Source organism: Hermetia illucens, chromosome 5, assembly GCF_905115235.1.
Source record: "Hermetia illucens chromosome 5, iHerIll2.2.curated.20191125, whole genome shotgun sequence".
Classification (NCBI taxonomy): Eukaryota; Metazoa; Arthropoda; class Insecta; order Diptera; family Stratiomyidae; genus Hermetia; species Hermetia illucens.
This window is the reverse complement of record NC_051853.1, coordinates 116,158,827-116,399,378: the sequence shown is the minus strand read 5'-3', so window position 1 is coordinate 116,399,378 and position 240,552 is coordinate 116,158,827. Positions and strand designations below refer to the sequence as shown.

Sequence of the window (240,552 nt, the reverse complement as noted above, 5' to 3'; positions counted from 1 at the left end):
CCCATATATATATATATGTACATCCGTATGCGGTAATAGGCATTGTATGTTCGGATTTTTTGAGGGGATAGAGAAATGCATTTACGCACAAACTGCCGGACTCCTATCTCAGGCAAATTACCGGCTAAAACACCCCCTGGACCGTCCAGGACTCTAACTTGGAACCGTTTGGCACATCTATTGAGTATAGGAGCAGAACCTTGTGGACTCAGGGAGCCTCACTTACCCTGGCTTCTCTCATACCCATTCCTCTCTTTTTCGTCTTAAAAATGTCTTGAGTGTAAGGTGCCACTCGGCTCCGCGTGTCTTCGCTCTTCACCATAGCCTCAATTATGGTATCCGGGGACCCATCACACCCTCCCATCGAAAGATGATGGCAATGACGTTTCCACCTTCTGCAGAAGTAAAAGGTGTGGCATGCATTATCCATCACGTCCTTGCAATAAATACAGTCGGACGACCGTGATTTTCCGATTGTGTGCAGGTAACATTGAAACTACCCCTGGTCGCTGGCACCTGGATTAGATAATAGTCAAGTCACCGTGCTTTCGATTGAACTACGGCCGTGCGTCTTTTCTGACCTCTGACGTTGGACACCAGCCGGCGAGTCGCAAACCTTCTAACCCCTGTTTTGTCTGCGGCGTTGCGAATCTACTCGAAGGAGGTCATCTCTATGTCTATCATACCGAGGAATTTAACCGTCGGCTTCGACGAAACCATGGCTGCAACAACCTGAATAGAGAGGACTGTAGGTACCCTCTCCTTGGTTAACGGTTTCAGGTTTCTCCAAAGCTAGGGAGAATCTATATTCAGTCAGCCATCTGCTTCCTCGGAGCACCATTCCCAGTGTGCGCTGAGCTCACCAGTGCTGCAAATATCGTCTGCGTATCTGACCAGATGCGATCCATCATCATCATCTCGAGCCGTAGAGAGCTATCGTCTAAGGCATTCCAAAGGACCGGACCAAGGGTAGATTCCTGAGCCACCCCGATTTTACTTTCATTCTGCCTTGTGCTTCTCAGATCTCTTAGAGTAGGGCAGAGGCCTTTAAATAGTCCCTCAACATCAGTAATAGGGAGCCTGAATATGGAAACGATTTTCCAGTGCCTCAAGCATGTCGCATTACCTCGCAGATTTGAAGGCGTTTCTTACGTCGAGGGTCATACGGAACACCACTCACCAACAGTGGAGACTGTGCCTCAGCCAGTTTTACCGCTTGGACCACTACCTCAATGGCATCAATTGTGTATCGCTTCGCTCGAAAACCATATTATTTTGGTAAGCAGTGTATCGCAGCACATATTGCGCCAGTCGTTCGTGACTTGATAAGCTTCTCAAGCAGCTGTTTACAACATGCTGACGATACGCTGACGGCGCCTCTGAGTTGCCTTTGCCCTTGCTTACCAGCACAAGTCTCGCAATCTTCCAGTGGGAGGGGAAAATACCCGCTGACAAACATGCGTTGAATGTGCAGAGTCCGGCTTCTATTTACATACGAGTTTCATTACTTCGCTGAGAATACCGTCCGGACCTGGTGCTTTTTTGTCGGACGTTTATGACTTCAAAGGAAATATTTTCCATCGTTGCACCGCTCACACTAAGGACTCCGTAGTAAAAGTTACGTCAGGGATCATGTCCTTGTAATAAGGTCGTCGGAATGTCGGAGAACTACCGGTATTTAGGGAAATGAGTCCTGTCCTGATGGCCACCTCCAAAATCCTTCGAAGGCTCTGGCGTTAATGTCTTCTCAAACTAGAATTCTTCTTTCCGTGTTTCTAATCTCGTCCTCCAAGGCGGCGAACTTATTCCAAAAAGCTTGTATAGATTCGTTCGGTGTGAGGTACACGCTGAAAAAGGTCGCGGGTGACATCGGCGCGCATCTATAATGTTATCACGACCGTGACATCTCGTGCAAACGGCTTTCAGGTTAATGTTACAGCTGCCTACGTTCCGAAAATAACTTTGGCAGGGCTGCAAGTAGTTGAGATGTACTCCTGACTATCGCCTGATCCCGGCTCTCAACACAAACTCCGATAAGAACCTACGCGTGATCGTCCTGTTCGCACAAACATTCACGGCGCTAAAATGGGAGACCCCACTATAAATCCCTTTGCAAGAGCGCCAAGTTACGACGGTCACCTACTGAAAAATTAGAAAGGCCCACTGTCCCAAAGGTAAAGGCGCCGGCAAGTAAAAAAGGAGTGATCCCGTAGGGGCTAAGAGTCCTGGCGATCGAAATAGAGAGACGCCATCGAATTCGAGTCCGGAAAAAGTCCACAGGAAAAGATGGCAGACTCCGAGCTGTCCGGGGAAAACGGTGACAAACTCTCCAATCAGGCGGAAATGCAAGTCATCCTACCGGAGAAAATGGACTTGATCCGAAAGGCAAGAGTAGAGGAAGAAAAATTACTCAAGAAGCAGCGTCGAAAACAGGAAAAAAATCAGCAATAACATCCTAAGTTTAGCGACAGCAGTTGCTGCACTGTAGCGAAGTCAACTACGACATCAGCGTTAAAGAAAAAGAGTAGGTACAAACCACGGTCAGCGGCCATTCTCATTACGTTGAACGAAGGGAAATCTTTCGCGGAAGTTCTCCGAGAAGTCCGCAGCAACGCCAAACCAGAAGACGCTGGGCTAGGTGTTAAATCTATCCAGCGGACTCGTACCGGCGATATACATACTATACTTGTAGAGCTTGGCTCGAAGACCGAAAAGTACTGAGACAGTCCAGAGCATTCTAGGCCCAAAGTCAGTGGTTTACAGCTTAGAACCAATGTGCACCTTTGAAATAAAGGATCTGGATTGTCGTACTACTACGGAAGAGGTGGTGCGGGAAAATAAAGATCGGGTGGATTATTTGCAGAATAAGGCGAAGGGCGGTTCAACCCGCTACTTTAAGTGCAAAGCACACGGACATATAGCAGGGGCTTGCAAAGGACAGGACCGAAGCCTTAGTGTTACAAATGTGGCGAACCCGCACACAAAGCGAAGACTTGTGTGACGGCAAATTGCTGTGTCCTTTGCAAGAACCGCGGTCTGCAAAAATAAGATGTGGCTCATATTCCCCGTTCTGGGCGTTGTTAGGTCAACATGATTCATATCGTGCAAGCAAACATGCATAGGAGTGAAATTGCTGCTATCTGGGTGAGAGGCACACGGTTAACTTGCGAGTGCGGGCCCATAGTCGAGGGGACGGCTTCGTTTGGGTTCATTGTATGAAAGTGATGTGAGGAGTTACCTACACTCAATCGGGTAATTATAGTCGTCCGACTCTATTTATTGCAAGGACGTGGTGGATGATGTCCGCCACACATTTTTCTTCTGCAAAAGGTGGGAGCATTATCGCCATCACCTTTAGATGGAAGGGTGTCTTGGGCCCCCGGGAAACAATATTTTTTTTTTTTTGGGTAGGGTAGGTGAATGCATTTACGCACACAGTGTTGGACTCCCGATTCGGTGCGGTACGGCGGACTACCAACTAAACACCTCCCCATCGTCAGAGAGCTAGCCTGGAACCGTTTGCCACATTACTTCGGGCTAGTCCCCGAACTCTCCCGCCTTGCGGAGCCTTCAAATCAGGGAATTCCTTTCACCAACGGGAGGGGAGAGGATGAAGGTTCAAGGAACCCCCCGAAATCCGGCTCCTCCACCGGTCGAGTTCTATCTTCTTAGCAACGAGAAGGGCCCGAACGTAATGGGCAACACGGTTCCACCTGTCAGCAGTCCTCAGCACTTCTTCGACAATGTTGTCTGGAGAGAGATCCCCTGTGTTTAAATAGAGCTGCTGACGAACCCCATTCCACCTTCCACAAGAAAAAAAGGTGTGTTGGGCGTCGTCCACAACTCCATTGCAAAACACACAATCCGGAGAACGTGCCTTTCCAATTTTGTGCAGGTAACACTGAAAACTTCCATGCCCACTTAAAAATTGGGTAAGGAAATAGTCAGTCTCACCATGCTTCCGATTCAGCCACGCACCTAAGTTGCCGATGAGTCGCGCAGTCCATCTGCCTCCAGCTTCATTTTGCCAGAGAGCTGCCACTCGTCCAGAGTGTGTTGCCGTTCTTCGCGAGCACCCACCTCCCTTGGCTCATCTCCCTTGCACTTGTATATGGCCTGACGCTCCCTAGCAAGAAGGGTAACGGGGATAACTCCCGCGATCATCATCACGGCCGGTTCAGAGACAGTGCGGTACGCAGACGTCTTTGTACTTGCGCGAGGCGTTTACGATATACCCCCTCTTTAAGAGCGCCAGCCTATACCTCTGCGCCGTAGAGCAGGACAGACTGCGTTGAACTCATCAGGAGACGTCGCCTACTAGACGTAGGACCCCCAATGTTTGCCATTAGCCTACTTAACGCCGAAACTCCAGCCGCAGCCTTGTTCGCTGCTGCTTGGATTTGCTCAGAAAAGCTCATCTTTGAGTCAAGAGCCAACCCGAGGTACTTTACCGCTGATTTTGACTCGATGATCGACTCGCCGAACGATATGGGACGCAGGGTCGGAATTATCTTTTCAGTCAGCATGACTACATCGGTTTTTTCCAGTGCAAGGTTGAAACCATGAGTAGTTATCCATCCGTTTACCCGTCGCATCAATATGCCGATTCTGCTTTGTGCCTGTTCGACAGAGCGTCCAGCAACAAGCGCTGCGACATCGTCTGCGTAGCCGATCAGGCGCGACTCTTCTGGCATGTCGAGTTTAAGCAGACTATCATAGGCTACCTATCCATCCAGAGGTCCGGCCCTAGAATGGATCCCTGTGCTACCGCCGACGTGACCTCCATCCACCTTTGACCCTCTAGTGTTTCATAGACCAGGGAGCGGTTCCTCAGATAGTCCTTCAAAATCCGTAAGAGATAGTTCGGCACGTTGAAAGTATTGTCTAGTGTGCCTAGAATGTCTTTCCATCTTATAGAGAAAAGTGGACAGTTCTCTGCGCTCTCCGTGCCGACGTCACCATCCCATACGGGGTGTGAAGGGAAGAGTGCCCTCACAATGCGGTCCATCTGCTCGGCCTTAAGTGAACAGGGTTTCCGCAGAGCCCCGATTTTTCGGGTTACAAGTCTGTAACCGAGTTCCCACGGATCCCCATTCACCTCGTCGATCAGATCTTGCCAGCAGCGTGCTTTGCTCTTGTTTATTGCGCTGCGGAGTCTCCTTTTGGCTGATTTGTACTCCATCATTATGGTACATGACTCCCCCCGGTCGCCTAGACGTTGTGTTAAGCGGCGGAGCCTGTGACACTCCTTCCGGAGCTCTGCGATTTCCACTGTCCACCAATACATGGAAGGTTTGCCGCGCCTCGATGTATTCCGGGGCATGGAGGCTCGCAGACCGTCGTTATCAGGTTCATAACTGAATTTACGATAGTGTCAGCCGCGGCGCCACCGTCCCCAGGAGTACCCTTCAGCGGGGCCCCACCTGTTCCCAGAGTTTCGACAAACTTCCCGGTGTTTACTTTCGCGACGTTCCATACACAGAAAGATCGCTGGGGTGGCGCACACCGAGAATTTGTGTCCACCACTTCGAAAGCAATGTATTGGTGGTCACTTGCCGAGAAGTCTTTCAGAACTCGCCACCCGTCCATCAGGGACACCAGTGATTCCCACGCGAAGGTTACGTCTAGAATGCTTCCTTCACAGCCCGGGCGCCGGAACGTTGGGGTGGATCCGGTGTTTAGAACTACCAGTCCTGTTCTCGCCGCCATTTCCAGAATTCGTTTCCCTCTGGAATCTGTGTGAGGCATGCCCCATTCAAGTGCCCTAGCATTGAAGTCACCCCCGACCAAGATCCACCCATCCGTGCTTAAGATAGCGTCCTCCAAAGCATCAAGCCTCCGACGAAAGTCCGGCATCGTCTCATTCGGCATAAGATAGACACTAAAAAACGTTATCCCTGAACACCCAATGCAGACAAAGCCGTCCCCTCGGCCTTGGGCAAGAACCCCTAGGAGGGTGCCGTCTCAAACCCAAATGGCAGCGGTACCTAATATATCTGGGTGCCATGAAACTGGGCCCTTGTTTCGGTACTGCTCACTGATGAGAACTAAATCAGCATTTACTTCCGCAACGAACTGTGCTAGCAACTGGTGAGCGGTTGCACTCCGGTGCATGTTAATTTGCAAAATGCGGATCATGGCGTTCGCACACTAGGCCTCTCCAATTCCGCCCTGAAGATCGGACACCGCCCCGATCCCGCAGTGTGCGCAATGCTCTCATCAGTCGCGCCACGGTCCCTGCATAGGACGCAGCTTTACTTTTCATTGCTGGTGTTCGCTTTATGGCCTGCCTGACCGCATTTACGGCATGTTACCCTTCTGTTAGGTCCCCGACAGTTTGCAGATGTGTGCCCATAATCCAAACATCTGTAACATTTGGTTGGGGCGGCCCGAATTCGTATCCTACACACTACCCAACCAATTCTTATTTTCCCGCTGTTTAGAAGCTTCCTCGCGTATTGCTCGGCAACTTCGACCACAGCGAGTTTTTGGCATCGGGAGTTCGCGGAGGTGATACCAATCCGGACATTGGTTACCTCCGGGCATTCGCGTTTGATGGCCTCTTCTACCTCGTTCTCTTCCGTGAGACAGTCAAGATCTCGGATTTCCAAAGCACACGTGGGCTCCAGGCTGGAAACCAAAGGTTTCTCTCCCAGAAGCCTCTTGACTGCTTCACAGAACGTGACTTTATTCATAGTCTTCGGGCGTAGTTCGACTAAGGATCCACCACCCTTCGTTTTACGTATGGAAGACACTTCCGCTTCGTTGTCTTCGGGTTTGATTTTGTAACGAATTTCGCTGAGGACTTCCGCAAAAGTCTTGCCTTCCGTCGGCTTAATAAGCAAAGCTGGCGGTCTAGTCCTCCTTCGTCTCCCCACCTTTTCTTTTGGTACTCCGTCCTTCGTGTCCGCCTTAGTTTTAGGCAGAGGTTTTTCTGATGGCGCAACGTGTTGTTATCTTTTGATCCTCTTCGCCTTCTTCTTTTCAGCCCTGGAGAGTACCTGAGTGAAGTCTACTTCAGATGTCCCTTCCTCCTTTCGTTTTTTACCAAGTTCGCTCTGCAATGGGCTGTCAGTGATCCGTTTGGTACTCGTGGTGTTCTCGTCGGGAAGCGCGGTTGTTTCTGCTTCCTGCGGATTTTGTCTTACTTTCCATGTTCGCCTATAGTATGAAATCCTGTTCAGGAGCTCTTCCAGTTCCATTAGCCCGTTTTTCCACCCCCTTGCCGACGTTTTTCTGGGGGAATGTCGCAGATCGCATGTGCTTCACAACTGCCGTGCATTTCTTAATAAGTCTTTCCTCTTCAGCTTGCGCCAGAGTAATCGACAGTCCTCCCACTCGGCTTATATTCGGAACCATTTTATTAGTTTCGGCAGTTTCCACTGTGCCTTTTTCCCCAATTATAGCACTGTGCGGTATGGTCTGGGTTCCTATCTGTGTTGCAGGTGCCGCATCACTTTGCGAGTCTTTCTCTCCGTCTGCGCGTCCCGATGTCTCGCCGGGTATTTTAGCCCTTGTTGCGTCCTTCGCTGGGCGCTGGGGCGAACGGCGCATTTTCGTGCTGCGAATAAACGCAGCCAGCTCACTCTCCATTTCCACTATCTCCTCGCTTCGTTTGTTTTTATTCTCCATTTGAGTTGTTTACCAGCGCATCGTGTGCAAGGGAGCGGGCGGCAATAGTCAGGAGCGGGTATACCCTCGGGGACACAGCCCCTACCCCAGTTCCCGGAAGCCTGACCTACGCTTAGATGATCCCGGAATTCACGGACGGATCAGCGCTCACTCGGGGCAACGCGATCTACTAACACCGGTTCAATGCACACTACCCGACCAGGGTCCCGAAGGGGCTGGCTCCTGATACACGCCACAACTACCACCTTGGCAGAGCTACGCTCACATCAAATCGCCAACATTGCAAAGTTCCTGGACGCCACTCGCTCTGCGACTACAACTGTACTGCAGAATAGTTTCGGGCTTATTGCGATCAATGTCAACTCCATTGTGGGAATCCGTAGGGGATGGGAGCTCCTACACTTTACTTTCAGGCAACAAGCCTGACATAGAACTAACCTAATCTAATCCACCTCAATTCGAGGCACATCATAACATTCAAGGATTTTTAATTCATAAGAAATGATAGGGGACATAGTGATGGGAAGTTGGCGCCTGGATTTTTGACAGTCACCACTATCGTTTTTATTGGGCCTGAATTCGAAGCCTTTGGAAGAAGTTCCTGTCTTCTAGAACCTATGCTGACTTAGTTTTTTTTCAAAACTCTGCATTCCTCGGTCAAATCCTTAATACGTAAGTCCAGAAACGAATAACGAATATTTGACCAGTGTTGAAAACTCACTAAAACGCGGAAACCTCAAAACTTTCGCAACTCTCGCTGTCCTATCCAACTATCCCCTCCGTCCATTAAGTTCTCCGGCTCCTCAGCTAATTCCCACCAACTATCTTGTGATTTACTCTGCCGCTACTTTTCCTCACTTTATGTTACCCCTCCTGCCCCACATCACCTACCATTCCCCTTCTTACCCCTCTCCTTGTACCTCATTGACAAACTTGATGCCAATATCGATCTTGGCTACGATGGCCTTCCAAGCCTCTTTTTGCTCAAAACTGGTAAGCCCATCTCCCTTCCCCTATCTCTTATTTACAACAAAAGCCTCGAAGAGAATCATTTTCCCGGCTTGTGGTAAGAGATCGCACACTCGCCACGAATTACCGTCCCATTTCCCTCTTCTCCTCCTGTTCCAAAATCTTGGAGAAGTATGCCAGCGGCTGGGTGTCTGCACCCTTTGGCCGCCACATAGTGAAAGAGCAACACGGCTTTGTTAAGCGTAGGTCCACCGCCTCCAATCTGCTTGCTGTTGGTAAAGACCAACTTTATCGCCCAATGTCTAAATTCACGACAAGAAGTACATACCATTTAGATTGATTTCGCTAAAGCCTTTGACACTAAATCACAAGATATTTCCATCCAAACTTTCATCTCTAATCGTTCCCATACCACTTGTTTTATGGCTTGCCTCTTACCTTTCCAGCCAATCCCACCGCGTCTTTTTTGACGGCTGCACTACCCGCTCCTTCTCCCCCTCCTCAGGCGTCCTAGAGGCATCTATTCTGGTCCCTTTATTATTTTTGTTTTTTTTATCAGCGACCTTCCCCCTCCTTACTTGTCCCTGTTTGCTCTATGCCGACGGCTTTAAGCTGTATTCCGCTATATCGTCGCCTATGGACTGTATTTCCCTCCAATCTAAGCTAGACACTGTGGTTCGTTGGTGCTCGACTAATGGTTTAGCACTAAACGTCACTCGCTTAAATCCTCACCCACTTATTTCTCTTACTCTCTTAATGAACATTCCTTATTATACTTAAATTCCACTCAAGACCTGGGAGTCACTTTCGACAATAAGCTCCGCTTTGACGAAGTCACCAATCGAGCAGCAACATTTTCAGGCTTTTACAGTTCGCTCCTCATCTGATTTTGATTCCATCCAACCCTCCTTACCTCTCTTCAATTCCCTCGTGAGGAATACCCTCGAGCACTGCTGCGTGATTTAGTCACCTTCCCGTAACTGTGATTGTCTTGTCCTTGAAAATGTGCAATGCAAATTCGCCTGTTCCCTCTTCTTTAAGAAAAGTTTCTCTTGTGTGGACTACCTCTCCTGCCTCCGCTGCCTGAACCTCCTCTTCCTACAACAACGTAGATCTTATCTGGGTTTATGCACATTTTTTAAACTTTCCTCGGGTCTGATGGACTGCTCCGCCGCTAACAACATCACCTGGCGTCCTGCGTCTTATAACACACGTAACGCAGATATTTTTAACGTGCCCTTTGCAAAGCTCGAAGTCGATTGGCGCATTTTCTCATGGAACGTGCACTCCCTGTAGAGAGATGGAGCCTTGTTCAACTTTGTTTCAATATAGGGCTGATGTGACAGCATTGCAGGAAATGCATTGACCAGGGATCGGTTTCCTGGAGAAGAGTCGCTACACCATATATTATAGCGGCCATCCAGTAACCCATGTGCTCGGAGTATGTTTCTTAGCCAGTAAAAAAAAAATGAAACCTGTTGTTATCGGCGAATGGCTATGCACTCTGCGCTTCCGAGGCAAATTTGGAAATAAGCCTCATTAACGTTCGCGCCACTACAGAGGAGACTACAGAGTAGGAGAAGTATATCTACGAGCCACTAGAACGAACCCTCGAAGCCTATCCCAAGTATAATATCAATATACTTGAGGATTTTAACAGTCAAGTAGGTACGGAGCCCGTATTCAGGCGTTACGTCGGCTCCCATAGCTTCTATCAAAGTACAAATGATAACGCACTGCGGATTATTCAATTAGCAGTGTCACATGAAATGGTTGTTGGAAGTACCTGATTTGCGCGGAAAGCGGTCCACAAACAAACGTGGGCCTCTCCAGACGGGACCACTTTCAACCAAATTGACCACGTGTTGATCGAACGCCGCCACCGCACAGTCTTGATGAATGTCGGAACATATACGGGGGCCAATATAAACTCGGATCATTATCTCGTTGACATGGTGCTCCGAACTCGAATAACAACACCACCTACAATCCCCTCTGACAATCAGGGGAGAGTTAACACTGAAGCCATCCACGACACAGCCCTCCGCAACACCTGTATTTTCATGAACTTATCAACAACCAAAATATCGGCGAGTTGGAGGTCCCACCAACTGTGGACGAAGGACAAATGCTGCCACCACCAAGCATAGAAGAAACAGTCCGTGCAATTCCTCGGCTTAAAAACCATAAGTCGCCAGGAACCGATGGAATTTTAAGAGCTAAATACTTTATCTTTTTATGATATTAAATTATATTTAGCACTTAATTATATGCAACATGAAATTAAATTAATATTAATTGCCACAATAGACAAGCTCTTAAATTATTATACAACATAAAATTAAATAAATATTAATTGCCGCAATAGCCAATCTCGAGGACAGAAGACTCCCCATTCCTTTTTACGTCCTGCCGTCAAGTCATGGCGAGGTCTAAACTGAGTGGCGAGGTCTAAACTGAGTGGAGAGCGCTTGCATTCGAAATAAATTTCGAATGTCGCGAATCCTGCCGCGCCACATCACTCCGCCCCCAGATGAAACCGAGGGGTTTCAGTTTCTGAATCCGGAACTGTATTCATCAGTTCCTGAAGCGAACGCGCCGTTATTTTAGGGGTGCACACGGGCTTCAGCCTGGACAGGGGGACCGCCTTTTTGTATTCACCGATCTCGAGCTGGAAGAAATGTTCTCCCCGCTCGAAGACGCGGTGCGGGCCTTCATAAGGAGGCTGCAGCGGCTTCCGGACGGCATCCGTCCTGACCAGGACGTGCGTACACGTGTCCAGTTCCTTGGGCGCACAGACAGGTGCGGACGAGTGTTGGGTGCGAGGAGTGACCTTAATGCGTCGGAGATTGTCTCTTAGCAGACGCACCAACCCCGACTCCGTGAGACCCGATTTCTTGTCGAAGACCGGATCACTTGGGAGTCTCGTGTTCTCCCCGTATACCAGCTCCGCGGGGCAGGCAGCAAATTGTACGTAGGACGAGAGGCAAGACTTGGGTCCAGGACGGATCGTCGCATGCCATAATGGCGGCTTTCAGCGTCCGGTGCCAACGTTCTAGCATTTTATTGGATTGCTGGTGGTATGCAGTAGCCCGCTGGCGTTTAAATTCCAGGATTTTGCCTAACTCCGAGAAAAGGGTGGACTCAAATTGCATTCCCTGGCCAGTGATGACCACTGCAAGGACGTCAAAGCGAGGTATCCACTCTCGACAGAGGGCTTCGGCACAAGATTGCACCGTAATGTCTTTCAGAGGTATTGCCTCAGGCCATCGCGTTAACCTGTACCGTAACCTTGCGAGTCTCGCAAAGGTCCTACTATGTCGAGGTGTATGGTGTGGAAACGCTTGGTGCTGAGGGGGAATGAGCCCACTTTTTTCCTTACATGCCTGGAGACTTTACACTTCTGGCATGCGATGCACTCTCTGGCCCAGGAATTGACATCCTTATTCATAGAGGGCCAGAAGTATTTCTCGGTGACTAACCGATTTGTTGTCCTGATGCCTGGATGCGCCAAGTCGTGAACTGCGTGGAACACTTCCTTGCGAAAGGTGGCCGGAATGTATGGCCGAGGTCCCTTCTCCGAATCTTCGCAGCAGAGCGAGAAGTTCGAGACGAAGATGGGCAACTCCCGAAATTTGTATTTGGGGTTGGATTTGAGGCTCTGAAGTGCTGCGTCATCCTCCTGCGCCTTGGCAATAGCCGAGAAATCGAGTGAGGCGGGGATGTTAACCTCAGAGACACGAGACAAACCGTCAGCAACTATGTTGTCCTTGCCGGACACGTGCTGGATGTCTGTCGTAAACTGGCCTATAAAGCTCAGGTGTCGAAGCTGACGAGGGGACGCTTTGTCGGGCTTTTGTTTCAAAGCATACGTGAGAGGCTTATGGTCCGTGAACACTGTGAACGGCCTGTCTTCTAGGGAGAAACGGAAGTATTTGATGCTCAAGTACGCTGCGGGCAGTTCACGATCGTAGGTACTGTAGTTCCGTTGAGCGGGTTTCAACTGCCTAGAGAAGAGGCTCAACGGCTGCCAGACGCGATTCACCTTTTGGTTAAGAGCGGCACCTGCTGCGGTGTCAGAGGTATCAACAAAAACGGCTAGAGGTGCATCTTGCAGAGGAAATGCCAAGAGTCTAGCTTCAGTCAGTTGTTGTCGGAATTTATTGAAGGCGCGGACAGCCTCTTCAGACCACACGATCTCTCGTGTGTCCTTAGTTTTGTGGCCAAACAAGTACGCGTTCAAAACGAACTTATATTGGGCGGCCTTGGGCAGAAAACGATGATAGAAGTTTAGCATGCCCAAGAACCTCCGCAAATCCTTTACAGTTTTCGGACGCGGGAAGCGTGTAACGCTTGCACCTTGTCTGGGTCGGGCTGTACTCCTTCAGGTGAAATGGAGTGGCTGAGGAATCTCACCTGTGTTTGAAGGAACTTACATTTCTCAACGTTTAGGATTAATCTGGCCTCAAGGAGACGTTGAAAAATGCACTCGAGATGGGCTAAGTGCTCAGACTCTGAGGAAGAAGCGACCAAAACATCATCCAAATATACGAAACAGAAGTGGAGGTTTCGCAGGACCGAGTGGAAGAACCTTTGAAACGTTTGCGCCGCATTGCACAATCTGAAAGTCATCCGGGTGAACTCGAAGAGTCCAAAGGGTGTGTCTATTGCCGTCTTTGGAATGTCTTCTGGAGCTGGATTTGATGATAAGGCTTACTGAAGTCCAAGGTCGAAAAGATGCGGCAATTCGCAAGGTGATGCGCAAAGTCGTGGATGAGTGGAATTGGATATCGGTCAGGAACAGTCTGTGCATTTAGCCTTCTGTAATCCCCACATGGGCGCCATTCGCCGTTTGGCTTAGGGACCATATGCAGTGGGGAAGACCAACAGCTGTTTGAGGGCCTGCAGATACCCTGTTGAACGAGTTGTTCAAACTCTTTCCGTGCAATAGCCAGTTTCTGGGATGGTAGAGGACGCACCTTCGAGAAGATCGGGGAACCAGTAGTGTTAATATGGTGCTGCACATTATGCTTCACTGGTTTGGAGAGACTACACTCGGTAGTAATCTGGCTGAACTTTTGGAGAAGTGCCCGAACACGAGAGTCGGTAATGTCTTCTAAAAGAACGGAAAGATTATTGCCTGGGTGAGATACCATTTGTCCCGACGAATTAAGGTTGGTCGTGGAATCTATAAGAGACTTGTTTTGTAAGTCTACCAGCAATCCATAGTGACACAAGAAGTCTACGTCTAGTATGGGGAAGCTGACATCCGCCAGGATGAAACGCCACGAAAATGTCCTACCCAAGCCAAGAGGACCCCCCGCTTCCAAATGCACGAACCACAGTTCCGGATTCCGCCGCCAAAACGAAGGGATGCGCACGCCGAGCATTCGAAATTTATTTCGCCGCGAATCCTGCCGCGCCACAGAATTACAGCCGATTTGGTTAAATATGAAGCGGTTGACCAAGCTTTGTTAAGCTCACCATTGTAATTAAAACTCATCCCAATATAGTTTTTTGCGCGGTGGGATGCCCTTTTCGTAAACCCTTTTCTATAATGAGTCCATAAATGTCGGCTCCTAATAGTACGTCAATTTTTGCACTGATGTGATAGTTAGATTCAGCGAGCTCGTCTGCACTGTAGCGTAACTTAACTTAATTGATGGGCGTTGAAGGCAATCAGACGTCAATCGACCCAAAATCAATGCGTTGGTACTGATGGTTTTATTTGCAAATTTCTCCTATACTGTCAACAAGATTTGTCCATAACACTTCCTCGTTGATGATCCTATACCACTTATGACGACATTGGCGTGCTCCCGCTTTATTCCCAATAGTTTCACTGCTTTCTCAGCCACGAAGAAATTTTGGGATCCGTGGTGTGTTAGCGCCCGAAGCTGTACGAAATGTCCATGCACATTCTTTACGTTTATGATTGCTGTGGCCAGTAGAATGTTATGCGAGCTTACATCATTGATGTGATTACTCTGTATCTCGACTTGATTGGGTGTACTCATGTCTTTCGTATCCTGGTCCATGTTGGGATTTTCGTTTGGATACCGCAAGATACTTTCGATTCTGTAGAAGCTTCCATGATGTGCTCTATTTGGCTCCAGTCATGGCAAAGTTTTCGATTAAACCCCGTGCTTCTCCAGCCACCGAGGTAAGTAGGTACTGCAGTTTCTGGATATCCCGTAGCTGATAATTTTTATGAACAAGCACCTAGAATAGTTAATGAAAGGCCGCCTACTTTAGATAATTCCCTTCGAATTTTGGGATGTTAATTCGCTCTAGACATATGGGTGCTGAGGAGGCCGCAGTTCGTCATCTAATTTCTTGATAGCTTGCCTAAACCTAGTCTGCTTGTGCATTTTCAAAATTGTACACAGATTATGGCATAGATGTTTAACTTTTGCAGTGATTCTCCTGATGGCTCCGCCATCATGTATGACTAGCTACTCTAGTGCCGATGTAACTGTCCTGTCGAAAAGCTTCCCGACCCCACACGCGTGGCTGTTATATGGGTGTCCGGATATATTCGGTTCGGCGGACCAAAAAATGTTCGAAATATATTTTTTCGAAAAAATATCTGACCATAAGTCGGATATTTTAACGCTTAGGTTCGGTTGGATCAGATATCTTTAAGACGGGTGATTGATATGAATTGAACAGATAACTTGAAAAGATTGAAAGCAAGTAAAATTTATTTTCGCTAATCGGACTTAAATACTAAATGATAACATTCTTAATTGTTACGCTGTGCAAAATATTTGAACTTTGCGGCTTTCAATATATATCATAAATGTTGAAATATGCTTGACTATGTAATTCCCAATGCGTTCAAATTTGTCAACCAAATTGGTTGCACTTTTTATTCGGGTTCAAATTCCGTATAATTGTGAATGATACGTTTACCTTGCGAATAGGTAAAGTACACAAAGTAGATATGGGTAAATGGCACCTGATTTGCGAGCGTACTGAGATGGCCCAAAATTGGCGTATTGTCTTCTTGCTTTTCTTTAGCCTAGTTCACAAGCGTAGCAAGCCACTGTTGTTTCGGTCGGCCTTTTGGTCACTTGCCATCCACTTCGATGTTCAGACCGATTTTGGTGAGTTTCTCCGGTAGTGCCAATTACATGACCAGTTTTTCCACGATCGGTGCAAATCCATATCGATCGTGGATATCCTCATTTCGGATGTGATCAAAACATGTTACACCACTAGTCCAACGCAACATTTTTGTCTCCATTACCGTCATTATAGTCAAAACCGTAGAGGCCGGCAAGGCGGTAAATTTTAGATTGGGGACAGGCCGACTAAAAAATGCATTCAATGTCGTTAGAAACAAGATCGGATCGAGCAACCAGCCTCGGAAAAATGCTAGGGCGTCCACCTCAGTCGACGGGGCAGAACGGGCCGGATCCTGTTGAGAAGTGGGCCCGGGTTATTCGCGCATGGACGGCGTCAGGACGTAAGTAAATTAGTCTGAACAAAACAAATACGTGCCTGCACCCTAACTGGAAAGACCGAGGAACTCGCAAGAGCCCTTCGGAAAAGGCGAATTGATATCTGCGCTCTGCAAGAAACCTGATGGTCTGGTGCCAAACGCTGGGATGGCTATAAACTTCTCTATTTTGGTAGTCCACACTCTCAATATGGTGTTGGCATTGCCATCTCAGAGGGTTTCCGTGATGCTATTAAAGGAGTCGAGCGATTTGGACTCCCATGGCCTTGCACATATGATTATATAGTTCATCAAACGATCGTCTCATCTTCTTACAATTTACAGTGGGACCAGTAAAACGCAAATCGACTATATTCTCATAAGACGCCGACATTTTATCACCGTCACTGATTGCAAAGTCGTTCCCTATGAGACCATCGCACCTCAACATCGGCCGTTGATTGCGGTCTTACGAATTAAACCACCGATAAAACAGCGTAAGGAACGCACCGCGCATTAAATGGTGGCAATTTGGTGAGAAGAAAGAAGAAATGATTTCACTCATACGATTGCCGAGCATTACGAATGTGGAAGAATCATGGAACCAAATGAAAGCACCATCCACAAAGTGGCGTCTGCAACGCTCGGAGTCACCAAGCCAGCTAAGCGGTACATCAACCGAAATACTTTGCTTTGGAATGACGATGTTGAAATGAAGGTCCGTGAAAAGAAACGCCTCTATCACAAGTTTCTCGATGATAAAACGCTGACAAATTTATAAGAATGCCAACCAAGAAGCAAAGAAAACGATCACTGTCAGCTGAGCGGTCCATTACAAAAATCTTTACGATAAACTGGACATTGGGGATGGCGGGATCTACATCCGCTTGCCACAAAAGATATCGAACACTTCTGTTGCGTTAATGACAAGAAAGATACTTTGCTTACCAACCGTCGAGCCGCAACGGATAGATGGCGAGAATACTTCGAGCAGATTTCAACTGAAGAATTTGCTCATCCTCCTCTTCCACAATCATTGCCTTCATTTGGAGCAGTTCCACTTGTCAGCGCAACTGGTGCTCAGAGGTGGCGGTGAGGAAGACGGGGCGGCAACCCTGTCGGCCAAACCAAAACCAAGTGGCCGAGGAGAACCTCCATAGTGGTGGCACCGGGAGACTCACTTTGGTTTGCCCGCCGTGATGCAGTAGGTGAATGCTCCAAAGGCTTAAATATTGCGATCAGACCCGAGTCTGCACGGGGACTCATCTGAAGTGGGAAATTGGTCACGAAAGCTTACCAGGGGTATTATACTGGTACCATGGGAACCGGGATAGCTCCTGGACTCTCAAACTTCGGGTGAACTCCCGTTGTATGTGAGTTCAACTCGGTTATTTGCGGTAGGCCCCCTAGTGGGAGTTTCATGGGGGTTGTGGTTATGCTCAAGCGAGAAGAGACCTTCGGGCCTCAGCGTGGTGTTGCGTTTCAACAAGGGTAGATTTAGGTAATTCTTACATCCACCAGTATGAATGCCATACATTTGGTATAGACTGCTACCGTTGTTGCTTTTCTCAGCGGGGCTCTGATTGTGGTCACAAAATCAATCTGTGTCTTAAGAAAACCGTAGGATTAAGTCTCCACGACAGGTTCCTACGTTAAACACCCAAGGGCTTAACTGTTAGCGCAATTGAAGTCGAGGAGGCAATAAAACGAATGAAATGGGGAGAAAACCACAGGACCTGACGACATTGCATCTGAGCTCTGGAAAGCGAAGAGCTGAGAAGGAAAACTGTGGCCCAATGAATTATTTAATCGGGTTATTCAGGAAGATAGAGGACCATCTGACTGGCAAGAAAGTACCACTGTTCCAATATGGGAAAGGAAAGGTAGTCCAGCAGAATGTTCAAATTACCATCCAATCCGGTTACTTTCCCATACCAGGAAGTTTTTTGAACGCATTCTTGTCAACCGTATTCGCGAAATCGTTGAAAAAACCGTGAATCAAGCGCTGCTGCGCGGTTACTCATAGAGAAACACCGTGAGAAACATCGCCCTCTTTACATTGCATTTCTGGATCTAGATAAAGCATTTGATCGGGTGCCACACGAACACATTCGGTGTGCTTTACGACAACACTTACTGCCAGAAGAACTTGCACGATCAGAAAAGTAAAGTTCGAAGTGTAGCGGGTGTATCAAAACCACTTCGTGTCTCTGTTGTTGTTCATCAAGGAAGCGCTCTCTCACCACTTCTCTTTATTTTTGTTATCCACACCGTCAAACGAGACATCCAACGTCTAGCGCCATGTATACTGTTTAATGAAGATGATGTTTTCCTGGCATCTGATAGCAAAAATGATCGCCTGAATAAAACTGAATTTTTGACAATCGATCCTCATGAAACAGGCACAATCACTGTCAAAAGCAGTGACCTGTCCAGAACTGAACGATTTAAATACCAAATGTCAACACTATCAGCCAATGGAAAACTGCGTTATGAAATTCCTTCACGCATTAACGCAACCTGGATGAAATGGCGTTCCAAAACTGGTGTTCTTTGTGATCGACGTATCAACGAACGTCTCAAATCTAAAATTTATCGAAAAGTCGTCCGTCCTGTCGCTCTGTATGATTCTGAGTGTTGGGCAACTATGAAAGACAATGAACGGCGTCTTGCGGTAATGGAGACGAAGATGTTGCATTGGACGAGTGGCGCGAAACGTTTTGATCACATCCGAAGTGAGGATGTCCGCGATCGATGTGGGGTTGCACCGATCGCGGAATAATTGCGAGAGATTCGTCTTCGATGGTATGGTCACCTAATTCGCGTTAACGAGAATTCGCTTCTGAACATCGATGTCGATGGTAAACGACCAAAAGGCAGACCGAAACAAAGGTGGCTTTATACGCTGGATAGGAATTTAAAAGTCTCAAGATTACATCCAGATCAAGCATTTGATAGAACCAAATGGTTTGATCACGACGGCCCGACCTCGCTTGTGAACAGGACAACGGCTGAAGAAGAAGAAGACGTCCGTTGATCACAAAGAACACCAGTTGTGGAAGGCCGCTTCATCTAGGTTGCGCTAATGCGTAAAGCAATTTCATAACGCCCATTGACCAATAGCGCACTACGTACTACGTGTTGTCCCAGAGCATACCAGATTAGTCCATGGCAGGTAAACGGTCAAACACTTTCTCTAAACCCGGAAATACAATGTAAAGATGACGATGTTTCTTACGATGTTAGTAACAGCGCAACTTGTATTTCGTCAGTAGTCCCACAGTTCTTGACAAACCCCGCTCGAATCATAGTTATTTCAACGATTTCCCGAATACGGTTGTGAAGAGTGCGTTGAAAAATCTTCATGGTATGGGACAGCAGAATGTAATTTAAATATTCTGCTGGATTACCTTTCTTTTTTCATATTGGAACTGTGGAACTTTTCTGCCAGTCAGATGGTGTTCTTCCTTCCTGAATAACTCAATTGAGGATTTCGTTGAGCCACAGTGTAGGGTCCCAGCTCTTCGCTTTCCCTGACTTCATTTGGTTTGTTGCCTCCTCGACTTCAGTTGCGCTGACTGGTGGATCTGGTCCAAATGTCGACAATGATTGTGGCTTCTCATTCAGAATCAAACAAGTTGCTCGCACTTCGAAAGAAGGAGTGTATTCAGAGAAAGCTCCAGGATATAACCTGATCACGGGAAGAATATTGAAGGAATTTCCAGGGATTGCGATCGCTTGCATGACTGACATATTTAACGCAATTTTACGTCTCGGCTCAGAAAGTTTGAGAACTTACAGTGATACCTGAATGTGGGAAGGACCAAACATAAGTTGCACCACACCACCTGGTGGGAAACAAGATAATTTCTCAATACCAATTTGGCTTTCGATAGAAGTATGGTATTATGGAACAAGTTCACAGGATCGTCTCTCAGATAAGGAGTTCACTGGAGGATATAAATCATTGCTCAGCCGTCTCTGTAGATATGTTGCAAGCTTTCGGCAAAATGTGGCGCGAAGGTTTGATTTTTGAAATAAGGAAATTTCGTCCAGTACAGTTTCATGGAATTTCGAAATTTTTCCTCTTGGAGCGCAAATTCAGGGTGAAATATATACAACATCCAGGCAGTGTCCTTGGGCTGACACTCTATCTCATCTAATCCGCTCATCTACAAGCTAACTCTAACCTACTCTAAATCCACCTAACAGGAATTGAAAAGTGACTTACAAAATGGAAAATCCATGTGAGCGAAACCAAGTGCTATCATTCCACTTTGACTCTAAACCGACAACACTAAGCTAAGGTCTCAATCAATGGTGTAATGATCGCTCAGCAGAATGACGTAAAGTAAATCGGTTTACATTTGCTGTGGGGTTCAGCGCGCACATCTAATATTGAGTACAAAGAGCCCAATCCAGGATACTACGAATGATAAGTGGTGCACCTTGGTAGATGAAAAATGAAAGCATCCACAGAGACCTTAAAATTACGACAGAAAAATGGGACGATTTCATTGCAAGTGGCGAAGTATTAAGGAAGGTTAGCTTTTCATTCTAACCCCTTAGCCAGGAAACTAATACAAAATGTTCTTTGGTGCATTCTGGGATTATTTTGGCCATTATCTTTGCCGCAACAAGAAGCACGTTGATTCCCTTCCAACAGCTCGAAACGAGTGTCTTTCTTTGGAATCTAATGATCATCGGTTTCGATTGACGAATTGTCCCTGAGAAAAGTCTCGGATTCCCAGTATTTCCGTACGAGTGGGAGTATCAGATCTGCAGAAACTGCAGGTGAAGAGCCGAGATGATTTCTGTGTAGCTTAGAGGAACTGCATGTATACGGTGATTAGGTATTTCATCCACAAGAGGAGATACTTCATCGGGTATGATACGGTTAAGAATCATGGTGAAGTGTCACTTTCACCTCTTCACTTGCTCGTCATCGTGGATAAGGAATCGACCGTTAACATCCTTCACAAGACTATAGAAAGGTTTGCAACCACATGCAATTTCTTTCGTGATTGGAAATGCATTTGTGAAATCATTGCAAGTTGCGGTACCTTCCCAATAACAAATTTACTTTTTGCCAGTTAAGAATTTGTTAAAGTTCTCGGGATTTCGCTCAGCATTGAAGCTTGAGCGCATCATACTCGCAATCATTCGCAGTGGTAAATATAACTTTAAATCGGTCTCTAGGATTCCTCAGCCAGCCAGATCTTATAATGATCCTGAGCATTTTCCATGACATACCAATGTTGGTCGATATTCTCAGGAGGAGTTACTCAGTGCATTTGCAAGATCCCACTCTTGAGCGTGCTCTCCCCATTACTGCTGGCTCTGAGTCGGTACGATAGGCGGGCACAATTCGTAGCGCCCTCGAATCAATCGCAACAACTGTGGATCGCAACGCTCTAAAACCATATTGTGTTGGTGAGCAGTCTCCCGCAGCACGTATTGCGTCAGTCAGTCTTGGTTTGATGAGCTTCTCAAGAAACTTCCCCATTGTTTCCAACATACTTAGCGCTGACGGTTGACGTCACCGTTTCCAACATACTGACGGTACCTCGGGATCGCCTTTGTCGTTGCTTGTCAGTGCAAATCTGGCAACCTTCCAGCGCGAACGAAAAACACTCGCTGTCAAATATGTCTGCACACCTATCACACGAGATTTACTCAGAAACAGCTTTAGCTATCTTCACAAAATTTGGTGAGCATATGTGCAATGAGTTGCATCATTTTGTATGAGACTTAAGGGGACACCCTATATATATGAAAGGGGAAACAGATTTTTTTTTCACAGAATACGGTCGGAATCCTTCACATTAAATGAAAGGGCTCTCCTCTGGGAAGGTGCGTGGCTTTTCAGGGACAAAGCCTCTCGTCTACCAAGACCGTTAGTGAGTGGTGATAGCCACACCCTGTACGAGGTCACCCTACTATTAACAAAACGCTACGGATCGAGACTGGGGAGTCGAAAAACACCTTCCCCAATCCAGGGTGTTATGCGAATCGTGCCCATTGGATAGTTTGCTGTCGGGAGTAACTGACTGTATTCGAACGGAGCCTCATTGATATCTGGTCGCCTCAGTGAGTAAGTTAGACCTTACCGGGCTACGGGGTCTATGGCATGTCGAACCTCTTAACCCCCATACCCTCAATCAAATGAGTACAAAAAAAGAAAAGAAAATGAAAACCAAACAAGCGGTACGAGGGGATTAACCAGTTTTTGTGCGGTATGGGGCCCCGTACCGCACAAAAACTGGTTAATCAGGCGGAGGCACATCTCCGAATTACTGGGAGCCAGGTGATTACACACAAGAAGGGAGAAGTTGGGACGTCAAGCAGTGGATCTAAGGTTAACATTGGTATACTGCGTGGACAACAGCCAACGAACACCACTGCTCAAAGAGCAGGGACCAGCAAAGCGCGTCTGAGATGAATATAACAGACGTCATGAAGGAGACAGGTCTCAGTGGCGCCGATGTTAAATGGTACCTGCGCTATCTGAAGGAAGGCCTGAAACCAGAAGAGGCCCTTAAGAAAGCTCAGGACAGACCTAAGCCATCTCTACCGGAGCCAAGAAAGCGGGGAGCAGCAGAGATCAGCCCGCATGAAGGGAATGCTCCAAAAAAATCCAAACCTGAACCCAAGGCGAAAGAAAACCCAGGCAGGTCAGGAGTGAAGGCAGGACCCAGGAAGCCCGCTATTAGCTATGCTAGTCCGGTCAAGGGCATTCGACTGGCCATACTGCCAAAAATGTTCCCCGAGCAAATACTCACTCGTGAGGAGCAGGAAATCATTGAGGACCTTCTCGTCAGGCAGATGATCAAGGGTTGGATTCCGAAACTGGTGTTCACCGGGATACGCTTCGGACCAGGGCTTATACTGGTGGACTGCGCGACGGAACGCAGAATGGGTTAGAAACTGTCAACATGTGCTGGGGATGAAATACCAGGAGCCCATATGGTAACCGTTTTTCTGCCAAAGGCCGCGACAATAGAAATGGAAGACCTTATGAGCCTCCTAATCGCTCAGAATGAAGACCTCCATACCCGACTATGGAGATTCTTCAGAAGCAAGGTGGAGGGCAAGGGTAAACTCCTTACTATCGGGGTAGATGACCGATCCCTGGAGGCAATTAAACGTCGGAGTTGCCATATCAACTACCGATTTGGCAACATACCCGTGCATGTGCACAGGGAAAAGCCGAGGAAAGATACCTCGGAGGAGATATTGAGTGAAAAACATTCCGAGGTCCCTAAAGAAGTCTCGAAAGCTATAGAGGCGGAAAGGACTGGATCAACCAGGAAAGTAGACCTGCTGCCCAGTGAAGAGCAGAAGCTGGTTGACCTAGACCTAGGACTCCTAGGGCTCAGGGTGGACAGCGATGCGCAAGAAAGCGCCATATCGGAGGAGGGGGGTGACACTTTGACAGTGGAGAAGAGTTGTGGCATCGGGATACTAGTTACATATACCAACAACACGAATAAACACGCGAAAATATTTCAAGATGTAAAACTATACCTAGACCAAACAAAGGGTCAACATTAACATTCCAAAGTGCAGATATTGCGTCAGCATCTTTTTCATTTGTTTCCGGTAAATCACTTAATCAGCAAAATTGCAGTTTCCATAAATGTGGTGTACATGTAGCTTCCCGCGCCCAGTTGTTCTGTATTCGCCACCGACGCGGTAACGCTGCCCGTTTAAGTATCCGTAAAAGTTGAAAGTTGAATTATAAGTTCTAAGTTCGATTCTGTGTGCAATAAAGTTTAATGTGAAAGTGATTCCTTTTGTGTTTATTTTTTTAATACTCCCATCCGCTCAACACCAAAACTGGCGCAGTCGGTAAACTTCATGCAACGCCGCGAAGGAAAAACATGAAGATAAAAAACTAAACTATTAATCGCGAAGGTTAATGGTAATTAAATCAAAGTTAATAAATCGTATTCGGGACGCCGCGAAGGATTACCGAAATCCTTTTTTAACTGAAATTATAAATTTTGGGAGAACGAAAGTAAGGCCTTAAGTTCTTCAAACGAACGAAAGTAAGGCCTTAGTTCTTCAAATGACTGGTGAGGCTGCCAGAAACCCAAAATATTAAAAAAAAAAAAAAAAAAAAAAAAGAGTAATAATAAATCAATAAACAAACAAAAGTGAGTGACTCAAACAATAAACGTTTAAGTGATAGTGAACAGAAGCTGAAAGTGAACAGAAGCTGAAAGTGAACAAAAGCTGAAAGCGAATCGAATTAAAAGCAGCAGAAAAAAAAAGGGGTAAGCTGAATAGAAATAAAATTTTTACTGAAAACTTACTAGACGTGGAGCAACTACGAAGGAAATTACAAAGGAGGCGTGTCCATAACGAAAGACGAATAGAATCAGAAAATATGGACCAACAACTCGCGGTATTACAGCAGCAACTGCAACAGAAAGATGAACAGATAGAGCAGTTAGCAGCAGCGTTTGAGCAGTTACGACAACAACAGAATGCACAAAATCAAGCACAGATTTATAATGGACGAACAAAAGTTCTGAAAGAATTGAAATATATGTCCAATTTTTCGGGGAACGGCGAAATCAAAATAAATGCATTCATCAATACCATGGAGCATTACCTAAATGGAATCTCTGACTTTGAAATTCGTAGAACCGCAATAAGGACCATTTTCTTCGAGAAAATAACCGGCGAAGCAAAAGAATCTATCATCAACATTAGAGAGACAGACAATTGGGACCTCATCAAGGACAAATTAAAACTTCGATTCCGACCAGAAATGGAACCGGCAGAAATATTTCGAAGGATCCACGCAATAAAAGCAAACACCGTAGGCGAACTTATTTTGGAAATTCAGAAATTAAAAATTAAAGGAGACGAATTATTAACCTACTATTCGGGAGAAAATCATATAGATTTAAGCACATTTGAAATTATATTAGCCAACAAAGTGAAAGAAATTACACAGGGTGTACTTCTAGATAAAATTTTACACGAAAGCGATATAGACGAAATTATTAAAATAATGCAAAGTAGAAACTTTGAAGATTTGTGTATTAGAAAAGAATTTAAAAAATTTGACAAAGTTAATAAATATAATTCAAAATCAAATAGGAAACAGAGTGGTTATCAGAAAAATGAACGAAATTATACAACAAACCAACAGACAAATGACACAGACAATACAGAACAATACAGAAGACATTCTGATAATAATCATAGGACGAGACGAAACTCTTACACATTTAATACAAATTCTAACCAATCTGGCCAATCCAATAATCAGAATAATAATTTTCGAAATAATAATTCCACACAATCTAGAAGGAGAAATTTTTCGAGACAAACTAGACAAAATTCAGATTCTAGGAGACAACGAGAAGAACCAATGGAAGTTGACAATGTTCAAAGCCAAACCAATAATAATGAGGTTTCGCACGAACATCAACAAAATTTCGTAACCCGAACTCAATCCACTAACACTGGTCAAAATAATAATATCGATAACGATAACTCCAAATTTTTTATAAACTAGCCTCGGACGATCTTCCAACTATTCTTATTACAATCAATAATACGAAATACACAGCACTAATAGATACCGGGTCGTCATTTAGCATTATAAATGAAAATCTTACTTCCTTTCAGAAAATTCCAATTAAACCTTTAAGTTTCAGCACAATTACAGGTGAAGATTTCATAAAGTATGAAGTACATACATCAGCTCCAGAGGAACTGAAGCTACCAAAAGGAGCCTTGACCCGCTGGAAAGCTCAAAGACTCAATAAAAGAAACTATGAATTCATCATAGGTATAGATCTGCTCACTAATCTAGACGCTCTAATAGATCTAGAAGCGGAAACAATTAGGCTTAACAATCAAGTGATAAAATTTGCAAACAATCCCTATTCCGCTAACCAAATCTGTACCCTCGAAAAAGTTGAAAAAAATTACTTAGACCACTTACACCTCAATCATCTTAATGAAGAAGAATATAATGGAATAACCAAAATAATTAGGAAATTCGAAAATATTTTTTTCAAAGAAGGAGATATTTTAACAAGCACTCCGAAGATAAAACACGAAATAGTAACAACAACCGATAGGCAAATCAATTCGAAACTCTACAGATACCCTCCGAAACACGAGGAAGAAGTTAGAAGACAGATAAAGGAAATGGAGGAACAGGGCATAATCCAGAAAAGTTTCTCTAGATATTCCAGTCCTCTAATAGTTGTTCCTAAAAAGAAGGACAATTCTGGTCAACAGAAATTTCGAATAGTCATTGATTATAGAAAACTCAATGAGGTGACCGTAGACGATAAGTTTCCGTTACCGAACATTGATTCTATCTTAGACAAATTGGGAAGGGCACAATATTTTTCCACCCTCGATTTAGCCAAAGGTTATCATCAAATCCTTATCAAGGAGCAAGACCGAGAGAAAACGGCTTTTGTAACTCCACACGGCTTATACGAGTTTATAAGGATGCCTTTTGGACTGAAAAATGCTCCGGCAACTTTCCAGAGGCTAATGAACGACATCCTCAGGGACTACATTAACAAAACATGCGTAGTCTATTTGGATGATATCCTCATATTCAGCACTTCTCTGCAGGAACACTTAAGAGCAATAACCAATATTTTCAAAGTCTTAGAAAGTCACAAACTAAAAGTGCAGATTGATAAATGCGCTTTTATGAAAAAAGAAACCGCCTTTTTAGGACACGTTATTACAAAAGATGGCTTAAAGCCAAACCCTGACAAAGTTGATGTCATACAAAAAGTAGAATTACCAAGGACAGAGAAACAACTAAAAAGTTTTCTCGGATTAACGGGGTACTATAGGAAATTTATTCGGGACTACGCAAAAGTGGCCCAACCACTTACCAAATTTCTTAAAAAAGGTACCAAAGTCAATCCTAAGGATCCGAATTATATAGAGGCGTTTGAAAAATTAAAAACACTCATTAGTTCCCATCCTATTTTACGCTTTCCAAACTTTAATAAACAATTTCATCTAACCACCGATGCATCAAATTACGCAATAGGTGCCGTCTTGTCGCAACAGGGACACCCTATTTGCTATGCATCAAGGACGCTGAATTCGCATGAGCGAAACTATTCAGCGACCGACAAAGAATTTCTAGCCATAATATGGTCTGTAAATTACTTCAGACCATATCTTTATGGTAACAAATTCAAAATTTTTACCGACCATCAACCTATCAAATATTTACATGCTAAATATAAAGGCAAAGATTTATCACCACGTCATCAACGTTGGCTCTTAAAACTTGGGGAATATCAATTTGAAATTGAATATTTAAAAGGAAAAGAAAACAAGGTTGCTGATTTTCTAAGTAGAATCGAAACTAATGAGAATTCAAGTGAATTACCTGATAAAACCAATTCGTATTCTGATTTTGGAATTTTGTTTAATATCGAAGAAGATAATGACGCTACAATGGGCACAGTTCACTCGGCAGAAGAGGAATTGTTGGACCATATTCCGATCAAGGAAGAAATCGTCAATAAATACAAAACGCAAATCATTTTAACGAATAACAAAGTAAAAGAAATGGAGGTAATACACAAGAAAAGAATAATATATATTGCTGAGTACGACTTCGAAATGTTAGAAGATATTCTCAAACGATATATCAGAAAAGGCATAACTGGCATCTACTCAGAAATTTCAGATCACAAATATAATTTTGTTCAAGAAAAACTAAGGGAAATGTTTTCTAACGGTAAAACAATCAAATTCATTAGATGTTCTTTTCGAGCACAAGATTTACGAACAGAAGTCGAAGCTGTTAAACAAATCTCTCTTTATCATGTAAGGGAAAGCCTGCACTCAGGGATTCAAGAAACTTTTGCAGCAATCAAAAACAAAATTTACTACCCTAAATTGTTGGAATTAATAAACATTGTAATAAACCAATGTGAAGTTTGTCAAGAGGTCAAATACGACCGCAAACCCATTAAACCTAAATTCTATTTAACTGAAACGGCAACAGACATAAACCAAATCGTTCATATTGATATCTATATAATAATGAAACATTCGTTTCTCACCGTCATAGACAAATTCTCTAAATTTGCCGCTGCTTATTATTTACCTGACAGAAATCATGTCACTATCATTGAACAGTTAGAAGATCATTTCGCAAAAATTGGCAAACCTGAAAAAATAGTCGCTGGAAACGAATTCAACAGTGTCCAGATAAAAGATTTCTTACAAGAAGAAAACGTTTCTTTACATTTGACGAAAGCTCACAGCCATACAGGTATTGCAGATGTAGAAAGTTTACATAGAACCTTAGCAGAAAAGTTTAGAACTCTCATATATCAAAAAGTTAAAATTTCGACTAGGCGAATAATACAAAAGGCCGTCATCAACTATAACCAACGATTTCACTCAACAATTAAAGCTACGCCAATAGATGTTCAAAACCGTAAAGTAAATTTTGATAAAATCAGAAAAAATCTACAAATTACCAAAGAGAAAGTGATTGAAAAGCGAAATCAAACTAGGGAAGATTACATTGAAACCAGATCAACAGGTTCAGTAAAGAATTATAAGGCTACAAGGCAGAAACATTTACCCAAATTTCGAAAAGTAAAACTTCATAATGTTCATCCAGTGAACATAAAACGTAAATTAAAGTTTACAGACCAAGCTAAAGAGCTCGAAATCCCTTTCACGGAAGAAGAAAAATCAATTATTGATAAAGCAGTTAATAACGGACCACTTAGTGAGATCCTAATATCAAAATTTAACATCAGCATATCAAGAAGAGATATTAAAACATTAATCGGAGAAGAATGGTTGAATGACCAAATTATAAATTTCTACTTAAATCTTTTGAAAGAACGAAGTGAACAAAACGGAACAGGAGTATTGCCAAAAGTTCACGTAATGAACACATTCTTTATTCCATGTCTCTTACGTTCAGGATATAATGCAGTTCGCAGATGGACCAGAAAAATAGATATTTTTTCCTACGATCTTATAATGATCCCAGTTCATGTGAATGAAGTCCACTGGTGTATGTCAGTTATTGATTTTAGAAATAATAAAATTCAATATTATGATCCAATGAGAAAGGAAAATCCTAATATTTTAGACAAACTAGAGGAATACTTGAGGGAAGAGTCGCTTGACAAACGACAAGTACTATTCGATACTTCGGTATTCATTAAAGAAAACATCTCAAATGCCCCACTCCAAGAAAATGGAAGCGATTGTGGAGTATTTAGTTGCATTTTTGCAGAAAATGTTTCACGAAATTGCCAACCAACATTTACACAAGGCCAAATGCCTTATCTTCGTCAAAGAATGATATTAGAAGTAGTCCAGGGCAAATTAATATTCTAATAATATATCCGCGTTTCCAATCAACTCAATTTAATATAAATACATATCTTACAAAAAAAAAAAAAAAACTTTCTTGAAAATGAGTTATCTCATCTAAATAATAAAGTCAAAACTATGATACCTAATGAAAAACGAAAAAGGAGAGGTTTAATAAACTTAGTAGGTAGTACACAAAAATGGCTTTTTGGTACGATGGACGACCAAGACAGACAGGACTTAGAAAACCATTTGAAGACAATTGACACTAATAACCACAATGTAATTTCAAATCTAAATCAACAGATAACTATAAATAATCATTTTAATGAAACTTTCAAACAACTTAAGACGATTGTTGAAAAAGACAGAAAAATATTTTTGGGAGAAATAAATAGTTTAAATAAAAATGTTGCAAGTAATAGTTTATATTATGATCAGTTTTTTAAAATTCAATTACTAAAAAACAAAATAGATCATATACTAGATAACATAGCCTCCGCAAAATATGGTATTATGCACCCTAACATCCTAACTGATGAAGAAATACAAACCTACAAAGTAGATTTAACCAAAATCGAAAATTTAAAATTGGGAATTATACAATTCGAAAAGAATTTACTGATTTTTGTTATTAAAGTACCTACAGAATATATTACAGTTGATTTGAGAATAATTTTACCTTTGCCAAATAAATTCAAGAAAGAAATAGACTCACCCAGAGAAATCATATTTAAATACAATGAACTAATATACAAATATGAAAAATCAAAATTTTTAAACGAATTGAGTCTGAGTAAACATTGTATTTACAAACAAGATTGTAAATTAACAACCAATGAACTTACTGAAATTATCGAGATCGATGAAGAAACAATTGTAATAAAAAATGCAAATGACATACTTGTTAATCAGACCTGTGACAATCGAAAACTAACATTGAAAGAAAATAATCTCATTCATTTCAATAATTGTTCAATTAAAATTCTAGATCATCAATTTTCAAATAGAAAACAGAAATTCCAACAACGTTTCTATTATCCTGTAAACGAAAGTTCTTATAATTTTTCAAACAAAATAACTTTTGATGAAATAATATTAGATAATTTTAATAATATTGAAAAAATTCAAGAATTAGAGTTCCACAAAACAGTGTCATATGGATTGAACACGATTTTCATCATATTTATCGTAATTTTGACCTTTGGAATAATTGTATACATAAAAACAGAAAAAAATTATAATATTAAAATAGGTCAACGAATTCAGGAGAATTCTAATCTAGAGGAGAGGGAAGTTACATATACCAACAACACGAATAAACACGCGAAAATATTTCAAGATGTAAAACTATACCTAGACCAAACAAAGGGTCAACATTAACATTCCAAAGTGCAGATATTGCGTCAGCATCTTTTTCATTTGTTTCCGGTAAATCACTTAATCAGCAAAATTGCAGTTTCCATAAATGTGGTGTACATGTAGCTTCCCGCGCCCAGTTGTTCTGTATTCGCCACCGACGCGGTAACGCTGCCCGTTTAAGTATCCGTAAAAGTTGAAAGTTGAATTATAAGTTCTAAGTTCGATTCTGTGTGCAATAAAGTTTAATGTGAAAGTGATTCCTTTTGTGTTTATTTTTTTAATACTCCCATCCGCTCAACACCAAAACTTACTTCCCAGGAGAGGAAAACCGGGCTCCACCGGAGCAAGTCGCAAAACTGACGAAGTATTGTGAGAAGAGGGCGTCACCACTTCTTCTCGGCTGCGATGCCATCGCCCACCACGAAGTCTGGGGAAACAGCGACACCAATCGTAGAGGTGAGTACCTTCTTGAATTTATTCTTAGCAATAAGTTTGAAATATGCAACGTAGGGAAAAGTATTGCGAGAAGAGGGCGTCACCACTTCTTCTCGGCTGCGATGCCATCGCCCACCACGAAGTCTGGGGAAACAGCGACACCAATCGTAGAGGTGAGTACCTTCTTGAATTTATTCTTAGCAATAAGTTAGAAATATGCAACGTAAGGAACACTCAACATTTGTGACCAGCACCAGGCAGGAGGTACTAGATATAATTCTAGGAAATACCCTAATGAACGGAATGTTCAGGAATTGGAGGGTGTCGGGTGAACCCTCTATGTCTGATCACAGGATAATCAGATTCGACATTGAGGGTAACTCCGAAATAGAAAGAATAATAAGGAATCCCAGGAGAACGGATTGGGAATCCTACACAACGCCCTTGAGCAACAACATTGCCCACCTTCAAGAGGGCGGTGAGAACAAGAGCGAACTGGAATTAGAAACGGTGGTGCAAAACCTCAACACAATCGCCATTGACGCATATGAGGCCAGCTGTCCGGCTAAGACAGTCAAGTCATCAAGGGATGTACCATGGTGAAACCAGAACCTGGTCAGAATAAGAACAGAGGCACGAAAACTCTTCAATCGGGTAAAACAAACCAGGGACTGGCAGAAGTATAAAAATGCATTGACTGCGTATAGCAACGGGATCAGGGAAGCGAAACGCTTTAGGGAATTCTGTGAAGGAATCGAGCAAATCACAGAAGCAACCAGGCTGTACAAGGCTGTAGCTAAAGACGAGGGAATATCCTCTGTCTGTTTGAAAAAGGAAGATGAGACATTTACCGAGAATGAGGAGGACAGGGTACACCTGCTTCTCAGAACTCATTTCCCGGGGTCCTACCCCACGGTGGCAGGCGTCAATATTCTCCCTGACACCCCAACAACGAATAAAAGGAGAAGGAAAGAAAGCTAGGCTAAGATGGGCAGTGGAAACTTTTAAACCAATGAAATCTCCCGGAGTAGATGGCATTTTCCCAGCACTTATTCAGAGAGGCCCAGGAATTATGTTAGATTCTTTTCTGATGGTGATAAGGGGGAGCGTAGCACTGGGATACATACCAAGGGCATGGAGACGGGCAAAAGTGGTCTTTATTCCGAAAGCGGGTAAAAAGGATCCTTTTTACCCTAAATCTTTCAGACCAATTCGCCTAACATCGTACTGAAAACGGTGGAGAAGGTCACAGACAACTATATTAGAACTAACGTTCTAAAGCGTAATCCCCTACATCACTGTCAACACGCTTACGGGGTAGGACGGTCAACTGAAACTGCTCTGTATCAGCTGACAGAGGTACTACGGGATGCCATAGAAACAAGGGAAATTGCACTGTGCGCATTTTTGGATATCGAAGGAGCATTCGACAACACATCGCACACAGAGATACAAGATACCCTGAGCCGCAAAGAAGTGGGAAACACCCTGCATTTTGGATGGGCAAAATGCTAGAAAGCAGGCGAATAGAAGTACCGACCAAAGCGACCAAAGCATTCAAGCTCCAATACTGATAACACCATGAGGAAGAAGGACAACCAACAGAGCGACGGAGGCCACAGCCTGTTTTTTTTTTAAATTTTGCGCCGAACCCTGAGCTCTAACGTTTGTTATTTTGCAAAAAGAACAATAATAATAATTTAACCAATTCAATAATATACAAAGACTCCACCGTCACCGGTCCCAAACCCGGTTGTGAAAGAAGGAGGGATGGATAGCTTCTTTCTGAATGATTGTACGGCACCGCAGCGTCTCAAGATGTAGGTGAGAAAAGTGCAGGACCTTTGTAGTCTTGCAGATTACTCACTGAGGAAGCTATCACCACATCTGGTAGTTAGGTATAAAATGAGAACCCAAAAATGAGGAGAGGGAGAAATTTAGGGTTCCGTACAGATAACCGGCGGGACATCAAAACCGCTAATCGTGGAACGATTAGACGTCTAGGCGCCATGATGACCAAGAATATTGCTCCGCCTGCTGCAGCTTTTTGCCACAATCTGTGGCGGTTACTTCAGCAGGTTTGCGTAGGCAGCGGATGAAGTGAGAAAATGAACCTCTTCATTAATCACCCCCACTACGAAATAATGACGGGGTGACTGTGCAGCGAGCCGCAGACCAGTACCGCTTGAAGCACTCTCCTTCACCGTCCGGCTGAGGTCTCCGCTGAAGTTCGGGACGAACTCCAAAAAGCCAGTATAGAATTCTCGGAAACCAATCTTTTGCATAGACCAGGAATTCTTCCCGCATCTCCAGCAACTCCTAGAATTCTATCTCGAATCAATGACGAGATTGCATCTCGACCGTGTACTGATATTTCACTGCAGCATCAACAATCCGTGTCAGGATAGCTGAGTAGTTAGAGCACAAGGCTGTCAATCGGAAAGTCGCGGTTAAAATCTCACTGGTGGCAGTGGGATTTGTATCGTGATTTATTATTATTACTAGTCGACTCAGCTGTGAATGAGTACCTGAGTTAAATCAGGGTAATAATTTCCGGCGAGCGCAATGTTGACCACATTGCCTCCTATATGGTGCTATAGTCCCGTAGTGCACCGTTACGGTCTTGAGTGAAGTGCTCTAACACACTTCAAGGCCCTGATCGAATTGGATTGTAGCGTCAACGATTATTATTAACTACAATAACTTGTGCATTGTGGTGCAGTTATGGCTGTCAGACTGCACGGTACAAGATTCGCTTTCGAGTTATTGGTTTGAGGGACCGAAGAGACCACCATGGAAAATTCGTCTGAAACGTCGGGGGTTCTCACTAAGGCAGGACATTGCTAGGCTGATTAAAATCAACATACTAAAGCAGAAACTTTCTGTCATGTGAAGTTGGTTACGACAGTATTGTGAAAGTCACTCCAGACATGTTCAGAATGCCACTTACGAAGTTTGACGAGTCACAGACAGCTCAAACAACCGGAGGGGACCTGGTCTGGATCCGGTGCAGAATTTCTGGTATAAAAAATTTACCAATATACATGGTCGGTTTGCACAAATCATAAGTAGGGTCATCAGTCGGTCGGCGGAATTTCCGCCCTTCCTCACTGTTGGAATTACCCACTCTGGGGTTGCAAATGGCAACTCATTATCGACTCAGTAGTTGCAGAAAAAACCTCTTTAGTTGCTATATCGATTATGCCAAGGCTTTCAACAGCGTCCCGCATATCTGGCTAATCGATGTACTAGGTATGGATCGCATCGATCCCAAATTAATAAAGTTTTTGATGACAGTTATGGAAGGCTGACATTGGTGACCTCCACCTCCAAGCGATGGCTGACACAAGTTTCTAGAAATTCTGCAAGAAACCCATGTTCGAGATGGTGATCTGAAGGCTGTTCTGTTGTACAAATTCTTAGGGCGTATGAAGTTGATACTGAAATCACATCTCTCGTGGAAAAATAAAATAAGCGCATTTAATGTATTCGCCATCCCTTCACTAGCATATGCATTCGGAATATTGCCGTGGACGAAAACCGATCTAGAAAACGTCCACCGGCGAATACGGACTACTATGTCAAATACCGAATGCATCATCCAAACTCTGCCACAGAACGGATGAATCTGCCTCATGACCTCAGAGGTGGGGGCGTCGGTGACGTGGCGACACTACATCACCGTCCAATTGACTCACTGCGCGCTTATTTTTACAGCAAAGATCTGGCAAGTCCTTTGCATGCGGCTGTTTGTAAGGTGGATTGCGGGCTGATTGCATATAACTTGGAGGATCGATCTTTCAATCTTCTGAGTGGGGTGAAGTCAGACCACGAGTGGATCGATGAATGGAAGTTGAAGGCAATGCACGATAAAGATGTAAATTGTCTTTGGCAACCATTTGTTGATTCGTATTCATCGAACACGTGGTTATGTGCTGGGGTGTTCATTGCTGAGACGGAGGGATTTATGTGTGCTATTCAAGACGGCCTGAACTCCAACGGAGCTTATAAGAAGCTCATAATGAAAGAGCGGGTGACCATTGGATCATCTCATTTGGGGCTCCACTGTAATGGCCCCAGTGCAATACACAAACAGGCATAATGCCGTATGTATGGTTGTTCATAAAAAACTCCGCTATGCTATTAACATAGTATGCTGGTCCCAAGTTCAGGTAAAGGAGAAGGGTTTGAGGCAACGTACTCTGTTCTATCCTCAGTAAAACAAAAATAAAATGCTGAGATCAGGGAAAGAGATAAATAGAGTATAGTTGGAGTTATTCCACTATGCTAAATCCTACCTGATCTCTCTTGGTGAAAGGTCCCGCGACAGGCCGACCAAGAAAATGCATAGAATGTCGTTTCAAACACGATGACCGTATTGAGTCACAAGTCTCGGAGAAATGCTAGGGCGTCCACCTCAGTCGACGCGGCAGGACGGGCCCCGGTCCTGTCGAGAAATGGGCAAGGGTTCTTGACGCATGGACGGCGTCAGGACGTAAGCAAGTTAGTCCGCACACAACGAACAAAACAAATACGTGTCTGCACGCTAAATGTTGGTACCCTAACTGGAAAGGCGGAGGAACTCGCAACAGCCCTTCGGAAAAGGTGCATTGACATCTGCGCTCTGCAAGAAACCCGATGGTCTGGTGCCAAAAGCTGCGACATTGAATGCGAACGCGCTACAAACTTCTCTATTTTGGTAATCCACACACTCAATATGGTGTTGGCATTGCCATCTCAGAGGGTTTCCGTGATGCCATTAAAGAAGTCGAACGATTTGATGATCGACTGCTGAAGCTCACCATTATATCAGCTGATTGCACTATTCACTTCTTCACCGCGTACGTACCACAGACAGGTCGACCTGATGCCGAGAAAGATGCCTTCTGGCAACTTCTCGATGCAAAGATTTGTCACGTGCCTACTGACGATTATATTATCCTTGCAGGCGACCTTAATGGTCATGTGGGTGACAAGGCAGACGGTAACAGGTGCCATGAGGGAAAGGGGTTCGGAACGTGTGATGAGGGTGGCGAGTGCATAAACGATTTTGCGGACACCCATGACCTAGTACTTATCAATACATGGTTCATCAAACGATTGTCACATCTTCCTACATTTTATAGTGGAGTCAGTAAAACGCAAATCGATTATATTCTCATAAGACGCCAACATTTTACCACTGTCACTAATTTCAAAGTCGTTCCCTATGAGACCATCGCACCTCAACATCGGCCGTTGATTGCCGTCCTACGAATTAAGCCACCGATAAAACAGTGTAAGGAACGCACCGCGCATTAAATGGTGGCGATTTGGTGAGAAGAGAGAAGAAATGATCTCACTCATACGATTGCCGACCATTACGAATGTGGAAGAATCATGGAACCAAATGAAAGCACGATCCACAAAGTGGCGTCCGCAACCCTCGGGGTCACCAAACCGGATAAGCGGTACATTAACCGAGAAACTTGGCTTTGGAATGATGATGTTGAAATGAAGGTCCATGAAAAGAAACGCCTCTACCACAACACCTGCTAATTGGAAAATCTATAAGAATGCCGGGAAGCAAAGAAAGCGGTCACCGTCACCCGAACGAATCATTACAAAAATCTTTACGATAAACTGGACACTCGGGATGGAGAGAGAAATCTGTATCGACTTGCCAAAAGCCGTAACGAACATACACAGGATATCGAACTTTTCTGTTGCGTTAATGACAAGAATGGTACTTTGCTTACCTACCGTCAAGCCGCAACGGATAGATTTCAACTGAAGAAATTGCTCATCCTCCACTTCCACAGTCATTGCCGGCGTTGGGACCAGTTCCACCAGTCAGCGCAACTGAAGTCGAGGAGGCAATAAAATGAATGAAATCGAGGAAAGCCAGACCCGACGATATCGCATCTGAGCTTTGGAAAGCGAAGAGCTGAGACCCAACACGGTGACTCAGTGAATTCTTTAATCGGGTTATTCAGGAAGGAAGAACACCATCTGACTGGCAAGAAAGTACCACTGTTCCAATATGGAAAAAGAAAGGTAGTCCAGCAGAATGTTCAAATTACCGTCCGATCCGGTTACTTTCCCATACCATGAAAACCGTATTTGCAAAATCGTTGAAATAACCGTGAATCAAGGCGGATTTGTCCAAAACTGTGGAACTACTGACACAATACACGCTGCGCGGTTACTCGTGGAGAAACACCGTGAAAAGCATCGCCCCCTTTACATTGCATTTCTGGATCTAGACAAAGCGTTTGACCGTGTGCCACACGAACTTTACGACAACACTTAGTGCCAGAAGAACTCGTGCGCTGGGTTCAATTGCTGTACCACGATGCGAAAAGTAAAGTTCGAAGTATGGCGGGTGTATCAAAACCGCTTCGTGTCTCTGTGGGTGTTCATCAAGGAAGCGCCCTCTCACCACTCCTCTTTGTCCTTGTTATGGACACCGTCACACGAGATATCCAACGTCCAGCGCCCTACACACTACTTTATGCAGATGATGTTTTCCTAGCATCTGATAGCAAAAATGATCTCGAGCAACTTGTCCAAAAATGGAATGATCGCCTCATGCAACACGGTCTCAAATTGAATCTAAACAAAACTAAAGTTTTGACGACCGATCCCCATGAAACAGGCACAATTACTGTCAACGGCAGTGATCTGCCCAGAACTGAGCGAGTTAAATACCTTGGGTCAACGTTATCATCCAATGGAGAACTGCGTTATGAAATTGCTTCACGCATTAACGCAACCTGGATAAAGTGGCGTTCCACAACTGGTGTTCTTTGTGATCGACGTATCAACGAACGTCTCAAATCTAAAATTTACCGCAATGCAGTCCGTCCTGCCGCTCTCTATAGTTCTGAGTGTTGGCCAACTATAAAAGACAATGAACGGCGTCATACGGTAATGGAGACGAAGATGTTGCGTTGGAGTAGTGGCGTGATACTTTTTGATCACATCCGAAATGGGAATATCCGCGATCGTTATGGGGTTGCACCGATCGTGGAAAAATTGCGAAATAGGCGTCTTCGATGGTATGGTCACGCAATTCGTGCAAACGGGAATTCACTTGTCAAGATTGGTCTGAACATCGAAGTCGAACGACCAAAAGGCAGACCTAAACAACGGTGACTTGATACACTGGATGCGGATTTAAAAGCCTCAAGCCGACCCCGCTTATGAACGGGACAAAGGCTGAAGAAAAAGAAAAACTTGCATACAATCACGGGTTGATCACGGGATCATGTCCGGTTGACGGGTATGAGCCGCAAGCATGTATTGGGACCGGCAAATTCTGACTGATCGTCATACACCGCACAACAATTTGATGTACTATTCGTTGACAAAACGTGTCCCTCTGCGTATATTATTGACGTTGCTATACGCTATAATAACAATATTGAACGGAAATACGTGCAGAAGAAGGTGAACTATGAGCCTATGGCACGGGAAATCAAATCAATCGTCTCGAGCGGGTGGTTCTAGTTCCAATAATATTGTCAGCTACAGGTATTGTACCTAAATCTTTCACGGCTTCCCTTAATGCCCCGGGACTCTCACACAGCCTGGTTCAAACTATGCAGAAATATACCATGCTGTACGTGTTCGATGTTGCGGGGAGTCCTCCACGGATTCTCCCACAAAGCTACCACCGGCCACCACCAATAGCGTGTTTTAAGGGGGTCACCCCGTGTGTCGGATCCGCGGAATCGAATTTTTTTTGGTATCATTTGTATCTAGATATAATGTAGAATATATGGGCAAAGTGGTTTTCTGATATTCGGAGTTGTTCGGAAATTATAGTGTTAAACACGTGATCAGTCACATGCCAGATTTATGTCGATCGCCGCAATAAAGCGCGTATTTATCAGTCTGAATGACGTTCGAATGACTTCGCCAAAAAGACAAGAATTGAAGCCAAGGCTGTACACGTGTTTCTTCAAGAAACCTAAAGTTTATGGACTAGGTATAGCAGATTAATGGTCAGTTAAGGTTTTATGGCTAAAAATCGCATTCTACTATTTAAATGCGTTTTTCTCGAAACTGCATATTGAAAATCGGCTGCCAATATAGTCCAAAATCTATCCAACGAAATTCTTTGAAATTTTCACGACTTATTCAAGACATATTTATACGGTCCGCAAACTAGGATAATTGCGATTTATTCAGTAGTTTTTTTTATTCATAGAAGAACCCGTGAAAAAGCACCAAAATTCACAAAAAAAAGTTTAACACGGTACCAAAAATTTAACTTTTAATATTTTTTTTTAATAATCCTGGTTTGCGGACTGAAGTTAAGTCTGCACGTTACAATGCCGTTTGGTTTTTTTTAAGGGGATCGCAGCGCCCTCTAGCGTGGCAGCAGAAAAACACCTTTTTTTGGAGATGGGTGTATAAATTTCTCTGTATTTCGACAATGAACTATGCGATCGGGCTGGAAAAATTACTATGAACGCTGGACGCTTCGGGTATGAAAGGTGTTGTGTATTGCTTATATAGGCACATTTGAGTGGGCATTTGTCCCATTTGTACCTAACTCGTAACGTTTATGCATTTATAATAGTTAGCCAGACCATTCATTTCAGTATGATACTGACTTTAAAAGTCTTAGAATGCCAGAAATTTGGACGGAAGAAGCAACTTTGATCTATTTCACTGTTGTTCGAAAAACCATCAGTTAAAAAATCTAGCTTCATTATTTCAGCGCTTACGAGCAAAAAACTATATATTCTTACAATCAGAAGTAACACATCTCGGACATCAGATATCAGTCGAAGGAATACAACCTGATCCTTCAAAATTCGAAGTCATTAAACAATTGCAATGTGCCAAAAAACCCAGGCGAAGTAAGACGATTCGTCGCATTGTGTAATTATTACAAATGTTTTGTCGCAAATTTCGTTGAAATAGCACTACCCTTAAATCAATTGTTGTGTAAAAATGTTAAATTCGAATTGACACAGCTGTATAGCACTGCATTCGACATCCTTAAAACAATATTAATGTCCCCGCTCATACTTTAGCATTCTGATTTTAAACAACAGTTTAGAATATCCACAGCTGCATCCACAAATGCATGTGGAGCAATACTATAACAGACAATAGATGGAACTGAATTGCCAATAGCTTTCGCTAGCAAAACATTCACTAAAGGTGTAAAAATTAAATCTACCATAGAAAAAGAACTAACAGCAAGTCATTGGTTAATAATGTATTTCAAACCATATGTCTATAGAAGATATTTTATAGTAAGAACAGATCATAGGCCACTTATTTACTTATTTGGGATGAAAAACCTATCATCCAAACTAACACGGATGAGGTTTGATCTAGAAGAATATCAATTTGACATACAGCACATTAAAGGTAAAGAGAACATTGGCCCAGATACATTATCTAGAATAGAATTAGATATAACAGACCTGACAAACCTGAAAAATGTTACGCTCCCGGTGTTTTGCTCTGGTTTTTCGAGCAGAGGCCAAGCTTTCTTTTGAAGCTGGTAGAACTATCTACCAATATCGTTTATTAGCAGTTTATAGATATTTAGCAACTATGGAGACATGACCTCGAGCTTAAGATTCACACAATAGTGGAAACGGCAGTAGGCAGCAGGGTAATTGGTCTTTCCACTGTCACGGTCGCCATGTGATGATACCAGCCCAATAATAGTTCCGAAGGGTCTTATTTGTGCCCCCTCCGATCCTCGTCTCTTTTTCTTACCTTCTCTCTATACGGGCCTACGGAAAGTCGGAGCAGCTAAAGTGCCGAACTCCAGGCCAACCAATTTTGGGAGCAGCAATTGCCTGTGTCCGGATTGCTGAGTGGATAGAGCACAAGGCTATCGCACGGAAGGTGGCGGTTCGTATCTTATTGGTAGCAGTCAGATTTATATCGTGATTTGACGTCGGATACCAGTCGACTCAGCTGTGAATGAATACCTGAGTTAAATCACCACATTGCTCCTACAGTGTACTGTAGTGTACCGTTACGGTCTTGAATGAAGTGCTCTAATACACTTCGAGCCCTGATCCAATATGGATTGTTGCGCCAACGATTATTATTATTATAATTGCCTAGACTCCACAAGCTTCAAACACGTCTTTTCAGTTTTACTAATTCTCGCGAATTATGTATTTCTAAATTCATGTTTCCTAATTTATACATATGCTTAGTAGACCTGTACTTTTAGGTATGGTATGGGAGAAAATATTGTGCAATTGGAAATAATAAATACGTAATAAGTAATGATTATGTGGGTAAGTTGTACAGGATTTTACACGACTGTATTTTTTTCAGATAATTTCTGAGAACGGTTCGCTGAAGAACTGACCCTTTTCGGACCCCCGCAGTCCTTTCCCTTTCCAAACAATATCGGCTTCGTGAAATACTAATCGAGACCTTTCATTTGATTCCCCACACGACTATATTGGGTGAAAAAAAATTTTCAATCCGCCCCCCCCTTTGAATGTATAGGTATCCTCCTTAAATTCAACGTGGAGCTATGTTCATCTCAACATGCAATTGGGTCCACAGGTCTCGCCTCACTACCAAATTTTGTCTCAATAGGAGTAACCGTTTCTAAGATATAATGTGTGACTGACAGACAGACAGTAAACCGATTTTAATAAAGTTTTGTTTTACACAAAATCTTAAAAATGTTGCTTGTTGCTGGAGTTGTGGGAACTTCTTCGAAATATACCTGTTTTCTCATGTTCATTAAGCTCTTAGAACAATAACGTGCTCATGCCACACATTTCTGATTATTGTTTCACAAAGAAAATACTATAAAATTAACTGATTTTATTATTAAAAATTATTTAAGTTACAATTCTGTCGCACGAAAATCACAGCTTTCTTATAACATTCTATATAACACTTAAGGGGGTCATCCTGTGTGTCGGATCCGCGGAATCAATTTTTTTTTTGCATCAATTGTATCTAGATATAGTGTAGAATATATGGGCAAAGTGATTTTTTGATAATCGGAGTCCTTCGGAAATTATAGTGCTCAATACGAAATAAGTCACATGCCAGATTTATGTCGATTGCCGTAATAAAGCGCGTATTTATCAGTCTGAATGACGTTCGAATGACTTCGCTAAAAGGACAAGAATTGAAGCCAAGGCTGTACACGTGTTTCTTCAAGAAACCTAAGGTTTATGGGCTAGCTATAGCAGATTAATGATCAAATAAGATTTTATGACTAAAAATCAAATTTTACTTTTTAAATGCGTCTTCCTCGGAACCGCATAATGAAAATCGGCTGCCACCATAGCTCAAAATCCATTCAACGAAATTTTTTGAAATTTTCACGACTTATTCAGAACATATTTCTATAGTCCACAAACTAGGATAATTGCGATTCATTCAGTAGTTTTTTTTATTCATTAAAGAAGCCTTAAAAAAACACCAAAATTCATAAAAAAAGTTTAAAACGTCGCCAAAAATTTAGCTTTTGATATTTTTTAATAATCCTGGTTTGCGGACTGTAGTTAAGTGAGCACGTTAAAATTCCGTTTACATTTTTTGTTAAAGTGATCGCAGCGCCCTCTAGCGTGACAGCAGAAAAACACCCTTTTTGGATATGGGGGTATAAATTGCTCTGTATTTCAATAATGAACTATGCCATCAGGCGGGAAAAATTACTGCGCATGCTTAAGATATTAATACTCCTCCTCGGACACCATCTTGTCGTGGTGGGGGAGCCTGTAGTAGTTTACTACTACACTAAGGGTGTCCAAAATATGAATATGGAAACGAAGGATATAAACTCTCCAAGTGGTGAGAAGTCACAGACTTCGAATCCACCCGCGACCATGAGCAATCATGTCGCGGCCGAGGCGCGGATTTTGGAGGCTTCACCACATTCATACTCGCCTATAGATAAATCTGTAGAAGGCATGCTTTCCGACTCAGTGGAAAGCTTGCATTTAGTGCCTACGGCGAAGTTAGCCAGAAAGGGAAGTACGGAAACTCTCAAATTGGTCCGCGGTATTACAGCCCAAATCAACTCGCAAACGGAAGAAGAAGGCCCGGCAAAAGGGAACTTCGGCCACTAAGGAAGGGAGACTATAGGCTGAATCCTGCCTGTCAGAAACTTCTCCTTCATCCTTACCGGGAAGAGCGGAAGAACGGGAAGTTGGTGATGTGGACGCTACTGGTTTAACGCCAGTATGTGGAAATGGATCCAAACGGCCCGGACACCGTGAACCTGGAAAGGCCCCAAGCCGACGGCAGAAGAGAGCACTGCGAAGGAAGATGAAGCACCTTGGGAATGAGGACATGGACGTGGCTGTACCACTAGGCGCGGTAACGTCCAGAGAAATCGGACACAAGGAAGCGGAATTTCCGCCGGAAGGTGGGGATAAACTGGAAACCCCGGTAAGATCCACACTGGACGCAGCAGACTCTTCAGTCAGCGGTAATGCGCGCAAGAAGCGTAAGACCAACACATCTGCTCTGGCCAACGCTTTACTGTGCTCCGCACCAGGGCTTATATCCCCACGCGTATCGCGGGGATTAGGACCGGTGTGCTGGGAGGTGATCAAATCAGCGAGAGAGATCTTAATGAAGCTGGTCCCTCCCACAGGAATACGAACACGAAGGCGGGAAGGAAGAGGACGTATACGCAAGCTGCAGCCTCTGTTCTGACTGCTGTCGTGGGAGTTTCCTCCAAGGATGGCAAAATGTCAGGGGGACAATTTACCATCCTCCGGGAATGCCTGTGGAAAAAAATGCTGGAGCCTGGAACGAAGCCACGATTTAACAATCAAGGTTTTCGTGATGAGCTTCTCCATTTGGAGTGCAATGACGAAGCTGCCTTAAAGTGGCTCCAGCAGGTAATCCCAACTTTGAGTTCCGGCGGTCGGCCCAAGTCCACTATTGTGAAAACTGAGCAACGCAGGACAGAACATGTCGAATGTTGGCTACTGGGCCCTCGAAGGAAGGCAGAGGACATCATCCGCATGGTGGGTGAACAGAACCCGGGCATGAACTTTGGACACTGGAGGGTAAAGTTCATGAATGCCAGGAAGGACAAATCTACAAATGTGGAGGGTTTCAACTTGGTATTCGAACTGGACCAACAGAATCTGAATGTGCTCAGGGGAAGTCTCCATATGGTGCTCCACTTTTTCCTATATAGACTGAAATTCAGTCATATCAGGAAACTGTAGAGCATCATCTCCATTTTGAGAGCGAAGAACAATGATGGTCTTCGACTCACACAACATAGAGCAAGTTGCAGCATCTTCGGTGCGCTCTCCCACAATGGAGCCACGCGCGGAGGATAGTGCATACAGGGGCGGAGCCCCGGTATGGGGGCTCGCACTGGTGAGGGGACCACAGAGTGAATCCTACTTGGTAGTAACTTCCCCTGCACCTTCCATAGAACAGGCGGAAGGAAGGAACTGACTTGATACCAGTTCGAGCGATCGAATCTATGCAACTCGGACACCGCAAACCAATTAAGGTGCTAAGTGGAAAACAGACGAATGCTCTGCGGGATGAGATGAGATCTTTCGTGGATGAGAACATGGGAACTGCGGTACTTCCAAGTACGGATTTTCTCAGAGAAATCAATCACGAGAGGATCGAGTCTCTGGCGGTACGGTGTGGGAGAAACCCCATCACACGCGGACTGCCACATACGCTTCTAACTGTTTTCCATAACACAATAGACTAAGTTTATGTCGCAAAACATAAAGATTGGTCAAATCAACCTGCAGCATGCCAAATCTCCTTCCCACCTGTTGGCGGCGAGAAAGACAAAGCTACAGGATTTCCCCTATATCTTTCTGGTGCAAGAACCGTGGGTTCGATTTAACAGAATCTTCTACGACGAAAGAGACGACGAGAGCTTGCGTCCTGATGTCAAGACGGTTAGAGGCAATTATGCTGAGACAATATTGTTCCCAGGACTTAGCTACTGTCATCATACAATACCAGATAAATGGCGAGAGGAAAAACATCATAGTTGCCTCCGCTTATTTACCCTATGATTCTTTGCATCCTCCACCGACGCAAGAGCTTAGGGATCTGGTGGCGTATGCAGAATCAAGTGGTCTGGAGCTCTTAATAGGTTGCGATACAAATGCTCAACATATTTGTTGGGGCAGTAGAAAATGCAATCCAAGAGGGGAGAAGTTATTTGATTTCATCACTTCAGCTGGTCTTATGACTGCAAACGTAGGGTGCGCTCTACGTTCGTGGGACCGAGAAGAAGCGAAGTAATTGACCTAACAATCTATACTTTGTTGTTAAAGTTGATTACACACTGGCGAGTGCTAGACGAGGTCCCACTGTCAGATCACCGATATCTAGAATTCAATCTGACTATTGCGGGCGAACAGTCTGCAATACAAAGACGGAACCCCAGGAAAACGGATTGGGCAAAGTTCAATGAACTTCTTGGCAATAAAGTACAGTTCCCTAGGCGACTGAAGACTCCTTTGGCGCTGGAAGATGAATTGAAAACTCTGAACTGCACACTTTTAGAGTGCTATGAAGAGGCTTGTCCTATTTCCCGAGGCTAAAGCGGTAAAACGGTTCCTTGGTGGAACCGAGAACTGCAAAAATTCAGAAAATCAACCAGGCGACTTCTAAATCGTGCTTGCAAAAGTAACAAGAACGAAGACTGGTTAAATTTCAGGAACTCACAGCGTGAATATAAGAGGCTCGTTAGGTGTTCGAAAGACTCCTTTAGAGCGAACTGTGAGGAACTGGAAGGCGAAAGAGGGACTTCAAGGCTGTGCAGAGTCCTGAAAAGGGATGAGTCGGCCAAGTTGGATTCTCTTAGAAAACCCGACGGTACTTTCACGAGTTCCAGACTGGATTCAGTACAGACCCTCCTAAAAGTACACCACCCGGGAGAACGCGTGAGAAAAGTGGTAAGGGGAGAGTTGACGGTTCTTGCAACTGAACTGGAACACTGCGAAAGCGGTTGTTACCCATGAAAAGGTGAGAGCTGCCATACTGTCCTTTGAACATTTCAAAGCACCTGGCATGGATGGCATCTATCCGGCAACGCTAGAGGAAGGTATGGAGCATTTGGAGCGACCTCTAAGAAATATTTTTCGAGGATGTCTTGCTCTGGGCTTCGTGCCTTCTTCTTGGCAACAGGTTAAGATAGTCTTCATACCGAAACCTGGGAAAGATGACTATTCTAATCCAAAGAACTTCAGACAGATCAGCTTGACTTCATTCTTGCTGAAAGGTTTGGAGAGACTGGTGGAGCGTCATATTCGTGGAAACGCACTTAGGTCACACCCACTTAGTGAAAACCAACATGCTTACCAACGTGGAAAATCCTGTGAGTTCGTTCTTCATTCCTTGGTTACAAAGATAGAGGATACAATTTTGAATGGTGACATTGAAGGGGCTTTTGACTGTGCGCCTTTCCAAAAACTTTTTGATGCCGCCAGAGCGCACAGTGTTGATGATGCTTTAATTAAGTGGATCCATGCTATGCTAACGCAGAGATTGCTGTGCGCTGAGGTAGGAGTCGATTGCTACCTGACTGCAGAAGCAACGAAGGGCAGCCCCCAAGGAGGTGTGCTTTCGCCACTTCTGTGGAGTGTGCTGATCGACTCACTACTATGCGAACTGCAAAATTTGCCAATACACGCTCAAGTTTGTGCTGATGACGTGGCTGTACTTGCTGTTGATCGGGATCTTGGAAAGGTGTATAGGAATATACAACGTGCCGTTGATTTGATAGACAGCTGGTGCCTCAGAAATGGTCTGTCAGTTAATCCAAATAAAACCACAATGGTTTTATTCACAAAAAGGAGAAAACTGGATGGACTTTGCCTCTCTGAGATGAGGGTCACTATCCTTCAACTCTCCGAAGAAGTAAAATATCTAGGAGTCACTCTAGATAAAAAACTTCTTTGGAACAAATATGTAGAGGTAAAGATGAAACGAGCTCTCACAGCTTATGGGCTGTGCAGACAGACCTTTGCCTCGACATGGGGACTCAGGCCTCATGTGGTAATGTGGATATACGTTGCCATCATTAGGCCGATGTTCGTATATGCATCCATAGTGTGGTGGGTTAAGTTGAGACAAAAAGATTTTCACCGTAAACTAACCGCACTGCAAAGAACTGTGTGTCTGGGTATCACTGGTGCCATGAGCACGACATCCGGCGCAGCTCAGAATGCACTACTCAATTTGCAGCCCCTGGATATATTTATTCAAAGCACTGCAATGAGAGCAGCTCATAGACTAATTCGATTAGATCTATGGGAAACCAACGGATGTGGGGGCACAGAGCATTGGAAGAGTTACTGGGAGGACTGAATCCAGTTCTTACAATGCCTTCCGATTCTCGTGTCCCCATACATCTGTTTGGTAGAAGATATGAAGTTATCCTGAAGCGTAGAGAGGACTGGGAAGACCCAGAAGAATGCGTGGCGGGATATACGGAAGCCTTTTACACCGATGGCTCAAAGCAGAACAGGGTTCTGGAGCCGGAGTCTACCTCTCGAATAAAAACGAGAAGTGGGCTTTTCCTTTGGGGCAATATGCAACGGTTTTTTAAGCCGATGTATGCGATCCTAAGGGCGGCAAGCTGGATGATTGACGAGCAGTGACAGCCAAGCTGCATTGAGGGCATTGAGCAGTCCTTTGATCACCTCGAAAATCGTTCAGGAATGCATCGTTCGTGGCGCAGAGGGAAATGAAATCTCGGACGCTTTAGCGAAAGAGGGGTCAAACTCCTCTATGCCGGGACCGGAGCTGGCAATTGGAGTATCAGTAGCATTGGCTAAGCCTGTTTTCAAAAAGTGGGAACAATCTTCCCATAATGATAGCTGGCAGAGCCTAAATGCTGCTCGACGCACCAAACTTTTCCTGCCAGAACCGGACTTACGTACCGCAAAGTTTATCCTGTCGAAAAGCAGGAGGACTTGCAGGTGTATTGTGGGCATTCTGACAGACCATAATTCACTAGCTGGGCATATGTTCAGAATAGGAATTACCGAAGATGATACGTGTTCCTCCTGTAATGAGGAAGCGAAATCCACGGAGCATTTCCTATGTGAATGCCCCGCCTATAGACGCATCAGGCGCATACATGTGAATGGAGGGTGCAAACTTTTTTTTTGCAAAGAATGTGGCCATGTGGGATATCAAATGAAAGGGCTCAATTAGTACTTTTCGAAACTGATCCCATATTTGATATCGAATAAAATATGGTGGAGTGAGGGCTCAAAATATGAACCCCCAGAAAGTGTAACAGGTCTCGTTCTCAGAACCTATTCAACCAAAAAATCTGAAAAAAATCACAGTGGTGTATCTAAATGAAATCTAACCCTCGAAGTACATCTCGTTCCGATATCTGCACAAATAAAGATAATAATAGTATATTAGCATATTTTAGATATTTAGCCGAAAACGCCCTTAGGTGCACGTTAGAACTACAAAATGGCACTTGCAGAATGGATAGCATAATGCATAACTTTGGAAAGTTTGAAGGAAATCCAACTATTATTCACAAAGTTATAGAGGGTGAAACTTTTACATTTTGTGTGAATTTCATGTATGACGTCGTCATAACATATCGATTCATCAATATCACACAAAGTGACCTCACGTGAATGGGAGGTTGGAGGGAAACATTTCGTTTTAGCTTTTTACTAGGAGCTTGTATTGATATGGAGCTGGTGCGTTTCACCTTTGCTCCCTTTTTCTGTGTTAGATGTTTTCTATCTAACTGTTGTTCTCTGGAGTTATTTATTCTGTTTTAATTCCTGGATTTTATGTCTGCCGTTTTAGTATGTCTAGCGTTGAGTTGCTGTGATTGTCAATTTGTTCGTACAGTTTCAGTGCTTTGTCCCTAATGAAGATGTCTGTTGATTCGATTTTTAGGTCCCTGTGTATGTCCTCATTTCTCACATACCATGGATAGTTGAATATTTGTCTTAGGGCTTTGTTTTGCGCAAAGACAGAGCTTGCGTAGCGAAGTGTGGGCCTGATTAATTGTTTATAAATAAGGATTCTGTTTTTAAAGTTTAGGTGTTTGTTTATAGTCAAAGGATAAATTGTGTTTAGGATTTGGTTGCATTTCATCCTTTTTAAGGTTTTGTGTGAAACAAAACCTTATTAGAATCGATTCGATGTCTGTCTGTCCGTCTGTCTGTCTGTCTGTCTGTCTGTCTGTCCGTCTGTCTGTTTGTCCGTCTGTCTGTCTGTCACAGCCGATTTATTCAGAAACGGCTGAACCGATTGTCACGAAAATTGGTAGGAGTATGTGATCTGCCGTTCCCTTTACATGCAGCAACTGACGCCATTTTGGGTTAAGTTTAAGGGGGGGCTCCCCATACATATGAAAGGAGGGTGCACATTTTTTTTCATAAAATGTGGCCATGTGGGGTATCAAATGAAAGGTCTCAATTAGTACTTTTTGAAACTGGTTCAATATTTGATATTGGGTGAAATATAGGGGAGTGAGGGCTCAAAATATGACACCCAAAAAGTGTAACAGGTCTCGTTCTCAGAACCTATCCAACCGAAAAATCTGAAAAAAATCTCAGTAGTGCATCTCTACGAAATCTAGGCCTCAAAATATATTCGGTTCCGATATCTGCACAAATAAAGTTAATAATATTATATTTCTACATTTTAGAAATTTACCCGGCACCCCCCTTATGTTCATCCCAGAAGTACAAAATTTGGCATACTTATAATGAAGAACATAATGCACAATTTGGTCTAGTTTGAAGAAAATCCAACTATTATTAACAAAGTTATAGGGGGTAAAACTTTACAATTTTTTGTGAATTTCGTGCACTCTACAACCTGCATGACGTCGTCATCACATATCAATTTGTCAATACCACAACGAAGTAGGTTCGTATGAATTGGGTGTATGTAGGTATATAGTATATGCGTGCTAATGAACTTTGCGGGTAGAGCCTAATTCAGATAGATATAAGAAGTAAATCGCAAATATGGGTACGATCAATTTATATACGTGCCTATATGTGTACAGTATTCGAAAATAGGCAGTTTGTTTGTTTAGGGTGAGCGTAACATCTACGGCTGTAATATGTACGTATGTTTCGTAATTTTGTAGCTGTATACACATCAGTTCGGTTTCCGTGCTAAACACGGAACACAGCACGCCCTGAGCTACCTCCACGATACTGTGGCCAGCAGACTTAACGTCAATAACAAACCCACGGTAGCTTGCGCTCTGGATTTAGAAAAGGCCTTTGATTCCGTCTGGATAAACGGGCTAATCTATAAACTAATCAAATACGAATTCCCAATCCCGACTATCAGACTTGCCATCAGTTTCTTCGAGGATAGACATTTTTACGTCAGTGTCGGAAATGAGATTTCCGATCTCTTGCCGGTTACTTCTGGGGTGCCGCAGGGATCCATTTCTGGTTCTACTTTATACAATATTTTCACTGCTGATGTTCCCTCCCCTGAGGTCGGTACAGAGCTTATTCAGTATGCCGACGACACACTCGTCTACTCCTCTAATTTTCGCCCAGACAAGGCAGTTAGCGATATAGAGGATTACTTGGTTGACCTCTGCTACTACTACCAGAGCTGGGGTATTAAAATTAACTCAACCAAGACACAAGTCTGTATCTTCAGGAGGAAATCTACATACTCGGGATCTAAATCTATCCACAGGAAGGCTAAACGCCTGAAACTGGAAATCGGGAATACAATAGTAAGAGGGTCGAAATCGATCAAATATCTAGGAATCAATTTCAACGAATTCCTAAGATTTAACGACCATGTTAAACTCGCCATTGGAAAAGCAAATGGTGCATTGCGCAAGATCTACTTTCTTCTTCGCAAAAAAGTGGGTCTAAGCACCAAAACTAAGCTGATCCTATATAAGACTCTCATCAGGCCCATCATATGCTACGGAGCCCCTTCGTGGATCACTTGCTCTTCGAAAGCCATGGATAAATGCATGTCTTTCGAACGCCGTGTATTAAACATTGCACTGGATTGTCTTACAATTGGAAGACTAAGAAGTGCGGCAGGAACGCCATAGTATACCGGCGAGCAAATATAGACCCCATTAGAGAATATATTCTCAACATTACGGAGCGGTTTTTCAATAAACTTGAAAACCATCCAAACCCAAAAATTAGAAGACTGCATGAGCAGGGCAAAACAATCCCACTAGCGACTTTCCTTAGGCCGTGCCAGATACTGAACCCTGACCTAAAATCAATAATCCTGTCCCTCTTCGATACACCTTGCCTGGTAGGAGTGCAAAGAGGCTAAGCACTATATGAATATTAAGTGCTATTGTATATAGTAGAATCAAGTATTTATGTAAGTAAATGTAAGTAGTAATAAGGTAGATGTAAGTAAGTAAAACAAAACCTTCTTGCGTCATTAGTGCGGACGCAGTTTTGAGAATAGGTTAAGTAATGTTTTAATTAAATACAAAGCCAAGGAACGTTGTAAATTACAGTTTGTTTTTACACAATAAAGTTAATTACAGAGAAGGTCGGGTAGGCCAAACAATGTATAGCCACCCATTGTAATAATTCTAAGCTAGCTAAGCTAATTCTAAGCTACTTTTAAGCAAAATGTATCAGATGTAAGACACTAATTAGAAATAAATAAAATGAAAATGAAAAAATAGCTGTATACAGGTAGAAAAATATGCGTTGAAATTTCTTAGATAAGATGAACACAAAACCTTTATACCCGAAGCACGAGCTTCCGGTATTCCGACTTGTTTCTTTAATGTAATGCTTCCATGTCAGTTTTCTGTCAAAGGTTAGCCCTTTCGCGTGCGTCCTTTTATATGGATAGAATCAGGTGTTTGGTGCCTTTTTCTTGTAATGAAGATCGCTTGTGTTTTCTCGGGGTTAATTTTTATTTTCCACCTCCGGAAATATTTTAGAAGCGAGTTTGTGGCAATTTGTAGTTTGTCCGTAATCAGTTTACTGTCTTCGGACGTTTGGAAAATGCAGGTGTCGTCTGCGAAAAGTGACAGTCTGGTGTTTAGCAGCAAGAATGAAGGGATGTCTGCAATGAATGTGGTGTAAAGGAGCGGTGAGAGGGGTGATCCCTGAGGAACTCCTGCTTCGATAGGACGTATACTGGAGTTATGTTTTTCTATTTGGACCGAGAAACATCTGTTTTGTAGATAAGATTTCATTACATTTGTAATTTGGGACGGAACTTGAAATTTGTTCAGCTTATAAATAAGCTCAGAATGTGGCATTTTATCGAAAGCTTCATTAATGTCGAACATAATCATGCCTGTTGATTGCCTTCGGTTTAAACTTGACCGGATATAGTCTACCACTCTTGCGAGTTGAAGCTCGCAGGAGTGGTTTTCCCTAAATCCGTATTGGACTTCCGGAATAATATTTTTCTCCTCTAGAAAGTCTTTTAATCGCGTCTGGATGATTTTTTCCGCGATTTTGGCATTGGTTGGCAGCAGGCTGATTGGTCTCCAGTTTTGAGGAAACTTGGGATCTTTTCCAGGTTTTGGAATAACAATAATGATTGCTTTCTTCCAATTCTTCGGATAATATTCCATTTTGAACATAGCGTTGAAAATAATAGAGATGGGCTCTACCATATTTTCAGGTATGTTTTGGAGACATTAGTTGGAGATATTGTCCCAACCCGGAGTTTTCCTTTTGTTGAGCGTTTCAATTATGTTGGAGATTTCTGTTTTGTCAGTTTCAAGATGGAATTCCTGACTTGTGAGAGGATCAATCTCTGAAGTTGATTGTGGCTCCTCATTTTCTCCCTCTTCCTCCGAGTCTTCTTCCGAGTCTTCATCTGAGAATAGGTTTTCAGTGAATTGGTCCTGGAGTGAGTTGGCGAATGCCTCCGCCTTTTCTTCTTTAAAATGCTCCAATCCATGCTGCCCATGAATTGTAGAAATTCTCTGCTTTGTGCCTTTCCTGAAATATTTTGTCAAGCGCCAGAAGTTATTGTCCCCGGGCTCCAGTGATTCCAGGAAGTTTCCCCATTTTTGGTTTCTAAACTCATCAATTTTTTCCTTGATGATGTTTGTTAGCCTGTTCGCGTTTCGGATGAGGTTAGGGTCTCCCGTGTTCCTTCCTCTTTTCCGGACACGATTTCTTCTCCTGATCAGTTCGACTAATCTTTTGGGCAAATGGTAGAAGTGGTTTTTTGAGACCGGGGTTTCAGTAATGTTGTTAGCTTTTGCTCTATTTATATGGTCAGTTAGTTTATGGATTTCATTGTCAATTTGTGACTTTATTGTCAATTTTGAGGGTGAGGGATAATTCATCAGGGAATTTTTGAAGGAAATCCGGTTTGTATTTTTAATAGTTTTGGGAGGATCAACTATTAAAAAATTGTTTAGTGTAAACAATACTGGTTTGTGATCTGAGGATAACTCTTCTAGACATTCAGTGGAAATACTAATTTCCAGGTTTTTTGATAATGTCTAGTACAGACGAAGCACGGAAGTTTGAGAAATAGGTTGGTTCTTGTGGAGCGTGAAGCGTAATTTAGTCAGAAATAATAAATTTGTGTATTTCGACACCCGATTTATTATTTCCTCCAGAACCCCAGAATCTGTGGTGAAAGTTGAGATCTCCGGCTAGAAATGTGACTGGAGCTTGCTCCAAAAGTTTCTTTAGGTCAGGGGAAATGGTATTTGAGTTGGGTGGCCTGTAGACCAAAATCACGTTAATATTTAATGAGCCGTTTTTCACCGAAATCATTGTTGCTTCTATCTCATTAAGGGGGGGGGGGAGTGATTAAATGGTGGTGTGTGATATTTTTTTGCTGATCAAGATTGCGGTTCCCCCTCCGCGCCCTGTGAGCCTGTCGTTTCTATAGGTCTCGTAATTGGGAATTCTGAGTCGATCTCCTGGTTTTAGGAAGGTCTCTTGAATTAATATGATATCTACTTTGTAGTTGATTAGGAATTGATTAAATTCCCCGATTTTATCCTTTATCGAATTGGTGTTCCAACTTAGGATTTTAATGTCCCTTTCCATTGTTGGGCCTAGAGTTGGGTGGAGAGGTTTGCTTCTTAAACAGGTTTTCAAACATTTGAGACATCATGTTTTCAAACATGGACTGAAATTGCGTTTGCATTTCAGTCATAATGTTCTCCACTTTAATGGGTGGAGATTTTGCTGAAGGCTGAGTGGGTGGTGGTGTGGGGACCGTTTGGGTTTTCGTAACTTGAGCGAAAGATTTTTTTAAATTCTTCGGGTTGTGTGAACAACCTCCATAGTTATCCGGGTGTTCGCCTCCACAGTTAGAGCATTTCGCTTTTTCCTCCGGCTTTTTGGGACATTGGGAGAAGTGGTGATTCCCTTCGCATTTCACACATTTAGGGTGTGCGAAGCAATTGTTGGACGCGTGTCCGAATTGCTGGCAGTTATGACACTGTGCTTTATTTGTTTTAGGTTTTTGGCTCTCTATTTTGACCAAAAGGTGGCATACTGCTTTCAAATTGTATATTTCGGTTTCGGTTTTTGGAACCTGCACCTTCAATAGATTTGAAAATCCATTTCTGGATTTCAAGAAAAAACACTCTATCGGGTGAAATCCTTGGTCTTCCAAGTCTTCCTTGATATAGTTAGGATCAATTCCGTGGAGGCCTTTAATTATAATATTCAGATTCTTTTCTTCTGGAAGAAGAAAAGTGTAGAATTGGATATTTCTATCCTTGAAGAATTTTGTTAATCTCCGGTGGTCAGCCGGTTCTTCTGGCGTGATTCGGATTCCTAAGTGAAATTTTTATTTTCAGTTTTTTTCAATTCCCTTTCCCAGATCTCAGGTTGCCTCAAAATTATTGGGACTATGCCGTCCTTTTTCTTCTCCGCGTTGAGGACTACTTTAGAAATAACTGGGTGTGTATTTACCTGTACCTTTGTTATTGGTTTGGAGGGCGGTGGCAGCTGCACCACTGGTTTCGGGGGTGGCAACGGCGGAAAGTCGTCAGTCTTGTCGTCTTGTACGTCCGTTTCGTCTTCGTGCATTGAAGACGCCTCTTCGGATTGGCTGTCCGCAAGAGGCTCTTCTTCAGCCGGTGACTCGTTGCCGTCACAGAGAGCTACCACACTCCCCCTTGCCCCTCAAGGGGGGAAATCAGTGCGAGTACACACGATTTCAAATTGTTATGCCTTTGAGCATGAGCGAGATGTAACGAAAATCCAATCAGCTGTGTTTGACATACCGCCCGGACTTGCCAATGGATTGGTGAGATTGGCAAGTTTTTGCTTATGCATAAGTGAATACGTGAAACAACTTTTTGCTATATGGGTGAGCACGCCGTAGTACCAGAATAGCGTCTCGTTGTTTAGCGTCTCTGATGTGTACAGATAAGCTTCTGCAAGCACATTCGCAAGTGGGGTCATTTTTGTAAGGGTACTGCCTATAGTAAATCTACTGTGGTTGCCGTCTTCGCTAGCCGACGGGATCTCCAGTCGAATCCTCTTGTTTTCCGTTTTCACTGGCATCTCCTTTTCTTCCAGCTTCTTGTTCAAGTTGTCAATAAGCGCCGAAAGTTTTTCGTTCAGAGCCCGTGCCGCGCGAAGCTCTGTCATTACTTCTGTCAGAGCGTGCTCCAACTTGGCAACAATCGGCAGTCATCTGCTCGTACTCCATTTTCCTCATTTGTTTTCACTAGCACCTTTGTAAAAAACTTCACTCTTTTTGTTTTGTCCGTTGATCATACTACTCTTGGCGCCGCTACTGCGGGAGAGTGTCTCTTGGCCGCTTTTATTTTAACTGCGTTTGGCTATCCGCCTCCTTTAGGACGCTTCTTCACTGTTCTCAAATTATCGCATCACTCCACTTGATTTTCTCGATTATTGTCGATGTTCACTCTTTCACTGTGAGCACTCGACTTTTAGCTTTTTAATCATTCATATATGAATATCAATTACTCCAGCCAGCCATATGTAAAAATTTTTATGTATGTATGTGTAAATGAAGCATTTGGGGTAGTGCGTTATTCAGATATATATTTGTACATTAAACAAGCGGTATTCAATGTACGTAATTTATGTGTACATATGGATACTTTTATCCACAAAGTAAATGGAAAATGGGTATACGATCAATTTATATGTATGCATATAGAATACAGTATTCGGTAAAAAGCAACGTTTGTTATTTCTTCTAGTTTGAAAGCAGCCGCTTACGATAAGGGGTGTGACGTCCCCGAGGAGCTCGAGTTAGTAGTTCTGTCCCCTAGCTGGCAGCATACCTGCGTCCTAGGTAGTAGCCTCGAGAAAGCTTCTCGGTGAAGAGCGAACCGCGAAGGACCGGTACACATTGGGGTACACTGGGAGTATACGGAGTAGTCGACAACTCTCTGTCGGCGTCGACGGGGTGATGTGAGCGTAGCTCTGCCAAGGTGGTAGTTGCGATGTGTATCAGGAGCCAGCCCCTTCGGGACCCTGGTCGGGAAGTGTGCATTGAAACGGTGTTAGTAGACTGCGTTGCCCCGAGCGAGCGCTGATCCGTCCGTGAATTCCGGGATCAGCTAAGCGTAGGTCAGGCCTCAGGGAACTGGGGTAGGGGCTGTGTCCCCGAGGGTATACCCGTTCTTGACTATTGCGGCCCGCTCCCTTGCACACGATGCGCTGGTTACTTTTTCATGGAGAATATTCAGAAACTTATAAAAAAAACGACGAAGCAGCAGACACGGAGGAAGAGCTGAGTGCGTTTGGGGGGAGCACAAAAATGCGTCGTTCACCGCAGCGATCAGTGAAAGAGGCAACGAGGGCTGACATGCCCGGTGAGACACCGGGGCGCCCAAATAAAGAGGAAGCCTCATCAAGTGGCGCGACTGACCGTGCGGAGATGGCAACTCCATTACCTTGCAGTGCCCTTGTTCTGGATGTAAGCTCAGTGAGAAACGCTAGTCCTGGGCAGATGGATTTGGACACAAATCGAGTGGAAGTGCATTCGACCGTCCTCGCTAGAGCTGAAGAGGAAAGGCTCATCAGGAAGTGCGCAGCAGTGGTGAAACGTATGCGGTCGGCAACGTTCCTTCAGAGGAACGTCAGCAAAAGCGTCAAAAACGGGCTGATGGAACTGGAGGAACTACTGGACCGCATTTCCTTTTATAGACGCATGTGGAGAGCAGCGGAAGACGATTGTAGAGCAGAAACAGTGGCATTCCCCGCTGAAAATGATGCTTGCGTCAAACGGACCGAAGATAGCCCTCTGCAAAGTGAACTGGGGAAAAAGCGGAAAGAGGACGACGTGCCTGAAGGAGACTTTATCGAAGTAGTCTCCAAGGCCCAAAAAAAGAAGGCGAAAAAGGATAAAAAGAAACAACGGACTCCGTCGCCAGAGACACGTCTGTCCAAAAACAAGGAAGCTGCCAACCAAAAGCCAGTAGCGGAAAAAACGAGGAAACGAAGAAGGACTAGACCGTCGGCTCTGCTCATTAAGCCGACGGAAGGCAAGACATTTGCGGAAGTCCTTAGTGAAATCCGCTACAGGATGAAACCCGAAGAGAACGGAGCAGAGGTGTCTTCGATACGGAAAACGAGGAGTGGTGGAGTTCTCGTCGAACTGGGCCCAAAGACGACCAACAAGAGCACGTTCTGCGAAGCGGTCAAAGGGCTATTGGGGGAGAAGGCTCTTATTTCCAGCCTAGAACCCATGTGCCCTCTAGAAATACGGGATCTTGACTGGCTCACAGAAAAGGCCGAAGTAGAGGAGGCGCTAAAGCGTGAATGTCCAGAGGTAACCAATGCCCGGGTAGGTATTACCTCTGTAAACGCTCGAGGCAAAAGCACGCCGTGGTGGAAGTCCCAGACCAATATGCGAGGAAACTCCTTAACAGCGGGAGAATCAAAATCGGATGGGTAGTATACAGGGTACGAATGCGGATAGTCCCCACCAAGTGCTACAGGTGTCTGGATTATACACACACGTCAGCAGCTTGCAAGGGTCCGGACAGGAGGACAGCATGCCGGAGATGCGGTCAAGTGGGTCATCAAGCGAATATTTGCAAGGAAGGCGAGAGTTGTGTTCTCTGCAGGGATCGTGGCGCGTCTGGCGAAAGCGTCGCACATACTGCGGGCTCGGGACGGTGTCCGATCTTCAGGACGAAATTGGAGAGGGCTAGGGTGCGAACGCCATGATCCGCATTTTGCAAATTAACATGCACCGGAGCGTAACCGCTCACCAGTTGCTAGCAGCACAGTTCGCTGCGGAAGTAAATGCTGATCTGGTGCTGATTAGCGAGCAATACCGAAACAAGGACCCGTCCTCATGGTATTTCGACTTATCGGGCACCGCTGCGATCTGGGTTCGGGACGACGTTCGACTTCGTGTTTTTGCCGAAGGCCGGGGGGACGGTTTTGTCTGGATCCGGTGTTTAGGGATAACGTTTTTTAGCGTTTACCTGACGCCGAATGAGTCGATTCCGGACTTTCGGCGCCGGCTTGATGCTCTGGAGCCGGAGCACGGAGGGACGAATCCTGGTTGGCGGTGATTTTAATGCCAGGGCTCTTGAATGGGGCATGTCTCAATCAGACTCCAGAGGAAAACGGATTCTGGAAATGGCGGCGAGAACCGGACTCGTAGTTTGAAACACCGGATCCACGCCAACGTTTCGGCGCCCAGGTTGGGAAGGAAGCATTCCTGGCATCACTTTTGCGTCGGAATCTCTGGCATCATCGGTGGACGGGGGCGAGTCCTAGAAGACTTCTCGGCAAGTGATCATCAGTACATCGCGTTCGAAGTGTTTGACGCTACTTGCCGGCGAACACCAACACGACGTTCCCCCTGCATGTGGAATGTCGCGAGGGTGAACATCGGAAAGTTCGTCGAAGTTCTTGGAGCAGGTAGGGCCGCGCTGGGGGCACTTCGGGGGGTGGTGGTGTCGCAGCTGACACCGTCGTAAATTCAATGATGAATCTGATAACGACGGCGTGTGAGGCTTTCGTGCCCCGGAGAGGCCCCAGGCGCGACAATCCTTCTATGTACTGGTGGACGGCAGAAATTGCCGACCTACGGAAAGAGTGTCATAAGCTCCGTCGTTTTGCACAACGTTTGTACGCCAACGAGGAGGCATGTGCCATAAAGGCACAATATAGATCAGCAAAAAGGAGACTCCGCAGCGCTATAAAAAAAAGCAAAGCTCGCGGCTGGCAAAATCTTGTTAATGAGGTGAATGATGACCCGTGGGGACTTGGCTATAAGCTTGTCACTCGGAAAATCGGGACTCTGCAGAGGCCCTGCATATTGAGCACCGACCAGATGGACCGCATTGTGCGGGCATTGTTCCCCAGACACCCTGTACGGGTTGATGTAAATAGCGCGGAAAGCGTCGTGGATTGCCTTCTTTTCACAATGGGGGAACTCGAAGAAGCGGTTCTCACTATGAAAAACAAAAAGGCGCCAGGTCCTGATGGCATCCCGGCGGAAGTTTACGAACTGGTGTTCCGCCAACGGCCAGAATTGCTGCTCGAAGCGTTCAACGCGAGCTTGATTTTTCCTTGTCGCTGGAAAGTGGCCAGACTCGCGTTGATCAGTAAGGGTAAAGGAGACCCGGAGCTCCCGTCTGCATACCGACCGCTGTGTATGCTTGACACGGCCGGAAAAGTGCTCCAGAAGCTCATCAGGGGTAGACTCGCTGAAGCGATCTGTGCTGCCGGGGACTTATCCGCAAGGCAGTTCGGGTATAGAACAGGGAAATCTACAGTGGATGCTGTTATGGAGGACGTAGATGTGTTTAATCGAGCCGGGGCACACAGCCACCGATCTCGACGGATAGCGCTCCTCATAACGCTTGATGTCACAAATGCCATCAACTCCGTAAGATGGACAGATGTGCTAGGCGCACTAGAGAACCCCTTTCACGTGCCAAGCTATCTCTTTCGGATATTGAGGGATTATCTGAAAGACCGCTCCCTGCTCTATGAGACGCTAAAGGGCCAGAGGAGGATGGAAATCACGTCGGGAGTAGCACAGGAATCCATACTAGGGCCGGACCTCTGGAACGCTTCCTACGATAGTCTGCTGAGACTTGATATGCCCGAAGAGTCGCGCCTGGTCGGTTATGCAGAAGACGTTGCGGCACTTGTTGCCGGACGCACTGTTGAACAGGCGCAAAGCAGACTTGGCATATTGATGCGATGATGACTGCTCACGGTTTCAACCTTGCGCTGGAAAAAACCGAAGTAGTCTTTCTGACCAGAAGGAGAATCCCGACCTTGCGTCCCATATCGATCGGCGAGTTGACTATAGAGTCAAAACCAGCGATTAAATACCTTGGTTTAATGCTCGACTCGAAGATGAGCTTCTTCGAGCAAATCAAAGCAGTCGCGGACAGGGTTGCAGCGGGAGTCGCGGCTTGAGTCGGCTAATGGCGAATGTCGGCAGCCCTATATCAACTAGGAGACGTCTCCTCATGGGAGCAACGCACTCCGTCCTTCTCTATGGTGCGGAGGTGTGGGCTGATTCCCTTGACAAGGAGGTGCATCGTAAACGCCTCGCTCAAGTGCAGAGGCGGGGAGCTTTACGAGTGGCGTCTGCTTTTCGCGCCGTCTTCGAATCGGCTGTGATGGTGATTGCGGGAGTGATCCCTGTTGCCCTCCTTGCCAAGAAGCGCAAAGCTATCTATCGCCGTAAGGGCGAAAACTTAAGAGAAGTGGTTGCCCGTGAAGAACGTCAACGCACCCTTAGCGAGTGGCCACTTTCTTGGCAAAATGAGCCAAGGGGCAAGTGGACTGCGCGGCTCATCGACAAATTAGACCCATGGTTGAACAGAAAGCACGGTGAGATTGATTACTTCCTTACCCAACTTCTAAGTGGGCATGGAGGTTTTCAGTCTTACCTGCACAGGGTGGGGAAGGCGCGATCTCCTGATTGTGTGTTCTGCAATAGAGTGGCGGAGGACGCTGAACACACCTTTTTCTCTTGCGAGAGGTGGGACGGCCTCCGCCAGCAGCTTTATGCAGACACAGGGGAGCTCTCTCCAGACAACATTGTCAGAGAGATGCTGAAGAGCGCTAACAGCTGGAATCGTATTGCGCATTATGTCCGGGCTCTTCTTACTACGAAGAAGATTGAACTCGACCGGCAGAGGGATCGGACGGTAAGGGGTTCCCTGAACTAACAACAGCTCCTTTCCTCCCCTCCCCTCCCGTTGGTGAAAGGAATTCCTTGACTTGAAGGCTCCCAAAGCCGGGAGAGCGGGAGGGCTAGCCTGAAGTAAAGTGTCAAACGGTTCCAGGCTAGTTCTCTGATGACAGGGAGGTGTTTAGTTGGTAGTCCGCCAGCGTGCTGTTGCGGGAGCCCAACACTCTGTGCGTAAACGGATTCACCTACCCTACTAAAACAAAAAAAAAAAAGCAATATGAAGGAATATTTTGGGTTTTTAGCCATGTACGAATGGAAACGTGCATAGAAAATTTCTTACATAAGCTGAACACAAAACCTTCATACCCGAAGCGGTATTCCGACTTGTTCTTAGATCACAGAGGAAAACTCGTCATCGTAACTAATTCGCTTAGATTTACGGCTGGAAAGTCAGCCGATTAAATATACAAAATGATCACTGCACTACCGTAACACTAAAGTGAACGGGATGATAGGTCTAGCTGGGTGCTATACAAACGTTCAGTGGGCCGATTGCATAATAAGGTCATGTCCTATATACATGAAGTATAGATGCTAAATCCTTCTATATACAATAGTTAGCTTACATATCTTCCCTTGCTACAAATTAAAATTGCTAAGTTTCATGAGCGAAAATAGCGCCGTCTAGAATCCTGAACCACAAAATATCCACAACAGCAAGAGGGCAGCTCTCTTAAAACAGCTGCTGCCCATTCTCTTTGTCCCTGTTCTATTTTTTGAGCGGACAATGATCATGTATCATGAGCATCGAGGCAAGTGTGTGGGGCATGCAGTTAACCAAACCGCGAATGAAAGCGGAGCAGAAGCACGCCGTCATATAAACGCGGTAGAGAAACTACCTTGAGTACCCACGATCTGGTTAAACATTGCGCTGTTTGTGAAACTTCAATCCAAGACAGGGTTTCGCAGCTACGGACCAAACCAGTTCTGCTTATTTATCGTGTGGTGGTAATTTTAGCATTTCAGTGGCATTTGCTTTTTCGTTCAGTATCTGATCGTGTTTTGTTGTGGTCCGAACAGTTTAATTTCGCGGCGATCGGAGCAGGTTATTGGGTCGACGTTCATCTCCACTCAGCCGGACTAAGCTCCCAAACGTCTGGAAGGTGAATGGAGTCGTTAACAGGTGTCTATTCAAGTATACGTTGCAGTTGTAATTGCAAAAGGGTGAGGCAACTTTCGTGGCGTTTAATTGGTGTAGTTGATGTGGTAGTGCAGATGCGAAAGAGCTCTTTGGATTGTTTGACGTTGACGATGGAAGAAAGCTTATTCCGGAAGTTCTGTTAGGTATTTCAATGTTTTGTTATTCTTGGTCTTACTTCTTCGTAAACTTCATAGATTCCTGACAATTTTGTTTTTCACATTAAAATTATTAAATAAATATATTAGAAAGCGGTTAATGCCGGGATAGTGTTGAATTGTGGTAGTTTTCTGTACGCTCGTGTGAATTGTGGCATTTTAAATTCGAATTGTTACGTGGAGTACAAGAAGCGAAAGGTGTCCGGTAAGAGCAACAAAGTCTTTCTTTGAGTGTTAAGAAGAAAATGTGAAAGTGTGTTACTTACTAATCAGAATTTTTTTCGGATATTTGTCAATTGAGAAAGGTAAGAATATATTTGGTCAGGATCAAAAGTATAATATAATATCCTTAGGAGATAACATAGATTAAAATAAAGAGCTAAATGCACACCATGTTTTCCCGGATACTTTTTGAGATTGTTCCGTCATTCATTATTTGATTTGTTTTTGTTTTGTTCACTGAACGTGCCTTTAAAAAACTATATTTGAACTTAAGGGCACTTTTCACAAAACATTGAAAACGGGACTTAATGTCAACGAGTGTTAGAAATTCTAGTTTGGGCCATATTGACGAGTGTTGCGATTATTCTGATAACAAAATGATTAAAATCGATTTAGTAGTTCCTGAGCAAAATGAGGAGAAGCACCGGAAAACGTGTTTTCGAGATAAACGCGTTCAAAGCTTCAGAAGATACTTTCGACTATTCGGAATGTAAAACTTGTTAAGTTTACATGCAATGTTTTAAAACTGGAAAAGCACAGGGAGCAAGTCAGCAGGACGAAGTCTTATACATCTCGACGCTCATCCTGCCGAGACAAAGAGGGAAATCGGATTTCCGAGAGAATGGGCATATTGGAGCGATGGGTTGAGTACTTTGATGAGCTACTGAGCAACCAGAACATCGGTGAGTTGGAGGTCCCACCAACTCAAGACGACGGACAAATACTGCCACCACCAAGTATAGGAGAAACAGTCCGTGCAATTCATCGGCTTAAAAATCATAAGTCACCAGGAGTCGATGGAATTACAGCCGAATTAGTTAAATATGGAGGCGACCACTTACACCAAGTGGTTCATCAACTTGTGCTCAAGGCATGGGATAGCCAATCAATGCCTGACGATTGGCAACGAGGCATTATCTGTCTCATACATTAAAAGGGAGATATCACACAGTGTAGCAATTATGTTGCCGAGTTCCATCTATAAAATATTCTCCTCTATCTTGCTTGGCCGGATAGCCCCATACGCCCAGAACATCATTGGCCCATACCAAAGAGGCTTCACTCCAGGCAAATCAGCAACAGATCAGATTTTCTCTCTGCGGCAAGCGATGGAAAAACTGTTGGAATATGGACAAAAGTTGCACCATCTTTTCATCGACTTCAAAGCGGCCTATGACAGCATGGCCAGGGTAAAACTGTACACGGCCATGAGTTAATTCGGTATCCCGCCGAAATTAATAAGACTGACTAGGCTGACCCTGACCAATGTGCGAGGCCAGATAAAAGCAGCAGGACCATTCGACATCAAAAACGGTCTACGACAAGGGGATGCGCTATCATGCGTCCTCTTTAACCTGGCCCTCGAGAAAGTGATACGTGATGCTGAGGCAAATGCAAGAGGTACAAACCTCTTTAAGTCTACTTAACTACTGGCTTATGCTGACGCTATAGACATCATGGGAAGAACGACCCGAGACGTACAAACTGCCTTCATCCAGATCGAGCAGGCGGCCATTGGGGCGAGATCTTGGGCTGCACATTAATGAAGGCAAAACAAAGTATATGGTGGCAACGTCAGCACCGAAAACCAACCAACCAACAACATCAAACGGCACTGGTCAAACGGGAAGAATTAAGATAGGAGACTGCAACTTTGAGACCGTCGATAATTTCTCTTATCTAGGGTCGAAAATCACAACCGATAACAGCTACGATGATGAAATCCGCGCACGGTTGTTGTCAGCCAACAAAGCCTATTTCAGCTAACAAAAACTGAGGAAATCCGGCTCAATAGGTTACGGTGGGCGTGTCACTTAATCCGTATGGATGAGGATGATCCCACCGTGAAAGTCTATAAGGGCAATATCTATGGAAGAAAAAGAAGACGAGGCAGACGCGTCCTAAGATGGAGCGATGGCGTAGATCAGGGCGCCAGACAGCTTTTACGGATATCGAATTGGTGGACCTCGGCGCAAAACCGGGATGTCTGGAGTTCCTTATTAAGGCAGGCCTAGACCGGATACCGGTTGTTGCGCCGTTGATGATGATGATGTTTAAAACTGGACTTGACTCTGTCCGGAACAGACATTTTTCTGATACATACTTCTTTCTTTTTCTTCAGCCTTTGTACCGTTCACAAGCGGGGTCGATTCGCCTGTTACCGACATTTATTTGTCTGATGTTCGATAAAGACAGGCATTTGCCTGAACACAAGCGCAGAAGTAGAAGAAGATATCCTTACTTTCAATGCTTTCTCTTCACAAAACAATTCCTCAGACTTGGAAATATTTTTCCAGTCTACATAGTATGTATTATACATACCTTATTCTTTACACTTGCAACGCCTTTTAATTTTCTTATTGAATATTAAATCCGACTCTGTACAACATAATCAGATCATTAAGGCACTGATATTCACTATCCAGGGGAATATTTACCGCCTTCCAGGCACTTGCCCCTTGCTGCAAACGCCAAAAACTCAAAATATATTCACCTTGATTTTGCGTACATCGTCATCATGTAAAAGTGCGTTTCACGTACCACAGACGTGCAACCAAGTTGCCAAGCGAGATTGCACGCGTGTGGGCTCTTGCTGCAACTGCAACTTGTTGACAAACGTGCAATATCTCTGCAACCAACACCTTAGTTGACAACTTGCGTGCGGGGTCAACACGTTTGCCGGTTGTCGCAACCCAAAGTGAGCTTATGTATGTACTTATCTTGTACTTCTAGGTTATCTGGGTGAATTTCCAAAGTATGGTAATATCTTATCATTAACTTTATTTGTGGAGATATCGGAATGAGATGTGTTTTGAGGCCTAGATTTTGTAGAGATGCATATCACTATGATTTTTTTCAGATTTTTCGGTTGGGCAGGTTCCAAGAGCGAGACCTGTTTCACCTTTTGGGGTACCCATTTTGAGCCCTCATTCCCCTATGTTTGATCTAATGGAAGAAATAAGCGGTTTCGAAAAGTACTAATCAAGCCCTTTCATTTGACACCCCGCTTGACCATATGATTTTGAAATTTATTTTTTTTTGAAAGCGGTCAAAATCTCAATCGATCCCCTTAGTTCTAGTTCAGGCCAAACCGACATGTGCTCTATACAAAACTGTATTTACACGTTTATCACACGAGATTTACTCCGAAACGGCTAGAGCTATCGTCTAGAAATTTGGTGAGAATATGTGGTCTACGAATCGCGTGCTGCGAGTTCCATCATTTTGTGTTGCTTTTAAGGGGGAGGTTAACAATAGCATATTTCTATACTTTAGAAATTTACCCGAAAACCCCGCATTTTAGAAGTACAGTTTGGTATCAGTATAAATGATAATATTAGACATAATTATGAAAAGTTTGAAGGCAATTCAATTATTATTAACGAAGTTATAGTAGATAATTTTTTTTTATTTACGTGAATTTATTCCACTCTAAGGCATGTATAACGTCATCATATAAAGGGAACACATGGACGGCGGAGTTGGAATTTGGAGACATACCAAAGAATATTTGGAATGATCAGCTGGTCATGCGTGGGAAAAAGTGCATAGAAAGTTTCTCACACAAGATGAAGACTAAACCTTTATACTCGAAGCGTCCAGTTGAAAAAACGGTCAATTTCGACGTCAAACACAATCCTGCGTATATAAACACCAACAAGTGGATACACTTTTATTTTGATTTCATTCCTTACCTCGAAAGTAAATCAATATGTTATTTCATTTCTTTGAAATCACAATTTTAAAAGCACTTTACTAATTGCCCTCTGAGTGTGAAAAGTGCTTTAATGTTTGTACTTTGATTGACTATTTCAAAGTTATTTAAGTCAAATAATCGCATAAGCGCGTCAAAAACGTGAAGCGCTTCCTTTTGCTTTTATCACTGCTTCTAAGCATCCGGGTATCGATTTGCACTAAATTGCGGAAAAAATACTGTTTCGCTCCTGCTTAATAGCCTCCTTAAACTTCTCTACATTTTTAAATTTTAATTCCTTTAATTTTCTTGTCAATTCTTTCCAACTTTAATAACTCTCAGATCTGGTGACGGAGATGATGTTTTTATAAATTTCGAACAGATATAGATAAGCCTCATCTCATTAACATAGGAAGAGTACATGGGATCCTCGTCCTGATTCAAACCGGATTTATTTTGCTTAAAGATTCGTAAATATTGGAATCTAAAACGCTCCCATATTATTATTAAGCTTCCTCCATGCTTGATAATGGCCCAAATATTATGTAGATTAGACTCTCTATTAGGTTACACCACATATATTCTTAGCATCAGAGTAGATTCTATCTAATCTCCTTTGATGACAGGTCCCGCGACAGGCGCGAGTAACAAGCCTAAGAAAAGTGCTAGGACGTCCATCTCAATCGATATGGCATGGCGGGCCCCAGTCCTGTCGAGAAATAACAAGGGCTCTTGACGCATGAACGGCATCAGGACGTAAGTAAGTTACTCCGAGCAAAACAAACATCTGTCTGCACGCTAAATATTGATACCCCAACTTGAAAGGCTGAGGAACTCGCAAGACCCCTTCGGAAAAGGCGCAGTGATATCGACACTCTGCAAGAAACTCGATTCCTGTGCACCGATCGTGAAAATTTACGAGAGAGGCATCTTCGATGGTATGGTAACGAGAATTCACTTACCAAGATTGGTTTGAACATTGAAGTCGATGATGAGCGACTAAAGACCGTTCAAAACAACGGTGGCTTGATATGCTGGATGGGGATTTGAAAGCCTCGCGATTGCATCTAGATCAGGCATTTGATGGAACCAAATGTCGACCCATCCTGTGAACGGGACAAAGGCTGAAGAAAAGGAAATGGAATATCCTTGTTAAAATATTCTTTACGGAGCTAAAGCCGTGAAACTTTCTTTTCTTATGTGTGTAATTTTCCCAGCTTTTCTGGCATTGAAAATCATATTTCTCAAGAAAATTTTTGAATCATTTCGGCACAAATATTGTATAATTCTAGTAAGAAACTAACATATATAGCGAAATTGTGCTAATTCGTCTCTGTGTCCGCCTTGGAATTTTTGACTGTTCCTTGTTGAAACAAAACCTTATTAAAATCGGTTCACTCTCTGTCTGTCCGTGTGTTTGTCTGTCAGTCGTTCACATCCGATTAACTCGGAAACGGCTGAACCGATTATCATGAAATTTGGAGAGAATATGTGGCGCAGCGAATGGCGCCATTTTGTGCTAAGTTTGAAGGGAGCGTCCCCATACATGGGACAGGGGGTTGTACATTTTTTTTCATAGAATATAATGATGTGGGGTATCAAGTGAAAGGGCTCGAATAGCACTTTGCGGAACTGGTCTTATTTCTGATACTGACATAGGGGAGATAGGGCACAAAATGTGGGCCCCAAAAAGTGGAACAGGTCTCGTTCTCAGGACCTGTCCAACCGAAAAATCTGAAAAAAATTACAGTGATGCTACTATATGAAATCTAGACCTCAAAATACACCCCATTCCGATATCTACATAATGTTAATAATAGGATATTACCATGTTTTAGGAATTTACCGGAAAGGCCCCATTGAACTCATCCCAAGAGTACAACATCAGCACCAGACGATAATACAGGGTGTGGCAGCATAACTTCCTTTTTTCAAAACTCAATAAAAACTATTGTATGCATCGGAAAATATTTATTTATTTTTTATAATGTAGGTACATGTCTAAAGTTTTTATTTACATTGTTTTGAAGATCAAATCTGTTAGGTGACGTCCCCCATTCTCCATACATTGCGTAAACCGATTTCTGGCGTTTGTCATGACTCTTGTTTGCATAGCAGGTGTCATGTTGGCAATTTCTTCTTGGATGTTGGTCTTCAAATCTTGTAGGGTTTTTAGAAAAAAATCACAAGGGGACAGATCGGGAGAGCGTGCCGGCCATAACAAATCGCCTCTAATTGAGATCAAGCGCTCTGGAAAGCGTTCCCTCAAAACAGCCATCGATGCTCTTGAAGTGTGTGCTGTTGCACCGTCTTGTTGGAACCAAGTGTCCCCCAAATCCAAATTTTCTAGCCGTGGGAAAAAAAATTCTGTAGCATGTTTACATACCGGTCCGAATTTACTGTCACTAACCTCATTTTCCTCAAAAAACCAGGGACCAATAATTCCAGCTGAGGAAATTGCACACCACACTGTGAATTTGGGTGAATGCAAAGGCTTTTGATGCAATTCTCGAGGGTTGGTGTTAGCCCAGTAGCGCATGTTTAGTTTGTTAACCGACCCACACAAATGAAAGTGGGCTTCATCGCCAAAAAAAAAGCAATAGCACCCTCGGGAACGACATCAAGAAGAAGCTCACACGCGTTCATCCGAAAATTGAAGTCACGTTCTGAAAGTTCCTGCACTATCGCCATCTTATAGGGATGAAAATGAAGATCATCACGAAGAATTCTTCTCACAGAACGATCGGATAGTCCAAGGGCAGATGCGTGTTTGCGCGCAGAACGCCGTGGCGATCGCAACATTGACGCTCTCACTACTTCAATGTTCTCAGGTGATCTAACGGGCCGAGGGACTCCAGTTCTTCCTTTTGTCGCACTTGCAGTTTGTCTAAATGTAATGACCCATGTAACAATTGATTTGCGGTCTGGGACGGGAGCCAACGGGGCTAAATTAAAGCGATTCCGAAATGCACGCTGTGTTGCAATAACCGAACATCCGCTTGAAAAATAAACCTCAACGGCAAAGGCACGCTCCTCACTATTCCAAGGCATGATGGCGACTGAACCGTGTCGGGACAAAACTTTACAGTATCCCCTCTTGAACGAGACCACTAGCGCTCCGCTATGACATCAACTAACTGAGCGGCGCGCATTTTAAAAAATGAAGTTATGCTGCCGAACCCTGTATACGACATAATTCTGAAAAGTTTGAAGGCAATCCAACTATTACTAACAAAGTTGTGGAAGGTCAAAGTTTCGCGTTTCAGGTAAATTTATGTCACCATAGCATGTATGACGTCATCATCATATAAAGTGAACTTATATGAACGGCGGGGCCGTTTTAGTTTTCCTTTTTTGGCTTTTTTAGTTTTCCTTTTTTGGCTTTTTTAGTTATTTGCATCTCAGTGCCAATTACTCGAGGTAGACATATATATGTATTGCTAGTAAAGCTTGCGGGTAGTAAGAAATGTGTTTACCTGGTTACCAGCGGTTTTTAATTTGCGTACGTAACATACATGTATATGTATGCTTTTGTGCACGGAGTAAAGTGGAAATGGGCGAAGATGCGTTAGGTCTATTTGGATACGCACATACAGTATATATGCATGCATCATCATGCGGTATAGTGTTTGTTTATTTGGTGGGTGAAAACTACTTATGTCGTTAGTTTGTATGTACGTATGTTTATCATGGCGTTTGGCAAAATATGACGAAGTAGCTTATATGATAAAAACGTGTCACGCCACTAGTCCAACGCAACATCTTCGTCTCCATTACCACAAGATGCCCTTCATTGTCTCCTATAGTCGGCCAACACTCAGAACCATAGAGAGCGACAGGACAGACGATACTGCGGTAAATTTTAGATCGGAGATGTTCGCTGATACGTCGATCACAAAGAACACCAGTTGTGGAACGCCACTTTATCCAAGTTGCGTTAATGCGTGAAGCAATTTCATAACGCAGTTCTCCATTGGCTGATAGCATTGACCTGAGATATTGAAATCGCTCACTTCTGGACAGGTCACTGCCGCTGACAGTGATTGTGCCTGTTTCATGGGGATCGGTTATCACAATTCAGTTTTACTCAGATTCAATTTGAGACCGTGTTCCATGAGGCGATCATTGCATTTTTGGACAAGTTGCTCGAGATAAGACACGAAGCGGTTTTGATACACCGCCACACTTTTCGGATCATGGTAGAGCAATTGAACCCAACGCACGAGTTCTTCTCGCACTAAGTGTTGTCGTAGAGCATACCAGATGAGTTGGCGTGACACAAGGTCAAACGCTTTCTCTAGATCCATGAAATGCAATGTAAAGAGGGCGATGCTTCCCACGATGTTTCTCCATGAGTAATCGCGCAGTGTATATTGCATCAGTAGTTCCACAGTTCTTCACAAATCCGGCTTGATTTACGTTTATTTAAACGATTTCGCGAATACGGTTGTCAAGGGTGCGTTCAAAAATTTTCATGTTATGGGAAAGTTTACCGGATCGGATGGTAATTTGAACATTTTACTGGATTACCTTTCTTATTCCATATTGGAACAGTGGTACTTTCTTGCCAGTCAGATGGTGAATTCACTGAGCCACAGTGTTGTCCTAGCTCTCCGCTTTCCAGAGCTCAGATGCGATGTCGTCAGGTCCTGTGGCTTTCCCCGATTTCATTCGTTTTATAGCTTCCTCGACTTCAGTTGCGCTGACAATTAAGCCCTTGAGTGTTTAACGTAGGTACCTGTCGTGGAGACTTAATCCTACGGTCCTCTTCGGACACAGATTGATTTTGTGATCACAATCAGAGCCCCGCTGAGACAAGCAATAACGGTACCAGTCTATACCTTAGCATTCATACTGGTGGATGCAAGAATTACCTAAATCTCTACCGAACTAAGGAGTACGGCCCCCGTGTTGAAACGCAACACCACGCTGAGGCCCGAAGGTCTCTTCTCGCTTGAGCACAACCACAACCACCATGAAACTCCCACTAGGGGGGCCAACCGCAAACAACCGAGCTGTACTCACATACAACGGGAGTTCACCCGAAGTATGTGAGTCCAGGGGCTATCCCAGTTCCCATGGTACCAGTATAGCCCTGGTAAGGTTTCGTGACCAATTTGCCACTTCAGATGAGTCCCCGTGCAGACTCGGGTCTGATTGCCGTAATTAGGCCTTTGGAGCATTCGCCTACTGCATCACGGCCGGCAAACCAAAGTGAGTACAGCGTCTCCCGGTGCTACTACTATGGAGGTTCTCCTCGGCCACTTGGTTTTGATTTGGACGACAGGGTTGCCGCCCCGTCTTTCTCATCGCCACCTCTGAGCATCAGATGGAACTGGTCCAAATGTCGGCAATGATTGTGGAAATGGAGGATGAGCAAATTCTTCAGTTGAAATCTACTCGAAGTATTCTCGCCACCTATCCATTGTGGCTCGACTGTTGGTAAGCAAAGTACCGTTCTTTTCATTAATGCAACAGAAGTGTTCGATATCCTGTGTACCGTCGTTATGGCTTTTAGCAAGTCGATACAGACCTCTCTCGACATCCCGAGTGTCTAGTTTATCGTAAAGATTTTTGTAATGATTCGCCCGGGTGACAGCGACCGCTTTCTTTGCTCTTATAAATTTGCCAATTAGCAGGCGTTGTGGTAGAGGCATTTCTTTTCGTGGACCTTCATTTCAACATCATCATTCCAAAGCCAAGTTTCTCGGTTGATGTACCACTTACCCGACTTGGTGACCCCGAGAATTGCAGAGGCCGCTTTGTGGATTGTACTTTCATTTGGTTCCATGATTCTTTCCCATTCGTAACGGTCGGCAATCGTATGAGTGAGATCGTTTCTTCTTTCTTCTCACCAAATCGCCACCATTTAATGCGCCGCGGGCCAATGCGTTCCTTACGCTGTTTCATCGCTGGCTTAATTCGCAGGACGGCAATCAACGGCCGATGTTGAGGTGCGATGGTCTCATAGGAAACGGCTTTGCAATCAGTGACTGTGGTCGGCATCTTACGAGAATATAGTCGATTTGGTTTTGCTGTTCCCACTATAAAATGTAGGAAGATGTGACAATCGTTTGATGAATCATGGCACCTGTTACCTTTTCCCCTTTTCACCCACATGACCATTAAGGTCGCCTGCAATGATGATATAGTCATCAGCAGTCTGTAGTGGGTATGCGGTGAAGAAGTGAGTATTGCGATCAGAGGATCCAATGGTGAGCTTCATCAGCCGATCATCAAATCATTCGACTTCTTTAATAGCATCACGGAAACCCTCTGAGATGGCAATGCCAATATCGTATTGAGTGTGTCGGCTACCAAAATAGAGAAGTTTACAGCAATTTTTACCACGTTCGCTTTCAATGTCGCAATGTTGCAGAGCACAGATATAAATGCGCCTTTTTCGAAGGAGTTTTACGATTCTTCAGTCTTCGCAGTTGGGATACCAATATTTAGGGAATAGACACATATTTGTTTTGTTCGGACTTACGTCCTGTTGCCTTCATGCATCAAGAAACCTTGCGCATTGCTCGAAAGGACCGGGGACCGCTCTGCCGCGTCGACTGAGGTTGACGCACTAGGCTTTGTCCGAGGTTTGTTACTCGATCCGATCATGTTGTTTCTAACGACAGTGGATTCATTTACTTGGTCGGCTCATCGCGAGTCCTGTCCCAAAGAATATGTAATTACAAATTTGTCAATTCCCCCAGCCATCACAACTGGGTATAAATTCCTTAAGGATCAAACTGAAAGGCAAAACCGAAAATACAAACGACAATAGTCACAAACCTGCAATCAAGCAAAAATTTCGGGCAAACGAAACAAACTAAATACATCGGTAGATAATAGATAGTGGCAGTTCGTAACTTTTAACATGAGTCGAAAATTATAACAATCGGCAATTGCAAAAGCGCAAAAAAATCTGGACGTCAAAAGTCGTTGTTTCATGTAAATCCTGCTATCAATATCAAAGTTATCGCAGTTCAAAGTTATCAATTTCGCGCGATTTTATTGCATCTGCCAGAGAAGTAAGATGTTGACGTCGTAATTGACGAAAAAGTGCCAAATACGAAGAAGCAACTTCTCTTCATTCTTTTTCAAGGTTTTGTGAACAAAACCTTAATAAAATTGGTTTACTGTCTGTCTGTCTTTCTATCTATCTGACTGACTTTTGTAAGGGGGTGAACATTTTCAAAAGACACTAGCCTGGACTCACCAGTACGTTCGGAATCGCATTATTACTAACAAAGTTATAATAGGTCGAAGTTGTCGTTTCTGTGCAAATTCAAGACTATGAATATCAGTATTACCCGAAAGTGGATATTATCACATAATATTATATATACATATACAGGGTGCCGCAGCATAACTTCCTTTTTTCAAAACTCAATAAAAACTATTGTATGCATCGGAAAATATTTATTTTTTATAATGTAGGTACATGTCTAAATTTTTTATTTACATTTTTTTGAAGATCAAATCTGTTAGGTGACTTCCCCCATTCTCCATACATTGCGTGAACCGATTTCTGGCGTTTGTCATGACTCTTGTTAGCATAGCAGGTGTTATGTTGGCAATTTCTTCTTGGATGTTGGTCTTGAAATCTTGTAGGGTTCTCGGACGGTTCACATAAACATGGGATTTCAAAAAACCCCGTAGAAAAAAATCACAAGGGGACAGATCAGGAGAGCGTGCCCGCCATTCCAAATCGCCTCTATTTGAGATAAGGCGCTCTGGAAAGTGTTCCCTCAAAACAGCCATCGATGTTCTTGAAGTGTGTGCTGTTGCACCGTCTTGTTGGAACCAAGTGTCCCCCAAATTCAAATTTTCTAGCCGTGGGAAAAAAAATTCTGTAGCATGTTTGTTGCCACACCCTGTATTACGTGTTAGGTGCTAGAAAAACACAAAACCTTCCATATGTGAATCATTCAGCTGTTGTAGGTTAACTTCTTCACATTTGCTAATTATATTGAACTCCTAATGTGAAGCGTATGAGATTGACTGTTATCAACACAGTGCTTGCCACATCATTGTTGTAAAATGGCTTTTTAAAAAGTAGAGGGCAATTGAATTTTGAACTATGTACACACTTATTTATCATCCGCTTACAGCCGAAAAATCATAGTGATGCGTCTATACGAAATCTAATTCTCAAATTATATCCTATTGCGATATCAGGTCAGTTAAAGTTAATAATAGCATATTATTATACAGGGTGCGGCAGCATAACTTCCTTTTTTAAAATGCGCGCCACTCAGTTAGTTGATGTCATAGCGGAGCGCTAGTGGTCTCGTTCAAGAGGGGATACTGTAAAGTTTTGTCCCGACATGGTTCAGTCGCCATCATGCGTTGGAAAAGTGAGGAGCGTGCCTTTGCCTTTGAGGTTTACTTTTCAAGCGGATGTTCGGTTATTGCAACACATCGTGCATTTCGGAATCGCCTTAATTTAGCCCCTTTGGCTCCCGTCCCAGACCGCAAATCAATTGTTACATGGGTGTCACTACATTCAGACAAACTGCAAGTGCGACAAAAGAAAGAACATTGAAGCAGTGAGAGCGTCAATGTTGCGATCGCCACGGCGTTCTGCGCGCAAACACGCATCTGCCCTTGGACTATCCGATCGTTCTGTGAGAAGAATTCTTCGTGATGATCTTCATTTTCATCCCTATAAGATGGCGATAGTGCAGGAACTTTCAGAACGTGACTTCAATTCTCGGATGAACGCGTGTGAGCTTCTTCTTGATGTCGTTCCCGAGGGTGCTATTGTCTTTTTTGGCGATGAAGCCCATTTTCATTTGTGTGGGTCGGTTAACAAACAAAACATGCGCTACTGGGCGCTGACACCAACCCTCGAGAATTGCATCAAAAGCTTTTGCATTCACCCAAAGTCACAGTGTGGTGTGCAATTTCCTCAGCTGGAATTATTGGTCCCTGTTTTTTTTGAGGAAAATGAGGTTACAGTGACAGTGAATTCGGACCGGTATGTAAGCATGCTACAGATTTTTTTTTCCCACGGCTAGAAAATTTGGATTTGGGGACACTTGGTTCCAACAAGACGGTGCAACAGCACACACTTCAAGAGCATCGATGGCTGTTTTGATGGAACACTTTCCAGAGCGCCTTATTTCAATTAGAGGCGATTTGGAATGGCTGGCACGCCCTCCCGATCTGTCCCCTTGTGATTTTTTTCTATGGGGTTTTTTGAAATCCCGTGTTTATGTTAACCGTCCAAGAACCCTACAAGATTTCAAGACCAACATCCAAGAAGAAATTGCCAACATAACATCTACTATGCTAACAAGAGTCATGACAAACGCCAGAAATCGGTTCACGCAATGTATGGAGAATGGGGGAAGTCACCTAACAGATTTGATCTTCAAAACAATGTAAATAAAAAATTTAGACATGTACCTACATTATAAAAAATAAATAAATATTTTCCGATGCATGCAATAGTTTTTATTGAGTTTTGAAAAAAGGAAGTTATGCTGCCGCACCCTGTATATTCGAAATTTACCCGAAAACACCCTTTCAGTTTATTCTCAACTTACAAAATTTGGCATTAGCATATGTGATAATATTAGGCATAATTCTGAAAAGTTATAGAAGGTCAATTTTTCGCATTTGATGTGAACTTAAGGGGGTTATCCCGTGTGTCGGATCCGCGGAATCGATTTTTTTTTTTTTGTATCAATTGTATCTAGATATAGTGTAGAATATATGGGTAAAGTGATTTTTTGATATTCGGAGTCGTTCGGAAATTATAGTGTTAAACACGTGATAAGTCACATGTCAGATTTATGTCGATCGTCGTAATAAAGCTCGTATTTATCGATCCAAATGACGTTCGAGTGACTTCGCTAAAAGGACAAGAATTGAAAGAACAGTGAAGAAGTGAAAAAACACCAAAATTTAGCTTTTAATATTTTTTAATAATTCTAGTTTGCGGACTGCAGTTAAGTCTGTACTTAAAATGCCGTTTACTTTTTTTCTTTAGGATTATCGCAGCGCCCTCTATCGTGGCAGCAGAAAAACACCTTTTTTGGAGATGGGTGTATAAATTGCTCTGTATTTAAATAACGAACTATGCGATCAAGCTGAAAAAATTACCGTAGATGCTCAAGATGTTAATAAATTTATGGTGAAAAGTCGCACTTGTATCTTTATCTAGTTCTTCACAAAAAAATTCTAGGAAAAGCGAAAAAAACGGCCTTCACACGGGATGACCCCCTTAATGCACTCTAAGACGTCTATGACGTCAACATCAAGGTGAAAAAACGTACATAGCAAGTCCCCCGCACAAAATCTTTATACCCAAATAGGCCAGCTTCCGGTATTCCGATTTGTTTCCTTGTTGAAAAGTGGTGTTTCTGTTTCACTATTGTCCTGGTCTCTAAGTCTTTATGGGGAGAAGCGTTGCGGAAATACCAGAAAGTATCGGATATACATTTTAGAATTTCAGACTAAGACCGCTGAAGCAAGTTAATATTGGATGGTTTGGCAGAGCCCTACAGTTGAATCCCATAAGCCCATACAGGCTTTAGCACCGATTTGTAGATCAACAATTCACATTTCAGAGAAAGGAGTGATTGAACTGATTTTTCGCCTCTACGCTGAAATGTATCCTCAGGTATTTAACGGTTCAGGTTATGATTTCATTGTTCCAAGAATTTGGGAAATATCCCGTTCTCAAGATTGTATTGAAGATGTAGTATAGTAATTTGAAGGTTTTCGCTGACAGCTGTTTTATCATGAAACAAGTCGGGAAACTGGAAGCTGGACGCTTTAGGCATGAAGCGTTTTGTGTATTTCTTATATAAAAATGTTTGATTGGACATTTGTCCGATTAGAGCCTAGCATATATTATATGAGAATACTCACTTTTGCGTGAATACTTACTTTTGCGTGATATTGACATTCAAAATCTTGGATTTGCACAGAAGTGACAAATTTGACTTATTATAACTTTGTTAGTAATAGTGCGATTTCCACCGAACTTGGCAGGATATGTTATAGCCTACATTGCTGTAAAATTTCGCTAGGATGAACTTAAGGGGGTTTCGCAGCCAATTACTAAACATTATAGTAATATACTATTATTAACTATATTTGAACAGATATCGGATATCGGAAAATTGCCAAATTCATTTTCATCACGCCGTTGAAGTAGGCCGTAATCCAATTAAGGTTGACTAACCGCATCCCGAAGAGGAATAATATTAAGAATTGTGATGAAGTACAGCTCTTTTTCTCAAACCTGCAGCTTATTTCCAGATATTTGACGTTTGTCCCACTAAAGTCGGAAGAGGCGCAGAAACACTACAATAAACATTCCTTCTTCGATATATGGTGCTTATGTGGGGCCTTCTTCAAGCTAGCGCAAAATAATCGTAGCCCACTGGCTGATACTTTGTAAATATTCCAACAATAAATTCAATCATAAGGTTTATAGAGGTATCACGTTATAGAGGTATCACGTTGCTGAGTACCATCTATAAGATATTCTCCACTATCTTGCTAGGCCGGATAGCCCCATACGCCCAGAACATCATTGGCCCATACCAAAGAGGCTTCACTCCAGGCAAATTAACAACAGATCAGATTTTCTCTCTGCGGCAAGCGATGGAAAAACTGTTGGAATATGGACAACAGTTTCACCATCTGTTCATCGACTTTAAAGCCGCCTATGATAGCATAGCCAGGGTAAAACTGTACACGGCCATGGGAGAATTCGGTATCCCGACGAAATTAATAAGACTGACTAGGCTGACCCTGACCAATGTGCGAGGCCAGATAAAAGCAGCAGGATTACTCTCAAGACCATTCGACATCAACAACGGTCTACGACAAGGGGATGCGCTATCATGCGTCCTCTTTAACCTGGCCCTCAAGAAAGTGATCCGTGATGCCGAGGTGAATGCAAGAGGTACGATCCTCTTCAAGTCCACCCAACTACTGGCCTATGCTGACGATATCGACATCATGGGAAGAACCACCCGAGATGTACAAACTGCCTTCATCCAGATCGAGCAGGCGGCCATTGGGGCTGCACATCAATGAAGGCAAGACAAAATATATGGTGGCAACGTCAGCACCGAAGACGAATCAACCAACAACATCAAACCGCACTGGTCAAACACAAACACGAACAAGAATAAGGATAGGAGAATACAACTTTGAGACCGTTGACAATTTCTCCTATCTAGGGTCGAAAATCACAACCGATAACAACTACGATGATGAAATCCGCGCACGGTTGTTGTCAGCCAACAGAGCCTATTTCAGCTTACAAAGACTGTTCCGCTCGAACCGTCTCACCATAGGATCAAAGCTCTTACTGTACAAGACTATGATCTTGCCAGTCCTCATGTATTCCTTGGAAACTTGGGTTCTTAGCAAGAAAAATTGCGAACTCTTGGCCGCGTTCGAGAGAAGAATCCTCCGAAGAATTTTTGGCCCCCTACATGAGGATGGACGATTCCGTAGCCTACACAATGACGAAATCTATGAGCGATACCATGACCGTCCGGTTGTGGATAAAATCCGGCTCAATAGGTTACGGTGGGCGGGTCACTTAATCCGTATCGATGAGGATGATCCCACCCGGAAAGTCTATAAGGACAATATCTATGGTAGAAAAAGAAGACGAGGCAGACCCTGCCTAAGATGGAGCGATGGCGTAGGTCAGGACGCCAGACAGCTTTTAGGGATATCGAATTGGTGGACCCCGGCGCAAATCCGGGATGTCTGGAGTTCCTTATTAAGGCAGGCCTAGACCGAATACCGGTTGTTGCGCCGTTGATGATGATGATGATAGAAAGCTGTTCATAGTTCCCACTTTTCCACCAAATTTGGTGTGAATCCCTGTAACCGTCTATCAGAAAAATAGGTGTGATGGACAAACAGACGAACAGAGAGGCATATAATAAACTGATTTTAATAAGGTTTTGTTTTGCACAAAACCCCTTAAAAATCAGAGTGATGCACCTATACAAAATCTAGGTCCCCAAATACATCCCACTTCATTATCTACTCAAATAGAATTAATTATAGCATATCACTATATTTTAGAAATTTACCTGAAAACCTCACTTAGGTTCATTTCAGGGGCAAGAAATTTGGCATCAGTGTAAATGATAATATAAGACACAATACAAGTTTGAATGTAATCCAACTATTACTAACAAAGTTATAGATGGTCAAAGTTGTGTATTCCACCTGGATTTATCGTCCTTGGACAAGTGTGACGTCATCATTATATAAACTAAACTCACATCATACGCCATCTACTGAATGACGGGCGCACTAATTTAAGTACTAACTCGCTCCGCCCCGCTGTTCAGTAGATGGCGACCTGAAGACCACTTATCAGCTCAAGCCAGTCTAGGTGCAAACCAGACGCTTTCGAAAAATAATTCATATCCTTGTCGAGTTTTGAATTAAATGAAGTAGAGGAAAATGCCACCTGCAGTGGGTTTCGGTCATGGTGTTGCTCAGTGTAGAGGGAGGCGATGGAAACGGACCAGACACAAAATTTTTTTGTGGGTAGTGTTCCATGTAGATGTATGTGAAGTGCTATGTTAGTACCAGAGTTATTCAACTTTTGTACCTCTATATGCACATGTATGCACATACATAGGCAAACTTCCTTTGCTGCTTAACTATAATTGAGAGAATACTTTGCAGTGTATATTACTTCTGTAAACGGCTTCTCAAAAAACGGTACGCAATTGAATCTTAAATTATTAGGTAAGTGTAACTGCCACGCACTAAATAGGGAAATACAAAAGAAAGCAAGTTAGTCCGAACAAAACGAACAAAACAAATACGTGTCTGCACGCTAAATGTTGGTACCCTAAGTGAAAAGACCGAGGGACTCGCAAGAGCCCTTCGGAAAAGGCGCATTGATATCTACGCTCTGCAAGAAAGCTGCGACATTGAACGCAAACGCGGTAAAAATGGATATAAACTTCTCTATTTTGGTAGCCACAAACACTCAATATGGTGTTGGCATAACCATCTCAAAACGTTTCCGTGATACCATTAAAGAAGTCGAACGATTCGACGACCGGCTGATGAAGCTCACCATTATACCAGCTGATCGCACTATTCAATTCTTCATCGCGTAAGCACCACAGATAGGGCGACCTGATGCCGAGAAAGATGCCTTCTGACAACTTTTCGATGAAAAGACTTGTGAAGTGCTTGCTGACGACTATTGCCGGCGGACTCATTGCCGGCGCCCTTAATGATCATGTGGGTGTAAGGCAGACCGTAACAGGTGCCATGGGAGAAAGGGCTTTTGGGCGCGCAATGAGAGTGGCGAGCGTATAATCGATTTTGCGGACACCAATGACCTTGTACTTATGGATACATGGTTCATCAAACGATTGTCACATCTTCCTACATTTTATAGTGGGGTCAGTAAAACGCAAATCGACTATATTCTCATAAGGCGCCAACATTTTACCACTGTAACTGATTGCAAAGTTGGTCCCTATGAGACCATCGCACCTCAACATTGGCCGTTGATTGTCGTCCTACCAATTAAGCCACCGTTAAAACAGCGAAGTAACGCACTGGCCAGCCGCGCATTAAATGGTGGCGATTTGGTGAGAAGAAAGAAGAAACGATCTCACTCATACGATTGCCGACCGTTACGAATGTGGAAGAATCATGGACCCAAATGAAAGTACGATCCACAAAGCGATCTCTGCAAGCCTCGGGGTCACCAAGTCGGGTAAGCGGTACATCAACCGAGAAACTTGGCTTTGGAATGATGATGTTGAAATGAAGGTCCGTGAAAAGAATCTCCTCTACCACAACACCTGCTAATTGGCAAATTTATAAGAGCAAAGAAAGCGGTTGCCGTCATCCGGGCGAACTATTACAAAAATCTTTACGATAAACTGGACAGTCGGGATGTCGAGAGAGATCTGTATCGACTTGCTAAAAGCCGCAACGAACGTACACAGGATATCGAACACTTCTGTTGCATTAATGACAAGAACGGTACTTTGCTCACCAACCGTCGAGCCGCAATGGATATGGCGAGAATACTTCGAGCAGATTTCTACTGAAGAATTTGCCCGTCCTCCACTTCCACAATCATTGCCGACATTTGGATCAGTTCCATCTGGTGCTCAGGGGTGGCGGTGAGGAAGAGGGAGTGGCAACCCTGTCGACCAAACCAAAATTAGGTGGCCGACGAGAACCTCCATAGTGGTGGCACCGAGAGACGCTGTACTCACTTTTCGTTTGCCGGCCGTGATGCAGTAGGCGAATGCTCCAAAGGCCTAATTACGGCGATCAGACCCGAATCTGCAGGGAGACTCATCTGAAGTGGCAAATTGGCCACTAAACCTTACCCGGGGGTATACTGGTACTACGGGAAGCGGGATAGTCCCTGGACTTTCATACTTCGGGTGAACTCCCGTTGTATGTGAGTACAGTTCGGTTGCTCGCGGTTGCCCCACCTAGTGGGAGTTTCATGGTGGTTGTGCTCAAGCGAGAAGAGACCTTCGGGCCTCGGCGTGGTGTTGCGTTTCAACACGGGTGCCGTACTCCTTAGTTCGGTAGAGATTTAGGTAATTCTTGCATCCACCAGTATGAATGCTAAGGTATAGACTGGTACCGTTGTTGTTTGTCTCAGCGGGGCTCTGATTGTGATCACAAAATCAATCCGTGTCTGAAGAGGACCGTAGGATTAAGTCTCCACGACAGGTACCTACGTTGAGCACCCCAGGGCTTAAGTGTCAGCGCAACTGAAGTCGAGGAACCAATAAAACGAATGAAATGGGGGAAAGCCACAGGACCTGACGACATCGCATTTGCGCTCTGGAACGCGATGAGCTGAGAAGAAACACTGTGGCTCAATGAATTCTTTAATAGGGTTATTCAGGAAGGTAGAAGACCATCTGACTGGCAAGAAAGTACGACTGTTCCAATATGGGAAAGGAAAGGTAGTCGAGCAGAATTTTCAAATTACCGTCCGATCTGGTTACTTTCCCATACCATGAAGGTTTTTGAACGCAACTCATGGAGAAACACCGTGAGAAATATCGCCCTCTTTACATAGCCTTTCTGGATCTAGACAAAGCGTTTGACCGTGTGCCACACAAACTCATCTGGTATGCTTTACGACAACATTTAGTGCGAGAAGAACTCGTGCGCTGAGTTCGATTGTTCTACCACGACCCGAAAAGTAAAGTTCGAAGCGTGGCGGGTATATCGAAACCGTTTCGGGTCTCTGTTGGTGTTCATTAAGGAAGCGCCCTTTTGCTTTTGTTCTTGTTATGGAGATCGTCACACGGGTCATTCAACGTCCAGCGCCCTACACACTGCTTTATGCTAATGATGTTTTCCTAGCATCTGATAGCAAAAATGATGTCGAGCAACTTGTCCAAAAATGGAATGATCGCCTCATACAACACGGTCTCAGATTGACTCTAAACAAAACTGAATTTTTGACGACCGATCCCCATGAAACAGGCACAATCACTGTCAGCGGCAGTGATCTGCCCAGAACTGAGCGATTTAAATACCAGATGTCAACGCTATCAGCCAATGGAGAGCTGCGTTATGAAATTACTTCACGCATTAACGCAACCTGGATGAAGTGGCGTTTCACAACTGGTGTTCGTTGTGATCGACGTATCAACGAACGTCTCAAATCTAAAATTTACCGGAATGTCGTCCTTCCTGTCGCCCTCTATGGTTGTTAACCGACTATAAAAAACAATGAACGGCGTCTTGCGGTAATGGAGACGAAGATGTTGCGTTGGACCAGTGGCGTGACACTTTTTGATCACATGTGAAATGAGGATATCCGCGATCGTTATGGGGTTGCACCAATCGTGGAAAAGTTGCGAGGTAGGTGTCGATAGTATGGTCACGTAATTCGTGCTAATGAGAATTCACTTGCCAATATTGGTCTGAACATCAAAGTCGATGGTAAATGACCAAAAGGCCGGCCGAAACACCGGTGGCTTGATACGCTGGATGGGGATTTAAAAGCCTTGACATTACACCCAGATCAGGCACTCGATAGAGCCAAATGGCGAAACCGATCATGATAAGCCGACCCCGCTTGTGAACGGGACAAAGGGTAGAAAAAGAAGAAGAGAAAACTTTTGTATACCTGAAGCATCCAGCTTCCGGTTTCCCAACTTGTTGAATAAATTGTGTGTGGCTGAGTGAAAGAGAAATTCCTAGTGAGGTTCTGCTTCTGTTATATGATGAAGGAATGCCAGCATATGGTACGAAAATTCTAAATGTTAAACAGTTTGCAGATGAATAGGCTTCTAACGCTTTGCTAGATCTTGTGAAAGTGCATATTTGACGTTTACGCTCAACTTTAATATCGATCACAAACCAATAGTGAAGATGAAGCGCGATCACGAATTGTGGTCCACCATCCGCAAAACAAAGCCAAACCTGTTTAAATTGCTAGAAAGACTTCCAAACGAGCTGCATGACCTATTGATTTATGCTCCCAAATTCCATTCACTCTTTGCTGCGTATCTACTCCAAAACCTGAACTCACAGGTAAAGCAACTGTTTTGAGAAGTATCTCACCGGCTGAAGTAATTTCCCCTTTCGAACAAGCTACTGATGAAGTGAATTGTATTACAGTGCTACCAGCTTCTACTGGAATGAGAATAACTAATTAAATTCGAACTGAAGGCCTGTATTTTAATAAAAATTATTTAAATCCAATGAGGAAAACTCTATAGCAGTGCTTATTGAGTGTTAAGTTAATGTACTTTCTAGAATTAATAATAATATATTGTATTTGTATATGTCAAAAGTATATTTTTAACAACATGTAGCTAAAATCTTGAGATGGTCAACACACTTTATTGCTAGATAGGTAATCCCATGGTGAACCATAAGAGGCTTTGTGTTACTTGAAAGTTTGTAAGATTTGTAGGTCATTATGAATTATCTGACTATTACCTTCGCGCCACTTCGTTGTGTATGTATATGAATAACGGAATTCTTGTTTTCACCACAAAATATTTACATATTTTATTTACATACCGATCAGAATAGCTACTATGGTGCAGGTGAGAGTAGTGAAAACATTATTTTTACCGGTCTTATATGATTATACATATATGTATTCGATGGGATGCGTAGATGGCATCTGTACCTTAAAAAACAGCTCGTGACTAGGTTTTGATGTCTATGGAAGCTTTAGGAATTTTGCTGGAAAAAGTGGTTTTCACCACATAAAACTGTTTATTCTCGAGTCTTGACAAACATGTTTATATTTTTGACACCACTTTTAGATGTACCATGAAATCTTCAATAATAATTTAATACCTAAATTTTATTGGAAAATATTACCTCCAGCTAAATGAATATTTGCTGTTTCTAGCTCCGTTTACGTTTATTAATTTTCCTTACCTGATATTTACTTGATGATATTTTATAATGTTTTGTTATCATCAATTAGGTGGACTTTCTGATTGCCGTTCCGGCATCCTTCATATATTTCTTCAATGTGATGGCTGGGTTAATCAATTTCGCGGAGGGCATATATATCACGTACCAGTCTAAAAGATTCTCTTTCAGAGACGGACGTATGGGTGTCGCAAGCAGTGGCGTGCTCCGAAGCTTTCAGTTCAGTATTAAGAAGTAGCATTTTTACTACATTTTTATCACTTTTGGTTTTATGTAATTTTTCCAACTACAAATTCGCTTTTATTAATCATCTTACATCCTGTTTACTATTTTATTAGTTCCAAAATTACCAATTCCAGTACTCATAGTCCAAACATATCATTTGTGAAACAAAGCCTTATTAAAATCGATTCAATGTCTTCATGTCTGTCATACCCGATTTACTCCGAAAGGTCTGAAGGTCCGAAGGTCTGAAAAAATGTGCATAGGAAGATTTGATTTGATTTGATTTATTTTCTCAATAGTGACTTACGACTAGACAATCATTACTTACTGCTAGCTTAATAACGGCAAATTGATCTTAACGCTATCAAACGGGTGACTATTACATAGTTTGGCCAATCCGACCTTCTCTGTAATTTACTTTGCTGTGTATATTGTTATTTATATACATTGATCTTGACAATTTATAATAGAACTTCGCATTTTCAAATTGCGCCCGCACTAAAGGCGCGAGAAGGTATGAAATTTACTTACTTAACCTAGTTAAAAATAACTTAACCTAACTTATTTTACTTAACTTAGCTTAACCTAACATAAATAATTCTTAACTACTATATACAATGAGCACATTACAATTTTCTGTGCTTATCCTCTATCCACCCCTACCAGGCAAGGAGTTTCAAAAAGGGTTAGGATTTTGGGTCTGAGAGATGAACTCACGATTTGGCAGGGCCTTAGGAATGTGGCCAATGGGGAGGTTTTACCCTGTTGGTAGAAATGCCGAATTAATGGGTTTGGGGTGGTCCTCCGTTCTTTCGAAGAACCTTTCCATTATTGTGAGAACGTGTTCTCGAAGTGGTTTTACTTTGGCTCGCCTATACACTTCGGCGTTTTTGCCGATCTTTTTGGTTTTCCAGTTGTAAGGCAAGCCTGTGCAATGTCTAAGGATTCGGTGTTCGAACGACTCGCATTTTGCCATGGCTTGGTTGGAACATGAGATCCAAGTTGGTGCTCCGTAACAGATAACGGGTCTTATAAGGACCTTATACAGGGTCAGTTTGGTTTTGGTGCTGGGACCTACTGTCTTGCGAAGAAGATAGTAGATGCCACTGACTGCACCGCGTGCCTTGCTGATAGCGAGCTGAAGGTGGGGTTTGAACTTGAGGAGTTCATGCATGGTTACTCCCAACTATTTGATCGAAGTAGATCTGCTCACTGTGGTGTTCCCGATACTCATTTTCAAGCGTTTAGCTTTCCTGTGGATGCCTCTAGAACTTAAGTATCTAGATTTTCTCCTAAAAGTGCAGATTTGCGTTTTTCCCTCATTAATCTTGATTCCCCAACTACGGTAGTATCTGCAGAGATTTGCAATGTATTTCTCAACCGCTTTGGCTGCCCTCTTGGGGTGGAGGTTCGAAGCGAAGATAAGCGTGTCATCGGCGAATTGGACCAGTTCAACGCCGTCATCGGGGATCGGAACGTTAGCCGTGAAGATGTTATAGAAAGTTGGCCCAGAAATGGATCCTTGCGGTACACCCGACGTTACCGGCAAGAGATCGGAAAATTCATTCCCCACGCTGACATAAAAGCGCCTATCTTCGAAAAAACTTAACGTAAGTCTAATTATCGGGACAGGGAATTCATTATCTATTAATTTATATATAAGTCTGTTTACCCACACGGAGTCGAAGGCCTTTCCCAAATCTAACGCACATGCTACTGTGGGTTTATTGTTGACGTTAAGTCTTGAGACGACAGTGTCGTGTAGGTAGCTCAGCGCGTGCTGGGTTCCGTGTTTAGAGCGGAATCCGAACTGGTGGTCAGGGATAACTTTGTTGAGATTACAATGCTGCACTAGCCCAATTGTCCATGCTTTCTCAAACAGTTTGCCAAGGTTGGATAATAGGGAATTGGGCATGAAATTGCTTGGCTCGTTGGAGGTTCCTTTTTGCCGGATCGCAATAATTTTTGCAACTTTCCACGTGGATGGAAAGTAGCCGTTATTAATACAGTTGTTGAAAACTGCTAATAAAAACTTCAGTGAGGCTCTGGGGAGGTTCTTTATGACAAAGTTCGGGATTTCATCAGGCCCGGCTGACCTTTTACCGTTGAGGTTTCTGGTTAAGTCGGTGAGTTGAGGTAAACTCAGAAAATGTTACGATTCCGATGTCTTGACTGAGGCGTTGGTTGAGGTGAATTTAGTTAGCTTCTTGGAACTCTCAGAGACGAAGGCCTTGATTGTTGAATCAACAATCGACGATATAGCCGGGTTGTTTTGAGGTGGAGAGGAATTGAGCTGAGTCTCAAAAGATTCCGCGAGAACTTGCGCTTTCCTAGCGTCACTGCAGATGTGCTCCCCGTTCTTGGAAAGAGCGATATTGCGGGACTTATGTTTGCCGGTTAGCCTGTTGATATGCTGAAACATATCTGGGCCGGGCTTAATATCTGCTAGTTTCCTTGTCAGTTCTGTGTTGCGGAAATTCGCCACTCTTTGCAGAATTATTGTACTCAGACAATTAATCCGGGAAAGCAATGCTTTATACTCAGCATTATCTTTATTTCTGTATTTGTGGAAAATCCGTTTGAGTTTCCTATGCCATATTTGCCTGACTTTCATGTGGAGCATGATATCGTGAGGGACTGAGTTATATTGTAACTCGTCGACTTTGATAAGCCTTGTGTTTCTGCGTGTAGCAGTATTAATGGCACCTGTGGCCAGGGCGATGGCTTCGCCAATCTCCATGTCTGATAGATTGCGGTCAATTGCGAGTTTTTTCAAGTTCAGCCTTGGTGCAAGGTCTGACTTGAATTTGTCCCAGTCAGTGTGGGCGAAGGACCTTACAGTGGTCATCATTCGCTTTCGCAGTTGGGAGGACGTGGACAGTTTAAGTTGTACTGCGAAATGGTCAGACATGCCTGGTAGAGTATTGCAAGATATCACTTGAAAGTTCAGGGAACTTTCCTCAGATAGGAGAAAGTAGTCAATGGTTGATTGGCTACTGGGTCTTGTCGGAGAATCTGGAAATAAAAGGGTCTTGGATCCATTTAAGCAGAGTTTCCCCATTTCTGTTGACTGCCGTATCACCCCAGGAGGTGTGCCTCGAGTTGAACTCGCTACCGAAAATGAGGTACTTGTACTTTAACTGGAAATTGCCCAAGATCTTAAAATCTTGTTCCAGTTGCTCAATTAGACAGTTGCATTTGATGTAGACGGAAACTACCAAAATCCGTCTACCATCAGTAGTTCTTACTATTGCCGCCGCAGCGGAAGAGGTAAGCAGGTTTCGTATAACGACTTCCTCAAATTCATAGTCTTTTCTGACTAAAAGGGCAGCGCCAGTGTTGTTGTCGTTCCGGATAATATTATACCCGGTGAATTGCACGTTATGCCTGCTATTGAGGTGAGTTTCTGAAATGCAGTATAAGTCTGCTTTCAGACTGTCAATCAATAGTTGGGCAGTGGCACGTTGGGCGTGTGAGATCAGGGACGCGGAGTTAAAGGTATCTGCAATTTCACTTTCTATTTTCACTTTCTCACTTTTACTTTTACTGCACAACTGGTGATTTGAAAAAATCACCTCGCACTGTATAATAAAAGCTCTGTGTCTTGTTTGTTCGCTTCGATGTCTCGGAGCGAACTGCATAGGAAGTTCCTCACATAAGATAAACCAGTCGGGAAACCGGAATCTGGGCGCTTCAGGTATGAAAGGTTTTGTTTGCTGCTTCTGTGAGTATATTTGAGTGTAGAACTATCCCATTTGTACGTAGCTTGTTAAGAATATGCATTTAGCATGCCAGATTTAGTACTTCGGGTTGTAAATTTACACGGCAAAGACAGCTTTCAGCTACTGTAACTTTGTTATTAGTAATGATCAATGATTTTGATCAAAGTTTGAGATAATATGCTTCATATTATATTTTATACTACTACCAACTTTTATAACTCTGAGATAAACTCAAGGGGGTTTTACTCAATTTTCCCAAACATATGATAATATACTATTATTAACTTAATTTGAACAGATATCGATATGGAGAGTATTTTGAGGCCTGGGCAGCTTCGTGATTTTTTTCAGATTTTTCGGTTGGGTAGTTTTTGAGAATGGGTCCGTTAAAAAAATCATCACTTTCCACCCCTCCCACTCCCGGCCTTTTTAACAAATCTCAAAACTAAGACTAATTAAGACCTTTCATTTGATACCCCACATGACTATATGCGGTGAAAAAAAATTTTACATCTCCCTTTTACATGTAAGCCAAGATTGGGGGCCAGGAAGGTTTTGCTGTGTATTTGGTGGGATTGGAAGGGAATCATCCACTATGAGATGCTCAACTATGGCCAGACCTCAGTCCAGTCACATGGCACCAAGTGATTACCATCTCCTCCAGTCCATGCAAAACTCTCTTGGTGCTACTGAATTGGCCTCAGAAGAGGATTGCGAAAACTGGCTGTCTGAGTTTTTTGCAACTAAGGAGGGGGGGTTTATAAGGGGGGATAATGAAGTTGCCTATTTGACTTAAATCGGATAATTTTAAGTATGTTAAATAAAGCGTCAATTTTCGATTACAAATACGACATTTCTTTTTCCCCAACCCAACATTATTACTTCAACGACGCAACGACCGATATTGAAGACATAATTAGTATAATCATCCTAAACAAGCAAACATTGCTGAGTACATACATACGTTCAGTAGGAGTCAAAAAATGGAAATAGCTTACTGATATAAAATTAAAATTATAAAAACACCAGTTGAACCCGACAGCCCTTATCAGTATACTCGTATACTCGTATTTGCAAAACTGTGGGTTTTATGAGGTGCAGCAGCTTTGAAAGTAGACATTTTTGTAATTCGTACATCATGTTGCTGCAGCTCTACTGTGAAAGTTTTATGGGCCCCGAATTATTTGCCTTTTTCATTGAAGTTTTTATTTCAGGCTCCCCAAAAAAATCCCGGACCCGGGGATCCCCTTCTCCGTCCTTCCATTCCTCTCTTTTCTGGCCAAATTGAATGGTTTCGCAGTCTCTGAATCTAAAACCGATAGATATATATCAACATCCATTTTTAAGGATTAATGTAAAGCAAAACCTTATCCAAATCGATTTACTGGTTGTCTGTCTGCCTGTCTGTTCGTCACATGTATTTGTCTCAGAAATGATTGATCCCAAGTGTGCTAAAGAGGGGGGAACTGTGAACGTGGAGGGTTACGTCGTTGTACGTGGAGTTTAAAGGGGGTGTACATTTTTTTCCACCAAATGTAGCCATGTTGGATATCAAATGAAAGGTTTTGAATAGTATTTTTCAAAGTGCGTGTAGGTTTTGACATTTAGTGCACAATTGGAGGCATTCCCCCTCTTTTCTGTTAACCTCTTTCCTCTTCTTTTTTTCTCATCCATGCACCCCAGTTGTGGAGGCACTTCATCGAGGTTGCGTTGATCGTGGAGCAATTTCATAGCAGAGTTAACCATTTGCTGATAGCACTGAGACATTTAAATCGTTCAGTTCTGTGCAGGCCACTGACAGTGGTTGTGCCTTTCGTCGAAAATTTTGTTTTATTCAGATTTAATCTGAGACCATGTTGCATGAGACAATCATTCCATTTTTGAACAAATTACCCGAGCAGTTTTGTTACGAATCACTAGGAAAACATAATCTGCATAAAAGAAGTTTTTAAGGCGGACGTTGGATGTACCGTGTGGCAGGGTCTTTAGCAAGGGTCGTTGTTGAGAAATTTATGGAAGTGGTGTTTCCTTTTAAGGACCATCATTTGGACATTGTCATTCCAAAGCCAAATATCTCGGTTAATGAACCGCTTACCGGTTACCTTGCTTTGTGGATCATGTTTTTACTAAGTTCTAAGATTTTCCGACAGTTGTAATGGCTGGTAATCGTTTAGGTGAGATCATTTCTTCTTTGTAAGGAAATCACCACCATTTGATGTGGGGAGGGCCAGTGCGTTCCTCATCTGTTTTATCAATGATTTGATTCGCAAGTGGATAGCTGAGTGGTTAGAGCACAAGGCTGTAGTACGGAAGGTCGCGGTTCAAATCTCACTGGTGGCAGTGGAATTTTTTATCGTAATTTGACGTCGGATACCAGTCGACTCAGCTGTGAATGAGTACCTGAGTCAAAATAGGGTGGTAATCTCGGGGGAGCGCAATGCTGATCACATTGCCTCCTACAGGGTACTGTAATCATCTAGTGTACCGTCACGGTCTTGAATGAAGTTCTCTAACACACTTCAAGGCTCTGATCCAATATGGATTGTTGCGCCAACGATTATTATTATTATTATTGATTCGCAAGAGCGCAATCAACGGCCGATGATATCATACGGAGCGGCTAGTGTGACGGAGGTAAAATGTCGGCATCTTATGAGAATAGAGTCGATTTGCGTTTTATTGTTCACACTATAAAATGTAGAAAGATGCAACGAACGTTTAATGAACCATGTTTGGCAGTTGGCAGAACACATTTTTTGGAATCAGGTAGACCTGCAAAAATGAATTGTGCGATCAGCGGATATACTGGTGACCTTCATCATCTGATCATCAGCTCGCTCGACCTTGAAGACACTATATAAACTATAACGGTAATGCTAACACCATATGGATTGTGTGGATTACCAAAGGAGAGAAGTTAGGGGCTATGTTTCTTGTAGAGCGCAAATATCAATGCGCCATTTCCGAAGAAGGCTCTTGCGAGTTCCTCCACCTTTCCTGTAAGGGTTTCAATATTTAGCATGCAGACACGTATTCGTTTTGCTCGGACTATTTACTCACGTCACGTGCGTCAACAATTCGTCTGTTGATGATAAATCCGGTTTGGTTTACAGTTATTTGAACGCTGCCGTAAATTCTGTTTTGAAGAATGCATTCAAAAATCTTCATCGTATGGAGAATCAAACGAATCAGACGGTAATTTGAACGTTCTGTTGGATTGCCTTTCTTTTTCCATATTGGAGTGGTTGTGCTTCTTGTCAATGAGATGGTTTTCTATTCTCCTAAATAACCTGATTGAAAAACTCACTGAATCAAAATGTTGGATACCAGCTCTTCGTTTTCCGGTTCTCAGTTGCGATGTCAAAAGGTTTTGCTGGTTTTCTCTTCAGTTTCAGTGCCGAAAGGTCGCCGTTGAAACTTTTTCAAAATATTCCCGCAATCTGTCCGTCACGGCTGGTCAATCCGTGACCAAAGTACCATTCCACTAACGCAACAGGACTGTACGATATCCTGTGTAATAAAATACTGTGTCGATACTAATTCACTTTTTTTAATAGCTGTTTTCACAGTGAGGGTTGAGTCTTAAGGCGACTTTAGACAGGGCTGGTAACTTATACGGGTCATTGTGGCGAGCACTGGAGTTGAGTGTTTTTCGTACGTGTTACCTGAATCGTGTAATTGGTCTCCTATGGTCTAACATGTCATATAATCAATGGAAAAGCACATGGGATTGCTTTCTATTCATCTGACTAGAATGAGCGAGTACTCTACTGGAATACAGAACGCCAATTTATGCAAGGAAAGTATTAAAACTCAGTACTCGGTTTTACTGACTCGTATGAGTTAAACTCTATTTATACGATTCAGCAGCTCGCGTGTCCAGCACGGAGCAGCTGACGTATCCAGCACAAAGAATTGTCCCATACATATGATCCAGCAGCAGACGTTGCGTGTCCGATGAAAATCGTCTCCCGGCTTGAGTTTGCATGGTAAAAGAAAATTATTACGCATATATGCTGTTTGGTGCATCTCAGTGAGACTTGATTTGAGTATTTCGTTCTTGGATTAATGATTTTATCAATGCAAACTAATTAGTAAGTCGGGAAACCGGAAGCTGGACGCTTCAGGTATGAAAGGTTTTGTGTATTTATTTTATAAAGACATTTGAGTGTCCATTTGTCCTATCAGTACGTAGCACGTAATATATACGTATATTATGTGAGAATATCCACTTTCGGGTGATATTCATACTTAAAGCCTTGAATTTGCAAAGAAGTGACAACTTTGACTTAAACCGCCTATGTTACTGCAAAATTTGGTATTCCTAGGGTGAACTTGTCTTTCAGCCAATTTCTAAAAGATGGTAATATGCTATTAGTAAGTTTATTTGAGCAGACAGCGAAATGGCACATATTTTGATGCCTAGATTTCGTCTAAACGCACCACCCGGATTTTTTCGGATTTTTGGGTTGGGTAGCTTCCGAAAATGAGTCCTGTCTCACTTTAAATGTGTACATTTTGACTCCTTACTCGCGCACTTTACAATTCCCGGCAAAACTAATATCAGTTTCGGAAAGTACTAAGCGCAATCTTTCATTTGATATCCTACACGACTATATCGGAAAAAATCCCTACACTGGTTGTAAATTTAGTATCGACAAAGACCGTATTTTCTATATGGCACTTTTATCGAAATCAGCGATGATAAATTCACAGTTAAAAAAGGAATTTCGCGAAATTACAGATCAGATAGAAGTACGCAATGCACTCTACATAACCACTTTACATTTGCGAAAATTATGCTTGAATTCTTGAGAGATAAATTTTGATATAGATTGGCCTCCGACGGAACAACTCCTAAAAGAAACTCATACATACATGAAAGTGAGGAACACTTTCAATTTCCCTACTGAGACTGTGTGGATCCGCAACGCCTCCTGCTAAATCGTATGAATAGAGCTTTACTAGCATCCTGTAAAGTAGCCTTTATTCAGCAGGTAAGCAACAGTTCTCTTAGATCAGGTACAAATAAATCGGGAAACCAGAGACGATGTTTTGGCTCTTATGGGTTTTGTTTTTTTTCATGTGGAGTTTATAAGTAACTAAACCTTTTGCCCGTACTTCCAAATTCGTATATGTATGTATGTACATATTGAAAATACAATTAATGTATGGTCAAAGGGTAGTATAGGTGCCAGGGCGAAACGTGGATTAGTACCCACGATGGAGCATAAAACCTGGGAAATGCCTGCTGAACCAACACCAACAGTTCTATTACCAAAACCTATCTCCACCTCCACGTGGTGACCGCTGGGAGCTTTTTCGTAACGAAAAGCTGCAGACGGAGAAGGATGAAGGCGAGTCTCCTGCGCCTAAAAACGACAACGGATTAACGATTTGCGCATTTTCTCATGGCACGTGCGTTCCCTGTACAGAGATGAAGCTGATGAGCAGCTAGTCGATACTCTGTCCCAATATAGGGCTGATATAACAGCGTTGCAAGAGATGCGATGGACATTGACCGGTTTCCTGGAGAAGAGCCGCTACACCATACATTATATCGGTCATCTAGTAAACCATGTGCTCGGAGTAGATTTCTTAGTCAGCCAAAAAATACATAAGCGAACGGCTATGCCTTTTTCGCTTGCGAGGCAAATTTAGAGATATAAGCCTCATTAACGTTCACGCTCCTACAGAGGAAACTGCAGAGTCGGAGAAGGACACCTTCTACGAGGCAGTAGAAGGAACCCTCGAAGCCTGTCCCAGATATGATATCAAAATCATACCTGGGGATTTTAACAGCCAAGTAGGGAAGGAGCCCGTATTCAGGCGATATGTTGGCTCCCACAGCTTACACGAAAAAACAAATGATAACGGACTGCGGATTATTCAATTAGCAAGGTCACACGAAATGGTTGTTGGAAGTACCTGGTTTGCGCGGAAAGCGGTCTACAAACATACGTGGGCCTCTCCAGACGGGACCACTTTCAACTAAATTGACCACGTGTTGATCGAACGCCGCCACCTCTCAGTCTTGATGAATGTCAGAATATATAGGGGGGCCAATATAGATTCGCATTACTATCTCGTTGGCATGGTGCTCCGAGCGCGAATAACAATACCACCTAGAATCCCCTCTGACAATCAGGTGAGAGTGAACACTGAAGCAATCCCCAACAAAACCCTCCGCGACACCTATAAGAGGGAAATGGATGCCGCAATAACTACAGTCAACAGAGGACCTGGAGATGATCTTCACAATCAACTGAAGAACGTTATCATGGATACGGCCACAAACATACTTGGCCCCAGCCGCAAAAGGAGTCGGAACGGCTGGTTTGACGATGAATGTAAGCTAGCAACGGAACGGAAGAATGCCGCATACCGAGTAATGTTGCATTCTCAAAGAACGCGGGCACGCGCAGAGACTCATGACGAACTCCGTCGGGCGAAGAAGCGACTTCACAGACGGAAAAAGGAAGCCTGGGAGGACCAACAAGTCTGTGAACTAGAAAAGTACAAGGAGCAACTACACCAGGCGCGAAAGTTTTACCAACAAGTCAGCAGGATGAAGCCTTATACACCTCGATGCTCATCCTGCCGAGACAAAGAGGGAAATCTGATTTCCGACAGAATGGGCACATTAGAGCGATGGGTTGAGTACTTTGATGAGCTACTGAACAACCAGAACATCAGCGAGTTGGAGGTCCCGCTAACTGAAGACGACGGACAAATACTGCCACCACTAAATTTAGGAGAAACAGTCCGTGCAATTCATCGGCTAAAAAATCATAAGTCGCCAGTAGCCGATGGAATTATAGCCGAATTGGTTAAATATGGAAGCGACCAGTTACACCAAGTGGTTCATCAACTTGTGCTCAAGGTATGGGACAGCGAGTCAATGCCTGACGATAGGCATTATCTGTCTCATACATAAAAATGGAGATATCACACAGTGCAGCAATTATAGAGATATCACGTTGCTGAGTACCATCTATAAGATATTCTCCACTATCTTGCTAAGCCGGATAGCCCCATATGCCCAGAACATCATTGGCCCATACCAAAGAGGCTTGACTCCAGGCAAATCAGCAACAGTTCAGATTTTCTCTCTGCGGCAAGCGATGGAAAAACTGTTGGAATATGGACGACAGTTGCACCATCTATTCATCGACTTTAAAACCGCCTATGACAGCATAGCCAGGGTAAAACTGTACACGGCCATGAGAGAATTTAGTATCCCGATGAAATTAATAAGACTGACTAGGCTGACCCTGACCAATGTGCGAGGCCAGATAAAAGCAGCAGGAATCATCTCAAGACCATTCGACATCAACAACGGTCTACGACAAAGGGATGCCCTATCATGCGTCCTCTTTAACCTGGCCCTCGAGAAAGTGATCCGTGATGCTGATGTAAATGCAAGAGGTACGATCCTCTTCAGGTCCACCCAACTACTGGCCTATGCTGACGATATCGACATCATGGGAAGAACCACCCGAGACTGTACTTCATCCAGATCGAGCAGGCGGCCATTGGGGCGAGATCTTGGGCTGCACATGAATGAAGGCAAGACAAAATATATGGTTGCAACGTCAGCACCGAGGACGAATCAACCAACAACATCAAACCGCACTGGTCAAACACGAAGAAGAATAAGGATAGGAGAATACAACTTTGAGACTGTTGACAATTTCTCCTATCTAGGGTCGAAAATCACAACCGATAACAATTACGATGATGAAATCCGCGCACGGTTGTTGTCAGCCAACAGAGCCTATTTCAGCTTATAAAGACTGTTCCGCTCGAAACGTCTCACCATAGGGTCAAAGCTCTTACTGTACAAGATCTTGCCAGTCCTCATGTATTCCTCGGAAACTTGGGTTCTTAGCAAGAAAAATTGCGAACTTTTGGCCGCGTTCGAGAGAAGAATCCTCCGAAGAATTTTTGGCCCCCTACATGAGGATGGACGATTTCGTAGCCTACACAATGACGAAATCTATGAGCGATACCATGACCGTCCGGTTGTGGATAAAATCCGGTAGGGCAGGACGCCAGACAGCTTTTAGGGATATCGAATTGGTGGACCTCGGCGCAAAACCGGGATGTCTGGAGTTCCTTATTAAGGCAGGCCTAGACCGGATATCGGTTCTTGCGCCGTTGATGATGATGATTCTAAACAAATAAACATTGGAAGTGCATATGGTAAAAGTGCAGAAAAAAATGGATGTAACTATTTGTTATAAGGAATTACTTTGCTTATAAAAAGGACAAATGTTGGTATATTGACCGAATTGTTAGTAGGAAAATGTTTCGCGAATTATTAGAAAACGGAGATTTTGGTGCGCCAGCCTGGCAGTGGGTATTCAAAGAAGGTGAATGAATGTGAGGACAGAAATTTAGTCCGAATATCTTTTCGCAATCACTTTAAAATTGATTCAGAAACTGTTCCGAAGGTAAAGGATGCTCATCATGTGGATTTAGACAGCTCATCTGCAAAATGGCGGTTAAGAAAAAATCGTTTGAGTGACCGATACGCTAAATTTGGCCAGGAGATGTTGGGGCTAATATCATTTTATCTGACAAAAGTGGAGTATACTCAATTGGTCCAGAATTTGTAGAGAGACGGGAAGTCGAAAGTGATTATTTCTTTAATGGATCCATTCTCAAAAACTAACCAACCAAAAAATCTGAAATCTTAGAGCTGCCTTTATACAGTGTATAGTATCGATAGTATCGATATCTGTTCAAATTAATTTATTAACCATATTTTCGGGAAATTGACTAAAAACCACCTTTAAGTTTATTCCAGAGTTATAACAGTTCGCAGTAATAAAAACTATAGTATGAAGTATGATGAAAATGGCGTTTTTACTGATAAAGTTAAAGTAGTAGTTCAGTGATTGAAGCTTCCACCCTGCGAATTCTTTCAGTCAAAATCGATTGACATGAAATTAGGTGTGGGGGTAGAGGGTGGCATAAGAAATAAAATTTATATAGCGCCGATATGTGATATCTTAATTTGATACATGACCATATTCAGTGTTGCAAGAGCAGCAAGAATGGCGCCGGTTTCTGACAGGATTCTGACTGCAATATTACGGTCCAGGTTAAGGAGCATCACAAGTGTACAGTGCTCTGCACCAACGGAGACTTCCAATATAGTGGAGGAGGATACTTTCTATGAGCAATTACACGCGGGAAAGCTATCTAAAGATTGTGATCTTGATGGGTGGTCCGAAAGCCAAGGTGGGCTCTGACGCACGGTCTTGGCAACCGTAATCATAATGATGGAAGGTTTCTGGATTTCTGTAGCTTCCATCGCCCTTTAAGATCCAGTCGTCGCTCGACAGTGAGAAAGCTACTTTGCTGATCGGGGCATAGATACACTGAGTAACCCGCTTTGGAATGTCGATGAGCATTGCGCTGTCATCGTATATGCTCTTTTCTCGGGTGCTACGCAGGTTGTCAGCCACACCCCGGAAGGCCCTCATAAGACCTGTCTCACTCCGGAATCGTGGAAGCGGATTGGTGAACGGGGGCGGGCATCACGTGCTCGAGCTCTACTACCGAGCGAAATCCCGAGAAGTTGAGGGTAGTGTGCGCGATGACGAAAGCGAATTTGCTATTGCACTGGTCAGGGAAGCGGGGGATGCCTGCATCGACCCTTTCGGAATTTTGAACACTGTTTCTGTATATAGTTTATGAGTTAACGCTGGAGAGTTTTTTATCAAATTTGGCAATATTTTTTATTTTGTAATAGTTGATTAGCTGATTTTTTTCCGTAAAAATTGGGTTTTTTCACTTCATCTCGAAAAACCCTCCCAGGATTACCTGACGATATCGATTATCTGACGATAGAACTTTGATTTTTTTTATTTCGGATGATCCAGCACCGAGTTATGAGGTGCACCGCAATTCTAATTTTTTTTCGAGATACATCCGAATAATCACTGCCTTTGCTTTATTTTTTAATATTTCTTTATGAAAATTTTCCACAATATTCTTTGAATGTCACGTCAATTGGTTTGAATGAATAAATTTCAACTTTATCGGCAAAAAAAAAATCACAAAATTGTGTCTTTTTTCTACGAATTAACGTTATCTCCTTTTAGAAATTTGATAAGATATTTTAGGGGCGGAGTCCCTTTCAGAGCCTAAAAATAGCCTGATCATTACCCTATTGAGGCCGTTTCAGCGATTAGTAAGCGGAAAATACGCAGTTATAAGCTCGTAGTTGTTGTTGTTTTCGTTTGTCCCTTGAGACCCGGCAGGCTAGCAGTCCAAAACAGGACCTGATACTACCCACAAAGTACCACGACAGGACTGATGGTGGGCACTTAGCCTATGTTGCCGTTTATGACCAAAAACAACCACACAAAAATTTATTAAGTTTAATCCTTTTTAAGGTTTTGTGTAAACACAAAACCTTATTAAAATCGGTTTACCGTCTGTCTGTCTGTCTGTCCGTCACACGCATTTTTCTCGGAGACGGTTATAGCGATTGACACCAAATTTGGTAGAAAGGTGGGAACTGTGAACGCTCACACATACAGTGAGTTACATCCTTTTACGTTGAATTTAAGGGGGGTCCCCATACATGGAAAAGGGGAGTGTAAAATTTTTTTTCATCAAATATAGTCATGTGGGGTATCAAATTAAAGGTCTTGATTAGTACTTTTCGAAGCGTCCAGCTTCCGATTTCCCGACTTGTTTAAATTAGCCGACACACTTGCAAACACAACAGCGTCAAAGCCTTCCCGAGCAGCCTGGAGACGTGTTGGAAGGTACTAATCATTAATGTTTAATCGTTAGTTGATAATACTTAAGTTGAAAAAATTAATTCACGCGATGATGCATGTTAGTATTTTTTAGTCGTTATCGTAGTTGAGGATGATGGCCAGGATACATTATAAGTTTTAGATTTCAAAAAGACAAGATCCGCAAAAAACAGGATGCATTGTAGTATCAAGGGTTATAAACTCAATAATATTTAACAAGTCGGGAAACCTCAAGCTGGATGCCTCAGGTATGAAAGGTTTTATGTATTTCTTATATCAAAATATTGGAATGGACATTTGTTCCATTTGTACCTAGCAGCATGTGTAGCATATATTATATCGGAATACTACTACTATACTACTTTAGCGTGATCAAAGTTTTAGATTTGCACTGAAGCGACAAATTTGAACTACTTTAACTTTGTTAGTAATACTGCTGGGTAGGTTCTGAAAATGGTTACGTGAATGGCTGCTTTCCAGCCCCCGCCCTTCCCCCTTTGGCGTTAAGGTTCAGAACTAATGCCAGCATTGAACAGTACATTTGATACCCCACACCACTATATTTGGTGAAAAAGGATTTTGCGCCCCCCTTTTGCATGTATGGAAGTCCCCTTTAAGCTCCACATAGAATGGTGTAACGTGGACCTTCGCAATTCCCACCTTTCCAGGAAATTTGGTAAAAATGAGACAAGTGCGTTTGACAGACAGACAGTAATCCGATTTTAATAAGGTGTCGATTTGCACAAAACCATAAAAATTAAAGGAAATCGTTAAATTAATTTGATGCAATGAATACTCCGTAGCCTGCATAATGACGAAATCTATGAGCCATACCACGATCGTCTGGTTGTGGACAAAATCCGGCTCAACAGGTTTTGGTGGGCGATGGAGTAGGTCAGGACGCCAGGCAGCTTTTAGAGATATCGAATTGGTGGACCTCGGCGCAAAACCGAGGTGCCTGGAGTTCCTTACTAAGGCAGACCTAGACCGGATATCGGTTGTTGCGCCGTTGATGATGATCAATGAATTTTCGCTAAAACTAATGAGAAAATTATATAAAAACATTTCTTCTCGACTACAAAGCATCCTGAAGCAAAATGGCTACCAAACTCATTATTAAACAAAATTAGAATTTATGTAATGAATAAGAACTGAAGTAAAATCAAAGCAGAGAAATAAATAAACTTCGAAAACACCTACACTTCACAGGTTTTTCTCCTTTCCAGATTAAAATGTTAGCATACGGAAATACCTTTTTTGTAATGATGTATCAATTCTCTTAAAAATACATCTTTTAAGATAATGTTATTAACACAACTGAAAAATGCCTTTAAGAGCTTCACTAAGAGTTTTAGGCAAATATCCAGACTTTAGTGGATAATCTATCTAATTTTTGGTGCTGTTTTACATATACATCTGTGCCTATCTGATTTTGACGAATATCACGGCCATCTCGGCTCGCGTAAATACGAGTACACGATGTTTTAAACTACCAGACAAGCTGTATATGCCACGCACGTTCTCATACAAGTCCAAGCATGCATTTTTGAACTGCCAGAGGCATTGTAATCCCTTCAAAAAATCATCGCCTCTACAATACTAAAATCTTAATAACTCGAAAACTATAATAGCTGGAACGTTGAGATAAACGTTGAAAGCTAGCTAAGAATTCCCTGTAAAATTAAAGTACAATATGCAGAGTTTACAGCTCTCCAAAAGCAGGAATTGTGTTTGACTATCCCAATGTGATTTAATTGAATTACTCAGTCAATGGAGAACTGCATTATGAAATTGCTTCATGTATTAGCGCAACCTGGATGAAGCGTTCCACAGCTGGTGCTCTTTGTGATCGACGTATCACCGAACGTCTCAAATTTAGAATTTACCGCAATATCGTCCGCTCTGTCGCTCTCTATGGTTTTGAGTGTCGGTCAACTATAAAAAGCAATGAAGGTCATCTTGCGGTAATGGAGACGAAGATGTTGCGTTAGACTAGTGACATGACACGATTTGATCACATCCGAATTGAGGACATCCCCGATCAATATGGGGTTGCACCGATCGTGGAAAAATTGCGGGAGGCATCTTCGATGGTATGGTCACGAAATTCGCGCTAACGAGAATTCACTTGCCAAGATTGTTCTGAATATCGAAGTCGATGATAAGCGACCAAAAGGCCGGTCGAAACAACGGTGGCTTAATACGTTAGATAGGGATTTGAAAGCCTCGCGATGGCATCCAGATCAGACGATCCGACTCCTCTTGTAAATGGGACAAAAGCTGAAGAAAAAAAAGAGGAATTGAAAAACTGTATCCGAATAGCTCAGTGGTTAGAGCACTGGGTTGTCATACGGAAGGCCGCGGTTCAAATCTCGCTGGTGGCAGTGGGATTTGTATCGTGACTTGACGTCGGATACCAGTCGACTCAGCTGTGAATGAGTACCTGAGTCAAATCAGGGTAATAATCTCGGGCGAGCGCAATGCTGACCACATTGCCTCCTACAGTGTCACAACAACTACTAAGTCACAACTAAGTCACGCGTCCGTCGCGCTTTCCGAGCTCTTTCCAGTTCCTTCAGCTTCTCTTGTATCGCATTTACTGTTTGGCTTATCGCACTCTAGTTTGCTGCGGACGTCAGCATCTTCTCCACAAAATTATGGGGTCTGATAACTGCGTTTAGGGCATCGTTTAACCTTCTTCTTTCATTTGCGAATCTCGGACAGTGGAACATAACATGCTCCGGGTCCTCGGGTGTAGCGTCGCATACGGAACAGTCTGGAGACTCATCCAATCCGAAGCGAGACAAGTACTTCCTGTATCCACCATATCCCGTAAAGAACTGCGTTAGGTGATAATTTAATTCTCCATGCTTGCGCTCGACCCATCTCTCAATACACGATATCAGTGTATGGGTCCAGCGGCCCTTTTCGGAATTATCCCACCGTTGCTAACATACATCTTCTATATATCTCCTTCCTAGTGGCTTTTAGGAAGCTCGTAGCCACTTCGGGCGGATTTATCGTCCTTTTCCGGTAGAGACAGTGTTCCTCATTTGCCAGAAGATATCGTTCTATATGTACTGCAGACTCTCAGCGCGATTGACCGCTATGCCGAACTTACCCTTCTCTGGTTCACTCCACTGCGCACGCCCAAACAGGAGCCGCGTATAGCAGGATGGATTTCACCACCCCTGTGATAAGCAGTTAGCGACTAGATTTTGGACCTCAAATATTTGACATCATCCTTGCTAGAGATGAACTAGCCTTTACTGCCTTTTCGCGAGCATAGTCAGTCTCACATGGTATATGCATATATTACGTTCTACATACAAATGGGACAAATGTCCACTCACGTGTTTCATACCTGAACTGTCCAGCTTTCCGTTTCCCAACTTGTTGTATTAGTGAATACGCGACTATTTTTGAAACTACTTTTGGCTATATGGGCGGCACGGCAATAATACCAGAATAACAAAAGTTCATGGAGTAATTTATACGAGATAACCAGATGGGTAAAATGTTAAAATGTTTGATCCAATCAGATATCAAATTAGAAGTAATTTGGACCGTTTGCCATTTTGGACGAAATGAAGTGTGTGAATAATATATATTTCTATAAACTACAAACTCTCTCAATCTTAAATTGTTATCAATTTATATTCTGTATACCGGTCATAAATCAAGTAAAAATGCACTTTATGACCGGACTTTATATGTCACTTCCGGCAACTTGGTACTTATATTTTCTTTTAATTTGCATTGGTGTATGGAATAAAAGTGAATGTATAAAATAATAATAATAACCGTTATTAAATACTCGTGCTCTTTTTTTTTCTTACGAAAACATTTTTTCTCACTGTATCGGCGGTAATTTTTCCCACTTTCGCCACCACTTTCAAGTAAACAGGAAACTTTGCATCTACTACGATTTCAGCACAGTTTAAATGTAATGAAACTTTACGGACAGAAACGTTTTTTATACAATACGAAAACCTCATTTCCATTGATTTTTCAATAAAATTCCAATTAATTTGAGATAATAATGATAACCGTTGGCGCTACAATCCATATTGAAGTGTGTTAGAGCACTTCATTCAAGACCGTAACGGTACGCTACAGGATAGCATGTAGGAACCAATTTGAGATAAACCTTTATTTAATATGTAGATGTTTTCAAATAAAATTCCCATTTCGATTAACTCTCATAAATAAGGTTGTGTTGTACCATGATGATGATGGAGTCCACCACGCAAGAAATTCGTCATATTTTACGTTTTCACTACCTGAGAGGTAATGAAGGCGGCCGAAAAAATTTGTGAAGTTTATGGGCCCGATATTCGATTCGCACAGCACAGTGTTGGTTAGATCGATTTCGTTCGGGTGTAGTGGATGTCGAAGATACACCCCGTACTGATAGACCAATCGTCGTAGAAACCGATAAAATCGTCGAAATCATTCAAGTAGACCGGCATGTGAGCCTTCGCTCCATTGACCAGGAACTGTGTATAGATCATAAAACCGTTTGGAACCATTTTCAGGAGATTGGATTCCAAAAAAGGTGGATGTTTGGGTGCCACACGAGTTGACGTAGAAAAATCTCTTGGACCGAATCAACGGCTGTGATGCATTGCTGAAACGGAACGAATTCGACCCATTTTTAAAACGGATGGTGCCTGGTGATGAAAAGTTGATCACATACGACAACCTCAAACGAAAAAGATCGTGGTCGGAACGCGACAAGCCGGCCCAAATCACCGCCAAGCCAAGATTGACGGCCAGGAAGGTTTTGCTGTGTATTTGGTGGGATTGGAATTGAATCATCCACTATGAGCTGCTCAACTATGACCAGATGCTGAATTCGGTCCTCTATTTTTAGCAACTGGACCGTTTGAAGCAGGCGATTGACCAGAAGCGACCAGAATTGGTCAATAGGAATGGTGTTGTGTTCCACCAGAGCAACGCTCGTCCTCACACATCTTTGATGACCCGCCAGAAGCTACGGGAGCTCGGATGGGATGTCCTATCGCACCTACCGTATAGTCCACACCTGGCACCAAGTAATTACCATCTCTTTCAGTCCATGCAAAATGCTCTTGGGGCTACTAAGCTCACCTCAAAAGAGGATTGCGGAAACTCGCTATCTGAGTTTCTTGCAAATAAGGAAGGGGGGCTTTATAAGGGGGGATAATGAAGTTGCCTTCTAAATGGCGACCAGTTTGCGAACAAAACGGTGCATATTTGACTTAAATCGGATAATTCTAAGTATGTTAAACAAAGCGTCAAATTTCGATCACAAATACGACATTTCTTTTTCCCCAACCAAATATCCTCTGTAAATTGGTCTCTAATAATTCTTGTCCAAACATTTCAATACAATCGGTATTATTCGATTCACTCCACCAGTGGCTATTGTCGCAGTTAAAATTCCCTCCCTTCTTGGTAAAAGAATAGAATTAACTATATTTTCTTAGTCTGATTACTTCCCAGTTATCATTCTTTTAATCTATGATAACTGAAGTAAGTTACAGTAGTACCTAAATTGACAGCCGAATTTATTCATCATCATCAATGGCGCAACAACTGGTATCCGATGTAGGCTCTGCGTCTAGATCCACCAATTTAATATCCCTGAAAGCTGTCTGACACCTTGGCTCACCTCTCAATCTGAAAAAAATCTCAGTAATCTAAGCATCAAAATACATCCCATTACCATATATATAATTTATCTGTGAAACCCCATCTGAAGTTCATTCCAAAAGTACGATGGTGAAAGTTGTGTATTCCATTTGAATTCATTGTATTCCAATGGTTTTGAGCCCGCTACTACTAATGGCACACTAATTTGAGTAAGAACTCGCTCTGCTCTGCTCTTCAGTAGACGATGGCGTCAGGATGTATTTGTTGTCTGAGTTGAAACTAGCCTAGGTGCAAAACCCGCGCTTTCGAACAGTAATTCATACCCGTAGCCAGTTTCGGTCGCACTGCTCCTCAGTGTCGAGGCGCGAAATCACCTCCAACCAATCGACCAGCCACAACATTTTTTTACGGGTAGTGTTCCATCTAAATGGAATGACATCTACGTTAGTTTAGGCGTTATTCAACTTTTGTACTTATATACTATATGTACGTATGTATGCTTTGGCGCATGGAGTAAAATGAAAATATTTAGATGTGTGCTATCAATTTAGATACATATATGCATAAATATATTGATATATACATATACACAAGGCTAAGGCGGTTGGCTGGTCTATCGGAGCTTTCGACGAGGAGACATTCCTGGCCGCATTGGAGGGAGCCCATGATCCGGATGGAACAGCGGTGGAAAGGGTCACACAGCTGTCTCAGCATGTAACCGAAGCATGCGACGCTACGATGCCACGACGACGTTTGCACCACGGCAAGAGGCCAAACTACTTGTGGAACACGGAGATCGCTGCCTTGAGGTCCTCTTGCCTCCGAGCGAGGAGACTTTCCCACAGGACAAAGGGAAGGCCGGAGCATCAGGAGTGTGAGGAGGAATACAGGGATCTGCGAAGCAACCTTAAGAAGGCCATTCGGAGAAGCAAGCGGGAATGCTACCAGGAGCTCTGCATGGAGGCTAATACGAATCCGTGGGTTACAGCCTACCAAGTTGTAATGAAGAAGATCCGCGGGCGCAAATCAGGTGACATGCCCACGGCTCTTGTTGCAAATAATTACAACTCTTTTCCCGCAGCAGGAGCAGGACGAAAGGGAACCCCAACTGGCAGCTCAGCAGGACGTCTTCTCGATCCCTGATGTTATCGAAGAGGAACTTTGGGAAATCTGCAGGCGTATTGGGGACAGCAAGCCTCCGGGATTGGACGGAATTCCGAACAGGGCTCTGAAGGTGACGGTCAAGGCCAGACGAAGGTGGTTCGCAAGCACATTCGAATCGTGGATGGCCGAAGGAGTGTTTCCCGCCCAGTGGAAGAGGCAGAAGCTGGTCTTGCTACCGAAGCCCCGAAAACCATCCGGCGTGCCCTCCTCATATCGCCCTATTTGTCTCTTAGACAACATGGGGAAGATGTTGGAGAGGGTGATATACAACAGGCTGCTTCCGTTCATCGAGCTTTCGGGTGGTCTTTCAGAGCGGCAATATGGGTTTCGGCGAGCCCGTTCTACGGTCGATGCAATAGCAAAGGTCGTGGAATTGGCTTGAAATGCAATGGCCATGGGCAAATGCTGTGCTCTGGTGACGCTGGACGTCAAAAATGCTTTTAACTCAGCCAACTGGGGCTGGATTAAGGGCGCTTTGGCCAAACTGGGTGTTCCTAGCTACTTGGCTGGGCTCATCGAGAGTTACTTTTCGGACAGACTTCTCTGGTACGAGACGGACGACGGGCCGAAGGAGTACATTGTGACAGCAGATGTGCCTCAAGGTTTTGTATTGGGATCGCTGCTGTGGAACATAATGTACGACGGAGTGCTTGGCCTTCGCGTGCCAGAGGAGACAACGCTGATTGGTTTTGCGGACGACTTGGCGGTAATTGCAATTGCAAAGCATCCCGAGGACGTTGAGCTTTATGCAAATGAAGCCATTCATACCATCAAGTCATGGTTACGAATGGCCAAGCTGGACCTGGCGGACGAAAAGACGGAGGCGGTCCTCATTACCAACCGTAGGAAGAATAACGCGGTTACCATCCAGGTTGATAATCGTCAGGTCGTCTCAAAATCGGTTGTTAAATATCTGGGGGTGATGATCGATGCCAAGCTGAGTATCAAGGGAAACTTGGATTATGCGCGAGAGAAGGCAGCAAATGCCAGCCCATCCCTTGCAAGGATGATGCCTAAGGTGGGAGGGGCGAAGTATAGTCGCAGGCTACTCATCGCGGGAGTGGTGAGGTCGATCCTGCTACACGCGGCCCCTGTCTGGGCGGGAGCGTTGAACCACGCGGTCAACCGGAGGAAGATATGTTCGGCATACCGGCCAATTGCGCTAAGGGTGTGCAGCGCATTTAGGACGGCGTCGACGGAGGCAGTGTGTGTTATCGCAGGAATGACCCCTATAGATCTTCTAGCGAGCGAGGCACACTGGCTCTACGAAAAACGGAAGGCAAATCCAGCCGAGGTGAATGCGGAATTCCGGAAAGCCATCAGGAGAGAGTTGTGTGGCAATTGGCAACAACGATGGGATAACTGCGACAAGGGCAGGTGGACCCATACATTGATCCCGTGTATCGAGAAATGGGTCAAGCGAAAGTACGGAGAATTGAATTACCACCTGACACAGTCCCTTACGGGACACGGTGGCTATAGGAAGTACTTGCATCGCTTCGAGTTGGACGAGTCTCCCAACTGTCCTGAATGCGGTGCTACACCCGAGGACCTGGAGCACGTTATGTTCCATTGTCCCAGATTTCTGCAGCAGAAAAGGAGGTTGAACAGCATCTTAGGGGTGGACATCGAGCCCTCCAACCTGGTGGAAGAGATGTTGAAGTCGGAGGAAAACTGGATGGCGGTAAATGAGGCAGTAGCCGTGGTGCAGACAAAACTCCTGGAGTTGGATCGAGCTCGGAAGGCGGCGCGACGGAGACGTGACATGGACGAACTGGTATAGCGAACCAGAGCTGCAACCTGGCGCAGCAGCGTCTTTCTAAGATTTTCACCTCCATCCATAAAACAAAAAATATATATATATATATATATATGTACACATCAGTAGGTTTTAATAAACAATGTTTGCTAAGGATGAGCATAATATTTATGGCTCCAAAATGTACATATACCTGGAAGTTTGGAAATATTGTACATATATGAAGGAATGTTTTGAATTTGTCTCTATTCCCACCTGCGAAAAGAAAACATGCATAAGAAAATGAAATAGGCGATGACGGCTTTACGGTTTCTTACCAGGACAGAGGCAAATCGTCAGACTCTACCTCACGTCCGCCCTGGGAGCAGCGTTACCGAAACATGACTACGAATTATATTGAGTGCAAATCCGCCCATACTATTGGCCAAAGCTTGGCCAGAGCTGAAAATATTTTTTTTTGAGAATTGCGGGGTCCTAAGTCCGCATCAACTTGATGCCGGACCGGACCAAATGGGGAGCAACTTACTCCCTCTTTTTTGGTCCACGGACCCCTTGTTTAGGGTTACGCACTCGAACTTTAAAAACGAAATAGGCGATGACGGCTTTACGGTTTCTTACCAGGATAGAGGCAAATCGTCAGATGCTGCCTCACCTCTGTTCCTGGACCAAAAAAAGAGGGAGTAAGTTGCTCCCGATTTGGTCCGGTCCGGCATCAAGGTAATGCGGACTTAGCACAACGCAATTCTCAAAAAAAAAATATCAGCATAGGAAGTTCCTCAGAGTTTCCGGTATTCCGACTTAACACTTATATTTACTTACTACTAATAAGTACTGTTCGAAACCTGTCATTTGATATCCAACTATACTATATTCGGTGCAAAAAAATTGTGCACCTGTCTTTTTCGTGAGAAAGTTCCACAAAGAACAGTGCGACTCACCGCATGTGTGGGGTTCCAGTAGATGCATCTGTTTCTTTAGAAAGTGATGTGTCAGACAGACGGACAGACAGACAGCGAATTAATTTTAATAAAGTATTGTTTCCAAAAAAACCTTAGAAGGAAGCTTTTGTTCAACATTTATTGTTAATAACAAAGCTACTGCAGTTAATAAAACAAAAGAATATGTATATATAACCTTTAACCAGATGAGGTTGTGAAAGGTAGAATCGAAATGAAAGTTGCCTACATATTCGAAAATTGATTCTTCTGGTTTATCTTGACTGAAGGTTTAAGCGCAAAGCTATCGCTTCCATCGTTTAATTAACTTTCCTTAAAATCTCAAAAATCGAGGCGAAAAAAAAACTTACCGCGAAATTTCGGTTGAATGTGGAAAGCATCATATTCTAGCATTATGTATCTTTATTTTTGTGCATGAGAGTTTTTACTTTCTGGTCTGACAATTGTAGCCACCTATCTCCGTCCTTCCTGAGCAGGAAAATATTCATTATTGTCACAAATAATATATTGAAAATTTGGCCGCCTTTAGAATGCGTAGAGTAAGATCCAAAAGTCAAGCAACACACAATTACTTATCGTTAAAAATGCTGGTACGCGGGACGAACATATTCCAACTAAAACAATTACACTTGTGTTGGTTGATCATACTTTTGCTATTCAACAATTACGTTAAAACGGGTAGGTGCTATACCCAGAATTCCGTTAGAAAAATAACTAGTATAACCCTTTTAAGAAATTATTCAAAAAATTTACTTTTGCATACCAAATACCATCAACTCTAGTGGACTTTACATTATATAAAATTCATGCCACGTTGGACTTCAACCATGGCAAAAGTTCATTTGAATTGTTTGAGATTCTCATTTTATATGATGATTGTAGATAAGTCGTGTCTTTATAATTCTAGACAAGAGGTAGCATTTAAATTTCATTCACGAAATTTTTCTTATAGAGTTTACAATTTACCATACTTATACCAGGATTTTCTTCTAGGTCATTCTTCACGTAAAAGATTGGTAATATCGAAGCGGAACAAAAATTATTTTTCAAAATATGAATTAACGTTGGTTTTTGTATTTTTCATTCACTGAGTATATTTATAATGTATGTATATAACATTTAGGTTTTATTGTGGAAATATGGAGGTACAGTACTTTAGTATTTTAATTAAATAGGTATTTTTTATTTGTTTTTAACATTAATTGTGGGCAATTACGCAGTATCATATTTTGCTGAGGTACAAAATACTGGAAAATTAGAGATGACAAAATGTACAAATTAGTAGGGGTAATCAGTTAGTTTCGCGTTTGAAGATTGATATTTATTGACCAGATTATGACAAAAAAACTATACGTTCCTGTGTTAAACCTAAATTTATCATAGAGTACTGTCACCTTGGACTTAGAACAATCGTTTGTCTTTTAGTGGCAAACTTTAATCTGGTTGAATATCTATAACATTTGCCCTAATAGCATAGTATCAATTGCATAATTGGAAGCATCCATTGTGAATTCTTCTTCTTCTTCTTTTCCTTTAGTCTTTTTCCCGTTGAGAATTGGTTGTCGGCTCGTCTTGATTAATTCGACCACTTTTCACGATCGTAGACCAGATTCGAATGGTTCGCAAATTACGATCCAGTATATCAAGGCCACGTTGTGTCAGCTGCGACCAAAGTGTCGTTTCTTATCGACTTCGTTCAGGCGAATCTTAGCCAGTGAGTTTTCATCAACGCGAATTACATATCTATACCATCGTCATTACACATCGCAATTCCTGCAGGATCGGTGAAACCCTATATCGATGGCAGATGACCTTATTTCTGATGTGATCATGGCGTGTTACATTACTTGTCGAACGCAACATTTTCGTCTCCATTACTTCGACGCCCTGTGCATTGTCTTTCATAGTCGGCCCACACTTATAACCATAGAAGGCAACGTGTGGCTATACGCCACTACATGCAAGTTGCACTGATTCGTCAAATAATTTTACAATGTCGCTCACCATTGGCTGTTAATTAAATTATGTTATTATTTTGTTATCTATTCCACGTTTGTACAGGTTGCTCAAGATCAGCTTTGTTATGAGGCGCTAAGAAAACATCTTCTTAGTAAAGCAGTGTATGTTACATGTACCGTGTGACAGTTTCCATTGCAAGAAAAAAGAGGAGTGGTGAGAGGATGCCTTTTTAAGGTTTTGTGTAAACACAAAACCTTATTAAAATCGGTTTACTGTCTGTCTGTCTGTCTGTCTGTCTGTCTGTCCGTCTGTCTGTCTGTCTGTCTGTCTGTCTGTCTGTCCGTCACACGCATTTTTCTCGGAGAAGTTTATAGCGATTGACACCAAATTTGGTGAAAAGGTGGGAACTGTGAACGCTCACGCATACAGTGAATTACATCCTTTTACGTCGAATTTAAGGGCGGGTCCCAGTACATGCAAAAGGGGGGTGTAAAATTTTTTTTCACCAAATATAGTCATGTGGGGTATCAAATTAAAGGTCTCAATTAGTACTTTTCAAAACCGATCTTAGTTTTGACATTCGTTGGAAGGGTGGGGAGCGCGGGGGGTTGAAAGTGATTACTTCTTTAAGGGGGCCATTCTCAGAAACTACCAAACCCAAAAATCTGAAAAAAATCAGGAGGCTGCCACTATATGGTGCCTGGGCTCCGAAATACCTTCCATGCCGATATCTGTTTAAATAAAGTTAATAATAGTATATTACTACAATTTTTTGTAATTGGTTAGAAGCCCCCCTTAAGTTCATCCTAGTACCATGAAATTCTGCAGTGATATAGGCTATAATATAGAACATGATCTTACTAAGTTTGGTGGAAATCGCACTATTACTAACAAAGTTATAACACCTCAAATTTGTTGCTTCTTTGAAAATTGAAGACCATGAATGTCAATATCACCCGAAAGTGGATACTCTCACATAATATATGGATATATTACGTGCTACTTACTAAGAAATACACAAAACCTTTCGTACCTGAAGCGTCCAGCTTCTGGTGTCCCGACTTGTTTTATTTGCACCGACAGAGACACGAAGATATAGCTGGCACAGCATCGATATGCTGCGTGCGTTGGTGTCCGCTTTTAACAAGTCGGTACATATTTCTTTCGACATCTCGAGTGTTCAGTTTATCATAAAGATCTTTGTAATGGATCGCCTAAGAACAATTGCTTTTTTTATTTTTCAGTTCGCATTCTTGCAAATTCACCAGTTGGCCAGTGTTTTATCGGCTGGTAAAGGTGTTTCTTCTCACGGGCATTCATTTGGGCATCGTCATTCCAAACCCAAATATTACGGTTCATGAACCACTTACCAGGCTTGGTGACCACAAGTGTTGCATACGCCGCTTTGTAGATCATGTCTCCAACTTGGTTCCACGATTCTGCGACATTCGTAATGGTCGGTCATTGCGTAAGTGAAATCCTTTCTTCTTTCTTCTCAGGAAATCATCACCACCATCAACGGCGCAACAACCGGTATCCGGTCTAGGCCTGCCTTAATAGGGAACTCCAGACACACCGGTTTTGTGCCGAGGTCCACCAATTCGATATCCCTAAAAGCTGTCTGGCGTCCTGGCCTACGCCATCGCTCCATCTCAGGCAGACTCTGCCTAGTCTTCTTTTTCTACCAGAGCTATTGCCCTTATAGATTTTTCGGGCTGGATCATCCTCATCCATACGGATTAAGTGACCCGCCCACCGCAACCTGTTGAGCCGGATTTTATTCACAACCAGAAGGTCGCGGGATCGCTCATAGATTTCGTCGTTATGTAGGCTACGGAATCATCCATCCTCATGTAGGGAGCCAAAAATTCTTCAGAGGATTCTTTTCTCGAACGCGGTCAAGAGTTCGCAGTTTTTTTGCTAAGAACCCAAGTCTCCGAGGAATACATAAGGACTGGCAAGATCAAAGTCTCGTACAGTAAGAGGTTTGGCCCTGTGGGGACGTTTTGAGCGAAACAATTTGTATAAGCTGAAATAGGCTCTATTGACAGCCAACAATCGTGCGCGGATTTCATAGTCATAGCGGTTATCGGTCGTGATTTTCGACCCTAGATAGAAGAAATTTTCAACGGTCTCAAAGTTCTAGTCTTCTATTTTCATTGTTTTCGTTTGCCAGTGCGATTCGATGTTGTTGGTTCTTTTGGTTTTGGCGCTGACATTGCCACCATGTACTTCGTCTTGCCTTCATTAATGTACAACCCAAGATCTCGCGTGCCCTGCTCGATCTGGATGAAGGTAGACTGTACATCTCGGATTGTTCTTCCCATGACGTTGATATCGTCAGCGTAGGCCAGTAGTTGTCGTGGATTTGAAGAGGATGGTGCCTTTCGCATTTACATCGGCATCGCGAATCACTTTCTCCAGGGCCAGGTTGAAGAGGACGCATGATCGGGCATCCCCTTGTGTTAGATCGTTGTTGAGGTTGAATGGTCTCGAGAGTGATCCTGCTGCTTTTATCTGGCCTCGCACATTGGTCAGGGTCAGTCTAATCAATTTATTCGGGATATCGAATTCTCTCATGGCCACGTACTGTTGGTTGCGGTTCAAATCTCACTGGTGACAGTGGAATTTGTATCGTGATTTGTCGTCGGAAACCAGTCGACTCAGACTGAGTACCTGAGTCAAATCAGGGTAATCATCTCGGGCGAGCGCAATGCTGACCACTTCCTACAGGGTACTGTAATCCTGTAGTGTACCGTTACGGTCTTGATTGAAGTGCTCTAACACACTTCAAGGCCCTGATCCAATATGGATTGTTGCGCCATTGAGATGATACCAAGTTTGGTGGAAATCGCATTATTACTAACAAAGTTATAATAGGTCAAAATTTTCGTTTTTTTTTGCAAATTCAAGACTGTAAATGTCAATATCACCCGAAAGTGGATACTCTCACATAATATATCCATATATTACGTGCTACCTACTAATGGGGCAAAATGCACACTCAAATGTATTTATATAAAAAATACACAAAACCTTTCATACCTGATGCGTCCAGGTTTCCCGACGTGTGTGTATCTGTTATAAGTCAAATTCTTGACATTTATTAACGATATTAAACTCCGAGTGTGAAGCCTATGAGGTTGACTATTATCAATATCGTGCTTTCCATTAAATTATTTAAAACGCTTTCTTCATAGTCTTGAATTTGCACAGAAGCGGCAGTTTTGACCTAGTATAACTTTGTTAGTAATAGTGCGATTTCCACCAAACTTGATAGAATCATGCTCTATATTGTAGCCTACATTACTGCAATTCCGTGGTACTAGGATGAATTGCAGCCAATTACTAAAAATTATAGTAATATACTATTATTTCGAAGCCTAGGTATCATATAGTGACAGCTTATTGATTTTTTTAGATTTTTCGGAGTAACCCTGCCGGGGCTTATAGGGAGCAGAGTCCCGATGCGGAGTTAATAAAATAGTTGAGCTGTCTGAGTTTATCAAGAACAAGCACAACGTGCACCAAGCCATAAAGAATATGGTTAGGGCTATTAGAGTCCACTATAATAGATCGCAAATGGAGGAAAAGAATAATGATACGCTGAACCCCGCTGCGCCAACAGTATCACAATCGTCCCAAGTAACGCCTAACCGTACTATTATCGAATCATGGCGAAATAAAAAAGTACGTGAAAAAGAGGGATCCTATAAATAATCAGCAGGTGCCTAAGAGAAAAAAGGCGAACAGGACATTCTGAGAACAGCACTAACAGCTCAGAAGGAGGAAAGCGTACAGCGAATGTAGGAAACTCGACCAGCGTTGCGAAGCCCAAGACGAACGAAAACGATGATGGACTAAAGTTACCAACAAAAAAGCGAAACGAAAAGCAAAATTTCGAACTCGTCCAGATGCGATTGTTATCTCCAGTAAGGGCAATCTGTCCTACGCGGAGATACTGAAAAAGGTCAAAGCTGATCCCGATCTAAAAGATCTGAGCGGAAATGTAAACAAAATCCGAAGAACCCAGAAAGGGGATCCCATGTTCGAGCTGAAAAGATCCAGCGTAGGTAAAACTGATGACTTTCGCACTCAATTAAAAAATTTGCTTGGGGAGAATGTCGCAGTGCGTGCCCAAAAGCATGAGATCTATATACAATGTAAGGATCTCGATGAAGTGATATCGAAAGAAGAAATTTGTACTGCTCTGAAGGAGCAATTCAAGTTGAAAGAATTTACCGAGGAGTCTGTTGTGGGCTTACGAAAAGCAGCCACAATACGAGTACCAGCGGAGGCAGCGCAGATATTGTTGTCTGCCTGAAGGGTTCGGATTGGATAGGTTGTCTGCCGTTTAAGAGAGCAAACTTCACTAAAGAGTTGCTTTAAATGCTTCATGTTGTTGTTGATCGATCCGATCGATGCAGAAGGTGTGGATTAAGAGGTCATATTGGCAGAGAGTGCAATAGGGACCCAAATGCCTATTGTGCGAAGTAAAAGCGGGACAGGATAAGCGGCATATTGGCGGAAGTGGCAAATGTCCGGAATTTAGGAAGGCGCTTACTGCAATGAAAAAATGGGATCACAGATTCGACTGGTGGAGCGACGATATGGGCTTGCGGTCGACAGGCCATACAATATACTGGAACTAAGGAAGCCAGTGGCTTTGTGTGGGCGAAAATAAATGGTGTACGAGTATATGTATACAGCTACTACACCCCACCAAGTTTGAGACTGTCTGAATTCGAGGAAATGGTTGAAAATCTTATTCTTGACGCAAGGAGACGAAGTTCAAAGGTGACTGCTGGTGATTTCAATGCTTGGGCCCTAGAGTGGGGTAGCAGAGAATCAAATGCAAGTTTGCGCAGTTTATTAGAAGCTTTTGCGCAGATGGACATAGTTTTGGCTAACGAAGAGGCTGTAAACACCTTTCAGAAAGGGGGGTCAGGTTCGGTTTTAGATCTGACCTTTGTCAGCCCTGCGCTGTTGCGTGGTATGTCCTGGTGCGTCAGCGAACGCTACACCCACAAGCGATCACCAGGAAATCTTCTTTGAGACATGTGTCGAGCCACAGGGCAAAGAACTGGCATGCCCGAAACCGAAAAAAATTTCAGGCTGATCTGCAAAATCTTTGGATGAGCAGACCTTCATAAGGGTGTGGTTAGATCAACCTGATAAAGCAGGCGCCTCTACAGACCAAAGCATGTGACGCGTCCATGCCTAGGAAGTGCTCATTCCGCAGTAGCAGACCAAACTACATGTGTAATGATGAACTGATCGGCCTTCGGTCAGCCTGCCACCGAGCCAGAAGAGCGGCTCAGAGAGCGGTAGATAGAGTCCATCAGGGGCAAAAAGAGTGCGCCTATAAGGCAACCCGCAAAACCCTCAAACTCACCATCCAGCGAAGCAAGAGGAAATGCTTTAAAGAGCTCTGCTCAGAAGCAAACGTAAACCCGATCACGTGTCCCACCCTCTTGCTGAAAATCATCCGTGGGTTATTCCTTCAGCAAGAGGAGAGCACCGACATATTCCAACCACTTCCGAATGTGACGGCAATTGCGCCTGTCACCAGAGACGAAAACAAGTTGTTTGCACTGATGAAGGGAACAAGTGGTTCCCGAAATATCGGTATTTGCAAGAATAAATACCCACACCAACGAAAAAGAAACAACAAGTTTCTATTACTTTGATCTTTGAGAGCTTTGCTAAATTGCACTGTACAAGTGATTTCCATCATTAGTGAAAATAAATCGGGGAGTCTATTTAAAATATCTGCGAACCATTTGGAGCTTTTTGATTCCGTTTGACACTTCTTTTTCAGTTATACGCTCAACTTGGAACTATTTGCTCCTTTTTGCGAGTGAGAGTTTTCAACGAGTCACCTTTGAAATCACGTTGGCGCTGTAATTGCTAAAGGTTTCTTAATTTAACCAAATATAGTCGAAAATACTAGAAAGCGGCTTCTTCTAAACCCAATTTCGGCATGATTTTGGAGTTATCTATTCCTTATTGAAATTTTCTCTCTTTGCGGTGAACTTAGTAACACTGATACCTATTTTATTGATTTTCCGTTTATTCACCTGTTAGAGAACCAAGTAATTTTTAGTAAGAAATTTCGTGCTATCTCACTCGCCAATGATCCACTTTTGTTACACAGCACTAACAACTTCGCTAAAAGGACAAAAATTGAAGCCAGGACTATACATGTGTTTCTTGAAGAAACCTAAGGTTTATGGACTATGTATAGCAGATTAATGGTCAGTTAAGGTTTTATGGCTAAAAATCGCATTCTACTTTTTAAATGTGTTTTTCTCGAAACTGCATATTGAAAATCGGCTGCCATCATAGCCCAAAATCTATCCAACAAAATTCTTTGAAATTTTCATGACTTATTCAGAATATATTTCTACGGTCCGCAAACTAGGATAATTCCGATACACTCAGTAAGTTAAGTCTGTACGTTAAAATGCCGTTTACGCTTTTCCTTTAAGATGATCACAGCGTCCTCTATCGTGGCAGCAGAAAAAAACTTTTTTTTTTGGTGAGGGATGTATAAATTGCTCTGTATTTCAATAACGAACTATGCGATCTGGCTGGAAAAATTACTATGCACACTCAAGATATTAATAAATCTATGGTGAAGAATATTTTTATCAAGTTCTTCAAAAAGAACTCTAAAACACCCTTCACACGGGATGACCCCCTTAAGCGTATAGACTGCTTTGGATTTTGAGAATTTTATCATCTATTGGAGCCTATCATGGCTGAGGCAACATCAAATAATTTCCCACAGGCACGCAGCCTGACCTAGGCTATTTTATTACATGTGACAATGAAACTATCTTCTAGTCATTATTTTAGCCTTCAAGAGTAGTGAAAAATTTATTTTGCTTGTTCATTATTCTTTAAAAAATTATGGAACGTGCTGGACGTGAGGCCATGTAAAAATACATCGTCCCATTGCGGGAGTTAATCTCAGGAATGGCAAATCCAAAACAAAAAAAACTAAGGAGTATGTAAAAAGAAGTTTTAAGGTCTGACAATTTACCACCCTTTCTAAAAAATCAGTAAAAATAAAAAACAAGTCGGAATACCGGAAGCTCGCGCTTCGGGTATAAAGGTTTTGTGTTCATCTTATGTAAGAGACGCACATTTCTCTGTCCGTATATAGCTACAAATCCAACATAATCCTTCATATTTTTCCAAACTACGAGACATACGTACATATTAGAGCCATAGATATCACGCTCACCCTAAACAAACAAACTGCCTATTACCTGCTGTACACATATATGCACGTATCTAAATTTATCGTACCCATATTTCCGATTTACGTCTTATATCTATCTGAATTAGGCACTAGCCGCAAAGTTCATTAGCACGCATATATTATATACCTACATATACACATGTCTGGTTGACAAATAACTAAAAAACTAAAACAAAATAATTGTCTGCGACCCAATTCATAAGAATTCATTTCGTTGTGGTATTGACGAATTGATATGTGATGATGACGTCATGCGGGTTGTAGAGTGCACGAAATTCACAAAAAATTGTAAAGTTTCACCCCCAATAACTTTGTTAATAATAGTTGGATTTTCTTCAAACTTGACCAAACTGTGCATTATATTCTTCGTTACACTCATGCCAAATTTTGTATTTCTGGGATGAACATAAGGGGGGGGTGCCGGGTAAATTTCTAAAATGTGGAAATATACTATTATTAACTTTATTTGTGCAGATATCGGAACCGGATATATTTTGAGGCCTAGATTTCGTAGAGATGCACCACTGTGATTTTTTCCAGATTTTTCGGTTGGATAGGTTCTGAGAACGAGACCTGTTACACTTTTTGTGGGTCATATTTTCAACCCTCACTCCCCTATGTTTCATCTAATATCAAATATTGAACCAGATTCAAAAAGTACTAATTGAGACCTTTCATTTGATACCCTACTTGGCTATATTCTGTGAAAAAAAAATTGCACCCTCCATTCACATGTACGGAGAGCCCCCCCTTAAACTTAACGCAAGATGGCGCCACTTGCTGCATGTAAAGGGATCACCAGATTACATACTCTCACCAATTTTCGTGACAATCGGTCTAGCCGTTTCCGAATAAATCGGGTGTGACAGACAGACGGACAGACAGACACCGTCACCATTCTAATAAGGTTTTGTTTCACACAAAACCTTAAAAAGGCGAATGCTTAAAGGGAAAAGTCCAAGAAATCGGTTATTGAGGAAGGTAAAATACCATCTGACTGGCAAGAAAGTACCACAGTTCCGATCTGGAAAAAAAGTAGTCCAGCAGAATATTCAAATTACGGTCCGATTCGGTTACTTTCCCATTCTATGAAGATTTTTGAATATTCTATGAAGATATTTGAATATTCCCGAAATCGTTCCAATAACGATGAATCAAGCGGGATTTGTCAAGAGCTGCGGAACTACTGACTCAATACACGATGCGCGGTTACTCATAGAGTGAGAAGCATCCCCCTCTTTACATTGCATTTCTGCCTCTAGAGAAAGGGTTTGACCAACTCCGCCATGCTATTAACATAGTATGCTGGTCCCAAGCCCAGATAAAAGAGGAGCGTTTGAGGCAACGTAATCTGTACTATCCTCAGTAAAACAAAAATAAAATGCTGAGATCAGGGAAAGACATAAATAGAGTATAGTTGGAGTTATTCCACTATGCTAAATCCTACCTGATCTCTCTTGGTGACAGGTCCCGCGACAGGCCGACCAAGCAAATACATACATTGTCGTTACAAACATGATGATCGGATTGAGTATTATGTCGATCTCGATGGTAAACGACCAAAAGGCAGGCCGAAACAACGGTGGCTTGATACGCTGGATGGGGATTTCAAAGCCTCCAAATTGCACCCAGATCAGGCATTCGATAGAGTTAAATGGCGAAACCGATCCCGCGTGTGAACGGGACAATGGCTGAAGAAAAAGAAGAAGAAAGCGTTTGACCGTGTACCGCACAAACTCATCTTGTATGCTCTACGACAACATCTAGTACCAGAAGAACTCGTGCGCTGGGTTCAGTTGCTCCACGACGATCCGAAAATTAAATTTCAAAGTATTGCGGGTGTATCAAAATCGCTTCGTGTCTCAGTTGGTGTTCATCAAGGAAGCGCTCTCTCACCATTCCTGGTTCTGAGTGCTGGCCGACTATAAAAGACAACGACGTCTTTCGGCAATGGAGACGAAGATGTTGCGTTGGACTAGTGGCGTGTGATGTGTTTTAACATTTACAATTGATAGAGTTTACGTGTGTGGTGCTCTGGTTGCTGGCACCTGCGCAAAGTCAAAGATACGCGCTAAAACTACTGTAATTTTTTTCATATTTTTTTTTTAACTTCTTTCTAAAAATGTAGAACGTGATTTTTAAAGGTATGTAGAATCGCAAAATGCAAAAAGAAAAATTTTATTTTTCAAAAATTGTTTGCGAATAATTTTATAAAAAGACAGGGGTTATGCGTCCATAACTTTTTCATCAACGAATAGAGTACGTGTCTGCGCTGATTGATAGTAAAAACAAAAATTACAAAATTATTTTGAGACATTTTTCCCACGGCTAAATATTGAAGCTTTTCCACCCCCTCGTAGCCGACCGCTTTGTTTCCGAGCGTTGGCGCGCCCGACGTGCGCCTAGCATCGCTCCGCCATAATAGTTTACCCCACTGGGGCTATTGAGATTTTTATAGACTACTATTTGTTTTCAAGCAATGTGTCTTTCACTGAAAACCTTTACTTACACTTATGGTCACGATTAGAGCTTACACTAACTGTTTCAACACTTCTTTTGGGGCAACTGTGCACATTCAAATATGATCAATCATCCCGGAACGACAATTCAATTCACTAACATTAGGTATTTAGTATGAACATTTTGTTTCACTGCAATTCCGGGAAGTGTGGTTCAATATCGATAATAAGCTCCGAAAAGTACTACTTAAGCTCTTTTATTTGATACATGACCAAATTTTACGGATGTATGGGGAGCCTACACCCCCCCGCCCCCACTGCAACTCACCACTCGTCTTCGTTCTTATTATGGACAATATCACATCCAACGTCCAGCGCCCTCTACGCTGCTTTATGCATATGATATTTTTCTCCAATAGCAACAAATGGGGAAACCGGGAGCTGAACGCTTCAGCTATGAAAGGTTTTGTATATTTCTTTTATAAAGACATTTGAGTGAGCATTTATCCGATTAGTTTGTAGCACGTAATATATGCATATATTATGTGTATCGAAGCAACAATTTTGACCTTTTATAGTTTTGTTAGCAATAGTGCGATTTCAACCAAACTTGATAGAATCAAGATACCCTATATTGTTGTAATTTCGTGGTGCTGGAATGAAATCAAGGGAGGTTTTGCAGCCAATTAGTTATAGTAATATACTATTACTAACTGGATTTGGACAGATATCGATATGGAGGGTATTTCGGAGCCTAGGCACCATACAGTGGCAGCCTCTTGATTTTGTTCAGATTTTTCGGTTGGGTAGTTTCTGAGAATGGGTCCATTAAAGAAATGATCACTCCCCTCCTTTCCAACAAATGTCAAAACTAAGACGCAAACCGAGACCTTTCATTTGATACCTCACATAACCATATTTGATGAAAAACACGTCGGAATAGCGGAAGCTGGCGCTTCAGATATAAAGGTTTTGTGTTCATTCGGTATGAGAAAGTTTTTACGCACATTTTTCCATTCGTATATGGCTAAAAATACAAATGATTCCTTCATATTTTTTTCACACTGCGAGAAATACGTAAATATTACAGACTTAGATATTATGCTGACCCTAAGCAAATAAACATTGGCTATTTATTACCTAATACTATATATGCACGTATATAAGTTGATCGTACATAAATTTCCGATTTGCTTCGTGCACAAAAGCATGCATATGTACATATGAAGTAGCATATTGAATACCGCTGGTTTAATGTACTAATATATCTATCTGAATTAGGTACTACCCCAAAGTTTCATTTCCATATACATACCATATCATTACATATATCATCTTATAAATGATTAAAAAACTAAAACGAAATGTTTCCCTTCGACCTTCCATTCACGTGAGCTCACTTTGTTGTGGTTTTGACATATTGATATGTTGTGATGACGTCATACACGTTTTAGAATGCACGAAATTCACACGAAATGTAAAAGTTTCACCTTCTATAACTTTGTTAATAATAGTTGGATTTTCTTCAAACTTCCCAGAGTTATACCTTCTGTTATCCCTTATGCAAGTGCCAAGCGCACGAACTTAAGGGTGTTTACGGCAAAATTTCTAAAATATGCTAATATAATATTATTAACTTGATTTGCGCAGATATCGGAACGGGATGTATTTTGAGGCCTAGTTTCGGTTGGATACAGCACTGTAATTTTTTTCAGATTTTTCGGTTCAACTCACCTGTGAATGAGTACCTGAGTCGAATCAGGATAATAAACTTGGGCGAGCGTAATAGTGACCCCATTGCCTCCTACACAGTACTGTAATCTTGTAGTATACCGTTACGGTCTTGAATGAAGTCCTCTAACGCACTTCAAGCACTGATCCAATATGGATTGTTGCACGAACGATTTTTGTTATTTCCGAGTTATCACAATCTCGGCAGATGCCAGATTTTACCTAATACTAGCACTAAGTGCCACTGCTTGCGGCTCATATCGGTAAACCGGACATGTTCCCGTGATCAGCCCATGCTTATATGCAAGGTTTTGATGGATAACCTTATATACAGCATTATGCCTGGTGATGTATTGCACCGGTGCCATAACAGTACAGCCAGAAATGAGATGGTCCAACGTCTCTAACGCTGAACCACACATTCTGCACTGGTCGTTCTCCACCCGTTCTTTCATGATGAGTTTTTTATAAGCTCGGGTGGCGACCACTCCATCCTGAATGGCACACATGAACCCCTCCGTCTCAGCAAAGAGCTCCCCAGCACACATCCATCTGTTCGACAGATGCAAATCGACAAATGGCTGCCAAAGACAATTCACATGTTTACCGTGCATTGCCTTCGACTTCCATTTATCGATCCGCTCTTGGTCCGACTTCACCCCGCTCAGAGGATTGAAAGATCGATCCTTCAAGTTAAGTGTAGTCAGTCCACAGTCTGCCTTACAGACAGACTCGCCTGCTCTTTGCTGTAAATATAAGCTCGCAGCGAGTCGGCTTTTTTTTTTTGGGAGTAGGGTAGGTGAATGCTTTTACGCACAGAGTGTTGGACTCCCACAACAGCACGCTGGCGGATTACCAACTAAACACCTCCCTGTCATCAGAGAACTAGCCTGGAACCGTTTGACACATTACTTCGGGCTAGCCCTCCCGCTCTCCCGGCTTTGGGAGCCTTCAAGTCAGGGAATTCCTTTCACCAACGGGAGGGGAGGGGAGGAAGGGAGTTGTTAGTTCAGGGAACCCCTTACCGTCCGATCCCTCTGCCGGTCGAGTTCAATCTTCTTCGTAGTCAGAAGAGCCCGAACATAATGCGCAATACGATTCCACCAGCCAGCGCTCTTCAGCATCTCTCTTACAATGTTGTCTGGAGAGAGCTCCCCTGTGTCTGCATAAAGCTGCTGGCCGAGGCCGTCCCACCTCTCGCAAAAGAAAAAGGTGTGTTCAGCGTCATCTGCCACACACAATCAGGAGATCGCGCCTTCCCAACCCTGTGCAGGTAAGACTGAAAATCCCCATGCCCACTTAGAAGTTGGATAAGGAAGTAATCAATCTCACCGTGCTTTCTGTTCAACCAGTCAACCGCGCAGTCCACTTGCCCCTTGACTCATTTGGCCAAGAAAGTTGCCACTCGTTAAGGGTGCGTTGACGTTCTTCACGGGCAACCACTTCTTTTAAGTTTTCGCCCTTACGGCGATAGATAGCTTTGCGCTCCTTGGCAAGGAGGCAATCACCATCACAGCCGGTTCGGAGACGGTGCGATAAGCAGACGCCACTCGCAAAGCTCCCCGCCTCTGCACTTGAGCGAGGCGTTTACGATGCACCTCCTTGTCAAGAGCCCATACCTCCGCACCATAGAGAAGAACGGGCTGCGTTGCTCCCATGAGGAGACGTCTCCTAGTTGATATAGGGCCGCCGACTTTCGCCATTAGCCGTCTCAAGGCCGCGACTACTGCTGCAGCCCTGTCCGCGGCTGCTTTGATTTGCTCGAAGAAGCTCATCTTCGAGTCGAGCATTAAACCAAGGTTTAAACTCTATAGTCAACTCGCCGATCGATATGGGACGCAGGGTCGGGATTCTCCTTCTGGTCAGGATGACTACTTCGGTTTTTTCCAGCGCAAGGTTGAAACCGTGAGCAGTCATCCATCCGCTTACCCGTCCCATCAGTATGCCAAGCCTGCTTTGCGCCTGTTCAACAGTGCGTCCGGCAACAAGTGCCGCAACGTCGTCTGCATAACCGAGCAGGCGCAACTCTTCAGGCATATCGAGTCTCAGCAGACTATCGTAGGAAGCGTTCCAGAGGTCCGGCCCTAGGATGGATCCCTGCGCTACTCCCGCCGTGATTTCCATCCTCCTCTGGCCCTCTAGCGTCTCATAGAACAGGGAGCGGTCTTTCAGATAATCCCTCAATATCCGCAAGAGATAGCTTGGCACGTGAAAGGAGCTCCCTAGTGTGCCTAACATATCTGTCCACATTATGGAATTGAAGGCATTTCTGACATCAAGTGTTATGAGGAGCACTATCCGTCGAGATCGGCGGCTGTGTGCCCCGGCTCGATTAAACGCATCTACGACCTCCTCTCAAGCGAGTCGGCTTGGCGATGGTGTTGTGCCGCCACGTCAACCACGCCCCTACCTCCGATGTCACGAGGCAAGTCCATCCGCTCCACGGCAGACTTTGGGTGATGCATTTGGACATAGTTCTCCGTATCCGCCGCTGGACGTTTTCCAGATCAGTCTTCGTCCACGGCAATATTCCGAATGCATAAGCCAGTGAAGGGATAGCGAATACATTCAACGCGCTTATTTTATTCTTCTCCGAGAGATGCGATGTCAGCACCAGCTTTACACGTCGCAGGAATTCGGACAGCAGAGCTTCCTTCAGATCACCAACTCGAGCATGGGTTCCTTGCAGAATTCGTAGGTTCTTGTAGAAGTCTGTCTCGGTCATAGCTTCGATGTGGAGGTCACCAATGCTATGTCCGGCATGCGGCTCGTGATGACCTTTGCGGATGGCTTGGATTCGACACTTGTCTAATTCAAACTCCATCCGAATATCACGGCTGAACATGTCTATTATTCGCAACAGACTTCTAAGATGGTTGTCAGTACCAGCATACAACTTGATGTCATCTAGGTACATCAAGTGTGTCAGTTCACACTTAGCACGTAGGTCATACTTTATTGCAAAACCATGCCCTCTAGCATCATTCAATAGCCATGAAAGGGGGTTCAGGGCCACACAAAACCAAAGAGGACTCAACGAATCCCCCTGGAAGATGCCCCTCCGTATACGAATGAGCTCTGAGGTATTAGGACCCTCAGATGTGCGCACCGATAAGGTAGTATGCCACCCTTCCATGACTGTCGCCAAAAACTTTATTAGTTTCGGATCAATGCGATGCAGATGTAGGATATCGATCGGTCTTGTGTCTGCGGGGTCCTGCACTGTGTCCTTCGTAGGGATAAGGTAGGTAATCCCCGCACTGAGGAAAGGTGGAAATTCCTCCGGCCGACTCATGACCTCATTTATACTGCGTGCCAACCGACTGTGTACGCTGGTAAATTTCTTATACCAGAAATACTGCACCCGATCCAGACCTGAGCCCCTCCAGTTCTTCGAGATGTTTATGGCTCGTCGAACTTCCTCTTCGGTAACATTATTATTAATGACAATAAAATAGTTTGATTTATTGATTTAGTGTTAAGGAAAAGTTTTATAAAAAGAGAAACGAATAACCAATAAATGTTCATTATCTTGACTAAAACGAGCCATTTTTTCGCTGTAGCAGCAGGCCGAGTGGTCCTTGCAAGAAAGGATGCAATAAGCTAAACGAGGTCTTTCTTGCTAAATTAAAAACAGTGCTTAAGATGGTAGCATCATACCTGTGGCCAGCCACTTAAAGTAAGGCCCCTTTTGCTTCTCTTCCACTTCGAATAATTATGATCTTTTGTTCTTTAGCTCAAACAGAGGCAGTCACTGTACGGACTCCACAAAGCAACGGATCTTTCAAATCCTTAGGTGATCTTATGAGACACCTTCATATTTTACATGGCGTTCCCACCGGATCTTATCTTCTTCTACACAAAATAGTCCTTCAAATGTTTTTCTAACTGCAAGATATACGTACATAATACAGAGATAGATGTTATGTTCACCTTAAATAAACAAACATTGCCTATTATCGAATACTATACTTATGCATGCACGTATATAACTTAACGATAGACATATTTCCGATTTACTTCGTGCACAAAAGAATACATATGATATGCATATGGAGTACATATATTGAATACCACCGGTTTAATGTACAAATATATCCATTTGAATTAACTTCAAAGATTCATTAGTATATATATATATATAAATGATGTCCGGATAGCTGCGTGGTTAGAGCAGAAGGCTATCGTACGGAAGGTCGCGGTTCGAATCTCGAATTGGTGGCAGTGAGATTTGTATCGTGATTTGACGTCGGATACCAGTCGACTCAGCTGTGAATGAGTACCTGAGTCAAATCAGGGTAATAATCTCGGGCGAGCGCAATGCTGACCACATTGCCTCTTACAGTGGTACTGTAGTGTACCGTTAGGGTCTTGAATGAAGTGCTCTAACACACTTCAAGGCCCTGATCCAATACGGATTGTTGCCAACGATTATTATTATATAAATGATTAAAAAACGCATTTTGTTGTGCTATTGACAAATTGATATATTATGAAGACGTCATACACATTTTACAACGCATGAGATTCACATAAAATGTATAATAAAAGTTTCACCTTCTATAACATTGTTAATAATAGTTGAATTTCCTTCAAACTCCCCAAAGTTATCAGTGGTAACATTGCCATATTTTGTGCATCTAGCATGAACTTAAGGGGGATTCCGGCAAAATTTCTAAAATATGCTAATATACTTTTAACTTCATTTGTGCAGATATCGGAACGGGATGAATTTTGGGACCTAGATTTCGTTAGATACACCGCCGCGATTTTTTTCAGATTTTTCGGTTGGATGGGTTCTGAGAATGAGAGTTGTTACACTGTTTTAGGATTATATTTTGAGCCCTCACTCCCCTATGTTTCATCCCATTTCAAATATCGGACCAGTTCCCCTTTCAGTTGATACCCCACATTGCCATACTCTCTGAAAAATCCCCCTCCTCTTTTCGCATGTATGGGGGACCTCCTTCCCCAATTAAACTCAACACTAATGGTGCCACTTGCTATATGTAAAGGGATTCACATACCACACGTTCTCAGAATCTCGTGACAATCAGTCCAGCCGTTTCTGAATAAATTAGGTGGGACAGATAGACATGGAATCGATTCTAATAACGTTTTCTCTCAAATAAAACCTTCAACCTTTCACTGAATATAGTCATGTAGGGTTGCAAATGAGAGCGCTTACTTAGTACTTTTTGGAGTTTACTTCTGATATTGAGTGAAGCAAAGGGGAATAGGGTTCAAAATGTGTGCCCTAAGAACTAAAACAGGTCTCGTTCCGAGAGCCTATCCAGCCGAAAAATCTGAAAAAGTTTACAATGGTGCATCTAAACGAAATCTAGGCCTCAAAATATATCCCATCCCCCTAACTGCCCAAATACAGTTAATAATACATATTTATATTTCAGGAATTTACCCGGATACCAACCGTCCTAGGAGTACAAGATTGGCATTATACGAGTATTAAGGGGTTATAAAAGCTTAATTGTTGGAAGTTTGCATAAAATCCAACCATTATTGAAGGAGAGTCTCTCGCGCATAAAAGCGGAACAAATTGTACCAACTGGTCCTCCAGGTTGAGAGTTAGGTAGGACTGACAATCCTACATTGAAAACAACTTGTTACGAAGCAACGAAAGGAGCGTCGAACTGGGCTGACAACACAACGACGCACCCGGCCATGAAAATGAAACTACGATTTGCGCTTTTTCTCATTAAAAGTGCTCCCTCTGTACAGAGAAGGAGCTGCCAAGCAGGTGGCCGATATCCTCTCCCAATATAGGGTTAATGTAACATCGTTGGAAGAAATGCGTTGGGAAGGGATCGGCTTTCTGGAGAAGAGCCACTCAGTAAATCATTTGCTCGGAGTAGGTTTCTTAGTCAGCCAAAAAAAAAACCTGCTATTATCGGCTTTGAAAACATAAACGAACGGCTACGCACTCTGCGCTTGCTAGGCAAGTTTAGAAATATAAGCTTCATTAACGTTCACACCCTTACAGAGGAGACTGCAGAGTCGGAGAAGGGTACCTTCTACGAGGTAGTAGAACCAACCCTCGAAGCCTGGCCTAGGTATGATATCAAAATCCTACTTGGGGATTTTAACAGCCAAGTAGGGACGCAGCCCCTATTCAGGCGGTACGTTGGCGTACATAAGAATACAAATAAAAATGGACTGCGGATTATAATATAAAAATATCAATATAAATCGGAACGACTGGCTCGACGATGAATATAAGCTAGCAATGGAACGAAAGAATGCTGCATACCGAGTAATGTTGCATTCTCAAAGGACGTGGGCACGCACGGGGACCATCACGAACTCGGCAAGTACAGGGGGCATTCACACCAGGTGCGGAAGTTTGACCAATAAGTCAGTAGGATGAAGCCTTATCCACTGCGATGCTCATCCTACCGAAACAAAGTGGGAAATCTGATTTCCGACAGAATGGGCATATTGGAGCGATAGTATTTTGATGATTTTGATTCTGTCAACTGAAGACAATGGACAAATACTACCACCACCAAGTATGGAAGAAATAGTCCGTGCAATTCATCGCCTTAAAAACCGTAAGTCGCCAGGAGCCGATGGAATTATAGTCGGATAGGTTAAAGATTGAGGCGACCAACTACGCCAAGCAGTTCATCAACTGATGCTCAAGGTGAGGGACAGCGAATCAACACCTAACGGCTGGCAACGAGGCATTATCTGGCCATACATATCTTGCTAGGCCGGATAGCCCCATACGCCCAGAACATCATTGGTGCATATCAAAGAGGCTCCAGGCAAATCAGCAACATATCAGATTTTCCCTCTACGGCAAGCGATGGGAAAACTACTGGAATAAGGATATCTTTTGCACCATCTTTTCATCGACTGCAAGGCCGTCTATGATAGCCAGGGTCAAACTGTACACGGCCATGAGAGGATTCGGCATTCCGACCAAATTAATAAGCCTGACTATTCTGCGCCTGACCAAGCACCAAAAACCAACCAACCATCAGCATCAAACCGCGCTGGTTAAAGGGGAAGAATAAAGCTAGAAAACTACAACTTTGAGGCAGTTGATAATGTCTCCTATCTTGAGTCAAAAATCACAACCGATAACAGCTGCGACGATGAACTCCGCGCACGATTGTTCGCAGCCAATAGAGCCTATTTCAGCTTACAATAACTATCGCTCGAAACGTCTCACCATAGGGTCAAAACTCTTACTGTACGAGACAGTGATCTTGCCAGCTCTCATGTATTCCTTGGAGGTTAGGGTTCTTAGCAAGAAAAATTGCGAATCCTCCGAAGAATTTTTGGCCCTTCATGAGGATGGAAGATTCCGTAGCTTGCATAACGACAAAATCTATGAGCGATACCACGACCGTTTGGTTGTGGATAAAATCCGGAAATTCTATAAGGGCAATATATATGGTAGAAAAAGAAGACGAGCCAGACACTGCCTAAGATAGAACGATGGCATAAGCCAGCACGCCAGACAGTTTTTAGGGATATTGAATTGATGGATCTCGCCGCAAAACCGGAATGTCTGAAGTTCCTTATTAAGGCAGCCCTAGACCGGATATCGGTTGTTGTGCAGCAGATATCAGTAGGTTGGTTCGAAGCAGATATCAGTTAGTGGCTAACAGAAGCAGTTCCAGGGTCGAAAAGGGTCAATTACTTCAACTACCCGTTCTCGGAACCTACACAACCGAACAATCCGAAAAAAAATGGTGGTCCGCGCACATGGTATCTAGGCCTTAAAATACGTTACTATATCTACTGAATTAAAAATTTATAAGATTGGCTATGCGTTTTCGATCGCAGGGCAGAGGCGATCTCATCAGACGCTGCCTCAGCGCCTCTACCCTGTGGAGCAGCGTGACCGAAAACGGCAACAGGTGGCATTGGGCTCGTTTATATCCAATTCAAAACCTGCCAAGGGTATGAATTACAACGACCGAAATCGCCTTGTTAGAACCAAGACAGCGTCTGATGAGATCGCCTCTGCCCTGCGATCGAAACCACATAGCCAATATTATAAATTTTTAAAAGTACTGGGCGCTTGCCCACGAAAGAATAGTCCGCGCACTGAATAGCAGAAGTAAGTTGGTTTTCAAATATGTGCAGCCCGCCATCAAGTAGATGGTGGGCTCAGGACAAGCTCATCCCAAAACAAAATTTTCATTTTTACTGAATTAAAGTTAATAATATTATTTAACCATAATTTTCAAAAATTGACTGAAAACAATCTTAAGGGGGTCATCCCGTGTGAAGGCCGTTTTTTTTGCCTTTTTTGAACAATTATTTTGGAGGACTGGGTAAAGATAGAAACGTGATTTTCTCACCATATGTTTATTGATATCTCTAGTATATGTGATAAGTTTGTCAGCTTGATATCGTAGCTAGTTTTCAGAGTACGTGTCAATTTATGCACCCATCTCCAAAAAAAGGGGTTTTTCTGCTGCCACGCTGGAGGGCGCTGCGTTCATCTCAGGAAAAAAAACTAAACGGCATTTTAATGTGGACAATATTCCACGGTCCGCAAACTAGGGTAATTAGAAAATATTAAAAGGTAAATTGTTACTGTCTGGTTTCAATTCTGGCTCTTTTAGCGAGGTCAGTCGATCGTCGTTCGGACCGCCAAATTCGCGCTTCATTACGGCGGTCGGCATAAACCTGACATTTGTGACCAACTTGATATCCCATTGTCACTAGGATTTTGAGAATGCTATTGAATCCTTCATTGAAAATAATTACAGCCAGAAAAGTGGCTATTTCTACGACCTTGGCCTCAGAATGAAGGTGTTTAGGAGCGAAAGTCCAGATCAATGCATTTAACGACTCGTTCATCTGGGTCTCTGCTCCTAAACATCAGTTCAACAGATCATCTCGTGACAAATCTTCGTAGATTGGTTTGATGACTGTTTGAACTTCTTCAGTCAAAGGTGCCTTCTCGTGATAGAAACTATCCAGTTCTCCTTTAGCTTCCACTTTGCGCCATTTGCACCAACAATGCTCGCCTGCTGGACAATTTTGATGCTGAGGATTTTCGTGTGTAGAACATTTATGGAAGAAAGTTGCCCAAATTTCTTGCTTCATTCCTTCTATCGATTGCGAGCCGACGAATAGCTAGCCCAAAAAGTGTAGTAAGTTTTCCAGCCCCTTTTCCACCAATACCTTTGTGATTCGTCTTTGCATTTCTAAGCCGCGTTCCCATTCTTTTCTCGACATGTCCTACGCATTGCTTTTTTCCTACTACGTATATTTTATTATTTGCAGAAATTTGCAGAAACACCGGAGAAAACTCCAGCAAAATTCAATATACAATATACAAAACTTGTCGCAATTGGAACATATATGTTCATGCTTGCTAAAAGTTTCTTTGATGATGTTGATGCGAAGTCCTTTTTCTTCTCTGATAAGTAACGATTCCCATGGAATACTTATTTATTTAGTGCAAGCATGACGTTGAACGTTAAAGCAATCTCCCTTCGTACGATCCATTTAAAAAAATCACTGAACACACAAACAGCACAATACTTACAACAAAATATATCATAACTGAGTATAGCTTGAAAGCCTTTCAGTGCTCACTCTAGACTGGATTATCCTTTTTATTCCAAACAGCAAATAAGTTTAGACAATTGATTGGTATTCCATCTTTTTATATTTATACCTGTGTTCGAATGTATAAGGCTCAGGTAAAAAACTAGCAGGTAAAAAAAGATTCGATGCTCTTTCTCATCGAGTACTCCAGCCGCGGCTGCAAACTTAACACTGTAATTTCTGAACGACTCGGAATATCGGAAAATCCCTTTGCCCGCATATTCTCCACTATATATAGATACAATTCATGCAAAAAAAATCGATTTCTCCAACCCGACGCACGGGATGACCCCCTTAAGTTAATATCTACAGTCATCAAGTTTTGTAGTAATATAGGCTATAGTATTGATCATGATATTTCCAAGTTTGGAGAAAGTCGTACTATTTCGAGTAAAGTCATAATAGGTCAAAGTAGTCGCTTTTGTCCGAGTTTACTGTAATCTAGGATTGTAGATGTCAATATGAACATTCCAACTTCCCGTTTCTGGAATTCTTCGTCCTTTACAGTTAGGTTTTATCTGATCTTATATTGAGATTTTGAATTCCAAATTCATGTTTTCATGCATATTTTCTAAATCGATTTTCTTTTTTTCTTCATTACAGCCACGGGTAAAATGACATCAGCCGATAAATCAAAAAACATAAATAGCAACAATAATAATATGTGCAACAAACATGGGAGGACAAACTGGAATACAAAGGTAACTCTTCTGTTATATTGACACTGAAAATGTATAAATGTATAAAATTGCGTGTCTTATTGAGGTCAGAATTCACTCTAATTCATACTGACAGAATTATTGTTATATTGTAACACTTCGAACTTTCCTTCTAAGTTGAAAATACAAGTCGGAATACCGGCAGCTCGCACTTCGAATATAAAGGTTTTGTGTTCATCTTATGTGAGAAACTTCAACGTACATTTTTCTATCCGTATACAGCTACAAATCCAACATAATCTTTCATGATGCATTCTTTTCCAAACTACAAAATATACATTGCAGCCGTAGATAATCCTCACCCTAAACAAACATTTCCGAATACTGTACATATATATGCACACTTCTTCTTCTTCTTTTTCTTCAGCCTTTGTCCCGTTCACAAGCGGGGTCGGCTCGTCGTGATCGGCTTCGCCATTTGGCTCTATCGAATGCCTGATCTGGGTGCAATTTCGAGGCTTTCAAATCCCCATCCAGCGTATCAAGCCACCGTTGCTTAGGTCTGCCTTTTGGTCGTTTACCATCGACTTCGATGTTCAGACCAATCTTTGCGAGTGAATTCTCGTTTGCACGAATTGCGTGACCATACCATCGAAGACGCCTCTCTCGCAACTTTTCCACGATCGGTGCAACCCCATAACGATCGCGGATATCCTCATTTCGGATGTGATCTAAACGTGTGACGCCACTAGTCCAACGTAGCATCTTCGTCTCCATTACCGCGAGACGCCGTTCATTGTCTTTTATGGTCGGCCAACACTCAGAACCATAGAGAGCGACTGGACGGACAACATTGCGGTAAATTTTAGATTTGAGACGTTCGTTGATACGTCGATCACAAAGGACACCAGTTGTGGAACGCCACTTCATCCAGGTTGCGTTAATGCGTGAAGCAATTTCATAACGCAGTTCTCCATTGGCTGATAGCGTTGACCCGAGGTATTTAAATCGCTCAGATCTGGGCAGATCACTGCCGCTGACAGTGATTGTGCCTGTTTCATGGGGATCGGTCGTCAAAAATTCAGTTTTGTTTAAATTCAATCTGAGACCGTGTTGCATGAGGCGATCATTCCATTTTTGAACAAGTTGCTCGAGATCATTTTTGCTATCAGATGCTAGGAAAACATCATCTGCATAAAGCAGTGTGTAGGGCGCTGGACGTTGGATATCCCGTGTGACGGTGTCCATAACAAGGACAAAGAGGAGTGGTGAGAGGGCACTTCCTTGATGAACTCCAACAGAGACACGAAGCGGTTTTGATACACCCGCCATACTTCGAACTTTACTTTTCGGATCGTGGTAGAGCAATTGAACCCAGCGCACGAGTTCTTCTGGCACGAAGTGTTGTCGTAAAGCATACCAGATGAGTTCGTGTGGTACACGGTCAAACGCTTTCTCTAGATCCAGAAAGGCAATGTAAAGAGGGCGATGCTTCTCACGGTGTTTCTCCATGAGTAACCGCGTAGCGTGTATTGCGTCAGTAGTTCCGCAGTTCTTGACAAATCCGGCTTGATTCACGGTTATTTCAACGATTTCGCGAATACGGTTGTCAAGAATGCGTTCAAAAATCTTCATGGTATGGGAAAGTAACCGGATCGGACGGTAATTTGAACATTCTGCTGGACTACCTTTCTTTTTCCATATTGGAACAGTGGTACTTTCTTGCCAGTCAGATGGTGTTCTTCCTTCCTGAATAACCCGGTTAAAGAATTCACTCAGCCACGGTGTTGGGTCCCAGCTCTTTGCTTTCCAGAGCTCAGATGCGATGTCGTCAGGTCCTGTTGCTTTCCCCGATTTCATTTGTTTTATTGCCTCTTCGACTTCAGTTGCGCTGACTGGTGGAACTGCTCCAAATGTCGGCAATGATTGTGGAAGTGGAGGATGAGCAAATTCTTCAGTTGAAATCTGCTCGAAGTATTCTCGCCATCTATCCGTCGCGGCTCGACGATCAGTAAGCAAAGTACCGTTCTTGTCATTAACACAACAGAAGTGTTCGATATCCTGTGTGCGTTCATCACGGCTTTTAGCAAGTCGGTACAGATCTCTCTCGCCATCCCGAGTGTCCAGTTTATCGTAAAGATTTTTGAAATGGTTCGCTCGGGTGACAGCGACCGCTTTCTTTGCTTCTCGGTTGGCATTCTTATAAATTTGCCAATTAGCAGGCGTTTTATCGTCGAGAAATTTGTGGTAGAGGCGTTTCTTTTCACGGACCTTCATTTCAACATCATCATTCCAAAGCCAAGTATCTCGGTTGATGTACCGCTTACCCGGCTTGGTGACCCCGAGGGTTGCAGAAGCCGCTTTGTGGATCGTGTCTTTCATTTGGTTCCATGATTCTTCCACATTCGTAATGGTTGGCAATCGCATGAGTGAGACCGCTTCTTCGTTCTTCTCACCAAATCGCCACCATTTAATGCGCGGCGGGCCAGTGCGTTCCTCACGCCGTTTTATCGGTGGCTTAATTCGCAGGACAGCAATCAACGGCCGATGTTGAGGTGCGATGGTTTCATAGGGAACGACTTTGCAATCAGTGACAGTGGTAAAATGTTGACGTCTTATGAGAATATAGTCGATTTGCGTTTTATTGTTCCCACTATAAAATGTGGGAAGATGAGACAATCGTTTGATGAACCATGTATTCATAAGTACAAGGTCATGGGTGTCCGCAAAATCGATTATACGCTCGCCACCTTCATTGCGCGCTCCGAACCCCTTTCCCCCATGGCACCTGTTACCGTCTGCCTTTTCACCGACATGACCGTTAAGGTTGCCGGCAATGATTATGTAATCGTTAGCAGGCACGTGACAAGTCTTTTCATCGAGAAGTTGCCAGAAGGCATCTTTCTCGGCATCAGGTCGGCCTGTCTGTGGTGCATACGCGGTGAAGAAGTGAATAGTGCGATCAGCTGATATAATGGTGAGCTTCATCAGCCGATCATCAAATCGTTCGACTTCTTTAATGGCATCACGGAAACCCTCTGAGATGGCAATGCCAACACCATATTGAGTGTGTGGGTTACCAAAATAGAGAAGTTTGTAGCCACTTTTACCGCGTTCGCGTTCAATGTCGCAGCTTTTGGAACCAGACCATCGGGTTTCTTGCAGAGCGCAGATGTCAATGCACCTTTTCCGAAGGGCTCTTGCGAGTTCCTCGGTCTTTCCAGTTAGGGTACCAACATTTAGCGTGCAGACACGTATTTGTTTTGTTCGTTGTGTGCGGACTAACTTGCTTACGTCCTGACGCCGTCCATGCGTCAAGAACCCTTGCCCATTTCTCGACAGGACCGGGACCCGTCCTGCCGCGTCGACTGAGGTGGACGCCCTAGCATTTCTCCGAGGCCACTGACTTAATCCGATCATCATGTTTGTAACGACATTCTATGCATTTTCTTGGTCGACCTGTCGCGGGGCCTGTCACCAAGAGAGATCAGGTAGGATTTAGCATAGTGGAATAACTCCAACTATACTCTATTTATCTCTTTCCCTGATCTCAGCATTTTATTTTTGTTTTTACTGAGGATAGTACAGAGTACGTTGCCTCAAACCCTCCTCCTTTACCTGGGCTTGGGACCAGCATACTATGTTAATAGCATGGCGGAGTTGTACATATATATGCACACATATATGATAAATTGATCGTACCTAAATTTCCAATTTACTTCGTGCACAAAAGCATACATATGTGCATATATAGTACGTATGTTAAATACGACTGGTTTAATGTACAAATATCTATCTGAATTAGATACCACCCGCGAACTCGATTAGAACACATATACTATATACCTATATACATACATGTCTAGTTGGAGTAATTGATATTCATATACAAATGACTAAAAAACTAAACCAAAATAATTCTTTGCGACTCCATTCATAAGAACTCATTTCGTTGTGGTATTGACGAATTGATATGTGATGATGATGTTATACAGGTTGTGGAATGCACGAAATTCACAAAAATGGCAAAATTTCACCCTCTATAACTTTGTTAATAATAATTGGATTTTCTTCACACTTAACCAAATTGTGCATTATGTTCTCCATTACATGTATGCCAAACTTCTGGGATGAACATAAGGGGGGTTGCCGGGTAAACTTCCAAAATGTGGAAATATACTATTATTAATTTTATTTGTGCAGATATCGGAACCGGATGTATTTTGAGGCCTAGATATCGTAGAGATGCACTACAGTGATTTTTTTCAAATTTTTCGGTTGGATAGCTTCTGAGAACGGGACTTGTTACACTTTTTGATGGTCATTTTTTGAGCTCTCACTCCCCTGTTTGACCCGATATCAAATATGGAACCAGTTTCGAAAAGTGCCAATTGAACTCTTTCATCTGATACCCCACGTGGCCACATTTTATGTAAAAAAAAAAGGTTCCACCCTCCATTCACATGTATGGGGAGCCCCTCCTTAAACGTAACACAAAATGGTGCCACTTGCTGTATGTAAAAGGAACAACAGATAACACACCTTCAACAGTTTTCGTGACAATCGGTCTAGCCGTTTCCAAATAAATTGGCTGTGACAGACGGATAGACAGACATCGACTCGATTCTAATAAGGTTTTGTTTCACACAAAACCTTAAAAACAATAAATTGATGCCCATTGTATCGTCACCAAAAGTATCCTATTTTCTCGCGTGTTAAGTTATCAAGCGCATCCCGGATTCGGGTTATAAGATCTGGCTGACTGCGGAAAAATAAAAGTGAATTGAGGAACGTAAGAAATTGAAGGCTCTTATTGCGGCTGCAAGTGAGAGCGAACTTGATGCGATACCGCATAAAATAACAATGGGCAAAGCGTAGATCGTCTGGACCGAATTCGTCATTTCCCTTGATCCGGTTGGAGTCAAGAAACGCCTAAACCACCAGATGCCTTCTGTAGATCCAGAAATTCAATGTACAGAGGTCAATGCCTCTCAAGGTCCCAGGTAGATAATAACCGGTACTACACTCTCCCTTGTCTACCAAAAAGTGAAATCAATACGAGTACGGACGATATCAAATTACTCTGCAATTACCCATGGGCGAGATATAACGAAAATCGGATCAACTATGTTTGACAAGCCACCCTGACTTGTCAATTGATTCGCGATATTGGCACGCTTTTGTCTATATATGGATGAGTGAATACGTGAAACTACTTTGGCAATATGAATGACCATGTCATCAGTACCAGAATAACAAAAGCTCACTGAATGAATGATATAATATTATCAAATGGGTAGGTATCGTTAAAATGTTTGGCGCAATCAGGTGTCAAATTAGAAGTAACTTAGGCAGTACGGAATTTTAGACGAAATGAAGTCAAATAATAGTATAATAATTCTATAAATTGCAAGCTCTATCTATCTCAAATTGTTATCTGCTTACATATGTATATTCTGCATATCGATTATAAATCTAGCAAAAGCGTAACCGACCTTCAATTAGCCTTCACTTGGCTTCATCTGATTTCCGGCAACTTTACACTTTATTGGGAAGTTGAAGGATGGAGACGTTATATATGAAAGTTGCTTCTATTTTGCTCACCATGGTTATTGATACCAGCAGAGTAGACAAACAATTACAGATTTTTAACTTGGTACTTGTTCCTTCTTTTAATTTGTTTCGGTGTATGAAATAACAAGTCGGGAAACCGGAAGCTCGACGCTTCAGGTACGAAAGGTTTTGTGTATTTCTTAGTACGTAGCACGTAATATATGCATATGTCCACTTTCGGGTGATATTGACATTGATAGTCTTCAATTTTCAAAGAAGCAACAACTTCGACGTATTATAAATTTGTTAGTAATAGTACGATTTCCATCAAACTTGGTATGATCATGCTCTACATTATAGCCTACATCACTGCATAATTCCGTGCGGCTAGGATGAATTTAAGGGGGGTTTCCAGCCAATTTCAAAAAAATATAGTAATATAGTATTATTAACTTTTTTTGAACAGGTATCGGTATGAAAGGTATTTCGGAGCCAAGGCACCATATAGTGGCAGCCTCCTGATTTTTTTCAGATTTTTCGGTTTGGTAGTTTCTGAGAATGGCCTCCTTAAAGAAATGATCACTTTCAACCCCCCGCACTCCCCAAGTTTCCAAGAAATGTCAAACCTAAGACCGGCTTCGAAAAGTACTAATCGAGACCTTTAATTTGATACCCCACATGACTATATTTGATGAAAAAAAATGTTCCACCCCCCTTTTGCATGTATGGGGACCCCCCCTTAAATTCAACGTAAACGGATGTAACTCACTGTATGTGTGAGCATTCACAGTTCCCACCTTTCTACCAAATTTGGTGTCAATCGCTATAACCGTCTCTGAGAAAAATGCGTGTGACGGACAGACAGACAGACGGTAAACCGATTTTAATAAGGTTTTGTGTTTACACAAAACCTTAAAAATGTGTGTATAAAAAAGTAATGACCGTAGAATAGTTAATACTGACGCTCTTATTCTCCTTGCGAAAAAGTTTTTTTCTCATGATATCCCACGATCGCCACCTCTTTCAAGAAAACTTTGCATTGTGACCATTTAAAAATGATGCACATATATTACAATTTCAGCCATACGTTCAAATTTTATTGGAAGAAATGCTTTTTATACACAACCTGATCCCATTTTCATTAAAAGTGTAATTAATTTCAGATAAACATTTATTTAGAAGGAGTTTAGGAGAAACAGTCCGTGCAATTCATCGGCTAAAAAATCATAAGTCGCCTGGGACCGATGGAATTACAGCCGAATCGGTTAAATATGGAGGCGACCAGTTACACCAAGTGGTTCATCAACTTATGCTCAAGGTATGGGACAGCGAATCAATGCCTGACGATTGGAAACGAGGCATTATCTGTCTCATACATAAAAAGGGAAATATCACACAGTGCAGCAATTATAGATATTCTCCACTATCTTGCTAGGCCGGATAGCCCCATACGCTCAGAACATCATTGGCCCATACCAAAGAGGCTTGACTCCAGGCAAATCAGCAACAGATCAGATTTTCTCTCTGCGACAAGCGATGGAAAAACTGTTGGAATATGGACAACATTTGCACCATCTATTCATCGACTTTAAAGCCGCCTATGACAGCATACCCAGGGTAAAACTGTACACGGCCATGAGAGAATTCAGTATCCCCCAAAATTAATAAGACTGACTAGGCTGACCCTGACCAATGTGCGAGGCCAGATAAAAGCAGCAGAATCACTCTCAAGAGCATTCGATATTAAATAACGGTCTACGTCAAAGGGATGCCCTATCATGCGTCCTCTTTAACCTGGCCCTCGAGAAAGTGATCCGTGATGCTGAGGTAAATGCAAGGGATACGATCCTCTTCAAGTCCACTCAACTACTGGCCTATGCTGACGATATCGACATCATGGGAAGAACCACCCGAGACGTACAAACTGACTTCATCCAGGTCGAGCAGGCGACGCGAGATCTTGGACTGCACATCAATGAAGGCAAGACAAAATATATGGTGGCAACGTCAGCACCGAAGACGAATCAACCAACAACATCAAACCGCACTGGTTAAACAGGAAGAATAAGGACTTTGAGACCGTTGGTAATTTCTCCCATCTAGGGTCGAAAATCACAACCGATAACAGCTACGATGATGAAATCCGCGCACGGTTGTTGTCAGCCAACAGATCCTATTTCAGCTTACAAAGACTGTTCCGCTCGAAACGTCTCACCATAGGGTCATAGCTCTTACTGTACAAGACTATGATCTTGCCAGTCCTCATGTATTCCTCGGAAACTTGGGTTCTTAGCAAGAAAAATTGCGAACTCTTGGCCGCGTTCGAGAGAAGAATCCTCCGAAGAATTGGCCCCCTACATGAGGATGGACGATTCCGTAGCCTACACAATGAGGAAATCTATGAGCGATACCATGACCGTCCGGTTGTGGATAAAATCCAGCTCAATAGGTTATGGTGGGCGGGTCACTTAATCCGTATGGATGAGGATGATCCCACCCGGAAAGTGGGTGGGCGCCTAATCAGTATGGATGAAGATGATCAAGCCCGGAAAGTTCATAAGGGCAATATCTATGGTAGAAAAAGAAGACAAGGCAGACCCTGCCTAAGATGGAGCGATGGCGTAGGTCAGGACGCCAGGCAGCTTTTAGGGATATCGAATTGGTGGACCTCGGCGCAAAACCGGGATGTCTTGTGTTCCTTATAAAGGCCTAGACCGGATACCGGTTGTTGCGCCGTTGATGATGATGAAACTTTTATTTATTATCTAAACATTTTCAAATAAAATTTACACTACGATTGTTTCGTTGTACTACCTTTATTTACTTTTTATTTGGACTCAACATATATTTTAAATTTTCAACTTTTGGAATGAAATTCTCGCAGTGCACGCATTACTGCTTCCAAATAGAATTTCTTTCAGGCTACGCAAGAGGTCATTCAAATGCTTTTTCTCATTCAGAGATTTCTCTTTTTTCGATTTCTTTTTATCTCTCTTTTACCAATAATATTTGAAGAAGATTATGTGCTATCCTTGTTTAGGGCCTACGATCTGTACGAGTAAGCTTCCCCAATACATTCGGAAGTCTTGGCATTTTAGTGTAGGTACTGCCAATTAGGCCGGCTATAGACGTGCAGTGTTAACTGACAGTTTTAAATCTACAGTTGAATCGTTACGTCGTCGCCAAAACTGAGAACTGTACAGTACAATTATCAACTGATGAAACTCTCAGGTAAAACTATTCAAACTATTCTATTGAAACTGAACAGTTGGTCAGTTTAAAGCGATTTTTTTTGGCACAAAAACCATGGCAAACCAACGTGAATGGTTAGAAGAATTTATTGAAATTTACCATTGTGGGCCTTGTGTGTGGAAAATAAAAATTGAACCAAAAAGTAACAAAGTATCTGTACTCAAAAAATTAATAATCTATAATACCTTGCGCGTATAAGAAAGAGCATAAAAGAGCATAAATCGGGTTCAAGCGCGGATGGTATATATGAACCAAAACTGTGGTATTACCAACGCCTTGAGCTATTGCTTACTGTTTCTTCGTTTGGAATATGCAATTCATTTTTCTGAAGCTTTTGAAAGAATTTTGTATTAGTAAAAGGGCACCATCTAATATATGTCCGTTGATTCGAAAATCACATAAAATAAACTGATATTGAGCGTCAACTACAACCATTAAAACCATACTGTATTTTTTTTTGTAACTGAAGTATATTGATCCACTTACTTTTGGTGGACTTCTTGGGACATCTTTCCAATCAATTGTTCCAAGCAGTTATGGAAAATTCCAAAATATATTTACAGGATAATTCATTGGAGTCAGTATCATCTGCGGTGGTAGAATCAGACATGAAAAAACATTAATTAATGAAGATTCAAACATATCTGTTGAAACGCGTCATCATGCACTGCAACAAAGTCTACTCCATCATCAAGCATCTTATCAGCTATCTTCCGACATATTTCAATAATTAGTAAAAAAGCGGTTGCATTTAAAATTCGAGATTTGAGTAAAACGCAGCGTATTCTCGTTGAGAAAATTATGAACGAGACGCTTGCAGCAGCTGAATTGAGTACTTTAACAGCATCACATACAGTTCTTCCGTTCTCAACTTCCGAACACATCGCTTAAGATATACTAGCTCATGGTGTTTCTCAATGAATAACAACGCAACGGGCATTGAGTCAGTATTGCTCCAATTCTTAAGAAATCCGGTTTGGTTGACAGTACTTTGAACGCCGTCTCGAATGCAGCTTCCAAGTACGCGTTCTAAAATTTTCATGGTATGGGATAACAACCGAATCAGACGGTAATTGAAACAATCGGGGCGGATTACCTTTATTTTTGATGTTGTCGTACAGTTGTAACGGGTGTTCTACCCTCCTTGAAGACGTTGCTCTATCCTTTCGAATAACGTGATTGAAAAATTCATGCAGACAGAGTACTGCTAAGCGCTCAGCTGCGAAATTGTCAGCTCCTATAAACGCGGACTTGCGAAAGTGGTGAATGCTTCAGTTTAAATCGATCGGTAGGTAACCTTCTTGTCGTTAACACAATAGAAGTGTTCAACTTCCTGTGTGCGTTGGTGTTGCCTTTCGACAGGTCGATACATATCTCTCCCACCATCCCGAGTTTCCATCGTCGTTTTCTTTGCTTCCATGCTGGCATTCTTGTAAATTTGCCAATTGATAGAGGGGTTTCCTCTTCTAGACCTTTATTTGGACATCATCACTCTGAAACCGAGTATCTCGGTTGATGAGTCGCTTGCCAAGTTTTGTGATCCCGAGGGTTGCATAGATCGCTTTGTGGATCGTATGTTTAGTTTGATTCTATGTTTCTTCAACGTTCGTGATGACCGATCGCCGATGTTGAGGAGCGATGGTCTTAGAGGGAACATGTTTGCTTCAGTTACGATGAGAAAATGGTGAAATGAAAATGATCGAGAGAATAGCCGATTTGCGTTCTACTGTTCCCACTATAAAATGTAAGAAGATGAGACCATGTACTGACAAGTAGAAAATCATGAATGTCGGCAAAACAGACAATACGCACGCCACACCCATTGTGTTTCCGAGCCCTTTACCCATATGCACTCGTTGTTGCTATCTTATTTTTCGCCCCTATTCTCGTCAATATCATCCGCAGTGACGATATATTCGTCGGCAGGCATGTTACAGGTTTTTGTGAGTCGTCGTTTTGACAGCTGTCAGTGGTGCGTATGCAGTGAAGAATGGTACTATCAGTTGAGATAAAAGTGAGATCAAACAGTCGAGTTGGGATTTAAAAGCCTCGAGATTGCATCCAGATCAGGCATTTGATAAAATAAAATGGCGAAACCGATCACAACGAGCGGACCCCGCTTGTGAACGGGACAAAAGCTGAAGAAAAAGAAGAAGAATCACCATCAAATCATTGCACTTATCTCATGGTGTCGTGAACACTCTAAGAAGGCTACTAAAGTATTATATATAGGTTTATAGCCTTTTTTAATGCGTTCGCATTCTATGTGGTATCTTTGGCGCCACCCCGCCGTGGTTTTAGCAAAGATATCGATGCACCTCTTGAAAGAGCTCTTGGAAGTCCTTTTATTACCAATGTGCGATACGCGTCTGTGACTTGGATTAATTTGTTTACGTTCTGATGCCGTTTATGCGTCAAGAGCCCTCGCTTATTCCTAGGCCGTACTGGGTACCGTCCTACCATCCTAGTATTCTCGATAGCGGTTTTGTGAATCTACCAACGTTTTCTTGCGTGCCCTGCCGCCAAATGGGATGAAGCAGGATTCAGCATAGTGGAGTAGCTACGGTTTTGACCATATAAAATCCGTCAAAGCTCTGTCTCTAGTGGACGGAATGGCTAGTCACCGTAGCATGAGTTTTGATATTTGCTTACCAAGCGGTTAACAAAACAAACAAGTCGGAAACCGGAAGCTCGGCGCTTTAAGTATGAAATGTTTTGTAGGAGTTTCGCAGTAAATTTTCAAAATACAATATTATAATATTATTAACTTCATTTCAACAGATACCATAATGGAGAGGCCTAGATACCATATGCATGGACCACTATGTTTTTTAGATTTTTCGGTTGGGTAGTTTCTGAGAACGAGTCCTTGAAGTAATTTATCCTTTTCGGACTTGTGCACCCCTTCCGTTTTCCTAGGATTCCGTCTTTGTATTACGTTCGCCTGCATTAGTCAGACTAAATTCTAAGTAACGGTGATCTGAGAATGAGGATGAAGTCTCAGGACTCGGCAGTCTCTCATCAACTTTAACAACTTTGATTTGCATATTGTTAGCTCAATTACTTCACTTCTTCTGGACTCCATGAACGTAGGTGCGCACCCTACATTCGCGATCATCAGAGCAGCTAAAGTGGTAAAATCAAACAGTTTCTCTCCTCTAAAATTGCATTTGCTACTGCCCCAACAAATATGCTGAACGTGTGCATTACAACCTACTAAGTGTTCAAGGCCATTCGATTCTGCATACATTACCAGATCCCCTAGTTCTTACATCGGCGGAGGACACAAAGAATCAAAGGGTAAGCAGAGGCAACTAGGTCTTTGAAACAGAATTGTCTCAGCATGGTTTGCCCCGATCTCGAGGATCTCTCACCGAAGAAGATCCTAGTCCCCTTTAGTGATCGAATACCACAGATTTGTTAAAACGAACCCACGGCTTTTGGACCAGCAATATATAAGGACAGTCCTTCAATTTTGCCAGCTTTGTAGCTAGTAGATAGGCAGAGACTTGGGCATGCTGCAGGTTAATTTGACTAACTTTTATGTTTCTCGACATAAGTGTAGTCTAATTAATCCAATCATTAAAGCTAAAAATCAAGTGCGAATTCTTCTACTCAAGACCGATTGACATGAAAGGGGTGGATAGAGAGTGGCATAAGAAACACAAGTTATATAGTGCCGATGTACGCCTCCCTCCGGAGGTGTTTGATATCTCTCCTCAGTGGGTGTATTTTTTTCGAAATAACCAAAGAAATCGATTAAATGGTGGATTTTAATTAAAAAACGTTTAGTGAAAATTGTTCGTACAAGTAGTGGTTTTCGAGTTGTTCATTTTTAAAAATGTGATTTTTTCATTGAAAAAAGTGCATGTTTTTCAACGGTTTTTTGCAAACAACTCGAAAACCATGCATTCCATGTAGACATGATATTAAGCAGACACAAAGCTGTGTTGAGTTGCCAAATCTCCCATCAGGCGCGTCCCTTCGTGCGGATAAGGGAATGCTCGGCGAATGTGTCATGGGCATGCACATGCACGCATCCGGAGATGTGCGTGTATGGGCATGCTTATGCGCAGGCCGGGTAGGTGGGAAGTAAACGCCCACCCGTGGATAAAAATTGGCTATGGGAAGGACACCTAGAAATTAAACCAAATATGGAAGAGGAGAAAAGTAGTTTTTTTACGGTGCAGGGCTTCGGAAACCCAGTGCCGGGGGTTTTTGGGAGTGAGCAAGCGGGCCCCCGGCCGTCGATATCCAACGACCGCAGTGCCTCAGTAGTGGGAAACTTGGCTACTGTGGCATCTAATGCTACAAGAGGTAATGGTGGAGTGGAAATTAGGTCCACACCGGATCCTTTTAGGAGGAGTTCGAAGCTTGGGAGATCACCACCGAGAACAATGGTTCTTTTTGGTAGTCGAGATTCGTCGCGGGACTCTGAAAGAAATACGAACAGTCCCTTAATCGACATCATTCCTTGTGGCGCAAGGCGCGAAAGCAAACGTGAACATACCGGAATGGCGTTCGTTACACTTGGGGAACGAATAAATGAACTGTGCGAGTTCATCAAGGAGAGGCGGAATATCCACCAAAATATTCGAGCCTTGATAAGAGGCATTAAATTGTCTTATATCAAGGCACTCGAAGAAAAGAATTCCCAAGCGACAGTTGGCACGGTCACAAGGGAAACGCAGGTGACGCCTCCCCGTGATAAAGCAGGCGGGAAGACAGGAAAACGGGCTAGAGACGGTACCAGCGAGCCTCTTGGACCACAGCAAGTCCCGAAGAAGAAAAAAGCCTCTTCACCAAAGAAGGCGGAGTCGGCGAGGGTACCCGCGAAAGTCGGTAATCTCACGATTGCAGCCACAACACCTACAAAAGTGGAAGAAACCAACGCCCGGAGGCCCGAACAATGGATTAAGGTGAGCAACAAGAGAAAAAAGGACAAAAAGAAGCTCCGCCCGGAAATAATAATTATTTCCAAGAAGGGAAATATGTCTTATGCCGACATCCTCCGAAAGGTGAAGTCAGACCCGGAATTGAATTGAAATTGATTTGGGGGATAGTGTGAGCCGTATCAGGCGAACACAGAGAGGGGATCTGATGCTGGAGTTAAGTAAATTCGCCGACAAGTCGGCTGATAACTTCCGCGGGAAGGTGGAAAGTGTACTTCGAGAGGAAGCTGAGGTAAAAGCTCGGAAACAGGAGATAGTGGTTGAATTCAAGGACCTAGATGAAGTCACCTCGCGGGAGGACATCTGTGCTGCGTTAAAGCAGCAGTTCAACCTTGGCGATATAGACCAGAGTGCCATAAAAAGGATGAAGAAGGCATATGGTGGCACACAGACCGCTATTATTAGTTTGCCGGCGGAATCAGCTATTAAGTTAATTACCGCGGGCAAGGTAAGAGTAGGTTGGGTCGTGTGCAGGCTCAGGGAGCAAATATCTCTAAAGAGATGCTTCAGATGCCTCGATTTCGGCCACTTTGCGGCGGCATGCACTAGCCAGCATGATAGGTCGAGGAGTTGCAGGAAGTGTGGGGAAGAGGGCCACCTCATCAAAGATTGCACCGGAGATCCACGGTGTATGTTATGTAGTGGGAAAGAGGGCGTGGACGGCCGGCATATTGCGGGAAGCAGCAGATGTCCGGTATATAGGAGGGAGCTGAACCGCACAGGATAATGAGATTGATACAAATCAATCTCAATCACTGTGAGGCAGCTCAGGACCTGCTCTCGCAAACCATTCGAGAGTCGAATGTCGATGTCGCGGTTATTTGCGAGCCGTACAGAAACTACGGCGGTGCAACTTGGGCGGTGGATGCGTCTGGCAACGCGGCAATCTGGGCGTGCGGAAGACAGGCCATTCAGGAAGTCATGGCCCTCCCGGCAGCCGGTTTTATAAGGACGAAGGTCAACGGTGTCCATATTTACAGCTGCTACGCTCCTCCTAGTGCAACCTTAGCACAATATGAGGAGATGCTAGACAGTCTGGTGTTGGACGCTAGAGACCGCAGCCCTAAAATCATTGCGGGCGATTTCAACGCGTGGGCCCTGGAGTGGGGAAGCCGATCGACGAACACCAGAGGTCAAATTCTGTTGGAGTCATTTGCGGAGCTGGACATCGTGCTGGCCAACGTTGGATGCGTGCCCACCTTTCGAGGAAGAGGGTCGGGCTCGATTGTTGACCTGACATTTGTTAGCACTTCACTGGTGAGGGAGATGGCTTGGCAAAAACTACTGGTGGAACACGAAGATCGCTGCCTTGAGATCCTCTTGTCTCCGAGCGAGGAGACTTTCCCACAGGACAAAAGGAAGGCCGGAGCACCAGGAGCGTGAGGAGGAATACCGGGATCTGCGAAGCAACCTTAAGAAGAAGCTCTGCATGGAGGCTAATACGAATCCGTGGGGTACAGCCTACCAAGTTGTAATGAAGAAGATCCGCGGGCGAAAATCACCTCAGGTGACATGCCCACGGCTCTTGTTGCAAATAATTACAACTCTTTTCCCGCAGCAGGAGCAGGACGAAAGAGAACCCCAACTGGCAGCTCAGCAGGACGTCTTCTCGATCCCTGATGTTACCGAAGAGGAACTTTGGGAAATCTGCAGACGTATTGGGGACAACAAGGCTCCGGGATTGGACGGAATTCCGAACAGGGCTCTGAAGGTGGCGGTCAAGGCCAGACCAAGGTGGTTCGCAAGCACATTCGAATCGTGCATGGCGGAAGGAGTGTTTCCCGCCCAGTTGAAGAGGCAGAAGCTGGTGTTGCTACCGAAGCCCCGAAAACCACCCGGCGTGCCCTCTTCATATCGCCCTATTTGTCTCTTAAACACCATGGGGAAGATGTTGGAGAGGGTGATATACAACAGGCTGCTCCCGTTCATCGAGCTTTCGGGTGGTCTTTCAGAGCGGCAATATGGGTTTCGGCGAGCCCGTTCTACGGTCGATGCAGTAGCAAAGGTCGTGGAATTGGCTCGAAATGCAATGGCCATGGGCAAATGCTGTGCTCTGGTGACACTGGCCATCAAAAATGCTTTTAACTCAGCCAACTGGGGCTGGATTAAGGACGCTTTGGCCAAACTAGGTGTTCCTAGCTACTTGGCTCGGCTCATCGAGAGTTACCTTTCGGACAGACTTCTCTGGTACGAGACGGACGACGGGCCGAAGGAGTACATTGTGACAGCAGGTGTGCCTCAAGGTTCTGTATTGGGACCGCTGCTGTGGAACATAATGTACGACGGAGTGCTTGGCCTTAGCGTGCCGGAGGAGACAACGCTGATTGGTTTTGCGGACGACTTGGCGGTAGTTGCAATTGCAAAGCATCCCGAGGACGTGGAGCTTTATGCAAATGAAGCCATTCATACCATCAAGTCATGGTTACGAATGGTCAAGCTGGACCTGGCGGACGAAAAGACGGAGGCGGTCTTCATTACCAACCGTAGGAAGAACAACACGGTTACCATCCAGGTTGGTAATCGTGAAGTCGTCTCAAAATCGGTTGTCAAATACCTGGGGGTGATGATCGATGCCAAGCTGAGTTTCAAGGGACACTTGGATTATGCGCGAGAGAAGGCAGCAAATGTCAACTCATCCCTTGCAAGGATGATGCCTAACGTGGGAGGGCCGAAGTATAGTCGCAGGCTACTCATCGCGGGAGTGGTGAGGTCGATCCTGCTATACGCGGCCCCTGTCTGGGCGGGAGCATTGAACCACGCTGTCAACCGGAGGAAGATATGTTCGGCATACCGGCCAATTGCGCTAAGGGTATGTAGCGCATTTAGGACGGCGTCGACGGAGGCAGTGTGTGTTATCCCAGAAATGATCCCTATAGATCTTCTAGCGAGCGAAGCACACTGGCTCTACGAAAAACGGAAGGCAAATCCAGCCGAGGTGAATGCGGATTTCCGAAAAGCCATCAGGAGAGAGTTGTGTGGCAAGTGGCAACAACGGTGGGATAACTCCGACAAGGGCAGGTGGACCCATACATTGATCCCGTGTATCGAGAAGTGGGTCAACCGAAAGCACGGAGAATTGAATTACCACCTGACACAGTTCCTTACGGGACACGGTGGCTATAGAAAGTACTTGCATCGCTTCGAGTTGGACGAGTCTCCCAACTGTCCTGAATGCGGCGCTACACCCGAGGACCCGGAGCACGTTATGTTCCATTGTCGCAGATTTCTGCAGCAGAAAAGGAGGTTGAACAGCATCTTAGGGGCGGACATGGAGCCCTCCAACCTGGTGGAAGAGATGTTGAAGTCGGAGGAAAACTGGATGGCGGTAAATGAGGCAGTAGCCGTGGTGCAGACAAAACTCCTGGAGTTGGATCGAGCTCGGAAGGCGGCGCGACGGAGACGTGACATGGACGAGCTGGTATAGCGAACCAGAGCCTCCCCCGCGAAGTAATACTTCACGGAGGTCCCGCGGGGAGGGGCGGAAGAGTGGGGGTGGTTTTAGTGGGTGTGAATCCCACACACTGCTGCAACCTGGCGCAGCAGCGTCTTTGTAAGATTTCCAAAAAAAAAAAAAAAAGCAGACACAAAGCATATTAGATATCAAAAAGAGTAATTCTATTTTTTCAGGTGCAATATGGACTGAGTTATAGCTCGTCAAACATAAATTCGTAATGTCTAAAAAAACAATAATAATTTCAAAGTCAAATAACACAAAACCAGTGACTTTTAGTGGAATTTCATCTAAAGCTCTTTCAAAGTGTTTGAGAGGACCTTTAAAATGAGAAAGAAGTCAGTGCAATAAATAACAACGGAGCTATGATCAAAATAATGTAATTTCCTTAATTTTTTATATAAAAATCAATGGAAACATAACCTGGTTTGGCCTGGTTGGCCTTTGAGAATTACTGTATTTAACCGCTTGCAATAAATTCTGAAAATTGGGTGGATATAGAGTGCGTAGTTTCCGTTTCTTGCGGTTTTCCTAGTAGAGGCGGAGAAGAAGGTTCTGACAAGCAAGCCTGAAGGCCATTCTCCTGTGCAGCTGAAGTTTCCTTCTGCGGAGCCTTCCTGTTCCGTTTTTTTTCGGAGAGTTACGCAATAGCGCCACCGACAGGCCGGCGGTAAAGGGCTACAGGGGGCAATAGCTCGTTTATGTATAATGGCAAACATGACATGAGTGACATGAGTGCGAATTATGTCCAAGTGAAATTCGCCCAAACTAGGCCGAAACGAAATTATTTTTGTTTGAGAGGTCCATGCACCACAAATGTGGAAGACAAGTCCGCCCCGACATCATTCGTATCCGGACTCACTCAGTTTATCGTAAAGATTTTTGTAATGGACCGCTCGGGTGACAGCAATCGGTTTCTCTGCTTCCCGGTTGACATTCTTGCAAATTTGCCTATTGGCTAATGTTTATTCATCGAGAATCGTGTGGTAGAGGCGTTTCCTTTCACGGACGTCAATCATCACGGAAGTCAATCATCTCGGTTGATGAGCCGCTTACCTGGCTTGGTCACCCCATAGGTCGCTTTGTAGGTCACATCTTGTTGGTTCCACGATTCATCGACATTCGTAATGGTTGATAATCGCGTAAGTGAGACAATTTATTTTTTCTTGTCACGAAATCGCCACCATTTAATGTGTGGCTGGTCGCTGCGTTCCTTACACTGTTTTGTTGGTGGCTTGATTCGCAAGACAGTAATGAACGGCCGATGTTAAAATGCGATGGTCTCATAGGGAATGGTTTTGCAGTCATATGAGAATATAGTCAATTTGCGTTTTACTATTCCCAATTTAAAATGTTGGAAGATGAGACGATGTTTGAAGGACCATGTATTGAAAAGTACAAGGGTCCGCAAACTCGATCTTTTTCCCCTATGGTCTCCGAGGCCCGTCCTGCCGCGTCGACTAAGATGCCAGACGTCCTATCATTTCTCCGGGGCTTATGACTCAACACGATTATCTTGTTTCTAACGACATTGGATGCATTTTCCTGGTCGGGGTGTCGCGGACCTGTCACCAAGAGAGGCCAGGTAGGATTTAGCATAGTGAAATAACTCCAACTATACTTTATCATTTATTTACTTTATATTTATTCATCTTTTTCCCCTATCTCATCATATTATTTTTGTTTTACTGAGGATAGTACAAAATAAGTTGCCGTAAACCATCCTCCTTTACCAATGGCGCAATTTTGATGCTACACTTTATTTTATTTCATGTGTTATTTATTTAGTAGCACTTAATATTTTACGTACAGTTTGAACTGCTATAGTTTATAATGATGTTGACAATAGGTAGCGATCATGCAGCATTTTTCTCGAAGAGGGTTATAGCGTTTGACACCAAATTTGGTGCAAAGGTGGGAACTGTGAACGCTCACGCAGACAGTGAGTTACATAATTCATTCCCGAGGCGTCGAGCTTTCGATTTCGAAACAACATTTTTATTAATAAATATGGACAATTTAAAAGATGTTTAGCATAGCAGGAACCTTAGCAGCTAACTTAATCTATGGTTAGAACCGTGGAGTTTAACTTAATAGCATTTGACTGCTGTTTACAAAAACCTCCAATCGTTATTATTGATATATTCTAAAAAAGTAAAGAAGGGAAGATAAAGATAGGAAAGGGATAATGGAGAAAAGATGGTTTATGAACTGCGTGAACCGTTTTGTGTACTGGTACAATGGTGAAGAATCTGCTTTCCCTTGATGCGCAGCGTAAGCGTCTGATAAGGAGAGGTGTCAATCTATATGAAACCGAAAGTGGTTAGAAGTCAGATTATCTATTTACAGCAGAAAATCTTGACTTTTGATGAAGTAAGCTTATTAAATTAGAGTATTGGCAACAGTGATATGAAGGCAGCATTGGCCTTATTGGTGTAAGGGATATTGGATAGGTTTGAATTGATAGTGGCGCCAACGTAGATTGGCCTGGTTCACTGCTGGGATGAGAGATATATGGATTCCTAAGGTTAGATTTCTGATATCCTAAACCATTTTGGATGTTAGTTTCATTTTTCCTTTAAGGATGGTTGTTTCGCATTTTTCCGGGTTGAGGGCTAGTTTCCACATGGCGAAGAGCGATAGAGCTTGGCTCAATATGAATTGAGACGTAATTCGAGCTCGTGCTTATAAACCCGACCGACGTCCATGATTGGAAGCTGATCATTGTGTTGGATATCTCCATGAACTGCCGTGTTTGTTCCGTGAACTGACAGAGATCTGCGATGGCTTGGTTAGGTGGTGTGTGTGGGCCCGGAGCGTTTGGACTGCCCTTGCGTAGTGAAATGGCAAAGAATAAGTATGGCCGGACGAAAGAAAGCTTAGAAATCACCTGAAGTCCAGTGGATGAGATCCAGTTGGCCCGGGAAGGCATTACTTTGAAGAAATTAGGGCACTTAGTTGGGTTTGTCGCAAAACTTGTTAACACTGATGAAGGGAACAAGTGGTTCCCGAAATATCGGTATTTGCAACATTAATAAATATTACTAGGTAATAGAAAAAAACAAGTTTTAATTATTTCAAATAATTTAATCGTTAGAAACATCGCGAAATTGCACTTAGATATGATCTAGACGACGAAGAATAAGTGATGTCGTCTTTTCCGAAGGAAGAGTATACATGAAGAACTTCGCCTTGTTTTCTACTGTAATATAGCCCTCTTTTGATTTTGTTGTTGTTGATGTTTGGGTGGGGTCTGCTGCTTCATATTAAGTTTTGCTGCAGAGGCCTTACGAGGTTACTACTTTGTGCAGAAAGTGATTGACTGTGAGATCTTTCGAGCGGAATAATTCTTAGTGGTTGAAATAGATTCTCTTGTTGCCAACAACTGTAGGCGGATTTCGCCATCATAGCTGTGCGATTTTCGACCATAGGCAGACAAAAGTTCGAAGGGCGTTTCACATATAGAAAACTTCCAAGCATTGATAAATCACACATGTACAAATTACGTAAAAGTATACAAAGCTTAATAAAAACTAACAGCGAGTGAGTAACTTAAAACCATGCAAACAAACCAAACAATCAAAATGTAATCATACACCATTAAATAGAACAATCTGAATTTATCCCATTATAATTTACACTGACGTCTACATTTAGACATAACATTCTCATGTCGTCTTGAACGAGATCTATTATTAAAACAATATGTACGTTATTCGTTCGGGTATAGAACGTTTTTGTAGTCTGGAAATATGTAGAATGTCGAATAACATAAAAGTGCATCGTATATGTAAATCGGAAATTAGTCATGGGAATTTAGAATAAGCCTAAGAACATTGAATTAAGCTTACTAGATATAAAAATAGTACTAGATATAAAAAAGTAGACCATTAATTCGTTACTGAAAACTTATCACTTGCCCAATGCCAGTCTGATAATAATGATCCATTGTCATAGCACAATTTTACAGGAAATAAACAAGGCGGAATTCCGGAAGCTCGCGCTTCGGCTATAAAAGTTTTGTGTTCATCTTATGTGAGAAACTTCTACGCACATTTTCCAATCTATATATAACTACAAATCCTTCATATTTTTCCAAACTACAAGATATACGTACATATTAGAGATTATTCTCAATCTAAGAAACAAACTGCCTATCATTGAGTATTCTACATGCCACCATACAATAGAGCCGTACGTCAGGATCGGACGCACTACAGCAGTGTACATCCAGAGGACCATCCTCGGCCGGAGACCCCATTTCTTTGCAAAGGTTGTCTTGCAGGCATTCAGCCGTGGTAGATGGAATTCAGGTATCCTTGGCTTGGTGGTGAATAGCATCAGTTGCGTTTTGGTTGGGTTTATGCTGAGTCCGCATCTTGCGGCCCACAGGCACACCTTTCGCAACGCTCCTTCCATGATGTCGCTTATAATGGACAGAAACATCCCTGATACTAATATCACCAAGTGGTCGCCATACGCCACAATCTTCACCCCACTGCTGTCCAATGTACGTAAAATTTTGTCCATGACTATTAACCAGAGCACCGGTGAGATGGCGCCACCCTGGGGCGTGCCTGTGTTCACAGCTTTGGTCAAGTGGTTGCCTCCCAGATCCGACTGGATTATACTGGTACTCAGCATGGATATGATCCAATGCGTGAGATACCCCTCCAATCCAATACCCGTCAAGGTTTCCTTGATGGCATTGGTACTGACGTTGTTAAAAGCTCCCTCTATATCCAAGAGGGCGGCAAGGGCAATTACCTTGTGGAGGGCGGTTTCTGTGGATTTTCCGTTGAAGTAGGCATGCTGGGATTTAGAGAAAGGCGTTCTCTCCATAATCGTCCTTAAGTGAATGTCCAGGATGCGTTCCAGGGTCTTCAGCATGAAAGAGGTCAGGCTGATTGGTCGAAAGTCCTTCGCGGACTCATGACCGCGCCTACCCGCTTTCGGTATGAAAACCACTTGTGCGCGCCTCCAGTACTGCGGTACCGTATCCTAAAGTGATGCAGTTCCGGTAAATCTCAACAAGCCACGGTACAACCCTTTCCTGCTGCTTCTGTAGAATGACTCACAGTCCTCCTCGCTGGAGGGAAAGTGCGTTTGAACCAGCAGCTCCAAGGTTTCGCTAGAAGATTCCATCCAGGAGCCTTCCGACTTTTTAAGGAAGGATGGGCTCTTATGTTCCTTGGACAGAATCTTACTGAGCCTCGCGGATTCATGCTTTCGATGTTTTGACAATAATCCAGCCAAGATCGTCTCTTGGCAGTTCTGATGGCCGACTTGTACTTCTTCAGGCAGTCCTTGTATGGCTGCCAGTATTTTTGACTGTAGCAGATGTTGAAGATTTCTCTGGTCAGCCTCTTGAGAATAGAGAGATCTTCATTCCACCACGGTGGCAGGGTCTTTTTGCTGTACTTAGTAGGACACGAGACTTTAAAGGCGGTATCAAATGCCTTCTCCAGAGCCCCGACCTTTGACTCCAGTTCGTTTGTCGTGTCAATCCTACCAATTTGCGCACCGGAGAGTTTGTTCTTAATTACCTGACCAAACTTTCTCCAGTCGATCCTCCTGGGGTCTTTAAATGGTTTGGAGACCTCTGCGGCAAGATCTAGACTGAAGAGTATCCAACTGTGGTCAGAGAAGGATCTCTGGTCAGAGATTCTCCATTCCTCACCCTAAGAATCCCATTGTCGGTTATTTGGGTGATATCTCCGAGCAGGGGAAATGGAAGGTTGGTGTACTGCCCCTGTTACACACCGATAGATTTGAAGTAATAATAAAATCAAAGAATGACTCATCTCTTTCGTTGATTTCGGAGCTGCCCCAAAGCGTATACCTTGCATTCGCGTCGCAGTCTATCAGCAGGTTGGCTTTCTTTGTTGTTATGGTGTTCGTCAGATGTTGTAGTTCTTCTGGCGGAGCTGATCGGTCATGAGCCATGTAAGCCGAGGAAATAGACACATTCTCTGCCCCCGCCTGCTCCAGCTTGACCACAACTAGGTCACTGGAACTCAGGTCCGGGCACAGGAAAGCGCCGGTTTCTGCTACGTTGGCTGTGTCTTCTAGCTTTAAGGCAAACTTTACGAAGTTCTTCGATTTCGGCACTCCACCAGAAGTTGGGCATTCGTTTTTTGAGTACCGTGCGGCGAGGCATGGAAGTGTCTCAAGTTTTTTGTACCTTTTCAAGGACCTGCGCCAACTTTTCTCGTGCTTTTCCCACCGGAATCGCTTCCTGTAGAAGTGTTTCCTCAAACATTTCTTCATCAAGTTTTTTGGTTTGCCAACCCGATCATGCCACTTCTCCAGCGACTCTCGTCTTGCCGCCTTTGGGTATTCTGCATCCTTTTCAAGAGGATTCATTTTGTCTCGTACAGGCAGCGTGTCTCACTTGCCAGAATGTCTATCGGGATCATTCCCGCATTAACACACGCTGCCTCGCCTGATATTGATCTTAAGCCACTGCACACCTTTAGCGCCACTAAGCGGTAAATCATATTCACCCTCTTACGATTACTCTCACACGCTAGTGCTTCCTCACAAACTGGTGCCGCGTAGTGTGGAGCGAACCACTCCGGCCACAAGTAATCTACGACTGTACCTTGGACCTCCAATGTTAGGCATCACAGGCATAGTCCAGATGTCAATCATCACCCCTAGGTATTTGATAACCGGTTTCGAAGTGATGACGTGACCACCAACACGAATATTAACCGTATTCCTATGTCTACGATTGGTAATCAAGACCGCCTCCGTCTTTTGTTAAGGTTAAGCTGAACCATCTCCAGCCACGTTTTTATGGCGCTAATGGTTTCGTTAGCGTACATTTCAACGTCTTCAGGTTCTTTCGTGACGACAACCACAGCTAGATCATCTGCGAAACCGATTATCGTGGCTTCCTTTGGCACGGGAAGGACAAGGACCCCATTCTACATGACGTTCCACAGGAGAGGACCCAACACTGAGCCCTGTGGTACTCCTGCGGTGACGGTGTACTGCTTGGATCCCTCATCCATGTCGTACCAAAGTGTCCTCTCCGAAAGGTAACTTGACGAGTTTAGTCAAATAACTAGGGACACCCGTTTTAGCCAGTGAGCTTTTTATCCACTCCCAGCTTGCGGAATTGAACGCATTTTTGATGTCCAACGTCACCACAGCACAGCATTTTTTAGACGACATCGTGTCTCGAGCCAGCTTCAAAACAACGTCTACGGCGTCGATCGTTGAGTGGGCTTGACGAAATCCAAATTGTCGCTCCGATAGTCCATCCTTATATTCGATGATAGGGAGCAGTCTGTTGTAGATGACCCTTTCGAGCATCTTTCCTGCCGTTTCGATAAGGCAAATCGGTCTGTATGATGATGGGTGTCATGGGTGCTTATTCAGCTTCGGGAGCAAAACTAGTTTTTGCCTCTTCCACCGGTCAGGGAAAACTCCTTCTATCATGCATGTTTCAAACACGCTGATAAACCAGTCGGGTCAGGTCTTAACAGCGAGTTTAGGGGCTCTATTGGGAACAGCATCCAGACTGGGTGCTTTGTTATCACCAATTCTCCGGCAAATTAGCGTAAGTTCCTCTTTAGTTACCACAGGTATGGTATAGACGTCCAATGCTTGCTTGTGTTGTTTGCGCTCCCCTTTATCCGGGGGAAGAACGCCGTCACGATATCGAGCAGAAGATGCGGGCAGGTCAATTGTGGTGTTCGCCCTCTCATCTTCTTCATAACTATCCTGTACGCTGTTCCCCAGGGGCTTTGGTCTGCCTCTGTGCAAAGTTCCTTGAAACATTCTCGCTTGCTGGTTCGTATAGCCTGTTTAAGCCTACCTCGAAGGTTCACATATGCTAGCCGTTTCTCGTCGAAGTCTGGTCTTGCTCTAGATCGTTGGCAGATCCTTCTACCACGAAAACATGCATCCCGTAAAACCGCGATCTCTTCATTCCACCAATAGTTTGAGCGCCTGTCTGTCTGTTTGTCCGTCTGTGTGTCTGTCTGCCTGTCTGTCACACGCACTTTTATCGGAAACGGAATTTGATCAAAATCATAGTATTAATAATAAAGTTACAGTAGCTCAAAGTTGTCTTTACCGTGTAAATTTACAACCCGAAATACTAAATCTGACATGCTAAATGCATATACATAACGGGCTGCGCACAAATGGGGGTAGTTCTACAGTCGGCATGCACAGTTTTGCATTGTGGTGGGAGCTAAATTTTTTGCAAGTTTTTCAGCTTCTAAAACGAAAGTTGTTTTTGCAAAATCTTACAATAAATATTGCTTTCTAATCCGAAAAGCAACGGTAGTCTCTGAATTCACATTTTTCTCACAGGTATATTTTCGTTCTGATAGGCTGATCTACCTCGAGAACGTGCTTTATAGGATAGAACTGATTCATCCACGTGGTAGGTGTCGCCACTTTCATATTTCCAGTGCAGGAAGGGCCAAACTTTCACCAACTTATGATTATCGGCTTGGCGGTTGGTCAGCTTTAGCTGCCGCACCGCCCATTTTATGACTTTCCATCTATAAAGTCACCCAGAAGTGGACTCGAAACCATCAACATTAATCACAAGAATGCGATCGTCTATAAACAAGTTAATATGTACTGAGATTTGAATAAATATTCGGGCTTTAAAATAATCATCAAAACAGAGCAAAAATAAGAAAAAAACCAAAGAATCAGTAAATAATTAAACAAGTCGGAAAACCGGAAGCTGGACCCTTCTTTTATAAAAACATTTAAATGTGCATTTGTCCCATTAGTATTATACGTAGCAGGTAATATATGCATATATTATGTGAGAATATCCGTTTTCAGGTGATATTGATATTCAAAGTCTTGAATTTGCACAGAAGCGACAACTTTGACTTATTATAACTTTTTTAGTAATAGTGCGATTTCCATCAAACTTAGTAGGATCTATGTTGTAGCCTATATTGCTGCAAAATTTCGTGGTGCTTGAATGGACTGAGGAGGAGTTTTCCAGCCAATTACTAAAAATTATCCTAATATACAATTATTAACTTTATTTGAACAAATATCTGTATGGGGAGTATTTCGGAGTCTACCGAAATATATAGTGGCAGTCTCTTGATTTTTTTCAAATTTTTCTCTTGGGTAGTTTCTGAGAATGGGTCCGTTAAAGAAATGATCACTTTTGACCCCCCGCACTTTTTCAACAAATGTTAAAACTAAGATGGGCTTCGAAAAGCACTAATCAAGAACTCAGTTGATACCCCACATGACTATATTTGATGAAACAAAAATGTACACCCCGCTTTTGCATGTATTGGGACCCCCCCCCCCCCCTTAAATTCGAAGTAGAATTATGTAACTCACTGCATGAGCGTTCCCCGTTTCCACTTCCAATTTACAAATACGTGTGACAGACAGTAACCCAGTTTTAATAAGGTTTTGTTTTACAGAAAACCTTAAAAAGAGTATGCACATGTGTGTAGCATGAGACTGTGGCGTGCCCTGAATTCGCCTAATATTTATTTTGCACTTATAAGTATTTTGCATTTATACTTACTGCAATTATCATCCGAATTCTAGAACAAATTCAAAGGAAAAGGCATGTGGCTCAAATAATGTCTACATTTAAAGAGAAATTGTGCTCATGCGTGTTGCATTTAAGTGGGCTCTATTGTATTAACTTTATTTGAGCAGATATGGTATGGAAAGTATTTCGGAGACTTGACAATATGTAATGGCAGCTTTGTGATATTTTTCCAAAATTTGTTCGTTGCATCTGGGGAAACGGCTAGTCTGAGGGGGAACCAAAACTAGGTGAACCGGGATAGCTTTGTAAATTTACATGTTTCAGGAGAATTCGTGGTGCACGTGCTTTCAACTCGGTTATTAGCGGCTAGCCCCCAAGTGGGGGTACCATGGGGGTTGTGGTTATGTCCAAGTGAACAAGAGACCTTCGGGTCTCAAACGTGGAGTTCTATTTCAAATCGAGGGCTGTATTCCTTAGTGCTGTGGAGTTTTCGGTAGGTAGTGCATCCACCAGTATGAATGCTAAGGCCATGCACTCAATATACACTAGTACCATTGCTGCTTGTTATAGCGGGACTTTGATTGTGGTAAAAAAAAACAATCCACGTCCTAAGGCGACCATGTTGTTAAGTCTAAAAGACTGCCACCAGGACCACATGCCTATATTTGGTGAAAAAAAAATTACACCCTCCTTTTGCATGCATGGGGATCCCTCCTTCAACTCAACGTAGAACGACTATAGTAGTAGCTGGGAGGGATTTGTTATTATTGTTAGATGTCGGATATCTGTCTTTAAAATATATATCCAAACAGAAGATCTATTGGCTTTTGGTATCGAACTTTTTGGTTGTTTGAATGAGACGAGTATATTTTTTTTAATGCATTAAGAAATTGTTAGCACTAAGAAAGGGTTCCCGAAATATCGATATATACACTACGGTTGTTCCTAACTAGAAACAATCTGCTGGTTTCATTTAGAAAAATTTATTTCTGGAAATCGTTATTAAAATCGCCGCCACTTTGTATTGTATTGTATTGTATTTGTATCCTGACAAATCCCTTGTTCAGTGGCTAAGCAACACTAACTAAAGAAAACATGTTGCCTTCAAACTTTCATATATCCTATATTATCGTCTATGCTAGAGCAAATTTTGTAATTTTGGGATGAACTTAACGGGGGTTTCCCGGTAAATTTCTAAAACATACTATTATTAACTTTATTTGAGAAGATGTTGAAACAGGATATGTTTTGAGGCCTAGACTTAGATGCATCAATGTTGTTTTTTTCTTCAAATTTTCCAATTGGATATTGTGAGAACGAAACTTTTATTTTTTTAGTATTATTTTACTTTTTGGGGTACACAATTTGAGCCCGATCTCCCCTATGCTTCACCAGATATCAGAAACCACACACATGATCATATTCTGCCAGAAAAAAATTACACCCCCTTTTGCATGTATGGGGAGCACCCTTACAACCTTAACACAAAATGCTGCGTGTGTAGAGGCGCACAGACCAAATTTCGTGGGTGTGAAAGACAGACGGACAAATAGACATTGAATCGATTTTAATAAGGTTTTTTCTCGCAATGCTGACCACATAGCCTTCCACAGTGTACTGAACGATATAAATATCTCGAGGGGCAGGTAACTCCTATTGCCAGAACTCAGCGATTTAAATATCTCGAGTCAATGCTATCAGCCAATGGAGAACTGCATAATAAAACTGCTTCACGCATCAACGCAACCTGGATGAAGTGGCATTCCACAACTGGTGTCCTTTAGATCGACGTATCAGCCCATGTCCCAAATCTAAACTTTACTGCGATGTCGTCCGTCTGCCGCTCTCTATAGTTCTGAGTGTTGGCTGACTATAAAGGACAATGAACAGCGTCTTGGGGTAATGGGGACGAAGATGTTCCATTGCACTGGTGGCGTGGCACGTTTTGATCACGTCTGAAATGAGAATATCCGTGATCAATATGGGTTTGCACCGATTGTGGAAAAGCTACCAGAGAGGTGTTTTCGATGGTGTGGTCACGTAATTCACGCTAACGAGAATTCACTTACCAATATTGTCTGAACATCGAAGTTAATGGTAAGCAACCAAACAGCAGTCCGAAACAACGGTGGCTTGATACGCCGGATGGAGATTTCAAGGCCTCGCGATTACATCCTGATCAGGCATTTGATAAAATAAAATGACGATAACGGTCACGACGAGCCTACCCCGCTTGTGAGTGGGACAAAGGCTGAAAAAAAGGAAAAGATGTGAGGAGCGAAGAGTGCACGATACAAATTCCATTGCCCTCCACTGTTTATAAACCGATTTAAATAAACCATTTGATGGAAACCCCTTATTGATAATAGTCAACCTCATGCGCTTCACACTCCGAGTTTAACATTATTAGCATTTGCTAAGAACGTAACCTACATCAAATATAAACAAGTCGGGAAACCGGAAGCTGGATGCTTCAGGTACGAAAGGTTTTGTGTATTTCTTGGTACGTAGCACGTAATATATGCATATGTCCACTTTCGGGTGATATTGACATTGATAGTCTTCAATTTTCAAAGAAGCAACAACTTCGACGTATTATAAATTTGTTAGTAATAGTGCGATTTCCATCAAACTTGGTATGATCGTGCTCTACATTATGGCCTACATCACTGCAGAATTTCGTGCCGCTAGGATGAATTTAAGGGGGGTTTGCAGCCAATTACAAAAAATTATAGTAATATACTATTATTAACTTTCTTTGAACAGATATCGGTATGAAAGGTATTTCGAAGCCAAGGCACCATATACTGGCAGCCTCCTGAATTTTTTTGGTAGTTTCTGAGAATGGCCCCCTTAAATAGATGATCAATTTCAACCCCCCGCACTCCTCACGTTTCCAAGAAATGTCAAAACTAAGACCGGCTTCGAAAAGTACTAATCGAGACCTTTAATTTGATACCCCACATGACTATATTTGATGAAAAAAAATTTTACACCCCCCTTTTGCATGTATGGGGACCCCCCCTTAAATTCAACGTAAAAGGATGTAACTCACTGTATGTGTGAGCGTTCACAGTTCCCACCTTTCCACCAAATTTGGTGTCAATCGCTATAACCGTCTCCGAGAAAAATGCGTGTGACGAACAGACAGACAGACAGACAGACGGTAAACCGATTTTAATAAGGTTTTGTGTTTACACAAAACCTTAAAAACGGCTGGGGAGAATTAGATTCTTCTTGAATGGAATTTTAATATTTCTATCGAATTTCAATTATTCTCGTTAATTATGACGTCAGCATCTCATTTGTATGGCTTAGGATGCTGTTAATTAGCACGAAATTTATAGGTCTGAACTTCTATAACTTTGACACTAATAGTTGGATTGTCATGGAACTTGGCATGTGTATGCACTGTCCTCTATGTCGGTGCAAAATTTAGTACACCTAGGATGAACTTAAGGGGAATTTTTAAGCCAATTTCTAAAAGTTGATAATATACTATTAATAAATTTATTTGAGCAGATACCGGAATACACATAAGTCACATAAGTCTTTTACAGAAAACCTTAAAAAGGGCTGAAGATAAATAGATTCTTCATAAATGCGACTTTAATATTCCACGCGAATGTCAATTATTCCGGGTAATTATGCCGTCAGCATTTGATTTGCATTGCTTTGGAAGCGGTAAATTCGAAATTGCTAAGTTTGAACTGCTATAACTATGGTGTTAATTGCCAGATTTCCACGAAATTTAGCACGTATATACGAAATATTGTCCTCTATCCTGGTACGAAACTCGGAAGTCCTAGGATGAATCTAAGGGGGGTTTTTGAGTAAATCTCTAAAAAGTAGCAATATACTATTAGCAAGTTTATTTGACCAGATATCGAAATGGGACATATTTTGAGGCCTAGATTTCATCTAGGCGCACCACTCTGATTTTTCTCGGATTTTTAGGTTGGGTAGTTTCCGAAAATGAGTCCTGTCTCACTTCAAGTGCGTACATTTTGACTCCTTACTCACGCAACTTGCAATTTATGCCAAAACTAATGTCAGTTTCGGAAAGTGCAAATTGAGGCCTTTCGTTTGATACCCTACACAACCATATCCGGTGAAAAGAATTTTTGAATCCCCCCTTTGCATGTATGGGGAGCCCCCATTTAAACTCCACCTAAATTTATGCTACTCACTGTATGCGTGGGATTTTATAGCTCCCATCTGTCCACCAAATTTCGTTCGGATCGGTTTAGCCGTTTTGGAGAAAAATGCGTGTGACAGACAGACATTGAATCAATTTTAATAAGGTTTTGTTTTACACAAAACCTTAAAAACAATTAAAACTGATCCAAAAACGAGTTTTTTCGCCTTTGGACGAAAAATGTTTCAAAGAAAAGCAATTCAGGTTGAAACCATGCCCTGAGATAGTTAGGAATATATTGAAGTACTATAATTTGAACGACCGAACTCCAGGAGAGGAGCTACTTTTGAAGGCATCACATATCATCAAATAGAATTTGATTTGCAAAATTACGTGGGAATGGTTAAAAATGGATAAGTATTTTATGGACAGACGAAAATAAAACCGTTTTCTTTGGTATCAAAGGAGGAAGAAAATATGTTCGAGATCTGCGAAATTGTTAATAAAATTCTCACTGAATAACGATAGCGATTAAGCACTGTATAGGGGCCTATCTCCAAAATCATGATATAAGCTCGCTTTTCCTACAATGGTGTTGGTACAACATACTGGATCAAGAGCACTAAGGATGTTTATGCGAATATTTTTCAAGGTGTTTTCCTCTCATATACTGAGTACGAAATGCCTCTTAAGTGGGCCTTCCAGCAGGCCTGTGATCCAAAATATACGGGCTGAAAATCTAAGGAACTGCTTTTGGACAATAAAATTGCCTGAATGGAGTGGCCTGCTGAATCGTCGTCGAATAGAAAATCTATAGAGAGCCGCCTAACGATATCGCTTCTTTGATATCGTTAAAAGTAAAAACCGAAAAATAACAGGAAGCTTTAGACTGTAGTAGAACGTTCCTGGAAGGCTATCCCTGTTGAATGATAATAAATGCTTTTGGACTCAATGAAATATCCTTGCGAAGCATTTATTAAACCCAATGGATACGCAACCAAATATTGATCCTTTCTTTGTGCTTATATTATACCTAAGCATTACTACTTTTTCTTTATTGTTGAACGAAATATTGAACTGCAATTATTTTTACCGCTCTTTTCTAGACCTTATGTCATCATTGCTGGTTATTTTTCTTAATTAAAATTTTTTATATACATTTACTTTCGTTTTACGTTTGCTTTAATCAAACTTTAATGTGCATTTTTTGCTTTTTAACAGTTCAGGAAGTCAACACTGGTATTTTTACCAGTGGCACTGTATGTGTATGCATCTAAGTTGAACAAAAGCATCTCAGTATTTCCTCCTTATTCCGTGCACAAAAGCATACGTACGTAACTTATACATCTTAATTGGATACTTTTTTTTTTATGGATGGAGGCGGAAATCTTAGAAAGACGCTGTTGCGCCAGGTTGCAGCAGTGTGTGGGATTCGCACCCACTAAAACCACTCCCACTCTTCCGCCCCTCCCCGCGGGACCACCGTGAAGTATTACTTCGCGGGGGAGGCTCTGGTTCGCTATACCAGCTCGTCCATGTCACGTCTCCGTCGCGCCGCCTTCCGAGCTCGATCCAACTCCAGGAGTTTTGTCTGCACCACGGCTACTGCCTCATTTACCGCCATCCAGTTTTCCTCCGACTTCAGCATCTCTTCCACCAGGTTGGAGGGCTCGATGTCCGCCCCTAAGATGCTGTTCAACCTCCTTTTCTGCTGCAGAAATCTGGGACAATGGAACATAACGTGCTGCGGGTCCTCGGGTGTAGCACCGCATTCAGGACAGTTGGGAGACTCGTCCAACTCGAAGCGATGCAAGTACTTCCTATAACCACCGTGTCCCGTAAGGAACTGTGTCAGGTGGTAATTCAATTCTCCGTGTTTTCGGTTGACCCATTTCTCGATACACGGGATCAATGTATGGCTCCACCTGCCCTTATCGGAGTTATCCCATCGTTGTTGCCACTTGCCACACAACTCTCTCCTGATGGCTTTTCGGAAATCCGCATTCACCTCGGCTGGATTTGCCTTCCGTTTTTCGTAGAGCCAGTGTGCCTCGCTCGCTAGAAGATCTATAGGGATCATTCCTGCGATGACACACACTGCCTCCGTCGACGCCGTCCTAAATGCGCTGCACACCCTTAGCGCAATTGGCCGGTATGCCGAACTTATCTTCCTCCGATTAACAGCGTGGTTCAACGCTCCCGCCCAGACAGGGGCCGCGTGTAGCAGGATCGACCTCACCACTCCCACGATGAGTAGCCTGCGACTATACTTCGGCCCTCCCACGTTAGGCATCATCCTTGGAAGGGATGAGCTGGCATTTGCTGCCTTCTCTCGCGCATAATCCAAGTGTGCCTTGAAGCTCAGCTTGGCATCGAACTTCACCCCCAGGTATTTGACAACCGATTTTGAGACGACCTCACAATTACCAACCTGGATGGTAACCGTGCTATTCTTCCTGCGGTTGGTAATGAAGACCGCCTCCGTCTTTTCGTCCGCCAGGTCCAGCTTGGCCATTCGTAACCATGACTTGATGGTATGAATGGCTTCATTTGCATAAAGCTCCACGTCCTCGGGGTGCTTTGCAATTGCAACTACCGCCAGGTTGTCCGCAAAACCAATCAGCGTTGTCTCTTCCGGTACGCGAAGGCCAAGCACTTCGTCGTACATTATGTTCCACAGCAGCGGTTCCAATACAGAACCTTGAGGGACACCTGCTGTTACAATGTACTCCTTCGGCCCGTCGTCCGTCTCATACCAGAGAAGTCTGTCCGAAAAGTAACTCTCGATGAGCCGAGCCAAGTAGCTAGGAACACCCAGTTTGTCCTAAGCGCCTTTAATCCAGTCCCAGTTGGCTGAGTTAAAAGCATTTTTGACGTCCAGCGTCACCAGAGCACAGCATTTGCCCATGGCCATTGCATTTCGAGCCAATTCCACGACCTTTGCTACTGCATCGACCGTAGAACGGGCTCGCCGAAACCCATATTGCCGCTCTGAAACACCACCCGAAAGCTCGATGAACGGGAGCAGCCTGTTGTATATCACCCTCTCCAACATCTTCCCCATGGTGTCTATAAGACAAATAGGGCGATATGAAGAGGGCACGCCGGGTGGTTTTCGGGGCTTCGGTAGCAACACCAGCTTCGGCCTCTTCCACTGGGCGGAAAACATTTCTTCCGCCATCCACGATTCGAATGTGCTTGCAAACTACCTTGGTCTGGCCTTGACCGCCACCTTCAGAGCCCTGTTCGGAATTCCGTCCAATCCCGGAGCCTTGCTGTCCCCAATACGTCTGCAGATTTCCCAAAGTTCCTCTTCGGTAACATCAGGGATCGAGAAGACGTCCTGCTGAGCTGCCAGTTGGGGTTCTCTTTCGTCCTGCTCCTGCTGCGGGAAAAGAGTTGTAATTATTTGCAACAAGAGCCGTGGGCATGTCACTTGAGGTGATTTTCGCCCACGGATCTTCTTCATTACAACTTGGTAGGCTGTACCCCACGGATTCGTATTAGCCTCTATGCAGAGCTTCTGGTAGCATTCCCGCTTGCTTCTCCGAATGGCCTTCTTAAGGTTGCTTCGCAGATCCCTGTATTCCTCCTCACACTCCTGGTGCTCCGGCCTTCCCCTAGTCCTGTGGGAAAGTCTCCTCGCTCTTAGACAAGAGGATCTCAAGGCAGCGATCTCCGTGTTCCACCAGTAGTTTGGCCTCTTGCCGTGGCGCAAACGTCGTCGTGGCATCGTAACGTCCCATGCTTTGGTTACACGCTGAGACAGCTGTGTGACCCTTTCCACCGCTGTTCCATTCGGATCATGGGCTCCCTCCAATGTGGCCAGGAATGTCTCCTCGTCGAAAGCTCCGATAGACCAGCCAACCGCCTTAGCTTTTCCACCTGCAGAGCGTCGTTGACTGCTTCCCCGGTTCCCAATGCGGAGGAAGATGGCCTGGTGGTCACTGTGGGTGTAGTGCTCACTCACTTGCCAAGCCATCTCCCTCACCAGTGAAGTGCTAACAAATGTCAGGTCAACGATCGAACCCGACCCTCTTCCTCGAAAAGTGGGCACGCATCCAACGTTGGCCAGCACTATGTCCAGCTCCGCAAATGACTCCAACAGAATTTGACCTCTGGTGTTCGTCGATCGGTTTCCCCACTCCAGGGCCCACGCGTTGAAATCGCCCGCAATGATTTTAGGGCTGCGGTCTCTAGCGTCCAACACCAGACTGTCTAACATCTCCTCATATTGTGCTAAGGTTGCACTAGGAGGAGCGTAGCAGCTGTAAATACGGACACCGTTGACCTTCGCCCTTATAAAACCGGCTGCCAGGGGGGCCATGACTTCCTGAATGGCCTATCTTCCGCACGCCCAGATTGCGGCGTCGCCAGACGCATCCATCGGCCAAGTCGCACCGCCGTGGTTTCTGTACGGCTCGCAAATAACCGCGACATCGACATTCGACTCTCGAATGGTTTGCGAGAGCAGGTCCTGAGTTGCCTCACAGTGATTGAGATTGATTTGTATCAATCTCATTTGCCTGTGCGGTTCAGCTCCCTCCTATATACCGGACATCTGCTGCTTCCCGCAACATGCCGGTCGTCCACGCCCTCTTTCCCACTACATAGCATACACCGTGGATCTCCGGTGCAATCTTTGATGAGGTGGCCCTCTTCCCCACACTTCCTGCAACTCCTCGACCTATCATGCTGCCTAGTGCATGCCGCCGCAAAATGGCCGAAATCGAGACATCTGAAGCATCTCTTTAGAGATATTTGCTCCCTGAGCCTGCACACGACCCAACCTACTCTTACCTTGTCCGCGGTAATTAACTTAATAGCTGATTCCGCCGGCAAACTAATAATAGCGGTCTGTGTGCCGCCATATGCCTTCTTCATTCTTCTTTTTCTTCAGCCTTTGTCCCGTTCACAAGCGGGGTCGGCTCGTCGTGATCGGCTTCGCCATTTGGCTCTATCGAATGCCTGATCTGGGTGCAATCTCGAGGCTTTCAAATCCCCATCCAGCGTATCAAGCCACCGTTGCTTAGGTCTGCCTTTTGGTCGTTTACCATCGACTTCGATGTTCAGACCAATCTTTGCGAGTGAATTCTCGTTTGCACGAATTGCGTGACCATACCATCGAAGACGCCTCTCTCGCAACTTTTCCACGATCGGTGCAACCCCATAACGATCGCGGATATCCTCATTTCGGATGTGATCTAAACGTGTGACGCCACTAGTCCAACGTAGCATCTTCGTCTCCATTACCGCGAGACGCCGTTCATTGTCTTTTATGGTCGGCCAACACTCAGAACCATAGAGAGCGACTGGACGGACGACATTGCGGTAAATTTTAGATTTGAGACGTTCGTTGATACGTCGATCACAAAGGACACCAGTCGTGGAACGCCACTTCATCCAGGTTGCGTTAATCCGTGAAGCAATTTCATAACGCAGCTCTCCATTGGCTGATAGCGTTGACCCGAGGTATTTAAATCGCTCAGATCTGGGCAGATCACTGCCGCTGACAGTGATTGTGCCTGTTTCATGGGGATCGGTCGTCAAAAATTCAGTTTTGTTTAAATTCAATCTGAGACCGTGTTGCATGAGGCGATCATTCCATTTTTGAACAAGTTGCTCGAGATCATTTTTGCTACCAGATGCTAGGAAAACATCATCTGCATACAGCAGTGTGTAGGGCGCTGGACGTTGGATATCCCGTGTGACGGTGTCCATAACAAGGACAAAGAGGAGTGGTGAGAGGGCACTTCCTTCATGAACTCCACCAGAGACACGAAGCGGTTTTAATACACCCGCCATACTTCGAACTTTACTTTTCGGATCGTGGTAGAGCAATTGAACCCAGCGCACGAGGTCTTCTGGCACGAAGTGTTGTCGTAAAGCATACCAGATGAGTTCGTGTGGTACACGGTCAAACGCTTTCTCTAGATCCAGAAAGGCAATGTAAAGAGGGCGATGCTTCTCACGGTGTTTCTCCATGAGTAACCGCGCAGCGTGTATTGCGTCAGTAGTTCCGCAGTTCTTGACAAATCCGGCTTGATTCACGGTTATTTCAACGATTTCGCGAATACGGTTGTCAAGAATGCGTTCAAAAATCTTCATGGTATGGGAAAGTAACCGGATCGGGCGGTAATTTGAACATTCTGCTGGACTACCTTTCTTTTTCCATATTGGAACAGTGGTACTTTCTTGCCAGTCAGATGGTGTTCTTCCTTCCTGAATAACCCGGTTAAAGAATTCACTCAGCCACGGTGTTGGGTCCCAGCTCTTTGCTTTCCAGAGCTCAGATGCGATGTCGTCAGGTCCTGTTGCTTTCCCCGATTTCATTTGTTTTATTGCCTCCTCGACTTCAGCTGCGCTGACTGGTGGAACTGGTCCAAATGTCGGCAATGATTGTGGAAGTGGAGGATGAGCAAATTCTTCAGTTGAAATCTGCTCGAAGTATTCTCGCCATCTATCCGTCGCGGCTCGACGATCAGTAAGCAAAGTACCGTTCTTGTCATTCACACAACAGAAGTGTTCGATATCATGTGTGCGTTCATCACGGCTTTTAGCAAGTCGATACAGATCTCTCTCGCCATCCCGAGTGTCCAGTTTATCGTAAAGATTTTTGAAATGGTTCGCTCGGGTGACAGCGACCGCTTTCTTTGCTTCCCGGTTGGCATTCTTATAAATTTGCCAATTAGCAGGCGTTTTATCGTCGAGAAATTTGTGGTAGAGGCGTTTCTTCTCACGGACCTTCATTTCAACATCATCATTCCAAAGCCAAGTATCTCGGTTGATGTACCGCTTACCCGGCTTGGTGACCCCGAGGGTTGCAGAGGCCGCTTTGTGGATCGTGTCTTTCATTTGGTTCCATGATTCTTCCACATTCGTAATGGTTGGCAATCGTATGAGTGAGACCGTTTCTTCGTTCTTCTCACCAAATCGCTACCATTTAATGCGCGGTGGGCCAGTGCGTTCCTCCCGCCGTTTTATCGGTGGCTTAATTCGCAGGACAGCAATCAACGGCCGATGTTGAGGTGCGATGGTCTCATAGGGAACGACTTTGCAATCAGTGACAGTGGTGAAATGTTGACGTCTTATGAGAATGTAGTCGATTTGCGTTTTATTGTTCCCACTAGAAAATGTGGGAAGATGAGACAATCGTTTGATGAACCATGTATTCATAAGTACAAGGTAATGGGTGTCCGCAAAATCGATTATACGCTCGCCACCTTCGTTGCGCGCTCCGAACCCCTTTCCCCCATGGCACCTGTTACCGTCTGCCTTTTCACCCACATGACCATTAAGGTCGCCGGCAATGATTATGTAATCGTCAGCAGGCACGTGACAAGTCTTTTCATCGAGAAGTTGCCAGAAGGCATCTTTCTCAGCATCAGGTCGGCCTGTCTGTGGTGCATACGCGGTGAAGAAGTGAATAGTGCGATCAGCTGATATAATGGTGAGCTTCATCAGCCGATCATCAAATCGTTCGACTTCTTTAATGGCATCACGGAAACCCTCTGAGATGGCAATGCCAACACCATATTGAGTGTGTGGGTTACCAAAATAGAGAAGTTTGTAGCCATTTTTACCGCGTTCGCGTTCAATGTCGCAGCTTTTGGAACCAGACCATCGGGTTTCTTGCAGAGCGCAGATGTCAATGCACCTTTTCCGAAGGGCTCTTGCGAGTTCCTCGGTCTTTCCAGTTAGGGTACCAACATTTAGCGTGCAGACACGTATTTGTTTTGTTCGTTGTGTGCGGACTAACTTGCTTACGTCCTGACGCCGTCCATGCGTCAAGAACCCTTGCCCATTTCTCGACAGGACCGGGGCCCGTCCTGCCGCGTCGACTGAGGTGGACGCCCTAGCATTTCTCCGAGGCCTGTGACTTAATCCGATCATCATGTTTGTAACGACATTCTATGCATTTTCTTGGTCGACCTGTCGCGGGGCCTGTCACCAAGAGAGATCAGGTAGGATTTAGCATAGTAGAATAACTCCAACTATACTCTATTTATCTCTTTCCCTGATCTCAGCATTTTATTTTTGTTTTACTGAGGATAGTACAGAGTACGTTGCCTCAAACCCTCCTCCTTTACCTGGGCTTGGGACCAGCATACTATGTTAATAGCATGGCGGAGTTCATATGCCTTCTTCATTCTTTCTTCTTTTTTCTTCTTCGGGACTTGCTGTGGTCCAAGAGGCTCGCTGGTACCGTCTCTAGCCCGTTTTCCTGTCTTCCCGCCTGCCTTATCATGGGGAGGCGTCGCCTGCGTTTCCCTTGTGACCTTGCCAACTGACGCTTGGGAATTCTTTTCTTCGAGTGCCTTGATATAAGACAATTTAATGCCTCTTATCAAGGCTCGAATATTTTGGTGGATATTCCGCCTCTCCTTGATGAACTCGCACAGTTCATTTATTCGTTCCCCGAGTGTAAGGAACGCCATTCCGGTATGTTCCCGTTTGCTTTCGCGCCTTGCACCACAAGGAATGATGTCGATTAAGGGACTATTCGTGTTTCTTTCAGAGTCCTCCGCGACGAATCTCGACTACCAAAAAGAACCATTGTTCTCGGTGGTGATCTCCCAAGCTTCCTAAAAGGATCCGGTGTGGACTTAATTTCCACTCCTCCATTATCTCTTGTAGCATTAGATGCCACAGTAGCCAAGTTTTCTCCTCTTCCATATTTGGTTTAATTTCTGGGTGTCCATCCCATAGCCAATTTTGATCCACGGGTGGGCGTTTACTTCCCACCTACCCGGCCTGCGCATAAGCATGCCCATACACGCACATCTCCGGATGCGTGCATGTGCATGTCCATGACACATTCGCCGAGCATTCCCTTATCCGCACGAAGGGCCGCGCCTGATGGGAGATTTGGCAACTCCGCATTCCGACTCAATGAAATATCCTTGCGAAGCATTTATTAAACCCAATGGATACGCAACCAAATATTGATCCTTTCTTTGTTCTTATATTATACTTAAGCATTACTACTTTTTCTTTATTGTTGAACGAAATATTGAACTGCTATTATTTTTACTAGACCTTATGTCATGTGCATTTTTTGCTTTTTGACCGTTCATGAAGTCGGCACTACTATTTTTACCAGTGGCACTGTATGTGTATGCATCTAAGTTGAACAAAAGCATCTCAGTATTTCCTCCTTATTCCGTGCACAAAAGCATACGCACTTACACATCTTAATTGGATACTACCCACAAACTTCATTGGCAATGATACCGATATACAACGAGAAGTGGATATTCTGATATAATATATGCATATATTACGTGCTAGGTGCTAATGGGACACATGTCCACTGAATTATTTTTATAAAAGAAATAAGCAAAACCTGAAGCGTCCGACTTGTTATTTTTGTTTTTTCTTTTTTACAATCGATTAATCTGTATTAATCGATACTGGTAACCATTTTTCAATAAACATTTATTAAGCTGTCAAACATAATTGAGAAAATATCATTCACTGCAACCGTTTTTAGCCCCTTAAATGATAAATTTGACCATAAACGTACATAGTCAAGTGAAGTATAATAGTTAAAATGTTGATGAATGCAAACGAGCAATTTCTTTATTTTACCGGGAGCATTCGTATGTTGTATTATTTTCGTGCCTAACATTACTGTTCGATACCAAACGAATCATGAATTAAAGATACCAACACTACTCTGAGTGCTGAAAATTGTAAATAGAAGATACACTTGAGAAAAGGATACTTCTGAGCTCATCTTTTGCAAAGATTCACTCAAAGTGTGGACCTGACAAACATGAAACAAAGGCGAAAATATCCACTTCGTATGTGTACATTTCTTATAAACTATAATATTATAATCAATTGATTGCCTGGAAATTCGTTATCAGATACACACCCAATCAGTCATAGGGCAACATTCCATTTTAAACTGAATTATCATAGCATCAGAGCGAGGTTGCTGCTATTCTTAATTTAGCTAGTTTAGACCGCATTCGCTCGTTTCGTTTCGGGTGTAATATTTGCGTTCATATGTGGACTGAATGGCAACGTTTCTGAGAAATAAAACAGCTCCAACCATTTGTAATATAATATTAATTGAAACTATACTCTATTACGAAGAACTAGAAAGGTATTATATGTGAAAAAGCTCAATCTTTTTTACTCAACTCATAATGACGAACAAAACTTAAGGGAAGCTTTCTTACATTCGAAATTGTATAGTACACATATGATCAAATACGTACCACTTTTACTCCCCTTGCCGCTGCTCCAGTGGCGCAATTGGTTAGCGCACGGTACTTATAGTCAGTAACCTGTGAGCAATGCCGGGGTTGTGAGTTCGAGCCTCACCTGGAGCATCATATTTAATTTTTTTTCCAGATTTCTTCCCATTATAACACTATCGTTTCGTGAATCAAACTTCAGAGCCAATATTTAATATATCTGTATGCATGTATGTATATCTGCAAATGCTGTTATCCAGCAGTCAATACATTATATGAAGTGAATTTTCAAATTTCATTTTTTTTTGCTTTTTAGCATAATGCACAGATCTACAGTTACCTACTTACTTAAATAAATTGCAAACCCGAAGCTTGGCGTTTCAGAATGCAAGGTTTTCAAGACTTCCATTTAAAAATATTTGATCGGTCAATGGTTGAATAAAACTCGTAGTTTGTATATATATATCCCTGGCGTACCAGGTTTATCTTCACCTGAGTTGCAAACGCAGAGCTGCATGCGACCAGACGCGTGTCATGGGTTGCGGATAATGACATGACCCACCGAGTCAGCTACGAATATCGCAAGTTAATCTTGTAAATAAGTAGCCGCGCAGAACGTTTCCCTTTGTGTTCGTCCTCCCTTACAGATTCTTCTCGTTCAGGGGGAGTAAACTTCCTTAACAAATCCGTAATCCGGAGTGAATGGATCGACGCACCTATCGGATGAATTGCAGTGACGTTACACTGTATTTCAGCGGCTCCCCTCCAAATACCTTCCCTACCTTTGGAGGTAACCATGGGACATTGCAACATTGGGGCTCCGTTGCAGGGTTGGCTGCCTCCCCAACACTCGTGGGAACAGAATTGGGGAAAATATTTCAAATTCTTTTAATGGGACCCCAGGGACACGAAGACAGTACCCAACACGGTTAAGGGTCGTTCAACAACACCAGAGCGGCTCTTCGCCCTTGGATGTTTTGGCGGCTATGCCGTCAACCACCAGGGACGGGAGACCTAGGCGTCGTATGGTTTGGACGAACCAACTTAACGAATTTATCATCCGCGCTATTACCGTGTCACGGATTTGGAACGGAATCCATCAGGGTACAGACATCGACTCCATGACGCGTTCATAACCCGCTTCCCGGAACTAAGTCACGTTCCGGAGCAGAACGTTTTCAATCAATACCGGGTGATAGTGAATAACAACCGAGTTGCCTTACCAACCAGGCAACAAATCTTCCAAGAGGTTTCACTTGAGCTCGGGCTGGAGTCATCAAATTACCGGACTAGTCAAAGGAGTAACACAAGTACTCCACCTGTAAGGCACTCCATGAATCCAGTAGTCAGGAGAAGCTTAGTAACTGGGGATGTCGACCCAATTTATAATGAGGCTTTGACCGCATTCGGAAGTTTACTTCGGCAACTACTAACATCATTGCTGCCGTTGACAGAATTTTGGCTGATCGTTTGGCTAGCGAGATTATTGCTACAGAGGTTCACAGCCTGATCTACGTGATCTACGGTTATTCGTCTCCATAATCAACATCTTAGAGCGAATAACAGAGGTATGCGCAGAAGGACTTTACCGTTCTGGGTGTTTCGACTCAACAAAAGAGTCGAAAAGTTGAGAAAGGAGATTGGTCGTGTGACGCAAGCACTCCTTGGAAATCCATCATCAAGAGTGCACAGATGCGTTGCGAACATCATTGGAAACTACCATCTGTCCAATGATATGCCAAACGAAGAAATCCTCGAGGTGCTGAAGCAGAAACTTGCGGTATGCTCCAATCGCATCCGTAGGTATCAAAAAAGCTTTCAGCGAAGGACAGACAACACCTTGTTCTTCCAGAACCAACGGGGATTCTACAAAAATCTCACCAACTCAGATAGGGAAAGCAACCTTGATCTGGATCAGGCAGAAGACTTCTAGAGAAGTGTTTGGAGCGAATTCAGCCGTTGCAATTTAGAAGCAGCGTGGCTCCCACATCTTATGCGTTCATGCGAGGCCCTCGCCGAAATGACCATGCCTGACGTAACTGAAGTCGACGTTGAAGCAGTCCTTGACAAGGCAGGTAACTGGAAGGCGCCAGGAGTTGACAAGATTCACAACTTCTGGCTGAAGCGGTTCAAGAGCACTCACAGGATGTTGGCAAATCAATTTAATCAGATGATTGCCGATCCTGATTTAGTTCTACCATTTTTCACCAAGGGGATAACTTTCTTCATCCCCAAGGAACAGGCCCTTCAAAATGTCGACCAATTACTTGTCTTCCTACCATCTACAAGGTCTTCACTTCAGTTCTGTGCGCGAACATCTCAAAACATCTTGATGTTCATAAATTGATAGCTGAGGAGCAAAAAGGATGCGCAAAAGGCTCCCGAGGCTGCAAAGAACAGCTTATAATCGATACGGTAGCTGTAAAGCAGGCTGTCCATCAGAAACAAAATATCTCGACAGCCTACATCGATTATAAATCAGCCTTTGACTGCATATCACATACGTGGTTACTACAAGTGTTACGCTTGTATAAAATCAGCAACAACACCTGCTGTGGCAATAATCAAATCTAAGTTCCTGGGGGAATTTGAACGGCGTCTGGATCTTGTCCTTAAAACTGAGCTGTACGAGAAAAATAAAATCATGGCAATCAACACCTTCGCCATTCCCGTCCTTCTATATACTTTCGGGGTGATACAGTGGAGTAATACTGATTTAGAATCTGTCAATAGACGGATAAGGGTAGTTCTTGCAAACAACCATCCTTATTATAAGTATACTCTGCAGAGAATCTTGGAAAATGATCGGGTCAAACTACTGTGGGATCACACTATTGCCACTGACCACAGTGTTAATCATAACAGACCCGATCTATGATAGTTCTGCTTCTGAAGGAAGAACGAGCGTGCTTTATAATCGATGTAGCCGTACCGTTGGACCAGATCACTGTTGAAAAGCAACACAAAAAAATCCGGAACTACGACAGACGATATGAAGCAGACTTGGAGACTACAAAAGATCGAAGTAGTCCCAGTGGTAATTTCAGCGACGGGATTAGTCCCGCAGAACTTACATAAAGCGCTGAAAACGCTTGATCTTAGGGCTGGACTATACATGCAGATGCAAAAAGCGGTTATCCTTGCAACCTGTGCTATAGTCCGAAAAGTCCTGTCCGGTAACAATCTGACCTAATGGGTTTCAGTCTTGATCCGCACTGTCTTCGATATAAGATCCATGTCTCTGTAGTGTAGAACCTCCGCGTCATTGGCTGTAGTGTTTGCGACAATCGGGATGTAGTAATACATTTTCGCATGGTCGCACACACTTTGCGTTAAAACGCATCATCGTTGTGATGCGGGCCTTTGGATGTTGCCTTCAGCTCATCCTTAGGTTGGTCGCCCCTCGGTCCGGTTGGGCGGGAAGAGGGGCCCGTGGGCTTTTTAACTATAGAGTTTAACTATATATATATATATTAAGTAGGTTGCCCAACTTACGAAGAGTCTTATTCATTTTATTGCGATACTGACTTTCTATGTATGTATAGGCATATGATTTCTAGCTTACGGCTTTGTGGCCTATTGGGTCTACATACTCCCCTTTTGGTATTGATATTCTTTTTAAAATTTTTTGTAGAACAAAACCTTATTAAAAATTTTTCAATGTCTGTGTGTCGCTCCGACTGTGTATATAGTTGTCTGTCACACCCAATTTACTCAGAAATTTGATAGGAGCGTGTGCTCTGTGTCCCTTTACATGCAATGAGTAGTATGATTTTCTATTGTGTTCAAGGGTGGCACCCTATAGATGCGGAATATTTTTTATCGGAACATGGTCATGTGAAATTTTCATATAAAGGGTTCAATTACTACTTTTTAGAACTAGCTCAACTTTCTATACCAGCTGAAAAATGACTAAAACTAGAACCCAAAAGTTTAACAAGTCTCGTTTTCGTCGACTTTGGTGTTCAGACCAATTTTGGCAAGTGAATTCTCGTTGGCGCGAATTAGGTGATCATACTATCGAACACGAATCTCTCGCAATTTTTTTACGATCGGCGCAACCCCACATCGTTCGCGGATATCCTCATTTCGGATGTGATCAAAACATGTCACGCCACTAGTCCAATGCAACATCTTCGTCTCCATTATCGCAAGACGCCGTTTATTGTCTTTTATAGTCGGTCAGCACTCAGAATCATAGAGAGCGACAGGAAGGACAACATTGTGGTAAATTTTAGATTTGATACGTTCGTTGATACGTTGATCACAAAGAATACCAGTCGTGTAACGCCATTTCATCCAGGTTGCGTTAATGCGTAAAGCAGTTTCATAGCGCAGTTTTCCATTGGCTGATAGAGGTGCCCCGAAGCATTTAAATCGCTCAGTTCTGGGCAGGTCACTGCCTCTGACAGTGATTGTGCCTGTTTCATGGGGATCGGTTGTCAAAAATTCAGTTTTATTCAGGCAATCATTTAATTTTTGGACAAGTTACTCAAAGTCATTTTTGCTATTAGATGCTAGGAATACAAGCAATTAAACCCAGCGCATGAGTTCTTCTGATACGAAGTGTTGTCGTAAAGCATACCAAATGAGTTCGTGTGGTACACGGTCAGACGCTTTCTCTAGATCCAGAAATGCTAGATAAAAAAGGGCGATGTTTCTCACAGTTTTTTTGCATGAGTAACCGCTTAGCGTATATTGCGTTAGTAGTTCCGCAGTTTTTAACAAATCCGGCTTGATGCACAGTTATTTCAAAGATTTCGTCAAGAATGCATTCATGGTATAGGAAAGTAACCGGATCGGATGGTAATTTGAACATTCTGCTGGACTACCTTTCTTTTTAAGGTTTTGTTTGAAAAAGGGGGTGTAAAAATTGTTTTCACTGAATATGATCATGCGGGGTATCAAATGAAAGGTCTTAATTAGTACTTTTCGAAGCCGGTATTAGTTTTGAAATTTGTTAGAAAAGCGGGGAGTGACCCATTCTCAGAAACTACCCAACCGAAAAATCTGAAAGAAATCATGAAGCTGCCTCTACCTATATGGTGCCCAGACCTAAAAATACTCTTCATATCGATATCTTTTGAAATTTAGTTAATAATAGTACATTACATTTTGGAAAAATTAAATGAAACCCCCCTTATGTTTATCTCAGAGTTATAAAAGTTGGTAGAATTATAAAATATAATATGAAGCATGTCACCTCAAAGTTTGATCAAAATCATACAGTAGCTCAAAGTTGTCTTTACCGTGTAAATTCACAACCCGAAGTACTAAATCTGACATGCTAAATGTATATTCTTAGCGGGCTACGTACAAATGGGATATTTCTACACTCAAATATACTCACACAGGAAGCAAACAAAACCTTTCATGTCTGAAGCGCCCAGCTTCTGGGTTCCCGACTTGTTCCAAATTGGAACTGTTAGAATTCCAATTTCATATATATGTAAAAGGTCGATAACTTTCATAATGGAGATCCCACAATATGCTTCAAAATTATGTCAACACTTTTGTGACATGTCAATAACCCTTTTCACACTATGCTTTAAATCTATCTCAGCATATTTGCAGATCAGGTGTCGTGTACCCATGTACTTTACCTATTTATAAGAATAAAAAGTGCAATCAATTGTATTAAACAAATTGCACGTGTAAGAAATTGCATAATCAATCATTTTTGCAGCATTTGTGGAAGAGAGCAAAGTTAAAATATTTTGTCCAGCGTAATAACTTAAGATATTGTGATTTTAAAATTTAAGGCAGATAGCGAACATAACAAATGTTTGCAATTGCAAGTCGCATCACCCGCCTAACGGATCGGTGATTCCAAGTAGCCTAAGCGCTGAATATCAGAATTACGGTCCGATATTTTCTTCGAAGATATATAATTCGAACACTTTTTGATCCGTCTAGTCGTATCTATCCGGACACCTATTATTATTCCTATAAATGGCTGTTAAGAAATGGAATGCAATTTAATTTTAAATTCAGCAATTGCCACACGCCCCAAGTTTCTTACATAGAGAAACACAAAATTTTTTATATCTAAAGTGACCCTGGAGACAAGAGAAGGAAAGCCGACGAACGAAAAATTGAGTCAGATGACGCAAGTAACGCTTGTTCAAAATACGGAAAGGGAGAAACCGTAGAAGAGGCTACGCGAAAAATTGAACGATTCAACAGGCCAACAAAACGCAACTCCCAGAAAGGCGAAACACTTGAGGAATACGGCTGAAACTGCCGGTGAAACTATTGCAGCCGCGATTTTGGGAAAAGGGAGTTGATGCGGCAGCCTGGAGAAAAGTGGCATTCCGAAACGATGGGGGGAAGATCCGACCGGAGGTAAAGGACTATATGCTGACATTCTAAGAAGAGTGAAGGCAGACCCGGAACTCATCAATTTAGGAAATAATGTGAGCCGTATTAAATGGTCCCAGAAAGAAGATCTTATGTTGGAGCTCAAGAAATCCAAGGATGTAGATGGGATCACCACGAAGGAGGAGACCCAGTTCGATCTTGTCAGACTACAGGGGTCAGCGGTGAAAATGCCGAGGAAAGCCTACGGCGAAACACAAACTGCCATCATCAGCCTACCAATAGAGACAACACTCAAACTGTTAGTAGCAAGGAGAGTAAGAACAAGCTAGGTTATGTGTCGACTTAGGAAGCAGGTGGCACTGGAACGATGCTCTAGATGCCTTAGCTTCGATCACATTGCAAATGGCAGGTCGAAATAATGGAACTGAAGGTCATATCGGGAAGGACTACTGAGCTGACCCAAATTGCTTACTGTTTAAAGGGAAGGAAGGCGCAGGTGCCCAGAATACAGAAAGGGTTTTAACAGAAATCGCTGTAGAGGCTGATGCAAATCAACATCAACCAATGCCAGGCGTGGCAGGAACTACTCTCGCAAATCATTCGCTAGAGCAACATCGATGTGGCCATAATTCATCATCATCATCAACAGCGCAACAACCGGTATCCGCTCTAGGCCTGCCTTAATAAGAAATTCCAGACATATCCCTAAAGACTGTCTGGCGTGCTGACCTACGCCATCGCTCCATCTCAGGCAGAGTCTGCCTCGCCTTCTTTTTCTACCATACTGGTGTACCGCAGCAGAATTGGCAGCATTCGAAATTTATTTCGAATGTTGCGAATGCGAGTGGTTAGATGACGCCACCGCCGCTCCCCACGCGTTTTAGAACTCGGCACAGGAGTGGAGAGCCAGCGGTGAAAAAGTGCCGTTGGTTGAAGGCAGAGGGACCGCATGGTGAATAACCGGTCTCTTCTGTCTCCAGCGTTGACCGAAGACAAATCACTTACTCCTTTCTGAAAGCATTTCCGTTATTCTTTCTTTTCCTGAATTATTATCGACTATTTTCATAAAAGCTTTAATTCGTAACGTCGTCAGCTTGCAATTGAAAGCGTGTAGTGCTGAGTGTGGGTGTTCTGGAGTGTACGAATGAGATTATCAGTCGAAGATCAATCTCCACATTTGGCCGACATATAGACGATATTTTGGATAGTAATTTTACGATCATCAGGCGCTGAGCAACGGGAACTCGAACGAAGAGGAGCTATTTTCTATCCTATATTTTATATAATAATAATCGTTGGCGCAACAATCCATGTTGGATCAGGGCCTTCAAGTGTGTTAGAGCACTTCATTCAAGACCGTAACGGTACACTAGGAGGCAATGTGGTCAGCATTGCGCTCGGAAGTATATTTAGTATATTTTATATGGCGAACTAAACTCTAAATGCTGCAACATACTATTTTCGTGCAAGAATACATTAGTCCAACAATGACACACCAATGGCGGTGGAGGAGCCGGATGGCAGGGGGTTCCTTGAACTGACAGTTCCCTACCTCCTCTCCCCTCCCGTTGGTGAAAGGAATTCCCTGATTTGATGGCTCCGCAAGGCGGGAGAGTTCGGGGCCTGGCCCGAAGTAATGTGACAAACGGTTCCAGGCTAGCTCTCTGACGATGGGGAGGTGTTTAGTTGGTAGTCCGACGACGTACCGAATCGGGAGTCCAACACTGTGTGCGTAAATGCATTCACCTACCCTATCCCAAAAAAAAAAAAAACAAAGACACAATAGAGTCATCATCAACACTGAAGACACCAAATAAAATAGACTTCACCTGGCACCATCGAAGTACGTCCAGGGAGCAGAGAAGCACAGTACACTGCCCTTATAGACTAGTACACTGCCCTTACAGACTTTCGGGCTAGATCATCCTGATCCATACGGATTAGGTAACACGCCCACTGCAACCTGTTGAGCCGGATTTTATCCCCAACCAGACGGTTATGGTATCGCTCATATATTTCGTCGTTATGTAGGCTACGGAATCGTCCATCCTCATGTAAGAGGCAAAAATTCTTCGGAGGATTTTCCTCTCGAACACGGCCAAGATTTCACAATTTTTCTTGCTAAAAATCCAGATTTCCGTGGAATACATATAGGACTGGCAAGATAATTGTCTTGTACAGTAAGAGCTTTGACCCTATGGTGAGACGTTTCGAGCGAAACAGTTTTTGTAAGCTGAAATAGGCTCTGTTGGCTACCAACAACCGTGCGCGGATTTCATCGTCATAGCTGTTATCAGTTGTGATTTTCGACCGTAGATAGGAGAAATTTTCAACGGTCTCAAAGTTGTAGCCTCCTATCTTCATTCTTTTTGTTTGACCAGTGCAATTCAATGTTGTTCGTTTTTCATTTTTGGCGCTGACTTTCCTATCATGTACTTCGTCTTGCCTTCATTAATGTGCAGCCCAAAATCTCGCGCCGCCTGCTCGATCGGGATGAATTTAGACTGTACATCTCGGGTTGTTTTTCGCATAATGTCAATATCGTCAGCGTAGACGAGTAGTTGGGTCGAGTTGAAGAGGATGATACCTCTCGCATTTACATTTGCATCGCGAATCACTTTCTCCAGGGCCAGGTTAAAGAGAAGGCATGATAGGGCATCCCCTTGTCTTAGACCGTTGTTGTTGTCGAATGGTCTCGAGAGTGATCCTGCTGCTTTTATTTGGCCTCGCACATTGGTCAGGGTCAGCCTAGTCAGTCTTATCAATTTCCCACATGGCCGGATACAGTTTTACCCCGGCTATGCTGTCATAGGCTTCGATGAAAAAAATAGGTCAACTGATGTCCATATTCCAACAGTTTCAACAGTATCTGTTGCTGATTTTCCTGGAGTGAAGCCTGTTTGGTATAGGCCAATGATGTTCTGAGCGTATGAGACTATCCGACCTAGCAAGGTAACTGATAATATCTTATAGATGGTATTCAGCAATGTAATACCTCTATAATTGCTGTACTGGGAGATATCTCTCTTTTTATGTACGGGACAGATAATGCTTCGTTGCCAGTCGTCAGGCATTGATTCGCTGTCCCAAACTTTATGCATCAGTTAATAAATCGCTTGCTGTAGCTGGTCGCCTCCATGTTTAACGAATTCGGCTGTAATTCCATCGGCTCCTGGCGACTTATGGTTTTTGAGCCGATGGATTGCACGGCCTGTTTCTTCTATGCTTAGTGGTGGCAGCATTTGTCCGTCGTCTTCAGTTGGGGTACTTTTCGAGTTCACAGACCTGTTTTTTCTCTCAGGCTTCCTTTTTCCTGTGCGAAGTTGCTTTTCCGCTCGACAGGTTCGTGATAAGTTTCTGCGCGTGCCCAGGTTCTTTGAGAATGCAACATTGTTTGGTATGCAGCATTCTGCCGTTCCGTTGCTAGCTTACATTCATCATCGAACCAGCCGTTCCGACTTTTCCTGCGGCTGGGACCAAGTATGTTTGTGGCAGTATTAAAGATAATACTCTTCAAATGATTGTGAAGATCATTTATTGATGCTTCGTCTCCAGGACATCTGTTGACTGTGGTTATTGCGGCATCCATATCTCACTTGTAGGTGTTACGGAGGGTGCGTGGTAAATGGCTTCAGTATTTACTCTAACGTGATTATCATAGGGGATTGTAGGTGATGTTGTGATTCGAGCACGGAGCACCACGCCAGCGAGATAATGATCCGAGTCGACACTGGCCCCGATCAGCACTTGGTCAATTTGGTTGAAAGTGGTCCCGTCTGGAGAGGCCCATGTATGTTTGTGGACCGCTTTCCGCACAAACCAGGTACTTCCCACAACCATTTCGTGCGATACTGCCAACTGAATAATCCGCAGTCCATTAGCATTGGTATACCTATGTAAACTATGGGAGCAAACGTCATGCCTGAATACGGGCTCCTTATGTAAGCATTTCCACTCAGCGAACAGGTGATCCCGAGTTCGACTCCCATCGTATATTATCTTTTTTTCCATAATAGCCATAAATTTCTATTCAAAAATTGATGAAAACAAATTTAAACTGAAATGTCAACCGTGAAAACGAAAGAAAATTTAATTATTGGCCAACGGCATTTGTATAACAACCTAGAGCAATTGAATATTAAATCTACACAGGATAAATTTATTGAAAGGCTAATAGCTCGAAAGAGCTTAACACCAAAGCAAACTGCAAATAAATTAAATAAGTTTCATGGGAATAATAATAACCATGAAGCGTCTGCTTCTTTGTCAACAAAGACTTCCGCGAAACAAATAAACATCGATCGATACATCACGACTATCAAAAGACGTCTCCGCCCGCAGTTGTCCAATGTCAGTAATGCAAAAACGTCGGGAAGCTCACCACGAAGATAGCAAATCCAGTGAAAACAGACTCCACTTCTTGGCATCAGAAGCTGGAAACGGACTAAAACGAACTACTAAAGCCAAACCTCCTCCGGTTTACCTTTATAGAAAGAGCAGTAAAAGTTTGGTGATCAAACTACCAACTACTCTTGGGAAAAACAATTTTCACATTGTTCCCATTAAAAAGGGAGAAAAATACAAATTTACATTGAAGACGGTTTTAGAGAAGTAACCAAGGATTTTCCCACAGAAAAAAGACAATACTACACATACCAGCTCAAGAGCAGGAAAGGTCTGTGGGTAGTAATCAAGGGCATTAAACCGGAGGTTGATTCCAATGAAATAAAAGAGAGAACTTACGTACGAAGATAAGCTATGCGGTGAAATCTGCTAGTGTTATAATGAACGGGAACAGAATGCCGCAACCTTTATTCAAAGTTGCGCTTAATCCAAAGGCTCACAAGTTGGGAAAGAATCTTCGCAATCTTTTGCACAGGAGGATCTTAGTGGAAGAACCATATAAACATAATGGTCCTGTCCAGTGCATAAACTGTCTAGAATTTGGCCACACTAAAACATTGTACACTTTCTAGTCTGAGCGTAATTTGCGGTGAGTTCCACAAAACTGTTCTTTTCACCTAAAATACCTCACTATCAAATTAACCACTTCATCATGAAAGTTACATAATACCCTAGTTCAAATACTCAATACTGTTGCATTCAGTTACTAAAAGAACCTAGCAGCCAGTAAACGTCATTTTAATAAAATCTGTTCTAAATAAAATAGGAACAAGTCGAGAAATCGGAAGCTAGATGCTTCAGGTATAAAAGGTTTTGTGTTTTCCTATGTGAGAGACGATGAGGCATAACAGTCCCGTGTGTACATAGCTCAAAATTCAATTGCCCACTACTTTTTAAAAAGCCATGTACACAAATGATTTGATCTGGAGGTCAACCTCATATCCTTCACACTAGGAGTTCAGTATTATTGGCAAATGTGAAGAAGTTCACCAAAAACAGATACAAACAAGTCGGAATACTGGGAGCTCGGCGCTTCAGGTAAAAAAGGTTCTCTATTCATTTATAAGAGCGCTTTCTATACAAGTTTTTCCATTCGTACATGCAAAAGAATGCAAAATATTCCGCCATATATTGCCCTATACATGTCATATGCATATATACATACTTTTTTTTTTTTTTGTGTGTACACGGAGGTGGAAAATCTTAGAAAGACACGTCCGCCGCAGGAACAACAGCGGGCGCGTGGGATTCACACCCACTAAAAACCACCCCTCGTCTCTCCAGCCCCCAGCGGGACCACCATTGAGGTATTACTTCGCGGGGTAGGTTTGCTCTTAGGCACTCATCCTTCGCCTATTTGCAGCTTTCCTCCTTCTTTGTTTCTTCAGCAACTCCTCCTGCATTTCGATGATTGCGGAGCCAACCGCAAGCCACTTTTCCTCGGACTCCAGCATCTCAGTAACCAAGCTCTCCGGAGTCCCGCTCCTGCCCAGCACCTGGTTTAAGCTCCTTCTCTCCATCGCAAATCGTGGGCAGTGAAACATCACATGTTCTGGATCCTCCGGTATGCCATCGCATCTGGGACAGTTCGGAAAATCATCCAACCCAAAGCGGTGCAGATACTGCCTGTAGCAACCACTGTGTCCCGTGAGGAACTGGGTAATGTGGTAGTTGGTATCCCCATGTTTTCGCTCAAGCCACACCCTAATGTTGGGAATGAGCCTGTGCGTCCACCGACCTTTCGCAAACTCGTCCCATCTGCGTTGCCAGAGATCAAGCGACTCTGACCTTGCCGCATTTCTACACTGTGCATGCCCCTCCATATGTCTTGCATTGTACAGGACACTCATTTCTTTGGCCAGAATGTCAACCGGGATCATGCCTGCCACCACCAATACTGCCTCATCTGATGTAGTTCTAAAAGCACTGCAAACCCTCAAAGTCATCCGCCGGTAAACAGAGTTCACCTGCTTCCGTCTCTGAGAGTATGCAAGCGCCTCTGCCCACACAGGCGACGAGTAGAGCAGGATGGAGCATACCACTCCGGCTAGCACCAACCTCCGGCAATGTTTCGGCCCACCAATATTTGCAACATTTTTGCAAGTGCCGTGATGGCACTGGCTGCCTTTTGGCATGCATACTCTAGGTGTTCCCTAAAACTCAATTTGGTGTCAATTATCACCCCCAGGTATTTGATAGCCGGCTTTGATACGACCATATGTCCACCGACCTCCACTTTTACAGTGTTATTTTTCCTGCGTTTCGTTATTAAGACCGCTTCCGTTTTCGCGTCCGCCAAGGTCAGCCCGGCCTTTTCTAGCCAGGACTTTTCCGCTCTCACTGTTTCTGTTGCGTAAACCTCCACATGTTCTGGGTGTTTTGCTGCAACAAACACAGCTAGGTCATCAGCAAAGCCGACAATCGTAGTCCCCTCTGGGACGGGAAGAGCAAGCACCCCATTATACATGATATTCCACAACAGGGAACCAAGTACCGATCCCTGTGGTACCCTGGCTCTGACAATGTACTCTTTGGGGCCCTCATCCGTCCCGTACCAGAGAGTCCTCTCTGAGAGGTAGTTTTCCACAAAATTCGCTAAGTATCCGGGGACACCTATGTCAGCCAATGCCCGTTTAATTCTATTCCAGTTGGCCGAGTTGAATGCGTTTTTGACATCCAACGCCACCACGGCACAGCAGCCGCCAGAAATCAGTGCACCTTTTGCCAGGTTTACCACCATGTTAATTGCGTCCACCGTAGAGTGGGCGCGTCGGAAACCAAACTGGCGTTCCGACAAACCATTGCTGGCTTCGACGATGGGCAGGAGTCTGTTGTAGATGACTCTCTCCATCATCTTCCCCATTGTATCCAACAGGCAGATAGGACGATACGACGCTGGGTTTCCAGGTTGCTTGCCAGGCTTCGGAAGCAACACCAACTTTTGCTTTTTCCACTGGGCAGGGAATATTCCTTCTTTTAGGCACGCCTCGAAGGTGTTGGCCATATATACATACTTACTAAAGGCATAAATATTGTACCTAAAATTAAACTAATGCTTGTTCACTCATTCCCATTTTACTCTGTGCACGAAAACATCTATACGTACAAACACGTCTATCTTATTGAACTCCATCTGCAAATTTCATTAGCATATACAGATACACACACATACTTCAGTCTTCAGTAAATGATATTAATACTCACTGGCCTATGCATTCGGAATATTGCCGTGGACGAAGACCGACCTGGAAAATGTCCAGCGGCGGATACGGACAACTATGTCCAAATTCCGAATGCATCACCCAAAGTTTGCCGTGGAGCGGATGAATCTGCCTCGTGACATCGGAGGTAGGGGCGTGGTTGACGTGGCGGCACAACATCATCGCCAAGTCGACTCGCTGCGCGCTTATTTTTACAGTAAAGAGCAGACGAGCCCCTGTCTGTAAGCAAGACTGTGGACTGACTGAGAACGACCAGTGCAGAATGTGTGGTTCGGCGTTAGAGACGTTGGACCATCTCATTTCTGGCTGTACTGTTATGGCACCAGTGCAATACATCACCAGGCATAATGCTGTATGTAAGGTTATCCATCAAAACCTTGCATATAAGCATGGGCTGATCACGGGAACATGTCTGGTTTACCGATATGAACCGCAAGCAGTACTTGATAGTTCTGCTTACAACACGTATTGGGACCGGAAAGTTCTGACTGATCGCCATACCGCACACAACAAGCCTGACGTACTGCTAGTTGACAAGACGGGTCGCTCCGGCTATATTATTGATGTTGCTATCCCCCATAATAGCAACATTGAACGGAAATACGTGGAGAAGAAGGTGAACTATGAGCCATTGGCTCGTGAAATCAAAGAAATTTAGCGTCTCGAGCGGGTGGTTGTAGTTCCCATAATATTGTCAGCTACAGGTTTTGTACCTAAATCCCTCACGGCTTCCCTTGATGTCCTGGGACTTTCGCACAGTCTGGTTCAAACCATGCAGAAGTACACCATTCTGCATACTTGCTCGATGTTGCGGGGAGTACTCGACGGATTCTCCCACTGACCTACCACCGGCCACCACCACCGGCGCCCCTTTAGTTTTTAAGTAGGTAGGATCGTCCGAGCCTAAATGCTTGGCACTTAGTGCTAGTATTAGGTAAAATCCGGCATCTGCCGAGATTGTGATAACTCAAAGTACTAAAAAAAATAAAAAGAAAAGCGAAAGTGTCTCCATGGACCCCGGCGTTCATATAAGTTCACTTTATACATATTATGATGACGTCATACAGTCCTTGACTTTCAATCACTTCGTTGATAATACTTAGTTTACGTTCAAACTTTTCAGAATTGTGTCCTATATTATCGCCTATACTGGTACCAAATTCTGTACATCTAGGATGAGCCCCTCAAGACACACTGGGAGTCCTCGAAGCCGTCGTCAACTCCTTGTCGACGTCGATAGGGTGATGTGAGTCTAGCTTTGCTAAGGTGGTAGTTGTGGCGTGTATCAGGAGCCAGCCTCTTCGGGACTCTGGTCGGGTAGTGTGCATTGCATCGGTATTAGTAGACCGCGTTTCCCCGAGCGAGCGCTGATTCGTCCGTGAGTTCCGCGGTCGGCTAATCGTAGGTCAGGCCTCAGAGAACTGGGATATGAGCTTTATCCCCGAGAGTATACCCGTTCCTGACTATTGCGGCCCGCTCCCTTGCACATGATGCGCTGGTAAAAAACATAAATGACGAACACCAACAATACGAACGAGGAGATAATGGGAATGGAGGGTGCGCTGACTGCGTTTGTACGCGGAACGAAAATGCGTTGCAACCCAGACAGTACCACGCAGTGCTATAGTTGCGGAAAGAGGCACAGTGGAAACTGCTGAAACTAACCAAATGATTTCGAGTACAAGCCGAGTGGGAGCGCTGTCGACTATTCTGGCGAAAGCTGAAAAAAAAAGTTTATTAAGAAATGCGCGGCAATTGTGAAGAGCATGCGATACGTGACGTTCCTCCAGAGAAACGTCAGTAAAGAGGTGAAAACCGGGCTGATGGAGTTGGAGGAGCTCCTGAAGAGAATTTCGTATTATCGGCGGACATGGAGCGTGAGGAAAAATCAGCAGGAAGCAAACACAACTGCCCCTCCGGATGAGAACACTGCGAGCACCAAACGGATCACAGCAGTCCGTTGCAGAGCGAACTGGGGAAAAACCAAAGGAAAAAGGGGTATCTGGCTTGTGAGAGAGAAAGCTTTGATTTCCAGCCTGCAATCCACGTGCTCTCTGGAAATCTGAGATCTTGACTGCCTCACAGAAAAGAACGAGGTAGGTATGATCTGGTATGATCTCTGCGAACTGCCGAGGCCAAAAACGCGCTTTGGTGGAAGTTGTAGAGCAATACGCGAGGAAGCTTTTTAACCGCGGGAAAATCAGAATTGGTTGGGTAGTGTGTGGGATACGAATACCGGCCGCCTCAACTAAATGTTACAGATGTTTGGATCATGGGCACACGTCTGCAACCTGTCGGGGACCCGACAGTGGAATCAGGCGGGCAACAAAGCGAACACCTGCAACGAAAAGGAAAGTTGCGTCCTATGCAGGGACCGTGGCAGGTTCGATGAATACGTTGTGCACGGGGGCGGTGTCCTGTCTTCAGAGCAGATCTGGAAAGAGCTCCTATAAAATCAGTCCAACCGTTCACGTGTTCCTAGTGCAGTTCGCTGCGGAGCCAAAACGGATTTAGTACTCATCAGTGAGCAGCACTGAAACAAGTGCCCAGCCTCACGGCACCGTGGCATATCAGGTAGTGCTGTCATCTGGGTTGGGGCGGCAGCCTTCTTAAGGGTCTTACCCAAAGCGGAAGGGGCGGCTTTATCTGGATTCGGCGTTTAGGGATAATGTTTTTTAGTGTCTATCTTACGCCGAATGAGACGATGCCGGAGTTTCGACGCAGGCACAGAGGGGCAGATCCTGGTTGGGGGTGACTTGAATGCCAAGGCCCTTGACTGGGGCATGCCTCACCCAAATTTCAGAGGAAAACAAATTCTCGAAATGGCAATAAGAAGAGGAGTGGTAGTTTTAAACACCGGATCCATTCCAATGTTCGGACGCCCAGGCTGCGCGGCAAGCATTCCAGACGTAATCTTCTCGTCGGGGTCACTGATGTCGCTGGTGGACAAGTGACGAGTTCTGGGAGACTTCTTGGCTAGGGGCCATCAATATATTGACTTCGAAGTGGTGGACACAAACTCTCGGTGTACGCCACTCCGGTGCTCTTTCTATGCATGGTACGTTGCGAAGGTGAATACCAGAAGGTTTGTTGAAACTCTTCGAATAGGAGGCATGTACCATAATGCGGCGAATACAGATCAGCCAAAAGAACATATCGCAGCGCAATAAACCGGATCAAAGCTCGCTAGTGGCAGGATCTGGTCGACGAGGTGAATGGGGACCTGTGGGGACTCGGATACAAACTGGTAACCCGAAAAATCAGGGTTCTATGGAAACCTTGTTCACTTAATACTGAGCAGATGGGCCGCATTGTGCGGGCATTATTCCCTGCGCACTCTGTACGGGATGCTGACATCGGCGCGGAGGGCGCCGAGGACTGTCCACAAAAGTGGTGGGGTTTGCACTGATCAGCAAAGGTAAAGGCGACGCTGAGTTGTGTCTTCATACAGCCTACTTTGTATACTTGACAGTGCTGGAAATGTGCTCGGGAAGCTCATCAGAAGTAGATTCGCTGAAGCGATACGCGCTACCGGAGACTTATCTTCACGGCATTTCGGTTTTAGAGCAGAGAGATCCACAGTTGATGCTGTCATGCAAGTCGTGGGTGTCGTTCAACGAGCGGGGGCACATAGTCGTTGAACTGAACGGGTGGTGCTCCTCGTAACGCTTGACGTTGGAAACGCCTTCAATTCTGTAAGATGAAAAGACATTCTAGGCACACTACATCTCTTACAGACATTGAGGGACGAATGTCAATTATTCTCGTTAATTGTGACATCAGCATCTTATTTGCATGGCTTCAGATGGTTTTCCATGAATATTGGCATGCGAATGCACGATGGTATTCTCTATGCTGGTGCAATTGAGTATTCCTAGGATGAACTTCAGCAAATTTCTAAAAGTTGGTAATATCCTATTGGTAATTTTATTTGAGCAGATATGGGAATGGGACATATTTTGATGCCTAGATTTCATATAAGCGCATCACAATGTTTTTTTGTTTTCAGATTTTTGAGTTGGGTAGCTTCCCAAAATGAGTCCTGTCTCAGGTTGAGTGGGCACATTCTTCACTCGCGCCTTTTGGGGCCTACATCAAAACTAATATCAGTTTCAGAAAGTTCGGGACCTTTCATTTGATACCTGACACGACTATATTCTATGAAAAGAAATTTACATCCCCCTTTTGCATGGATGAGGAGCCCTCCTTTAAACTGCACGTAAATTTATGTCACTCACTGTATGCATGGGATTTCATGGTTTCCAATTTGTCCCCAAAATTTCGTTTGGATCAGTTTAGTCGTTTTGGAGAAAAGTGCGTGTAACCGACCGACAGACAGGCAGACAGACCTGCCTGCGATTTTAGTAACATTTTGTTTTACAGAAAACCTTAAAAGGACCTTACAGGCAGAAAATGCAGTAATATGGGCAAAATCATACTGCCAAGAAGATGCGAAGGATATAACGCTCTGAAACCAAACAAGATGCGAACAGCAACAAATATCATCTGGCTCCTGTAACTTTGCAACCTCAACTATTCGCCCTGGGGTGCTACTGGCTGACGTGCGAAAAACACAAGGTCGAAAAGAATCTGCAACTGAATGTTACCAGCCAAAACTATCTTCGATTTTCGTTGCACTGTCCAGTTCTATGAGCCAGTTCATGAATACTATTAGCACCATGATTCAGGAGCTGATAAAAAATCTAAATAGGACGGTTCAGATCCTCTTAAATTAAAAATAAATACAATCAGAATTGCACATTGGAATGCGAACGGCATAAGGCAAAACAAAGACGAAGTTATATTCTTCTTAAAAACGTATTATATTGATTTATTTCTAATATGGGAAACTTATTTCACAGAAAAAATAATAAATTCAATGTTGCCGGCTACATATTTTATCATGTAAACACCTTGGAGAGAAAGCTAGAAATCAGCTATTTTGATTAAACGCCAGCTCAAATACTATCCACTGGAAGTAATCAGTAAGGACTTCATTCAAGGGTCATCGCTATGCATGCAAATGTGGTGAAGTGAACATTACTATATTCCTTATAAATAAAGCAATAAAGACCCCAAGACATAAAATAACTCGGGAACAATTCGCTCATCCCGTGTGAAGGCCGTTTTTTTCGCTTTCGGATTTTTTTGTGAAGAATTGGATGAAGGTACAAATACAAATTTTTCACCATAAATTTATTAATGTCTTGAGCATGCGTAATAATTTTTTCAGCCCGATAGTATAGTTTATTAGTGAAATACAGAGCAAATTATTCACCTATCTCCAAAAAAAATGTGTTTTTCCGTTGCCACGCTAGAGGGCGCTGCGATCATCTTAGAGAAAAAATGTAAACGGCATTTTAACGTTCGGACTTAACAACAGTCCCCAAACAAGGATTATTAAAAACCATTAAAAGCTAAATTTTTGGTGCCTTGTTAATTTTTTTTTGTAAATTGTGGCGTTTTTTCAAGGCTTCCTTAATGAATAAAAAAAAACTACTGAATGGATCACAATTATCCTAGTTTGCGGACCGTAGAAATATGTTCTGAATAAGTGGTGAAAATTTCAAAGAATTTCGTTGGATAGATTTTGAGCTATGGTGGCAGTAGATTTTCAACTTGCAGTTTCTAGAAAAACGCATTTGAAAAGTAGAATTTTAGATTTTTCACCATAAAACTGCCCATCAATCTGGTATACCTAGTCCATAAACCTTAGGTTTCTTGAAGAAACACAGGTAAAGCCTTAGCTTCAATTTTTATAATTTTAGCGAAGCCATTCGAATGTCATTCGGACCGATAAATACGCACTTTATCACGGCGATGACATAAACCTGGCATGTGACATTTTACCTGTTTAACACTGTAATTTCCGAACGACTCCGAATATCAAAAAATCACTTTACCCATATATTCTACACTATATCTAGACAAAATTGATGCCAGAAAAAAAAATCAATTCCTCGGATTCGACACAGGGGATGGCCCCCTTATGGAACAAATTCATCGCTGCTTGAGACTATAATGTGATAACATCAAAGAACCAACTTGCAGCGAGTCCCGGTTAAGAACTGTCGCAGGCAAGTGGGCGAAATGTGATGAAAACAAAGTCAGAGCTTTCGCAGTTCACCTGGAAGAAGTATTCAAGCTAATCGATCGACAAATGCCTACCTGGGCACCTGCAAACATTCTTATATAATATAATATCGAAATATTAATAAGGAAAAAGTCAACCTCAAAAAGGTTCCAGGGTATAATTTAATTGCTTCTTTCATGTTGAAACAGTTGCCAGTAAAAGGTCTCAAATTGTTGTGCTATATCTTCAATACAATCTTGGGAACCGGATATTTCCCCAATTGTTCGGAGAATGCAATTGTAACAATGATTCCCAAAGGAAGGGTGCTCAAATCAAATCATACAAGCATTCGACAAAGGTTTGCACACAGTTCTTATTGATAATAATAATAATAATCGTTGGCGCAACAATCGATGTTGGATCAGGGCCTTGAAGTGTGTTAGAGCACTTCACTCAAGACCGTAACACTAGGAGGCAATGTGGTCAGCATTGCGCTCGCCCGAGATTATTACCCTGATTTGACTCAGGTACTCATTCACAGCTGAGTCGACTGGTATCCGACGTCAAGTCACGATACAAATTCCACTGCCACCAATGAGATCTGAACCGCGACCTTCCGTATGACAACCTTGCGCTCTAACCACTCTGCTTTCCGGACACTATTAATAAAATCAAATTACTACTCCCTGGTTGTTTCCACAATCTATTAATATCGTACCTAACAAAACGGAGATTCCAGGTGAAATATAAGGATATTCTCAGTGAACAACATAAGATCAGAGCAGGAGTTCTTCAGAGGAAGGTACTCGGTTCTGTACTGTAACTTATATACACGGAAGATTTTCCTGTTACCACCATTGCTGACGATGCCGCAATTTTATCTGGAATTGCATCTAAGGGAAGTAGGCTTCAGATGTTGAGGATACAAGCCAACGAGTCGAAGTGTATGCAAATAACATTCACTTTGCGGAAAGGAAATTGTCCTTAAGTGTAGATCAACAAAATTGTTATACCCCAATCGGAAGACGTTAAATACCTGGGGATACACCTCGATAGAAGGCTTATCTGGAAATATACAGATGCGAAAAATCAACAAACTCAAACTTGAATTCAAGCATTTTTTGTCGATGGTTCACAAAAAATCATCGCTCTCTTTGAACTGTAAGCCGTTAATCTAACATACAAATCCGAAATTCAACTATGGAGCTCTGCCAAACCAGTCATCAATATCAGTCAAATCTGCTTCAGCGGTCTCAGTCTAAAATTCTGAGATGTATATCCGGTGTTCCCTATTTTTTCTCGAACTTTGCTCTATGGAGAGTCTTTATGGAAAGACTTGGACACAATAATGGAAAAGAAGATAGAGAGAAGAGTCAGCACAACATAATAGCTAACAGAATTTTTTCTCACTGGAAATTCAAGCGGCTAAAAAAGTTTAAGAATTGACTCCCATGGACCTCGGAAAGGTGTGTGCACTAGCATCAGTTTAAAACAAGTCGGAATACCGGAAGCTCGCGCTTCGGGTATAAAGGTTTTGTGTTCATCTTATGTGAGAAACTTCAACGCATATTTTTCCGTCCGTATATAGCTACAAATTCAACATAATCCTTCATATTTTTCCAAACTACGAGACATACGTACATATTACAGCCATAGATATCACACTCACCCTAAACAAACAAACTGCCTATTACCGAATACTGTACACATATATGCACGTATATAAATTGATCGTACCCATATTTCCGATTTACTTCTTATATCTATTTGAATTAGGCACTACCCGCAAAGTTCATTAGCACGCATACACACATGTCTGGTTGGCAGATAACTAAAAAACTAAAACAAAATAATTCTCTGGGACCCAATTCATAAGAACTCATTTCGTTGTTGTATTGAAGAATTGATATGTGATGATGACGTCATGCAGGTTGTAGAGTGCACGAAATGCACAAAAAATTGTAAAGTTTCACCCCCTATAACTTTGTTAGTAATGGTTGGATTTTCTTCAAACTTGACCAAACTGTGCATTATGTTCTTCATTACACGCATGCCAAATTTTGTACTTCTAGGATGAACATAAGGGGGGTTGCCGGGTAAATTTCTAAAATGTGGAAATATACTACTATTAACTTTATTTGTGCAGATATCGGAACCGGATATATTTTGAGGCCTAGATTTCGTAGAGATGCACCACTGTGATTTTTTTCAGATTTTTCGGTTGGATAGGTTCGGAGAACGAGACCTGTTACACTTTTTGTGGGTCATATTTTGAATCCTCACTCCCCTATGTTTCATCTAATATCAAATATTGAACCAGATTCGAAAAGTACTAATTGAGACCTTTCATTTGATACCCTACATGGCTACATTCTGTGAAAAAAAAATTTGCACCCTCCATTCACATGTATGGGGAGCCCCCCCCTTAAACTTAAGACAAGATGGCGCCACTTACTGCATGTAAAGGGATCACCAGATTACATACTCTCACCAACTTTCGTGACAATCGGTTTAGTCGTTTCCGAATAAATCGGGTGTGACAGACAGACAGACAGACAGACAGACAGACAGACGGACAGACAGACACCGTCTCGATTCTAATAAGGTTTTGTTTCACACAAAACCTTAAAAATGCTTGTTTTTGTACATAAAAAATTGATATTGATCACCACTCCCTAAAAATTTGCTCTTTAATGTAATTTAAATTTAAGAGAAAAATATAAAATTAAAAAATAGTATAGTTTAATGGTTAAGCGGAAAATTCCCGGGAATGGTATATGGGGGGGATTATATGAATAATATACTAATTTTAAAAATTAAAATACATTTGAAGATTCCTATGTATGGTTGGGGGGTAGAGCGTGAGCCTCCCAATCTTCCTGCTCTGGGTTCGAATCCCAGTCGTCGTGGGTATCTGTGTTCGTCTTGTGTTTGTCTCGCTGCTGTCAGCTTATCACTTGCATTAAGTTTGGCGAGAGTGGAACTAAAGCACAATCTGTCTGTGTGGATGCCCTATATCACCAAGGAGTGAACAGGAAACACGGTTCTACGGTTTCGTATCAGGGCAGAAGCAACTCATCAGATGCTGGCTCACCTCTGCCCTGGGAGCAGCGTGACAGAAGCGAGTCGCAGGTTTTATACGCTCCCTTCTATAATTCACAAAACACGACAATGCAAATTATATCCCATGTAAATCAGCCCACAGTATCGATCAAAGCTTACCCGGAGCTAGACAATTTTTGTTTAGGGACCATTTCGTTCTTCCCGATATCAAGTGGATGCGGACTTAGGACCCCTCAAATCCTAAATAAGGCACGGGAGCACTTCTTACCAAGTGAAAAACAAAACGAAGCACTTCTCGACCAATGGATCAAGCGAACTGTCGAGGGACGATTCCAAGTTGCATTATCTTTCCCAAATGATGCAAGTAAGCTGGGCGAATGCAAGGATATGGCCCTTCGAAGGTTCTATGCGCTTGAGCCCAAGCGTCAGTCTGAACTAAGTCAAGGGTACATCAACTTCATGGACGAATATCTCAAAGTGGGCCACATGCAGGAGGTTACAGACATTCCCCAACCCCACCACGACGATTGCCTCATTAAGCCTAGCATTACCTCAACAAAGGTCAAAGTCGCATTCGATGCGTTGGCTAAGACTATGTCCAACGTCGCGCCCAATGATATATTGCTGACAGGCACCACTATTCCCTCATTCACTTCGGTTCAGGCAGTTTAGATACGTGATCACGGTGGGCATTGAAAAAATGTACCGTCGGATCGAACTCTCAGGCTCTCGAACAGGCAGGAAATTCCAACTGGTGCTCTGGAGAAGCAGCACGGAAGAACCCACGAGGCGGTGCCAATTACACACAGTTACACATGATACGCGATCAACTCCATATTTTGCAACCAAATGTTTGGAAACCTTGTCCAGAAAAACAGACCAAGCATCCCTACGCAGCACAAGCAATCTTACAGAATTGCTATGTCGACCACATCATAATCGCATCCGATAGTTTGCAAGAATTGTTGAGAACTCAAGCAGAGCTCAAATCACTACTTTCCTAAGCCAGATTTAACTTGAGGAAATGGTGTAGGCACGAAAAACGTCTCTTACAGTAATTACCCCACAAGATGTTCACTTGTGTCTTGACTTAAGCGGAAATGAGGACGACTACATCAAAACTTTACGGGTATCCTGGAGACCAAACCATTCGGACTAGTTGCCCTAACCGTACCAGCAATGAAAATGTTCCTAGTAGACGCGTTGAAACTAAAACTGAATGGGGATGCCGCACTACCAATGGAAATACATACCAAATGGATGAAATTTTGTGAGGAATTAAAGGCTGTGGAAAATATAGTCATACCACGTCATATGTATGCATACAGCTTACCAAACACAAAACGGCTTCACATTTCTTCTGATGCCTCCACAGAAGCATACGGCGCCGTTGCCTATATATGTTCAGTTAAACAAGACAACACAGTAATCTCATCTAGCACCAATTAAACAAGTCACTTTACATCGTTTGGAGTTGAGTGCAGAAAAATTAGCAGCGGAATTTGCAGATCATATCAAGCACATACTGACTATGCCTGGCACTCCAACTTTTTACTGGACGGTCTCCCAGATTGTCTTATCTTGGATTCAGTCACAATCTTCCGTATTTCATATATTCGTAGCCAACAGGATCAACGTCATTCATGAGCTTTCCCAACCATCACAACTGCATGTCATGTGTAGGTCGATGTCACATCATCATCGTCATCATCAACGGCCCAACAACCGGTATCCGGTCTAGGCCTGCCTTAATAAGGAACTCCAGACATCCCGGTTTTGCGCCGAGGTCCACCAATTCGATATCTCTAAAAGCTGTCTGGCGTCCTGACCTACGCCATCGCTTCATCTTAGGCAGGGTCTGCCTCGTCTTCTTTTTCTACCATAGATATTGACTTTCCGATGTCACAGACTAAATTAAAGGATTGCTACCTATGGTTTTTTAAACACTTGTTTCTGCATGGCAACGAACATGGATGGACAGCTGCTTATACTAGTTCGATTGTAGACGATCACATCGAGCGCAAAGTCAACACTCTTACAGCAAGGTCTTCAACACACTTTATTAGTCAAATCCAACACGGGAAAACATTTAGTCGGCTGCTTAGGATCACTGGATGGATAGATTTTGGGATTCATCGATTGGTGCAGATCCCAATATTAAAAAGGTTCAGAAGACTTCAAGGCCGAAATCTGCCATTTATAACGGCATCAACAGCCCCATACCTCCAACTCATTAAGCCATTTTGCTCCGTATTTGGACAAACACGGTATCTTAAGAGTAGATGGAAGACTCGAAGCAACAAATTTAACCTTCGACGCTAAATACCCAATGTTGTTCCCAGCTTCAGATCACAAAGAAAATGATAATGTATGGCTTATACCTAAGAAAAATTTCCATGTTGGTCCCCAAGGCCTTTAGCCTTAACAAGGCAGACTTTCTGGCCACTGAACCTCAAGTGCATCTGAGCCAATCCGGAACTACTCAGCCTAATTATGGGTAATCTACCTGCACCACGAGTACAATTAGCATGTTCATTTATCAACACTGGTGTTTATTTCTGTGATACAATATACTACCACTTCCAAATCAGAAGGAAACAACCACGGAAGACATACGTTTTGGTATTCTGTTGCTTCGCATCAAAGGCAGTGGATCTGGAATTTGTCTCCAATTTGTTAATAGAGACCTTCTTAGCAGCACTTAGAAGATTTATTGGTCGATGACGGATTTTTTGCGACAACGCAACAAACTTCATAGGAGCACGAAATAAGCTATTGGAACTCAAGGAATTGCTTTATTCAGACAGCTCAGAATTCAGTTACCGCAGATTGCAGTGAAAAGGCCATGGAGTTTCACTTTATACCCTCTAGAATACCACACTTTGGAGGACTTTGGAAAGCCGACGTTAATAGTGCAAAGTGTTTATTATGGAAAACCATCGAGCCAGCCACGTTTTCACATGATATGCTGGAGACAGTCCTAATAGAAGTAGATGCGATTCTAAGCTTCCAAACGACCTGACTGCGTTAACCCCATGGCACTTCCTTATCGGTGAACTTTTAACTGCAAAGGTCAATCCAGATGATTCACCAAGGAAAACCACATTCTTATCAGATTGGCGACAAATAAATGGCATTAAAACGGAATTTTGGGAACGCTGGTCCAAGAAATACCTTCATCCCCTCAACACGGCTACGACTGGAAAACAACCCAATATTGCGATAGACGTCATCGAGAACGACAATTTACCGGTCATGAAATGACTATTGGGAAGAATAATCCAGACTTAGAAGGGGTTGTCCGAGTCGTCGATGTAAAGACAGCAGACGCCACATAGACCAGTCCAATACATAGATTCGCTCCGCTATCAGTAGAAAAACCAGCTTCAGTAAACAAAATAATTCCTAAGCTGGAATCAGCAACCCAGCAACCTGAAAATAAACTACCTCGTACAAGCTGTGCTGATCCACAGGACGGAAAAACACCCAGGAAAAGTATGAAAGTGACTGCCGGATAGGGAATTGAGGGCTTGTTTGCTTGCATGCTAGTGCCATCCTGCTCCAAGCAAGCAGCTAACTTTAAGATACAACAATTCAAAAACACCCTTGGAGTACACCTTGAAAATATTGGAACAGTGGCTCACGTTGTCGATGAATGGAGAATTATAGTGTACGACGATTTGTCACCATATACGCAGGAAATAACTTCATTGATCACCGGAACACAAGGTAACATCTGGTGTTCCAGTTTGAGCGAAACGAACAAACTAGATAATATCCTTTTCAACACTAAAAGGATGAAACGACGCCCTCCAATGTAATGGGTATTGGACTCAGATTATTCTGATAAAATGTCAGCAACTATTCGCAACATCAAGGCCACTTAATAAATTTGCGTAAAAACCAAACCTCATGGTAGACTCCACTATCAACCTGATTAAAATAGACCAGCTTAATTCTCGACAGGAATTCAATCGTATTGAAAATTTATCAATCAATTCAATTTTAACAAGGATAAATCACATAAATACAACAAATGATAATCACATTGCCACTTCAACTATTTTCAACAACAAACCACGATAATCAGCGTACTCATCAGTGCTCATCACGCAACTATCAGCCATTTTTGCTCCTGCCACCACAGCGACTCCGAGAGGAATTCTAAACCATCACGGTCAGATTTCCTTCAGAAACACATCTTCCCATAGAAGACGACAATGTGCTACACTTATACCGCCTAATAAAGACCACAGGACGATTTATCGACTATTACGCACTATTTTCAATAAGGATAACATTGGCTGACAGAAGAAAGTTTAATTTATTCAACTTACTTCCCATATCGGTTAAAGTGAATGGAACTCTAGTAGCAATAAAAATATCCACCAGCTTAATAGCTGCCACGAAACATCCAGGCGCATATTTCAGGTTCTTCATGCGACATCATTGGATCACAAACCTTTCTTTATGAAAGAACCAACCTCATACATGTACAATGTAGGCGCCAATTTGCTTCCTGTGAAATGAAGCTGCTAATCGAGGGTTCACCACGGGCATGCCAAATCAAAATTATTCTTTTGGACCATAGTTGGGTTTAGTTATACAGGGTGCGGCAGCATAACTTCCTTTTTTAAAATGCGCGCCACTCAGTTAGTTGATGTCACAGCGGAGCGCTAGTGGTCTCGTTCAAGAGGGGATACTGTAAAGTTTTGTCCCGGCATGGTTCAGTCGCCATCATGCGTTGGAATGAGAGGAGCGTGCCTTTGCCGTTGAGGTTTACTTTTCAAGCGGATGTTCGGCTATTGCAGCACAGCGTGCATTTCGGAATCGCTTTAATTTAGCCCCGTTGGCTCCCGTCCCAGACCGCAAATCAATTGTTACATGGGTCACTACATTCAGACAAACTTGAACTGCGACAAAAAGAAGAACTGGAGTGCCTCGGCCCGTTAGATCACCTGAGAACATTGAAGCAGTGAGAGCGTCAATGTTGCGATCGCCACGGCGTTCTGCGCGCAAACACGCATCTGCCCTTGGACTATCCGATCGTTCTGTGAGAAGAATTCTTCGTGATGATCTTCATTTTCATCCCTATAAGATGGCGATAGTGCAGGAACTTTCAGAACGTGACTTCAATTCTCGGATGAACGCGTGTGAGCTTCTTCTTGATGTCGTTCCCGAGGGTGCTATTGCTTTTTTTAGCGATGAAGCCCATTTTCATTTGTGTGGGTCGGTTAACAAACAAAACATGCGCTACTGGGCTGACACCAACCCTCGAGAATTGCATCAAAAGCCTTTGCATTCACCCAAAGTCACAGTGTGGTATGCAATTTCCTCAGCTGGAATTATTGGCCTTTGGCTTTTTGAGGAAAATGAGGTTACAGTGACAGTGAATTCGGACCGGTATGTAAACATGCTACAGAATTTTTTTCCCCAAGGTTAGAAAATTTGGATTTGGGAGACACTTGGTTCCAACAAGACGGTGCAACAGCACACACTTCAAGAGCATCGATTGCTGTTTTGAGGGAACACTTTCCAGAAAGCTTTATCTCAATTAGAGGCGATTTGGAATGGCCGGCATGTTCTCCCGATCTGTCCCCTTGTGATTTTTTTCTATGGGGTTTTTTTAAATCCCGTGTTTATGTGAACCGTCCAAGAACCCTACAAAATTTGAAGACCAACATCCAAGAAGAAATTGCCAACATAACGCCTGCTATGCTAACAAGAGTCATGACAAACGCCAGAAATCGGTTTACGCAATGTATGGAGAATGGGGGACGTCACCTAACAGATTTGATCTTCAAAACCATGTAAATAAAAACTTTAGACATGTACCTACATTATAAAAAATAAATAAATATTTTCCGATGCATACAATAGTTTTTATTGAGTTTTGAAAAAAGGAAGTTATGTTGCCGCACCCTATACAACAAAAATAAATGAATGTTCGGTTTGACACAGCAAACACGTCTTCAAGTGGTATGCAGCCTGCAAACTGGAGTTTATGTTTTTGCGCATCATGCGCTAGTGCGCCAGCTCTCGTAACCCAATTTTATCGATTGTTGAGTATATCGATTGCTGACGCTAGCACATGTGACCCACTTTAATCTTTATTTTAAAATGCAACTCTTGTTTTATCATTAATAGTGTATAAGAATAGAATTCACTAAATAAAAGTTGTTCACGTTTCGATTGAAATACGTGTTTCTTTTATTTTCAATTTCTGACCTGTGAAAAAAAGGTAGCGGTTTCAAGTGCCGTATACCTTTACAAACACGTTTCAAGTTACATTTTCTGCGGGATATCACGGCTTCAAGTATCATGCATATCCAGTCAAAAAGTTCAGGCAAAAGAGCCTAATTATAAACACTTGAATTTCACTTTTCAATGCAAAAGCTGGTAGACAGAAATAATTGTATACCTTGTATCCTTCAGCAAATTGAACACTAAAATAATTCACCATCCCTATTAAGATTTAAAAAATTGAATTCAAAGCACATAATTCTGCTCATTTCTTCAGGTTTCATGTAGTAAAGACATAAATACGAAGTGCAGCCGGCATCATAAGAATACCCACGGAAGAAAAACTGAATCAGTTTTATCAACAGATTCAGATATTCGTTTTACACGTCGAAAGTTAGGTGATAGCCAAAAGTGCGGATGTGCTGTTGTAGCTACCTTCCTTGTAGCTCTTCTTGTAGCTGGCATTTTTGTGTACATTGGTTGTAAGTATAATAAATATTTAATGAATTTATGATATGCTTCCCAAATATAAATATTCGTCATATTACATATTTTAACAGTTGAGTATACTTATAGTTCAGTCATTAAAGCTTTCAACCTTCGAATTCTTTCAGTCAAGACCGATTGACATGAAATTTGGGGTAGGAGTAGAGGGTGGCATAAGAAATAAAAGTTATATATATATGTATGTCGATGTGCGCTTTCCCTCCGGGGTGGAAATATTTTTTTCGAAATAACCGCAGATTGAATGTCCAATTCTAAGCAAATGTCCTATGAAAATTTTTCGTACAAGTAGTAGTTTTCAAGTTATTCATGTTTAAACATATCGTTTTTCCTTTGGAAAAAGCATGTTTAATATTTTATATATCTTTAAATTAATATTTTAATTTTTTCTGTTATTAAATGTGGTTTGCATCATTGTAGGTACCGTATGGACTGCGTTCTAGGTCGTTAAACGTAAATTCGTACTGTCTGAAAAAATTAATACTTTCAAGGTCAAATGACGCAAAATTAGTAACCCCAGTGGAAATTGATCTAAAGCTCTTTTAAAGTACGTGATAAGACCATTAAAATGAGCTACGACAGAAGTCAGTATGGTAAATAATAACTTCAGATCTGAAGTGTAATGACTTGAATTTTAGATATAAAAGTCAATAAAAACAAAACCTGGTTTTCTCATATAAATTGAAAGTAAGCCGAATCCTTCAAAAATCTGCTATATTCAAACCCTCGCAATATACTCTAAAAATTTGGTGGATTTAAAGTGCCTAGTTTCGCTATGCTATTAACATATCATGCTGCTCCCAAGTCCAGGTAAAGGAAGACGGTTTGAGGCAACGTACTCTGCACTAACTTCAGTAAAACAAAAAAAAATGCTGAGATCAAGCAAAGAGATAAATAGAGTGTAGTTGGAGTTATTCCACTATGCTAAATCCTACCTGATCTCTCTTGGTGACAGGTCCCGCGACAGGCCGACCAAGAAAATGCATACAATGTCGTTACAAACATGATGATCGGATTGAGTCACAAGCCTCGGAGAAATGCTAGGGCGTCCACCTCAGTCGACGCGGCAGGACGGGCCCCGGTCCTGTCGAGAAATGGGCAAGGGTTCTTGACGCATGGACGGCGTCAGGACGTAAGCAAGTTAGTCAAAAAAAAATGAACAAAACAAATATGTGTCTGCACGCTAAATGTTGGTACCCTAACTGGGAAGACAGAGGAACTCGCAAGAACTCTTCGGAAAAAGGGCATTGATAACTGCGCTCTACAAGAAACCCGATGGTCTGGTGCCAAAAGCTGCGACATTGAACGCGAACGCGGTAAAAATGGCTATAAACTTCTCTATTTTGGTAATCCGCACACTTAATATGGTGTTGGCATTGCCATCTCAGAGAGTTTCCGTGATGCCATTAAAGAAGTCGAACGATTTGATGATCGACTGATGAAGCTCACCATTATATCAGCTGATTGCACTATTCACTTCTTCACCGCGTACGCACAACAGACAGGTCGACCTGATGACGAGAAAGATGCCTTCTGGCAACTTCTCGATGAAAAGACTTGTCACGTGCCTGCTGACGACTATATTATTATTGCCGGCGACCTTAATGGTCATGTGGGTGAAAAGGCAGACGGTAACAGGTGCCATGGGGCAAAGGGGTTCAGGACGCGCAATGAGGGTGGGGAGCGTATAATCGATTTTGCGGACACCCATGACCTTGTACTTATGAATATATGGTTCATCAAACGATTGCCTCATCCTCCCACATTTTATAGTGGGAACAGTAAAACGCAAATCGATTATATTCTCATAAGACGCCGACATTTTACCACCGTCACTGATTGCAAAGTGGTTCCCTATGAGACCATCGCAACTCACCATCGACCGTTGATTGCCGTCCTGCGAATTAAGCCACCGATAAAACAGCGTGAGGAACGCACTGGCTCGCGGCGCATTAAATGGTGGCGATTAGGTGAGAAGAAAGAAGAAATGATCTCACTCTTACGATTGCCGACTACTACGAATGTGGAAGAATCATGGAAAGACACGATTCACAAAGCGGCCTCTGCAATCCCCGGGGTCACTAAGTCGGGTAAGCGGTACATCAACCGAGATACTTGACTTTGGAATGATGATGTTGAAATGAAGGTCCATGAAAAGAAACGCCTCTACCATAAATTTCTCGACGATAAAACGCCCGCTAATTGGCAAATTTGTAAGAATGCCAACCGGGAAGCAATGAAAGCAGCCGCTGTCACCCGAGATTACAAAAATCTTTACGATAAACTGGACAGTTGGGATGGCGAGAGAGATCTGTATCGATTTGCTAAAAGCCGTAACGGACGCACACAGGATATCGAACACTTCTGTTGCGTGAATGACAAGAACGGTATTTTGCTTACTAACCGTCGAGCCACAACGGATAGGTGGCGAGAATATTTCGAGCAAATTTCAACTGAAGAATTTGCTCATCCTCCATTTCCACAATCATTGTCGACTGTTCCAATATGGAAAAAGAAAGGTAGTCCAGCAGAGTGTTCAAATTACCGTCCGATCCGGTTACTTTCCTATACTATGAAGATTTTTGAACGCATTCTTGACAGCCGTATTCACGAAATCGTTGAAATAACCGTGAATCAAGGCGGATTTTTCAAGAACTGCGGAACTACTGACGCAATACACGCTGCGCGGTTACTCATGGAGAAACACCGTAAGAAGCATCGCCCTCGTTACATTGCGTTTCTGGATCTAGAGAAAGCGTTTGACCGTGTGCCACACGAACTCATCTGGTATGCTTTGCGACAACACTTAGTGCCAGAAGAACTCGTGCGCTGGGTTCAATTGCTCTACCATGATCCGAAAAGTAAAGTTCGAAGCATGGTGGGTGTATCAAAACCACTTCGTGTCTCTGTTGGTGTTCATCAAGGAAGTGCCCTCTCACCACTCCTCTTTATTCTTGTTATGCACACCGTCACGCGGGATATCCAACGTTCAGCGCCCTACACACTGCTTTATGCAGATAATGTTTTCCTAGCATCTGATAGCAAAAATGATCTCGAGCAACTTGTCCAATGGAATGATCGCCTCATGAAACACGGTCTCAGATTGAATCTAAACAAAACTGAATTTTTGACGACCGATCCCCATGAAACAGGCACAATCACTGTCAGGGGCAGTGATCTGCCCAGAACTGAGCGATTTAAATACCTCGGGTCAACGCTATCAGCCAATGGAGAACTGCGTTATGAAATTGCTTCACGCATTAACCCAACGTGGATGAAGTGACGTTCCACAACTGGTGTTCGTTGTGATCGACGTATCAACAAACAACAAACGTCTTAAATCGAAAATTTACCGCAATATTGTCCGTCCTGCCACTCTTTATTGTTCTAAGTGTTGGCCGATTATAGAGGACAATGAACGGCGTCTTGCGGTGATGGAGATGGAGATGTTGCGTTGCATTGGTGGCGTGACACAGTTTTGATCACGTCTGAGATGAGAATATCCGCGATCGATATGGGTTTACACCGATCGAGGAAAAACTGCGAGTGAGGCGTTTTCGATGGTGTGTTCACGTAATTCACACTAACAAAAATTCACTTACCAATATTGGTCTGAACATCGAAGTCAATGGTGGCTTGATACGCTGGATGGAGATTTAAAGGCCTCGCGATTGTATCCTGAGCAGGCATTTGATAAAATAAAATGACGAATATAATATAAATAATAAATTAATAAATAAATTTCTAAAATGTGGAAATATACTATTATTAACATTATTTGTGTAGATATCGGAACCGGATATATTTTGAGGCCTAGATTTCGTAGCGATGCACCACTGCGATTTTTTTCTGATTTTTAATTAGATAGGTTCTGAGAACTAGACCTTTTACACTTTTTGATGGTCACATTTTGAGCCCTCCCTCCCCTATGTTTCACTCAATATCAAATATTGAACCAGTTTAGAAAAGTACTAATTGAGACGTTTCATTTGATACCCCACATGGTTACATTGTGTGAAAAGAAATTTGCAGCGCCCCATTCACATGTATGGGAAGCCCCCCTTAAACTTAACACAAAATGGCGCCACTTACTGCATGTAAAGGGAACACCAGATTACATACTCGCACCAATTTTCATGACAATCGGTCCAGCCGTTTCCGAATAAATCGGGTGTGACAGACAGTCAGACCGACAGACAGACAGAGAGACACCGACTCGTTTCTAATAAGGTTTCGTTTCACACAAAACCTTAAGAAAAGTGGGGTTCCATGGGGTTCGTTAAACATGCTTTTAACTTAGTTTTCCTATTCTTCAACATCCGTAATTGGATATGGGGGGATAATTTGTTCTTTTTTCTCACGAAATCGCTACTATTCAATGCATGGCGGGCCAGTGCATGAATCGTGTTTTTAACTTGCTTCCACGATTTTTCCACATTTGTAATGGTTAATAATCTCGTAAGTGCAATCATTTCTTCCTTTTTCTCACGAAATCGCCACAATTTAATACGCGGTGGGCCAGTGCGTTCCTCACGCTGTTTGGTCAGTGGCTGGATTCGCAAACAGCAATCGACGGCCGATGTTGAGGTGCGTTGGTCTTATATGGAACGACTTGCAATAGTGACGGTAATAAAATGGGCGTCTTATAAAAATATAGTCAATTTACGTTTTACTGTTTCCACTATAAAAAGTAGGAAAATAAAACAATCGTTTGATAAACCATGTATTGAGAAGGACAATACAGGACAGGAAGTGGCAAAATCGACTATACGCTCGCCACCTTCATTGCATGCTCCGAACTGTTTTCTTGATGCATTCCACCTCACCAGTTGATATTTCAATCCAGCACTGTAGAAAGAAAGTCTGGGCCCGGGTAAGAATTATGCGGAAAAGGGGTGAAATTACCAGAGTTTGACGTGAAAAATATGTTGCCCCCCTATTATCCCCAGTTTTTATTCAAATTTCTGTACCGGAGGGAATACCCTTTCCCACTCTCTTCTCATCACACCTGTTTGAATTGAATTGCACCTCGTACATATTTTCTCGCAATGTCTTCGTTTGAACAGAAGCACTTCCCACTTTTTTGATAATATGCATCAGTCACATGCATTAGCTGATATCTGTCGACTCGCTCATGGGATACACATTTCTATGAAATACTTGTATTTGTGTAATAAAAACTTAACTAGCCACTGAAATTAAGTCTACAAATAAATTTGGTCATTTGTTTCGCTAAAAGCACCATAAATACACATTAGTGGGAATTCGGGGCGCAATGCAGAATAAACTGGGTATCTGATTAAACTACAATCAGTTGTCACAATTCGGCAATTTTGAAATCTCTTTCTACAAGAGTATTGATCCTCTTAGTGAACATGCAAATATTTAATTTGTCAAGTAACTGTATGATAATTTATTTTTTTCTTTTTACTTAAGACACGTATTTCAGACCAGATCCTTTACCGGAAAGAGTATTTCGAGGAGAATTTCGAGTCGTCAGCGGCGATGAATGGTCAATGGAATTAGCTGATCAAAACTCGTTGCGTTTCCAGCATAAAGCGCGTGATTATCGAGAAAGAATAAATTTGATAATAAGGAGATCAGATCTTCGAGAAGCTTATGATGGGAGTGAAATTTTAGGCTTAGATGGGTATGAGTAAATGAATTTTCAAATTTAAACATGTAATTTTTTTAATTATTTTAACTATATACTAATCTTTGCAGCACTGTGGGATCAAATGAACTTGTAGTAATTTTCAACTTACTTTTTGATCCCTACCGAGGACTGGTGTCAACGGCTGATTTGCTTGCAATCTTTTCGGAAGAGTTTAATTCACAGAAGCCCAAATATTTTACAAACGTAACAGTTGAGCCAATGAGCTTATTCGTAAAGGAAGTATCAGGATTAGTTGAAGAGCCTCCGACTACAGCCTCATCACCTCTTGAAATTCTGAATGAAACTTCTACGACATCGACGACTCCGAAACCTCAACGTCAATGCAGTGCACTCCAATTAACATATTGCCGATCAATAGGCTATAACGTTACAACTTATCCGAATCTTTTGGGGCATGAATCGTTGAAAGAAGTTCAAGAAGATGTAATTTCTTTTCGCGAATTGGTGGATGCCGAGTGCTTTCGGGAAGCATTTGACATTGTATGCAGATTATTACAGCCACCATGTGAAGTTCATGAGCCTTTCGAACCGACTGTTGGAAAAGTGTGCAGGGAGTATTGCCAAGCCTTTCTAAAGGGATGTGAGAACAGACTGCCGGAACGATTTAGAAAATATTTTGATTGTGAGAGATTTCCTGAATCCACCGGTCCGCAGTCATGTTATGCCAAACCAAACTGTGTTCATTATTTGCAATCAAATGCTCAATCACCGAGGCTTTGTGACGGAATTCCAGATTGCCCAGATTTGTCAGACGAAAGGAGCTGCACCTTCTGTAATTCACACAGTCTTTATTGTGGTCGAGGTCGTGCCTGTGTACCGAAAATTGCACGTTGTGATGGTAAAATCGATTGTCCCGATGGAGCTGACGAAAAAGATTGCCGTTAGTATTACTTAGTCCTAAAGAAAATTATTCTAGGTATTCATGACAACATTTTTTTATTCGCATCTACTATAGTGGCTATCGCACCATCAGTTTCCTTCTTGGTAAATCCCCCTCCATTGACGCCATACCTTCCAAGATTTTATTCCGAGGGATTCGCAGTATTTTCTGAGAAAGGAACCACAGGAAAACTTTGTGCTGAAGGTCTTGAAGGTCATTCAAAAGCTTCAGTAAGACAAGCAGTAGCTACTTCCCTATGTAAATCTTTGGGATACGAGTAAGACCTCATGCAAAAAAGTCAAATTTTATTTATTTTTTTTATTTTTTTGTAGTTCTGTCAAAAAAGTGGAAATCAGGAATGACACAGAACCAATAAAAGATTATGTTCGAGTACTTGATCCCTATGCACCAGAAATATCTTTTGTGAGAACAGCTTGCAGACTGAAACAGGCGTTATTTGTTGAATGCGGGCATTTAGAATGCGGAATTCAATCTGCTCTATCAACAAAATACGGAGTTTCATTACCAAAAACCGCTTCACCTGGAGACTGGCCATGGATTGTAGCACTCTATCGAGAAGATACTCATGTTTGCGATGGGACTTTGGTAAGTAAATGTAACTTAATCTCAATCCAATGTGAATAATATACGCTTTTTATCTATCTGTTTTCCCCTGTTATTAAACTTTCTAGCTAGCAACGTCTATTTCCATTTTATTTCCTGATATATTTAATATAATTTTCTGTAAGAAAACCTACGGGAGGGAAAGGAAATCATTCATTCAAAAGATTACAATTAAAGTGGCTACAAAAATTGATAAACATGAAATATCTACAAAAAATAAAAAGCTAAAACAATTAGAATAAAATATTCCGAAATTATTCCTTATTAAAGTGCTCACAATAACATGCACCGTAAGTGGACGATATTTGGAGACTTCAACAGCTTCAAATAAACTATGATATCTGATGTCGAATTATTTTATTATCAGCGTTGCGAGAAAATATTCTTGAAAGCTGCTAGTTTGTGCGGAATAATCCACAAGATCACCACTACTTCCAATCAGAATGTTTTATCAAAAGCCCAATCTGGATACAATAACGAGGCTTTCAGATCCCTATTTATCGTATAAAGGCACCGTTGTTTCGGCCGTATGTTTTGGTCGCTTACCACCGACTTCTATGGCCACACCAATCTTGGCGAGGAATTCTCGTTAGCGCGAATTACGTGACCATACAATCGAACACACTTCTCTCGCAATTTTCCCACGATCGGTGCAACCCCATATCGGTTGTGATCCTCATTTCGTGTGTTATCAAAACTTGTCACGCTACTAGTCCAACGCTATACATCTTCGTCTTCATTACCGTAAGATGTCATTCATTGCCTTTTATAGTGGGCCAACACTCAGAACCATAGAGCGCGACACAGCGGTAAATTTTAAATTTGGGACATTCGCTGATATGTCTATCACAAAGAACACCAGTTATGTAACGCTGCTCCACTCAGGATGTGCTGATGCGTGAAGCAATTTCACAACGCAGTTCTCCATTGGCTGATAGCATTGACCCGAGATATTTAAATCGCGTTAGGCGATTATTCCATTTTTGGACAAGTTCCTCCTCATTTTTGCTACTGGACGGTAAGAAAACATCATCTGCATGAAGTAGTATATAGGGCGCTTGATGGTCCCGTATGGCAGTGTCCATAACAAGAACATAGAGGATTGGTGAGAGGCGAGACACGAGGCGATTTTGATACACCCACCACACTACGAACTTTACTTTTCGGATCGTGGTAGAGCATTTGGGCCAGCGCACGAGTTCTTCTCGCACTAAGTGTTGTCGTAGAACATAGCACACGGTCAAACGCTTGTAGTGGACGATGAACAAATTCCTCTGTTAAAATCTACTCGCAATATTCTCGCCATCTATCCATCGCGGCTCGACGGTCGGTAAGCAAAGCATTAAGACAACAGAAGTGTTCGATATCCTGTGTGCGGAACAAGATTTTATTTATTAAGCGCTGTTCCCTTCTTCCGTCAAACTAAATTCTTTACTTTACTTCTTTACTTTCTTTTGCAGAGCTTACCTTCGTCGGAAAATAGGACCCGTTCCCAGAATTCAGGAGCCTTTTTTAAGGTTTTGTGACAGTGATAGCACCTTCTTCATGGGAATCGGTCGACATGAATTCCGTTTTATTCAGATTCAATCCGACCGTGGTGCATGAGGCAGACATTCCATTTTTGAACAAGTTGCTCGAGATCATTTTTGCTATTAGGCGCCAGGAAAGCATCATCTGCATAAAGCAGTGTATAGGGCGCTGGGTGTTGGATGTCCCGTGTGAAAATGATGAACGCCGATGGTGACACGAAGCGGTTTTGATACACTCGCCACACTTTGAATTTTACCTGTCGGATCGTGGTAGAGCAATTTAAACCAACGTGTTCTTTTGGCATGGTTTCTGCAGATGCAGAAATGCAATGTAAAGAGGGCGATACTTTTCACGGTGTTTCACCTTGAGTAACCGCACAGCGTGTTTTGTGTCAGTGATTCCGCAGTTCTTGGTAAACTCCACTTGATTCTTGGTAATTTGAACGATGTTGCGAATATGGTTGTGAAGAATGCATTCAAAAATTTTCATGGTGTGGGACAGCAACGGATTTGGTGGTAAATTAAACATTCTGCTGGATTACCTTTCTTTTTATATATTGAAGCTGTGATACGTTCTTGCCATTCGGATAGTGTTCTACGAGCCTCAATAACCCGTTTCAAGGATTCGCTGAACCACAGTGTTGGGTCCTAGCCCTTCGATTTCCAGAGCTCAGATGCGATGCCATCAAATACTGGTGCTTTTCCCGATTTCATTCGTTTTATTGGTGGTGGTTGGAATAGTGGACATGTCGGCTATGTTTGTGGAAGTGGAGGATGAACAAATCCTTCTGTTGAAATCCACTCAAAATATTCTCGCCATTTATCCGTCGGCTCGCCGGCGCTGGATAAGAAAGTGTACGGATGTCAGCAGCTAAAGAGCATGGAAGTTATCTGACAGTGAATAGGACAGCTGCTCGGAAACACACTGCTATATGGAAGTCCTCTTATGTCAGGTTCGCCACTGATTGCAGCTTCCTCAAACAATCCTCCAAAATGACTTGGCCTTTTGATGTTATGGAGCCAAACAGTTCACTGCTGCGCTAGGCATCCTCCGGTGGGACACGTATTTGTGTTGAGATTAGCACACTTTCAAATGAAGAGCCTTAGTTGCTATGCAAATGATATGACAACATAAACCTTTTTGGACTTCGCATTCAACGAGCCTCCTTTAATCTGAAAGGGCCAACATTGATCGGTCAGACTGAGTGCAACCGACTGCCTTTTGGAACGGAAGCATCTCGTACATCTCCTAATCCATTTCTTCACCCGTTGTTGCAGGGCAGGGATATAATACTTTTGTCGAACCAGTGCCATAGTTAAACCCCACAATGATCATTTTCCAATTGCATGCTTCTACCTAATCAGAAGATTAGACAGATGACACTTGCCTAAGATAATGGCATGCTTCTGATGATGCGGTTTGTTAATTTGCTTTCATATTGTATTGAAAGCATTCCTCCCGTTGTTTGCAATGCCGTCCCAGCAGCTTAATGTCTTCTGCCAATAGCAGCCCACTGATTAACCTAAACATGAGGCCCCATACAGGAAATCGTCTAACAGGAGTGCAAATTGAACATGGTATTGAACAGGAGTTCAAGTTAAACATGGTATTGAACAGGAGCACAGAATTGTAGTACAGGAGAAAATTTAAATTGAAGTTCAAGAAAAAAGGCAAGCTTGACTTCAATAAGTAACACAAGTTTGTATTTAATAAATACGGCACATTTAAAATCGATAAATAGCACAATTTGTAATTACTGCTGCAAACTCAAGTTTTGTTGTTTCTTGTCTTGCAACTTCAAAGTTGCATTTAGTTGCTATGTTTATGCGGAAAGACTTGGGGAAATTCAAACAATGCGCCGCGCTGACGCTAACATCTTTCATATTTGGGATCAAGTAATAGCCTATTGCAACATTTGGAACGAGATGAAGATTGGAGAATTCGTTTAAACAGGGGTGTACATTTTTTTTCACAGAGTATTGTCATACGGGATATCAAATGAAAGGCCTCAGTTAGTACTTTTCTTCTTACTTCTGATATTTGGTGAAACATGAGGAATTGAGAACCCAAAATGTTAACCCCAGAAAGTGTAACAAGTGGCGTTCTCAAAACCTATCCAACTGGAAAATTTGGAAAAATTCACACTGGTGCTATCTATGCTCAGCCGTTTCTGAGTAATTCGGGTGTGACAGACAGACTGACGGACGAACAGACATACATTGAATCGGTTTTAATCAGGTTTTGTGTGGAACAGGGGAATTTTCACAGTCAGCATTTTTGGAGATTTTTAAGGTTTTGTGTGAAACAAATGTCTGTTTGTCAATCTGCCTGTCTGTTTGCCACACCCGATTTATTTGGAAACGGCTGAAGCGATTGTGACGAAATTTTGTGAGAACACGTGGTTTGTGCGTCCCTTCACATGCTGCGAGTGGTGCAATTTCCAGGAGTACAGGACATCAGCATAGACGATAATATAGGACATAATTCTGGGAATTTTGAAGACAATCCGAGTATTATTATCATAGTTATAGAAGATTAAAGTTCGGCATTTATGGCGCCCAAGACATGTATGACGTCATCATCATATAAAGTGATATATATATATATATATCTACTTTTGTGCATGGAGTAAATGGATATGCGTGAAGATGCATTAAATCTATTTTAATACGCATGCATTGTCATGCGATAATAGTCAATGTTTGTTTATATAGGGTGAACACAGTATTGATGTCGATGATTTGTATGTACCTATGTGTCTCTTGTGGTTTGGCAAAATATCATGGAGTATTTTGTATTCTTAGCTATGTACATAGGAATGGAAAATCATGCATAAAGATTTTCTCACATAAGCTGAACACAAAACTTTTATACTCGAAGCGCCCGGCTTTCGGTATTCCGACTTGTTTTTATTTACTAACTAACTGGCCTGACGGACTTTGTCCTGTCTTAGCGATGACTGTTCAATTCGAACTGGGATACCAATAATTAAAGGAAATTTTTTAAAAATTATTCTATTTATTTATTCTAATGCCTTTTGATACACTACCTTCTTAGTTTGGTTGTTCGCCGCATAAATATGTAATATTGATCGCTTACCGACGATGGAGGCAAGTTTTGTCAAAAATCACCAGCCGAAAGAACAATCGCACCACCAAACCGATTTTGGTTCTTCCGTAAATCTAGCATCGTGCGGTCTAATGCCTCCAAACATTTTTGTGTACATTCTTCGAAAGGTTGCAAGTTGGAGTTTCATTCAGACTGACCTTAGATGATCAGTATTTCATTAGTCTGAATGACAAAGATATGCCAAACTGATTGTCTAATGTATTTTTATGGCAATACCTGATGGACTGATGAAATTTGAAATTTTTAAATAAAATATGTCACACTGGCCGCATTATTGATAAGTTGGGGTTAGTGCAGTTGTTATTGAGTTATTAATCGAAACAGGACTTCCGAGTTGTTCGGATCTTTAAATGCATGCAACAAAAATGATTTTTTTTTTTCGTCTTGTTTATACCGAACACGTCAGTTCATCATTATTCCATTTTTGATGGATTGATTTATGTATACTGATGATATACTAATGGTGTACGGTCAGCCAATGAAAGTAAAAATGTTTTTCCAGTTGCAGCGGGAGCGTCTAAGAAAAAAATTCCGCTATTTCCATCGTTCACAACTTTCATGAGTGATTGGGCGTGTCCTTTCTAATAGTGTTAACGCTTTGTTGGTATCAGACGTCTGCATGAATGCTGGAAATGTGTAAGACATTCACTAAAACATTGCATTCAAATTCACTTATTCACAACGAAACGAGAAGCGACGAAATGAATTCGTTTTATTAATGAACTGAATATGGTTGAATATGAATGAATTACTGAATCAAAATGAATGAAGTGAAAGAAAATGCGGAAGAAAAACCAATAATTTTATTTTATTTATAAGAATTGTTTTTATTACATATATATACAGATAATAATTATCTGCTTTGAACTTGAGAAGCAGAGAATGGGATCCCATGTCGAATGTTACTTCAGTCCAACAGAAGATCGACATGTGGAAAGAGAAACCCATTCACTGAGGTCATATCAAAAATTTATTGTTGTCAGGCGTTGACATCGAAGCCTCCAACAAATGGTTGACAAATGGTGTACTTTTCTATGAGACCGAAGCATTCCTAACTTCAATTCAGGATGCTTCGCTCCCAACAAAAAATTATAAACGGTACATTCTTCACGACTCCTCAATCACCAACTCCAGTTGTAGGTTATGCAACTGTGAAGAGGAGACCATCCAGCACATAACATCTGCGTGCAGGATGTTGAGCAGTACCGAGTACACCAATCGTCAAACTCCGTCTGCAAGATTCTCCATCAAAACCTTGCGTTGAAGTATAACTTAGCGGGAACCTACCATCCTTACTATAAGTATACTCCGCAGAGAATCTTGGAAAATGATCGGGTCAAACTACTGTGGGATCACACTATTGCCACCGACCACAGTGTTAATCATAACAGACCCGATCTAGTTCTGCTTCTGAAGGAAGAACGAGCGTGCTTTATAATCGATGTAGCCGTACCGTTGGACCGGAACACTGTTGAAAAACAGCACGAAAAAATCCGGAACTACGGCCCGTTGGCAGACGATATGAAGCAGACTTGGAGACTACAAAAGATCGAAGTAGTTCCAGTGGTAATTTCGGCGACGGGATTAGTCCCGCAGAACTTACATAAAGCGCTAAAAACGCTCGATCTTAGGGCTGGACTATACATGCAGATGCAAAAAGCGGTTACCCTTGCAACCTGTGCTATAGTCCGAAAAGTCCTGTCCGGTAACAATCTGACCTAATGGGTTTCAGTCTTGATCCGCACTGTCTTCGATATAAGATCCATGTCTCTGTAGTGTAGAACCACCGCGTCATTGGCTGAAGTGTTTGCGACAATTGGGATGTAGGAATACATTTTCGCATGGTCGCACACACTTTGCGTTAAAACGCATCATCGCTGTGATGCGGGCCTTTGGATGTTGCCTTCAGCTCATCCTTAGGTTGGTCGCCCCTCGGTCCGGTTGGGCGGGAAGAGGGTCCGTGGCTTTTTTAACTATATATACATTTAAGACAAACAATTTTATGAGTAAAGGAATATAAAAAAACAATTTATTCATAAGTTGTTTTATATGTTAAGATTTTAATAAATATATTAATGGGATTATAGTATTGACTGAAATTGAAATTAGAGGACAAAATTGTTTTAAATGGTTTCGGCAACATCTTCTAAACGTATCTTTTCATGCAAAAACATTATTTTTCCCACCGTAGCAGGATCCGATCCAATTATGCAATGTCTTCGGGAAAGCAAATTTCTTGCTCTTGAGAAAATGCGTTCCGAAGCAGCGCTGCTTGCTGGTGTACCCAAAATAAGGCAGCTTAATTCGACCACGTTAAAAATGTTGTGGAGCACTTCATAAATGTTTTCATAAGCAAATAATTCACTCGAAGCTCTCCCACATATATTTATATGTACCGAAGGCTGAAGAAAATCAGCGAAAAAGTTCACCTTTTCAGTGGACAGAGGTTCTAATATTATAATAAATATTATATATTATTAAATAAATATTATTTTCACCATCATGAAGAGTGAAATAATTTTCAAAACTGTCCATTATAAGCTTGCATTTAGTTTTTATTTCTTCTTTTTCAACAATTGTAAATTGACTTAGCTTGTTTGTTGGGGGAAATAGAAACAAATCTATTTTGTGAAAAATTGTCAAATTTTGTAAAACTATTTCAGTTAATAAGTTGTGAAGTGTTGCCGTGAATTCGTTTATGCTATCGAAATCTTCACTGTTTATTTCACATAGCCGTTTCAAGTGAAATATGTGAACTATTACAAGATGCAACTGCCTTCATCCAGATCGAGCAAGCGGCGCGAGATCTTGGGCTGCACATCAATGAAGGCAAGATAAAGTATATGGTGGCAAAGTCAGTATCGAAAACCAACCAACCAACAACATCAAACCGCACTGGTCAAACAGGAAGAAAAAGGATAGGAGAATACAACTTTGAGACCGTTGACAATTTCGCCTATCTAGGGTCGAAAATCACAACCGATAACAGCTACGATAAGGAAATCCGTGCACGGTTGTTGCCAGCCAATAGAGCCTATTTCAGCTTACAAAAACTGTTCCGCTCGAAACGTCTCACCATAGGGTCAAAGCTCTTACTGTACAAGACTATGATCTTGTATTCGTCGGAAACTTGGGTTCTTAGCAAGAAAAATTGCGAACTCTTGACCGCGTTCGAGAGAAGAATCCTCCGAAGAATTGTTTGCCCCCTACATAAGGATGGACGATTCCGTAGCCTACACAATGACGAAATCAATGAGCGATACCATGACCGTCCGGTTGTGGATAAAATCCGGCTCAATAGATTACGGTGGGCGGGTCACTTAATCCGTATGGATGAGGATGATCCCACCCGGAAAGTCTATAAGGGCAATATCTATGGTAGAAAAAGAAGAGGCAGACCCTGCCTAAGATGGAGCGATGGCGTAGGTCCGGACGCCAGGCAGCTTTTAGGGATATCGAATTGGTGGACCTCGGCGCAAAATCGGGATGTCTGGAGTTCCTTATTAAGGCAGGCCTAGACCGGATACCGGTTGTTGCGCCGTTGATGATGATGATGATTACAAGATGCAAAGTGGGATAATTATCCCTATCCAGCTCTTTTTATACTTCAGCAAAATCTATCCCTGCTAATCTGAAGCGTTATCCTTTTTGCTGTAAAATGTTTGTAATGTCAATCCAATTTTGATGAACTGATTTCAGTAAAAAGTATATCGTGTTCCATCGTGTAGGCATAAAACTTTTTAATGTCGTTGATAGTTCTGCATTACAACCACGCTTCTTAAAATATTTTACCAATTTTGCACAAATTATCAATAATAGAAGTGCTTTTGATAGATTTCTCTATTATATTGTGGAGCAAATGGTTAATGCAATATATATGATTGGACTAAACGCAGATTTCATAATGGAGCCTCTATTAGTAACAATTACTTATAGAGTATATACTTTTACAAAACGTAAAGCGTAGGCACGCTTGCATGATATAAAATATAGCTTACTGATACAAGACTCCATATCCATTGATTCAAACCCAAGCAGCTTTGTGTTGAATTTAGAATCGTTTATACAGGGTGCGGCAGCATAACTTCCTTTTTTCAAAACTCAATAAAAACTATTGTATGCATCGGAAAATATTTATTTATTTTTTATAATGTAGGTACATGTCTAAAGTTTTTATTTATATTGTTTTGAAGATCAAATCTGTTAGGTGACGTCCCCCATTCTCCATACATTGCGTAAACCGATTTCTGGCGTTTGTCATGACTTTTGTTAGCATAGCAGGTGTTATGTTGGCAATTTCTTCTTGGATGTTGGTCTTGAAATCTTGTAGGGTTCTCGGACTCTTGATTTCTCCATGCTCTTGAAGTGTGTGCTGTTGCACCGTCTTGTTGGAACCAAGTGTCCCCCAAATCCAAATTTTCTAGTCGTGGGAAAAAAAAATTCAGTAGCATGTTTACATACCGGTCCGAATTCACTGTCAATGTCACCTCATTTTCCTCAAAAAACCAGGGACCAATAATTCCAGCTGAGGAAATTGCACAACACACTGTGACTTTAGGTGAATGCAAAGGCTTTTGATGCAATTCTCGAGGGTTGGTGTCAGCCCAGTAGCGCATGTTTTGTTTGTTAACCGACCCACACAAATGAAAATGGGCTTCATCGCTGAAAAAACAATAGCACCCTCGGGAACGACATCAAGAAGAAGCTCTGAAAGTTCCTGCAATATCGCCATCTTATAGGGATGAAAATAAAGATCATCACGAAGAATTCTTCTCACAGAACGATCGGATAGTCCAAGGGCAGATGCGTGTTTGCGCGTAGAACACCGTGGCGATCGCAACATTGACGCTCTCACTGCTTCAATGTTCTCAGGTGATCTAACGGGCCGAGGGACTCCAGTTCTTCCTTTTGTCGTACTTGCAGTATGTCTGAATGTAGTGACCCATGTAACAATTGATTTGCGGTCTGGGACGGGAGCCAACGGGGCTAAATTAAAGCGATTCCGAAATGCACGCTGTGTTGCAATAACCGAACATCCGCTTGAAAAGTAAACCTCAACGGCAAAGGCACGCTCCTCACTATTCCAACGCATGATGGCGACTGAACCGTGTCGGGACAAAACTTTACAGTATCCCCTCTTGAACGAGACCACTAGCGCTGCGCTATGACATCAACTAACTGAGTGGCCCGCATTTTAAAAAAGGAAGTTATGCTGCCGCACCCTGTATAAGGCATTGTCACAGCTAAATACGTCATTTTTAAAAATGTGTCGGTCCAAAGGTCTGTGGTGATGGCAAATCCATTTCTTACTGAATTTATTTGAGCTTTCACCAAGTCATAGCTACGATTATAATATCTATCGATATTTCTCGACACTGTTGTTGGATGTGAAAGAAGCTTTTTAACGTCCACCTGGGGCCCATGCTCCGATCGACAACATAAGCTAACAAAATTTCAAGGGACCACTTTGAAGGCCTGCAGGTGTTAATTGTCCATTGTGTGACTGCTGTAATTACTTCAGCTTTCGTTTTTTGGTCTACATCTACCATACAATTATCCACTGAAATTGAATTTAATTCTTTGTAACAGTTATGTTTAACCAAATTCGAAGTGCTGACGTTAAATTTTTAAAGAGCATCACAAATTTTGCAGGCTACTATTCTTGGAATTATTTGTCCGTTTGTTGCGATTTCTCTGAAAATCTACAAACTTTGCTTCTTCCTATTTTAGTGACAATTTTGCATTCGCCGTTTATTATTTTTTTCTTAATTTCTCAATTTTCTGTGCAATTCTCAATTTCCATTCTATGAGAACCTACAAAATATTAGAAAACTTTAAAAACAATGATGAATGAAATTGGTAAAGTCGTTTTCAAATTATGGCTTGAATTTTTTATTAACAGGTAGATAGCGGATATAGAGTGCAGCCAATGGAGCTGTTAAATGGCATTGTTCCATATATCAAATATGGAACCAGTTTTCATATTTGATATCGGGTGAAACATAGGGGAGTGAGGGCTCAAAATATGACCATCAAAAAGTGTAACAGGTCTCGTTCTCAGAAGAAATCACAGTGGTGTATCTCTACGAAATCTAGGCCCCAAAATACATCCGGTTCCGATATCTACAGAAATAAAGTTAATAATAGAATATTTCCACATTTTAGAAATTTACCTGGCAACCCCAATATGTTCATTCCAGAAGTACACAATTTACCACGGGTGTAATGAAGAACATAATACATAATTTGGTCAAGTTTGAAGAAAATCTAACTATTATTAACAAAGTTGTAGAGGGTGAAACTTTGCCATTTTTTGTGAATTTCGTGTATTTTACAACGTGTATTTCATCATCCCATATCAATTCGTCAATACCACAACGAAGTAAGTTTATATGAATGGGGTCGGAAAGAATTATTTTTTTGTAAATTTTTAGTCATTTGTATATGAGTATCAATTACTCCAAACAGACATGTGTATATATTGGTATATAGTATATGTGTTCTAATGAAGTTCGCGGGTAGTGTCTAATTCAGATAGATATATTTGTAAAATCGTAAAATCGGTGGAATCGTTCTCAAAATATCGCTAGATTTTTTACCAATGGACTGCGGCGTATCCATCTGTTGAACGACAGAAAAGAAAGGAAATTTAAAAAAAAAATTATGAAATCGGTGAAGCCGTTTTCACGTTATGCCGTGACAAAAGCTTCCATTCATATATATAAAGATTTGATAGAATATAGCTTTTCTTTTTGAACATTTTTCGTGTGAAGGCAAGTCATGAAATTTCATAAACACAAAACCTTATTAAAATCGGTTTACTGTATGTCTGTCTGAGATGTTTGTAGAGATTGATACCAAATTTGGTAGAAAGGTGGGAATTGTGAACATTCACGCATATAGTGAGTTACATCCTTTTATGTAGAATTTAAGGGGGAGTCTCCATACACGCAAAAGGGGTGTGTTCATTTTTTCCATCAAATATAGTCATGTGGGGTATCAAATTAAAGCCGGTCTTAGTTTTGACATTTGTTGGAAAGGCGGAGAGTGAGGGGGAATGAAAGCGATCATTTCTTTAACGAACCCATTCTCAGAAACTACCCAACCGAAAAATCTGCAAAAAGTCAAGGGGCTACCACTATATGGTGCTTAGGCTCCGAAATACCCTCCATAGCGATAGCTGTTCAAATAAATTTAATAATAGTACATTACTATAATTTTCAGTAATTGACTGGAAAACCCCCCCTTAAGTTCACCCTAAAATGCAGTAATATAGGCCACAGCATAGAGCATGATCCCGCTTGATTTGGTGAAAATCGCACTATTACTAACAAGGTTGTACTAGGTCAAAGCTGTCGCTTCTGTGCAAATTCAAGACTATGAATGTCAATATCACTTGAAAGTGGCTATTTTCACATAATATATGCATATATTACCTGCTACATACTAATGCGACAAATGCACACTCAAATCTCTTTATAAAAGAAATACACAAAACCTTTCATACCTGAAGCGTCTAGCTTCCGGTTTTCCGACTTGTCATAGGACTTATATTTGTGACACACGTTTATCCGGGTACTTTTTAAGATTGCTCGGCCTTGTATTATTCGTTTAGCTTGATTCTTTCCATGTTTTATTCTCCAGACTTTTCTTTCAAAAACTGTATTTAAACATATTGAAATCTTACATTCTGAATGGTAGGAAACACCTTCTAAACTTTAAACAAGTTTATCTCGAAATAACTTTTTTCAAAACTAGCTACATTCAAAACCAAAATATTAGTAAAAATACAAGTGATTTTCAAAGATATTTATTTCCCAGTTGTTGATACGTCATTTCTGGTAAGTAGGAGTTGTGTTGTGCGACGGACATTCCAATAATAAATCGGGGTTTTCAAACCTTTCTTTCGCTAAAAAGGGGAAAATTTTTGGGTCGGGTCATCGAAAACCGTGTCTTTTGTTCGCGAACAAGAAGCCTGTTTGGAATAAAGCGAATTTGGTGATTTATTTTACGGGTTTTCCCGTTCACTTATTGATTAAACTAAATTGCTTTGGATCTCAGCGAATAGAGTTCATGCTAACCAGGCAGCAATATCTGTTAGTTTATATTACGAAAATGTTGATCGTAGTCTTGATATTTTTAAACGTTTGATTGACACAGTAATTTACTAAGCAAAACAAGAGCTTCCTTTTCGGGAAATAATGAAGATTCCTCATCTAACACTCTTAGTAATTTTATTGAAACTGTAAATTTTAAGTTTGCATGATCTGCTGGTTGAGTCCCATATACCATAGATTCCCCTCAAAAGAAAAATGCAGCATTTGTGGGTTTATCGAAAGAGTTCAAAATAATTTTATTTTCTCTGTAGCTAATGTTGTTCGAAATAAAATCAATTCAAAAATAAATGGAGTTCCATTCCTAGCTGTAATGGTAGATGAAACTCCAGATGTTATCGGTCGAGAACAATTGGCAATGATTTTCAGATGGGATTGTAGAGATTAGTCCGATTCTTAGGCGGATTCAACACACTATGAAAATAAATCTAACGAAGTCTGTCTTGTAAAATGAAATCAAAATGTTTTGGTAATCAAAAGTGGTTTAGTAAATCAATTTAAATTTTCTGCTGACCGGAACACAATTTCCCTGAATAGCTGGCAAATGCGTCAGGCAAATTTTCCTGGCGTGTTTTTTGACAGTTTTGTGGTTTTGCGATTGAGGAGCTATAATCGGCTATCCGAAAAATAACAGGAAATTTCATTTATCTTTCACTCCAAAATTGCAGATTTCTGATGAGACTATAACTAGGGGATTAAAAGCATTGGAAAATTGTAATATCGGTAATAAATTGATTGCACAATGTTACGATGGCACAGCATTTTTTTTTGCGGGGGTTTACGCACAAAGTGTTGGATTCCCGGTTCGGTACGTTGATGGACTACCAACCAAACACCTCCTCAACGTCAGAGAGCTAGCCTGGAACCGTTTGTCATATTACTTCGTGCTAGTCCCCGCTTTGCGAAGCCTTCAAATCAGGGAATTCCTTTCACTAAGGGGAAAGAAGAGGAGGCAGGGAACTGTCAGTTCAAGGAACCCCTTGCCATCCGGCTTCTCCACCAGTCGAGCTCTATCTTCTTAGCATAGAGAAGGACCCGAACGTAATGGGCAACACGGCTCCACACCTTTCAGCTCTCCTCGACAATGTTGTCTGGAGAGAGATCCCCTGCTGCAGTGTTATTTGCTGCTGCTTCGATTTGCTCAAAAAAGCTCATCTTTGAGTCAAGAGTCAGCCCAAGGTAATTTACCGCTGGTTTTGACTCGATTATCGACTCGCCGAACGATATGGGACGCAGGGTCGGAATTCTCTTTTTAGTCACGATGACTACTTCGGTTTTATCCAGTGCAAGGTTGAAACCATGAGCAGTCCATCCGCTTACCCATCGCATCTATATGCCGAGGTGACCGCCATCGTCCTCTGACCCTCTAGCGTTTCATAGAGCAGGGAGTGGTTCCTCAGATAGTCCCTCAATCTCCGTAAGAGATGATTCGGCACTTGGAAAGTATTGTCTAGTGTGCTTAGAATGTCTTTCCATCTTACGGAATGAAAGGCGTCAATCGTTATGAGGAGCACTACCCGTCGAATTCGGCGGCTATATGCCTCCGTTCGTCGAACGGCATCCACGACTTGCATGACAGCATCAACTGCAGAGCACTCTGTTCTAAACCCAAACTGCCGGGCAGATAAATCTCTCGTATCGCTTCAGCATGTCTACTTCTGATGAGCTGTTCGAGCCCTTGCCAGCAGTGTCAAGCACACATAGCGGGCGGTATGAAAACGGCAACTCGGGGTCGCCTTTCCGTTTGTTGATCAGCGCAAGCCTCGCCATCTTCCAATGAGCAGGGAAAATGCCCTCTTTCAGGCAAGCGTTGGATGTATCGAGTAGTAGGACTAGCTGGTGTTGGAATACCAGTTTGTACATCTCTGCTGGAATACCATCGGGTCCTGGCGCCTTCTTGCTTTTATAGAGAGGACTTCCTGTTCCAACTTTTTTATAGAGAAAAGTGGACAGTCCTCCGCGCTCTCCGCGCCGACGTCATCATCCCATACGAGGTGGGCAGGGAATAATGCCCCTACAATGCGGTCCATCTACTCGGCCTTAAGTGAACAGGGTTTCCGCAAACCCCGATTTTTCGGGTTACCAGTTTGTAACCGAGTCCTCACGGGCCCCATTCACCTCGTCATCCAGATCCTGCCACCAGCGAGCTTTGCTCTTGTTTATTGCACTGTGAAGCCTCCTTTTGGCTGATTTGTACTCCGTCGCTATGGTACATGCCCCTCCCGGTCGCTTAGATGTTATGTTAAGCGGCGGAGCCTGTGACACTCCTTCTGCAGCTCTGCGATTTCTACCGTCCACCAATAAATGGAAGGCTTGCCACGTCTCGATGCCTTCCTGGACATGGAGGCTCCGCAGGCCATCGTTATTAAGTTCATACTTGAATTTACGACTGTGTCGGCTGCAGCGCCACCGCCTCACATAGACTCTAGCCCGGGCTGTGAAAGTATTCCAGACGTAACCTTCGCGTCGGAATCACTGGTGTCGCTGATGGACGGGTGGCGAGCTCTGGAAGATTTCTCGGCAAGCGACCATCAATACATTGCCTTCGAAGTGGTGGACACAAACTCTTGGTGTGCGCCACCCCTGCGCTCTTTTTGTGCATGGAACGTTGCAAAAGTGAACGCCGGGAGATTTGTCGAAATTCTTGGATCAGGTCGTGCTCCAGCGCGGCCCCGGCGCATATACTATATACCTACATACACATACTTCTGTTTGGAGTAACTGATATTCATATACAAATGACTAAAAAACTAAAACAAGAAAATTCTTTGCGACCCCATTCATACAGTGAGCGCAATTTCTATAGGCACACCCAATTTTTTTCAATTTTGAGATGAAATTCATGTTAAAACAAAATATTATATTCAAAGTAAAGTGGACACATTTATTTTAAATTATAATACAAACAAAAAGTAACGAAATAAATATTATTCTTAAAAAAATTAACAAAAAATAGCATTTCAGTGCGCAATTTCCATAGGTGCACTTTCATTGTAACACTTTTACCAATCGAATAAAAGACATCAATCAAACTTTAGTATTTTGTTTTTGCACCATTATTTCTTATTATTTGAAATATTCTGTTTGGCATTGAATTAATAAGGGTTTTTAGTACATTATCATCGATTTCCCCCCAGCACTCTAATATTTTCTTTTTTAATTCAGCGACTGAGCTAAACTGCCGCCCATTTGCATAAACCCTTCTGGATAGTATTCCCCAAAGGTTTTCGATTGGGTTTATGTCGGGACTACGGGAGGGCCACTCCATTATTTTTATGTTTTTAGAATCTAGGTAAGATTTTGTGAATCGGGAAGCATGGACGGCGGCGTTATCTTGTTGGAAAATAAAATCTATGTTAGTTTTCTCGTCTAAATATGGGACAAGAATAACCTCTAACAAATCGGTGAAATAAATGTCTGAGTTCATTTTTGTGGGTACTATCCCAAGACGAAGTTTTCCATGATAGGAGAAAGCACCCCAAATCATTAAACTTCCACCACCAAAGTTTCTGCTCATACGCGGAGGGTTATCTTTTCGTAGGTCGTGCCAGTAACAACTAAACCCATCGGGGCCATCTAAATTGAATTTCTTTTCATCAGAAAAGATAACTGTTTTCCATTCATCTTCCCAGTTCATATGTTTCCGTGCAAAATCTAACCGGGCGGTTTTATGGCACTGTGTTAGGTGCGGAGCTTTCGCGGGTTTCTTGTATTTTAAATTGATATCGGCCTGCAAAATTTACTGAACACCCCTCTTTTTGATGGGAAGATTCAGCTTGGAAACAATTTCAGCCGGACTTAATTTATTTTTCGTCGCTTCATCCTTAATTTGTGTGATGAGCCTGTTTCCAACTTTTTTGTTTCCTTTCGGGTGCTTTCGGGCGGCGTATTTTTCCCCTAATTTGAAAAAATTTCGGATAACATTTAATGATCTGCCGATTTCCTTTGCTATAGCTCGCATACTGCATCCCAGATTCTGCATAGTGGCTGCTTTTACTCGTTCTGTTTCAGTTAATACTTTTCCACGTGGCATGCTGTTGTTGCTATATAAAACAATAATATAAGACTATGGATTTTAACCTATATAACATTAAACAATACTATTACTAATAACACACCGTTTTTTGTACGAAAAGCCCCCTCTAAACAACACACTATAATTTTTTTTTTCGTATGCACTTATAGAAATTGCGCAGTTGAAAACGGATTTTCACCATAAAAACATAGAAATTAGCACAACTAATCAGCTGATCACATTGCAAATGTCAAAACGCCTTCCCAGCAAACCCGAGAACAGATATTAATGCAAGTGGTCATGATACAGCAAGCGTTCTTTGTGCCTTCCTTGAAAATTATTAAAAATGCCATAGCACCTATAGAAATTGCGCTCACTGTATGAACTCACTGTCTGTCTGTCCGTCCGTCACACGCAATTTTCTCGGAGACGGTTATAGCGATTGACACCAAATTTAATAGAAAGGTGGGAACTGTGAACGCTGACGCATACAGTGAGTTACATCCTTTTATGTAGAATTTAAGGGGGGTGCCCCATACATGCAAAAGGGAGGTGTAAATTATTTTTTCATCAAATATAGTCACGTGGGGTATCAAATTAAAGGTCTCTGTTAGTACTTTTCTAAGCCGGTTTTAGTTTTTACTTTCGTTGGAAAAGTGGGGAGTACGGGGGGTTGAAAGTGATCATTTGTTTAAGAGGGCTATATTCTCAGAAACTACTCAACCGAAAAATCTGAAAAAATCAGGAGGCTGCCACTATATGGTGCCTAGGCTCCGAAATACCTTCCATACCGATATCTGTTCAAATAAAGTTAATAATAGTATTATACTATAATTTTTAGTAGTTGGCTGCAAAACCCCCCCGTTGTAGCGAAATTTTGCAGTGATGTGAAGAGAAAATAAATATAGAGCAAGTTTGGTAGAAATCGCACTATTACTAACAGTGTTATAATACGTCAAAGTTGTTGGTTCTTTGAAAATTCAAGACTATGAATGTCAATATCATCCGAAAGTGGATACTTTCACATAATATATGCATATATTACGTGCTACGCGCTAAGAAATACTCAAAACCTTTCGTACCTGAAGCGTCCAGCTTCCGGTCTCCCGACTTGTTTTAATTTTAAAACGTGCTGAAGGTAATTAACATAGTTTATTATTGAGTTAATGTGTTGTTAGAAAACAATTGTTCGAGACACTGAAGCCTTTTATCGTTAAAGTGATACAAAAAGGCCTCAGTCAGAGGATAGTTGCAAAGGAACGCACCGTTTCGCAGTCCGATCCGGAAACAGGAACCCTTTTGCAAGGAAGAAAGATAGTGGAATCCGAGGAAATCAATCAATCCTACCCAGGACCGTCTGTTTGCCCATATTATGTGTAATGATCCGTCCAAAGTAGCGTCCTCATGTCGCAGATTAGGTCGATAACTCGTGGAAATTGAGAATCGCGACAAGTATAAATATTTTACGGTGGACAATTAAGTTTTTTTTTTGTATTACTTATGTTACATTATGTTTTTGTATGTCTAGACATGCAAAACTGATTGATTTTCGACCCACTCGAAAGTAATTCACATCGCAAAAACTGTCTCTGAGAAATCATTACCAAAAAGAACAGGGAACGTAATTTTACAAAAACAACTGGGCGAGCCCTGCAATGGATCTGACTTTTTGGTTTGTTGACTCTATTCTTCACGGTTGTCGTGCATTACTGCGAAACGATATTATTAATGAGCTTTTAATTCCCATACTACTTGGATTAAGGTTTTTAGTAAAAAAAAACCCATTTCAAATAGGTGAGCAGGTTTTTTTTCGCAAAAATAATGACGAAATCGACAAGAATGAAAGTGGTTACTTTATGATGACGATGGCGTCATGCGTGTCTTCGAATGGAATAAATTCTCGTAGAATACAAAACGTTTACCTTTTATAACATTGTTAGGAATAGTTAGATTGCCTTCAAACTTTCCAGATGTCTTTACAACCTAAGGGTAATTAATAAGGGTAATGACTTCCGCAAATTGGACACATAAGAGAGTTTCATCATCCACAAGATATGGGAGGAAAAAAGAATTAACAGTGATTTAGGAAGGAAAAATAAAATTTGTCTTTTTTTTCAAGACCTGTTGCATTTTTTGGGGCACACAGAAAAAAGGTCTGTTTAAAGTACTAGTACAGATCTGTTTCAAGTACTAATGCTGCCATTTCAGTTGATACCCCACTTGACCATATTTTGTGGGCAAAAATCTTATACTCCCCTCTCACATAAAAGTTGAGCGTTGATGAAAAGGAATTTAACAAGAGCTTCAGTCGTTTCCGAGCAAATCGGGTATGATAAACAAACAGACAGACACACGGACAAACAGACTAACTCCCGGGCGTTGAATCTGTATCCAATAATAGCTCGGTTCTGCGCTCATAAAATCTAAAGGAACACGAATTTCGTTTTGAAATTTTTGCATCGTATTTTGAGATAGCTATGGTAAGTTACCGATCTTTGCAATAAAAATTCTGAACCTGAAAATCTCCTAATGTGGTTTCCCGCTTAAGTGTGTTACCTCTCATCCCCACCGTATCTTGTCTCTAAATAGAATAAAAATGTTTATATGGGCATAATTTCAGAATTTTCGTAAATTAAGTTCTTTTTAAAAAAAATTGTTAATCATAATATTTCCCGTTTTTCAGATTTCATCAGAATGGGTCCTCACTACTGAATCCTGCTTTCAGGGGCAGCCTAAAGCGACATGGCTGGCAATCTTCGGTGCTGTTCGCCTGTCATCTCAAGCCCCATGGACACAAAGAAGGCGAATTATTGGTTTAGTCAAAAGTCCAGTTGAAGGATCTACAGCTGCACTTATTCGACTTGAAACTCCCGTTGAATTTTCCGATTTCATACGACCGGTATGTTTGCCGGACGAAGCAACCCGAAGAATTCAATCTCAAAGTGATAATAATATTAGATCTTCTCCAAACAAAGTCCCCATGCCACAAAGACTGGAATCTGAAACAAATTTGACAGAATTTTCAACTTCCACCATTAAAAAAATTAAACCGAAAGAAACAGATGAGTTCTTCACCTTACCAATTTTGAATGGTAAAAGCGAATTTATTCAACATTCAAGAACAGGTAGATTGGTGAACCCCAAAAATACGGGCGATATTCGTATGATGCCGAAACCGGAAGCTGTCAATCAATTTATTTCATATCCGCTTCCAAACAATACCCCGCAGACAGAGTATTTTGCTAAACAATCAGCGAATATGAATAGTCAGTCATTGCCTATGAGTTATATCACCCCACGACCAAGAGAGCAAGTTTGGACAAATTGTAATACCCTTGGCTGGTCTCGCCAACGAGATCATCTTCAGAGAGTACAGCTAAAAATTGGTGATATGGCCCATTGTGAAAACATATCGATAGCAACAGTCAACAGTATATGCACTGAGTCTACGTTTCAGCAAAATGATTGTACGGTAAGTAAGGATATGTTTATATAGATAATTAAAGTTATCAGACAGCACCTGTTTAGTGCTTTTGATGTATAGAACTAACTTAGTACCACTTACAGAAGTGTATTTACCAATTTAATTTATATATTTTATGGACCCCAAAGACATTCTCCGTATGTCTCAGCAGGATAACTTTGAAACATTATCTTGCAAGGGTGAACTTTCCAAAGACTAGAATAATCCGCGGTAGATCTAGCGTGATCCACCATGATCCTTTGCCATGCTGCCAAAGTGGCTTACACTACATGGAATAGCAACTCTTATGTATAATAATATGTGCCCTGGGAGTTTTTGTCACGAATATACATAATTTGTAAACCTGTTATGAGTTGTATATAAGGGTGCAAAAACACTTCGATTACGCTACTCCCAGGGTAGAGGTGAAGCAGCTTCTGATGAGATGTCTTTTCTAGACGAAATCATCATCTATTTTTGTATCAATTTGGGTTCTAGCTCAGAACAGAGGGGTTCGTAAATCAGAAACAGAAAAAGAAAAATTCTTTCCAATTGATCCGGACTCAGGACTCCTTCATACAAACTTAATTTGTGGCATATTTACTGTCATGTTTTAATCAACGAATTCTTAAGTATCTGCCGCATACAATCTATTTGCCCCTTTTTAAGGTCTTGTGTAAAACAAAAAAAAAGTAAAAAAAAATTACTTTACAATTGGCATGTGTCGGAAATGGGTGCAATCGCATCGTTGATGCATTGTTTTCAATTCAGGTGAACATATGTCACGTGTAGCTGATGTGGGTGAATATCGATGTTTGTAACTCGCTCGATGGTGTGTAGCCGACTATCTCAAACAATGAACGCGACCCTGCGGTAATGGGGATAAGGATATTAGGTTGGTTCATTGGCGTACACACCTTGGTCACATCCCAAGTGAGGACTCCAGGATTCATATGCGCTTGCGAGGAAGGTATCCTCGTTGGTATGCACATGTAATTCGCACTGGTGAGAACTCCTTTGCTGAGATTGCTTTATACATCGAAGTCGATGGGAAATATGTAATAGACCGGCGGAAACAAGGATGGTTTGTTTGAGACGATGAATGAATTGAGTTCCGATATCACTCACGGGCCTCGCGGTGTGCACGCAAGGCATTTTGTTTGATGTTTGCGTCGAACCGTGAGGATATGCCAGTTCGCGTTGTGAATTAAACATTGCGGCGAAATGTCAAATCAGCTAAGAACAAACAGAATATTCGATTAAATCACATTGCAAACAATTACACAAAGTATTGCCCAAATATTAGGTTGTTGCAAATGAAATGGCCGTTTTGGTACTAAAATTTCAAACGACTGTAAAGCTTACAAAAATTTATTTATTTAGTCAATTCAAAGCACTTCTCCCAGCGAGATTCAAGAGCATGTATGCCAGTTTCGTAGAAGTCCAACTGTCGGGGGTTGATAAATTCGACGAAGGCAATTTTGACAGCCTCTTCATTCCTAAATTGTTTTTCCGCCAAAAAATGATCCAAATGTTTAAAAAAGTGGTAGTCGATTGGCGATCGGTCCGGTGAATATGGTGGATGGGGCAGAGTTTTATACTGCAATTCGTTCAACTTTTGAACCGTTGTTCTGGAAACATGAGGTCGTGCATTGTCGTGAAGGAGTATCACACCATCTCTGTTGGCTAATCTCGGCCGTTGAATACTGAATTTTTGGTGCATCTCCTCGAGTTGGGCACATTATTTCTGTGCATTTATCGTTTCTCCAGGTGCCCAAAAAGAATAGTGGAAAACTCCGGCTGTAGACCACCAAACAGTCCCCATTACCTTCTTCGAATGGAGGCTCGGTTTCGGCATATGCTTCGGTGGCTCATCAGCATCTAGCCATTGTGTTGATCGGCGACAATTGTCGTATAATATCCACTTTTCATCACATGTCACTATTCTGTGCAGATTGCTTCTGTTGCAGGAGAGAAAAGAACTGCAAATTTCCTTTCGAAGGGCCATGTTTTGCTCCGTAAGGGCATGCGGAACCCAATTGTCGAGTTTTTTCACTTTACAAGTTGTTGCAAGTGCCGGGAAACTGTCGAATTGTGTACGCCCAGTTTCTCTGCAATGTCTCTCACAGACTGACGTCTGTCGGATCCGACTAGCAAACGTAGCCCGTCGTTGTCAATCGATGATCCTGGATGTCTACGTGGCTCACTTTGAAGGTTTACGTCGCCTGACCGGAATTTTTCGAACCACCGCCGTGTGATTCGTTCGCTTACCGTATCAGCTCCAAATGCGCTGTTAATGTTCCTGGTCACCTCCACTGCTTTTTGACCGAGTTTGAGCTCATACAGAAAAAGTATACGTTCTTGGCTCTTTTCCATCCTTTTCTTCCTTTTGTTGACTGTTTTCGGTGATCAAAACTGAAATGACTCCTTGAAACTGAAATGACTCCTTGATTGAATGTAGAAGCGTTTATACTTCATTATCCGACACCAACGCCAACTGGTGGTGGTTTGATACAGGAAAATCGCAACTAACTTCACTCGATTACCAAATCGGCCATTTCATGTGCAACAACCTAATAATTACCAAAATCCAGTTTTGACAAATAAACGCTCACATGTCAAAGGGAACGACTTTGATCGCGTTCGTCGTCCGCGCACACTCGCGGCATATGCATATATGGGGCGAGGTATACATTGATGTGGAATTCAGATATATATACAGATGGAAAATCTTAGAAAGACACGTCCGCCGCCCGAACGGCGGAACTACAGCGGGCGCGTATGGGATTCACACCCACTAAAAACCACCCCCGTCTCTCTAGCCCCAGCCCCGCGGGACCAGCATTGGGGTATTACTTCGCGGGGTAGGTTTGCTCTTAGGCACTCATCCTTCTCCTATTTGCAGCTTTTCTCCTTCTTTGTTCCTTCAGCAACTCGTCCTGCATTTGGATGATTGCGGAGCCAACCGCAAGCCACTTCTCCTCGGACTCCAGTATCTCAGTAACCAAGCTCTCCGGGGTCCCGCTCCTGCCCAACACCTGGTTTAAGCTCCTTCTCTGCATCGCAAATCGTGGGCAGTGAAACATCACATGCTCTGGATCCTCCGGTGTGCCATCGCATCTGGGACAGTTCGGAAAATCATCCAACCCAAAGCGGTGCAGATATTGCCTGTAGCAACCACCGTGTCCCGTGAGGAACTGGGTAATGTGGTAGTTGGTCTCCCCATCTTTTCGCTCAAGCCACACCCTAATGTTGGGAATGAGCCTGTGCGTCCACCGACCTTTCGTAGACTCGTCCCATCTGCGTTGCCAGAGATCAAGCGACTTTGACCTTCCCGCATTTCTACACTGTGCATGCCCCTCCATACGTCTTGCATTGTACAGAACACTCATTTCTTTGGCCAGAATGTCAACCGGGATCATGCCTGCCACCACCAATACTGCCTCATCTGATGTGGTTCTAAAAGCACTGCAAACCCTCAAAGTCATCCGCCGGTAAACCGAGTTCACCTGCTTCCGTCTCTGAGAGTTTGCAAGCGCCTCTGCCCACACAGGCGATGAGTAGAGCAGGATGGAGCGTACCACTCCGGCTAGCACCAACCTCCGGCAATGTTTCGATCCACCAATATTTGGCAACATTTTTGCAAGTGCCGTGGTGGCACTGGCTGCCTTTTGGCATGCATACTCTAGGTGTTCCCTAAAACTCAATTTTGTGTCAATTATTACCCCCAGGTATTTGATAGCCCGCTTTGATACGACCGTGTGTCCACCGACCTCCACTTTCACAGTGTTATTTTTCCTGCGTTTCGTTATTAAGACCGCTTCCGTTTTCGCGTCCGCCAAGGTCAGCCCGGCCTTTTCTAGCCAGGACCTTACCGCTCTCACTATTTCCCTTACGTAAACCTCCACATGTTCTGGGTGTTTTGCTGCAACAACCACAGCTAGGTCATCAGCAAAGCCGCCAATCGTAGTCCCCTCTGGGACGGGAATAGCAAGCACCCCATTATACATGATATTCCACAACAGGGGACTAAGTACCGATCCCTGTGGTACCCCGGCTGTGACAATGTACTTTTTGGGACCCTCATCCGTCCCGTACCAGAGAGTCCTCTCTGAGAGGTAGTTTTCCACCAAATTCGCTAAGTATCGGGGACACCTATGTCAGCCAACGCCCGTTTAATTCTATTCCAGTTGGCCGAGTTGAATGCGTTTTTGACATCCAACGCCACCACGGCACAGCAGCCGCCAGAAATCAGCGCACCTTTTGCCAGGTTTACCACCATGCCAATTGCGTCCAACGTAGAGTGGGCACGTCGGAAACCAAACTGGCGTTCCGACAAATCATTGCTGACTTCGAAGATGGGCAGGAGTCTGTTGTAGATGACTCTCTCCATCATCTTCCCCATTGTATCCAACAGGCAGATAGGACGATACGACGCTGGGTTTCCAGGTGGTTTGCCAGGCTTCGGAAGCAACACCAACTTTTGCTGTTTCTATTGGGCAGGGAATATTCCTTCTTTTAGGCACACCCCGAAGGTGTTGGCGAAAAGTTCGGGCCTAGTTTTCACTGCCAGTTTCAAAGCTCGGTTGGGGATGCCATCCAAACTTGGGGCCTTGTTGTCACCGAACCTACCACATATTTCCCGCAGCTCCTCCACAGTTACAGACGGTATTATGCCGTCATTTAACTGGACAAAAATTTGCCTTCCCCTATTTTCGTGGTGAGGGAACAGAACGGTAACAATCTGTTTCAGGAGGCGCGGACAGGTCGCCTGGGGTGATTTCCGCAGCCTTTTCATCACCACTCTGTAAGCCTCGCCCCAAGGGTTTATGTCGGCATGGTCGCACAGCTATTTGAAGCAGTTCTTTCTGCTCCTCCGAATCATCCTTTAGGCGGCCACGCAATTGCTTGTGTGCCTCCTCTCGACCGTCGTCACCGGGTTTTCCCATGAGCCTCTGGCAAAGCCTCCTTGCCCGAAAACATGCGGCTCGCAAACTTGCGACTTCGTTGTTCCACCAGTAGTTGGGTTGCCTACTGGGAAGCAATCGCCTTCTGGGCATAGTAGCATCGCATGCTTCCGTCATCCATCGAGTGATCTGGGTGGCTTTCTCTCCAGCCGTACCATTTAGGGATATGTCGGATTTGAGCACCGCGGAGAACGTGTCCCCCTCGAAAGCTTTCACTGTCCAGCCAAGCATACCACCCGGCATTCTGCGAAAACTCTTTTTCGAGCTCGATCCGTCCTTGATCTCTATGCAGATTGCCTGGTGGTCGCTGTGAGTATAGTCCTCACTGACATGTCAAGCGATTCTACTGGCTAAAGTGGCACTCACGTATGTCAGGTCCACTATATACCCCAGGCTCCTTCCCCGGAAAGTATACAAAGACCCAACATTCGCCAGTACCATGTCCTGCTCCGCGAATGGTTCGAGGAGAACATGTCCCCTGACATTAGTTATCCGGCTGCCCCATTCAAGAGCCCACGCATTGAAATCGCCTCCTATTATGATCGGCCAACGTCCTCTTGCATCCAAAACAAGAACAGCAAGCATCCGCTCATACTCGACGAGTGTAGCGCTGGGTGGAGCATAGCAGCTGTAGATGTGGATGCCCTTCACCTTCGCTCTGATGAAGCCCTCCTCCGGGTGCTCCATTATTTCCTGGAAGGCTTGTTCTCCACAAGTCCACAGCTCTGCTTGGCCCGTTTGGTCTTTGACCCAAACGCTACCACCGTGGTTTCGGTATGGTTCACTTAGTATGGCCACATCGATGTTTTTCTCGCGGATGGTTTGCGCGAGTAGATCCTGCGCCGCCTCGCAATGGTTGAGGTTGATTTGTATCAACATCATCTGCGATTTGTGCTAAGGGCTCTCCTGTATTCCGGGCACCTGCTGCTGCCCGCAATGTGCCGATGGTCCACACCCTCCTTTCCTTTGCACAGTAGACAATTTGGGTCAGCTCCGCAGTCCTTGCTGATATGGCCTTCCACTCCGCATCTCCTGCATTGCTTTGACCTGTCATTTGGGCTAGTACATGCCTTTGCAATGTGACCAAAGCCAAGGCATTTAAAGTACCGTTTTAACGCCACCTGTTCCCTAAGGCGACACATAACCCAGCCTATTCTCACTGTCCCTGCTGCTAACAGTTTGAGTGCGTTCTCCACTGGTAGGCTGATGATGGCGGTTTGGGTTCCCCTATAGGATTTCCTTAACGTGTTCACCACTGACTCTTGTAGTCTGGCAAGATCGAACTGTTTCTCCAACGCTTCGCGAACCTCCTCCTTCGTCGTGATTTCATCTATATGCTTGCAGATTATAGTGATCTCCGGTCTGCTAGCTCTTATGTCGGCTTCCTGCCCTAAAGTCTTCCCGATTTGGCTTAAGAATTTGTCCGCGGTTACATCCTTGGATTTCTTAAGTTCCAACATAAGATCTCCCTTCTGGGACCGTCTAATGCGGCTGACGCTGTCTCCCAAATTGTTGAGTTCGGGGTCTGCCTTCACTTTCCTGAGACATATACATATAGTATAATATGTACGTTCTTAGTAGATGGTGATATTCAACTTTGATGGATTCAAATATAAAAATGCATATGTGTCCACACAAAACGCTACGATTGTCGTTTAGACGTGCAAATATAGACGTTCAGTTTAGACGTGCAAATATAAATGTATGCTGTAAATGGTAGTATTCACTGTTCGGTTGTTTAGGATGCATGCATTATAAAAATTATGTCTTCAATATGTATAGCTTTGAATTAGGAAATTTAGGGAAGAATATTTCAAATTTTGAGCTATGTATGTACAAGGGGGAAAACCTTCACCCAAAGTTCCGCACTTAGGAAATCACTTTCAAACCGGAAATATCTATTATAGTTTCCGGTTTCCGGACTTATTCAAATTTGATCAGCATGTGGGGTGCTTTCGAACGTAACTGCAATCCCGCTACTTCTGTGAGAGTTTCCATTCAAATTTGAGACAGTCTCAGAATTAACCAAGGTACTCGATACGAAAGAACGACCGTGCTTTATAATTGACGTAGTACCTAGCTGGATTGAAATACTCACGATAAACAACAAGAAACAATCGGGAATGATTTTAACCAGACATGGAGGCTATAAAACATTCAAGTAGAACTAGAGGTCATTTTAGCGACAGAATTAGTTTTTCGGGAATATGCTCGATTTGAGGACTTGGCCACACATTGAGATGCAGACAGATTCCATAGTTTCTCCTCGAGTTTGGAAAGTCTTGTCCGGAGACAGATAACTACCGAGCTCTGTTTTCATTTAGTATCGACTTCAATTAAACAGCGTTTGGTCTCTACAGTATTGAACCGCAGTCGCCGGATATTAATTTCAACCCATCTTTTGTGCGGTCACCTCATAGTACGTACAGAAGAAAGGGAATCGGGAGATTTTTTACTATATATGTATGCTCATAGTACGTACGGGAGAAAGGGAATCGGGAGATTTTTTACTATATATGGAAATACTTCGTGACAATAACAAAAATGTCAAACATTTGACCCGGGATCCATATCCATGTGAAGCTAGGTGCTCAAATTGATATAAAACGTACATTTGCTTTGCATTTTTCGTTTTAAATAGCCAACATTTTAAAGTGCGCTAAAATAAATAATAATAATTGTGGATGTAAAGAACTGAAGTGCCATTCACTTTCAATTTTGCTTAAAGCTTAAAACTTGGACTATATACGGAAATAATGCGGTCTCCATGCATCCAACTCTTAAAACTAAACAGAACTGAAATTTAATTTTTAATCTAAAATCTCATGCTTACGGAAAATTAATTATGTGTATATTTTTTTTGCAGGGAGAAGAATATGCCGGAACTCCGGTGCAGTGTTTACTTCCAAATACAAATCAGTGGGCTTTGGTAGGAGTAGCTTCATGGCGAATAGCATGTGCTCCAACTGGTTTGGAAAGACCCCGAATGTACGATAAAATTTCATCGAATTCAGCCTGGATTCGGGATACCATTAATTCTGTATAATTTAAATTATTTTTATAGTATAGGGTTTACAGGCGCGAGAGTGATAGAAGAGTGTGTGAAGTGATTGTTATAATTCTGAATGTCGTTCCCGTGATTGTACATTTTTATTAGTTTGTATTGCTTAAAGCCAACCTTCTATTTGAAATTTTAGATCTTTAGTAAGCTAATTTTAATTTATTATTTTCTTCCTTCATTGCATTAGATATAGGTTTCTAACGTTGACCTATATATTATATTTATGTTTCGAATATTTTGGTAATAAATGCCTAAAACTAATGTTCTTTTATGTATGTCTAACAGCTTTCTGCTCATTTCAATTGAGATCAATCGAGTTGGTAGATATTTCCATCTCCCTTAATTTTAACCGTGTATTATCATCTCTATATTTGTGTAAAGCAGAAACTTTTTATAATCTGCTTACTGGTTGTTTGTCCATCGGTTTGTCTCTCTGTTAAACATCATTTTTTCCGAAAACGATTATATTGCTTACTCTGTATTCTCACATATGTAGTGAATGGCATCTTTTTGCAACGAATGCAGTAAGGGAGGGAATGGTGTAAGGTGGGTGGGAATCGATTATGTTATAAGTCAGGCTTAAATTTAGGATCCATTCACAAAAAATACCTAATTGAAAGATCTGAAAAAAGTGATGATTCCCCTGTATGATATCTAGACACTAAAACTAAAAGATTTAAATAAAGTTAATAAATAGATAGTATATAACAATCTTCCCCATAAAAAAATATGCGATAATACACCTCACGACCTTACTCATAGGCCTATCCGAAATAAAATTGTGACAGTAAACGACGCAGGCTTCAATATAGTAAAAATGGAAGGGAAAACGAAATTCAAATTAGTAAATAGAATCTAAGCTTATGCAGCACCAACTGCTGGCCATTATTTGGATAAAGAATGGTAATTAAATCTGGGAAATAATTCACAAAATTCAATTTTTGCAAAAGTGCCTAATTATGGGCGGGAACGGGCGCTTTCCATAAAGCCGTTCGTATTGAACTCACCTTAAATTTTCTCCCGACTCAGTACCCGTAGTACCACATTGCAGTCGTAACTCTGTCTGCCTTCTACTTATTTTGCATTGCTGATGAAACGCTGAATTTCTAATAATTAAGGAGCAGGACAAACCACACGAATATATACCATCAAAAATGTCAATCATCATAATACAAAAACCATAAGAGTATTCAAAAAGAAATACATATTTGAGTACCCTTCTTAATTTACATATTTAAAGGTCAGGGTTTAAATAAATATTAGTATAATCAAGACACAGCAAACGATAGTTAAAAAATTTTAGTGAAACAGTCAATCGACCATGTTTGAGCGAATGTTCAGAACTAGGATATG

General features: G+C 42.8%; 1 protein-coding gene and 1 non-coding gene across 4 annotated transcripts; both read left to right on the top strand.

Moving 5' to 3' along the window:
• Positions 1 to 62,126: 62,126 nt before the first annotated feature.
• Positions 62,127 to 239,460, top strand: LOC119657837. 3 transcript variants are annotated; one of them, XM_038064959.1, is made up of 11 exons: positions 62,127 to 62,476; positions 62,648 to 62,913; positions 132,796 to 132,893; positions 203,513 to 203,717; positions 209,176 to 209,389; positions 209,464 to 210,296; positions 210,372 to 210,573; positions 210,629 to 210,902; positions 230,392 to 231,180; positions 239,005 to 239,126; positions 239,208 to 239,460. In XM_038064959.1, exons 3-11 carry the CDS (start codon positions 132,807 to 132,809, stop codon positions 239,293 to 239,295), a joined length of 2,814 nt encoding a protein of 937 aa, XP_037920887.1. In that variant the 5' UTR covers positions 62,127 to 62,476; positions 62,648 to 62,913; positions 132,796 to 132,806; the 3' UTR covers positions 239,296 to 239,460. The 3 variants fall into 3 exon arrangements, with proteins under 3 accessions (XP_037920887.1, XP_037920886.1, XP_037920888.1); XM_038064958.1 differs by having other exon boundaries at positions 62,127 to 62,913; XM_038064960.1 differs by having other exon boundaries at positions 62,130 to 62,913; positions 239,005 to 239,460.
• On the top strand, positions 173,954 to 174,045 carry Trnai-uau. The gene is given in 2 exon segments: positions 173,954 to 173,991; positions 174,010 to 174,045. It is a non-coding gene; the product is annotated as a tRNA-Ile (tRNA).
• Positions 239,461 to 240,552: the final 1,092 nt, after the last annotated feature.

What these genes read in the sequence shown, in the direction of transcription:
- LOC119657837 (XM_038064959.1), top strand. Translation starts at nt 132,807, where the DNA reads ATGACATCAGCCGATAAATCAAAAAACATAAATAGCAACAATAATAAT. An exon ending in TGTAAATCTTTGGGATACGA is followed by an intron (nt 210,574 to 210,628) that starts GTAAGACCTCAT and finishes ATTTTTTTGTAG; the next exon opens with TTCTGTCAAAAAAGTGGAAA. An exon ending in TTCAGCAAAATGATTGTACG is followed by an intron (nt 231,181 to 239,004) that starts GTAAGTAAGGAT and finishes TTTTTTTTGCAG; the next exon opens with GGAGAAGAATATGCCGGAAC.